Below are 288358 nucleotides of genomic sequence, written 5' to 3' on the forward strand. Positions count from 1 at the left end.
CTACATTCCTTCGATCTCAATTCACATAAACACATGTTTTCATTTGTTTACTAAAAGGACTGAATGTGAATGTGTTGCCTAGACTAGGAATTTCAACAGATATATCAATCATAGTGGAAAAAAATTAGAGCTAGGACAAAAAAACGCCTTTGTGGTTTTTAGCTAATAAATTAATTGGGAGCGATACAGCTCTGTGGTCAGGAAGAATAAAATATTTAAAAGATCAAAATGGATTTCGTGACTGAAGCAATCAGCAAATAGGAGCAATGTGGATCAATCTGACAGGGCTGGAAAGGAATACAGAACGTTAAACACGACGGTCGTTAACAGATATGTCTGCAATTATGTTCACAATAAAGTAGAAGTCTGAGGCATAAAGGAATTATGCCAGGTGAGATTTTTATTGACTCATTATCATAATTTTTCAGCATACAAAGTATTTAATCAAGTATAATATTTACAATTCTTACATAATGTACATTTTAGAATAACTATAAAGATAATGTACTTGCTCCATTTACAATGACAAACTACGGTAAAACTACGTTCACGAATAGATACAAATTCTCTACATACTAATAAAAAGTAAATGGAGAGTTGGTTATACATTCTTTAAAATATACCTTTTCACAGGTAGCAAGAAATATTACATGTAATAAGTCTTTATGACTGGAATGATCCAGAAATACCACAAAGCACAGGTAAACACATAAAGAAAAGTAGCTCATCATTTCCAAGTTAACCTTTTAAGCCTTTGTGTAAAATAAATGGTGCCAACAATCTTTATGATGTAGCAAGCTTTCCCTGTTTAAAATGAACACCCAAAAGGTGGGGAGGGGTGTGGAGGAAAAACGAGAAAATTTAGAACATAAGATAGTGAAAAGATCAATGCAGAGAAAAGTTTACTTAATCAAACCTTGCTTCCTTCCCCTCATTATCTTATTTTAAGTAGACAAATCTATGTAAACAGAAAAGGATGTCCACAAAACCATATTTATAGATGTCAGGACTCAGCCAAACTAAATCCAAGCCCATTTTAGTTATCATTCATTTGGAAGCATCAAGAGATTCATAAGTATATGGTGAATTAAAATTACCTTTATAATGTTTTGCTTTCATTAATGTTTGTTATTGCAAAAATGTATAATTTAATGTCTTCAAATCCTAATCTATTCCTTCAAGGTAATTTTATACCCAGGTTCTCCAAAATATTTAGAGTCTTTGTTATCAAAACACAGGGAAAGCTGGCAGTCATTATCAGGTTTTGCTGCTTTACAATGATTTCAAATCATTTCATGATACAAGTAAACTGCCCCTGACCAGCAGTCAGTCAGACAGTGGTTCTCGTTCAGCTCTGCTATCAACTAGCAAACCAGTGACCCCCTCTGTAAAACAAGAGGACCAGCCCAGGATCAAAGAAAGGACAGTGTTGGCGCTCTTAGACTAAGCTCTCAGAAGTTTACTGTGAGAATCAGGGTGATAAAGTAGCGTGTCACAGTGCTGTTTTCTGGAGGGCACCGTGAGCAGCAGAAGAGCACACAAAGGGATCTTGCTACAGTTTCTCCTCGTCTCATCCACTCGTTTGATTTGTGAGGAGCTGTGAATCCAAAAGGAGCAGTAACTACTAGTCAGTGCGTTTTCCACGATATCATGCAGGTCTAAAGTCATTCTGGATATACAATTCTATAAAAATATATCATTTTTCCAGCTCATGTCCATAGTCAAAACTGCTATCAGAGAGGTTAATTTCACAATATGAGTGATATGGGAATGTCTTATTATTCTAAATATAATTAGTCTAAATATAATTTGGTTTATTGTGACCATACATGTGTAAAATCATATTTGTAAAATACTGCTTAACATATCACAAACTTAAGTTTTCCAGACTATGAAAGTATAAGTTTTTTTCCAAAATGCACACATGAAGAACCAAGTACATATTCCAAATTAAATCTATATGTTTTGGAAAGTAAACACCAAAGTTCATTAAAATCCACAGTGAAGACTAGTATAAATTAGGCAAACACTGTAATGTAGTGAATCCCTGGAAATTTCTGAATTTCTAAGGATTGTACCAAAAGTAATTTTTAAAACCTCAGAAATCTTAAACATATAAGTGTTACAACGAAAAAGTGCAAATAACTACTCAATTACTTTTAGTCTAGTTCTAACGTGAAACTGTATTTTATGAACTTCTCATAGCACTGCTATTCTTTGATATTAATCTAACTTTTAAGTCAATGAGCTAATGATACTGAGCTAAAAGAATGATGAAAAGGAATCAGAAACTAAAATCAGCGAATCAGTTAAGGAAAGAAAACAAAGAGCAATCACATCGACTTATGAAGCCCAAGAGTATGATTAACATTGCTTAAAATATAATTTCTCATAATGCATTGAATAATTCACAGCATAACAACACTCAGATTTGTTACACACTATAGAAAAGCTATTAGTTGACACAGCTAAATTCTTCTTGGTAAGAGCCAACCTACTTTGTAACTACTTGTACCTATTAATTTACTTTAAAGCCTTGCTGTTTACTGTATCATTTCCACCAAATTTAATGCAAATTGGGTCTCAATATATTCAACAAACCAAGCCACAGAAATGTATTTTTGTATTGCCAGGCTCCCTTTCTGTTAAAGATTTTGCTTTCTCTGAAGATATTCAGGACCATGATCATCTTTAGTGCACTTCAATTACAGACTCTAACCATTACATTTAAGTGGACACTAATGACCGCCACATTACAACTCCTAACTCAAGCCATAGGAGGTAAGAGCGCTATAAAGAATTGCCTTCACAACCAGAGATCTCAGAGGTGAGCTGAAGCACCAACAGTTGGATCCAAAAGAAAAACTGCTTAGGCCTCCTCAGATAAAGGTGAGGAGCTTTAGGAGAGAAGCCTAGAATTAAAACAGGAATAGGCACTACAAAGGAAAAGTGCGGCTTCTCTTTTCTTTTCTTTTTCTTTCTTTCTGTTTATTTGTTCATTTTCGACATATTTTCTTATCCTTGAGCTTTTTGGATAATTAATTTCAAAGTACACTCTAATAAAAATGTTATGAATCAGATTTTTGCAAAGCTGGATGATCTGTGACTCTGAGGTGAAACATGAAAGATTTAATGTTCCTCTTATTATTGTAATTAAAATACAAGGCTTTGGAAGTTAGCATTTTCTTAGAAATAGTTCATAAATATATTTTTATCCTTATCTAATATACAGTGATTATTACTAAATAAGCATTATATGCATGCAATTTGGCCAAACAAATATGGAAGACTTTCTGTGATGTGAATTTATTTCAGTATAATTCCTATTTAGATAGATCTGTTTTGCCATTTAATCAACTTATAAAATTCTAGTTATTGGGGGGTAAATGTTACAAAATTTATTATCTACCCAATTAAATATAATTTCTCCACTTCTTTCATAACTCAAGTTTAAAAATTTCTCTTATTTAGAAACTGAGTATCAATAATATTTACTTACATGTAACTTGTAAAAGATTAAATTTAATTGTTGACTATATTAGAAAGAAACCATAAGGCAAATTACTTATTTTATACTCTAAGAAGATACGTCAATCAAAGATAGAATCAGACTAATTTGTAGCATATACATGTAAATTAGTATATCCATAATATTTTGGAATTCAAGGTTCTATGATTCATGTAACCAAATATTAAAGCTATAGAGATGCTATAATTTAAGACAATGTACACTGTGTATAACAAGTACACAGGACAGATGTTGGAAAAGTTAAAAAGTAATTTACTGCTGTATATTTTAGTATAAATTAAGAAAAACATGAGTTGTTTCCTCCTTTTAGAGAGATTTTTCTCTCAACTAGGAGCAATAGCAAAAAGGTATCCTGAAAAGAACAAATTTCAAATATAAAAATGCTCTACATTATTTTATAAATCAACTTCTCCTTTAAAAGTTACAATCTGATGAAAGCATAATTTTGCAACATTCAAGTAACCTCTGAAACAGAGTTTTATAACATCAATAAATTTGTCAAGGTTTTAGGAAATCAGCCCAACAACGAAGAATTACAACTTCTATAACTGAGATTCTTTTGGTGATTAAAAAAGATTAAGGGTTTCTTTTTGCTTTATAAACTGGAACAAATCTAAAGGACTGAGTTATGTCTACCTATAGAGCCATTATACGCCTGTTAAAGTACTGGCCAATAACCAGACATGTAAGAAGTACAACTGCATTTATGAGCAAATGGGGGAAACATATTCTCTAGTTCTAATAATTAAATTACATACTGTGGGTATGATAGCTAGGCTACCAAGACAGCGAAAAAACTATTTCTGAACCACCAAAATCATTAGGGAAGCTAAAGAAAAGACATATTCTCGAGCAGGCAGGACAGTCAGCTTCCACTTGATGCAGACATGCTAGACTGAACGATCCTGGGACGATGCATGGAAAAACATCAATGCTACTTCACTGGCAATAAAAGAGGTTTTGTCTAAACTCTTAACATCTTGTCACCTAAAAAAATGGCCCTTTAAACAGGCTTTTTTTTTTTTTATAAAAGAGGTCCTAAGGTAGGTTCCTCTCCCAACTACTACAGATCAATGTTTTAATTTATAAAAATATCAATAAATGGGTACCTTTTTTCTAAACCACTCAATATCTACTAAAATTAAGAAGCAGAATTAAAGCAGTAAAAATTTGTCAATTTTCAGATGTATACATTAGGGGGTCAAAAGATTTAATATTTTCTCCTTATTAAAAAAATTCAGAATTTCTGTGAATCTTGCTGGAAACGATTTAGTTTCTCTGGATTATTGGATGCCATTTGGGAAAAATCACGAAAAATGTCCTGGTAAGTTTCATCACCTGTATGAAAGTAAAATAAGGACATTTAAAAAACTTATACAGTGAAAATATTCATAAACAACATTCATTTTTATAACTGGTAACTATTTTATAATTCCTTACATTAAAATTTTGTTCAGATGAGCATTTTTGGAAGGAAAAAGACCAACTAAATATAAATATTTGGAAAGTATATAGTGAAAGAAAAAAAACTATACCTGAAAAACACCTCAGGTGCAGCCACAGAGGAAAGCTCAGAGTTAGAAAAGAGCAAAGATGCAAGTGTTTTAAAGCAATGTAAAGAAATACATTTATTAACACATGAGAAATAAAAGTCATTCTAAATGAGGTATAGTAAATGAGGCATTCTTTAAATAAATATTTCCCTTGATCAAGGCCAAAACAAAGGACCAAAAATAAATACTAATGTTTCTGATGGATGCAAGTTATTAACAAAGGTAAACTGATAATCAGGCGGGGAAAAAAAACCAATTTTAGTATTATCTTTTAATTAAAAGGCATTTTAATTTAAATAGCATGTAAAAAAGTAATTCTTTACTCAAACTTTAAAACTAAAACTAATGCACCTAATGCACTGCTTACTAAGCTTATAAAGTAATAAAGCCTAGAAGATGACTATAAAATCATAGTTTCACATTTAGTCAGAAGTTTTTTATTTACTGTTGGTCATATGAGCAAGAATGCTATGACAAAAGGGGAATAAATACCAAAGACATCTGCTAAATTAGAGTAATACACATATGTATATATGTACAAATATGCCTGCAGAGAAGTAGATTATAGATATTGATACTATAGCAGATTGAATATGATATTTTTCTTGCCATGAGAAACTAAATATATACACACATACAGATTAATTCCTCATACAAAGGATTTGTACAAAGCAAAATCTTATTTTCAAGATGAATCATTCATCATAAATGCTTCCTGTTAAACATTCGCTTTATATAGAAGCTTGGCATAGTTCTGTTTTCAAGATTTAGACCATCAAATACTATTTTGGATAATTATTGTTGCAACATGGTTCTATAATTATTTCCCCTAACATACCTTGCATCCATCTTATTACAAATTCATTACTACAGTTGTTGTTAATAGTGCAGTAAGTTGTGTCAGCTTTTAAAAAGCGAGATTTCTGAGGCAAGAGATTCATACCAAAAGCTAGAGAATTAGAAAAAAGATGGGGGAGGGAGAAAAAGATCTAGTAAAAAGGTTTAACAGCATAACCCAAGATTTTCAATAAAAAATTTTAATACTTCTACTATTTAATCACTTTTAACATTAGTCTATGTAAAAAGCAAGTTATTAAAATCTCTATATAGTTTTCATTTAGCCCTGGAAATTTTCTCATGACCTGAATCAATCAATCTACTTTAAAAAGAAAAAATACAGTAAGAAGAGAATCTTAACAGGCTGGCTAAGAGTAACATCTAACTCATATTATTGTTACTAATACAATAAAAATAAAGATTGATATGCTGGAACAACTGGTAAGACAATCCAATACACCATGATTTCTTAAAAGTTTACTCCCACATTAAAAGACAAACTACAATCTATTCCCATTTTTAGCCACTCTAAAATATATAAAATAAACTGAGAAGAGACCAACATTAAATATCAATTAACAAATCATACAAAATATTTTAAAATTTTTCTTATTCTTAGATGTTGAATTAAAATATTTAAAATATTTATTGTAAACATTATAAATATTTTTAAAATACTATTTAAACTGGAGAGTGTGGAATTTTACTTTCCAACAAAGTGTAAAGTGCAGATTATAATACAAAAATACCACACTGATTTTACCATTCAACACCAGAAGTAACTTAAAAGGCACACGTTATACATTCAAGAAATAGGAGAAAGGATCTAGCAGACACTAATGCCAAATAGTTTACATATAGCACCAGATGAGCATTAAGTATTACAACAGTACAATGGCAATATATGGCTTCTACTATTAGCAATGCATATTTTTTATAACAAGCCGTGGGATTTTTTTTTTCTTTTTGTGGTTTTCCAGTTTTTGTTTTTAAATCATCTAGTACATACTACACAAGCACATTTTAGTAGAACCATTGTACCATGCAAAACAAATTATAAGATCTTCTATTCACTGAATTAAATGCTTCCTTGAAGCAAGTGTTGGTGCTACACTAAGCATTGGTCTCACTTACTGAATACATTTTAAGTGTTAATACAATACAAAAGGAAGTCTCACCTTCACTCACACACACAAAACTTTTTGTTAACATTCAGTTTCTAACAAAACATTAATTAATGGACTATCAATATAATACCTTTCTTGGGCCCCAAAATGTGTTGTCAAAAAGCAAACATTACAATAACAACAGTGACTAAGATATTCAATATAGTTAACACAAATTGAACTTCAATGTGATTCTTTAAAATTTAAATATAATTTTGATCATTTAGAATTTTTCCCAAGGCAAATATAACTTGTCTACACTAGAATACATAAACAAGAACCGAGAATATGTTGCCATGAAAAGTTCACAGAAGTACATTTAACAGTTTATTATAAATGGTAAACAACTAATCACCCAATATTGTAATGCTAAGTTATATCCTTTAAATGACTTAATCACATTCTATTTCTCTTCAGAAAGCTAACTCTTCTATGTGCTTGGACAGTTCTGAGTTTTAAAAATGTGGACTGCTGTGTTTCCACTGATACTTTAAAATAGTTTTTGATTTTTGGTATTCAGAATATCCATTTCAACAGTAGTTATGATGATCCAAGATTCTGCTCTTGAAATGTACTCCTCTCAAAGAGATGGCAGCATGTGAGACCCCACCCCCAGGTGATCAAGTGTGATCCTGCCCCTTGTGGGTTGATTACAGCTTCCTCTTTATAACTGACTAATCAGTGACCAACCTTTACCAGCGACACAGTCACATAACCAGCAGTAGTTGACTAAAGCAACGATTTTCAACTGGCTGAGAAACTCTGCCAACAATCAAGAGGAGTCATTGAGCCAGAGACTGTGGGAACCACCAAAATGGTTTCCAATGACTGAGAGCAGGGCATGATAGTTCACTCACCCACCCAGCCTCCTGAGAGCTGCAGAACTGCTCAAGAGGGAGACGTCTTCCCTTCGGGAAACGTGTGCTTTTACATGACCTTGCAAAAAATAGAGTCTCAGGCCCTTAGGACTGTAGATAGAAAATTCAGAAGTGGGGTTTCCTAGAAATAGGTCTATGATTCCCAAAGATAGCATCTAAGTCTTATATGGTGAGCTCTTCATTATCAAAAGATTGAAAATACTTGCATTTAAAATTTACCCAGAATTCTGAAGTTTTTCTTTCCATTGCTAGGCAAAAAAAAAGGGTCTAGATAAAACAATCAACCAAAATCTATGAGAGAAAAATTTACAGTGATAAGTGGAGGGGTAAAATAAAGACCTACTGCCTGAGCAAACACGTCTGCCCTCCAAAGACTCACAGAGGAACAGAAAAGTAGCCAGAGAGCAATTGCAGTGCCATTTCACCACATCACCTGTGTAAGTACAAAAGTGTTCTACTTTAAATATGAGACCATCTAAATGAATTAAAAATCTAATTATTATCAAGATGGTCCTCAAATAGATCAAAATCTCATTTTATTCTGCTGATACACCATTTCCAGAATTCCGATCTAGTTTTTAACTGCTAAATTAAAATCTGAGAGCGGTAAGAAAGCTTGTTTTTTAAAAGGAGGCTTTTTTCAAATTTTCATTCAAATAAATCATAAAAATCTATTTTTCTACTGATGAGTGGAAGGTAAATACTCATAAACTTATACATAAAACGACAGTGAAAGAGACATCTGAATGCCCCTTAAAAGGTGGCAGCAGAAGCCCAAGCAACTTGGGTGGAACTAGAAGCTGCAAGAACATAAGAGGCCCTCTCCTTTCAAGCTTCCCAACTCCAGAGAAAAGTCGACCACTGACCTTCTGACTAATCAGTTGGGTGTAACTTCATCAGCAAACACCTTGAGGAAAGAGCAGCTGACCAAACATTTAAGTATAAAATTTCAGGGGAAAGAAAACTATTTAACTTGAAATCTTGAAGTTCACACTTATCTCACAAATGTCAGGTCATATCCTTTGAGTAATTTTTAAAGTGCTTAAACACAAAGGCCTCAAAAATGGCCTAGTAATACTATCACTTAAGTGTATCTGTTACAAAATTATAACTTATTTAAAATCTAACATTCAAGTTTAAAACATACGGGTGACATTCAGAATTAACTCTGAGACATCACCCTTACTCAGCACTCTCACATCTTGGTCTGTCATGAGCCAGTAGTACTGTCTGATCCATAGGATTAAAATGGGACACCCTAGATTAGAACTATCTAGCAGAAGTGCTTCTATTCTCAAAGTTCGTACTGTTTCCTATTAAATTAGACCAAAAAAAGTAGTAAACGCGGTCCTCTGAGAAAAGAATGGCCCTATATTTATATTAATTATATATTAATCTGGTTAAAATAAAAGTAAATGGCTGAAGTTAGTATAAAGTACAGAAATTTCAAAATATATTAAAACAAAAATAGATGATATTACCAAGCCATTTTTAAAATACTATATTATTTTCATTGGAAAAAAATCAAATATACTGAACATTCTCAATCATTTTAGTCATGAATTTCTAAAATTTTACTAATATGTATATGAATTTAAAACAGATAAATTAGAAATTCATATACTCAAATTAATGAAACTAGAGATCCAATTATTACTCTCTCCTTTGTAAAGAATGTCTAATTAGGATGTGTTCAAACAAAGGAAGCTGATCAGCCACCTTTCTTCATATTTTGACTCAAAGGTAAATATTATTCAAAATGAGACGTGAGCTGATCCTGAGCTGATATTTCTCTAACAAGAACAAGTCTACTTTGCCATCAGGTTTATGAAATATTGTTCTAAATACTTCCATTTATCCAACAGATACTGTCCAATTGCTTAGGGCAAAGCTACAAGAGAAAATGAGACCTTTTCCCTATGCCTTTTAAAGGAATTCTACTTCCATTATAGGCTCTTCTTAACCTACTAGTAAATTTTATTTTTAAACTTTCAACTCATTTTTAGGTCAGAGTATGAAACTCTTAATGCAATAAACTTTTTCTAGGTATTTTCCATACTGACTTTTTATATGCCAACATGTGGTAATTTGTTTTTTCCCTGAACGCAATTTATAGAAATTCCCTGAATAACAAAAAGAAAACAATTTTGTTATATTCACGTGACAGCTAAAGAGAATTCCAAAAAGAAAACAACTATTGTGCTGCTGTAAGTGTATAAAGATACGTTATCATTCCATTCACTTCACTGGAATGTATATGGAAGACATCTGTACAGCAGATAAAGAAGTCAGCAGCCAGAGTTTAAATACAGCAAGTAAATGTGTACTGTAATAGGAATAGTTACGGATTTTTAAAGGCCCAGGAGTTACCACCCCCAGGAATTCAGTAAGCAGTACATACTTAACAACTCACAATTTACAAGTTATAAAACCTCTATAGTAATAAGTCAGTTTGCTAAAGAACTATGAATCTTCCAATTGTAAACTGATAAATTCCTGAATGCATTTCTTATACTGCATTTCGGTATGGTTATTAGTAGAATATTGACCTGGCTGTCCATAAAGTCCTTCTGATTCCCGCATCTCTTCATTCATTCTTGCTAAACGTAACCTAAAATTACAGAAAAGAAGTTTTTAGATGAAGTTATACAATATAAATATTTGCAAACTAATGAATTATATAGGCAGGCAAAACACGCACAGACGTAATTTTTTCTTTTACCAGTATTTGCCACTAAAATAAACAGACTTTCAGTTTGTCAGACCCAGCAATCTGAGATACAAAAATAACTATTTTACTTTATAGAATTCTCATGAGAGAAGACAGTAAAAGATTTCTAACAAGTGCACTACAGCTCTGTTTAAGCAGGATCCTTGCAGCACCTCCAGCACCTTGCTTCCTCCAGACTCGAGAGAACTCCTGGCTTCTACAGCAACCTGTCAAACTTTAACTGCCAACTGCTGAAATTACTGCTTCTATAGTTTGGAAGCAATAGTCTGTCGTAAGTACATTCTGGTTCACCCAGAGATGAGGTAGTTCCAGACACATAAATAGCATGTGTTATCTCTAAATAGTGGGAATATTTTGATATACAAACATTGTAATAAATGACCATAAGTTACTAAGATTTTCCCAAAGTTACCATATTGGTTATACATTCTTATTCGGTTTACTCACCCTGGCAGCAGGAAGACATGTAGCACTGGATTAAGAAGAATTTCCTCCCAGTTTCTTACTAACTTACTACTTTTGAAACAGGCAAATGTTGCCTTTGGTGCCACTCTCCTACTCTGCACTACTTGCCTGTCCTTCAGGCCACCAAATACTCATTGCCTTCCCAGACCTCTATCTCCCTCTTCTAACATGCTCTGTGGCAATTGCAGTGTCTGACATGGGCTTTCCTATCTTCAGTACCACAATCCTCTCCCATCTCCTTTCTCAACCACTGTGTGAATTAATAATAGCACCATAAGTCTCCCTTTGATATTTGAACTTTTCAAAGAAGACATTTATTTTCAACAACGTTTAAGTGAAACTGAAGTCCTCACACAAAGTATAATGAGAAAACTTAGACAATTTGGGAACAGATATTTTTGGGGAAGAGGGGCCACTACTATAAGAACTGCCGGGAGCCCTGCAGAGCCAGGGTTCGCTTCTCTGTGCTATTCATATCTTTTCTTTAATAACTTATCTTTCTCCAACTATAACTCTCTAATAATTTAATAGTTCTAAATTTGCCTACGATAGCCTCCACAATAACAACTCCTCCTCTAGTGGGGAAAGGAAGTTGAGTACAAAGTATGTTTTGCCATTTCGTTGTTTGTTTATTTGGCAGGGGTCAGGGAGGGGTGATACACGGCAAGTCAAGAATTCTCAGCGGGAGCTCAGGAGTTCAAGGCAGTCACAGGACTTTCTCTTTGTAAGTGACTAAGATTCAGTAGTGTGGATGGAACTCTCTCTACTCATATAATAGGGGATCAACAATTCTGGGCTTCATCTAGCCCAGAATAGCATGAATAAGTGACTTCATACAACACATGCTTGAGATCTCCTACATAACAATGAAGTGTAGGTGACAGTCACATTTCTAGATTCCAAGTGTAACAAACAACTCTGATCTAAGATGAAAATCAAATAAGGACTTCAAAATTCTTTAACAGATCATATTAAGTTGTAGTCAAACATTCAAAAACAAGTATTTTTATCTTAAAATAGACTATTCATGTGAATAATTCTTTAAAAAAATAAGCACAAACAGATCCCTAAGTATCACCGCCCAAAGGCAATGCAACTGCAAAAGTTACTATTATCAGTGCAGCTTCCTCCCTACTGATAATCCTCCGATTCTTGACACAGAAGAACAATTGCCTGTTCCAGGACCAGTCCAACCCTCACCCCAGGACTGTACTAACAGTTAAAGAATCCATCTTAGAGAAGTCACTAGTTTTCTGCCCCTACTGGTCAGGCAATATAACAGAAGTGGCTAAGAACACGGGTTTTAGATGCAGAATTCTTGGTTTCAAATTCCAGCTCCAGCACTTACTAGTATCTCAAATTATCTGTGGTTTGGCTTCCTTATAAAATTAGGCTAATAATAATAATACCTTCCTCATAGGGTTATTGTGAGAACCAAATAAGTTCACGTAAATAAAGAGCTTAATACATTTAAAGTGCTTAGAGAAGTACACGGCATATAGCAAACAACCACCCAGGTTTAAAGTTCACACCTATGCATGAAACCCTGTTAAAACCCTGTACAAGTAATATATTGTATGAGAAATAGTCAAGTAAAATGAAAACACTTACAAGGTCACTATATCAGCGTTGGCTGCTTCCACAGCTATACTCAAAGGGTCTTTCCCTTCTTCATCAGTGGCATGTTGATTGGCACCTCGTTTTAGGAATAAACATACTTGCCTATTTAAAGAAACAGCATTTTTGAGATAGTGCCAATAAGAAAAAAATTAGCAGTCACCTTAAAAAATAAAAAGCACTAACCAACTTAAAGAAATAACATTTTCATTAGGAAATTCTTGATTCATTCTATAAGTATTTATTGAACACTGGCTCTCACAATAAAAATTTACCATGATTAGCATTTTACAAATCTCGAGATATTTTCACATGTAACCTGGTATTGTATAGCATAATGGGATTTATACATTATGGTCCTTATCCTCAAAGAATAGCATAAAAAGATGTTCACAGATATCTATAAACTTAAACAAAACAAAAATCACTCAAAGTGATTATTTGGGAAAGAAGGAAGCCAAAGCAATGCTAACATCATAATATATTAATGATAATACAACAGCGAAGAGTGGGAAGGAATCCTCCTGCTGTATTCCACAAATATGCATAACTTGAAGAAATTGACAAAAATAAAAAAAATTGGAAGGATGAGTAAATGAAGACTATGAAGTAAAATGGAAAGAATTATGATTGTTTAAGAAGGAAACAAAGAGGATGAGTTAAATACTATTGTTTGAAGTACAGAAAAGTTTTTATGATGAAGTTATTGAACTGAATCTCTTTGCTGATAGAGGGAAAGAAAACAAGCTATGATCCAAATAAAAGGTGCCATAAATAAACAAAAATGGCAGCTTCTTGCTTGTCAAGGTAATAAAAATTGGATATCCTGAGATGTTTTATTAAAAAACAATCACCTGTGACACAAACTTTTCATATAAGGCTGACATTTTGACTTCATTAACACCCTCTAATAAATAGTCCATTTTCATGGCTTTATTCTGTGAATCTAAATATTACTCCAGAAGCCACAACATCAATAGTACAGACTAAGAATTTACTTAAAACCTTGACTTTAGCTACCCTATGGGAAAACTAAAATGTCCAAAGTTACGAAATTCTCCCAAAATGTGTGTGCCATGTTCATAATGTATGTGTACTTGCACAAAGACATACAAACACAGACTTAAGCTGTCAAACAAAATCACTGTAATTTCAGTACAGTTTGAAATACTAAAGCTGATCTGTAAAAATGACAAGTGAAATTCAAAGTAAACTTTGCAATTTTCTTATCTGAAAAGTAACCATAGCTTTTTTCTGAATGAGATTTTTAAAATTTCAAATTCCATCATGACAATATAAGCCATAGGAAAGCATCACTTTACAAACTCTACCCTAACGGCCTTAATCTGAGCAGAAGCAAAAGTTTATTTCAAAATAAGTTTTCAAGTGAAATCTAGTTAAATGTGTAAGCACTATAGTTTACCCCGTGTGCCCTAAGACGGTGGCATGGTGCAGTGGTCCCCGCCCTTGTACATCTCTTTGGTTCACATTAGCACCATTCTGCAGAAGAAACTCGCACGTCACCAATGAGCCCTTAAAGGAGAAAGGCGATAACGTACAAAAAGCAATCAATGATATATTTCTATTAAAAACAGAATATTTACTTCATTCTAATAGCCTTTCTATTCCATTCTCCCGAAAAGAAAAAATATCACCCAGTAACAGCAGAGAAATGATATATTATTTTCTTCCCAAGAACTACGTCTAATAGGGATTTAATATGCAGTTTGTGATCTAGCAAAACACACTACTTTCATTACCAGAATTCTCTTCCATTAAGAAAAAGAAAAAGGAGCCTACATAATCAAAGCAAAGCTTAGAAATCACTACTAGCTGTCTCTATTTTTCAACCCATCTCTTAAAGCAAAGAATGATGCTAAGGCTATGTTTAAAATGAATTATGATTTCTTATGTTTCACTACCACTGAAAATCTCAATGTACAAATTCATACCCCTAATACAGCCTGAATAAGTGGTGTTGCTTTGTTTTCCTCTGAATTAGCCCAGTTCACATCTGCACCATGAGCCAAAGCCTCAGCCATTTTAGGAAGATTTTTTTCATACGAAGCCCTATAAAGCTGGAGTCCTGGATTAAGATGTTTGGAGTCAAGAAACACAGATGAATCCTGCCTTTCTCCCTCTGAAAAGCAAACACAAACACATCAATAAAAATGAGCTCTTGGCAAGGAGGAGGAGAATGGGAAGTTACTGTTTCATAGGTACAGAGTTTGAGTTTTGTAAGATGAAAAGAGTTCCATGGATGGATAGTCCTGTGGCAGCACAATGTGAACACACTTACTGTCACTAAACTGTACACTTAAAAATGGTTAGGATGGTAAATTTCATGTTATGTGTATCTTACCACAATTTTTTAAAAAACAAACCCTTAATTGTGTCACAAAGTAAAAGTTGTAACATAAGAAAGCACTAATTTAACAAAATGAGCTAATGGGAGATTTTCACAAAGACATTTTATTTCCAATAAACTAATCACTCCCCAGTCACCTTTCTTTTCTTATGAAGACACTGATTGGTATGCCAGGACTTTGTGGTTTTGCCAGTATTCAAGGGCTAGGTTAATTACCCTGTACTAGATTAAAATTAGGTATATTCCTATAAGCCTGAACTTAAGGACTCAGAAGAGGCAGTAAGAATTCCTAAGGAATTTTACTAATAGACCAAACTTCACTTTATTCCTAGGATGGTCCAATACCATCACAACTTGCAGTACAAGCAATTCAAATAGTTAGAAGAATGCTTACTACCCTGAGTGTTCTGGAAGACCAAAATCACTGAAATCATAAAAGAGAGAATGGAGTAAAGCATAGGTCAGAAGAAAAACCTAAGGGGGAGGGAGTTGCTGATTTCTTTCTCTTGATAAGAAAAGACAGCCACAAGAAAAGATAAAGAGTAATAAGACATAAAGTTCATGTGGATTAAAAATTATCCTTAGCTATTAACAAGGCACTTTTAAAACAAATCATGAAGTTTAGGAGAATGTACAGGTTGGAGAAAGCTTCCACATATGAAAAGAAATAGCTGCTTTCTCATTTGACTATATTACTCCTCCCTTAGTACCTTCTAAAAGACTAACCACTTCCTTTAGAAACCATCTAATCAAGACTAAGCATTTACCACATGCATTTTTCAGCCAACAATACCAATTAACAATGTATTTCACCAAAACTCACCAGGCTCATATAAACTATTGGCTGACACTGTAGAGGGTAAAGATTCTCTTCCATCATCAGAGCTCTGCTGGATTCCACTGTCATTACTTTTAACTGTTTTAAAGAAAAATCAGCTAGTGATTAAAGTTTGAGCCATTAAGAAAACAATCTGCCACAAACAACGAGGTTTTAAAATGAGCTCTGATACACCAATGTGAACTCAACCACCACCAGGAGAATACATTTAACACAACTTTAATCCTTTCGAATGCTTAGCTTATCAAAATATGAATCAATCACAAAGCTTGAAAATAAACTTATCTTCAGAGTCATAACACATCTCACTACCCCGTATGCCAGGGACAGTAAGAGCTTAGTTTATTGTACGACTATAAGTAATGTGTAATTCTGAGACAATGGGTAACATCTAGAGAAATGGCCACACCGCACAATGACCACTGGCACAGACTTGGAATGCTCCACAAGAGTAGTACTTACTACTACGTAGTTTTGAAGAAGTATCAAAGTAGGAGAAGAGTGAATCTAGCTCATCAGGACAGAACAGAGACTCCCGCCTGGCCTCGTCGCTATTTACAGCAACCACTGGGGACATGCAAGTTAGCAAAGCACAAAGCAGGCCGTAAGAAGGGAAAAGGGCAGGAAAAAACGTTACTGGGAAAAATTTAGGAGGAAAAAAATAGGAAGGATATTAAGTGGTTAATCAGATATTTAGGGCTTTTTACTATGATAGATTTATAATCCCATCTCCCCTCGCATTTTAAGCAGTTTTACTCCTTAGAACATACACATTACCTAGAAATGTGAATTACCAAGACACTACAGTCATGGGCTGCCTAACAACCTTTCAGTCAGTGACAGACTGCGTATACGACAGCGGTCCCATAAGATGAGTACCACATAGCCTAGCTGGGTAGTAGGCTTACTCTCCAGGGTTGTGTAAGTGCACTCTGTGACGTTCGTGCAACAACGGAATCACCTCAGGACGCACTTCTCAGAACGTATCCCTGTCGTTAAGCAGCGCGTGACTGTATTTAAATTTAATTGCTTTAAGACACAACGTTTTCTTAGAATATGTAGAAGTAAACAGATTTTTAGTATTTAAAAAATCTACAATAGCTACTAATTCAGAGATTAAGAAAGAGACTTCAGCTTAAGATTTATCTGCACAACAGGTAAGCTGTAATACCTGAACTTTGGAGAGATGCTCTGAGTTGGTCACCTGGCCCAAGTTTAGAAATGCTCAGCCTCTTTTCTTCACAACTTTTGGAGATAATCTTTTTTTCCTGCTCAGGAGGTGATGATGACATAGAATATTTATCCACAAATTTCCTCTCCACATATTTTGCTCTGATATATGCCTCTTTCTCCTGTCTGGTATACATAAAAATGTCATGATGTTCTGCTTAATCTCTTAGCATGGCTACTACTGAAAAGAAGCCAGTGTATACTGACTATTTCAAATAAAGTCACTAAATGTAATTCTAGTTAAAACTGAATTTGTGACAGTGTGCAACATATTTTCCTTCCAAATATTTAATGCACTATGATTTCATGTCCAAATAAAATACAAATAATTAACTGAAAAAAAATCACAAGTATTAACAAGGCACTCTCGTATTCTCTTAATTTCTGTGTTCATTCACTTCTATCTATATATTCCCTTGTGCTTTTCTAGAGAATGAAAAACATTACCAAAAAACTATAGAAATTTATAGAAATTAATTAAATTTAATCTTTACTCCAATAAATAATGACACGTATTAACTATCACTATTGATGGTCACAATTTTTCATAAGACAACTACTTTAAAACAATATAGCATTCCTAACTTAAGGGGGAAAAAAGATGTCACATTTTAAACTTTTGATTTATGATACAATCATAAAAAGCTACATCTGTTTTATACCTTTCCTTTCTTATATATTGTTAAAATGCTTAGGTCTTTGACTAAAACAGGATATTTCAAGGTCTGAAATACCTCAAACAGCCATGCTTTAGCAAATAAATAATCGGATTTAAGTGATACCAGTTTAGAGAGCAATAATTTTAAAATAGTATTGATTATACATAAAGATTTAGTCAAACATAAAATCTCAACATAAGATTACGGCAAATAAAATTTTAATGCTAAAAACAAAGAATCATAAAGACTAAAAACAATATCAACAACAAAAGCGCATGTACCCTGAAAGCACTCTTAGCCACTTGGTTCAATGAGCCTCCATATGTAGAAATGGAAGTATAATTTCAAACACAGCAATTAAGTATTATCTGCAAAAAGAAGCTACCCTTTTCACCTTTAATTCAACATCATAATGCCATGTATGAAGTATGTGATTAACAAATATTTGCTGAACTAAGTCAAAGAATGTAAAATTATTCATTGTAGGTAGTAGAAACTTGATCCTTAGACACATTAATGAACAGATTCCCTTTTAAAAGGCCTGCCACTAACATAACTTTGGTCTACTTTAACTGCTAAGCGCTTTCATATTCATATGTAGCCTTAATTTTTAAGATTCTCTTTCATCTGGAGACTATAATTGATTATCTGATCAATAAAACATAATTATCTAATTAACATACCCAAGAAAGAGACAGCCACACTTAAACAGTAATGATCTCTTCTAAACAGTCTATCTCAATATTACATATTACTTACAGTAAAATAAAATCATAGCTATATTCCTGATTAGGAGAAAAAAAAAGGTAACACATGAAGACAGGTGAAATAGTACCTTTGTCCTGGTTGTGGTTTCTTTATTCCCATTTTTTCCACTTTAGCTTCATAAACTCGATTTATAACATCATTCCCCAACTCACACATAAGCTGTTTGGCAGGAAAATAGAAAAACAAGCGATAAATTCCTTAAAATACTAAAAAAGTCATTAAAGCAAGTTTCTCGTTAATGCGTCCGGTCAATTCTGACTCCTAGCAACCCTGTGTACCGCAGAGCAGAACTCTGCTGGTCTTTTTTGCACCATCTTCTCATCTTCCGGTGCTGTATCAGACAATGCTCTGCTGCTATTCATAGGGTTTTCATGGCCAATTTTTCAGAAGTGTGCAGCCAGGTCGTTATTCTTAGTCTGCCTTAGTCTGGAAGCTCCAGTGAAACCTGTCCACCATGGGTGGCCCTGCTGGTATTTGAAATACCAGTGGGATAGCTTTCAGTGTCACAGCAACATGCAGCTGTCATAGTAGGATGGGTGGTGTGGTTCTCTGACTGGGAAACAAACCTAGGCAATAGCAGCGAGAGAGCCAGCTCTTCACCACTAGACCACCAGAGCTGGCCATTAAAGGAAGTACAGCTAATTAATTCCTTTGTATATTCTGTAACTGCTCATTCTACAAAGTTTAAAGTTAAAACAAAATGAGACAAGGACTGAGAGCAGTATCACCATTCTGCCGTTCTTCACCAGAATACCTCCTCTAGAAGTTTACCACTCCTACAAGAAAGGGTTTCTCCTCACCCATCTTTTGCTAGTTTTCTATCCCTCCGCTATGACTAGCACAATACTGCATATCATTCACAATGTCTGAGAAATTAACTGACAAAAGAAGCCTATGGCAAGACAGGTGAAATTTTAAACAACTCAGAATTGAAGTAAACTATTTTCTCCTTACAGTTTATACAAAAGTATTTCAAAACATAGTGTTTAAAAGTTTTGGTCTTTGTTGTTTTTTGCTGAGGAAGATTCGCCCTGAGCTAACATCCATGCCAATTTTCCTCTATCTTTTTTAGTATGTGGGCGACCAGCACAGCATGGCCACTAAGAGAGGAGTATAAGTCCACGCCCAGGAACTGTACCTAGGCTGCCAAAGTGGAGCACACTGAACTTAACCACTAGGCCACTGGGGCTGGCCCCTTGGTCATTTTTTTAAATGTATCAGACACTTGTGTTTCAACCAAATTTCCTAAATTGAATCCACTGAGTTCACATCTACACATAAAGTTGATGCAGATATTAGATTTCTACCTCTTAATCCTCCACTTTCTTCTCCTTTGAATTCATAACAATTAATAGAATTTATCTAAATAGGGCTCTACCTTACGAGCCAATTTATCACTTTCATTAGGTGTTTACACAATAATTACACACAGCAAATTTTTCAGTTTACACAACAGACAGGATTACCAGCTTATCTATGGCTTGAAATAAAAACACAAGCACATTAAGAACACAATTTTCAGAAAGAAACAAATGGAGAGTATACTACAACCTTTAAACTGAAGTATTTTTTTTACAATATGGTAAACTAAGTGGTGGGAATTAAAAGAAATACACTATTAACTGATACCAGTTTTGTAAATCTTATTAGAAATCCAGTTGTGATCTAAAATTATTTATGACATTTTCACAGACATGAATCCTTACACAGGGAGAAGGGATGTCTTGGTTTGATGACTACTACCCTGACAAATATAAATTTGCAAATGGTCCTATGCTAAAATAACGCAATGATAACAACATGCTATACCAATCCATTATGGAGCTTACTATAGCACTATATCTCATGTTTTTAACAAGAATTTATATAATTATGAAAGATTAAAATTAAGGCACAGAATCTAAGATATTTTTTGAGAAAACATAAAAATATAGGAACCCTGGTTTCCTAAAAAGTGAACTGACTTGGAGCTAAGAGTTTTATATAACTTAGCAATTTTTAAAATCCAATATGAAAACACCAGATTTGCCAAAATACCTTCAGATGTGTTCCAACACAAATTAGTTCATTGTTAACATTGAGAAACTCATATATTTGTAAACTAAGATTCTAAAATTCTGACTTTTTATGTGAAAATATGACATGTTCTTAAGCAAATATTTATTTTACCTTTAAAAGTTCAGGTTCCCAGGTGTCTAAAGTTAAAGAACGTACTTTTGAAAAATGAACTCCAAGACTCCTAAGTGGAGGAAAAAAAGACTATTAATATATGAAACTATCAAGTCTCTACTCTATTTGCAGATTATGCAAATTATTTTTCTCTTTTAATGTGACATAGTCTCCAATATAGCCCTCAACACGTGTATAAGCAGGGATAGATCTTCTGGTTTATAATGAACGGTGAACCAAAGTCCTCAAAAGATTTCACAAACCAAAATTTTAACCACTTTACAAAAATAACAAAGAGATACAAACTGGCAGTCAAACTGGGCAATTGAAAGGGGCTCTCTAACCAACAGGACATGATAATTTATAATGCGTGTTTATCCGAAAGAAGTCTCCAACACTGGGATGGCCTACCCACCGGTGAATCCCAGAACACTCGATACACAGGGTGATGCCCAGGTTGATGCTGGCCCACCGCGGGTCTGCCAGACCACAGTCACAGCAGCTGGCATTGCCAGGGATGCACTGGACTCGCTGCAGCGCACTTTCTCCTTTCAGCAATTTGTCTTTTGACTCATTTGCAGAATCCAGGCTTCCTGTGGATGGAGATGATTTCTTATCCAGCTTCTAAAAGAATTAAGAATTACTTGTTTAAAAAAAAAAAAAAAAAAGATTGTAATACTATACTGCACACTACATGCTCCTAACAAAAGCTTTTCCAATCAATAAATTGAAGGCCTATAATGGGCCTAAGCTGGGCACTGTTCTAGGCATTAGAGATTCAAGGATAAAAAGATACAGGTTCCTCCATCAATTGGCTTTTAGCCTCGTGGGGAGAAACATACAAACATTGAAAATTACATGTGTGTATACATACAGAAAAAATAACTGACACAATGAACATATGTACAAGATAGGAGGGCAAAAAGAAAGGGGAATACTAATTAAACATGCATGGTGAGAGATGGAGGGAGTAAACACTAGATTATTGAAACTCAAGAATAAAATAAATATTTTATACCAAGTTTTTCCAAAGTATTCAATGAACTGCAAACAAGCTGTTTCAATTAGTGCAGTGAAAACCTGGAAACAGTATTGCCTTTTACTAAAGAACAGATTGATTACATAATTATAATTATGCAGCATATCAACAATAGAATACACAATGTCTAAAAATCTCATGGGCTATTAGGGAACCAGGAGAAAAGCAAAAGGTGGTGGATAAGTAAAAAGCTAATTTTTTAAGTGCACAGCAAAGTCCATACCAATAATGACCAAACACAAAGATACAGTTTGGGGATCCTAAGCAATTAAAAACATGTTCTAGGGCCAGCCCTGGTGGCCTTGTGGTTAAGTTTGACGTGCTCCACTTCAACGGCCTGGGTTTGGTTCCTGGGCACAGATCTAGACCACTTGTCTATCAGTGGCCATGCTGTGACGGGAGCTCCCATATAAAATGGAGGAAGACTGGCAACAGATGTTAGCTCAGGGCAAATCTTCCTCAGCAAAAACAAACAAACAAACAAAACATGACCTAAAAAGTCTTCTGGTTTAAAAACATTTCAACCTTAACAAGCCAGTATTTTAGTATAGAGTCATTAGAAATATAATTTGGCCTTTGCCTTGTCCTTCCTGAAAATTCAATTCAATAGCCATTAGGTGGGGCCAAGCAAAGAAAGTGTGGGGAGACGGCATTCCAGAGATCATTGAGCTAGGTGAGGAGCATATCCCCAAACGAGAGCAACCCCATACAGGTTGCTGGATCCAAGCAGGATAAGGAGGGTATCTGCACAGGGAGATGGCCCAGCAAGGAAAGTGAGAACCTGAGGAGGAGAGGAATGTGGAGTGGGAGTGCCACAACTGGGAGGTGTCAGAGTCTGAGTCAGGTGAGGGAGCAAGTGGCAGCAGAGAAAGGATACTGGTTACATACAGGGGATACTGATCATATAAATAAACATGTTAAAAATAAATGGGAGCCAGATTTGTCTCTGCAAAGAAAGGAGTTATTTATATGGAAAGGGAGAGAATTAGAACAAACTCTGTTGTATTAGATTAGAACTGGAGATACCAATACACATACTAATGGTTTTCAATATAAATAGATATATAAAGAAATATAGATGTAAAGGTATATATGTGTATATGCATACATATATTCCTTTATCTTGGTTTCTAAAAACATTCCCCACCAAAAGGGACTAGAGCTCTTCGGAGAAACTGCTGATTTCAGAGCTAGTACAAAGAAAGTACAAGAAGATGAACCCGGAACACCTCATCATGCCTAGAAATTAAGAACTGAAAGATTAATGAGAGCATGTCAAAAGGATATAGAAGCCAAAACTCCACTGGCCAAACTTAGGTCAATCTAAGCAACAAAATAAATAACAATAGTAATGGATTATAACACACTGAACAAAATAGGGGCCTATCCTAACACAATTACATTAAAAAAATGTAAAGCTTGATGGGGAACAGATTATTTACATAGTCTCAAAGTATCTCTCCCACAAAATACTTATTACCTAGCAAAGTAACTTTACAGCAGAGAAGTCTAGCAGACACTACCTTAATCAAGTGATCAATGTTAACATCACCAATAATGGGAGAAATCAACATCAAGTGCCACTGAGAGGATGCAGTGAGAAGAACACAGCATCATTTATATATATTCCTGCCAAAGATGCATAACTTTGTGACTAAACATCAGACAAACCCACATTGAGGGACATTCTACAAAATAACTAGTCTATAATCTTCAAAGTTATCAAGGTCAAGAAGGTCAAGGTAAGACTAAGGAAGTATTCCTGACTGAAAGAAACTGAAGAGTCATGACAGCTAAGCGCTACCTGTGCTTCTGGACTGGATTGTTTGCTGTAAAGAACATTCCTGTGGCCGGGCCCTGGCTGAGTGGTTAAGTTCGCACGCTCCAATTCGGCGGCCCGGAGTTTCGCCAGTTCAAATCCTGGGTGTGGACATGGCACCGCTCATCAAGCCATGCTGAGGCAGCATCCCACATGCCACAACTGGAAGTGACCCACAACTAAAAGTACATAACTATGTACCAGGGGGTTTTGGGGGGAAAAAGGAAAAATAATTTTAAAAAAATATTTAAAAAAAAAAAAGAAAATTACTGGGACAAATGTTAAAACTTGATCTTTGGGAATTAAATGATAGCAATGTTTCAGTGCTCATTCTTGATTCTGATGGCTACAGCATGATTATATAGGAGCATGTCCTAGGTTGTAGGAAGTACTCACTAAAGTAGCAGTGCCAAAAGCATCATTGACATAGACATCCCCTAGCTTGGAAAGTGAAGCTCGGAAGGTTTCTATTTTGGCTGGCTCAGCTTTAACCTTGTTCCCAGAAGCATCTTTGCCCTTCCCTTCTTCCTCCACATGAAAGCGAAGGTTCTCCAGCAGGATGACAGACCCTGCAGCTGGGTCAGCACAAGCTTTCTCCACTTCTGGGCCCACGTAGTTCTTCAAGAACAAAACATCCTTGCCCAGCAGAGACTTGAGTTCAACAGCAGCTGGCTGCAAGGAATATTTGTCAGGCATGGGGACACCATCAGGCCGGCCCAGGTGGCTCATAAGAACAACTGACTTGGCTCCATTGTCCAAGCAGAATTTGATGCTTGGGACAGCAGCCTTGATCCTCTGGTTGTTCGTTATCTGGTTGTTCTTCATAGGAACGTTGAAGTCCACTCTCATGACGACCGCTTCCCCTTCACGTTCAGCTTGTCCAGCGTCAGCTTGTTTGAAAGCGACATCTTGGCAACACGGCGGCGGAAAAAGGCTGTGGGCTCAGAGAGCTGCGGACTAGGTTGCCGACTCGTGCTGGGGACATGTGCGGAACCTTTTTTTTTTCTTTTTAAAGATTTGATTTTTTTTTCCTTTTTCTCCCCAAAGCCCCCCAGTACATAGTTGTATATTCTTTGTTGTGGGTCCTTCTAGTTGTGGCATGAGGGACGCTGCCTCAGCGTGGTTTGATGAGTAGTGCCATGTCCGCGCCCAGGATTCGAACCAATGAAACACTGGGCCGCCTGTAGTGGAGCGCGCGAACTTAACCACTCGGCCACGGGGCCAGCCCCCTTTTTTTTTTTCCCAAAGATTTTATTTTGCTGTTAAAATTCTTAAGAATTCTTATTTCCAAACTAAAAATTCCACACCCAACCAAACTATCAAACAAATGTGAGAATGAAATAAAGACATTTTTAGACATGCAGGGACTCACAAAAGCCTCATTTTCAGGAAGCCACTGAAGCAAGTGGTGAGTTCCATTTCTCAAGACTTACTCATGGCCTTGCTCAAAAGAGTTTGTAAATTCATTGGGAAGAAGCTGAAGGCAGACTATGCCCTAAGACTCCATATCCAGCTTTCCTTCTCCAGGGAGACTTCAACTAAGAGACAATTTGAACTTTCCCCTTTTGCTTCTTACCTAGTTTTAATTTTAAATACCCTTCACGTTCATTATTTTATTAATTAAAATATTGTTTTATTATTTGTTAAAATATTATTTATTAATTAAAATAATAAAATATTGTGGGGAAAAATACATCAGAATACCTGTCAATTTTGGACATATATTCAAATATTGAATTAAAATGATAGGTAAAGTCAAGAGAAATAAACAAAAGAGAAATTGAATCTAGATTTTACATATAAAACCCATTTCAATTACAAAAATCATCCTCCATAAAAAAGAATGTCATGGGTTAAGGTGGTCAAAAGGTACGAACTCCCAGTCATAAAATAAATAGGTCATGAGGATGTAAAGTACAGCATGATGACTATAGTTATTAATACTGTATGGCATATTTGAAAGGTGCTATGAGAGTAAATCTTAAAAGGTCTCAATACAAGAAAAAAAGCTTTTGTAACTATGTACAGTGATAGATGGTAACTAGACTTATTGTGGTGATCATTGCATAGTGTATACAAATATCAAATTATTACGTAGTACCCCTGAAACTAATATAAGGTTATATGTCAATTCTCAATATCTCAATAAAAAAAGAATGTTATAATCATACAATGTTGCAACTAAAGTTAAAAACTTTGGCAATATATCATCTGGTATTGCAGTATTGTTTACTAACCTCTGATTCATCACCCTTCTCTCTATAAGCAGTAGCGATACTGGTCTGAACAGCTTTAATCCATGCCTGGCGCAGCTTTTCAGAATCCGCCTGAAGCATACAGCTTCTAAAATGAAATGACGTCGTTTTTTCAGATACAAAATTAACCCCCCAAAAAATAAGGTTTACTTTTTTTGCCCATTTTGCTATTTAATAATTTTCTAACAATAATTTCTGTTGAAAGGTTTTATTTCACCTATCTTCACGACAGAGTATGTTCAAAAAGCAATCAAGGTACCAATGAAATAAGTTACCTATTGAAAACAAACTTTAAATTTACCATAGAAACATACTACCACTACTAATTTTTTCTATTGGGTAGAAATATGAAATGATAGTTATCAGAGAAATTGATCTAATGTATGACTTCAGTTCATCATCATGAAAGCTAAAAAGTTTTCATATGGCCACATCAATAATCTTTATGGAATATAAAGAACATGATACCGGGCAGAAATTACATAAATATCTGACTGTAATACCTATAATCATTAGTGAAATTTCCTTTTAAAATACTTTTTTCCTCTTTAGCACAGATATTCACTAGTGAAACACAAATCTTTCTCTATTCTGGAAAGTTCTTTAAGACAAACTATAGAAACATAAAGCAACTTCCAAATTCTCTAGAACCACTCACTTTGTTGGAGAGACCACCTCAAAGCAGAATCGTCGTTCTATGTCTTCACAATGCTTCACTGTGCAGAGCCGGAGATCTTCCACTACCACAGTGGGGTTATCCTACATTAACGAAACAAAACTCCCATGTTTTCAACCTAGGTTTTAAATCCTACTACCAACAATGACATACTTAGAAATATTACTTGGAATAAATGGTCCGATTTTAAAGATTTATATTTTATCTTATTTTAAATTAGAGATAGAAGTTATCAACATAGATAGAACTAATAAAAGTAATTCTGTCCTGTTAATAATTTTACCTGCCTCATAAAACTGCTGTATAAGGATTAAATGAAATAGCTTATATAAAAGAGCTTAATTAATTTACAGTTGAATATATCATTTACAAAGGCTAACTAGGTAAAAATCAAGTCATCAATTAACTAGTGGTTCTTTGTTTCTATTTTTAATATTCTCAAGTCACACGTAATCTCAGTATGACTTTTAAACAAATAAAAATTCCTCACCCTTAGTTCAGAAAAACAAATACATAAAAACAATATTAACAAATTTAGAGGTTGCTATCTAAATTACCTCAAGCTTACTAAATTTAACGGCATTTTTAACCTTTCTATATTATCACCTTTGGCCCTAAGGTGATATTTCTTAAAAGACATCTTTTCCTTCAGCCTCAAAATAGTACTACGGAGTGGTAGTGTTATTCCTGTCACACAGCTGAACAAAGAAATATATGAAGAAATAAAAATAATAATTCTGGGACACAGAAAAGTCTATTTCAAAGTTGTGAATTATGAATTCAGGACTCATAATCACTCTGCTTTTAAGGATGGCATGCTGATGCTTTCCACTTTTGAGTCTTCTTTAACACGTCCAAAGATAAAACTAATATGCAAATAATAACTTTGCACACGAGCATTTATGAACTTCAACGCTTTATCAAGACAAGGAGATAAAGAACTGAAACTGGGCACTCACTGGGCTTTCACTTCATTACCTAATAAGACACCTACCTTGAACTTTTTCTGGTAAACCAACTGATTGTTCTGTATTGAAAACCAGCGTCTAAATAAATACAAAATAGATTAAGTTTTCACAAACATAATTTATTTCAGTTGTTGTTAGAAATGAAATATTTGGGAAAGCACTAGAAAGTCAGTTTATGGTAATTATGTTTTGAGAAGTGTATTGTTTTCTTTTGCTTTATATACACTGATGTCAATGAGATAACTACTGAAAGTAAACAACAATTTTAAAACCACAGATTAGGAAAATAAAATTACTATATTGTGATTCATTTTATGTCAGAAATTTAAATGCTAACAAAAGCTGTTATCCTTTATGCTATCACCAAATAACTGTTTTAAAGTAAAAACTTAGTTTTCTGAAGTTCCTCAAAAATAATTAAAATCCTTCCCCTCAAACAATTGCTTTTATTATAAAGTACGAATAAATTTATACTGTAAATAAGACTATCCATCTGCATACAGTAAGACATTGAAATAAATGGTGCTTTGTTTTTAACCTTTCTGTAGCTAATTCAGCAAGCATTTGATTTGTTAAGCAAAACGTGAAATTAAATCATCATTTTAGAACTGATATCAAACAGGAGATAATCGCCAATTTACTTTGCCTTACTTTCATATAAACTACTTCAAAGCAGAATAATCAAAGTTAACTAAAAATGCTTCACCCAACTATTTATATTTTTCTGCTCTTTATTGTAAATTATCATGCAAACAATTTACTGCAATCTTCTTTGGAAGAAAAAGCTACACTAGGTATGACATATTTACTAATTCTAATTTATTAAAACAGTAAAAGGACCTAAAGACTTACAAAAAAAATTTACAGCCAAAAGCCATTCATAAAAGGAAGCAAAAATTCTCATCAAGCATGAAAGGTAAAACAATATTTGAGTCATTATTTTAAAATTAGTTTCATGAGATGATTCCTATTGTAAACATTAGTTATTAATCTATTAGCAGATAGAGATTCTACCTTTTCACTGATACTAATACAAAGCACTAGAAATTGTATTTAGACATATTTAGAATTTCTATTTTAAACAGTTAAGTTAATTCTCCAAAGCTGAGAAAATAATTACATGCTTTCCTATTTTTAAGCTAGACAGATTGTTAGGTTTTCTTGCTACTTAAAAAAGTATCATCTTTACCATTAAAATAGAGATTTGTTAAATAAGCATCTAGATAAAACCAAGTGAGTTGCCTCTAAACGCAAATCATCAAGAGGCGGGCTAGAAAAGGAAGAACTTCCGGGTTTCTTTGCTTTGGGACACATAGTTGGTTAGAAGTGTTAAAGGAAATGCCTACAAACACACAAAATGGTGCAGCCCTGCCACATGGGATGACACGCAATGGAAACAATCTCTGGTATTGATTACAAAGTGGTTTTTTTTAAAAAATCACTTTAAGTAAGGTGAACTATATTAATAAAAATCCTTATGTTTTATAGTAATCATTTCATATAATTTGATGAAAAACTACGAAGAGTTTTATCGCACAAATGAGAAACACCCATAAAACCATGTGAACTTTTCATGCTTCTGAGGTTTTCAAAAAATAAATTTCTTTTGACCTGCAGCATCTTAGGCTAATAGCCTCTAAAAATAATAATAAAATACTAGATAAAAACTTATGTCTTTTGTCAGAGACCACTTCCTCTGATTATTAACTTTACAGATCATATACATTTTTGAAAGCTACTTTCCCTGCCATCGAACAGCTTTTGGCTGACTTTCTCACATCAGCAGTTTTTGAACACTCAGGAAAGATACTATAAATTCATCTTAATTTGACAATGCCTCCTAAGGAAAAAAATCATGATGTATGCTAGGTAGAAAAAAATTTTCAATTTCAATTACTAAGATCTGTATGTCTTATGACATTATTTCCCCTCCTCTGCCATTAAAAAAAAAACAAACTATACTCATTTACATTGATCAAGACTTTAATAGCTAAGTAAAAAGGATTATAATTTTTAATTGCTTCTGTAGATAACCCTAGTGATTATCAGCAACATTTCTAATAAAAGAAAAAATGAGATAGTTCATAGACCATGGAAAACAGAAAAAGTACTTAAGAATTTAAGCTCATGCCATGTACAATTTGAAGATACTTAAAAGGACAATTAAATAGCAAAAAAGACAAACTTTGGAAAGCATTGTGCTGACAACTACACTATATTCTACAAGATTCAGAAACTGACCACGAAGCCAAAAAATAAGACAGTTTTTTAAAAAGGAAATTTCTTGGTTCATTAAGAAAAATAAAACACCCACTCCACACCACAGTATATCTATCTCACATTGAAATAACTCAATAAAATAATATTTTAGACCAAAATATTAAATTCATAAACAAATATTATTAATTTTAAAAGTCTAACAAGAGTTTCCAGATGGCAAAATTTGGGGGAGGGAGGGAAAAAATATATAAAAAATAAATCAGGTATCTTTTACCACATTTGACCACCAGTCCCAGAACTGTACTTGGTATCAAGAATATGGGTAAAAGTCAAACTTCTAAATATGTAGAAGTTTTATCAATAAAACTGTACAGATGATGGATTTGTGCACACATTCATATAGGTGCCAAATAGGTAAACATTTAACAAAACTAAAAGCTTGAACATGTATGCTCCTTTATCTCAATTTGAATTTACTTTTTCACAGGGAAAAAGACCAACATAGTAAACAAACAAAAAAAATCTAGGAACTGACAATGTTTCCTTACAACATAAGTAATATGGTTATTCTCAAAGGGATTATTTCCTAGTTACTGTTTAAAATTTTTCAAGAAACTTTACTAGCTTATGACCCTTAAAAAAAAAAAGATATAAAGGTATTCAAATTACTCAATCTATATCTTCTTCTGGTAGCTATAAACACATCAAACGTTCTTTTCCAGATTAAAACAAATTGAGGAGATGGGCAATGAAAAGCTATAACTCCATTTCTCAAATATGTTTCTGTTTTCTTCCCAATTTAAAACATAAGAGATTTTATATCCATTGCAAGTAATCCAACAGAAATGCAGGTTAATTATGAGCTTTCTCGTGCCAAAGAGGAAAGTGGAGTAAGGTAAGGGTGAGGGGAAGGAAGCCATTTGGTACCTGATATGATCGGGCTTTTTCCTGTCATGTGAAAAAATGGGGCAGGATTAAAACATAAGGGAAAGGTGGTAAAAGAATGAAAACGCAAATGTGCAAAATAAGCAAAGGACTAGCATGATACGAAAATAAAGCAAGAATTAAAGGAATAAGCTTAAGCTCATAACCTAATAAAATAGTCAAAAATATCTTGCATTTTGTTCACATTTTATACATATATGCATTTGTACAATTAATTCCAACTGCTAGGAATCTGCATCACTAATATTTCAGCATATTCAAACATTTTCTTCAAGTGTTATAGTACAGAAAGTTCTGGTAGGACTTAGCACACTTGGGCATACTTCTACTATTATTTTCTGACTCTATCATCACAGCTATGAAATATAGATACCGCCTTAACTTAATAAGCTGCTCCTAAAAAATTAAGGGATATAATCACTATGGATATATCTATATAAACCTGAGAAAAAGAAAACTTTTCACAAGGAAAGTGGGATCACTAAGAATTTCAAAGATTGTAAGATATCATCAGCCAAATAAACCTTCCTCCCACCTGCTCACCCACTTGTCACTAAATGATAGCAGAGACTCTAAGGCCACACATAAGTAGAGTTTATCGTTAATCTATGTATACACTTCTGAGTTTAAAACAAAAAGCAAATAAAAATAAAAATTTATATCTGTACTAGCAGCATACAAAGTGCTTTAAGAAACTGTATAATACATTTTATGCTTTGAGCTATATTTTCTAGTTCAACAAAGACTGAGCATAGCATATAATTATTCAGCATCTTTACCAGTTTTACCAGCTTATTACTAAATAAATTATATTAATATTTAATTGTTTTCCTTTTTCATTCATCTTTCATGAATTTATCACGAAAAACAGAAGAGAAATGCAGGTTAATAGTAATCTATCTAGCTCTGCTTTGAGCCTATCGTGAAGCTGCCACACTGAGAAAATGGCCTGACACAGAAAGATTACTTTGGTAGATCTCACGTCTCCAAAAAATATACATTATAGACATGTAAGAATCTTCATAGACACAACAAACTTAGAGATTTGAAAGCAAGCAGAAACAAGCTCAGCAATTCACATAAGATACAAAACGTTTCACTTTTTATGCTACTTCAATCACATCACACAAAATATGATCTCTTCAGTTAAATTTCATATTACAGAATGATGCTTTCAAGTTATACCTAGATTTTATGAAGCACAGGGTCAGGTTTTAAAACTATTGGGAATTCCTAGTCAAATTCACATTTCCCTCAGGAAGGAGGTCTTTTCAAAAAGTTGATTTTGAAAATATTACACACTACTATTCCATAAAACTATAGATAATGGAAAATTAGTCATTTCATATGATTGGTATCTTATGGTGACTACAAAAAAAAAAACTTCCCTAAAACTAACCCACAAACAATCTAAAACAAAATAGTTAGTGGGCAGAAAAATCTTTATGTTTGAATAGCTGGATTCCTGGATTTTTAAGGCACAAATATAACAAACATACAGTCTTATATTCAGAGGCTGGTAGAACTCACTAAATCAAACTGGATAGAGAACTAGAGAAATAGGTCAGACTTTAAAGTCATATACAGATAAAGGGAAATTATTTGCAAGTATTTTCTGGAGACTAGATTTTTGATAAGCTTCATATAAGAAATTGATACAGTCCAATTTTTTTTTTTTTTTAAGATTTTGTTTTTCCTTTTTCTCCCCAAAGTCCCCTGGAACATAGTTGTGTATTTTTAGTTGTGGGTCCTTCTAGTTGTGGCATGTGGGACGCCACCTCAGCATGACCTGATGGATGAGTGGTGCCATGTCCATGCCCAAGATTCCAACCAGTGAAACCCTGGGCCGCCACAGCGGAGCACGTGAACTTAACCACTCGGCCACGGGGCTGGCCCCTAGCCCAAATTTTTAAAATTGAAAAGCAGAAGAAAATTCTAAGCAACATTTAATAGATTACTTTCTTCTCCTTTTTATAGTTACTGACATAACCTAGAAAATATTTATGACTTTTATTACAATGGTTTGACTTTTGTTTTCGTTTGTGAAGAGTTTTAGATAATGTTTACATGGTATATTCCTGTAAGTCTACTTTTTACTAGTGTTCTCATCACAATGTTCTTTAAAGGCATAGGAAAATGAAATTAATTTGCTATCCACAATTTTTTCCTAATAATGCAAATGAACTAGGTAGGTTTTTAAAATAATTTTTAAACTATTTTTTAAAATAAAGCTGTATTTTGTTTTATCAAAATACAGATTGTTTGGAATTTCCATAGCAAGTCAAAAAAATGTCAGGTTTTGGGCCTCAATCTAGTCATAAACCAGCTATGTGACCTTGAATGAACAACCATCTCCCTGCACCTCCATTTCTTTACTAAAAATTAGGGTGTTTTAAAACAGAACTACAATCTATGATTCTAGTTAGTAACTGTTATCCCACTACACACAGATGGTATCTCCTTTAAAAAGCGGCCCATTTCCAAAGGTAGCGTCTTTTTCACTTTGCAAATGGTAGGTAACCTGTCTACAATTGAGAATGTAATAGTTATCCCCTACTTGATTTTAGTTACATTTTAGTATCTATGTCAAGTAATAGAATTCATAAGCAAATAATAAAAACTGAAAAAGTCCATGCTGAAATCAGAATTAATTTTCTTCTATTGCCCTAAATGTAATGTAGTTTTCCACTATCACTTACTGTGCTTCATTTTGAAGTCTGATACTATTCCTTATGGGAGTAGTCCATGGAAGTTCATTTCATTTCTTCTTAACATAATGGCATAGTTTCTATGGATTTATTGTGTCTTCACTGTGTTAAACTTTAAGTAGATTGTTTGAAATCTGAAGGTTAAAATTCAATTCTAACATTATCTCATGAACCATATTGGTTGAGAAATCTTTATTCCTTATAAAAATTTGACCATCACACTATTTTATTTTTAATTTTTTTTTAAAGATTGGCACCTGAGCTAACAACTGTTGCCAATCTTATTATTTTTTTCTGCTTTTTCTCCTCAAATCCCCCCAGTACATAGTTGTATATTTTAGTTGTGGGTCCTTCTAGTTGTAGCATGTGGGACGCAGCCTCAGCGTGGCCTGACAAGTGGTGCCATGTCCGCGCCCAGGATCCGAACCAGCGAAACCCTGGGCCACCGAAGCAGAGTGTGTGAACTTAACCACTCGGCCACAGGGCCGGCCCCCATCACACTATTTTTTATTTTAATTTCCTACTCTGGCTATAGAAATTTGCCAGGAAAGGCTTAAAAGATTATTGTCTTAATTTTTACAGCTTAGAAAATGGAATTTTAATTTTTCGTTTTCACTTTACAATAGCTGCAAACATTATTTCTAACCAGACCATGTTAGTTAGTCCTTTTATATTCACTTGTTGTTCTAAAAGATGTACATAACTCAAAGAGACTTAATAGCAAATATAATCATTATTCTTTCCAGTTTATATTCATTCTCAGGAAAAGTAAAATTATTTCAAATAAAACACACCATGTACCATTTAAACATTTGGCAATATCAAATGCTACGGAAAGCCTCAATAAATCAATGACATTTGAAAATATCAGTGAATATTTTTTCTATATAGCCTTATCACCAAAAGATCAAAGTAGGTAGACTAGGAACCCATTTGATACATTGAATATTCAAACATAACCATTTCCATTTAAATTAACAAAAATGTATACTAAATTAAACTTACCGAGAAAATTCTATTTATTTTGCTAATGTCCACTTTTTTAAAAAAGAAAAAATCTTCTCTATCATTAAGTGAATTCATATCCTGTTCAAGTAGCAAATAAAATATACACATTCAACCAATAATATAATAGTAAATCAATTAACCAGAACCCAATACTACTCTCAATTATTACAAAATTAATTTTTTTGCAAAAAGAGAGGCATCTTTGAATAAAAGATTAATCACTGCTTTTCAGAAGGAAGATCCTGAGACAACCCAACTTTTTTTTATGCCTTAATGTCTGAAATTATTTGACTTTAGTATATTTAAACATGGGAAAATACAATAAAATATTTTATACATTCATTTAACAGACATTTACTGGATTATATTTTATAAAAATCAGTTTAGCAAAAAATTCAAAGTTTTTGGTAACCATCAAGTTCAGAATAAAGGAGCACCAACTGCCACAGACACTTCATACATAAAAATCTCATTTCCTAAAACTCCTGGTTAAAGTTACTGCAAAGATAAAAAGATCAGGATCACTTAGCTTAAAGACTCATAAGCAAACACGAAGTAAAAATGTACATAAACATGATATAGGGGAGGAACCCAAAGGGGTAAAAAAGCTCACTTGTCCCATTCATCCGTTATGTTCAATATATAATTTGTACTCAGATCTATTTCATAACAAATACAGAAGACAGCTCACATTCAAATTTACCTATTATAATAAGTAAATAGTCTAGTCACCATAGACCAAGCATTATAAGGATTCTCCTTGCTTCTTGGTTTAAACTTTGCTTAAATTTTAGAATTTAGAATTAGTGCTGTCATTTTTCACTTGCTTCTTAGGGTCTCCTTTCCTAGAAGGACATGTTATCTTCAATGGACTGGATTCAAGAAAGTTACTATGGACTGTGAATTTAGAGAATTATGAAGGAAAGAGTTGCCAAATCACAGGAAAAGTCAGAAAATTGTGAATATGGAAAGATCAAGACTAGGATTTGAAATATATTACCTGTTCCAAGTTTTGAAGGCATTGCTGGCTCGTTTGAACAGATATCCTTCCATAACAATGCCATTTGCAGCATCTACATTATATTCTAACTTAGAATCATCACTGGAGAAATCCTAGACAAAATAACACATAAAAAAGTTCATGTGACTTGACTAAGTTCCCTAGACAATAAGTTTACCCTAGAGAAACAGCTCAAATGGTAGAAAAGCTTTGTATTAAGATGGTTACATCAACAATATTCATAAGAAAGAGGGAGAACTAAATGTTCAATAATAGAAGAATGCTTCAATATATTAAAGTATTTCCATTCAGTGGACTATTATGCAATTATTATGATGATATAAAAATACAGATGATTATATAGAATATACTCTAAAAGAGAAAACAGAGTATAAATTGTGTATACACTGTGATTACAGCACAAAATAATATGTATACAAATAGACAAAGGGAACAACTAAATATTATACACAGTGTTATGTTTAAAATGTTTTCATTTTATCCAAATATTTCATGGTAATGTGTATGCTAACAAAAAAAGGGAATATAAACATATTTAATTGGAATTATTTATAGCTACTACTAATTTCTAAGAATATTACTATTATGATAGTTTTTTATTCTGATAGGAGTAATAACTCCACCACTTGGGAGTTCAGAAGTAGGATAAAGGCATCTTTTTCCTAAAATAAAATTTAGCTTTGAAAAGGAAAAGAATCACAGTTTGAAGCGGGCATGCTGAACTCACTTTTTTATGAGGACTATGGAGTCACTCATAGTCTTCTTCTATCATTCAAATCATTCTAGTTTTCACTTGAATGCAATTCAAACTTTCCAAGGATTCACGAAGTTTAGAAATCAGAAATCCTATATTTAAAATATTTCCTGATGAACTTCTGAAGTAATTTGAACAAAACTTCAAGACTGCTGCTATCCCCAAACTTAAAACTCTAAAAATCAGTCTCAGAACTTTCAAAATTACTTCTGGACCAATGATCAAATTTAGAATGCTATCCTATTAGGGAGTAGTAAACTTTCTGTCCTGAGAAAGATTTTGGCAGAGGCTGGATGACCACCTGCCAAGAATGTGGGGGTCCTGCACCAGAGAGGAGGCAGAGTAAGAATCACCTAAGGGCTTTCCAATTCTAAGAGTCTGAAGGATGGGAAAAGGAAACAGACTAAACTCAGAATTAAAAACAAAAACTCTCCTGACATGTCTCAAAATCTAACCATAAAAAGACATGATAATCTAAAATAATCAAGTGAAATAGAATCTGTAAATGAATTGCTACATTTAAAAAATCAGGGAACCTTTTAATTTTCTCATTTAAAATTTGAGGCTATAATTTATTTAATTACACAGATAGGATTAAGTCAGCAATAACTGAGCTTAGCAACATTCTAAAGGTTTCATTTGTAACATCGGCAGTTTTTTTAATAACCCTGATGCTATTTAAAACATAAAATAAAACTTCCTTGAGAATGCAATGAATTATAAGTATTTTTCTAATTTTCAACTATATTTCTTGAGATAAACTGTCTTCAATTTAATTACTATTAATATCAATTAATATTTTATAGTACTTAAAATGTAACAGATTATATGATTTTACAATGAAAGCAACTAATAATGTTGAATAAAAAACATAATATTAGAACTTAAATACATTGATGAGCTGACAAATTAGGAAGGAATACTTAAAGGCAAAAGATTAAGTGAAAACTGGAAGCCAAAGAGGTAAGCAGAGCAAGGCAGCCAGCTTTCATCTTTAAGGGCATTTGCCCCATCAGGAGAACCTGAAGCTTTGGTGTGGGGCCCAGGGAATACAAGGCAAGACCAAAGTTGGCCAACAAAGGAAATCTAATAGAAACCGTTCCTTTTGAAATTGCAAGCAAGACAAGAAGGACCATTATTACCACGTCAATTCAAGATTATGTTGGAGAGCATAGCCAGCAAGATAATAAAAAGGAAAGGATTGGAAAGGAAGGAACGAACTATCATTTGCAGACAATACGACTTTGTAGACAGAACATCCAAAAGAATCCAGTGATAAATTAGTATTACAAAGAGCTTAACAAGATTACTGGTTACAAAATCAATACAGAAAAATAAACTTTACTCTAATATATAACAAAATTAAACAGAAAAGAAAATTTTAAAATATAACATTTACAAAAACATTTGCAACACAAATGTCTAGGAATAAATCTAAAAAAAGATGTACATGAAAATTATCAAACTTTCTGAAGGATATTTTAAAAAACAAATAAATGGAGAAATATTTCAAGCTCATGGATTAGAAAACATTTTAAAATAAAGACATCGGTTCTTCCCCAAATGATTCATAGATCCAATGCCATCCCAATCGAAATTCCAAAAGCTATTTTTATGCAACCTGAAAAGGTGCTCCTGAAATTTATACGGAAATGCAAAATTTAGGCAATTCACTTTTGAAGAAGAGAAGGTAGGAAGGAGGCTTTGCTTTGTCAGATATCTAGATATACTGTAAAGCTAAAATAATATTTGCACAATATTGGCACAATTAAGACAAAAACACCAATGAAATGGAATAGAGAGACTGAAACAGACTTCAAAAATAGCGAAATGTGATGTATAACAGAGGATGTAACACAGAGTAGCAGGGAAAGAACAAACTTTTCAATAACTGATCTGGATCAGCGGGCTACCAATGAGAGAACAAAAGGAAACTGGATCTCTACCCCACAGCAAACACAAAAACCCAATTACAAATGGACTGACGATCTAAACACAAAAGGCAAATCTGTGAACATTTAGAAGATTATAAAGGAAATGTACATGATCTTTGTTTGGGAAGGATTTATTAAACAAGCCACAAAAGGTACCAAACATAAAAGTCATAAAAAAAAAAACAAAACTATGTGAAAATTAAAAACACATAAACGCCCAAAAGGGACTTATATCCAGAATGTATAAGAATCTGGTCAACAGGCAAGCCGATGAAAAAATGGGAGAAAGACTAACACATTTCACAAACAGGCTATCCAAACGACCAACAGACAAAGGGGAAGGGGATTGAGCTCATTAGTGATTAAAGCATAAATTAAAACCACAATGAGCTGTCACTATCGACCCACCAAATTTGGCAAAAATCAAAAACTCTCATAATACAATGAAGTAGCAAGGAGCAATGGGAATTCTCACACAGTGCTCCCTGTGGGAACGGCATAACATTTTGAAAAATAATTTAGCATCATCTACTGCTAAACATATTATATACCCTCTGATACAGCAGTTTTACTCCTGGGCATAAATCTATCAGGAATGTGTGCACATATCCAAAAGGCATGTACACGAATGTGCACAGCACCAATGTTTCTTCAATTGATCAACTTCAATTCTTGAAAAGTCTAAATAACTATACTAGACACATTTTCCCTCAATTTTTAAGTGACTGGATCTTTTCCTTCCTTCTTTCTTTCTTTCTTTCTTTTTTTTTTTTTGTTACCTGTAATGCAGCCTTGTGTCAGCATTTAAGGGCAGAAAAAAGGTAAGTATTCAAAATGAGCAAGAATAGCATTACTTTCTTTAAAGGAAAACAGTAATTGACTATTATTTAAAATCAAATAAATTAATCAGATTTAATAACCTACTTTGGATGTTCAGTACAACATTGAGCTGAGTATACATGAAGGAAAGATATTAAAAGACACATAATATTCATTAAATAATTGAGTTTAAACCAATAGTCACATTTCTACAAATATCATGATGTCTCGTTTTAATTAGAAATCATTGGTCCCAATTTTTAACACTTTCCACAGTAATGTCATTAAAACAAGTTACCCAACCAACAGTGATTCTAATTTTAAACAAAACAAAACATGAAGTTAGTCTTACCTGACTATAACTAGAAGTAACTAATTTAAAGATGGTCTGATAGCAAATCTTACCCTTTTTCAATAATGTTTCTCTTTGAATATTAATAACCCATCACCAATAAAGTTTTCCTTACTTTTAGTACTTTTATTCCTTACTTTCACTTTTTTCCACTGATATCTTCTATGTCAGATCTAGTTTACCGGTTTTTTTTAAAGATTGGCAGCTGCGCTAACATCTGTTGCCAATCTTCTTTTTTTTTTTTTCCTTCTTCTCCCCAAAGCCTCCTGGTATGTAGTTGTATGTTCTAGTTGTGTGCCTCTGGTTGTGACATGTTGGTGCCCAGGATCCGAACCTACTTGTATTATTACATTCAACCTCCAATTCTCTCCTCTTATTTTCAGATTACTACACAAAAGATATCACTAACTATATAAGACAAAATATTATTAGGTTGAGTTCCAAGTATGCCATTTTCAAAGCTTTTAGCATGCAAAAATAAAGACTGGTTTCATATTTAAATTTTCATTTTTAAAAACATATTTTTGAAATATGAGTTTAGCTAGACTTAGGCAAATTAACAAGAAATGCAAGTGAAATTTCAGCATCACAGGAGACAGAGGTGCTGACTTAGAGTGACTGCAACTGGAAAGTGCATAACACCAAACACACACATTGATGCTCCACCCCCCCACTCTCCACCCCCTCACCTCTTTCTCCCTCCCTCCCTCCTTCCCCCCCCCCCACACTTTACAGGGATTGGTGATATCTTAATTGAAACTATGAATAGTGTTTTACATTCCAACTAAGGGCCACTTTTAAACTACTTAAGCCTCTAAGAGATTGGTATATTTTTCAGCTGGTTTGAGAGCATGGCTTTCAAATATTTTGATGTAAAAGAATAATACATGTCTGAACATCTGAAAAATATTTTACTTTTCACAAAAAAAGGAGGAATTTATCTAAACAATTCTAAACAATTTAATTACTAAAGCAACTCAAGGATTTGTTTCAACACAATGGTATCTTGCTGAAACCAATAATCAAACAATTTGTGTAAAATGGGAATTAATCTCCCTTAACTTTTCCCCTCCAGTACCTTTTGCTGAATGGTTGAATGTTTTTGCTCCATCTCTCTTTTCTCCTTTGCTGCATCCACAACCAGTCGATCCAACTATAAAAGGGAAAAAAAGGAAATTATACAGACTTAAAAATTTTTTTTAAAAGGTATGATTTTTTTTTAAATCATATTCCTGATAAGCGAGTCAATTTAAGTTTACCTAAAAATGCATTGTGGCTACAACTTTAAAGAGGAAGTTATTTTCTTCTCTGGTATCAAATCTTCTTTTAGAAGGTCTGTACCTCCTCTAGGGGAAATGTTTCTAAGAACAGTCATGGTGCCAAGTAAATGTGACAAGAGGCCTTATCAAGGGCTCAAGAGTGATAACATCTTGGGGCCAGCCCAGTGGCGCAGTGGTTAAGTTCGCACGTTCTGCTTTGGTGGCCTGGGGTTCGCCAGTTCGGATCACAGGTACAGACATGACACGGCTTGGCAAGCCATGCTGTGGTAGGTGTTCCACGTATAAAGTAGAGGAAGATGGGCACGGATGTTAGCTCAGGGCCAGGCTTCCTCAGCAAAAAGAGGAGGATTGGCAGCAGTTAGCTCAGGGCTAATCTTCCTCAAAAAAAAAAAATAATAATAAAAAAGAGAGTGATAATATGTTCACTCCTTGAATAAGGAAAATGACAAGCTTAAGTTGCCTGCTGACCCACTCAGCAATTCTGGTAGTCAAAATCAAAGATAGAAAGAATAATACACTAGTGATGTTTTTCCCCAAATGGCAAAAAGTAGCAGCTAAGCTAGCACAGGCCAGCTCTCACAAGTTCAACGCAACAGACACTTCCAATCACTCAGGATGCTTCATGTCTTCAAGCTGGCTTCCTAATGTTATAATCAAATCTAAAACGTAGAAAAAGTAATTCACCAGATAAACGAGAAAGCTAAAAATAATAATAAGAGAATAATCATTTATAAGACCAGGGAATAAAATCACCAATTTTTAATGTTCTTTTTTAAAAGCTCAAAAAACTTAAGAAATCATAAAATCTCATTTCTTTCTTGTTCTTTTCCATCAGAAAAGATGATTTTCCATCAAAAGAAAAGTATCTGATTTCCAATATTATGACAAATGCACTGGCTTCTTCAATTCCTCTTTGCTGAAACAACAAACAGTTGGGTCATAAAATACTCCATTATGTGGGTCTACTCTTCTAGACTGTGATGTACATCGTTTCATCTTTGAACTTCCATCACCTCTAACTGATAAACGTGTGAAAAGGGAATAAACAAAAATGTAAATGTCAACAGGAATATGGAGGACGATAAGGTATTAAATGTCCACGTTTGAATTGATATCCTTTCAAAACTAAATTGAAAAAGCCATCTTAAAAAACTATTTTCTTATTCACTAGCACAAATGATGTGTTTTTTCTACAGAAGTATAATTCTAGCCACAGAATCTTAATATCACTGAATAGTAATTAAAAAGAAAAAAGAAAACACACTGAAACAGAACCAGTATCACTATTATAAAATATGTGATTTAGATGGCAACTACACCACTCCACTTTAGGATCTAACACATACATACCTTGGTGACGTGTAACATTGATTTAATGGGTAATGCTGGTATATGCTGCGCTAGAAAAATATTTGCCCTCAATAGTTTCTCATATTGAATGAGTGGAATAATCATTATACTATGGTTTTACAGCCTTTAATTGAATGGCATATAAATATTATTCATTCATTCAGATGGAAGTACAGTATAAGGCAACACCCAAGATTCAAACTAATATTTATAAACCTGCGTGCATGTACCTTCCACACCAGTACTGCAATGCAAATAATGGTTTTCTGCCTGTCAAACTGGTAGTAAATTCCTCTGCTGTATCCCACCCCACTGCTATTGCAGCGGAAGGAGAGAAAATTCTGCTCTCTCTCTCAGGGCAGAAGCATAAAGAAAAAATATCTTTCAACATGGTGGAGGATTGGGGGAGGTATGAGTTGGAGAGGTGTGAAGACTGGAAGTCTTGTCTCCTAGAGGCCAGGGGGCTGCATCAGGAAGAGAGAGTTTGGAGCACAGCAGGATGTGTCCCCAGTTTCTCAGTTATGAGTTTAACAGGTTCCTGTAACTAGCCAAGTGCCTCCAATCCTCTACCTGTGTTCTGAGTACCTTCCACTCCTACCATCTCAGATGTCATCACTTCTCTTTCTGCTTTTCAACTTTTCCCATTCCCATATGCTTTTAAATTTGTGCAAATCATACCACCTTAAGTAAAACCTTCCTCCAACCCATATTCCTCTCTAGCTACCACCTGCTCTATTTCCTTCAAAACACAACTTCTTGAAAATTTTTCCCTGTTCTCCACTTGCTTGTTTCATATTCATCTACCCACTGTAACTTAGCTTCTGTCACCTGGACCCTCAACTCTAAAAAAGGTAACAACCATCTTGATGCTAAAGCCAATAGGTATTTCTCAGTCCTAGGTTTAATTGACCTTCTTTCTGGTATTTGTTCTGACAACCACTCCCTCCTTTTTGAGACACTCTTTCCTTGGCCTGTGCTACCACAATCTTCCAGTTTTCCACCTCCTCTCTCAGCTATATTCTCATGGAGTTCCTCTTACCTAGCCACCTCTTAAAAGTTGGTCATTCTTAGAGCCCTGTCCCAAGCCAAATTCTCTTTTTACTCTATACTAGTGGACCTTGACCGTAACTTATAAAATCAAAATCTTTAGGCAAGATGTTCTGTCACTTAAATTTTTTTAAAATAGCTCCAGCATTTTGAGATTCCTATTAACTCTCCTTTGGTCAACTCACCCACCCACTCTAGTGGCTGCAAATAGCAATTATATGCTGTTGACTCCTTTACTCTACATCTTTCTCTTGAGCTCCAGACACATCCACCTAGATGTCCTATTCTCAAAAATCAACACACTTAAACCTGAACTCATCATGTCCCTCCACTCTCAAATTGGCTATATCTTAAATACCCCTTAAGTCGATCTATTTGTCTCCATCCCTACTGCTATGACCCTGGTTCCAGATGCTATTATCTCATAACTGAATTACTGAAAGAATACCCTAACTGACCACCTCCAAGCAGGCCATGTTATCCATGAGACACTACAGGCACAGGGGCTTAGATGCTTTTCAAGGACGTGCAAAATTATTTGAGATCTGGGAGGGGAAAACTGCAAAACTAAAATTAATAAATATCTAAAATACACAATTATTTAAACTAGTCAATTAAAATCCAACTCATTCTTTTTAATCAATTATACCTAATGTAAGACGAGGGTGGAATCTAACGTTTGATAGGATGTGAGGAGTGCCTAGAGCCTAGGAAGGTCTTGTCGTCCTCCCAAGTCTGGGTTAGATGTTCTATCTATGTGTTGCTGTAACACTCTGATCCTCCACTATGTGGCAGAAACAGCTAACCGTCCCCCAATATCCATTCTCTCCTTCTTTCTTAACAAGAGAACCCCCAAATTCTAGTAGGTCACATGGTTACTGGCATTAACTCTTATTTCCCAGCTTTCTTTGCAGCTAGTGTGACATTGGGATGTACGTAGAGGTGGCTTATACAATTTCCAGGAAATAGCCTTAAACAGAGGGAATGCAACTTTCTTGCCCCTTTCCTCCTTCCTATTAGCTGGAATTTGGGTATGATGTCTCAAGATTGATCAGCCACTTTGAACCATGAGATAAAATCAAAAATATAATAAGCCCGGGTCACTGCAGATCAAGCAACCACCATACCAGGCCTTTGATTTTACAAAGGAGGAATAAAATTCTATATTGAAGCTACTACTATTTTCAGCTTTCTATCATATGCAAATAAACATAATCTCAATTTATATATCCAGACAGGGCACTTAGCACAGTCTGCACAGTCTGGTGACTTGTCAGTTTTTTCCAAGAGATTAAGTTCTCTAGAGATTAAGTTCTACAGAGGCAGGGAACAGTATCTCTGAAATTCATGGCCTAAGCCCTGCTATCCCTCTCCCACACCATACACACACACACCCCTGCAAGCACCATACTTACTGTTGGTCAATGAACGCAATTCTCATTCAGCTCTTACCTTTTCCCCATTTCCCTAAATTCTATTTTTCATTCTTAATCCCCTCTCTTCAAAATGTAAGCCGAACCATTTTGGGAAAGAAAATCACCTAAAAATTGATACTATTAAATCCAGAAAGCTCACCAATCAACAAAAAAGAATGTTCCAGAACAGATCTAATATAAAGCTCTGATCAGATATCAAAATTAATTTGAAAATAATGAAATTTCTAAATAATGTTCTTATATATGTATAATTCACACCTGTGCGTGTGTGTATAAAATGAAGAAGTTCCTAAGAGTTCTATAATCTTAAGCTGCTAAAATTTTATTATTGAAAATAGCAAAATACAGATTTTTTGAAAATAAAAAAGAGCTATAAATCAAATGAAAAACCACTTAGAATAGTAACTCAATTATCCAAATGTAAGAAATGAAAAAATAAATTCAGCTATGTATACTGTAAAACAGACACTTTGTTTTTAAATTCTTCTTTTCAGTACATTCACATACTATCTATAACATATTTTTTAATTTAATCGCACTTTTGGTCATATATTTAACCCATATACAAATCTGCTGTAGCATCAAACTTCTTCATTAAATAAATGAAATGTTAAATTTCCCAATATGCTAAATTTATTTAAAAGTACAGATTTCAGAGCAAAGGTAACAAAAGCAAAAATAAACAAGTGAGATGACATCAAACCTAAAAGCTCCTGCACAGCAAAGGAAACCATCACAAAAGTAAAAAGGTAACCTACTGAATGGCAGAAAATATTTGCAAATCATGTATAAAGGGTTAATATTCAAAATACATAAAGAACTCAAACAACTCCATAGTGAAAAAACAATCTGATTAAAAAATGGGCAGAGGATCTTACAAGACATTTTTCCACAGAAGACATACAGATGGCCAATACACAGGTACACGAAAAGGTGCTCATTGTCATAAATCATCAAGAAAATGTAAACTAAAACTACAATGAGATATTGCCTCATACCTGTTAAAATGGCTATCATCAAAAAGATAGAGATAACAAATGTTGCCAAGGGTGTGGAGAAAAGGAAACCCTTGTGCATTGTTGGTGGGAACATAAATTGGCGCAGCCACTATGGAAAACAGTATGAAGGTTCCTCAAAAAATTAAAAATACAACTATCATATGGTCCGGCAATTCCACTTCTGGGAATTTATCTGAAGGAAACAAAGACACTAACTTGAAAAGATACCTGCATTCCCATGTCCACTGCAGCATTATTCACCATAGCCAAAACATGAAAACAATCTAATTGTCCATCAACAGATGAATGGATAAAGAAAACGTGGTATATATACACAATGGAATATTATATAGCCATAAAAAAGAAGGAAATCATGCCTCTTGCAATAACATGGATGGATCTTGAAGGTATTATGCTAAGGAAAATATACGAGACAGAAAAAGACAAACACTGTAGGATCTCACCGATATGTGGAAACTAAAAAGAAATCAAACTCATAGATACAGAGAACAGACTGAAGCATGCCAGAGACAGGGGGTAGAGGGTGGTCAAAATGGGTGAAAGGGGTCAAAAGGTACAAACTTTCAGTTAAAAAATAACTAAGTCCTGGGGATGTAATGTACAGCATGGTGACTATAGTTATTAATACTGCATTGTATATTTGAAAGTTGCTAAGAGAGTAGATCTTAAAAGTTCTCATTACAAGAAAAAAAAAATATGTAACTAAGTGGAGTTCTGGATATTAACTAGACTTACTGTGGTGATCATTTCCCAATATATACATATATTGAATCACTGTTTTCCACACCTGAAACCAGTCTATGTCAATTATGTCTCAATAAAAAAAATACAGATATCAGTGTATAATACAGAATCAAGAAACACAGTACAACATTACCTGTGCACCAAGATCCTTCATGTAGGGTCCAAGTTCACTAAACAGATCATATCCTTGATGAAAGAAGGCCAAATGGGCATACATGAAGGATAACATCTAATAGGAGAAAAGAAGATTGATAGTTTAAAATCAGTTCTTAGATAAATATTCTGAAATTTCTTAAAATGCTGATCCTAGCTAATGTTTAAAAGTTACTCCACCAGAGCACAAAATACCAAATCTCTTTAAAATTAAACTGAGTCATTTTTCTTAAAAGAATTATTTCAGAAATATTTGCAAATATGAAAATAAATTTTATTTAAAAGAAATTTCCAAGTGGTTTAAAATTTTAACAATGACCCAAATTTTAGTTGTTTAGATTATATACTAATGATCAAAATTTAAATGGTAATAATTCAAAGAATCAAGTTTTCAATAGCTTCATCATCTTCCTAGGTACTTTTATAAAATATCTACGTGCCTTTCAACCAAACTCACTGACAAAACAAACTGCAAATAAAACATTACAAGATTAGAAGGGGGAAATACGAAGCTCTCAAAATAAAACAATCACACTTTATAATCAATTAGATGATTAAGAACAACCCAAAGTAGGAGAATGCTCATTTTTTTTCTCAAGATACCAAAATAAAATGAGTCAACAGACTTTGCCAATATGGGGGATTCTTTATATTCATTCCAAAAGCCCAAAAATGTCATTAATGGATTGAGATTTCACCTGTTCACGAGAGAAAAGTTACCCTTATTTTTATTAGTTAAGTTGTTACATGAAAAGGAATTAAATAATTCAATCACAATACTGAGAGAATTTTCCAAATGTCCATGTTATTTTTAGCAAATATTTAGCAAATTTAGCAAGAAGAGGCATCTCTAATTCTCTCTAAAATAGGTCACAAAGTCCTTAACACTCAAGTATCCTTCTAAAGGAATCTTCTTTTTGAAGAGGAAAACCAATTAAGTAAAACACAAAGACAAAAGGACAAAGCTCACTAAAAGATTATTCTGGAATTAGATAACAGAGCTGGTATATCTTTGCAAATATTAAAAAAAAAAAACCCTGAAATATAAGAAGGGAGATTAATAGCTATGACTATATAAAAATGTAAAATGTCTGTACATCAAAACACATAATACCCATACTAAAATATAAATGATAAACTAGTAAAAAAAATACATGACAAAGGGTTAATAGTCTTAATACACAAGAGATGTTACAAATCAGTATGAAAAAGATGAACAATCCAAAAGAAAAAGAGACAAAGAACACAAACAAGGAATACTAGTAGACAAAAAAATATGGAAAAAAATGTTCAAATTCATTTGTATTAAAAAAATGCAAAACTGAACAATAGAGATCATATTCTCTATCTACCGAACTGTGGGTAGGGTGGGGGAAACTAATATCCAGTGTTAGCAAAACACGGAGGAATGTTCACTCTCACACATTATTAGTGGAAATGTTGTAAAACCCTTAAAATTTGGCAACATTTTTTTAAAACCTTAATAAATGCTTAAGCCCTATGACTAAGTAATCTCTTATCTTAATCTATCCTAAGGAAATAATATTATTCATTAGAATGATCACTATAATGTTATGCTTTATTGTCAAAAACATGGAAATTAAAAGTCCATTCATGGGTGAAGTTAATCTATGCTATATTCAAGGTCAGAAACCTATGACTAGCAAACTATATCCAGCACACCATCTGTTTCTGGATGGCCTATGAGCAGTTTTTACATTTTGAAATGGTTGAAAGAAAATAAAAAGCAGCCATGAAATTCATGACATATGAAAATTACATGAAATTCAAATTTCCATGTCTACTAAAAAAGTTTTAATGGAACACAGCCATCCCATTCATTTACATGTTGTCTATGGCTTTCTCATTACAACAGCACAGTTAAGTAGCTGAAACACAGACCATATCACCTAAGATATTTACTACTCAATCCTTGAAAAGAAAGTTTGCCCACTCCTAGTATATTCATATGGTAGAGTTCTATCTGGCCACAAAAGTCATCATTAAATAAAAAATATTTAATGACATAGGATGATTTTGGAGTGAATTAGTGAAAAAAGAAAATTATGAAACAGTATATAGAAATGATTCCTATTTTGTTTAAAAAAATTAAATTGCATTATATACACCAAGATATTAACAGTGGTTCTCCCTTGGTAGTAGGATTTATAAGTATTTTTATTTTTCTCTTCATACATTTTCTTTTCCAATTTTCCACAATTAATACATATTACTCTCAACCTGGAAAAGGAGGTGGGGGAGTAAACATGAAATACAATGTACTTATCTGATTAAGAAACAAAGATAGAATTTAGGGAAAAGCTAGATGGAAACAAGGATCAAAACCAATTTAAGTATACCCTTTCAGAAACAAATAATAATAACTTTGGTGAACAAAGTCAGAGAGGAGAAATTATTTCTAAGGTTCTCAAAATATGAAAGAGTGTAATACCATACCACTACCATCCCCTGCCCATTTCCTTGTTAGGTGTAAGACAAAAAAATGGGCACAGGGCAGCGAGAGAAAGATAATCTGTGTATGACTCCACTCATATGAGGAATTTAAAACTATGGACCAAGAACAGTTTAGTGGATACCAGGGGAAAGGTGGGGTGGGGGGTGGGCACAAAGGGTGAAGTGGTGCACCTACAACATGACTGACAAACATTAACATACAACTGAAATTTCACAAGATTGTAACCTATCAATAACTCAATAAAAAAAAAAAAATGGGCACAGGGGACATGATGAGACATTTCTCCAAAGAAGATATACGGATGGTCAATAGACACATGAAAAGATGCTCATCATCACTAATCATCAGGGAAATGCAAATCAAAACTACACTAAGATATTACCTTACGCCTGTTAGAATGGCAAAAATATCCAAAACCAAGAGTGACAAATGTTGGAGAGGCTGTGGAGAAAAAGGAACCCTCATACACTGTTGGTGGGAATGCAAACTGGTGCAGCCACTATGGAAAACAGTATGGAGATTTCTCAAAAAGTTAAAACTAGAAATACCTTATGACCCAGCCATCCCACTACTGGGTATCTATCCTAAGAACCTGAAATCAGCAATTCCAAAAGTCCCATGCACCCCTATGTTCATTGCAGCATTATTCACAATAGCCAAGTCATGGAACCAACCTAAGTGCCCAGCAACTGATGACTGGATAAAGAAGATATGGTATACATATACAATGGAATACTACTCAGCCACAAAAAAGGACAGTCATCCCATTCACAACAACATGGATAGACCTTGAGGGTATTATGTTGAGTGAAATAAGCCAGACAGAGAAAGACGAACTCTGTATGACTCCACTCATAGGTGGTAGTTAACATATAGATAAAGAGAACTGATCAGTGGTTACCAGGGAAAAGGGGCGGTGGGGGGAGGGCAGTAGGGGTGAAGTGATGTACCTACAACATGACTAATAATGATGTACAAGTGTAATTTCACAAGGTTGTTAACTATCATAATCTTAATTAAAAAAAATGGGCAAAAAAAAAAAAGAATCACTGTCATCATGGGTGTCGAGGCTGAGGAAATAAAAGTGATCCTCAAATTTTATCCCATTTGTTTTCTAACTGCACACCAAAAAATAAATCAAAAGGCTGATACATCATCAACAACCCTAAGAGAAAAGTTCTCTAAATAATACTATTTATGTATGTCCTCAATCTCCAATATTTTAAATGTCTACTTTAAGGAGCTCACAGAGTATTAATAGATAAGACACACATAAATAACTATAAAATGAAGGAGACAAAAAAGAGGTTAAGAGACATATAAGAAGTACAGTGAGATCAATAAGAAGATTAATTATGAACGTGGAAAAAATATATATACACATACACATATATATACTCACATATATTTATATACATCATGCTGCTTTAAACACTTAAATATGTACATGTAGTTTCATGTTAAAATATTTAAAATATCACTTTGATAAATATCTTACTGATTTTAGGATTTCTGATCTCCTTTTTGATTGAAGGACATTAATCTGAGGGAAAATACACTTTGTTAATCATCCATGCATTATTTTAAAAACTAATCTATAATGCAATCTTGTAAAAGTTACTTATTCTAATGGTTTAACATTTTTCCAGAAAATTAAAAACAAAGTTCAAGTTTTTCATCCTTCAACCCACTTTTTGCGAAAACAGTTAAGACAAACATACCAATGAATTTCTCATCCATTTTTGAGCTCAAAGAAAAACTGGCCATGTTTAAATACTGTAGTGACCAAACTATCACTCTGATAGACATTTTAATTTCTTAGAATTCCATCTTTTCCCCACCGTCCTCATCTAATTGCTCACCAAGACCCTTCAACATATATCCTAAGGCAAATTCTCATCACATTTACCACTCCCACCAACCACCATCATATCTCTTCCAGACTGTTGCAAGAATCTATGAACTAGTCTCTCTGTTTCCATTCTTCACTCCCTATAAACCACTCTCCACATAACAACCTGAGTGCTCTTTTCAAAATATAAATAAGATCATGTTACGTCCAGCTTAAAACATTCCAAATCCCTATGGTAGCCTTTAAGGGACCTTGTGATGTGGCTCCAGCCTGCCTCTCCAACCTAGTTTTCTCCTACTTGCCCCCTTCTGTGCTCCAGTGAAAAGCCAAGACTACACTCACCTCAATGCCCTCATGCTAGTTGTTCTGTCTTCACGTCATGATTTTCTGCCCAGGTGGTCACGAGGTATCTCTTCCCAACCAGTTCCCAGCTTAAATACTATCTCCTTACAAAGGTCTAAAGTAGGCCCTTATGCACTCTAGTACATCAACCCTATTTATTTTCTTCACAGCATTCATAACTACCTTATATTTTCTTATTTATTTATATCTTTTCCCCAGCTAAAGTGTAAGCTCCATGAGATGAGGGTCTTACCTTATTCCCACCTGTATTCCCTAAGTGGTACACAGTAAGCATTCAATAAATACTTGTTAAATAAATTAATAGATCTTAAATAAATATTTTACTTAGATTAAACTTACTGAAAAATCAGTAAATTATGAAATTTGCCTCCTATGGTACCTCTCCCAACTCTAGAGATTCATAATAAATGTTTTATTTTTGTCTGTTTTTATATATCAACCTAATTAAATGTTACACAGGAATCATTCACTCTTTGCTAATACTTTCAAACGATTACAGATAATCTGCCTTTTAAATGTTCTTTCCACTGAATATTCTGCTTGTTGTTTTATAAGATAATTTTAAAGCACTAATCAGAAAACAAAAACAAGCCCAGAAAAATCCAAATAACTTTGCTTAACTAAGCACTAGTTTCTTCTGCATGTCTGTTTCAAGGCCTATTCAGTTTTGAGAACTAAAATACTAACTTTCAAATGCTCTAAGTATTATGACAGCACAGAGGAAGCAGAGGCAAGAATGATTCATTTTGCCTGGAGAAGTGTGAGTAACTCTGACCACAGACTAGAGAATGAATTGGTAATGGGGAAGGTAAAAGCAATGCAAGGAAGGCCAATTCCATGAGAACATGTTAATACTCTAGACAAGAAACAAGGACTGGTGTTAGGGATACAGCAAGGGTGAGAAAGAATAGATTAAAGATGTACATAGAACTTTTCAAGGCAGTTTTGGTTGTTAAATATAGCAGCTGAGAATGAGAACACCTAACATAATTTTCCAATTTTGAATATCTATGAGTAAGAAGGTGATGCCATTCAGCTAGGTAAGGGCAAAAAGGAGCCATTTGGGAAGAAGAAAGATTTCAGTTTTGCACACAAAATGAACAAGGTATCTCTGCAAAAAAACAGATTTTGTCATCTATGTATGATGATAATCATCAAGCAAGGGGCATGATGAGACAGTGAGGGAAACCATACTCAGAAAAGAATAGGACCAAAGAAGGAATCCTGAAAAAGAGACTGAAAAGTGGACAAAGGAGAGAATCCCAATACGGAAATTGAAAAGAAATGAGAACCAAAGGTATACACATCCACAAACGCATATATTCATATACAGACAGATATATAGACAAGTGAAAATTTTTTCAAAAGATCATATTTTAAGTTTAAATTCAAAATTTACTTTTATTGTCAGTTTTATTTTATTTACTGAGTTTATTAATAAACCCATTATTTATTCTTTTCAGTGCACACTCAAAAGTAATGACATGCTTAGTAAGCATTTTTTGAAAATATATAATAAATATACCTGAAGTACGTAGTCAAGGGCTATGTGTCGAAAACATTTTCTTGTTGCCGTCAAAATGTTTGTGGCTTCTTCAACTTCATGCTGTTTGTTTCTTTGTACTTGAGCATTTTTTACTAATGCATTTTCTTTTTCTTCACTGACTTTTTCAAATTGCTTCTTGGCATCTTTGAATTTCCTGAGATCTCTAAAAAATAAAAGCAGTGAAACTTTCTTGATCAAAAACTTTAGCAAAATAACATTTAGAATTTAAGCCCTATGTTCCCTCTATTTATTTGATTCACTGTGCATTGAAACTCAATAGCTTTTGTACATTTTTCAATATATAACTGAAACAATATATAATTAAAATATATTGTCTTTCAATTATATATTATCCTGACATAGTCAGCTAACAATTCTGTACTTAAATCCATAAAATTTGAGGTGAAAATAAATTATAAAATTAAAATTACAGAACATAAAAGGCAAAGTTTATTTTTTCTGAAGACAAATTCAGGGACATGTACCTTTATTTAACCAAAAGATTTTTTAAACAGTAGTATACATAAGAATCACCATAAGGAACTTGTTAAAAATGCAAATTCCAAGGCTTCTCTCTCAGAGATTACAATTTATTAGTCTTTAGAATAAGTCTCAGAATCTGAGAATTTTTTAAGATACACCCTTGATTTTACCGCTATGGGTGGTCTACACACCACAGTTTAACAAACAACATTCATTTCTTGTTTAAGGGAACTACTGGGCCAATAGTAGTGGTATCAATATATTGATATTGGGTATCAATATATTCTTAAAATACACACACATAATGCTTTCAAAAAGAATTGTGTACCAGTAAAGGGTAACAGTATCCATTTCAATAGTCTGAAAATCTGAAACCCATGATTCATTAACGATCTTAGGTAAGTACGGACCATCCCTTTGCTTTTACTTTTTCTACCAGGGAACTAAGCAAGATAACTTGAAGACAAGCGATTTTTTAAAAATAATAATAAAGTATACCTAAGAAAGATTTTAAACTCCTTTAAAAAGCCATAAATTTACATGTATACACTCTATAAGGACATTCTGTAGGTTAGTGTATTATGAAGAAATTTATAAAGAATCTGCAAGACATCACCTCCAAGACAACAAATTCTAACCTACTAAAACAGCTGTGCATGATATTCATGAGATCTGCTACTACTTACAGCTTACAACATCTATAATTTATCTGAATACTGTATTATCATCAACTTTATCTGTAATTTTATATATTCTCAGCTAGGAATTAAAAGAGAAAAGCTGAATTACTAATGTGGGAAAGTAAAACTTTCCTACCTGGAAAGTTCAGATATTTCTTATTTCTAGTTTCATTTTACTTCACATAAAAAATGTGATGAATGTGACTCAAAAGGCTCATAGGTAGCAAAAAGCAACCACTTTCATTACTCATTCTCATCTATTACATTATCCTCTCTTCAAAGAAAATACCATACTGAGACAACGAAAAATTTAGTTTCAACTACAATAACTGACAGTATTTCAACCACTTTTGGGATTTGCTTTTATTGTGAAAGGTCATTACATTATTTATTTACATTAAAAACTTTTTTGTAATCTGTAACAATTCCAGCTACGTATGCTAAACACACATTTCAGAGGATAAATGATCCACAGAAAGGCATAAAATCTGATTCCCTTAACAGAGTAATTCAGGAAGAAATGCATGATTTCTTAAAGATTTCATAAAGCAAAACCACAACAAAAACTCCAATATTTTCGGTAATTCATGGTTCATAATTTCTCTCAAAAGAACTCAATTCCCAGATGTGACCATTAACTGGTTGCTTTTCTTTCCTTTCCACTGCAATTGACTTACTCTTTAACAAAGTTCTGAAGCTGTGCCTTAATTGATCTCTGAGTTTGGTCAAATAGGATCTAAAAGATAAAAGGTAACATTAAACAATTAGAAAAGGAAATAAAATAATTTCATGGAGTTCTATAAATATCACATCCCTCCATCAATACTCTAATTTCTAATAACATCGATATTTCTTACTGAAGGCTACATAAGAAATAAACATTTTAAAAAGAAACAAACTAATTTTCAAGCCAATTTCATCTGTCTAAAACATAAAATTACTTTCATCTACAGAGGAAATAAAATCTGATTTAATATTTAAATAGAATGCTCCAACAGTAGTGTAATTTATATCCTTGATTTTAACTCAGGCTTTAGAAGAAACCTAAAAAGAGTAATAATACAAATTCCACTCTATCCACCACAGAAACTTCTTACTCTCATATATCAAAACATACCAAGTGAAAACAACTCCAAAATTGCCTTATATCTTAGTTAAAGGTTACTCATTTGGGAGACCTGGGGATTTAAACGTTTTACATTCTGAGTTCAAGTAAACATTATATAGTTCTTTAGGTTAAATGATTGCTGAGATTAGAGACAAGAATAAAATTTTATTCCTCAGGACAATAATTTGCCCCACTTAAATGAGGCCACATATTTAACTCAGATAGCTCTGTGTATGGTAAATTTCACAGGCTTGTCACGGGAATTTCAAGTACTTTCATAATTTACAGATAAACTTCATTCAGAGTTTGAAACAGATGCCAGATGAACAGGCAGAAAAACCAATATTCAAAATAAAAAGAAAATCCTATGTCCTTCTACTAATTAAAAACAGTACCAATTTCATTCTCTCTGCAGAGAGAATTTTTTAATTTTTGCTATTAACAAAAGTCTTACGTTCTCACCTAAATACCAAACATACACACACAAAATCTGAATTGAGTACAGAGTTTCAAAATCTGCCAATTTACTTTCAGATAGAAAAAAATTTTTTCTCTATTAAGTTAAACCCAAGTATTAAATCCAAAGTGAGCAGAAAGAAATAATAAAGATCAGAGTAGAAATGAACTAAACAGAACACAGAAAATCAAGAGCCAAAATCAAAGAAATCAAAAGGTGGTTCTTTTAGAAGATCTATAAAATTGATAAACCTCCAGCCAAAGTGATCAGGAAAAAAGAAGAATCAAATTTCAAACATCAAGAAGAGAGGTGACTTCATTAGATTCTACAATATTAAAAAGGATAATCAGAGAAGTTGGCGAACAATTTTACGCCTATAAAAATAAACATATAACATGGGTAAATTCTTTGAAGACAAAAACTACCAAAGTTCACTCAAGAAGAAATCAATAACCTAAACAGAATTAAAGAACGCGAATCTATAGTTAAAAATTTGCCATATTGTATCAAGTTAAAAATACACTTACATAAAACCTAGCAATCCCACTCCTAGGTATTTGCCCAAGAGAATGAAAATTTAAGTTCACACCAAAAACTGTAAGCCAACGTTTAGAGCAGTTTCACTCCTAATTGCCAAAAACTGGAAACAACTCAAATGTCCTTGGAGAAACAAACTATGGTACATTCATACAATAGAATACTACTCAGCAATAAGAAAAAAAAAAACAACTATTAGTACATGCAACAACATAGATGAATCTCAATGCATATTGCTAAGCAAAATAAGTCATACTCAAAAGGCTACAAGCTGTCTGATTCCATTTATATGGCATTTAGGAAAAGGCAAGACTATAGGGATGCAAAACAAACCAGTGATTTCCAGTGGTAGGGGGTGGGAGTGAAGGTTGACTAACAATGGGGTAACATGAGGGTATTTTTAGGGTTAATGGAACTGTTGTGCATCTTGATTGTGGTCTGGAGACCCAAATGTAGCATGCATTTGTCAAAACTCATAAAGCTGTACACCATAAGGAAATCAGTTTTGCTATATTTAAATTTTAAAATGACTTTAAAATATGAAGAACAATACAGATATAAACCAACAGATTTTTTAAAGAATTAAGAAGAAACAAACAACATGACTAATGAGGTTGATTCAAAGGACAGATAAAGAAACAAAAAACCAACACAAAGAAAATACTCATTCTTCTGAGGAACACTACTAACATTTATGCAAACTGACCACGTAATAAGCATAAAGCAAGAATATGGCATCATATAGAACATGTTCTCTGACCACAATGAAATTAAGTTACACTATAAAGTACTAAAAGGAGAGAACTACTGATACACGTAACAATATAGATCAATCTCAAAAATGGTATGCCAAATGAAAGAAGTCACACACACACACGCATACACACACACACACAAATACCGCAGGTTTCCATTTCTATGAAGTTATAGAACAAGTCAAACTAGTTATGGACAAAAATCAGAACAGTACTTGCCTTAGGGCGTGTGGGTTGAGTCTGTCTGAGAAAAGTATGGGAGAACTTTCTGGGTAACAGTAATGATTTTATCTTAAAAGAGATTTGGGTTACATAAGTGCATGCATTTGTCAAAATTCATGGAACGGTACACATTAAGACATGCATTTAACCGTATTCAAATTTAACCTCAAAAAAATTTTAAAAACTGTAAAAATATTAAACTCATAATTATGTGTGGAAACCTGTTTAGGAGTGAAATATACTGTTGTCTACAACTTACTTTGAAATGCATCAAAAACAAGTAGATTGATGTATGGATAGAAGGGAAGATAAATGGATAGATACGCGATAAAGCAAATATAGCTAGTGGGTGAGTACCTGAATGTTTATTGTAAAATTATTTCAACTTCTGGTAATAAAGTATCAGAAAAAGCCACTCCCCCCAAAAATAAGTAAGTAAAGAGAAAAACCCCTCCTAAAAGAAAACTCCACAAAGATGTCTTCACTGGTGAATTCTACCAAACATTTAAGGAAGAAAAAATACTACTTCTATTCAAACTCTTACCCAAAAACTCTCTTCTATCAGAAAATTTGTTCTATGAGAAAATTCTTATGAGGGACAGAGCCAGACAAAGACATTGTAAAAGAAGAAGGCCACACCCAATATTCCTAACGAACACAGATGCAAAAATTCTTAACTATATATAGCAATCACATATAACAACAGTATATACAAGGGACAATATATCATGACCAAGTAGGATTTATCCCAGGAATGCAAGACTGATTTAACTTTCAAATATCAATCAATATAATACACCATGTTAACTGACTACAACAAAACTATATAACAATCTCGATAGATGCAAAAGAGCATTTGACAAAATCCAACACCCATTCCTGATAAAAATTCTCAGGAATCTAGAAACAGAAGGGAACTTCCTCAACCCAATAAAATGCACATATAAAAAACCTACAGCTAACATCATATTTAGTGGTGAAAGGCAATTTTCCCCCTATGATCAGAAACAAGGAAAGGATGTCTGCTCTCATCACTTCTATTCAACATTGAACTCGAAATCCTAGCAATGCAATCAAGAAAGAAAAATGAATAAAAAGCATACATATTAGAAAGGAAGAATATAAAACTGCCTTTATCTACAGACAATATGATTGACTATATAGATAACACTGTGGAATCTGCAGGAAAATCTACTAGAACCAAGAAGTTAATTCAGCAAGGTTGCAGAGACAAAGTCAGTATACAAAAATCAGTGGTATTTCTTTCTCTCTCTTTTTTTTAGTGGTATTTCTATACACCAGCAATGACTAACTAGAAATTGAACTTTTAAAAAAATATCATGTACAATAGCATCAAATAGGAAATGCTTAGGGATAAATCTGACAAATGATATGCAAGATTTGTACATTGAAAATTACAAATTATTGCCAAGAGAGATTAAAGAAAACTTAGACAAATGAAGAGATATACTGCATTCATGGATCAGAAGACTCAATATTAGTAAGATGTCAATTCTCAACAAATTGATCTATAGATTTGATGCAATCCCACTCTAAATACCAGTGAAAACCTGATTCTAAAATTTATATGGAAACATAAAGGACCTAGCACAGCCAAACTAATGTTGAAAACAAAGAACAAAGTTGGAATACCTACACCACCTGATTTTGAGACATTATAAAAGCTACAATAATCAAAGCAGTTGAGGTACTGGAAGAAAGATGGCCAAAAAGATCAATGAAGCAGAATAGAGTCCAGAAATGACCCACACATAAGGTCAATTTTTTTTAACAAAAGGTGCCAATAGGGAAAAAATCTGGGGAGCAAATGGGGCTGAAACAAACAACTGAAGAGCCATATGCAAAAGAAAAGAACCTCAACCCCGTACCCTTACCAGGCAGGCAACATATACAAAAATTAACTCAAAATGGATCAGAATAAAATCTTAGTGAACTCAAGTTAGGCAAAGATTTCTTAATAGAACACAAAAAGAAAATTATAAATTAAAAAATCAATACATTGATTTCATCAAGATTAAATACTATTGCTCTTCAAAAGACACTGCTACAAAAATGACAAAGACAAGCCAAAGTCTGGGAGAAAATATCTGTAAAACATTTATCTGACAAAGACATATCTGGGATATAGAGAGGACTCCTAAAACTAAATGAAAGAAAATAAACAACCCAATTTTTTTTTTAAACAGGCAAAAGACCTGACATTTCACCAAAGAAGATACATGCATGACAAACATGAAAAGATGCCCTGCATCATTAGTTACTAAGAAAATGCAAATTTAAACCATACTAAATTTAGAAAGAATGACCATACCAAGTGATCATGCAGAGCAACTAGGACTCTCACACACTGCTGGTGTACAATGATACAATCAACTTTGGAAAATAATGTCCAAATTTTTGGAGGTTTTCTTTAATTTCTTTAAAGAAACTAGAATTTTTTAGAAATTTATTATATAAAATAATGTTAACATCATTATTGTAAACATTAATAAATAAGTAAAAAAGAAAAGAAACTCTTCTTTCCTTAGTTTCTCTTAGCAATGTTTTGCAGTCTTCACTATACAAGTAGTTTTGTAAAAAGTTACACATAACCCTATCTTACAAACTAGCCATTCTACTCGTAGCTATTTACACAAAAGAAATAAAAGCATACGTCTATACAGACTTTTACATACATTTTTATAAGCAGCTTTATTTGTAACAGCCAAGCCCAGAAACAACTCAAACGTTCATTGTGGTGGCTTTAAAATACATCTACAAATTAGTTGATACTCTTCCCTTCACAAGTGGAGCCTGATCCTTCTTCCCTTGAGAGTGGGCTGGTTGTGGTAACTTGCTTCTAACAAATAGTAATATGGAGGAAGTGACAATGTGTGTCTTATGAGACTAGGTCACGGAAAGTATTGCAGGTTTCTCCTTGTTCTTAGATCACTTGTTTTGGGAGTAACCAGATTCCATGAAGTAAGGACACTTAAGCAGCCCTAGAAAGAGGCTCCTTGGTGAGAAACTAAGGCCTGGAGCCATGAGCCTTATCTTGGAATTGGATCCTCCAGCGCCAGTGAAGCCTTCAAATGACTGCAGCCCCAGCCAACATCTTAATAGCAACCTCATAAAAGACTGAGCCAGAATCACTCAGCCAAGTCTCTAAAAATTCCTGGCCCAGAAACTGTGAGATAATAAATGTTTGTTGTTTTAAGCCACTATGTTTTAGGGTAATCTGTTACACGGCAATCGATAACTAAAACATCCATCAACAGGTGAATGGATAAACAAATCATGATATATCCATACAGAGCAATACTATTAAGCAATAACAAAAAAAAAAGAATGAACTATTGATACACACAACAACATGACTGAATCTTGAAACAATTACAAAGAAATTAGACAAGGCTGGCCCTGTGGCCAGGTGGTTGAGTTCGTGTGCTCTGCTTCTGTGGCCCAGGGTTTCTGCCGGTTCGAATCCTGGGCACGGACATGGCACCGCACGCCAAGCCATGCTGAGGCGGTGTCCCACCTGCCACAACTGGAAGGATCCACAACTAAAATACTATGTACTGGGGGGCTTTGGGGAGAAAAGGAAAAATAAAATCTTTAAAAAAAAAAAAAGAGGGTTAAAAAAAGCAATTAGACAAAAGAAAAAGGTTTCCATTTACATATAAGTCTAGAAAATGCAAACTAACCAATAACGATAGAAAGCAGATCAGTGATTGACTAAGAACAAGGAAGAGGTAAAGAAATTATAAAGTAGCACAGGAAACTTTTGGAGTGTGATTGTTTTATTCATTAAATTAACTGAAGTGACAGTTTCATGGAGGTATATATATATGTCTACCTTTATCAAATTGTACTTTAATATGCAGTTTATGTCAATTATTCCTCAGTAATGCTATTTAAAAAATATCAATACATCCCAGAGAGAAAAAAATGTTTTTCTGCATAGTACTGTCATTGTTTTAAAACTATGAAAATATTACTATCCACATCCTCCAAAATACAGCATCACCTAAACTAAATTTTATATTTGAATAGAATGAGAAGTATTTCAGGAAAGTGTGATAATCTAGCTAACACATTTTTGACACCTCCATTAGAGCGGAAAGTATGTCGTTAATGCAAAGGCAACCGAGTAAAAGCTCTATCTCCTACTTGCTAACTCAAGCGACACAGCTACCTCACAGCTGACCCTTTTTTTTCTGTGGCGAACTGTTGCACAGAGCTGCCTCAATCAGCCTCATTTCCTAAGTCACTAATCTATACCCCGCTGAGAGAATTCACAGCATTCCTTTTAATGTGCTCAAAGTAAAAAGCAATAAAAGACTTTAAAGAATCAGAGACTAAAATAAAAGTAGCTTTGGCAATGTCCCTGAAGCTAGGTACCAAATGAAGTTTGCAAGACTCTTCCCTAAGATTTTGCCCTTGACCTCATTTCCCCCTTTTCCTTGAGTTCTACTACCTTCACTAGTTGGGGCTTCTGATCTGGATCTTACTCAAAGAGCTCAGCAACCACCCAAAAACTTTATCTAGGTTTTTAGACCAAAAAAATTGTTTTATTCTCAGAGCTGAGTACATCTCAGGTCTTCTCTTTCGTTTCCATACTACAAAACCTGGAATGGTATAATAAAACCACACTGACAGATTCTGGGGGAAAAAAACAAGATACCAACACAAAAGCTACAGTTCAGTTCCATTTCTGGAAATTAATAGTAGTATTCCTAGCAACATACGTATGACAAATAATCAACAATACGTCACTTGACCTATCTGCTAATTATAAAAGGATCTTACTAAAGTGCATGGATAATATATGGCTGTTAAAAAGTAATGGCTTACACTCAGTTATTCCCCATTCATGTCTGGATCCAGTTAAATCAACACTACCTCTGCTGCATTCAGGAAAAGAGGAAAGCTGAGATGCACCACACAGATGGCAGACACTCTAGGAAGTTTGGTAAAATAGGCTACACATTTATAAATAATATTAGTCCTGTTTCCAGTTCTTATCATTTAGGTCCCATTGGCTCGAGGTATAAATTTTGTGGCTTTTTTATAAATCTATTTAAATATTACAAGCTACCAGAGCACTCTGTTCTGATGATTCTACATGATATAATCATTCCTGTCCTTTCCAGAATCTATAGAAAGGCACAGGGCTGTGGCCGTTGGCACTGTGGATTCATTGAATCTTTTGGTTAATCTCATTAGGCCTGCAATAAATAGGTGTATAATAAATCAAGAGGACTCTTCTTTGCTATCATCAGGAACAGGTCCTAATACGTAAATGAATGTTTATTATTTGCTCCTCTTTTTCTACATCCTCAGCTTGTCCTAACCTGTGTCTCTAAACTTCTTTCTCCCTTTCTTCATTCCCGTGAGGCACTGCTTCTTCACTGGCTTGTATGTGAATCAAAATCACCTGCAAAGCTAACAAAAAATACAAAGGTCCAACCTTGCTGAAGAAGGATGGGATCCTTCTGTATGTTCAGTAAGTTTGCTAGACGATTCTGTTACAGGAAGACTGAGAGAAAATGCTCTAACCCAGGGGTTCTCGCATTGGTTGCCCATTAGAATAACCTGGGGAAGTTTTAAATCCCCTGATGCTGAGATAATTAGAAACAGTGGTGAAACTTAGGAATTTTTTAAGTTTCCCAGGTGTGAGCCAGCATGATCCACTTCACCTAGATGCTTGTTAGAAATGAACAATCTCCAGAACCAGCCGCCCCCCCTTACAGAATCAGAATCTGCATTTACCAAGATTTCCAAGTAGCTTGTTTAGAGAAAGCAATACACTGTTTCTCAAACTGGGCTGCACACTGGAATGACCTCGGGAGCTTGGAAAATGACTGATGCCTGGTTCTTACTCCTGGCGATTCTGATTTTAACCAGTCTGGGTTGCAGCCTTGGTTCATCCACTACCACTCCACTGAGAAGAATGCATCAAGGCAGCTAAACCACTTTCACTAAAGCAGAACGGGGCCTTTCTTCAGTGAGTGTCATGACAGATACAGTCCCTGGAGGGGGGCAAAAATAAAGTAGCCCTTTAGAGCAGAGGTCAGCACATTTTTTTCTGTAAAGAGCTAAATAGCATTTTAGGCTTGTGAGCCATGTGATCTCTGTCACAACTATTCAACTCCGCTGTTGTACTGCGAAAGCAGCCATAGACAATACAGAAACAAATGAGCATAGCTCTGTTCCAATAAAAATTTATATGCAGGGGCCAGCCCAGTGGTGCAGCGGTCAAGTGCGTACATTCCACTTCGGCAGCCCAGGGTTCACCAGTTCGGATCCTGGGTGCGGACATGGCACCGCTTAACAAGCCAGGCTGTGGTGGGCGTCCCACATATAAAGTGGAGGAGGATGGGCACAGATGTTGGCTCAGGGTCAGTCTTCTTCAGGAAAAAAAAAAGAGGAGGATTGGCAGATGTTAGCTCAGGGCTAATCTCTCTCGGAAAAACAAAAACTTACATGCAAAAACAAAAAAGGGCAATGGCTAGATTTGGCCTGCGAGTCATTGTTTGCCAACCCCTGCTGTAGAACAGTGGTTCTCAAACTTTCAAGTACATCAGAATCACCTGGAAGGCATATTCAAACACACATTCCTGACTCCCAGCCTCAGAGTTTCTGACTCAGTAGATTTGGGTGGGCTCTGAGATGGTGGAGTTCTAACAAGTCCCTGGGTGACGCTGATGCTGCTGGTCCAGGGACCACATTCTAGAATCACTGATCTAAAGTAATGGTTCTCAAACTTCAATGCATTTTAGAATCACCAAGCGAGATTTTAAAATTCTAATGCTACACTCCAGATGACATATATCAAAATCCCTGGGGATAGGGACCAATTTACTACTGTTAAGGAACTCAAAGCTTGGATCATGGCATACATTACAACTGTGTTGAAAGATATGGTAGACTGTCTATATAGACGGCCACCAATAATTCCTCTCATCTCTCCACAAGCATGCCACTCTCCCACCAAGAGGTAGAGTTTATTTCCCTTTCCCTTGAATCTGGGGTGGCCCTGAGTCTTGCTTTGACCAAAAGAATGAGGCAGAAGTGTTCCTGTGTGACTGGAAGTCAGACAGTCTTACACCTTCTGATTTCACCCTCTGGAAAGCTAACTATCACATTAAGAAGTTGAGCTAACCTGCTAGAGAGAGGCCACACTATAAAAGTCCTAGAGAATGAGAGAAGCCAAAGGGCCAGAGAAGCCTGGCCAATTCCAGCCATTCTGGCTACCCGACCTGAGGCAAGAGTCATGTTGGATCCTCCAGTCACAACAAGGCACTCAGCCAACATCACCTGGAGCAGTGACAAGCAGGTCCCTCCACACCTGCCCAAATAAATGATGATGGTTGTTTTAAATCACTAAATTTGGGGGTGGCTATTAAACAGAGATAACTGATAAGATGTCAACAGTCATACACAAAATACTGATGTTTTAAGTTTTTATAGTGATTTAAAAAGTTATAAACTATTTAGTACAACCATTCAGAAATTAACAACTGCTGAAACTATATTTTAATACTATTTGTATGACTTGCTCTAAGTGTTTAAATGCAATAACTATCACTTTGGCAAATATATAACTTTTCCCCTGACATTACCATTTGAATCATCCAAAACTATTTTAGTCACAATTTGTTTGCCATCGCTTCTTTGTTTTATAACCATTGTCAAATATTTCATCTTTCTTTTGCTCTTATTTTTCATTTTCCTACTAACAAGGTATGTAGGGTTGTTTCCTTAGTATTATCATCATTTGTTTTGAGATATTCCTATTAGAATGTAAGTGATTTTATTTTTTTGGCTGTTCTTCTTAGTGTTTATTTATTACTGGCTTTTGATGTTAATAAGCCAAAGTCTGACTCTTGATGAAATTTCACTGTTTTATTTTTAATTATTAAAAAACATTTGTTTCTGAAGATGAAATTAAATGCAGATAATTAAATCATTTTAAATGGAATTCTAGGTCTTTGCAGATTCAAAAGATTTTAACAATTTGATTTTTTTAATCATACATGAGAGTAATATTTATTGAATTGGCAAAAATGAATTAATATTTCCTATTTTACTAAATGGTGCAGAAAATTATACTGACACATAATCAATTTCTGAACCTTAATACATATACTATTTTCACTTCATATTTAGATAGCTTTGCTTTTTACTAATTGTTGTTTTCCTACCATAATGGCCAACTTTTTCATTAAATAATGCAGGAAAGTCATTACATTCAGAAGACAAACAGAATGGTCCAAAATTCTCCTCTTCGACCTAAATATCCTTTTATATCAAAGAGTTATCAAATAAAGCAATGGCAGAAGCAAATCATACAGGACATCAACACAAAATATCCATTTCATATAGAAAAAGATTTGTACTCTAAATTTCTGCAAACACAAAGTAAGAAACAAAGTTCTTTTATGGAATTAGTTACAATACTATATTAAGAAGATAGTTACAAGGTTACCTAATTAAGAGGTAGAGCCAGAAGGCCCCATACAACTGCAAACTTGCACAATATACCAGCATGCAAGGAAAATGTCAGAACTTTTTAATTTTCAAAGAAGCAAAGAAATAGAAAAGGTGCCATATTTGAATAACAAAATTAACAGATGCATTCGATGGTATGCCAGATAAACACAGCAATAATCACTAACCCAGAAGACAACTGTATCAAAAAATTTTCATTGCTGAGTGATGATTCTACACATTAATAACTATGCTCAAGTTAACAGCAATCGTTAAAATCTCTGTATAGAAATCTTGGAAGAGCAGTGATTGTTTTGCAGAGTACCAAAACAAACTCCTATGGATGAAATATTCAAAACGCTAGAAGAAAACTTTAAACAAAAGACATTACGGAAACATTGTAATTGTGCATACTGATGGTGCAGCCACAATGACAGCAGGATGTAAATTTACATTAAGAATTCATCTGGAAAACTCTAAAGATTTAGTAATATGTTATTTCACAAAGGATCTCTCATATGTAAAAGTCTGCATGTAGATACAAATTCCAAACTAAATGTTATCAAAATGATGCATGAATCTAAAAATATTCAAAACATTTAGTTTCATCCATTTTCAGCTTTTTGTAAAGAAATGACACGAGAATATCACTCTGCTGTCTCATGCAAAAGTGTACTGGCTGTCCCCAAAAAAATTTTGCCTAAATTTATGAGTTAAAAGTAGAATTCAAAAAGTTTAAAAGGAACAAATCTCAACTTGCAGATTTGTTTAATGCTAGTTACTGACTTTAAAAGATGGTGTGAAGTTCAATCTGATGAATTTATTTCAAAGCAATCCTCAATATTTTTGACAACATATACTGACAAACTTTATGGATTCAAAGTGTTGGAAATGAGAGGCTGAGAATGAGTCACTAATGAGTCAGTGCTATAATCTGAATCCACATAGAGAATTATTAAAGTGGGTAGAAGGTGGGAGGAAGTAGGGAGAGCAACTTCTGTGAATACCTGCGGGAAAGCTTTATCATTATTTTACTCAAAATCCATTCAACTTATGCCAGAAAATTTAAGCATCACATATGTCAATGAAACAAAAGGAAGAGCAGTCCCACTTAATGAATGACTGCCAATTTAAAGTACAATTTAAAGAGATGGAATTATTTAAATTCTAATTACATGGGATAAATGAGCTCCCGTCAATCAGGTGGAAAGGGCAATAAACACTCGTCTGCCTTTCACTAACACGCCTACTTACACAGAAGAAGTTCTCATCAATGACAACCACCAAGAATTTAAGAGACTGTCAATTTTTAAATCTTGATGAGGAATTTCTTGAAACCATTTCATGCATAAGATCTATTTTTTTAAAAAGTTATGTTCACAGAAGCTAGCTCAAGTTTCTCACTAAAATATTTTTAAAATATTTGGAATTGTATGTAATATCTTCCCTATACTGTGTTTTATTTTAACATAATTCTATAAAAAGAAGTTATTTATTACATATTAATTAAATTATTTTGACATAATTCCATAAAAAAGAAATTTAAGCATTTTTCACCAACACCCAAATAGGACATGACACCCTCATGTCCCCCTGCAGTTTTCTCCAGTGTCCCACAATAATACGACCATCAGTTTCTCTCTGTGCCATAAGAACAGTGGAAAGTCACTAAACTACTGTATTCTGACTTGCTAAAACCATTTGTTGAGTGAATAAGTAGTTACGGAATAACTGGAAATATGGAAATAATATGGAAAATCAAACAGAAAAAACAAAAAAGGTCACACGTTTTCACAGAATTTATGCAGCAACTCAACTTTAAATTCAGCAAAGATGACAATCAAATAAATAGTCCAAGTTCCTTATACCAACGGCAAATTAGAATCCAAAAGTCATCAGTGAGGTTACAGAAATCCCTAAATCCCAGGAAAACAAGTCAGCATTCAAATCAAGTCTAGTACGTAGCAGAATGTAGCACACATGACCTGCTCTGAAAAGTCATGAGTCGGCACCTTATAAAGACATGAGTTAAAGAGCAAGCCTAGGAAATCCTCATTCTATAAGGAATAAGAAACAGTACTATCTATTACAGAAGAAATAAATCACAAAAGAATTCAAATATTTTTTAAATGACTGGATAATCTAATCCTAATCTATGCTTAATCTCACTTGGCTAATAATACAAATCATTCTATTATTTCAAACATTTACTTAAGCCCACAAAGTTATTCATAAATGACATCTCTAGAATATCTAGCCTTTTATCCTGACACAAACTGATACACCAAAACCAAAGTCTTAGGAACTCTGCTATAGAATGTAAAGCAGATTCCATTGCTTATCGCCTTTTAGAAAGCACTTTCTTATCCTATAAAGACTCCTCCTTTATCCTGTAACGCTGTGTAATTAAAATTTCATCGTAGAGAATGCTACTACAATAAAGCATTTTATATAACTAGGCTTTCTCCACATTTTAACAAAGGTCATACTTAAATCTTATAATAAATAATGCTTTATGATCTTAGAATTTTTATAATTAAAAGTCATCTAGTAAACCCCCTTCATTTTACAGAGGAGGAATGTAAAGCTTAGAAAAATTAAATGACATCCCCAGGATGAAAATTATGCAAGTACTGGAGATATAACTGTAAACAAGATATGTCATCCTTATCCACATTCTAGTTAAAGTGAAGTATATCGTGTTACGATGGGGGAAGAACCTTTGCCACAAATATAAGAATTCTGATTCAAGTACACCAGTCACTCCTACTGGGAAAAATTAAGAAAAAAGTATTCGTTAGTGAGCAGCAAAAAGGCCAGGTAAAGCAGACAGCATAGCAACCATAAAAGGAAAGAAGATTAAAAGAAAGTAAACTAAGGTCTCACAATTTCATACTTATATCTATTAGTAGGAAAATTTCTGAGATGCAGTAAAAAGGAATATGGGAATAAAATCAGAAAGGCACTGGACATCTGGGTGTCATATCAGACAGAATTCTCTCTCTATACATATACATAAGCAGATACGTAAACACACACAAGCTCGCCAACCACAGCCTTCAGACCTCTAGGCAGACAAATAATGATCTCCTCTTAGTTTGCAAATTATCTTTTTAAAGCAACAAATTCTACAGTCAAAACAGAGATCCTGCAGTTTTTTAAGTGCAAGGAAAAATAAAAGAAAAATTAAATACTTCAAAAAAATGTTTAATACTTTAAATTGTCTATTTGCTGTGCTTTGTCACTGATTTAACAAATTTTTATTCATTTATTGACTATAAAAAAACATTTAAGAGTTTTCCTAAGCTCATAACCTTAGTCTCTTAACCCTGCTTTGAGTAACTCTTTTCTACCAGGAACTCTTCCAGTAGCAGTAGGAGAAGCAGTTGTGGTCGGAGGAGAGATAAATATAACAAAGTGCCCGCAGTCATGAAACTCAGAACAGACAATAAAATAAGTATATATATGGAAGATCTAGACCATGTGCATACACATGATCTGTGTATGTGTGAGTGTGTGTGTAAAAGGCAGTGTAAAATGATGAAAAGTGACTGTAGGGTGGTCAAGGAAGGCTTCTCTGAGAGAGAGTGACCTAAATGAAGTGAGAGAGACTTGTAGAAAGAGAAGGAATATGGTAAGGAAATTAGTCACACATCGATGTGAAGGAAGAGCATGCCACACGAAACAGATTGCAAGTGCAAAGGCCCTAAGATGAGAATTACTTCAGCATGTTCAAAGAATAACAAAGAATCCAAGTGGCTACAGCCAGGTAGAGAGTAAAGATGAGATCAGGCAGTTATCAGCAGAAGCCTGATCATATTGCGTGTGGTAGGCCATAGTAAGTTTATCCTGAGAGTGATGGGAGCTACAGCAGGAGAGCGCTGTGAATTCATTTATTTTATTTTATTATTACTATTATTTTGCTGAGGAAGATTCACCCTGAGCTAATATCCATGCCAATCTTCCTCTATTTTTTAGTATGTGGGCCACCAGCACAGCATGGCCACTAACAGAACCGTGTAGATCTTCATCCAGGCTGTCAAAGTGGAATGCACTGAATGTAACCACTAGACCACCAGAGCTGGCCCAATACATTTTTAAAAGTTCATTATGATTGCTGTAAACAGAACTCATTGTAGAAGGGCAGGAAAAGAAGCAAGTTGGGAGGCTGTTGTACAATCCTAAACAAGAGGTGGTAGTAGTTTAGACTTGGAGGTGGCAGAGAAACTTTTGATAGGTGGATTTGGGGTATATCTTGCTAATGTGTTAGATATGGAATGCATCGAAAGAGAAAAGTCATAGGAAAGTTTTATGGAGTGTTTTTCCTGCTTTTTCTCCCCAAATCCCCCCAGTATATAGTTGTATATTTTTTTAGTTGTCAGTCCTTCTAGTTGTGCTATGTGAGATGCCGCCTCAGCATGGCCTGATGAGCGGTGCCACGTCCACACCCAGGATCCGAACCAGTGAAACCCTGGGCCACTGAAGCTAGGGTGTATGAACTTAACCACTTGGCCATGGGGCCAGCCGCCTCATAGGAAAGTTTTAAGGATAAAAAGTCACACAATAATTTGCCACCAAAAAAATATTTTCAAAATTATAGCCTTTATAGTTGATGTGCTGGTTGTTTGTGGGCTGTCACCACTACATCACCTTTGCATAGTCTCCTCTAGACTACCAGGGGCTAGACATCTGCAAAGCATTTTTCCAGGACCCCCTTGCAAGCTAAGAGGTTAGATTCTGCCAATGGTAGCTGATGTTAGGTTAAGAGGAAGGAGATAAAAAGCAGCCATTTTTTTTTCTGTTTCTGTTCTGACACAGCCATCAGTGAGCAACTATGAGCTACTCCAACTTTCAGCAGCAGTCGTGACCAATCCAGGCAGTGTCAATGGGACTGCAGGCTCCTTGGCTCTTGCAGCAGCAACAAGAGGGCGGGCTCCTGGCTTCCTGGATGGGTAACAACAGCAGTATTCTCAACAGTGCAGTACTTACAGGCTCTGGTAACATGACTTTCACTTCTGTTCTCCAGCCCTAGGGGCAATAGCTGCTTCCCAATAGCTTTATTGGCAATATCTAACCTCTACGTGGCATCACCCCAGCTTTTTTTACTCCTCCAACTCTTCTAATACTTTTGTAACCGATTCACTGTATTAAAACCTTTCTATCAGAAATACTCTAAGTGGTTTCTATTTCCCTGAATAGATGCCAATTAATACAGTAAAGAAAGAAATATCACTCCCCAGAGTCTACTTTCACATATTTTGTTCCTCACAACACCCTTACATACAGGCATGGCAAATTCTATTACCTTTTTATAGAACAGTAAACTGAAAAGTGAAAGTGATTAAGTGACCAAAATTATTTGGCTAATAACAGTGGAGCCTAAACTCAATCTAAGTTGTCTCTATCTAAATCCTGTGTTCTTTTTACAATGTTAAAGTCAAAAAACATTGATCGCTTCCAATTTTAGAAAATGAAAAAAACACATTATTGAATCAGTTCAGGAAACTAGGCGCACATTAACAGCACTAGCACTAAAATGACCAATCTCTATCCTCTTGAAGCAAACTATACTTACAAACCTTGCTTCAAACAAATCTGATTTTTGAAAGCAGGAACTGAAGCAGATACTTGTACATGCTAATTTTGGTACAACTAAAATTTTTACTACAATTAAAATAAATATTATCAGATAACTTCATCCTTAATATGTTGACAGAAAAAAATTAAGAAAGTCAAATTGACAAAGAACCAAAAATTAGCAGATTTGATAAAGAATATAAACGTTGATATTTTTGTTACAGACAGCTACTAATAAATTTTGAAGCACTGAATGATTATATGACAGCAATATACGTTAAGCTTCTTTAAAAATTATAAGAAGTATATAGTTTATAAGTCACCATATCTTCAGTAAACTTTTACAAAATTTATAAAGGAATTTCCTGACATTCCAGAAGTAATATATATCCCTCGTTCTTGAAGGATAAATGCCCTCAAATCTTAAACACACATATAAATAGCTCAAAGACTACAACAGTCTTTAATATTGGTAATTGATTAGACAAGATACATTTGTAAGTATCTTAAAAGAAATAGCTAAATGTAGAATTATGACTTTTACTTCTTTATTCTTGAAATAATTGCTTAAAAACTTACAAAGGCACTACTTAAAGGGAAAAATAGCTTTTATGGGTGTATACTTAAGTTCACTATTTTAGAATGGGAAATAAAATGTATATACTCTGTCTCTCTCTTTCTCTCTCTCTCTCACACACACACACACATTTTAGGTTGACTCGACTAAAAAGTTGTTGGTAAATCAAAGTCACTGAATTCCAACTTTAGTAATTTTATAATACACTGCCACTTAAGAAAAGTACTAAAATATTAACATGGTCATAATAACACCTACTTACTGACACTTACTGTGTGAAAATTTATCATTTCTTGAAGACTGTCAGAAAACTTGGTCAAACTGGTCTATAAGAAAGAAACCAAGAGAAAACCAAGTCATTTAAAAAGCCTCAAAAATAGGACATAAAAATGTTACTACAGCATTTCTAATAGCAAGATCAAGTTCCATTGTAAAATACATTTATTTCCAAGGACAATCTCACTACCTCATGGGCATGCTCTGTAGAAAGGTCAAGTCTATGTAGTAACATAAAACACTAGAATAGTAAAAAAAAAAAAAAAAAAAAAATTAGTACTGCCATATCAATGGTACTCTGCTAACAAATAGGAATGGCATACATGAGCATAAAGGTAAAATTGAGTGTATCAAGTCTGTGACTATCTAAGCATCTATGCATCAAATAATCATCAAACTACACCCATTTCTTCACCAGTTATTATTCCTCATGAAAGAAATATCAAAATACTACATAGTACAGCAAGGGGTCTAAGTTAAGCCAGCATAGCTAGCTGACCAGAACTTTCCTATGCAGCCCCCTTTACGTACAGTTAGATACTATTCTTAGGTTAATGCTCTCTGCTTGCCCCAGAAGCAGCTGCCAGTAAATACATGCTGCTCTCTCTGCTCACACCCTCTTGCCCATGCTTCAGCTCACCTAGCAGCACGTAAACTTACACTGACAATGCAAATCAACATCAACTTCTAACTATCCAAGAAAACAAAATTTTACAAGACAACACTTATGGTGATAGCTTTTCTACTTCTAATTTTAATAACGACTGTAACTATCAATAAGGTAAATGATGCATAATTCTTTAATGTCTTGTTGCATTTATCATTTTAATTAATTTTAATAATACTAACCTCAACTACAGCATCATTACTAGAATACTGTGCCAGGTCTCGAATCCCATTCATGAATTGTTTATTTGCAACACAAAAGGCTTTTCCGGTATCAATCATCGCAATACAAAGCTTCACAAGCTGAAAAAGACCAACATTACATCAGTTTGAAAACAATTTTACAAATTACTTAGTTGAACAAATGTTAGCAGTAACCACATGAGTTAGCCTAGGTAAGATAAATTATGGTTCATCAATAAACCCAAAATAGACTAATTGAAAATTGTTCTTTTTTCCTTTGGTTTATAAAGTAAACTCATAGGAAAGTTGTACCAAAAAAGCTGATCTTTCAGGTGAGCTGATAACAACAATAAAAAATCATTTTATCAAGTCAAATTCAATCCCATTAATTAACTCCGTAAAAATGTATTAAGCACCTCTTCAAAGAAAAGGAAACATCAGGCAGAGCAAGTAGTATGATAAAGAAAATTTAAATTTAAAACAACTGTGGTATGTTAGAGGAAAGGGGCATAAACTGATATGATGGGTTAATAATGCTGGTCATTTCAATATCAGTCTATCAAAGCAGATGTCTAAATCGATTAATCAACCATATTTCTCCATTGCCTACTGTTCTAAGCATTATGTTAAGTCTCAAAACCAAGCTTTTTCTTTTCTTCTTTCTTTCTTTCATCTTTCTCTCTTTCATTCCTTTCCTCTCTTTTTTTCCCTTCCTTCTTTCCTTCATTTAGACACAAAACATTTCTTTGAACAAACAAAATCTTGGATGAATAACAAACATAAAAAAGATAAAAGTGGAGTGCTATAGATGAAGGGGAGAAGGGTACTGAGGGGTGGGATGGGCAGGCAGGGGAACCAAGAAAAGGATAAAGAGCCCAGAAAAACTTCAGAAAACACCTAAAGGATCTTAGGAGTATAATTTAAAACTGCGGCCCTAGAGCCTAGAGGAACAGGAATTGAAAATATAATCTATGCTCTCAGGAGCTCTAACTTAACCAGTAGACAAGCAGATAAATTCTACACAGTACAAACACAACTGCTATGCATGACAAAACCATGCATGAGCGAACAAAGGAAGAACATCTAACCAGGACTACAGAGATCAGGGAAGGATTCCCAGAAAAGGCAACACTTGACAAAAGCCCTAGAGAACAACAGGAATTAGCCAATCAGACAAGGGTAAGGAGAAGACACTACTCAAGGAACAGCATGTGCTAAGGCCCAGAAGCTTAAGAGAACAGGGCAAACTAGAGGCAGTAAGCAACTTCGTGAAGTGTGGAAATGTAGACAAGGCCCAGATTAGGAAAATTCTTGTGTGCAATACTAAGGCATTCAATTGTACATGAAAAGTAATGGGAAATAATTACGGACATTAACTGGGCGAGTTAACCAGAGTTCCAATTCAGAATGATGACCTAAAAGGAGAAAATATAAAGATAAGGAAATAGAAGAATAAAGACAAGGTTAGACCAAAAACCTAAGAACCTGAATTCAGGCAGCAAGCAGGGGGAGAAGAGGAGAGACAAATTCAAGAACTACAGGCAAGTACACGTGTACAGTTATGCAGACTGCATCATACCAAGGGGAAAAGTAGAGGGTGAAATCCAGCCTGAGCTCTGAGTGCCAAAGGCTATATGGGCTACAAGACACTGATTCACACAAAGACACTATTCTGGCCAGCAGAGATTCTTGTTTTTGTGTTGGGCGTATGAGATAAGCCAAATGGAAAGTCTATCAAACACAAGTGAAAACAGATGTTTGAAGCTTAAGAAAAGAGGAGTGTGCTGTGAATACAGATACAGGAGTCATCAGCAAATATACAGCAAGAGTGCCACAGTGCCAAATCCTAGACAGAAAGCAGAGGGCAAAGCATGTAGACTAGACAGAAAGGAGACAAAAGAGGAAGAGGGAAAGATAGGAGGAAAAGCAAGAGAATAATTTTTCACCAAAGCCAAGAAAGAAGAAAGCATCAAAAGATGGATGATAAAAAAGCTGAAAATCCATAAAGGTCAAGTTTCAAAATGAATTAAAAAATATCCATTGAGTTTGGTGACAAAAATACACGATCACCCCTGTCAAGAATAGTTTTAAGAGAAACTGACTGGGGGATTGTAGCCAGATTACAGTGAGTTATGAACTGTAGATGAAGAAGACATAATGATAGCTCAATGTTTTCCAATATATATTCTACAGAATATCCTGCAGGAACATTCTGTATGAAAATAAAGATTCAGGATCCAACAAGTCTGGGAAACTCAGTTTAAAAGTTAAGCCAGATTTCTTTACTGCTAAACTTTTGAGAACTTTTGATATATTACTGTATACTGTGAATCCTATAGAGGAGTTATAACATGCAGCATTTCTCAAAAATATTTCACATGAAATTCTCTTTAGAGGAAGCATTCTCATAAGACCAATGTTAAAGATCCACTAGGAGAAATGCTGGCAGAGGTAAGTCTTTTAAATAGTTTGCCAGTTACCAAAAAAACAATAGTAATAACAATAAGATGTTTACAAAAACAGAGAAACTAATTCTAAAATTCATAGGTAGTAATCAACATGCAAAAACAAAAAGAAATTTGAAAAATAACAACAAGGTAAGGACATTAGCCCTCTATGATATAAAAGTATACAAATAAGTAATGAAAAGTCTCATAAAGGATGTTAACAAACAAACTGGTCAATCAAGAAACAGATAAAAATATGCAGTACTTGATTCAAGTAACATTCAGTGGGGCAGAAGAGGGGGAGATGGTATGGGATGATATTATCCAATAAGTGACATAGGGACACTGGATAGCCATCTAAAGGGAAAAAAGAAAGAAGGAAACTAAGCAGGATTCCAAACCCTCAAATTAATTTTAGAAGGAATGGAGTAAAGATTTAAACATAAAAAATTAAATCAGTGCCCACTCTGACCACTCTTATTCAACATAGTACTAGAGGTTTTGGCCAGAGCAATTAGGCAAGAAAAAGAAATAAAAGGAATCCAATTAGGGAGTGAAGAAGTAAAACTCACGCTGTTTGTAGATGACATGATTTTATATATAGAAAACCCTAAAGAATCCATTGGAACACTATTAGAAACAATCAACAATTACAGCAAAGTTGTAGGGTACAAAGTCAACTTACAAAAATCAACAGCATTTCTATAACAACGAACTAACAGAACAAGAACTCAACAATATAAGCCCACTTACAATCGCAACAAAAAGAATAAAATATCTAGGAATAAATTTAACCAAGGAGATGAAAGACCTATACAAAGAAAACTAGAAGACATTACTGAAAGAAATTGATAGTGACACAAAGAAATGGAAAGATATTCCATGCACATGGATTGGAAGAATAAACATAGTTAAAATATCCATACTACCTAAAGCAATCTACAGAGTCAACGTAATCCCAATCAGGATCCCAATGACATTCTTCACAGAAATACAACAAAGAATCTTAAAATTCATATGGGGCAAAAGACTCCAAGTAGCAATCCTGAGAAATAAGAATAAAGCCGGTGGAATCGCAATCCCTGACTTCAACATATACTACAAAGCTATAGTAATCCAAACAGCATGGTACTGGTACAAGAACAGACACACAGATAAATGGAACAGAACTGAAAGCCCAGAAATAAACCCACAGATCTATGGACAGCTAATCTTCAACAAAGGAGCCAAGAACATACAATGGAGAAAGGAAAGCCTCTTCAATAAATGGTGCTGGGAAACCTGGACAGCCATGTGCAAAAGAATGAAAGTAGGCCACTATCTTTCCCCATGCACAAAAATAGACTCAAAGCAGACCAAAGACTTGAAGGTAAGAGCTGAAAACATAAAACTTCTGGAAGAAAATATAGGCAGTACACTCTTTGACATCAGACTTTTCAAATACCATGTCTACTCAGACAAGGGAAACAAAAAGAAAAAATAAACAAATGTGACTTCGTCAGACTAGAGAGCTTCTGGAAGGCAAAGGAAACCAAGATCAAAATGAAAAAATAACACACAAACAGGGAGGAAATATTTGCAAATCATATATCCAATAAGGGGTTAATCTCCATAATATATAAAGAACTGACACGAACTACAAAAAAATGGGCAGAAGATATGAACACATATTTTTCCAAAGAAGATACACAGATGGTCAATAGGCACATGAAAAGAGGCTCAACATGACTAATCACCCTCATCCACCGATGGTGAGAATGGAAACTGGTGCAGCCACTTCGGAAAACAGTATGGAGATTTATCAAAAAATTAAAAATAGAAATACCATATGACCCAGCCATCCCACTACTGGGTATTTACCCAAAGAACTTGAAATCAACAAATCAAAGAGACTAATGCACCCCTATGTCCACTGCAGCATTATTCACAGTAGCCAAGACAAGGAAGCAACCCAAGTGCCCATCAAGTGATGACTGGATAAAGAAGACATGGTGTATATATACATAATGGAATACTACTCAGCAATAAAAAAGGATGAAATCATCCCATTCGCAACCACATGGATGAACCTTGAAGGCATCATGTTAAGCAAAAGAAGTCAGATGGAGAAAGACAAACACTATATGATTTCACTCATACGTGCAATATAAACAAATTTATAGACAAAGAGAACAAATTAGTGGCTACCAGGGGAAGGGGGGTGGAGGGTGGGCACAAGGGTGAAGGGGCATACTTATGTGGTGTGTGACAAATAATAATGTACAAAAACTTCACTACATTGTAAGTTATTATGACCACACACAAAAAAAAGTTAAATGATGAAAACTAAGAGAAAACAGGAGTTAATATGTTTTATAACCTCAAAGCAGAAAAAGTCTCTCCAAGAAGGATGCAAAACTCAAAAGTCATAGAAAAAACTGATCAATTCAACTACATACAAACAAAACATTTCTACAAGGAATAAATAAATAAACTTAGTCAAAAGGCAAACAACAACATGCAAAAACAATATCAGCGACAAATCACAAGGGACTAATTTCTCTACTAAAGAAGGATATACAAATCATTTCTGGAAAACCAACCAGCGACTGTGGTTCCCAAGGAACCGCCCAGGCTCGGATGGCGTGATGAACCCACCCACCAGGCACAGAATCTGGCACAACCATGAAAAGAGGCAGCAGCAGATCTTCATGCCCAGGTGAGCACTCTCCTGGTTAGCACAACCACCCATAAATACCCCACAACTTTCAGGAGATGCAGTGGGATCAGAAACATAGCTCCTGCTTCTCCCAAGTAGAAGCAGATAAAATCTGTGACCTGATACTACCACAAATGGTCTGGCAAAAAATTAGTTCATCAAGCAACCCTGAAGTCACAGAAATTTACAATCTAAATGACAGAGAATTGAAAATAGCTCTCATATTGAAAATCAATGAGTTACAAAAAAACTCAAAAGATAGTTCAATGAGCTCAGGAATAAAATTAATGAGAAGAGGGAATGCTTCACCAAAGAGATTGAAACTATAAAAAAAAAAAAAAACAAGCATAAATTCTGGATGTGAAAAACAAAGAAATAAAAAATAATCTAGAATCCTTTAAAAAATAGAACTGATGTTATGGAAGAAATAAGAAGTGATTTAGAGGACAGAAACACACAAATGCCTCAAGTGTAGGAGAGATCTAAGATTTCTAAAAAATGAAGGAATTCTTCGAGAAATATCTCACTCAACTAGGAAAAGCAAAATAAGCATTATAGGTATTCCAGAGGAAGAAAAAGGGGAGAAAGAAGCAGAGAGCTTGATAAAGAAATAATAGCTGAGAATTTCCTAAACCTGGGGAAGAACCAAGCTTAGAAATACACGAAGCCAATAGAATGCCTTATTACATCAATGCTAAGAGACCTTCTCCAAGGCATATAATAGTAAAACTGGCAAAAGTCAATGACAAAGAAAAAATATTAAGAGCAGCAAGATGGAAGAAAATAACCTACAAAGGAACCCCTATCAAGCTTTTAGTGGATTTCTCAGCAGAAACCTTACAGGCTAGGATACAATGGAATGATATATTAAAAATACTGAAAGACAAAAACTTTCACTCAAGGATACTCTATCCAATGAAACTATCCTTTAGATATGATGGAAATACAAGCTTTCACAGATAAACAAAAGTTGAAGGAGTTCATCGCTACTAGACCTCCCCTACAAGAACTGATCAAGGATGCCCTCATACCTGACACAAAAAGGCAAAGGTCTACAAAGCTTTGAGCAAGGAGATAAATAGACAGACAAAATCAGAAAACTCCAGTTCTCTTTCAGAACAGGGAAGCAAATAAGTAAATATAACTCAAAAGATAAAGGGAAGGAGAGCATCAAAACTAACTATACAGACTTCAACTTAGCCAGAAACTCATAACACAAAAAAGAATAATCTGTAACAACAATAACTCAAAAGGGGAAGAGGAAAAGGATGGAACCTGCTTCACCTAATGGAGATAAGAAGCCTTCAGAAAACAGACTATCTCATCTATGAGATCTTTTATACAAACCTCAAGGTAATCACTAAACCAAAGCTTAGAGCAGAGGTACAATTCAAAAAGCAAGAGAAAATTAAGAAAACGTTCACAGAAAACCTCCAAAACAAAATGGCAGTCAGAAATACAAAGGAAAAGAAACAATGGAAACATAGAACAACCACAAAATGAGAGTCAGTATTAAGCCCTCATATATTAACAATCACTATAAATATAAACGGATTGAATTCTCCAATCAAAAAATAGAGAGCTGGGGCCAGCCCTGGTGGCCTAGTCGTTAATTTTGGCACACTCCACTTCAGTGGCCTGGGTTAGGATCCCAGGCACAGAACTACACTACCTCTCTGTTAGCAGCCATGCTGTGGCAGCAGCCCACATGAAAAAGAAAACAAGAGGAAGACTGGCAATGAATGTTGGCTCAGGGTGAATCTTCCTCAGCACAAAAAACAAAACAAAAAACAGATACAGAGTAGTGGAAAGATTAAAAAAGAAGACCAAACAATATGCTGCCTCCAGGAAAAACATCTCAGCTCTAAACACAAACAAAAGCTCAGAGTGAAAGGATGGAAGATGATACTACAAGCAATGGCAAACAAAAGAAAGCAAGTCTTGCTATACTTATATTAGACAACACAGACTTCAAGATAAAATAGACAATGAGTGACAAAGAAGGGCAGTATATAATGAGAAAAGGGACTTTCCACCAAGAGGATGTAACACTTATGAATATATATGTACCTAACACCAGAGTACCAAAGTATACAAAACAACCATTAACAGACCTAAAGGGAGAAATTGACAACAACACAATGGTAGGGGACCTCAACACCCCACTTATATCAATGGACAGATCATGCAGACAGAAAATCAACAAGGAAATAGTAGACTGAAATGAAACACTTGATCAAATGGACTTAATAGACATAGAGAGAGCATTCCATCCAAAAACAGCAGAATACACATTCTCCTAAGTGCACACGGAACATTGTCAAAGATAGACCATGTGATGGCAAACAGAGCAACCCTCAATAAATTTAAGAAGATTGAAATTATATCAAGCATCTTTCCAACCACATCTCTATGAAAACAGAAATTAACTACAAGAAAAAAGCTGAGAAAGTCACAAATATGTGGAGACTAAACAACATGCTACTGAACAACCACTAGATCAATGAAGAAATCAAAGAAGTAAAAAATACCTGGATACAAATGAAAATGAAAACACAACATACCAATGCATGGGATGCAGCAAAAGCAGTTGAAAGAGGGAAATTCATAGCACTACAGGCCCACCTCACCACACAACAAAAATTTCAAATAAGTAACCTTAGACCGCTCCTAACAAAATGAGAAAAAGAACAAAGCCCAAAGTCAGCATAAGGAGAGAATTAATAAAAATTACAGTCAAAATAAATGAAATAGAGACTGAAAAAAAAAAAAAAACAGTAGAAAGGAATACTGAACCTAAGAGCTGGTTCTCTGAGAAAATAAACAAAATTGGCAAACCCTTAGCCAGACCCACCAAGAAAAGAGAGAAGGCTCAAATAAATAAAATTAGAAATGACAGAGGAGAAATTACAACAGATACTACAGAAATACAAAGGATTAGAAAACAATACTGTGAAAAACTATATGAGCATAAATTGGATAACCTTGAAGAAATGGATAAATTCTTAAGCTCATACAACCTGCCAAAACTGAATCAAGACTAGAGAATCTGAACAGACCAATCACAAGTAAAGAGACCAAAACAGTAATCAAAAACCTCCCAAAATACAAAAGCCCAGGACTACATGGCTTTTCTGAAGAATTCTAGCAAACATTCAAAGAAGATTTAACACCTATCCTTCTCAAACCGTGCCAAAAAATTGAAGAAGACAGTATGCTTCCCAACTGATTCTATGAGGCCAACATTACCCTGATATCAAAACCAAACAAGGAGAACAGAAAGAAGGAAAATTACAGGTCAATACCACTGATGAACATAGATGCAAAAATGCTCAACAAAATACTGACAAACAGAATACAGCAATTCATTAAAAGGATCATACACCATGATCAAGTGGGATTTATAACAGGGACACAGGGATAGTTCAACATCCACACATCAATGCAACACACCACATTAAGAGAATGAGGAATAAAATTCACATGATCACCTCAGTAGATGCAGAGAAAGCTTTTGACAAGATCCAACAGCCATTTATGATACAAACTCTCAATTAAATGGGTATAAAAGGAAAGCACCTCAAGATAATAAAGGCCGTATATGACAAACCTGCAGCCAACATCCTACTCAATGGGCAAAACTAAAAGCCACCCCTCTGAGAACGAGAACAAGACAAGGGTGCCCACTCTCACCACTCCTAGTAACACAGTACTAGAGGATTTGGCCAGAGCAATTAGGCAAGAAAAGAAATAAAAGGAATCCAAATTGGAAAGGAAGAAATGAAACTCTCCCTGTTTGCAGAAGACATGATTTTAGAAAACCCTAAAGAATCCACCAGGAAACGATTCAAAATAGTCAACAACTACACCAAAGTTGCAGGGTACGAAATCAACTTACAAAAATTACTTGCATTTCTATACAATAAAAACAAACTAGCAGAAAGAGAAGTCAAGAATACAATTTCATTTACAATCATAACAAAAAGAATAAAATATCTAGGAATAAATTTAGCCAAGGAGGTGAATGATCTATACATTGAAAACTATAAGACATTATTGAAAGAAATCAAAGAAGACATAAAGAAATGGAAAAATATTCCATGCTCATGGATTGGAAGAATAAACATAGCTAAAATGTCCAAATTACCTAAAGTAATCTACAGATTCAATGCAATCCCAATCAATATCCCAATGACATGCTTCAGAGAAATAGAACAAAGAATCCTAAAATTCATACGGAAAAACAAAAGACCCCAAATAGCCAAAGCAATCTTGAGAAAAAAGAACAAAGCTGGAGGTGTCACAATTCCTGACTTCAAAATATACTACAAACCTATAGTAATCCAAATAGCATGGTAGTGGCACAAAAACAAACAGATCAATGGAATAGCACTGAAAGCACAAAAATATAACCACTCATCTATGGACAGCTAATTTTTGACAAAGGAGCCAAGAACATACAGTGGAGAAAGGTGCTGGGAAATGGTGCTGGGAAAACTGGACAGCCATATGCAAAAGAATGAAAGTAGATCATTATCTTACACCATACATAAAAATTAACTCAAAACGGATTAAAGACTTGAATGTAAGACCTTAAACCTTAAAATTCCTAGAAGACAATATAGGCAGTATACTTTTTTTTCATTTATTTTTTTTCTTTTGGAGGAAGATTAGCCCTAAGCTAACATCTGCTGCCAATCCTCCTCTTTTTGCTGAGGAAGACTGGCCCTGAGCTAACATCTGTGCCCATCTTCCTCCACTTTATATGTGGGATGCCTGCCACAGCATGGCTTGCCAAGCAGTGCCAGGTTCGCACCCAGGATCCAAACCAGCAAACCCTGGTCCGGCCAAAGCAGAACATATGCACTTAACCGCTGCGCCACTGGGCCGGCCCCAGCAGTATACTCTTTGATATCAGTCTTACCAGCATCTTTTCGAATATCATGTCTACTCAGGAAGGGGAACAAAAGAAATAAACAAATACAACTGCATCACACAATGCTTCTGTGAGACAAAGGAAACCATGAACAAAATGAAAAGACAACCCACAAACTGGGAGAAAATATTTGCAAATCATATATCCAATGGGGGTTAATCTCCAAAATATATAAAGAATTCATACAACTCAACAACAACAAAAACAAACAACCCAATCAAAAAATAGGCAGAGGATACGAACAGACATTTTCCAAAGACGATAGACAGATGGCCAACAGACAAATGAAAAGATATGCAACATCATTATTACGGCAATGCAAATCAAAACCACAATGAGATATCACCTTACACCTGTCAGAATGGCCATAATTAACAAGATGAAAAATAACAAATGTCGGAGACGATGTGGAGAAAGGGGAACCCACATATACTGCAGGTGGGAATGCAAACTGGTGCAGCGACTACAGAAAACAGTATGGAGATTTCTCATAAAATTAAAAATAGAAATATCATATGATCCAGCTATCCCCCTACTGGGTATTTATCCAAAGAACACGAAATCAACAATACAAAGAGATTTATGTACCTCTATGTTCATTGCAGCATTATTCACAATAGCCAAGACCTAGAAGCAACCCAAGTGTCCACTCACTGATGAGTGGATAAAGAAGATGTGGTATCTATATACAATGGAATACTACTCAGCCCAAAAAAAAAGACAGAACTGTCCCATTTGCAACACATGGATGGACCTTGAGGGTATTATGTTAAACGAAATAAGCCAGACAGAGAAAGACAAGCACTGCATGATTTTATTCATATGTGGAAGATAAACAAATACATGGACAAAGAGAACAGATTAGTGGTTACCAGAGGGGAAGGAGGAGAGGGGGAAAGGGATAAAATGGCACATATGTACAGTGACAGATAAAAACTAGAGTATTGGCGGTGAGCACAATGCAGTCTTTACAGAAACTGATATATAATAATGTACACCTGAAATTACACAATGTTATAAACCAATATGACTTCAGTAAAATAAATTTTTTTTAAAAAAAAGGAAATAAGGTATCAGCATTCCAGATTTCAGAAATTAGAACTTTGAGTGGTGAGGCATAGAATAAGGCCATGAAAATAGGTATGAGAATTAGAACAGAGGTCACTATATCAGGATTTGGAGAGAAAATGAAGTTTCACATAGCTGGACTACATATACACTGCAGCTATTCAAGAGGAAGAAGAGACTTGACGATAGATACTTTGCCAACTATCAAAATCCTTATTAGACCACAGTAATGACAGATATAACTGAATAATATAAGCCTACAAAGAGAGAAGATTTTTACCTAAGAGTAAGAGTAAATGTAAAATTAGTCAAAATTGTCAAGCTAGTAGCCCCAATTCATTCAACAGTTTTTTACTCAAGTGATAACTATGTCATCGGCACTTTGCTAGACGATGGGAATACAAACAACTTATTTGCTGACCATCCTTGAATAAGTAATATCCTCTACAAGTCTCATTTTTTTCACTTGCAAATTGGGTATAATACCAACTTTGCAACAGTGTTATAAAGACTGAAGATAATACAAGCAAAACATAGGACTTGGTACACAGGAAGTGCACAACAAATGAGAGGTTTTTTCCCCTTTAAAGACAGTCTCTCTTCAAGAAGCCAACAGCATATTGAAAAGACACCAGTATCACTAACATTTATTTAGAACTAACAATGTGCCAAGAGCCATGCTAAGCACTTATCATGTATTAACACATCTGATTCTCATAAAAACCCTATGAGACAGATAGATACTCTCATTTTCCACATTTTGGAGATGAAGAAACTGAGGCATAGGAAGGTTGAGGAACTTGCCCAAGGCCATACAGCTCAGAAAGTGGTAGAGTCAGATTTTTGCTCTAGGCTTTGTGCTCTTAACTAGTAGAGTATGCTACAAACCAAAATTTACAATAATATTACAATAACCTAAATGGAAGTACATGCAAGAAACAATGCAATACAAGGAAAAGAACCTAAGTTTGGTGGTACTTGAGCTGTGATTTAAAGGGTATCTGCTTAACAAACAGGGAGCGAGAATTCCAGCAAGAAGCAGCAACAGATACAGAAATTATATCTACATGGCAACTATGATGCTCTGTGATGCTGCCAATGCTAAAATACTTGGCAGAATGGACAAACAATTGGACGCAGTGGAACAATGCCATTCATGAAGCATTATTCATCAGGAAGAGTCTAATTATTGGTGGCATAAGCTATAAGCAAAATAAATATAAGCAAAGTCATCGAGCTAGTTTAACCTGTTGCTGGAATAATTTACAATGAAATTACAGGTGGAACTTGTCCTGCACAAAGTTATGAAATCAATAAACTAGTCTTTGGCAACCCCTCCCCTCCATAGTCCTTCAATGCCACAACCTTCAATAACAACCATTTCTTGTTCCTCTCAGATTCTCTTCTCTATGCTAACTCCTCATAATCCTAAAGTAAAAATGACAGATGAGAGCTTAAGAATTTATAAGGGATCAAAATCTAAAACTAGAGAAGCATAAAAGTAACTATGGAACTTCTATTTGGGTGGAAGATGATATTTAAAAGATGTCAAACTTTCCAGGATGCCCTTAGTAGCCCTCTGGGTAATACAGATTCTAGAAAGGGCTTAGAGTTCTTAGTACTGAATGTCAGTACTTTAATAACTTGTTTTGGATTTGTATCTTTTGGTTTGCAAGTTCTACCAGTCTTCCAACCCCAACCAAATTATATAAAGAAAAAAGAAAAAACCACAGCTGCTCATAAAAGAAAAATCATTAACAAAAATGCTGTAGGTGGATTTTATCTGCTTAAATACTTGCAATTTTGAGGTTCCCCCACCACAAAATGTTTCATATGATTTAGACGCAGTTCTACCCAAAGAGCATAGATATCCTTATTATACTTCTCTGTTATTCTTTTGTGTTCTTCTGCCATTTTAGCCTTTTTTTATTGAGTTAACAATAGGTTACAATCTGTGAAATTTCAGTTGTACATTACTGTCTGTCAGTTGTGTTGTAGGTGCACCCCTTCACCCTTTGTGCCCAGCCGCCACCCCACCTTTCCCTGGTAGCCACTAATCTATTCTCTTGGCCCACATGTTTAAATTCCTCATATGAGTGGAGTCCTACAGAGATTGTCCTTCTCTAACTGGCTTATTTCACTTTACATAATTCCCTCAAGGTCCATCCATGTTGCTGCAAATGGGATGATTTTGTTCTTTTTTATGGCTGAGTAGTATTCCATTGTATATACATGGCACATGTTCTTTATCCAATCATCTATTCATGGGCACTTAGGTTGCTTCCACATCTTGGCTATTGTAAATAATGCTGCGATAAACATAGGGGTGCATGGGACTTTTGGAATTGCTGATTTCAGGTTCTTTGGATAGATACACAGTAGTGGGATAGCTGGATCATATGGTAGCTCTACTTTTAATTTTTTGAGGAATCTCCATACTGTTTTCCATAGTCGCGGCACCAGTTTGCATTCCCACCAGCAGTGTAGGAGGATTCCTTTTTCTCCATAACCTCTCCAACATCTGTTACTAATTGTTTTAGTTATTTTTGTCATTCTAATGGGTGTAAGGTGATATCTTACTGTACTTTTGATTTGCATTTGCCTGATGCACAGCAATGATGAAGATCTTTTCATGTGCCTATTGGCCACCTGTATATCTTCTTTGGTGAAATGTCTGTTCATGTCTCCAGCCCATTTTTTGATGGGGTGGTTTGATTTTTAGTTGTTAAGCTGTGTGAGTTCTTTATATATTATGGATATTGAGCCTTTGTCAGATGTATTACTTGCAAATATTTTTTCCCAGTTAGTCGGTTTTTTTGTTTCCTTCCTGTTTTCCTTTGCCTTGAAGAAGCTCTTTAGTCTGATGAAGTCCCATTTGTTTATTCTTTCTATTGTTTCCCTTCTCTGAGAAGACATGGTGTCCGGAAAGATCCTTTTAATACTGATGTCAAAGAGTGTACTGCCTACATTTTCTTCTAGAAGCCTTCTGGTTTCAGGTCTCAGCTTTAGGTCTTTGATCCATTTTGAGTTTATTTTGGTGAATGGTGAAAAAGAATGATCAATTTTCATTCTTTCACATGTGGCTTTCCAGTTTTCCCAGCACCATTTATTGAAAAGACTTTCTTTTCTCCATTGTATGCCCTCAGCTCCTTTGTCAAAGAGTAGCTGTCCATAGATGTGTGGTTTTATTTCTGGGCTTTCAATTCTGTTCCATTGATCTGTGCACCTGTTTTTGTACCAGTACCATGCTGTTTTGATTACTGTAGCTTTGTAGTATGTTTTGAAGTCAGGAGTTGTGATACCTCCAGCTGTGTTCTTTTCTCTCAGGATTGCTCTAGCAATTCAGGGTCTTTTGTTGCCCCATATGAATTTTAGGATTCTTTGTTCTATTTCTGTAAAGAATGTCATTGGGATTCTGATTGGGATGGTGTTGAATCTGTAGATTGCTTTAGGTAGAACGGACATTTTCACTACGTTTATTCTTCCAATCCATATACATGGAATGTCATTCCATCTCCTTATGTTATCATCCATTTCTTTCAGAAAAGCCTTGTAATTTTCATTGTCTAAGTCTTTCACTTCCTTAGTTAAATTCACCCTGAGGTATTTCATTCTTTTTGTTGCGATTGTGAATGGTATTGTGTTCTTGAGTTCTTTTACTGTTAGTTCGTTATTAGAGCATAGAAATGCTACTGATTTATGTAAATTGATTTTATACCTTGCAACTTTGCTGTAGTTGTTGATACTTCTAAAATTTTCCCAATGGATTCTTTGGGGTTTTCTATATATAAGATCATGTCGTCTGCAAACAGCGAGAGTTTCACTTCTTCCCTCCCTATTTGGATTCCTTTTATTCCTTTTTCTTGCCTAATTGCTCTGGCCAAAACCTCCACTACTATGTTAAATAAGATTGGTGATAGAGGGCATCCTTGTCTCGTTCCTGTTTTCAGGGGAATGGTGCTCAGTTTTTGCCTGTTGAGTATGATGTTGGCTGTGGGTTTGTCATATATGGCCTTTATTATGTTGAGGTAGTTTCCTTCTATGCCCATTTCGTTCAGAGTTTTTATCATAAATGGCTGTTGGATCATTTCAAATGCCTTCTCTGCATCTATTGAGATGATCATGTGGTTTTTATTCCTCAGTTTGTTGATGTGGTGTATCACATTGACTGATCTGCGGATGTTGAACCATCCCTGTGTCCCTGGTATGAATCCCACTTGATCATGATGTATGATCCTTTTGATGAATTGCTGAATTCAGGTTGCCAAAATTTTGTTCAGACTTTTTGCATCTATGTTCATCAGCGATATCGGTCGGTAGTTCTCCTTTTTCGTGCTGTCCTTTTCAGGCTTTGCTATCAGCATGATGTTGGCCTTGTAGAATGTGTTAGGAAGTGCTGCATGCTCCCTAATTTTTTGGACTAGCTTGAAAAGGATAGGTATTAAATCCTCTGTGAAAGTTTGGTAGACTTCCCCAGGAAAGCCATCTGATCCTGGGGTTTTATTCTTTGGGATGATTTTGATTGCTGTTTCAATCTCTTTCCTTGTGATTGGTCTGTTCAAGTTGCCTGCTTCTTCTTGACTAAGCTTTGGGAGATTGCAGGAGTCCAAGAATTTATCCATTTCCTCTAGGTTATCCATTTCGCTGGCATATAGCTCTTCGCAGTATTCTCTTATAATCCATTGTTTGTCTGTGGAGTCTGTTGTTATTTCTCCTCTTTCATTTCTGATTTTGTTTATTTGAGCTTTCTCTCTTTTTTTCTTTGTAAGTCTGGCTAGGGGTTTGTCAATTTTATTTATCTTCTCAAAGAACCAGCTCTTTGTTTCATTGATCCTTTCTACTGCCTTTTTTGTTTCAATAGCATTTATTTCTGCTGTGATTTTTATTATTTCTCTCCTTCTGCTGACTTTGGGCTTTGTTTGTTCTTTCTCTAACTCAGCTGGGTGTAGTTTAAGATTGCTGATTTGGGATTTTTCTTGTTTGTTAAGATGTGCCTATATGGTGACGAATTTTCCTCTTAACACAGCTTTTGCTGTATCCCATATGAGCTGGTATGGCATGTTATCATTTTCATTTTCTCCAGGTATTTTTTTATTTCTTCTTTAATTTCTTCAATGATCCATGCTTATTCAATAGCATATTGTTTAGTCTCCACATCCTTGTGCCTTTCTCAGTTTTTTTCTTGTAATTAATTTCTAGCTTTATAGCATTATGATCAGAGAAGATGCTTCTTATTATTTCAATTTTTTTAAATTTGTAGAGGCTTGCCTTCTTTCCCAACATATGGTCTATCCTTGAGAATGTTCCATGCTCACTTGAGAAAAACATGTATTCTGCTGTTTTTGGATGGAGTGTTCTATATATGTCTATTAACTCCAACTGCTTTAGCTTTTCATTTAGCTCGACTGTTTCTTTGTTGAGTTTCTGTCTGGATGATCTGTCCATTGATGTGAGTGGGGTGTTCAGGTCCCCTACTATTAGTGTGTTATTTTTGATATCTTCTTTTAGGCTTGCTAATAGTTGATTTATGAACTTTGGTGCTCCTGCCTTGGGTGCATAGATATTTATAAGCATTATCTCTTCTTGATGAAGTGTCCCTTTGATCATTATATATTGGCCCTCTATGTCTCTCTTTACCTGCCTTATTTTGAAATCTGTTTTGTCTGATATAAGTATTGAGATACCTGCTTCCTTTTATTTGCTATTAGCTTGGAGTATTGTCTTCCACCCCTTCACTCTGAGCCTGTGTTTGTCCTTGGAGCTCAGATGTGTTTCCTGGAGGCAACAAATTGTTGAGTCTTGTTCTTTAATCCATTTTGCCACTCTTTTTATTGGAGAGTTCAATCCGTTTACATTGAGGTTGAGTATTGATGCATGAGGGCTTAATGCTGTCATTCTGTTGCTCGTTTTCTGGTTTTCCTGTGTTTCCTTTGTTTCTCGTCCTGTGTGTTTTAGCCTACCCAGTGACTTTCGCAATTTCTTATGCTGGGTTTCTTAGATTTTTCCTTATTTATGCTTTGTGTCTCTGTTCTGTTTTTTAGTTTAGTGGATACCCTGAAGTTTGTATTTAGACTCTCGTGTATAACATAGTCCATTTTCTGGTGGTCTCTCACTTCCTTAGCCTAGACTGTTTCAGTCCCCTTTCTCCTCCCCTCCTAAATTATTATTTTCATCTCTTATTCCAACTTGTGTTGTGAGTTTGTAGTTAGAGTGATAAGATTGTCTTTGCTTTAGTGATTTACTTCCCTTTATCCTAATGCTATCATTGAATATTTGCTATCCTATTCCGATTCTATCTGTTTGTCTCCCTACTCTGTATTTTATGACAGCTTTCTCCCTTTTTTTCTTATTTCAGGTATGAGAGCTTTCTTGAGGATTTCTTGTAGTGGAGGTCTTGTGACTATGAAATCCCTTAGCTTTTGTTTGTCTGGAAAAGATTTAATTTATCCCTCATATCTGAAGGATATTTTTGCTGGATAGAATATTCTTGGCTGAAGATTTTTATCCTTTAAAATTTTGAATATGTCACTCCAATCTCTCCTAGATTGTAAGGTTTCTGTAGAGAAATCCGCTGAAAGTCTGATACAGGTTCCTGTGTAGGTTATTTTCTTCTGCCTAGCTGCCCTGAATATTCTTTGTTATTCATTTTTGCCATTTTTACTACTATATGACTTGTAGTAGGTCTTTTTACATTGACAAAGCTAGGAGATCTGAAAGCTTCCTCCCCACACATTCCTCTCTCAAGCCCTAGATTTGGGAAGTTCTCTTCTATTACTTCGTTGAGCACACTTTCTGCTCCATTTTCCTTTTCCATGCCCTCAGGAATTCTGATTATTCTTAAGTTGCATTTTCTAATTGAGTCAGCTATTTCTCGGAGATTTTCTTCAGTTTTTTTAATTATTAGTTCTCTTTCTTCCTCTGTCTGGAGCCAGTCAGCCTGTCTATCTTTGATTATGTTAATTTGCTCCTCTATGGTGTCTACATGGGCATTCAGGGAATCCGTATATTCTTTTCTCTGATCCATTGTATTTTTCATCTCTAGTATTTCTGATTGATTCTTCTTTATGTTTTCAGTCTCTTTTGTGGAGTGACTCCAGAATTCGTTGAGTTGTTTCTCCATATTTCTCTTTACCTCATCGAGTATTTTGATGATAGCTATTTCGAACTCATCTTCACTTAGTTTACCTATTTCCAAATCCTCAGGACATACTTCTGTATTTTTACTGTTTTCCTTTTGGACTGGAGCTTTTATAAATTGCTGGATGGTAGAGGAGCGGTTGTTGCGCATGATGTTATTATTCGGTTCCAGTTACAGCCTGTCGCCACTAGATGAGGGTCTAGACCTGCACGTTCTGAGCCGTCCACCTTCAGCCCTTATGGCGGAGTGCAGCATGGGTTGGGGAAGGAGGGGCACTTTCTCCTATGCCCTGACCTGGATTCGGGTCAGCTCTCGCTCTCTGGTCTCCCAGAGCCCTGGCTTGCTGGGGTCCCCACAAGCGAAAGCTTTCCCCAATAAGAGGGTTTCCACTGCACAGGCGGTGGGAGTCGTGGATGATCCCTGGATGCGCAGACCCTCCCCGGCTACTTCCCTCACCCGTGGCAGTGATCCCGGTCTCTAGGGGAGGGAGCCAAGTTCTCTCCTACCCTGTTCCAGCTCCTTCAAGGGCGGCTCCAGCCTCTCCGCCCTCCATCATTTGGCTGCTGTGGGTCTCTGACGATTTCTGTTATTAGGATATTTTTTGTGGTTGGAAAGCAGTTGCTCTTTTTGGTTGTGACTTGGAGAGGAGAGAGTCCCAGGTGAACTCACACCACCATGTTGCTGATGTCACTCTCCTTCTCTGTTATTCTTTAAAAATGCTTCCCTTCTATATACTACCTCATAAATAGAACAAACAAAACCACATCTCCTGTTGCCTACCTACCTCATAGGATTATTGTGAAAATAAAAAAACACACTGTATATCAAAGTGCTTTGAAAACTACAGAGTACTACACAAAAATAATTTATTACTAAACATTTTCTAAAACTTTTATTTGTTTTATTAATATAACTAATACTACTGCTTTATACAGTTTCTACACTATTTACACTATACACTTATACATCAAAATTTCAGAACATTTGAAAAACCAGTCTAATTAATCTATTCTCTATCCTTGCTACATGAAGTGTGGTCCATGGAACAACAGCATTGGCATCACTTGAAATCTAGTTAGAAACACAGAATCTAAGATACCCCAGACTTAATCAAGACCTGTATTTTCACAAGGTAAGATGCCCAGGTGATCCCTATGCACAGTAAGGTTAAAAAAGTACTGCTTTACATAGCAATATTATTTACAGTCATAATTGTACAAATAGGAAATTATTTTTAGAAAAGGTATTTCAAATATATGCATCTGATTTATCTCCTAAAACTTTAAGAGAGATATTTTTCATTGAAACATGGCTACTTAAGATCAGAAGCCACGTCTTACTCATTTTCATATTTCTGCCTATTATATAACAGACAAAATTTCTTGGGTAAAGGCAAAAAAAAATTATCAATAATTTATATAGAAGATATGAATCAATTTACATTTACCCTTACATAGAATATGACAATTTAATATCAATTATTAAACATATATTAAGCATTTGCGGCATTAGCTTTAAAAAACAGAATATTTTAAATTTTATCTATATTTGAATAAGGCCACACCTAAATTTATACACAAGAATGGTCAAGTTATGTATGAAACCCAGTAAGCATCAAAGAAAGATAGATGCAGTCTTTTTGATGGAGAAGAAGAAAACAAACTTCCAACAATATAAAGGATGTCTAGTAAGCTTTGAAGTCAAACACAGTTCAAGTTCTTGCTCTGGCACTTAGATTAGATTTTCAACAAGCTGCTTAATGTATGTAGCCTCAATTTCCTCATGTGTTAAATTGGGATAATAACCTATAGAGATAAAAGAAGTAACATAAACCACCTAGTATTATAGGCATAAATCATTATTTATGGAAAACAAGAATTAATGTTCTAAAAAGTTAAAAATGTAAAACTTACCTTATCAAGTTTTAGTTCCAATTCTGCCACATCTCCTTCTACTTCTTCCAAGGCAGCTCTAGAAAAATTAAATAAAAAATAAGTTGTTTTATATGTTTAAATGTATACTTTACTCTTGAAAAATAACTCTAAGTGAAAAAATAGGTATGAATGCTTAAAAATTATACTTCACATAAAGTAATAATCACCTTAGGATGAAGTATAAATACTTTATAATTATGCAATACAACAGATAATACAACTATTCTTTAAGGTAATGAGAGAATACATTAGGTTGATTTACTCAAGCATTCATATTATTCAAATTAATAATACTAATTAAAACCACTTAGCATGTTTTAGTTTTTTTTAATGAGTAAGAAATTTTAGGGGCTGGCCCCGTGGCCGAGAGGTTAAGTTTGCGCACTCCGCTGCAGGCGGCCCAGTGTTTCGTTGGTTCGAATCCTGGGCGCGGACATGGCACTGCTCATCAAACCACACTGAGGCAGCATCCCACATGCCACAACTAGAAGGACCCACAAGAATATACAACTATGTACCGGGGGGCTTTGGGGAGAAAAAGGAAAAAAATAAAATCTTTAAAAAAAAAAAAAAAAAGAAATTTTAAAAGTTGAGCCATACAGAGGCTGACCCCGTGGCGGAGTGGTTAAGTCTGTATGCTCTGTCCACTTCAGCGGCTCAGGGTTTCACCACTTTGGATCCTGGGCGCCGACATGGCACCACTCATCAGGCCATGCTGAGGCGGTGTCCCACATGTCGCAACTAGAAGGACCCACAACTAAAAAATACAACTAGGTACTGGGGGAATTTAGGGAGAAAAAGCAGGGAAAAAAAAAATTGAGCCATACAAAGACTCAGATTTCTTTTCAACAAATCACATGTAACCAAACAGCAAAGCACCCTTGGCAATCAAAAAGAAAGGTTTTTACTTTTAGAAATAGTTCAGAATGATGTTACACTTGTTTAATGCACCATTTTGTTTTCAATGTATTTTTAAGAGTAGCGGATACTCTAATTTGTCAAGAGAATGATAAAACTAATATAATGTTAGCACTTGATATTACACTACGGGGCAACATTCCAAAACTGGAAATTTGGAACAAAACAGCAACAACTAAAACTTATTAAAGATAAGATTTTACACATAAGAGTACTATGTAACAAAATGCAATTCATCTACTTTTAAGCCCTCTATGCCATTTTGAGATACCTTGATAAACTTGCAACTTCCCCAAAGCTACTTCTTGAATTAACCAAAATTTGTTTCAGCTGGACAATACTGGGGGACTAGCCACCCAAAAAGTTATTTTGAACTCTGGGTAAGAAATTCTCAACAGAACTAAGAAGAGAAATATAGCTAAGATATACTCTATTCCCAGAACTACCCACTTAACCCGTGTGATTGCAGAATAATCATTTTTATTAGTTTGTGATTCTACTTCCCCGTCTGGTATTTTATTGAAAACATAGTGGGTTTTTTTTAAAGATTTTACTTTTTTCTTTTTTCTCTCCAAAGCCCCCCGGTACATAGTTGTATATTCTCCATTGTGGGTCCCTCTAGCTGTGGCATGTGGGACGCTGCCTGAGCACGGCCCGATGAGCAGTGCCATGTCTGCGCCCAGGATCTGAACCAACGAAACACTGGGCCGCCTGCAGCGGAGCGTGCAAACCCAACCACTCGGCCATGCGGCCAGCCCCTTGAAAACATAGTTTTTAATCTCCAAAATATGAAAATTATATAACTAAAAATTATGCAGTAAAAAGATACCTATTCCATAAAATGAGATACCTTAGTATACAGTTCAAGAAAACAACAGGTGCTAGACTTCCACAGCATAGAAGTGGAAATGCTTCTCCCCTAACTAAAAGCTTGTCATTTTCTTCAGTAGTGTTTTTCAAATTACACATTGTCCCCTCAGCCTAGAAAATATTTCCCCTTCATATTAATCCTTACTCCCTTCACCTCCTATATGCTAATCTTCATTTAAAACAATTCATAAAAGAAAACAAATATATCAGTACAAGGATATCCACTGTCTATAACAGGTTGAAACCTATATGTCCAACAATTGAAACAAATGGTATATATCCATCCCATTATGTATGGCAGCAAGTTTTTAAATGAGATTGGTCCATATCTACTGACATGAAAACATGTACATAATAGACTATTCTTTATAAAATTATACACAGTGTGAGTCCAATGTTGTGGGGGGAAAAAACTTGTTGGTATATGCCGAGGAAAAGATCTGGGAGCATATTTACCATTAACTCTAAGTTTGAACAACAGGGATTGGAGAGCAGAAAGCATAAATAGGGATTTACACTTTTTATTACTTATACTTCTGGATTGTTTTAATATTTGCAATAACTATGTATCTTTAAATAATTTTTAAAGCTAATAAAGAGGGAAGAGAAATAAGTTCAGACATCCCTTCCTAGGAGGTGGGTCCTCTTGAAACCTCTTCCCCCACCCACTCAGGCTGGATTACATACCCCTTTGGTGCCCCCACATCACCTTATTCACATCTCTATCTCTCTTCACTTCTGTCACTAGTCTGCTCCCCATAGACACTCAAAATGTTTGTTGAATCAAGAATTTCCACAGTTATTTACTTTGTCAGAAACTCTAATTTATATTTTTAACCTTTATTTTAGCTTCACTCAATTATATTTCTTTGAAGCAAATTAGCTGAAATGGCCGGCTTTAAGGTTTGATTTAATCAGTAGTTTCTACTAAACAGACAGGTTGATAGAAACATCATGTAAATTCCTCAATCTTATTTCACTCCCCAATTCCACTAATTCACTTTTGTGGAACACTTTTAAAGAGAGGTAAGAGTTTATGTACAAAAACAGTGGTAAAATGTATTTCACCAGTCATTTAAAAATAAAGCCCTTTGTAGTCATATATTCAAATAATCTGAAAGTTTATCTTGGAGGTTCTTCAATTTAACTTTCACCTTCTCTAAAAATATCTCTGTCCTTGGTCATCTAAGATGTGTGTGAAAACTTGTAGCACTAGGTAAACAGTTAGTGTCTAAGGCAGCCTGGTTAATTGCTCAATATTCTTTAGTATAAAAAGAAAAGTATATGGAAAGTTCATGGTCTCAGTTCAAATTCTACTCCACCACTAAACCTAAGATATTTTATCTAAGTTTTTTCATCTGTAAAATGAGTAAAGAAATACCTATTTAAAAAAGTTGTAAAGGTTAAATAGGGGACTGTCCATATCACTGACCATAGTACATACTATGACACAAAGAATACCATCAATAAGAGCTTCTTTCTCTCTCTTTTTTTTGTGAGGAAAACTGGCCCTGAGCTAACATCTGTTGCCAATCTTCCTCTTTTTGGTTAAGGAAGATGTGCCCTGAGCTAACATTTGTGCCAATCTTCCTCTATTTTGTATATGGAACACCACCACAGTGTGGCTTGATGAGCAGTGTGTAGGTGCCCACCTCGGTTCTGAAAAGATGAAGCCCAGACAGCTGAAGCAGAGCACGCAAACTTAACCTTTACACCACCAGGTAGGCCCCTCTCCTTTTACTTAGCCCTGCACTCTAAGGTGAGTTTTGCCTCCCTATTACTTCTATTCATTAATACAAGAGAACCATTCTGGAACATATGTTTAATAAATGAATGAATAAGTGAAATAAAACAATCTACACAAAAGTCCTTCAAATATTGGAAGACAGATATTATTCCTTTCAAACTCTCCCAAATATGTAGTATTGAGCATATAACTTTTAAAAATGTGCAAGGTGTTGGAGGCTAGCCTGGTGGCATAGCGGTTAAGATTGACTCAGGGTCAATCTTCCTCATCTTCCTCAGCAAAAAGATGAGGACTGGCAGCAATGTCAGTCAGGGCTAATCTTCCTCAAAAAAAAAAAATGTGCGAAGTGTTAAACAGGCCAATATTATAGACCCTACACTCCACAGCTTAAGATTTAATAAAACATTATTAAAACGTTTAAAATTATTAAAGTTACATACACATTAACAATGAAATAAAACATATGACTAAGTAGCAAAATAAGCAAAACATAAAATGATGTTAGAAGAAACAGGAAATAACAGAAGGCAGTCAGCAAAGTCTCACAGGATTAGTATAAGCAGACATCAGCAAACTACAGCCTGTCCGGTAAGTCTGGTCCATAACCTGTTTTTGTATAGCTCATGAGCTAAAAATGGTTTTTACATTTTTAAATAGTTGAAAAAATCAAAACAAGCATAATATTTAATGACATATAGAAATTATACTAAGTTCAGATTTCAGTGCCCATAAATAAAGTTTTGTGGAAACACAGGCAAGCTCATTCATTTACATATTGTCTACGGCAGCTTTCATGCTATAATGGCAGTGTTGAGTAGTTGGAAAAGAGAACATATGGCCCATAAAGCTTAAAATATTTACTACTATCTGGCCCTTTACAGAAAAAGTTTGTTGACTCCTTATTATGAATATCAAATACAAGAACATGAACGAAAATCCTTCCTCATATATGAAATACATAAAATAATTTTTAGGACTTAGCTCTGGTTGGCTGTACCCTAAGAAGCTGAACAAGCCCAGAATTCAGAGAAAAAGGTCACTTTATTTTTAATAATAACACTTTCATTCTTTTATCTATTCATGCATCACAGTGTTTTATGATCAACTCAGAAAACAGTTAATTAAAAACATAAAACTAGAATAGGAAAAAATCTAACAGCAAATATTAACAGTGAGATAGCTCTAATCACATGGTGATTGCTTTTGGCTGTGAAGTAGATGACGCTCTGAGAAGTACCAAAATAGAACTCTCCCCACCCAGATAATTACATACCCTTGATGCAGCAATAAACTTTTTAAATCACTATTTTTACCAGATTATCCATAAAAATAACTAGTATGTGTAATGAGTGTTACATTTTCTTTATAAAAGAAAATTTTTTGAAAGAAACAGTAAGTGTGATAAGGAATTATTCTATCCATTCATTTGAGATCCTAAAAAAAAAACTACTTTCATTTTAACCTTGGCAATATCCTTAAATCAGAATAATCTAATACTAGGTCACATGATGATGCAATCTAAATGTAACAAAGGATATTCAAGATTACTAATAAGCACTTAAATATCCTCAAACAATTAAAGATAGATTTGAGGCTCTATGTCATAACTACCTCCTAAAGAATTACCAAAGAGATAAAATAATCAAAGTATAATGTAGATTTTGTAAATATAACCTATATTCCTTATTTTATATAATAGATATAGTCCTAAAAGTTGCATATAAATTGAATAACCATTTAGATACTCAGTGGGGTTACTTGTACATCTATCTTGGTACCTACAATCCCCAACCAAATTCCTCTTTCAGCTCAACAGCCTTATCCGTCACGGGCAATGCTGGGCTATTCTTTTCAAAGAAAGGACAATGGCTGGATCAGGGATAGCCCACTGACCCAAGGACAGTCTTGTAACTCAACAGGTAGCAAAACCAGGTGACCAAAACTTGACATACCAATGACACAGATCCCTTTAGGTTTTTGACCAGAGAACAGAGAACACACCCTGGAAACCTGCTTTTTAAAAGAAATCTCTCATTAAATCAGTTTGTAATGTGAATGTGCCACCCTTTATTTTGTTCAGTAGGTTCTGGGCTTCATAACTGCATCTCTGTAACACATTTATGTTTAGAGGCAGTGCAGTAGAGTTTTAAAAACAACCTGTGTTTGAATCCATACCTTACTTCTTACTAGCTATGTAACATCAAGCAAGTTCCATGTGTTTCGATTTCATCTATAAAATACAGATAATGACAGTCTCTCCCATAGAGATGTATGACAATTAAATTTTAAAATACATATAAAAACTTCAGCACAGTGCCTGACACTAAATAATCAGTGAATGTCAGCTACAATGATCTATATAGTGCTAAAGAAAATACACAAGTCTTCATTTTCATTTTGTGAGGCCAAGAAGGAAGAAAGCAGTAACAAACTATCAAATACTTCCAACAAGAATTTGAAATAGTTTGAAAAATGAGCAAAAAACGTTACAACAGATCTAACAGCAAATAAAACAGCAAGTCTGAATTCCTTGAAGAGGAAACACTTCAGTTCTCTTGCCCTCTTCCAAATATCACACATCAAATACACATTGGAGTCTTCTCCTAACCTCTTCCTAACTTCAATCTAGGCCACAGGACTATATAACATGATCAAATTTTATTTGAAAATCCACTCGGTTTTCTAGAATTATCAAGGTCAGTTCTGTCCTGACTCCTCTAAGAGCCTACAAACAGAGGAGAACCAACACTGCAATCAGTATGAAGGGGAGTGAAGGTCTGAATGTATATTTATTACACAATAATAATAACCCACCTTTTTAAAAAGTCTGAGTCTTTATTTTTGAGAACTCTCAGTAAAATTAAAAGGTCTTTCTTCTCCAAATATTACATTAGAAATGTTATAACTGCTCCTATTTGCTCAGATTGGAACACTAAGAAAATCTGGCAAGATTCATGAGAAATTCAATTCTGTAATGGAAAAGAGAATAGCAGAAATAGGACCAGAAATGGAAACCAAAATTTTAGTCTAACTTTCTACCAACTAATACGAGTCCCTCAGAAAGTCGTTTAATCTCTCCAGACCTCAGTTCTCTCATCCATAAAAAGTGACGAATAGACTGGATCATCTTTAATATCACTTCCAGATCTTAATTCTATTATTCTAGCATAAGCATTCAAAGGAAAGCAGAACCTGCATTTGATTATCTTCTCTCAAGCAAGATTTCCTCCAGGTCTTCACTCATGCTTTCAAAAGAAAGAAAAAAAAACTTATAAGCCATGAAAACCCTTACCAAAATTTATATTAAGTTTCACTCACCCCTTTCAAAAACCTCCTCTACGTACTCCTTAAAAGGCAAGGTAGGGGCCGGCCTGGTGGCACAGTGGTTAAGTTCACACCTTCTGCTTCTCAGCGGCCCGGGGTTCACAGGTTCGGATCCCGGGTGCAGACATGCACCACTTGGCAAAAGCTACACTGTGGTAGGTGTCCCACATATAAAGTAGAGGAAGATGGGCATGGATGTTAGCTCAGGGCCAGTCTTCCTCAGCAAAAAGAGGAGGATTGGCAGGAGTTAGCTCAGGGCTAATCTTCCTCAAAAAAAAAAAAAAAAAAAAAGGCAAGATAATGAATAAACGTGAAAATAGTGGGGGGTTTTTCCAAGTTTTTTATTCAGCTTTAAATTTTAGGGAAAAAAATGATTTTATCTTCTATCCAAACATGTATCTTTCTGAGCAAGCTCCATTATATACATTTTTTAAAGACTGTAGGGACCAGCCCCTTGGCCGAGTGGTTAGGTTCGCGCGCTCTGCTTCGGCTGCCCAGGGTTTTGCCAGTTCGAATCCTGGGTGCGGATATGGCATGGCTCATCAAGCCATGCTCAGGCGGCATCCCACATGCCACAACTAGAAGGACCCACAACTAAAAATACACAACTATGTACTGGGGGGCTTTGGGGAAAAAAAGGAAAAATAAAATCTTTAGGGAAAAAAAAGACTGTAAACATTATTCTGCCATTTCCCAGAGGGAAAAGAACTCAAAAAAAAAGTAGTTAAAGAACCATGTTAGAGTAGCTAAAGGAATTCTTCTCCCCTCATGTTCTCCCCTGTCCATACACAGTATCCAAAGAAAAACCATCAGGGCCAGAGAAGAGCGTAATTGAAAAAGCAACCAAACCAAAGCCGAAAGCCAAGATGCAGGCAGTGCATTCCACGTGAAGGAATGTCACACTCCCAAGCCCTTACTCAGGCGTCAAGAACTCTGCGAGTTCCAGCTCATCGTAAAAAAGCTAACGCTCAAAATGCTAGGATCATCATGCTGCACAGACAAGTAGGGGTGGGAGAAAGGGAGAAAGTACAAGATCTTCTGTTCCTAGGGCTCCAGGTTCTTTCCTTAACAGGGGCATGATTTCAATAATCACTTCCAGAATTTGCTCTGCATAGCAGAAAGGCGCTATATACAAAGTTATTTTTTTTACCACGTGCAGTGGCAAATATTCACTATTTACAGGAAACTGGTCTAAAGAAATACTAGGAATGTTTTATTTTGATCAGATAGGAAATTATATTTTTTCCTCACAAAAAATCAGTACTAGGTTAGAAAGCTGTTTCCATTTCATCCTTCTCTTCTAACAGTTTGAATTTCTTGTCCAGAGAGTTAAGCAGGTGAAATGGCACTAGACTTACAGTGGGTGTTAACATCATTCTGCCATGCCATGAAAGAAGGTGTTAGGAGAAGAGATGGTCCCTCTATTATGCTGGGATCAATAAGTCAATAGTGACATATGACAGGCTATCAGGTCCTTCTAGTTTTCACAGTAGAAGGTGTAAGGCTAGAATGAAGGCACTAGTCATCTAAAGATGGGTAAGCTCACCTTAATAAGAAAAGAAGAGGATTAAGGGGAGAAAAACTACTAACTCAAAGATTATATAATGTTGCCTTCAACTGGGCCCAGAAAGGGAAAAGCTGAAGAGGAAGATATTTGTGTTTTGAAATCACCACAAACTCAAGCAGGTCTACTTAAAAAAATCATTTTAAGTTGACTTTCCACAAAGCCAGTCCAATCCCAAGAATTCTTATCACTGTAGTAGGTTTTGACATGATAGGAAAATAAAGTAGTTACCATCACTGTTTAAAGGCTTAGAACCAAATGTTCAACCAAAGCAGTTAAACTGCAATGCTTATCATATTAGTGGAGTATCATGGGCAACACCTTTAGGGAGAAGACAGCACTGTAAACTTCATGGTTCATAAAGGAGAGGAGATTTCTATGAGGAAAGAACATTGTCACTGATAACACTGTCAGGATGACCAAGATTTCAAATAAGATGGGACTCTCAGCAAACTCACAACAGTAGGGACATCTAGGACCGCGTCCAGACAAAACTGTCAAAAAATCAGAGACCTGCCATATTCCCCCTTTTGCGGCTGTTTCCCCCACTACTATTTTCAGGAACTGGAAATGGTACTTAAGGCACAGGATATCCTGCAAATCAGAGCAGGTAGGTTATCAACATACCGGGCCTCTCAGGGTTCTCTCCATAACGTATCATAGGCTGCTACACAAATCATATCTGTAACTTTCCCAGGCTCCTCTATTAACAAAAAACCCATATTAATAGATAAAAATAATTTTGCCTCATGTCTTCACTATGTTCTATAGTTTGCATAGCACCTTCATACATGATACAGCATTTGTTCTACTAAGAGAAGAATATAGAATAGTAAAGTGAAGTGACAAAGAAAAACATTAAGAGGAAATGAGTGACAACCACAGAATCACAGAATCTTAAATTAGAAGAAACCTTAGCAAATTGCTAAATGTCAGAACTGTTTAATGAAAGTAGAGCAGCTGTGTTTAGAAAAGCATTTCACATAGTATTCCACCTCTATTAAAACCCTGCAATTTTATAAGATCTGTAAACAGGATGCAGAAGAAGACAAATTTAAGAGCCTAATAGGCTCAGGGTTTTGAAGACAATGTTCACACGATAAACCTTCTTAGGACAGTAAATTTTTAATGCTGAAGGGCCTTCTAACCCTCAGTGGAATGAGCACCTCACCACCACCACCTCCACAAAGCACCCTATGCTCACTTCAAATAGAGCACTTGGCACTAAATATGATAATTCAACTACTGGTCTGGATGCCTATACTGAGAGGCCCTGAGCAGAGACTATCGTTCATTTAGCTATACAGCCCTAGTTCACTTAATTACCAAGTAAACATCTGTTCACCAGATGGATGGAGAGATGCAACGTTCAAAACAATCATGTAATCTGGGGCCCGGGGCCACTCACAATGGTTATACTTGCATCTAATGTACATGTATTTATGTGTAACTTTGAATTTCCTCTTACTTCAGCTTTTAGTTATTCCAATCTGCCATGACCTCTCCAGCCTCACATAGATGTTACTATAAAAATCTTCAGAGAAAATAAAAAAAAGAACACACAAATAATTGCATAAACCTCATAACTAGATTTACAAGGAAAAAGCCAGTTCTTTCCACATTTAAGGATGAGCCTAGATACCTTTATCTAACCCTTCCGATACCTGTAATTTCTCATAAAGTTGAGAGAAATGGGAAATTTTTATAATACTCTAGCACGTACAGTAATATAGGATTTGACCTTCTACAACAGGCCTTAAATGCAGCCTCTGTTGGGGCCCAAGGCAATCTGCCCCCAAATATCCCACAATGGCATATCGATTATTTTGAATTAAAGTTACTTGAGAAGCAGCCAATACAAAAAGGGCATTTTGACCCTCTCTGTTCCCCCTGAAAGCAGGAAATGAATCTCTCATGTGAAAGATACCTTCCCCGAACCAGGAGATAGAGAGACATCCCTATCACGAGAACCAAGGAACTCAGGGCTGAGAAGCCTACATAAACAAACCTTGTTACTTTTTACTAATTTATTACCCCATCCCAAACTCTGCTTAAATTCCTTACTAACTAAGCACCCAAACCTAGGTTTCTTTGTCCTACAAATCCTCATGAATTTACTTTCTTTCTGAAAAAAGATATAAAAGCTGCCTGCTTTTTGGTCACTCTCTGAGTATTATTTTTATCATCTCCCATGCATATGTATTAAAATGGCTTTTCTCCTGTTAATCTGTCTTGTGTTAATTTTATTATTAGTCCAGTCACAAGAATTCAAGAGGTGTTAAGGGGAAAATTTCCCTCTCCCCAACACCTCAAAGCTGAAGAGGAATTCACTCCAATACCAGGACAAAATTACACTACCATGACTCCCTCACTGCATTCAACTTATATTCAGATAGAATTCTTGAACATTCAAAGAGAAGAATCAAAATAGCCATACTAATCAAAAGTGGGGAAAAAATTTTTTTAAAGCAACATAGAAAAGAAACACTACTAGAAAAGTTCAGATAAATGAAGAAACTTAAGATTTCCCTTCCTTTTGTCTAACAACAAACAGGAGCAAATACGTATTGAAATGGTGAACCACCAAGGGATCTGATACAGGGAAGAGACAAAATATGACTTATTTTTTCAAGAATCACCCTAGCTGCTGTGTGGAAAAGATTGTGGGGAAACAAAAGAGGAAGAAAGAGAGCAGTCAGGAGGCTAGAAATCGTCCAGGTAAGAGACGAAGGTGGCTTAAACTAAACACTAGTTAGTGGTAAGTAATGCTCAGATTCTGGATATATTCTGAAGAGAGAGCCAAGAGGATTTTCTCATGGATTGGATGTGGTGTGTGAGCATCACCAGCTACACCGGTGAGCAGGTAGATGTTTAGTCAAGGATGGATTCAAAGTTTTTGGGTGGAGCAGCCAAAAGAATAGAGTTGCAACCAACTGAGATGAAGACTACGGGCAGAACAGGTTTGGGGAGAAAAGATCTGGGGTTCGGTTTTGGACTTGACTCTAAAATATTCATTAGATACACAAGTGATTTACATCAAATATGTGGATAAATATAAGAGCCTGGAGTTAAGAAATGAGCTGGGGGTATAAATTTAGGAATCATGGGCATATAAAAATAGTTATTTACAGCCATGAGACTGGACATTATAAAAAAAGTGAAGACAGAAAAGAGGATTAAGGACCGGGGTCTAGAGCACTGGATACTAAAGGTCAGGAAGAACAAGGGGAAACAGCAAAAGAAACCGAGAAAGAGCAACTAGTGAGAAAACCAACAGTGTGTGGTGTAGAAAGGAAGTGAAAAAAGCATATCAAGGAGGAAGGAGAGATCAACTATGCCAAAAGCTACTGACAGATCAAATAAAATAAGAGCTAAGAATAAACACCAATTTTACAAGTCAAAGTGGTTGAAAAGTAATATTTTTAACACTGGAAAACATTTCTGGTCTGATACTTTGATGAACCAAGAGTGTGCTCCTACAAAACAGATTAATATTTTAAAACAAAAGTTTGGAAATTTTACAAGAATATAAGGAACATGAAACTAAAATGAGTAAAAAAAAATTCCCAAATAGAAACTCTGAAAATGCATACAAGCAATCAACAAAAACAAGTAGCTAGGTTCCCCCCTCTCCTCTCCATTCTCAAACCCTACCTGGAAGCTAAAAGCAATTAATTAAATGAAAAAGAAACCTTCATATTCTTTCTCAGGAAGTCTGGCGTAAAAGTTCTATTGCCACTCATAATATTAAACACAACCTAACTCCTACAAATACAAGGACTGCTAATCTAGCTCTAACTCTCCATGAGACAAGGTACAGATCAAGATTTGTGCTTTCTTGTCTTTCCATAAAATTAGGATTGATTACATTCCAACTCTATGGTTCATTCTGTATAGCTACAGTTACTGTCATCCTTTGCTGATAAATTCTCAAAATTAAAAGCAACATATACACACAAGACCAATCACTTCAAATTAATTTCATTAACTGTTTACGGACGGATTATAATTCTGCACCACAAACTTAACAGTCATGTCTTTCAGAAGTAAACAAAACTGGAAGACTGGGTTATCTTCATTTGAATAATCTAGCTACAGTAACTTTAATGCAATCATATTAACTTTATTGCTGAAGAGCCAAGAATCTTTATACTTCAAATTTTATTTTCTACAGCAAGTCCTCATCCTCTTGTTTAACCATCCTTATACTCTAAAGGAGACTGTGCAATTTAAGTAAGAGATTGTACAACTTTTGGTAGTATGTGTATTTAAGTTGAGCATTTATTCATATTCCATACTTCATCACTAGATCTAATCCACTATTTACGATGGCTAAGAAAGGACGACAGATACAATGGATTCTCATTAAAGACCTGTTGATCTATAGTATCTTAGCTTCACATTCCTGGTGATTCTTAATATTACCAACTACATAACAGAAAACTACTCATTCTACGATAGCAGATGACTTAACTGAGAGAACTAAATAAAGCGAGAAAGAGAGAGAGACGATGATGATGACGTATTTACCTTCACAAAACTGTTAATGTGACACTTCGAAGTAAGTATAAACTAAGATACCCTACAAGTTCAAAATATTTTGTGTTTAACACAATTCAAAGGGAAAAAAACACAAACTACTACTTAAACTTTTACAGACTTACTGGCTTAAATCTTATTTGTCCTATGGTATGACCTACAGCACATCTAAATCTGTGTCTAACAACCCACATTATAAGAGGATTCTGCTGAAGTCTCAAAATAACTGCTGACAAGTCTATTTTAAATTCGTCTTCCATTTAATGCCATAAGGAATGGAGATATATGTGTATATGACATACACTAAAATCTAGAACATATAAAGATGCCAGTAAGAAAGTCTCCTGGAATAATGGTAACCAAACCTATCTCTGACCAAATAACAAGCACATCAAATTACAGACTCCTGGATGCCTATCCCAACTCATTCTGATATAATCTTCACAGTTGAGGAATGTATCATTTTATTAAGCTCGCAGGTGACTCTGATGCAGTCAGCCACAGAAAAAGTGGCTACCTCCAAGGGCAAAAATAAAAATACATTGCAACACACAAACATGAACTACTTCTTATAAACCATATAATATTTTAAAATAGAAAGAAATCATATGTATGTTAACGTGTTGGGAACAGAAACTACACTTAGTTTTAAAATTCTAGTGACTACCTTAAACTATTACTGTTTCCACATTGCTGAAGAAAAGTAAAAAGCATCTTTCTTAAGGAAACAGCCCAACACTAAATAGATGTATTTATTGTATGAACATAGGGCTGTAACATATTCTGATGAGGCTATATTATTTAAACCTATGAGAATAAAATCGCATTCCTATAGGGGACAGGGGCTTTCCTAAATGGTAAAGTCATTCCCAGTGGCAAGTGCTAAGGTAGCATCCATCATCTGGATAAAGACAAGGAGCAAAAACTGTACTATCCATCAACAAACGAATGCATAAGCAAATGTAGTGTGTACATACAATGGAATATTATTCAGCCTTAAAAACGAAGGAAATTCTGACAAATGCTACAATACAGATGAACCTTGGAGACATTATGCCAAGTGACATAAGCCAGTCACAGAAAGACAAATACTGTATGATTCCACTTAGACAAGCTACTTAGAGTAGCCAAAATCATAGAGACAGAAAACAGAATGTTGGTTGCCATGGGCTGAAGGGAGGGGGGAGTAGGGAGTTATTGTTTAATGGGTACAGAGTTTCACTTTTGCAAGATGTAAATAGTTCTGGAGATGGATGATGTTAACAGCTGTACAACAATATGAATATACTTAATACCATTGAACTGTACACTTAAAATTGGTTAAGATAGTACATTTTATGTTATACATATTTTACCACCATAAAAAAATGGAAAATATGTAAATTAAAAAGATTTCTTCACATCAAAAGACATGATAAACATTTTATTTAGTTATTTCCTTGGTAATCTTTAGTCTTTTTCCTGTTACTGGCATATTCCAAGTATTGGCCAGTTTCAGACAAATTTATAAGCCAAACCACTGAGAGATTTACAGATAATTAACATAATAATGTTGCATTAAAACTCATATTGAATGCCAAAAATTTTTTTTGAAACTGGGTCTTGATAATGGTAAAGGATTATATCACATACTCCGTAGACCTGCTGATCAACCACTTAAGAATCTATGCTTGGCTTAAAAATAAGAATTAGCATACTCTAGTAAGGTAGCATAACTTGTTGCTCAGAATGTGAAATTTGAAATTCTGAGTAGAGATTTAAGCCCTTTCAAACTGTAAGAAGTCCTTGTAAAATCAATCTTGGAGATAATAACAAATTAAAACTGTAACAATTGTCTTTGAAATCAGCAGTAATTATAAAATCAACCTTGCAGATAATAACAAAATAAGACAGCAACTGCCTTTGAAATCAACAGTAATTTTTAAGAACAGCTTGTATATGAAAACATCAGCAATGTTTTTTAATCATGTAACAAATATTTATTTAGCATTTATTGGATGTAAGACACTGTACAAGAGACTTAGGATATAGTGGTAAACAAAATAAACAAAAGGAATCTAAGTGGGGGTAAGATAATTAATGAACAGATGTAAAAGATGTATACATCTTACATCAGGTGTATATGTACTTTTTTTAAAAGCAGGATAAGTGGATATAGAGTGATAGAAGGGGGGTTAGTTTCAAATATTTAAGAAAAAATATTCATGGCTGAAATATACTAAGGAATAGAAAGAAATTGCTTCAACAATATAAATTGAAGAAAATATGAAAATAGTTGAATAAATGTGCTTTTCATTACATTCCATAGAGAGGAGTTTCGTATACATATTTAAATTTACCCCTTAAAGCACTAAAACTTTGTTCTTTTTGTAATTAGTTTTAGTTAGAAAGTGTTGTTGACTTAAATTTTACTGATTCTGCCTTATTTTATTTGGTAGGCTACTCCACAGTCTTGATTTCTTACGTTAGGACACTAATCAATTAATTAGACAATTATAGTCCACAGACACAAAAGTGCCTGACATTGATTTTAAAATAAATATAGCTTAAGAGAATGAAAGGACAAGCCACAGACTGGCAGAAAATATTTGCAAAACACAAATCTGATAAAGGACTGTTATTCAAAATATACAAAAAATTCTTAAAACTAAACAATGAAAAAATAAAACCCGACTAAAAAACGGCCTAAGATCTGAACACCTCACTAAAGAAAATATAAGGACTGTAAATAAGCATATGAGAAGATGCTCCACATCATATCACTAGGGAATACTGCCAAATTATTAGGGAATTAGATACCACTATATACCTCCTAGAATGGCCAAAATCCAAAACCATGACAACACTAACTGCTGGTGAGAATGTGGAGCAACAGGAACTCTCATTCATTGCTGGTGGGAATGCAAAATGGTACAGCCACTTTGGAAGATAGTTTAGGGGTTTCTTACAAACTAATCATACTCTCACCATACAATCCAGCAACTGTGCTCCTTTATATTTACCCAAAGGAGTTGAAAACTTATGTCCACACAAAAACCTACGCACAGATGTATATAGCAGCTTTATTCATAACTGCCAAAACTTGTAAGCAACCAAGATGTCCTTCAGTAGGTGAATGTATTAATGAACTGTGGTACATCCAGACGACGGAATACTATTCAGCACTAAAAAGAAATGAATTATGGGCCAGCGTGGTGGCACAGTGGTTAAGTTCGCACGTTCCTATTCTCCGCAGCCCGGAGTTCCCTGGTTCGGATCCGGGATGCAGACATGGCACCTCTTGGCAAGCCATGCTCTGGCAGGCATCCCATGCATAAAGCAGAGGAAGATGGGCACGGATGTTAGCTCAGGACCAGTCTTCCTCAGCAAAAAGAGGAGGATTGGCAGTAGTTAGCTCAGGGCTAATCTTCCTCAAAAAAAAAATAAAAAATAAAATAAAAAGAAATGAATTATCAAACCATGAAAAGACATGGAGGAAATTTAAACACATATTACTAAGTGAAAGAAGCCAATCCGAAAAGGCTACATACCATATGATTTCAACTGTATGACATTCTGGAAAAGACAAAACTATGGACACATTAAAAAAGATCAGTGGTTGCCAGGGGTTAAGGGGGAGGGAAGGATGGACTCAGCAGAGCACAGAGGATGTTTTAGGGCAGTGAAACTACTCTGTATGTTACTACAACGGTGGATGCATGTCATTATACATTTGTCAAAACCCCCAGAAAGTACAAAACCAAGAGTGAACTCTAATGTAAACAATGGACTTTGGGTGATAATAATGGGCCAATGTAAGTTCATCAATTCTAATAGACATACCACTCTGGTGCCTGATGTCAATAGCGGGGGAGGTTGTAAGTGTACAGGGGCAGGGAGAATATGGCAATTCTCTTACTTTCTGACCAAGTTTTCTGTGAACCTAAAACTTCTCTAAAAAATAAAGTCTGTTTAAAAAAATACTTGCTGGAGCTGGCCCTGTGGCATAGTGGTTAAGTTCAGCACGCTCTGCTTCAGCATCCCAGATTCACAGGTTCAGATTCCTAGCACGGACATACACCACTCATCAGCCATGCTGTGGCAGCAACCCACATATGAAGAGGAGGAAGACTGACACAGATGTGAACTCAGGGCTAATCTTGCTCAAGCAAAAAAAAAAGAGGAAGATTGGCAACAGCTGTTAGCTTAGGGCTACTCTTCCTCAGCAAAAAAAAAAAAAAAAATTAAAAAAAAAACTTGCTGATGTCTGTATCATCATTTATAATTTTAAGATATTTTCAAATGGATGACCATTCAATATGATTGATTTGATAAATTTTTCTATGTGTGAAAGATAAAAGTAACTTTCTTTAAAAGAAATAAGATATGTATATAAGCAAAATAAGTATATTTCATGAAGGAGTAAATTTTAAAAGCTTCAAATCATAGAAGATGAAGTTTTAGGGTAAAAAAGAAAACATAAAAAAGTGAAGACAAACCACAGGTAAGGAAGAGAGATTTTCATTGACAAAGGATTAGTTCATCTGTACAAATATTCTACAAATCAGAGAAAAGGACAAACAAGCCAATAGAAAATAAGGCGAAAATATGAACAGGCAACTTACAGAAGAAGAAACGTGACCGGACTATTAACATGAAAAGATGTTCAACTTAACTAGCAATTAAGAAACAAATTTAAAATCACAAGATAACATCAGATTGGGAAAAATTTTAAAGTCTGACAATATCAAATGTAGGAGGATATGAAACATACAGTCTCATACACAGCTAGTGGGAGTGTATGTTGACATAACCCCTTTATAAAGCAATTTGGCAATTTTTGGTAAAATTGAAGATGTACATACCCTTCCACCTGGTAGTTCCAATTCCTAGCTCTCACATGTGTAGGCATGCATAGGAATTTCATGGTAATACTAAGAACATGGTAGCACTGAGAAAAATAGGAAACAACTTTAAGAGTTGTTTAAACTCCTGTTTAAAAAACAACTTTAACTTCTATCCACAGAAGAATGGATAAATACAATGAAGGATTTTCTTACAATGGATTTCCAAATGCATGAAAACTGAAAATAAATAAACAAAACAAACATGCATTAATTAGGTTGAATCTCACAATTCTAACACAGGAAGTAAAAACATGTCCAACAAAACACTTTCAGCTAGCCTGTTACTTGGCAAGCAGCTCTTTCAGCCTAAACTTAACATGTATGTGTCATAAAATATAAAAGAAAATTAATCCAACTTAAAAAACTAATTTACCAATTTGAAATAAATATCAAAATTTCAAATCTTTACCTCTATCCCATCTCTCTCAGAGCTTCAGACTGAGTATAATATCTGCCCAAATGGCCCATGCATTGGTCATTATCCTTTTCACCAAATCTGTTCTCTATCTCAGTGAGCAGCAACACTATTCGCACAGTTAATCCAGACGTAAATCTGGACATCATTCTGGACTCCTTCTCCCTCACTGCTCATATCCAAGCAAACACAGTGTCCTATCATTCTGCCTCCTGAATACTTTGATGCTACCCCATTTCTATCTCCACCAACTACCTGGAGCAGATCATCATTTCCTCTCACCTGGACTGCAGCAAGCACCGTCTAAAGGACTCTCCTGCTCCAATTAAGTTAATTCTATCAACACACTGCAATCAATATGTTCTTTAATAAGCAAAACATGATCAAGAAACATCACCCTCCAACTTAACATTTTTCATGGCTCTCTACTATTCTCAGGTTAAAATCCTTAATGTGACCCAAAGGCCCATGATCTGGCCCTTATTTATGCCTCTATCCTCACCATTCTACATGCTCACCTACATTTGGGTCTTGGAATATGCAGTTCTCAGCCAGAAGCCCTTCTCCTCTTAAATCCTTTTCACCTTGGTAATGCCCAATTTGTCCTTCACCTGTCTGCTTAAACATTCCATATGTTGGGAAGCCTTAACTGCCCATGCAAGACAGAGATCTTTGTTATCTGCCCCCAGGGTTTACTTCAATTCTATCACTTAACACACTATAATTTAAGTGTTCATTTGCTCCATGAGAGCAGAGACTGAGTCTTGTCCACCATCAAAGCTCCAAAACCTAGCTCAAAGGATTCACAGGTTGAACTTTCATCAAAAACCAAGAAACTGCAATTTCTTGTAATTTGCAATTAACTCGCTCTTGGGTGGTTGCTCAGCCTACGTGAAACCCATCTTAAGGAGTGTTGTTTTTAATAATTTCTCGACAATCACAGGGATAAATAACAAGTCCAGATAACAACAGTAATTCTTATAAAAGTGTTTTGTAAGGAATACCACCCCCTAAATATGTCCATGTTTGGGGCTATTTAAAATATTGAGACTTTATGTAACATGGGAATACTTGCAATAGATCATTAAATGAAAAAAAGCCTCAGCTAAATTTCTAATCGTGGAATTGCTGAAAACAAATGTTTTATGAATACAAATATTTTCTGGGCCTGCCCAATGGCATAGTGGTTAAGTTCACATGCTCCGCTTCGGTGGCCTACGGTTTGCAGGTTCGTATCCCAGGCACAGACCTAGCATCACTCGTCAGGCCACGCTGTGGCACCGTCCCACATAAAATAGAGGGAGACTGGCATGGATGTTAGCTCAGCAACAACCTTCCTCAAGCAAAAGGAGGAAGATTGGCAACAGATGTTAGCTCAGGGCCAATCTTCCTCACAAAAAAGAAAATAAAAAGAACATGAATATTTTAAGGTTTTTTTGCTACACAGTGATACATTATCTACCCTCCCAGCCCCCTCAGACAGGCTGAATTAATTTACACTCCCACCAGCAACATATGAGTATACCCATATCTCTATAACCTGGGTATTAACCATTTTAATCTTTGTGAATTAAAAGATTTAAAATAATGACATCTTAATTTTTTTTGAGGAAGATTAGCCCTGAGCTAACATCTGCTGCCAATCCTCCTCTTTTTGCTGAGGAAGACTGGCCCTGAGCCAACAACTGTGCCCATCCTCCTCTACTTGATATGTGGGACGCCTGCCACAGCATGGCTTGATAAGCAGTGCCATGTCCAGACCCAGGATCCGAACCAACAAACCCCGGGCTGCCAAAGCAGTCCGTGCGAACTTAACCGCCGAACCACTGGGCCGGCCCAATTGGCATCTTAATTTTGATTAAATTCCCATTTATTTAATTAACACAAAAGGTGAAAAACATTTAGGTTTACTAGCCATCTACATTTTTCTTTTTTTCAATTGCCTGTTTATGCTATTAGCCCATTATCTACTGAGATAGGTTTGAAATAAATTTTTTTTTAAAAGATTGGCACCTGAGCTAACATATGTTGCGAATCCTTTTTTTTCCCTTCTTCTTCTTCGCCCCAAAGCTCCCCTAGTACATAGTTGTATATTCCAGTTGTAGGTCCTTCTGGTTGTGCTATGTAGGATGCCACCTCAGCATGGCTTGATGAGCGCTGCCATGTCCACACCCAGGAACCAAACCAGCAAAACCCTGGGCCACTGAATGGGAGCACGTGAACCTGGCCACAGGGCTGGCCCCAGAAATTTTTTGGAAAATTTTTAACGGCTTTATAAAGACATACTTCAAATACCATACTCATTTAAAGTATACGATTCAATAGTTTTTAGTATATTCATAGAGCTATACACCCATCATCACAATCTAATTTTAGAACATTTTCATCACCTCAAAAAGAAACACCATACGCATTAGCAGTCACTTCCCATTCCCCCTTCTCCTGCTCCCAGGCCTAGGCAACCGCTAATCCACTTTCAGTCTCAGGAGATTGGCTTATTCTGGACAATTCATATAAATGGAACTGCAAGACATTTCTAAGAGCTCTCTGAATACACAGGATTTGAAACTTATTTCACATATTCCAAGTATTTTTCCAGCTTTCATTTAAGGTGGGGAGGGTAATATTTTTATATAGTCAAATCTATTTTCAGGCTTTTATCTTTAGAAAGACTGCCCTGATCACAAGTTAATATATATTTCATGTGTATTTTCCATTAGTACATTCATAGTTTCAATTTTAACATCCAAATCATTACTCTACTTAAAATTTATTCTGGAAAAGTGTATGTATCCCACTTTGTGTTCTGCCAAACAAAGAGCCAGCTGTCCCTCATTATTTCTCAGGTAACTATCGTTTTTTCCCACTGATTAGAAATACCACCTTTATCATACTCTAAACTCTTACATACATTTGAGTCTGTCTCTGGGTTTTTTAAAATTCTGTTCCTTTCTCCTGTCAGTTCTGAGCTCACCCACACTATTTTAATCTTGGCAATCTAATAATACATTTTAAATTCTGATAGAGGACATCGTCTTTATTGCTCTTATTTTTCAAAATTTTCCTGGCTAATCTCATACATTTGTTCTTAGGTTTACTAGCCTTTAGAACACTTATACTGCATTTAAATTTATGAATTAATTTAAGAAGAATTTACACTTTCACAATGTTGAATCTTCAAGCAACATATGATTCCTCAGTCATATTTTCCCTTTCTGCCATCAAGTTTTATAGTTGTTTTATAAAGCCCCAGATATTTTATGTTGACTTCATTTCTATTTATTTTACATCTTTTGTTATTAATTTAAATGAGATTTCCCCCATAATGTTTTTATTTCTATGTTTTTTGGTATACAGGAAAGTTACTAACTTTGTTTAATGTATAAACATGTTCACAGGCCTTTTTGAGTTATTTTATTAATTTTCATTATATCTGCCTTATACTTAACCAGACCTAAATATTATAAGCTGAAAAAGGCATATAGGAACACAATTAGAAAATGTATTCACTTCTGACCACATTCAAGGAGCTAAATTTCTCAAGGAAGACCAGAGACATTTCCAAATAAGGAGCAAAAAGAATTACACAGCCATGAACTTGGGAGAAGAGGACCATGGATGGAAAGAAAAGAACTTTATTCCACTCAGAATCCACTAAAAATGTGACTTACTACTTAACTTTGAAATACTAAATTTGTGTCACAAATAACACATATTTGTTTTCCCAGGAAAAAAAAAGTCATGCCACAAAAATGTATCATTGTTTAAGAGGAATCTCACTAAATCTGGAACAGATTATGATAGAAAAATCACGAAAATCTTTTCAGTGGTGAACCATCTGGAATGATTTTTATGTTACACTATTAATTTGGGGCAAAGAGGGTGACAATGCTGCTTTTCCTTCTTTTAGGCATTTGGTTACACTTTCTTTTTGAGACTCATGATCAAAGTAAACGACTTAATTATGCGGATCATCCTAGAAACCTGCCACACTAACGGCTTCCCCGGGATGAAGACTGTCAGAGGTGCCCAGTACTAGTGCAGGCAGGGCAACAAGAAAGCACTGCTTCCTATTATCTTTCTCCTGTTTCATGCTGACAACATTCTTGTATGTCTTCAATGTTTTATTTAGTTTCCAGTCAGGTCTATGTCATACGAATGTTCATGAGGACAGATTATCTTCAAACACAGGTGATTTACTCAACTACTACTTTTTTATTATTCAAATTATACTTTTGCAGCCTGTACAGTTAAAGAAGAATAGAAAGAAATATCCACAAAATTCAGCAGTTAGCCTGGGATTCAAGTAAATTTATTGGTACTATGGCCATTTCCAATCAACTTATTACTTTGATAACTCCCCACTGCATGATATAAAACAGAGAATATAAAACATCTAATAAATGAGACCTTTAATCCCTGTTCCTACATTACCTACTACTCCATTCAGCAGTAATAAACCAATTATAGGGGAGAGGTGACATCCCTTCGTACAGAACAAATCTTAAAATTTCTAGCACCCAAACAACAGGATGGAGTTGATATATCCTGTGTTCCAATCCTCACTGTCATTAATTTGCTACGTCATTTTGGCCAACCACTTTAAATTTGACTTATTCATTATCTATATGTTCAATGCAGCATTATTCACAATAGCCAACGCTTGGAAACAACCTAAGTGCTCATCAATGGATGAATGGATAAAGAAGATGTGGTACATATATACAATGGAATACTATTCAGCCATAAAAAAAGATGAAATCTTGCCATTTGCAACAACACAGATGGACCTTGAAGGGTATTGTGCTAAGTGAAATAAGTCAGACGGAGAAAGCCAAATACCATATGATCTCATTCATGTGTGGAAGATAAAAAAACACCAACAATAAAGAAACACATAGATACAGAGAATAGACTGGTGGCTACCAGAGGGGAAAGCAGGGTTGGGGAAAGGGGAAGGGGTAAAGGGGCACATTTGAACGGTGACAGGTGGCAATTAGGCTTTTGGTGGTGAACACAATGTAGTCTACACAGAAACTGAAATATAATGATGTACACCTAAAATTTAAATAATGTTATAAACCAATGTGACCTCAATTAAAAAATGAAAAAAATTAAATTAAATGCTTAAGATTTTTTTAAAAGCAACAAGTAATATCACCTACCCAACTTCTCTCAAAAGACTTTGGAGAATCCTAAAATCTGAGTGGGGGGATAGCAAAGATAACCCATTTTAACTGTTTTCTTTTAAAAAGAGAGAAAATAAAACAATTCCACTAAAACACTTGAAAGGAACTAAATAAATATAAAAGAATAAAACACTAAGAATAATTACTTCTAAGAAATAAATCCTACAGAAGTTTACAGAAGATAGAGGTCAGTGAGGGCTGGAATGATGAGATGGCTGTTTTAACAAGGAGACTTCAGTTTTTAGAAAAAAGAAAAAGAAAGGAGAGGCAGTAGGGGTAAGTTTACTTTCTTACTTGAAATTTACAAACATTAATAAAAGGAAAAAACAGTAATCATAGGAAACTCCACGTAACATGAAACTAGAGAATGGTTACAATCCCATACCACAGATAAAAATATAAATCCGATACCATGAAATAAGGACAAAATGAAAAGTAGAGCTCCCACAATTTCACTAATCTCAAGCAAAGTGCAGATTTCTTAACTAAATCAGAGTTCAGGAAAGTCCTATTAACGCATATAACACGATACCCAAATAAACCTCTGTCTCAGTCTTAGCTGAGGTTCCAAGGCACTCTATGCCAACTACTCCGTAACACAAAATGAAGTGCTAGACCACACAGACAAGGCCTGCAAAGGAAGTTTTACAATATTTCCCTAATCACCCACCTCCAACTATTTTTTAAAAGGATGAAGGTGGGAAGAAGTTGGAGACATCCAAAAAGGAGATGAGAATTGGGCAGAAGGGATTTCTTTAGAGAGAACTGTCAATATGACTCTCAAATCAAAAGGATGGATTGGTACTTTACTCTCACCTCCAGGCTAGTAAGAGGAGACCACTCTGAAAGTTTGATAACTGTCTTTTGGAGATTAGGGACTCTGTAGACTGGTTATCTGGCTTCTCCCTGAGAAATCTTAAGAGCAGTTGACTGAAGCGATCCATGGCAGCAGAGCAGACGGCCACAAGTGCAAAATAGCTGCACTGTCATGATAGCAGGCCACGGTGAGTGTTCCCCATGTAAAGATGTGAGCCACTTGAGAGTTGTCTTGGGCTTGTTTTATATCCTGGAATGATGAGACTTCTGCAGAAAGAGGCTGGAAGTGTACCATTGCATGCCAAGAGACTGACAGAAATATTGTAAACAACCAACCCAACTAGAAGCACTGACCTATGATAAGAGAAAAGCAGTTAGAGATCCCCACTGATGGAGGTTGGGGAGTAACAGTCACGAGAATCTAACACACTCCCTGGGTTGGTTTTTTTTTTTAAAAACAGCTTTACTGAGGCATAAATGACATACAATAAACTTCACATATTTAAAGTGTACAATTTGATCAGTTGTGACTATATATATATATATATATATATATATATATATATATATATATAGCCACCCATGAAGCCATCACCACAATCAAGAGAATAAACATATCCATCATCCCCAAAATTTTCTCATTCCCCCTTGTAATCTCTGCCTCCTGTCTCTCCCCCTTCCCCAGGTACTTTCTGTCACTATACATCAATTTAAATTTCCAAGAATTTTACATAAATAGATTGGTATGACATGTACTCTTTCTGATCTGGGTTCTTTTACTCAGCATACTTATTTTTGAGATTCATTCATACTATAGCATTTTTCAATTGTTCATTCCTTGTTACCGAGTAGTATTTCGTTTTAAAGATACACCAGTTTGTTTATCCACTCACGTGTTGATGGACATTTGGGTTGTTTACCGTTTTCAGCTATTACAAAAAAAGCTGCTATAAACACTCATGTATAAGTCTTTTTATGGATATATGCTTTCTTTTCTCGTGGGTAAATACCTAGGAGTAGAATGGCTACATCATATAGTAAGCATATGTTTAACTTTTTAAGAAACTGCCAAACTGTGTTTCAAAGTGGTTTTGCCATTTTACACATCCACTAGTGGTGTATGAGAAGTCTAGTTCCTCCATATACTTGCCAATACCCATACAGTCAGTTAAGTTTCATTTATCCATTACACTAGCGGAGTAGTGCCATCTCACCGTGGTTTTAATTTGCATTTCCCTAATGACTAAAGAAGTTGAGCATCTTTTCATATGCTCATTTGCTATTCTTATATCTTCTTTAGCTGGTCCTGAGAGATGAAGGCAGACTTCTGGGAGGCGTGACACTTACACTGAGACAGAAAGGATGAATAGGAGTAAGCAAGGAAAAGAGAGTGGAGAAAGCCTTCCAGGCAGAGGGAACAAACAGCCTGTTCAAAGCCTGCAGGCAGGAGACAGCAGGAGCTGCTTGAGAAGCTGAAATAAGACCTTTCAAGGAAACTAGAAAGCCACATACGTAAATAAAATCTCCAAATTTTTATAAATTGGCAACTTTTTAATCAATGTTAATTTTTAACATTATGCAGGTCAACACAACGTATGACAAGCTAAATATGTCTATGGGCCAAACACGACCATATTAGCCAGTTTGTAACCTCTAATAGAAAGGAACAAAATAAGATCATTAATACAGTTGATCCAATAAAAATACAGCTATCAAAGATTTATACTCTTAAATAGAAGTATACACCTTCTATTTAAACATTTTACATCAAAATAGGTGAACTCCAACAAAAACTAAGCTCAAAGAAAAATTCTGAAGACTTTATGCTGAACATTAAATAAAAGAATGTAAATGAACTCAAAGTTAGATTTACTTTGTTTTCTAAGAAAAGTAGAATTTAATGACAGTATTATGAAGACTAAGGCAAGTACAATAAAAAAGAGAATTGATAAACTCAAGAATCTGGGGAGGTAGATAAAAAATATTATGTGACACCATTTTAACAAAATAAAAAAGCAAAAGCATCAGTTAAAAAATTAAGAATGAAAAAGACAAGAAGTCACAGTATTTTGCATGATCCTATGTTGTGAAAACTTGAAAGCCTGAGTGAAATACATCCTGTGAAGAGATGTGCACATATTCAGGTGTATGGGGTAACTATTCAGGTTTAAACTGATTCTAAACTGATTCAGCTTGAACTGAAGCCTGATTTACGGCCTATCAAGGCTGTATGGCTGCTTTAACCATTAAAGCAAAGAATGCCCTCTCTTAAAATAAGAATGCAGACTTCCTCTCCTACACCTATTGGTTAACACCCTACTGGTAACACCCTATTGGCAAAGCCTGGATTAGCCCCTCTCCCTGACAACAGGATCATGTTGACCTGCTAATTTGCAACTAAATACCTTTTTGAAACTTTGAAAATGTATCCTGGGTGTGTTTAATGTACATTCTTTGTTCTAAAAGGATGTAAGACTGTACTGAAAACCATGCTTTTCCGGAACCCTTTCTAAGGCCTTCCCAAGTTATAATCCTCACTCTGGCTCAAGTAAACCTCACCTTTTTCTCTTATCTATAGAATGGTTTATTGGTTATTTGTGTCAACAATACTGTATTAGTTTACTAGGGCTCCCGTAACAAGTTAACAAACTAGGTGGCTTAAAACAACAAATTTATTCTCTCACAATTCTAGAGTCTGAAATCAAGGTGCTGGCAGGGCTGCGCTCCCTCTGAAATCTGTACAATAGGATCCTTCCTTGCTTCTTTCTAGTTTCTGGTGGTGGCCATCAATTCCAGGCTTGCAGCTGCATCACTCCAATCTCTGCCTCCATTATTCCATGGCTGTGTTCTCTCTGTGTGTCTGTCTTCACATCACCTTCTGTCTTCTCATAAGGACATCAGTTATAATGGGGTAAGGGCCCACCCTATTCCAGGATGACCTCATCTTAACTTAATTACACCTGCTATGACCCTATTTCCAAATAAGGTCACATTCTGAGGTACTAGGGGTTAAGATCTCAACATATCTTCTGGAAGGGGACACAATTCAACCGGTAACAGACACTTTTTGGTAAAATAAATTACTAAAGAGTGCAGTCACAATAGTCCTAATCTAGGTGAATTATATAAAGGCTTCAAGAACAAATAATTTCAACAGCAAATTATATTAGAACATGAAGAAATGTGTTTTTGTTGTTGTTTTTCATTTTAAAAAGTCAATCTAACATTACCAAAATCTAAGAGAAAACAATAGCCAATTGTAATTTATGAATCTTAATGCAAAATCATAAATAAAATATTAACAAACAAGATCCAGCTGTGTTTTTAAAAATTATGAACAAATGAAGATTACTTATAGGGCTGTAATAATATTTATAAATTAGGAAATCTATGGGGCTGGCCCAGGGGCGCAGTGGTTAAGTGCACAGGTTTCACTTTGGCAGCCCAGGGTTCAACGGTTCAGATCCTGGGTACAGACATGGCACTGCTTGGCAAGCCATGCTGTGGCAAGCATCCCACATATCAAGTAGAGGAAGATGGGCACGGATGTGAGCTCAGGGCCAGTCTTCCTCAGCACAAAGAGGAGGATTGGCAGCAGATGTTAGCTCAGAGCTAATCTTCCTCAAAAAAAAAAAAAAATAGGAAATCTATTAATTTAATTTATACTTTGTTAATGGGTCAAAGAAGAAAAGCAATATGATTATCTCTGCTACAGGCTGAATGTTTGTATCGCCCAAAATTCATATGTTGAAACCCTCATCTCAGATGTGATGGTATTTGGAAGTGGGGCCTTTAGGAGGTAATTAGGGTTAGAATATGTCATGAAGGTGGAGCCCTCATGATGGGATTAGTGCCCTTACAAAAAGAAGGAACCAAAACTCCCTCTGTAAACCAAGAAAAAGGCCTTCATCAAGAACCCAACCATACTGACACTCTGATCTTGGACCTCTAAAGCCTCCAAAACTGTGAGAAATAAGTGTTTGTTTTTAATTAAGCCCATGGTATTCTGACATAGCAGCCCAAACTGACTAAGACAGTCTCCGATGATAAAAAAAAAAAAGGTGACAAAATTAAACATCCGTTCCTGATTTAAAACCCTATTTATTTTTTTTTAAAGATTTTATTTTCTCCTTTTCTCCCCAAAGCCCCCGGGTACACAGTTGTATACTCTTCGTTGTGGGTCCTTCTAGTTATGGCATGTGGGATGCTGCCTCAGCGTGGTTTGATGAGTAGTGCCATGTCCGCGCCCAGGATTCGAACCAATGAAACACTGGGCCACCTGCAGCAGAGCGCGCGAACTTAACCACTCAGCCACGGGGCCAGCCCCTAAAACCCTATTTATTTAAAAATAGTTACTTCTTTACGATGATACACACACACACAGAGAAAAGAAAGAAAGCACCTATATTTGGTTGGACTAGTCCGCCTTCATTTTTCTTCTTTTATGGAGCAAAATTGAGCAATATCTTCTAAAATCTTAAGATACAACCTCTTTGACCCAAATTATTATGATCCTCAGGTACTTTGGCTACAGATATAACAAGACAAATACATCAGGAGTATAGAAGGAAGTGCATAGAAAGAAAAACTAAAAATGGAAACCTCATCAGGGGACCAGCTAATCAAATTACCATTCAATAATTAGTACACAGCCATTTAAAGAGTATGCAGCCATCTAAAGAGTACGGTAGACCTGTCTAACAAAGAAATATGAATATTATATGTGAAGAGAAAAAAAAGTCAAGTGCAGCAGACTTGATATAACGTGATTTCATTCAAGAAAAATGCTTGTGTTAGCATAGAGCAAAACATCTGAAAGCACAAACACCACGTTGTTAGCACTTACAATTTATTTTAAATGTTTGCATTGTATTGTTTTTCCAATTAATATAAATTGTCTTTAAAACTTGTACGAGAAAAAATAAAGTTTCATAATTTTATAAAGACAGAAGAAAAGTGCATTGCATATGAAAGTTTGAAGTAGTGACTATGGCAATGTTTAGGAGACATGAAAAAAATTAGAGTAGAAGAAACAGGAGGGAGTAAATCAGAAGGCCTTAGCAGAGTTTACCTCAAAGGCATGTAAATACACTGAGAATTTTTGTGTACAAAAGTAAAAATGATAATATTAGTATCTCAAGAAAACTATTAATGCAATACAATAATAATAGGCAGCACTGAATTGGGCAGGGAACGGGTTACCTAATGAAGCACCATGATGTTGTCTACAGTGAGTGGTTATTGAGACCAGTCTGAGGTGTGACACAATAATTACACTACTAATAAGAGGAATACAAATGTTATCACATCACTCGCCTGCTAAATAAAAAGACTTTAATGGCTACCCACTGCAATTTTGGATGATTTACTTATTCCAGAGATAGAGAATAAGGAAAGGAGTTAGACAGCCAATGGGAAACTGTGCCTTGCCTCTAACCATTGGGTTAAAAAGACAAGGAGAGGACTGAAAATCACTGTGCTTCATGATCATCTGTTTACATATATTAAAGAAGAATTCTGACACTCTTAGAGCAGTAGTCCTTGCATAAAGGTTCACATCAGAATCACCTTAAAGGCCTTTTCAAAGTGTCTGTGCCTGAGTCCTCTTCTCCCCAAAAGTTCTGATTCAGTAGGTCTGGAGCAGAATGCAAACAAAGGCATTTTGGAAAAAGCTTCCCAGGTGATTCTGACGTGCACCTCTGATTATAAAATGCTTATTTGATCACATGGAGGGCTTCTCAAATAATTAAACACAAAAATAAAAACTAAAACATTCTTAATGTAGACGGCAAAGGCCTTGACACTAAGTCATCTGCTAACTTTCTTTCTTAGAATCAAACTCTAGCATCAGCCCAGCCCAGTGGCATAGTGGTTAAGTTCGGCACTCCACTTCGGTGGCCGGGGGTTCACAGGTTCAGATCCCAGGCACAGACAAGCAGTGCTTGTCAAGCCACACTGTCATGGCATCCCACATAAGACAGAGGAAGATTGGCATGGATGTCAGCTCAGGGACAATCTTCCTTAAGCAAAAAAGAGGAAGGCTGGCAACAGATGTTAGCTCAGGGCCAATCTTCCTCACAAAAAAAAGAAAAAGAAGAATCAAACTCTACCTTCATATTGTCATATTTTTACTTCAATGACTGCTACCAGCACCTGTAACCAGAATACAGCTGCCAGATTCAAATCAAAAGAGATGCCATTGTTTATATCTCTTGGAATCATAGTAAAGCAGTACTAGTAATGCATTAGTGCTGTAGTCAGAGGAAAGACTACACACAATTTACACAATAGCTGATTGATAAGCAAAAAATCTCCACAACAGTGTTCCACAATTGTGAGCAGTGATTTGAATTAAAGAGTTTCGTAATGTGTACAGAATTTTTCTATTGTCATAACTAGTTTCGTAATGTGTACAGAATTTTTCTATTGTCATAGCCAGCTATCTGCCATAATTGAAAGATTGCAGTTTTTAAATAGATACCGTAAGAGCAAGATTATTTCTTAATACTTTAAAATGTTAGATTCTTTTCATGAGATTCAGAAACATAATAAATTATTTTTGCTAAGAATTCTTTTTCTAATCAAACGTTTAGAAATAAGCTTCTTTGGTACACATATCTTTTGGTATATATATCTATATATAAAGAACTCCTCTGGAAAGTAACAGAAGTTTTGGATACCAGACAACTTTCACATATAAGTTAACCTTCTAGTTAACTTTTCATGTTAAAAAATGGAGTGTCAGTGGTTATGTCTTTTTAACCTATTATGAAATGAATCAAACACACATAAAAATAGAGAGAAGTGTACGATTCACTCCTATATATCCATTACCTAGTTTCAACAATTATCAAAACTTTGCCATTCCATACAATCCTATTTGCAATCACAAGAAAAAGAATAAAATATTTAGGAATAAATTTAACCAAGGAGGTTTAACCAAGACTTATACACTGAAAACAATAAGACATTATTGAAAGAAATCGAAGAAGACAAAGAAATGGACAGATATTGCATGCTTATGGATTGGAAGAATAAACATAGTTAAAATGTCCATATTACCTAAAGCATTCTACAGATTCAATGCAGTCCCAATCAGAATCCCAATGACATTCTTCACGGAAATAGAACAAAAATATTTATATGAAACAACAAAAGACCCCAAATAGCCAAGGCAATCCTGAGAAAAAAGAACAAAGCTGGAGGAATCACAATCCCTGACTTTAAAATATACTACAAAGCTATAGTAATCACAACAGCATGGTAGTGGCACAAAAACAGACACACAGATCAATGGAACAGAACTGAGAGCACAGAAATAAAACCACACATCTATGGACTGCTAATTTTCAACAAAGGAGCCAAAAACATACAACAGAGAAAGAAAAGTCTCTCAATAAACAGTGTTGGGAAAACTGTACAGCCACGTGCAAAAGAATGAAAGTAGACCATTATCTTACACCTTACACAAAAATTAACTCAAAATGGATTAAAGACATGAATGTAAGACCTGAAACCATAAAACTCCTAGAAGAAAATATAGGCAGTATACTGTTGGACATCCGTCTTAGCAGCATCTTTTCGAATACCATGTCTACTTAGGCAAGGGAAACAAAAGAAATAGAGTCTCTCAAGAATTATGACAACTACCCAAGTGGACCTAAAGATTTCCGTTTCACTTAATTACTACACTGTGAAAGAAAATTTAAATAAGCCCTAGCCACTGTCATATATTACTTACAGTTTTGCAATTCATCAAGAGTACAATAACAAAAATTCCTAAAATAAAAATTTTAGAATGTCATATGAAAATGGAGAATGTATGATTATTTTATGAAAGTAATTTTTGGCAACAGAAGCATACAGCCTAACTTTTAAATGCAAGGAATTGTGCTGAGAGTGAAAGAATACAAAGACACCAGGAGTCTCTGTACTAGAGTTTATAATCTAAACGGGAGTATGGGATAGGATCCTATCAGTTTGAAAGGCAAAACTACAAAAAGCTTCACAGAAGTGCCATTCTACTTAACAGCTCCACTTAGGTGTCTACTAGGTATCTCAAACTTAACAAGTATAAAAATAGAACTCTTCATTTTTTACCAAAAACTTGTTCTTCCCTTGCCTTCCGATTATCAGTAAACAATACCTCCATCTACTCAGTTGCTAAAGCCAAAAGTGGTGTTTTTTTATTCTTCTCATTCCCTACAAACAATTCAACAGCAGTTCTTCTTGATTCTACCACAAAAATTGTCTCCACTACCTCCCAAGTCAACTCTTGGCTGGCCTAGCCTGATAACTAGTTTTCTGGAACAGCTTCCCAAACTGGTCTCTCTACATCCACTCTCCCCCCTCTACAACGCATTTTCCAAACAGTAGTCAAAATATTTTTTAAATATAAGCCTTATCATTTCTTAGCACTGCTAAAACCTTTCTAGGCTTCTTATTGCACTAATCATAAAATCCAAACTTCCTACCATGAATGACTTACAAGGCCTAACATGATCTGGTCCCTGCCTATCTCTTTAAACTTATCTCCCACCATTCTTCCTCTTGCTCACTCTGCTCCAGCCCACAGTGGCCTTCTTTTTGTTCCTTGAAGATAAAAGCTCCTTCCCAGACTCAAGGCCTTTGACCTACAAGTCTCTGCCTCCCCCTGGACCCCTACCCATGCCACCAGTGATCAAACTTTGCATTGTCAACAAGAAGACAACCAAACTTCATTGGCCTCTAAACGAAAATGACACAATATAGCACCATCTATGAGTATTCTTGCCAAAAATGTTTAAATTAAACCAAATCCATTCAGAGGGAACAATTAGACAAATTCAGAATGTGGGATACTCTACAAGATAAGCTTCCTACACTATTCAAAAAAAGTAACATGAGATTGTTAGTTATCACATTATCTATAATCCAGAAAAGTAGAGGAGCTATACATCCAAAATAAGAAACAGCAATAAGTCTTATGCCATAACATCTTGACAGAACATATGACACAACCATTTTTTTCAAATCATAAAAACTTCCTAGCAATATTGAAAATTTATAACATACTAACAAAAAACAGCAAAGCTACCCAAAATTTACACTATGATTATAGAAGGTAATGCATAAATTTATGAACATAGACTAGATCTTTGGCAAAACTGCAACCCAGGTGAGTTGAGACTTTTGGGGATGTTGGGATGGGGTGAGCATATTTTGTATGTGGGACAGAGGTGAATCTTTGGAAGCCAAGGGGTAGAATGTGGTAGACAGAATAATGGGCTCCCAATGATGTCAAAATCCTAATCCCCAGAACCTGTGAATATGTTAGGTTACACTGTAAAGGCAAATTAAGGCAGCACATAGAATTAAGGTTGATAATCATCTGACACCGAGATTGGGAGATTATCCTGGAACTATCCAGGTAGGCCCAATGTTACCACAAAGTTCCTTATAAATGAAAGAGGCAGGCAAACAGAGTGTCACAGTCACTGCTAGCTTTGACAAGAGGAGGTGACCAAGAGCCGAGAAATGTGGGCAGCCCCTTGAAACTGAAGGCAAAAAATAAAGATTCTCCCCTAGCCCTTCTAGAACACAATGTAGTCCCGCCAACACCTTGATTTTAGCCTAGTGAGACCTCCAGACCCGTAAGATAATAATTTTGCGTTGTTTTAGGCCACTAAATTTGGGATAATTTGTTACAGCAGCAATAGGAAACTAGTAAAGCTTATTCTGTGATTGGACTAAGATGACCATCTGCTACTCTACCTACCTAACAGAGAAAAAAGTGAACCCTCTCTAGAGAAAGATAGTATCATCCAGAGCATCTATGACTTTTCATACACAACGTACAGCATTAAATCAAAAACCGGGCCCACCAAAAGAAAGAACTTTAAGAAAAGGAAAGAAAGAATAAAAACCAAATAGACCCACAGATGATCTAGATATTGGTTTTATCAGACAGGGACTTAAAAGCAGCAAAATTTTTAATATGTTCATGAAACCAGAGAAAAACATGCAAAAAACAGATGAAAAGCTGACAATTTTCACCAAACAACAAAGAACAAGAATAAAAAAGAAAATCAAATGAAATTTCCAAAAGTGAAAAAAACTGAAGAACTCTACAGATAGGTTTAATAGCAGATTAAACACAGCAGAAGATGAGTTTAATTAGCAGGAATATAGGTCAACAGAAAATATTTTAATTCTCTATGAAGTATAATATTTCAGAAAAGAACATAAGAGACAAGTAGGACACAGCAAACAATTCTAACACGTGTAACTGAGTCTCAGAAGGAGAGAAGAAAGTAAAGCAGAGGCAATATTTAAAAGAGATAATAGCCAGGAATTTTAAAAACTGATGAAAGATACTCTAAAAAGAGAGCTTCAAGAAACTCCACAAACCCCCAGCAGGATGGATACAACAGAAACCACACCTACACATATCACAGTAAAACTGCTGAAAATCGCAATCAAAGAAAAAAAATCTCAAAAGCAGCCTGAAGAAAAAAGATACATTATCTTCAAAAGAGCAACAATAAGACTAATAAACTAGTAACATAAATGATAAACACATAAAGAGCATAAACAAAACACAATGAAATGACATTGTGTTTAAGAAAAAAAAACAGCCGACCAACTATTCTATGCTTTGGGAAAATAGCCTTCAAAGATCAAAGAAAAACAAAGGCGTTTTCAAACAAAAGCTGGGATGGTTCTTAGCCAGCAGATAAGCCCTAAAAGAAATAACAAAGGACATCTTTAAATTAAATGGTAAATGTGCTAGGAAGTATCTTAACTGGTTTTATCCATATAAAACTATTACCTGACAATGACCAATAAAACCTAGTCTCTTTATTATTATATTAGTTTAAATACGTTGATTCAAAAATCCAAAAAGAAAGATTTTTTTAACTTGCTATAATACTCAATGAGCAATGGAAATCAAAGTAAAATAACATATCAACAGGTTAAAAACCATTTTTTAAAAAAATCAAAAGGACAAGTTTGGTTCATTTAAAAATGAACACATTTCTGGCTAAAACTACAAAAATCAACATGGTTAGTCCCATCAACTTTAATTTTGCATGAGTCAATAAAAAAAGCATATACTCCACTCACATCTTGTCTAAAAATGACTCTAATATACTATAAAGTTCAATCCTTGATATTAACAGTCCTAATGCCCATTCTCCACTGCCTGTCAAACTATTTTACCATATTTTACACTTCAATACTGGACTATATATTTTTTTAAAGATTGGCACCTGAGCTAACAACTGTTGCCAATCTTTTTTTTTTTTTCCTCCCTAAAGCCCCCCAGTACATGGTTGTATTTGTAGTTGTGAGTGCCTCTGGCTGTGCTATGTGGGACACCGCCTCAGCATGGCCTGATGAGCGGCGCCACGGCAGCGCCCAGGATCTGAACCAACAAAACCCCGGGCCACCGAAGCAGAGCAAAGGAACCCAACCACTCAGCCATGGGGCCCGCCCCTAGACTGTATTTTTTTAAGCAGTGAAAATTTTTACATTCAAATTTGAGTATGTCTGTGGCATCATAGAAAATAAAAACTTTAAAGGGAAAAACTGACCATATTTCAATAAAGAATCCTGACTTATTTCAGGGAAAAATTACTATAAGATTATAATCAAGTCAATTCCTTCTATGAGAATTTCTTCATCTTTGAAATAGGAATAGTGATGTATTCATTTACCCAAATCTTTATAGAGGTTTAATTCACATTGCTTCTCATCTGTCTACTCCACATCTTTCTAAATAAAATTCAATGGAAAGACACTTCATGTAATCTCTAATACACATACATATTTCCTCACAGAAGTTTTCTTCTATGACCTCTAGGTTCACTTATCCTTTGCACTGACGTCATTTCAGACGTAAAGCTTTAAAGCACCGTGCCCTCATTTGGGGGGTTATTTGTTTCTCGTCTTCTTCTCTTGCTCACTCTACCTTTTTAAATACTCTAAACATAAAATCTATATATGGCCCTTTTTCTAAAACCTTTACTACTCTCCTTCTACAAAGTTGTTTGTCTGTCTATTTTCACTGTTTCATCATCCACAACATAGATGATTTTCATATTTACAAGTAACATGCCTAATCCTTCCTGCATTCTAAATGCTTCCAACCAATGGTTTATTCCCACAAGGGAAAGCCAGTACTTTAATTAATCATCCAAGCTTCTCTTCAAGGATACAAGAGAAAGGGGAATTAGCATTATTAAGTGGGTACTCCCTACCTACTTCCGTGAAAGGCATTTTGAATTCCCACTAATGCAGTATCATTCTCATTCATTGAGACTAAGAAAAAGTAAGAAATCTGCCCAAGGTCTCAACTGGCAAGTGAAAAAGACAGAAGTCAAACAGGTAATCTGTCACCAGAGCCCACATACTTTGTCAAATTCACTACCCTAAAGAGTGTTCTCCAGTATACATTGTGCTTTGCCTATCAACAGCACAGACACTTCTAGTTAACATCACAGATTGAATACACACATTTATCTCCATTTTCTCCAAAAATCCAATTAAAATGACCAAAAAAAGGAAAAAAATTGCTAATCCACAGGACAAAAAACAGAAGCAATAACAGTAGCAACACAATTCTGGAAACTGAAAAGCAAATAAAAGAACAGTAATTCACTTAGACCAGAGAAAGCCAAAACCTAAGTCTTCGAAGTGCACTGGTGAAGCCAACTTGAAGCAAGAAGATTCATAACACAGAATCCCAAGATGGTTAGAGGCATGAAGACGTCATATGTATCAAAATGCAGGGATGGGGGGGAACAGGAGGATTGGTTGAAATCTTATATGTACAGAAAGCAATTAGACTGCTCAGGTCTTACTCTACTCCTCCATCTCAACATAACCACAGCTCCCCACCCTGACAAAAGATGGCAGCTTTATTTTCTGTAAGGTTTTAATGATATTAAAGCTGAGTACCTGAGGGTTACTGTAAATATTCAATAAGAACATGATCACCATTCATTTAACCTTGTTCCCAACACAAAGATGAAAAAAAGTTAATCTTCTTAATTTGCTGTTTTCGTCTTTAACCTGAGGGGTGACTCAAGGGTCACAAGGATTTATGAGCTTGTTTTGCAGAAGAAAAAGAATGCCTTTAAGGAAGTTACAACTACCAGACAACCAGCCCCCAGCTGCCACTAGGGCCAAGAAGTCTGGTTGTCCAAGGGCTTATCTGGAGTAAAAGAAATGCAGACTTCCCCTTTGTTTCTCCAAAATTCCACCCCCAAGCCCCTTAGCTCTATAAAGACCCCCACTTTCTTCTCTTTTTAAGGGAGATTTGAGAGAACCTATCCCCTTGCCTTCTCGTTTTGGCCAATTCAAATAAACCTTTCTCCATCTCTAAGCACTGGTGTCTTAGTGATTGGCTTATTGTGCATCTGGCACACGAACTTGAGATTTAGGGGAGCAGCCTCAATTTCAAAAATACTGAGTAAAAGTCAGTGTAAACTTCCCAATGAGAGAGAAACTCCAGTGAGAGCTCCCTATCCCACAGCCCTTCTCCAACCCCCCTCCCTAGTTCAGCTCCTTGAAAGCAAACACATAGGCTATATCTACCAGGCAGAAGAGAGCTCTTTAAGGACATCTGTCAGGTAAACGAGAAGAAACCTAAAGATACATTTGGAAGTGGCCCCAATGAAACTACTACCCTGTAGTGAAACCTATCAGTCAACAAGTCATAAGAAAGCAGACCATATTTCCAATTTTCCAATAACCTTTTAAGTGCCTCATTCTTCGATGTGAACAGAGAGACAAGGATCAACAGAAACATTTAAGGAAAACTTCTAAAAGAAAATCAGAGACGAAAACAACAACAAAAACACAATTTAAGAGGAAAGAGAGATAATTCAAAGAGAAAAAAATTTTAAACTATGATTAATTTCTTCAGATGTTTAAGAAAAGCCCTTAAACAATGAGTTGATATTAAAAAGGAATATCCACAGAGTAAGAAAGAACTTGCAGAAACTAGGGTTAGAAAATAAATTGGACATATCACCCAGAAAATAGAACAAAAAACACAAAAAGTTTAAAAAAGAATGCACCTTTTCAAGGGAGTAATGGAAAGTGTGGTCTGCCAAAACAAGTAAAGAGAAAAGACAATACGAAAACCAAGAAAAAGCAAATCCAATATAGGAAAGACGGAGGGAATTCCCATAGCGAAAGTAAAGAGAATCAGGAGAATGAAAGGACAACCCGCAGACTGGGAGAAAATATTTGGAAAACACCTATCTGATAAAGGACTCTTATTCATAATATACAAACTCTTAAAACTCAACAATGAGAAAAACAACTAAATTAAACAATGGGCCAAAGATCTTAACAGACACCTTGCCAAAGAACATATACAGAGGGTGAATAAGCATATGAAAAGATGTTCCACATCATATGACAGAGAAATGCAAATTAAAACAACGAGATACCACTACACACCTAGTAGAATGACCAAAATCCAGAATACTAACAACACAAAACGCCGGTGAAAAGGTGAAGCAACAGGAACACTCTTTTTTTTTCCAGGAACTCTCCTTCATTGCTGGTGGGAATGCAGAACGGTACAGCTTGGTACACTTTGGAAGACAGTTTGGGAGTTTCTTACAAAACTAAACATACTTTTATCATACAATCCAGCAACTCTGCTGATTGGTATTTACCCAAATGAGTTGAAAATTTATGTCCACACAAAAACCTGCACACAGATGTATATAGCAATTTTCTTCATAATTGCCAAAACGTGGAAGCAACCAAGATGCCCTTGAGTAGGTGAATGGATAAACTGTGGTCCATCCAGACAAAGGAATATTAATCAGTGCTGAAAAGAAATGAACTGTCAAGTCATGAAAAGGTGTGAAGAACCTTAAATGTATATTACTAAGTCAAAGAAGTCAATCTGAAAAACTACATACTGTATGACTCCAATTATATGACATTCTGAAAAAGGCAAAACTATGAAGACAGCACACAGATCGGTGGCTGGGGCATGGGGGTTGGGAGGAGAATAGGTGGAGCACAGAGGATTTTCAGAGCAGTAAAACTACTATGTAAGATACTATAGTGGTGAGTACATGTCATCCTACATTTGTATAGATCAATAAAATGTACAAACACCAAAAGTGAAACCTAATGCAACCCATGGACTCTGGGTGATAACGATGTGTCAATGTAGGTTTACGGATTCTAAGAAATGTACCACTCTGGTGGGGGATGTTGATAATGGGGTAGGGGGTACAGTCATGTGCCACATAATGATGTTTCAGTCAAGGACGAGCTGCATAAACAGTGGTCCCTTAAGATTAGTACCAGATAGCCTAAATGTGTAGTAGGCTATACAATACAGGTTTGTGTAAGTATACTCTATCAATGATGAAAGGGCCTAATGACTCATTTCTCAGAACATGTCCCCATTGTTAGGCAACGAATGACTGTATGTGAGAAATCTCTGTATGTTCCTCTCAGTTTTGCTGTGAACCTAAAACTCCTCTAAAAAATAAAGTCTATTAAAAAAAAGTAACAGTCACAAAACATGTGTCTGAGATACATATTCATGTATCCAGAATACATAAAGAACTTCAATTAAAAAATAAAAAGACGGGGGCCAGCCAGGTGGCACAGCAGTTAAGCTCGCACGTTCCACTCTGGTGGCCAGGGTTTGCCAGTTTAGATCCCGGCTGCAGACCTACGTGCCACTTATCAAGCCATGCTGTGGCAGGCATCCCACATATAAAGTAGAGGAAGATGGGCAGGATAGTAGCTCAGGGCCAATCTTCTTCAGCAAAAAGAGGAGGATTGGTGGCAGATGTTAGGTCAGGGCTAATCTTCCTCAAAAAAATAAAAAATAAAAAGACAACCCATGTTTTTTAATGGACAAAAGATTTGAACAGACATTTCACAAAGAAGATATTCAAATGTCTAATAAGTCTTCAAAAAGTACTCAACATCATTAGTTAACAGGAAAATTAAAAACAAAATCACACTGAAGACTTCTGGATCGGCATGTAAGGAGTTTACAAGTCACCACTCCATCCTAACAAGTAAAAAGCTGAACAAACAGAAAAATCAACAACTCTTCTTAGTCCAGCAGAGAAGTCAGGTCACAGGGCAAACTGCTGCCCCAAAAAGTGGAGAGACAGGAAGGCAGGTACAGAGAATGACAACTTACTGAGTAGAAATCTCTACTGGAACCAGTGCCAAGGTAGGAAAACCTAAACTACAGCTGAAAAACTTCATGAAGCTCAGTGTGGACAAGTCTGAGACTTAAAAACTCCAAGGGGATTCAGAATGGGTGACCCCAAAACTCTGTGAGTTTTATCTCTAGGAGCTCTCCCAGGTCCTCATAGTGACTATGCAGAAAAATCCCCTCATGCTCTGGCAGGGGAAGGAAAAAAGTAACCATTTGGAAATACCTCAGATCATTATGTTTTTTTAACAAGGGCTGCCATGAGGATAAACTATTTTAGCAGAGTCTAACTCCTGGGGTTTTACCAGAGCCTGAACTACCTGGGGTAAGGGAAATACCCAACTCTACTGGGCTCTAGCTTTCCATATGGGGGAAGAAAAACACCTAACTCCAGCCCCTTCTAGCCATCTTGTCCCACCTACTGGGGGAAAAGAAACAGTGAAAAGCACTGATCAAGTCCAGTCCAGGTACACAGGCTCATCAAAAGACCGAGACCAAACCATAAGATTACGGAACACTTCCCCTCCCTCTACATCTTACTGTCACATTACAAAAGGCCTATTTACACAGTTCCTTTTAGCCAACGTATCATGTCCACCTTTCAACAAAAATTACAATGCATATTAAAAGACAAAAAACACAATTTGAAGAGACCAAATGACCATCAGAACCAGAGTCAGATATGGTATGAAACTATACCTAGGTATAAGATATTCGAACTTCAGAACACTGAAGATAAAGAAAAATCTTGAAAGAAGCCACAGGAAAAAAAACACCTTACCCATAGAGAAGCAAAGATAAGAATTACATCCACTTCTCCTCAGGAACCATGCAAGCAAGAAGAGAACAGAGTGACATAGTTAAAGTATTGAGAAAAAAAAATAATTGCAAACCTAGAATTCTGTACCCTGTGAAATGATGCTTCAGAGGCAAAATGGCATTTTCAAAAGTCAAGGAGAAATAAAGACTTTCTCAAACAAAAATTGAGGGAATATATTGCCAGTAGACCTGCCTTGCAAGAAATGTTAAAAGAATTTCTTCCGGGACTAGCCTGTGGCTGAGCAGTTAAGTTCGCGTGCTTCACTTTGGCGGCCCAGGGTTTCACTGGTTCAGATCCTGGGTGCGGACATGGCACCGCTCGTCAGGCCATGCTCAGGCGGCATCCCACATGCCACAACTAGAAGGACCCACAACTAAAATATACAACCATGTACTGGGGGAATTGGGGAGAAAAAGAAAAAAAAAAAGAATTTCTTCAAAGAGAAGGAAAATTATATGTCAGAAACTCATATCTACATAAAGGAAGATTATTGGAATGAATAAGTTAAGGTAACATAAAACCTTTAATTTTTCTTATTCTTAATTGATCTAAGAAGATAACAGTTTGCTCAAAATAAAATAGTAACAATGGATTTGACGATGCATACTTACGTGTGTATATATACATAAATATATATGTATACATACACAATTGTCCTCCAGCATCCACAGGGGATTGGTTCCAGGATGTTGCAGATACCAAAAGCCCAGGATGCTCAAGTCCCTCATATAAAATGGCATAGTATTTGCATATAACCATATAACATCCTCCCATATATTTTAAGTCATCTCTAGATTACTTATAATACCCAATGCAATGTAAATGCTATGTAAATAATTGTTACACTGTATTGTTTGGGGAATAACGACAAGAAAAAAAAGTCTGTATGTGTTCAGTAAAGACACAACCATAGTACGTCTTTCCATTTGTGGTTGGTTGAATCTGTGGATGCAGAGTCCATGGATACAGAGGACTGACTGTACACACACACTTATGTATGCTTATGTATAAATAAAATGAATGACAGCAATGATACAAAGGACAGGAAGGAGGAATTAGACATTTGTCAAAACCCAGAGAACATACAACACCAAGACTGAACCCTAATGTAAACTGTGGACTTTGGGTAATGATGTGGCAATGCAGACTCATCAATTTTAAGAGTACACCACTGTCGTGCAGGATGTCCATAGTCAAAGAGGTTGTGCATGAGTGGGGACAGCGCTTAGATGTGAATTCTCTGTACTTTCCCCTCAATCTTGCTGTGAACCTAAAACAGCTCTAAAAAATAAAGTTTATTAATGAAAACACACACGCACACACACACTCTGAGATCACTGCACACCTACACATGAGTAAAATTAAAAAGCGACATCAGTGGGGCCAGCCCAGTGGCGCAGCGGTTAAGTTCCCACACTCTGCTTCGGCAGTCTGGGGTTCACAGGCTCAGATCCCAGCTGCGGACCTTCGCATCGCTGGGCAAGCCACGCTGTGGCAGGCGTCCCACATATAAAGTGGAGGAAGATGGGCAGGGATGTTAGCTCAGGGCCAGTCTTCCTCAGCAAAAAGAGGAGTGGCAGTGGATGTTAGCTCAGGGCTAATCTTCCTCAAAAAAAAAAGTTAAATCATCAAATGTTAGTGAGGATGAGGAACAACAGGAACTCTCAAATACTGGTACAAATAAGTGGTACAATCACTTTGGAATAACATGTGGCAGTTTCTTATAAAAGTAAACATATATCAAAATCTCAACACAGCAAAATCCTAGGTATTTATCTTTTTTTTTTTTTTTGAGTAAGATCAGCCCTGAGCTAACTATCCAATCCTCCTCTTTTTGCTGAGGAAGACTGGCCCTGAGCTAACATCCATGCCCATCTTCCTCTACTTTATATGTGGGACGCCTACCTCAGCATGGCTTTTTGCCAAGCAGTGCCATGTCCCCACCCAGGATCCGAACCGGCAAACCCCGGGCCTCCAAGAAGCAGAACGTGTGCACTTAACCTCTGCGCCACCGGACCGGCCCCAATATTTATCTTAAGGAAATGAAAACCTATGACTATAGCAAAGGGAGTTGTGCAAGAATATTCATAACAACTTTATTAACAATAGCCAAACAATGGAAACCATCTAAATGTCCACCAATAGAAGAATGGCAAACAAATTATGGTAATTCATACAAAGGCATACTATACAGCACAAAGAATGAACTACTGATACAGAGAACATGGGTGAATCTCATAGACAAAATGCTGAGCAAAAGTAACAAAAAGCTGAGAATAATAATTTGTATACAAAAAACTGCATCATTCTATTTATAATATTCTCCAATAGGCAAAACCAATCTAAGGTTTTAAAACAATCAGAACAGTGGTTGTTCATTCTGGTAGGGGGAGCATCCTGGGGAAATGGAAATATTCTACATGGTGAGAGAAGTGTGGGTAACACACAAGTACAGAACTGTGCATTTCAAGGCATGTAAATTTTACCTCAAAAAAAAGAACTAAATAATAATAATAATGGGGAGAGATAGAAGTGAGGAGAAATATAGATGAAATAAGAATGGCAGAACGGTGAAATTTGTTGAAGCTGGGTAATGAAGTTTCATTTATATGTTGTTTAATTTGTGCATATTTGAAATTTTCCACAGGAATAAAAAAAAGGTTTTTTATACCAAGTCTGTCCCCTTTTTTTTGAAGACTGGCCCTGAGCTAACATCTGTTGCCAATCTTCCCTTTTGTTTTTTCCTTCTCCCTCCTCCCCAAGGCCCCAGTACATAGTTGTATATCCCACTTGCAGGTCATTCTAGTTCCTCCATGTGGGATGCTGCCACAGCATGGCCTGATGTGCGGTGTGCAGGTCCGTGTCCAGGATCCAAACCCACAAAGCCCGGGCAGCCAAAGCGGAGCGGCAACCTTGACCAATGAGCCACAAGGCAGGCCTCCAAAAAGAGTTTTTTTAAGTGCAGCCGACCCAGAGAACAACTAGTCCAAGTTGGAGAGGAAGATGAGATGAAAACAGGTCCAAAATAGTCCATACATGACTGCCAAATAAAATTCTCTGATGATTTTTTCCTTCCTAGATGATCTACAGGGATCTCTGATCTACAGTGAGAGTCTCAGGAAACAAATTCACTCTCAAGGGAAGACAGACAGTCCTCTGAAATGACAAAGGACACAAAATAAACCCCAAATAAACTATGAAGACTAATGGATACTTAGAAATGATCACCACTTTTTCCTGATGTGATAATGGTATGTGGTTATGTATTTTTTAAGGCTTTGTTTTCAGAGACGCATATGTAAGTACTGATGGAATTACACACTGAGATGTGCTTCAAAATCACATAAGGACATGGGGAAGGTGGTGGTAAAGGTCACTACGCATTGAAAATGTTAATGCAAGGTGAAGGATACCCATAGGAGCTCAATAATATTTTCTATTCTATTTTTTGCCTTTGATTATAAATTTTATACTTCAAATCTTTTTTAATAACAGCTTTATTGAGATATAATTCACATAAAATTCAACATTTTAAAGTATACAATTGAGTGGGTTTTAGTATATTCAGAGTTGTACAACCATCACTACTATATAACTCCAGAAAATTCCCATCACTCCAAAAAGAAACTCCATATCCGTTAGTACTCATTCCCCATTGCCCCTCCTTCTAACCCCTGGAAACTGCTAATCTATATCCTATCTCTATGGATTTACCTATTGTATGATTCCATTTCTGTGAAATGCACAGAATATGTGGCCTTTGTGTTTGGCTTATTTCATTCAGCATAGTGTTTTCAAGGTTCATGCACATTGTAGCATGTATCAGTACTTCACCCCTCTTTAATGAGGAATTCCATGGCATGGTCATTCAATATTTTTTAATCCATTTATCCATTCATGGACATTTGATTTTTCTACTTTTTAGTGATGAATAATGCTCCTATAAACATTCATGTACAAGTTTCTATGTGGACATATTATAATCAATTCTCTGGGGTACATACCTAGGTGGATAATGGCTAGGACATGTGGTAAGTCTATGTTTAACTTTTTAGGAACTGCCTAATGGCTGCAACATTTTACATTCCCATGAGCAATGTATGAGAGTTCCAACATCTCCACATCTCAACACTTGTTATTGTCTGTCTTTTCAAGTAGAGCCATCCTAGTGGGTATGATGCGTATCTCATGGTGGTTTTTACTTTCATTTATCTGATTGCTGAGTAATAATGCTGAGCATCTTTCAGGTGCTTACTGACCATTTGTAAGTCTTCTTTGGAAAAATGTTTATTCAAATCCTTTGCCAATTTTTTAACTGGCTTATTCGCACTTTTATTGTTGAGTTGTAGAGTTCCTTATATTCTCTGGATAGACATTCCTTACCAGATATGATTTGCAAAGATTTTCTGCCATGCTGAGGGTTGTCTTTTCACATTCTTGACATACCCTTTGAAGTCCAAGTTTTAAGTTTTGATGAAATCCACTTTATCAATTTTCTCTTTGATTGCTTGTACATTAGGCATCGTATCTAAGAAATCACTGCCTAATTCAAGGTCACAAAAATTTACTCCTATGTTTTCTTCTAAGAATTTTATAGCTTTCGCTTTTACATTTAGGTCTATGATCCATTCTGAGTTAATTTTTGCAAGTGGTGTATGGGTCCAACTTCATTCTTTTGCATCTTGATTCAGATCCAGCTGGAATTTTGATAGGGATTGTTATTTAGTCTTTAGATCAATTTGGGGAGTATTGTCATCTTAACAATACTAATTAAACTTTTGAAAAAAACAATAAAAAGGAAAAATTTATCCCACCAGAAATCATAACAGACTATATAGTATTGTAACTAAATATTAATGGTATTTAGAGGAGAATAGACAGATACACTAGTGAAAAGTAGAATCCAGGGGAAAAAAAACATGTATGCATGTATGTATGTATATGTGTGTGTAATTTTAAATCAATGGGGAAAGGATGGATTATTCAAAAAAAGTGTTAGGACAAGTGGCTTCCATTAGGAAGAAATTAAAATTAGATTATCTCCCACACTCAAAACTAAAATCCAGGTGCATTATATGAAACTAAAAATTACTACAAAATGTTGGAAAAATATCCCACAATAATGGGATAGAGGAGACTGTTCTAGGCAATACACCAAAGCCACATTTTAAATTTCTGTACGATAAAAGACAACATACACAAACAATGCAAGTTTAATTAATGCAATTAAAGCCTTGGAGAGAGAGAGAGAAAGAGTAAAAGAGGGAATTCACTTCCAGTTCCACCATTTGAAAGTTCACCATTAAGAAAGTCAATTTAACTTCTCAAAATATCCAGTTTGGGATTTTTTTTAACGTGTTAAAAATGAGGATAATAATTCTTACCTCACAACATATTTTAACATTAAATGAGAGAGTAGGTATAAAAGCATCTAGCATGAAGTCTGGTGCATTATAAAAAGCTTGTTCTTCCTTATGTCAACTTAAGTTGATATTACATTAAATGAAGAATTAGAAGCTGCGGGGCTGGCCCTGTGGCCGAGTGGTTAAGGTCACGCGCTCCGCTGCAGGCGGCCCAGTGTTTCGTTGGTTCGAATCCTGGGCGGGGACATGGCACTGCTCATCAAACCGCTGAGGCAGCATCCCACATGCCATAACTAGACGGACCCACAATGAAGAATATACAACTATGTACCAGGGGTGGGGTGGGGGGGCTTTGGGGAGAAAAAGGAAAAAAATAAAATCTTTAAATTAAAAAAAAAAGAATTAGAAGCTGCAATGAAGAATAGCAGGATTCCTATATTGTGGTTCACGATAAAACTACATTATAATTCCATTCTACCACTTCTGAGATAAAAACATATTTCCCCTCATCCCTTGCCCACTATGTTTTACATGTATAAAATGCCAGTTGTGGGGCTGGCCCCGTGGCCGAGTGGTTAAGTTCGCGCTCCGCTGCAGGCGGCCCAGTGTTTCGTTGGTTCGAATCCTGGGCGCGGACATGGCACTGCTCATCAAACCACGCTGAGGCGGCGTCCCACATACCTCAACTAGAAAGACCCACAACGAAGAATATACAACTATGTACTGGGGGGGGGGGGGGGGGAAGAAAAAGGAAAAAATAAAATCTTTAAAAATAAAAAAGTGCCAGTTGTTAGTACCTGTTCTAAAGATGGAAGGCAAAGTACAAAGCAGCCAGGATTGATACCACCTTAACAGCAAAACATAACCAACATATATATGTATATAGTTACATTTTATTCCAATGGCTTTCACCCTTTAAAACTTTTTGCCCCAAAACGCTTTTCAAGGATTTTTAAGTTACTGAACAAGGATCACATCTGAAATAAAATCTACCAACAAAAAACCTTCAGAATGGTGCATAACAAACATTGTTAAGGATAAAAAATAATTGTATTGGATAAAGCCTGAAGTGTCTGAAGGCTTACTAATGCTAACATTTTTTATATTTGAGCATTGGTCAGAGCAAAAATCTTTCACAATTCAGAAAGCACTGATTAATTCAACTTTTTGTTTCAAACAAAATGTCCACTTCTTGAGTGAAGCATAACACAATTTTTACTAAAATTGTATAAAATTTTAAACAGCAGCTACATATACAATTTACGGCCCAAACAAGTTCAAACTCCTCCAATAAATGTTAGTCAAAATGGCAAAATTCCCACTTTAAAAAAGTACACTTAGACGCATTTACTTTCTAGCAGATTTTTGGATGAACAAGATTTTGACCTTTAGATTGGTTTTTAAAAAACTAAAAAGAGAACCCAAAATTATACAATGAAATGTGCCTTCCAATCTAAAAACAAACACAAACAAAGAAACAACAAGTTCATTGGAATGTAAAAGTAACCACCAGCTTTATTCAAATTACTAAAGACAATGTTGCAACTGCAAGATCCTTCCCCCCCCCCCCCAGCTTTCAACCAGTCCCCAGTCATGTTTTATCAGTTTAACAGGAAATTAATGATTAAAGTTCAGCACTGGTGAAATTTTTCTTCACCAAGACCTGCCTTTTGCATTAATTCTACAGCACTCAAGGCAGTTACATCCACGTGGCTGACTTTAATACCACAAGATTCATTTGTGAAAGAAAAGAAAAATAGTAATTAGTCTAAAAACAGCACAATAGATCAGGACACTAAAAGGCATAAACAGTGCAGCTGCCTTGCTCTCAAAAGAAAAAAAAAAGAAGCCCAGCTCTCACAAATCTATTTTGATAGGAAAGTTTCAATATACCATTCGTTAACATGCACAATACTCTTAAAAGCCAAGTTTCTCTTATATATAAAGCATGTGAAGAAAAAGACTTCTGAAATATTCTTTTCAAATGCTATAGAAACCTACAAAGTAATAGGGTTATAGAAAAACTGTAAAAATTAGGAATGTAAGGGGCCAGCCCAGTAGTGTAGTGCTGAAGTTCTCGAGCTCCACTTCAGTGGCCCAGGGTTCATAGGCTCGGATCCCTGAGCAGATCTAGCACTGCTGGTCAAGCCATGCTGTGGTGGCAACCCACATAAAATAGAGGAAGATTGGCACAGATGTTAGCTCAGCAACAATCTTCCTCAAGCAAAAAGAGGAAGATTGGCAACAGATGTTAGCTCAGGGACAATATTCCTCACACACACACACACAAAAAAAATTAGGAATGTAAATGATGAGACTTTTATTCCTTGGCATTCTTTGCTCTACTGCAAATCTAATCTAGTGCCAAAAATGTATGCAAGATATTGGAGCTCTTTGAATCTTGGTTTTTCTTCCCAATCTGCAGCCCATAATAGTTGGAATATTGGAAACAACTCTTGAAAATCTCTAATATCTTAATTAAAATAGAACAGGTATTATATTCAAGTTTAACAAAAGTTCAGTATCATACTCCATATAACTCAATCAGTATCCTTTTCTTATTTTATATTCAATGATTCCTTTATTTCAAAAACAAAGATATCACATGGTTTGTGACCAACATCAGTGGCTGGAAGCATTTCCAAACCACTTCTTTCAACTTGTTTTCTAAAAAAGTCAAACTTAAAATGTGAAACAAACTGAGCACAAAGCCACATTCTCCAGGAGAAAAATGCCGTGATTAACTCACTAAAACATAAATAGCTGAGTCATATTAATAAAAATTTCACAAAAAGCAGAACTTTCAAAGGTACGTTTTAAAAATTACTTCAATTGCACATGGTCCTGGAATTTAACCTGCGAACTATCCTAGACAATCCATTTGTGTCTCCTGCCAGTCCTTCAATTACACTCAGAGCATAAAAGTTTCAAAAACTAATACCAACAATAGCAATCAAACCAAGTGCAGCTTTTCACAAGCAAGGACGCTAAGCTCCAAATAAAATTAACACCAAAAACAAACCCACAAAAAACCCAAAAGTCAAAACCAAAAAACGATCTTAAATTTTCTCTTAAAAGTAGGAGTTCCTTAACTTTACAATATTTCTCTTTGCTTTTCACTGGAAAGAGAATGGGAAATCAAATTAACAGTGATGAGGATGAGAACAGTGAGTTCTCAGGCGGAGGATGCATGAATTTACAACCCAGGCTTGGCACAGAGATCAGCGGGCACACACACACCAATGCTCTAGGGAAGCGTTCAAGAAATGTCACTACTAACGCAAGTTTTAAGGCCTTATTTTCTTAACGCCTAAGGACAGCCTTGTAAATGCACTGTAAAACGCAACCTAGCACAGCTCCATTCTCCAAAACAATTCAAGAGTTTCCTACGATGCGCGAAACGGAAAGAGCATGCACTCCGGGCACCCTCAGGACCGCCGCCTCCCACTCGGGAGGGAGGGCGGGCCCATGTGAATCTGAGTGCCAGCACGTCAGTTTATGTGACAGATCCACTGGGAGCATCCGACTGCGATCCAGGGCCCTCCCGGGCCGACGCTGCTGGAAGAGGAACACAAATGCAGTCTTCAGGGCCCTCCTACTTCCGTTCTCAAGACAGAAATGCACTGTTGCTCCTCGTCCTCGCCCCTCGACCCAGCACCTCTCGACGGCGGGGCCCCCTTCAAAGAGCTCAGGCGCAAGAGAAAAGCAGATCTCCCGGACCGGGGTCGACGGAAGGTGGCGGGTCACTGCACTCCCGCCCCCGGCCCCCGGGCACATCCACCGCCAGCGCCCACCCGAGCCCCCTCCGGCAGGGGGGACACGCAAGCGGCAGTAAGCGCCGTCCCACTTCGCCCCCACTCCCCCTCCCCGGGGTAAGGGGAGCGGAAAGGCGCAAAGAGGAACTAAGTGAACTGCGCGAGGGGGGCCCGCGGGCTCCCTGGAGGAGGGGGTGGGGTGGGGGTGGAAACCCAGCAGGAGCGGAAGGAAGGGGAAAGGATGAGCTGCGAGAGGAAGGGCCGAGCGCGCGCGCCCGCAGAGGGCACCAGTCCTCGGGGACGCGGCTGCACCCCGGTTCCTCGGAGCGCGGCGCTCCGCCCCGGGCACAGGGCGGGGAGGGGGGATGAGGAGGCGACGTCCCCCTCCCGGCCCAGCCTCGCCCCTCAGGAGGGGTGGCCGGGGCTGCAGTGCCCTCGCGGTCGGGAGGGCGGCATCGGCCGCTCGCCCCGTCGAAGGCGCGGGCTGCGGGGCCCCGCGCGCGTCCCGCGGGCCGGCTCTCACGCCCCCACCGCCGGGGGAGGCAGCTCTGGGGGATGCCGGCCCGGCGCCAGGCGGCCACGCCGGTTACCTGAAGCGGGGCGAGTCCTTCAGACACTCCTCGAAATCCACCGTCATCTTCATCGTGCCTCTGCCTCGCCTCGCAGGCGGCGCTGGAAGGGCCGAGGGAGCCGCGGGAGCGGCCGCGCTGGGGACGCAGACGGCTACGGCGGCCGCACTGCCGCGACTAGGGCCGCGCGGAGCTGCAGGAGGCGCCTCGCCCGCTGGTCATAGCAGCCGCGAAGACGGCGGCAACAGCTACGGCTCGTCAGGCCCCAGTCCGGCCCCTCTTCCTCCCGCCCCCAGTAGAGCGCCGGCCTCAGGGAAACGGCCCGGGAGTGACAGGCTCAGCCAGCCAGCCACGAACCCGGCGGCTAATGGGCGGGGCTTCCGGCAGCACCGCCTGCGGGCGCTCCGGCAACGCGCCTGAGCGACGGCAGCCCGAGCCAATGAGCAGCGCGACCGTGGGTGCCTCCTTGCCCCCGGCGTCCCCGAGGGCCAACCGGGATGCGCGAGCGTCGTTAGGCGGGACGCACCGGTTGCTGGGAGGCCGGCCGCTGAGGCTCCTTGGGAAGGAAGTCACGTGGCTGCGCGGCGCGCTTCCCGCGGAGCCCCCGCCTCTCCTGCTTCTTCAGCCCCGCCCTGCTGAGCTGCTTACGCTGAGGAGCCGCCGCCTGCAGGTCTGAGGAGAGTAGCTTCTTAAGGCAGCTTTGGCAGAAATCTGAAGAGGGTAGGTAGGAGTAGAAATTGTAAAAGAAAAAGATAGCCTAAACCACCGCGACCTTTCAGATTAGAGAAACTGAGGCCAGGAGAGGCGCAAGGGTAACTTTAATGATAAAATCCGCCTTTCAGTTATTGGCTTCATCTCTTAATAATTTGGAAATATCTCCCATGTATATCTTTTCATATAAGCAGAGACTTGCTGAAGGAGCTGGCATTTGGGGTGAACATGGAAAGATCGGAAGGATTTGGACAGGTATGAGAGGTAGGGCCTTCCAGGTGGAGGAACCGCTCTCAAAACCGCGGGAGACATTCCTCCTTACTGACACCTTTCTCAGTAGCCTTGCCAGTTCTAAGATGATAGAGTTTCCAAAATCAGGCTCTCTCTGACTTGCAAGACTTGCCCTCTGATCCACGATTTTTCTAGGAACACTGCAAGATGGTCATCATCTGATCCTAACAATAATCCTGCAAGGCAGGTATTTACCATCCTTTTGATTCTAAGACGCCACTGATTGTAAAAAGTACCATGGATACGTTATATTTAAATGTAGACTTTTTAAAACAACCTAAAAAGCATAGGCATATCCGTAAAAACGCACAGGTAAGGGTGTTCGGACAGCACGGTGGCTCTGAATGAGTCTAGAGGCAAACTTCCTGGATTTAGCTCCTGGCTTTCTCTCTGTAAAAAGAAGATAACACCAGTGATCTGATAGAGTTGTCCTGAGGCTAAAATAGATAACAACTCTAAAGGCACTTAACACAGTACCACATAGTAATCATCCCGTAAATGTTGGCTATTATCGTAATTGTACCACTTTCTTCTTCAGTACTGTAATCAAAGGTTAAGTTTAAGCCGCCTCACTTCCACAGCCTAAAGTCTTATAAAATCCATTTGACCATCGGCTAGTTATAGCATGATGGCTTGCTTTTTTTTCATAACCTATTGTTATATCTTGATCTCTGTAGCATCTTTAAAAAATAACAATACAATTTTGAGACAGTTCAAAGAATAGCCGAGCGTTGTATGTTTCTTATTTGGTTATAAACTTTGTTTCTTTTTTAAATTGCATTACATATCCCTGGAATCTACACAGCTTCTCTTGATCGCTAGAAACCATTGACAGGTAAACTTTCAGTGTCTTCAGACACTTCAGTTGATCAAGCCAGCCGCTTCCAGACTTGTAAACTCTATGTCAAATTTAGAAAGAGAGGCCATTTCTGCATTTAATTGTGTTCCTGATGTAATCTGTATAGACAATAACTTTATTGTTTCAATGCTTCAACACAATGTAACCTTTTGGAAGACACCTAAAGTCACACTTTGGGAGTCAAATTAAAATTCAACTGCAAGGCACCATCACTGCAAATAACTCAACTAAGCTAATTTGCAGATGAACATCTTTCTGTGGACGGCTAATATACCCATTTAGTGATAACACTGTCTCAATTTTTCTTTTCTGCCCTGTGGTAAAGCAAGAATTTTGGGGTATCTATTATAAGATATCGCCTAAGTTAAGAAATATTAGAAGTGGGATGGGGTGGCAACAGTGAGTCTTAGAATAGAAGAAATATAATTTTTTTTTTTTTGAGGAAGATTAGCCCTGAGCTAACATTTGCTGCCAATCCTCTTCTTTTTTGCTGAGGAAGACCGGCCCTGAGCTAACATCCATGCCCATCTTTCTCTACTTTGTATGTGGGATGCCGCCACAGCATGGCTTGACAAGCAGTGTGTAGGTCTGCACCTGGGATCTGAACCGGTGAACCCCGAACCCCGGACCGCTGAAGCGGAACGTGAGAACTTAACTGCTATAATAATGGAAACCAAGGCCCCAAGATATAAAAATAACCTGCTAGGTGACTTGGGCCAAACACAGGTCCCATGACGACAGACTGTAACTGCAAACTGCCAACTCTCCCCTTTAGAATTCGACCTTTGCAGTTGTGGCTGTCTGCCTGTGACGCATTTCCTTTTCTTCTCCTCTTTAAAATGCAGCTCAAATGCCACCTCTTTCAGGAAGCCTTCTCTGTTTGCTGAAATACAGACCTCTCTTTTCAACACACAGTGAAGGTTAATTACCAGGCCCAGTCTACAGTCTTAAAGGATATAAATGATCAAACCTTAAATCTCTGCCAAATTTTTTCTCCTCAGACTTCCCAGCCCCTTTCTCCAAACCGTCTGGAACCCTGCATACCCATAGCCCTTCCCAGAATGCTTCGGATTTCCTTTGAGGATACTTTTGATTATACATCCTCTTGAGCAAAGTTGTCCAGTCCCCACCTCCTTAATCCTCCTGGGCCAGGATACAGTCAGCAAGAGTCAAACTCTTGACAGCAACTTACAGTTCACATTTCACCTTAATGCAGGAATTTCTTCTTTTTTCAGGCTAATGTCATCCAGCTATAACACTCACTTTCCTCATTGCTGTTATCCACCAATTTCCTAGTAACTCCCTGCCTTCACTTGCCTAATTGCATTGCAAGTTATCTCAAGAAAAGGGAGTTATGATGAGAGTAACCAGGGGCAGGTACTGGAACTGGGAAGCCCAGGAACCCAGGCATTGCTGAGAAATGATTTCCCTCTTTTGGTGGCTGTATCTCTCTCTTTCTCACCTACTCCTCGACTCATGGCAAGTTTCCTCTCTGCTCTCTTATGGGTTCTGTTCCCCTGTCAACCTGGCTTGCATATAATCCCTCATCACTACTGGTTCCTTCAACAAGCTGGTTGTCAGATGGCTGTAGGTGCCAAGCAGATAATGTAAAGGAATGAAGCTGGCCAAGTGTAAGCAGTATGGAGGGGGCTCAGCCATGGTGAAGGGGAAAGCACATGCCCTGTGTACTGCTCAGTTCCAGTAAGTTTTTGCCATATGAGACCTTCAGATTGTACAAGAAAAGCAATAGCCGGATTTTAACGTGATACCTCCCAATTTTCAAATTTGGCAACACTTTCAAAATACTAGAAAACATTTCACAGGTCGTAAAAATAAGTTTCAGGGCCACACTGCCATTTCTGCTCTATATTTCTTGACAATTGTTGCTATAGCCTATCACCCTCTGCTTCTGGAGCTTATCACTTTAATCTGTTTCTCAATTCCCAGATTCCAGGAGAAAATCGGATTAACGCAGCTCATCTTTTCATGACAGGTCACACAGGTCCCTGGCAAGCCAATGGAAGGGTGGGATCACTCAACTAATCATTTGTACAGGAATGGGGTCAGGATGGGGGCTGCAGGACAGCTGACAAGTAGACAATGCGATTTCCCTAGAAGAGTTTATTGATGGCCAGGCCCCATAAAACACAGCTGGTGAACCCTCATGTTCATCCAGGACTTTGGCCTATGACTCACAGTCCTCCACCCCAACTCCTACCGTCAGCTAAGGTGATGTCAACATTCATTCGTTCTATAGCATCCATTGAGCATGTACTGTGGCCAGACCCATATGGTAGGCTCTGAAGTTTACAGGTGAAGTAAACAATGTTTCCCCTCTAGAGCTCTCAAACCAGAGGGGGAAGCGTGTGGTAAGTTCTGGGCCAGGAGTATGCGCAGGGGGCTACTCATACTCTGACAGCCATTTCTCCTGGGGAAGGAAATAAGGGTTCTCATATCTCTGCAGATATGAGGAGTCTTGAAAAAGTAAGATCCAAGGGAAGGTGAGGAAGGTCTTTGCAAGGACCTTTAGTCACAGGGAACTATGTGACCAAAGCACAGAGGTCAACAGTGACCAGATACAAAGGACCTTGTCAGCCATGCTAAGGCATTTGTATTTTAAGGCAATGGGAAGCCATTGGAAGAGTTTAATTCTAGGAGTGACGTTATCTGATTTGAGTTTTAAAGGAGAGTGGAGCAAGAGGTGGGACCATTGGGACTGAAACCAAATGCTGTAAGCAATATCAAGGTTTTCAACCAAGGCAACTGCAATCAAGAGGTGTTTAGGAAATACAACTGAAAGAATCTGATAGCCAACTGAATATGAGGGAGGAAAAAAGGACTAAACTCCTAGGGTGACTCCAGGTTTCAGGTTTGGGTGACTGGTGGGAGGTGGTGCCATTCACAGAGAAAGAAGAAAGTTTATCTCTTTGTCTCAAAATATGTCACTTCAGACAGTCCTTAAATGTTCCCACCTTAAAACTTGTCTCATCCAGAACATTCCATGCTCAAGCTCAACCTTGAATGTCTCCTGCTATCTGGCTCCCACATGTTCACTTCACACCCCCAAACTCTCACCCCAAGACTCTTTTTTTTTTTTTTGTGGTGAGAAAGGTTGTCACTGAGCTAACATCTATTGCCAATCTTCCTCTTTATGCTTGAGGAAGATTGTCACTGAGCTAACATCTGTGCCAGTCTTCTTCTATTTTATGTGGGATGCCACCACATCATGGCTTGACAAGCGGTGTTAGATCTGTGCCCAGGATCCCAACCTGCTAACCCCAGGCCACTGAAGTGGGGCCTGCAAACTTAACCACTACGCCACTGGGCCCCAGTGTTGTATTTTAAAGGGGACTGAATGGGCAAGAGGTGAAGGCTTTTAGGGCTGAGGCTCTGCTTCACTGCATTTAGTGATACAAGAACTAGAAACTACATACTTAGGACTTTCAACTGTCTGTATTATTTATCTGTGGCCAGATCCCTGGCCCACTGGCATGATAGCTCTTCCCAACCTTTGCCACTCAAGCTGTAGCCCACCTCTCTCATGATCTGTAGATAATTTTGACTCTTCACAAAGAAAATAGGAGTCATTAGGTGGGAACACTCTTCCTAACCCTAACCCATATATTCATCTACATTCCCATCTTCCTTACTTCTTACCCACCTATCTCAGAGGAAAGTGCACCTCTTCCTTGTGCCCGGACCTCACCCCTTCCATTCTCTGAGAATGACTCTATCAATTATCCCCTTTCCCTACCTCTCAACTGACCTTTCTTTTCTCTTTGAAGAAGAGAGGAAGAAATAAAAGCATACACCTCTGTATCAGAAAGAATCATTTTTTTGTGAGTAAGAGACACTATTTGAGTAAGGCAAAAATGATAAGATATGATGGTTTCACCCCAAACCCAGATGACGGGCTTTCCATGGACCACGAGAAGGATTTGGAACCAGGGCATGTAAACCCTGGATGCTCCCTCCGCTCTGTCCTTTCCACACATCTTCTTCGTTCTTCTGCACACTTGAAGCTCACTTCATCTCACTCTCCAGGCCCTGCTCCCAAGATTAACCAACCAACCGGAGAGAAAGGACTTTCTCTCTTGGCCCAAATTCTAAATTTCTTGCTGGAAGTGTTGACCCAGCTTGGATGACGTACCCCATCAAGGGCCAGTAAACTACAGCCAAGAGGGCAGCCATGTACACACATGGCTTCCAGAAGCCCACCCTATGACCATGTGGATGGAGTATCATTTAGCAAAGGCGGGGGACTTGTGAATTGGATAAATTCCACTTTGACTATTGCCAAACTCCTTCCATTGCTTACTATCTAAGACTCTTAAGAGCATAATCTCCACCTTTTCTCCTCCTTTTCATTCCACTATCCACTGCATTCTGTTCTCCACTCCCTACCCATCCCCATCAACTGTTTTCAATAAGGTCACTTTCCAGTTGCCAAACTAAAGGACACTTTTTAGAACTTGTTTTTCCTGACATCTCTTCAGCATCTGACACTTTTGGCAATTCTTTTCACTCACTGCACTCTCCTGCTTAAAATTCTCCAATGGTTTATCATCACCTAAAGCTATGGTTTTCAAACTTTCCTTTATCATGGAATCCTTTGTTTAAAAGAAGAAGTCTTTCACTGATGCCCACAGTTACATGGATAAAAACAGAGCTGATGTGGTTGAAACAAGGGTGGGAGACCAAGAGCCCTGCCCACCTGGCCCCACACCCCACTCCTCACTCTCAGTGGACTCCAAGGAATACTCATAGCCCCACTGAGTATAATTTGAAAACCACGAATCTGTAGGATAAACTCCAGATTTCTTAATTTCATATATAAGGTCTCTTCAATATGCAGCACCTACCATCTTTCCTACCTTCTTTGATGCCAGTCTCTCTACTCCAAACAGATTCATCCATCCATGAAGGAATTCTCTCATCTGCTTCAGTGTGCTTCTTTCTCAGCCCCACCTTGGTACATGATGTTTCCTCTGCCTGAATAGGCCTCCTCCCTTTGTGTGCCTGGTGAGTTCCAATTCATTATTTAAAACTTGGCTTAAGTGGAATCTCAAATACTTCCCTATCACAGTGACCTGTCTTCTCCTTTGTGCTTTGGTTGTTCTGTCACCTGTTGTACATAATTCTTAGAATAGAATTCAGTTCAGTATTATAATTTGAGTTTTTTTTTTTTTTTTGAGGAAGGTTAGCCCCGAGCTAACATCTGCCGTCAATCCTCCTGTTTTTGCTGAGGAAGACTGGCCCTGAGCTAACATCCGTGCCCATCTTCCTCTGCTATATATGTGGGATGCCCAACACAGCATGGCTTGCCAAGCAGTGCCATGTCTGCACCCACGATCTGAACCAGCGAACCCCAGGTCGCCGAAGGTGAATGTGCACACTTAACTGCTGTGCCGCCGGGCCGGCCCCTGTACTTTGAGATTTTTATACTCATAATCTCTTCAGACCTGGAGCTTCTGGCTGATGACATTATGTTCTTTTCATCTTTCTAACTCAAGCCCAGTGCTTGGCCCTTACTACGTGTCTGATAAATGTTGAATAAATGGATGCATTTCTCCCCCAAAGTGATTTTTTCCTTATTAAAATCCCTGTGATTACTTGTGTACATGTATGCATTTCTCCACCAGATTATAAACTCAAATAATGAGACTTGTGTGTTAGGGTGATTAGAATTAGAATCAAACAAGATATACAGAAAAGTCCTAATAATGCCTGACTTATTGATAGCTTTTCATCCTAGCTGTATAACAGAATCCCTTGTAAAGTCTTTTTGTGTTTGTTTGTTTTGATATAGATTCATGAGCCCCATTTCCTAAATGAGATTTTCCGGAGGTGGGGCCTGGGCATAAGTCCCACAGATGATTCTGATGCACAGCCTTCATAATTCAAACTCAATCAATGCTAGCTGATGTTCATTTTGTAACTCGAGGAGCTGGCACTGAGACCAGCAAAGTAGTAGGTTCTCACCAAATATAGATTGAGTTGAAATTTAAATATATGATGTTTTCAACATTCAGAACATAACATTTTTTATATCTAGCAAGCCAAGGGTTTGAGATGAAAGGGTAGATTTAGGCTAAAGGGGCCTGGACCACAGCTGCGTTTATTACATATTAAGACGACTTACTCTTTGCCCATCTACAATCCTCATAGATCCAAAACACCAAGATTTCTTTCTTTTTTTTTTTTTTTAAAGATTTTATTTTTCCTTTTTCTCCCCAAAGCCCCCCGGTACATAGTTGTGTATTTTTAGTTGTGGGTCCTTCCAGTTACAGCATGTAGGATGCCACCTCAGCATGGCTCGATGAGCAGTGCCATGTCTGCGCCCAGGATCCAAACCCTTGAAGCCCTGGGCCGCCGAAGAAGAGTGCACGAACTAATTACTCGGCCACGGGGCTGGGCCTGAAAACACCAAGGTTTCTAAGCATTTGTTTCCTGACTTCTTGATTTGGCTGTGGTCTCTCTGAGTGCTTTCCTGGAAGTCTTCCTCTTTCATAACCACCACATTTAGTTGATCGTCAGATCCTGTTAACTGTTTCCGACATGATAGCTCTTGAATTTGTGCCCCCCTTCCAAACCTCAATGCCACTGCCTTGGTTCAGGCCGTCAATATCTCTTGCCTAGATCATTTCAAGTAACATCCTCACTGGACTCCTTGCCTGTTATGGGCTGAATTGTGTTCCCACAACGTTTATATGTTGTTGAAGCTGTGAACTCCAGTACTTCAGAATGTGACTGTATTTGGAGTTCGGGCCTTTAGGGAGGTAACTAAGGTTAAATGAGGTCATAAGGGTGGGGTCCTAATCCAGTATGACTGATGTCCTATAACAAGAGGAAGGGATGCCAAGGATGCACACCCAAAGAGAAAAGGCTGGGTGAAGATGCAGTGAGAAGACAGCAGTCTATAAGCCAAGGAGAGAGGCCTCAAGAGAAACCAAACCTGCCGACTCCTTGATCTTGGACTCCTAAGCTCCAGGACCATGAGAAAACAAATTTCTGTTGTTTAATCCACCCAGACTGTTGTATTTTATGGCAGCTTTAGCAAACTAATACAGTCTTTGTCTTTGAATGCCCTGAATGTGTGGGGAATCCTCCACTTTACACAGCGGAGTCCACCTGCCACTCTCAAAGCTGGAAGATGGTTGTCATTCTCTTTCCCGGCCCTCCTCACACCCAGGGAGAGGGGTTGTGACCTAGGCTTGGCCAATGAGAAGCAATTGCCGAGACTTGGTCTCAAGTCATAGACGCAGCAGCAGTTGCTCGGGATCCAATCTGGGGACCAGAGTGGCAGCAATGGGAGATGCATCTTGGTTTCCAAGGCTCAGTGGCAGTGGCCTAGGGTGGCAATGTCCAGGGTCAGTGTTGGGGCTGGCACAGGCTGTAATGTCTGTAGCAGGTGGCAGAGGCCTGGCATCTTCACTGGATTGTTCTGGGCTGTGATTATAGGTACCATCACTGTCCTCTGGGAAGCCCAAACCTAGATCTCTACCCTCCTCGTGATCTTGGGAACCACCTGACAGCTTTCTAATAATTTTTTAGAAAATCAACTTTACTGAGGTATGGTTTTGATAAATTAAAGTGAATCCATTTTAAGTGTATGGTTTGATGTCTTGACCACAATCAAGATATATGACATTCCCATCACCCAAAAAAGTTCCCTTGGGACCCTTTGTAGTCACTCCTCCCACACTCCCCATTCTACACAATCACTGGTATATTCTCAGTCACTGTAGATTAGTTTTGTATTTTCTAGAATTTCATATAAATGTAATCATACAGTGTATACTCTTATGTCTGGCTTCTTTCATTCAGCATAACATTTTTGGAAATCACCCATGTTGTATGTGTCAGTAGTTTGTCCCTTTTTATTGCTGAGTTGTGTTCCACTATATGGATATACCACAATTTATTTATCTTTTTATTTATTATTTTTATTTTTATTTTTTGAGGAAGATTAGCCCTGGGCTAACATCCAACACCAATCCTCCTCTTTTTTGCTGAGGAAGCCTGGCCCTGAGCTAACATCTGTGCCCATCTTCCTCTACTTTATATGTGGGACCTCTGCCACAGCATGGCTTGAAAAGCAATGTGTAGGTCCACGCCCAGGATCGAAACTGGTGAACCCCAGGCCACTGAAGTGGAACATCAAAACTTAACTGCTGTGCCACTGGGCTGGCCCATATTTATCTTTTTATTTGTTGATGGATATTTGAGTTGTTTCCAGTTTTTGGCTATCATGAATAAAGCTTCTATCAACACCGATATGGATTGAATGTTTGTATCCCCTAAAATTTGTATGTTGAACCCCCAGTGTGGCTGTATTTGGAGATAGGGCCTATAAGGAAGTAATTAAGGTTGAATGAGGTCATAAGAGTGGGACCCTCATCAGATAGGATTGATGTCCTCTTAAGAAGAAAGGCCAGAGAGCTTGCTCTCTTTCTCCCTCTTTCCACATGAGCAGAGGAAAGGCCATGAGAGGACACGGGGAAATGGCAGCCATCTGCAACCCAGGCGGGGAGCTCTCACCAGACTTCAACCTTGCTGGCACCTTGATCTTGGACTTCCAGCCTCCAGAACTGTAAGAAAATAAACTTCTGTTCTTTAAGCACCCCGTCCGTGGTACCTTGTTGTGGCAGCCCGAGCTGACTAATGCAAACACCTAACAGCATTTTAAGGAATTCCTTTCCTGTTTAAATCAGCCAGAGGCAGTTTCTGTTGCTTGTTCAACTTGAAGACCATGGCTGAAATGGCCTGTATGACTGAAGTTTTGGAAGTGGTGGTGCAAGGGTAAAAAGTGAGGCTGCCCAGAAAGGCCAGATCTCCTGTGTTCCGTGCAAAGAAAGCAGTGGGAAGACACTATAGCATTTTCAGCCAGGGAGTAATGTGACCAGATTCGCTTTTTAGAAAGATAATGTTTAGTAGCAGAACAGAGACTAAATCGGAGAGAGTGAGACTGGCAGTGTATTAGTTTCCTAGACCTACCATAACAAAATACCACTAAAATACCACTGTCTGAGTGGCTTAAACAACAGAAGTTTATTTTCTCCTGGTTCTGGAGTCTAGAAGTCCAGTGATCAAGGTGTTGGCAGATTTGCTTTCTCCTGAGGCCTCTCTCCTTGTAGAAGGCTGCCTTCTTGCTGTGTCCTCACCTGGCCTTTTCTCTGTGTGCGTGTGTCCGCGGTAGCCTTTCCTCTTGTTATAAGGACACCAGTCATATTAGATTAGGACCCCACCCGTATGACCTCATTTAACCTAAATTACCTCCCTAAATGCCCTATCTCCAAATATAGTCACCTTGGAGTTAGGGCTTCAACATACGAATTTTGGGGGAGGGGCCAAAACACAGTTCACAACAGTGACCCAAAAATGATGACATCGCTCATTACCCTGACCTACCCTGTTTGCTTACTAACACACAGCATGCCCTGCACTCAGACCAGCCTTCTCAGATCTTCGGCAGCATTATTGCTACTCATCTTTCAGAATCCACTTCAGGTGCCATCTTCTCCAGGAAACCTTCCCTTTGGATTTGGGGCCCTTATTTGCACTCCCAGTGCACCCTGTGTATACTCCCCTATTGTAACACATACCACACTGTCCCTCCACAGACTGTGAGCTCAAGGGCAGGAACTGACTCTGTTATTTACGTGTCCTAGTCTGTAGCACAGTGCCCAGCTCTTAGTAGATGCTCTACAGATGTGTGCTGAAGGAGTTTCTCTCCATTCCCCTTCTAACACTTTATGCTCAAGTCATGACAGACTGTCCAGAGTTCCCAGGCGTACTGTGCTGTTTCAGGTTTCTGGGTCCCTGCAGATGCTGCTCATTTCATGCTGCTCTCTTCATGCAAGAAATACCTTGCCTCCTCCTCACCACCCCCCAAAATATATATATGTGTGTATATGTGTATATATTTGTGTGTGTGGATAAATACATAGTATAAGGAATAATATAATAAATGGCTTGTACCCACCACCCAGTATATGAAATAGAACATTACCAACCCTGTCACCCTCCCCAAGAATTCCTCCTTGATTGCTTTTCCTTACCTCCCCCTCAGAAATTGTTACTCTGAATTTTGCATTCATTACTCCTTACTTTTCTTTCTACTTTTATTTGCATCCCTAAACAATATATTATTTAGAGCTGTATACTTTTGAGCTTTATATAAATGGTATAATACTATATACATATTCCCCTGTAACTTTTTTCTTTCCTGTTTTTTTTTTTAAAGATTGGCACCTGAGCTGACAACTGTTGCCAATCTTGTTTTTTTCCTGCTTTTTCTCCCCAAATCCCCCCAGTACATAATTGTATATTTTAGTTGTGGGTCCTTCTAGTTGTGGCATGTGGGACGCCACCTCAGCATAGCCTAATGAGTGGTGGCATGTCCGCGCCCAGGATCCGAACAAGCGAAACCCTGGGCCGCCAAAGCAGAGGGTGTGAACTTAACTACTAGGCCACAGGGCCAGCCCCTCCCTTTTTTTTTAAGCTTAAAATCATATTCATGAAATTCACCCATATTGATGCCTATAGTTCTAGATCATTCATATTCCCTGCTATATGAATATATTTTAACATTTATTCATTCTCCTGTGAATATTTAAGTTGTCTACAGTTCTTTGTTTTCAGAATGAAATGGAAGAATGCTGTGAGCGTTCTTGTCTGTGTCTCCTAGTACACACTTACAGGAGTATCTCCAGGGCATAGACCCGGGAGCGGAATTGCTGAGCCATGGGGTGTGCATTTCCTCAACTTTATAAGACAGGGGCAGCTTGTTTGCCAAGTGTTAAACCATTCTGTATCACCTCCATCCTGTGTGAGCTTCCGTTACTCCATATTCTCTAATATCTGGTGCTGTCAGATGTTTTAATTCTTGCCAATCTGATGGTATAAAAGCCATCTCATTGAGTTTATAATGTACATATATTTGAATTTCCCTGATTTATATAAAATATATAAAATAATATATACAAATTTCCCTGATTATTAGTGAGGTTGAACATCTTTTCACACACCTACTGGTCATTCATGTTGTCTCTTCTGCAAAGTGTCTATTCAGGTCTTTTGCAGTTTTTATTAGAGTTATTTCTTCGTTACTTGCAGGACATCTTTATATGTTCTAGATGTCAATCTTTTGTCAATTATATGTGTTTCTAATATCCTCTCCCAGTTGTGGATGCTCTTCTTTTTATACAATTACTTTTGATAAGCAGAAGTAGTTAATTTTATTTATTTATTTTTTCTCCCCAAATTCCCCCAGTACATAGTTGTATATTTTAGTTGTGGGTCCTTCCAGCTGTGGCATGTGGGACACCACCTCAGCGTGGCCTGATGAGTGATGCCACGTCTGCACCCAGGATCTGAATCAGCGAAACCCTGGGCTGCTGAAGCAAAGCGTGGGAACTTACCCACTTGGCCACAGGGCTTGCCCCAGAAGTAGTTCATTTTAATGTAGCCAAATATATCTTTTCCTTTGTGATTTGTGCTTCTTGTGTCTGAAGGAATTCTTCCATACCCTGAGATTATGAAGACATTCTTTCATACAATCTTCTAAAAATTTTGTTTCTCTCATGTAAGTCTTTAATCTCACATGGACTCAATTTTTGTAAATGGTGAAAGATAGCTACCTTTAAAAAAAGTTATCGAGGGGCCGGCCCATGGCCTAGTGGTTAAGTTTGGCATACTCTGCTTTGGCAGCCTGGGCTCAGTTCCTGGGCACAGACATATACCACTTGTCAGTGGCCATGCTGTGGGAGCGACCCACATACAAAATTGAGGAAGACTAGCACAGATGTTAGCTCATGGTGAATCTTCCTCAGCAAAAAAAAAAAAAAAGAAAGAAATGTTATGTCAAGAACCTAGGCTTTTTTTTCCGACAAGGTTAAAAATAAAATACACTGTTATGTTCTAATTAACTGTGGGAAGAACTCATACCAGTATGTCAGGAAAGACAAACATTTTCCTGAGTTCCAAGAGGAATTTATACAAACAATTTCTATTCTTGTTACCTAGTAGCCAACGAACATGTACTTCCGCTGAAAGCTCTCTTTGGTGCTGAAGCCTTGGCCTTGAAAGTGCTTACAGACGAGGATGTGGAATTATCACAAGGACATTTTGGTACTTCCTTTTAGTGGGCCTCTAAACACATGCCCTATTTTCTTTGCTTTTATTTTTTAAAGAAAATTTGATATTCCCAAATATGAAAATGAAGGTTTAATCCAAATAGTAGGGGACTTTAGTTTTGTTGCTATTCTTTATGATTTAAATACTTTCAACATTTGTACATGATGCAAAGGGCCAGGCAGTGAGGACTAGGTCTCCCTCCCACTGCTTCGAGACCAAGGCTGCTGAGGTCTTGAACTTCACTGCTTCTCTTCTTAACTGCCAGAGGCCACTCACACCCTTCAGCATGAACACTTACTGCTTTTCTTCTGAATATCTATCTTCTCCCTTTGACTGCCTCTAGATTCTTGGCGGAGACGCTAGGGAAGTAGAAGGGGATAGAAATAAATCTTTCTTCTTCCTCCTCTATGTAGTAAAATTGGCATTGATAGATAAAACCAAGCTATTGACTTCCGTAGCTGAAATTAAAAACATTTCTTCAATTTTTGTCCACAGTAGGAATAGAGCCAAATATATCCCTTACTAGAAAAGCTAAGAAGCTACCTTCCCTGAACTGCGGTATCTGCCAAACATGATTTTAGAAGCCTCTTTCCTTAATCTCTCCTAATGACAAGGTGGCTTCTTGTTTTTGTTGTTTAAAAAAAGGCAGGAGAGGGAGCTGATGAATTTTCCCTATTTATCAGTTCCTTTGAACACACATCATGGTACAGATCTACGTTACAATTAGGACTTCGAAAAAAGTCTGTTTCAAAGGGATTTTGTTTCACCAGAGGGAAGCATTCATTTTTAGAATACTGTAATGTTGGCATTACTGATAGCCTTTTGCACCAAAACAAATGCCTGCCAAACGCTATAAATCCCAAACTACACATTCAAAACAGCAGATGTGTGTGCTCTGGGAGTGTAAGGGGAAGGAGGCTGTTTCAAGTTAGTGAAAATAGCCAGAGCAAGGAATAAACTGTCAGAGAAGTGGCAGAGTCCAAGGGCAAAACGCCCCCCCACAAGCCCGGGGCCTCAGTGCCTCGCAGCACAATGCCATCCAATGTACGGTGATTTCTACGTGATTGGTCACAACATAGCTCAAGTCAAAGAACAGTCCAACTCCCCTGGTCCCTGTCACCACTACCCCAGTTCCTCACAGTCTGACTCCCAGCTTTCTACCTGTCTCGGACAGCTGGAAGATTTGTTACAGCAAAACTCATAGGTGGGCTAGTGCCAGTGGCATGCTGCCACTGACAAAGGGGTGTGGCCCCACTGGCATTGGTTAAATTGCTACATACATATAATTAGCCACAGTCAACCCTCCCCTCCACCCATGGAGCAGCTGACCTGCCAGGCAACTTCTGGCAAAGAAGTTCCATAGAGATGACCATCGGGCATGTGGGGACCTCCAATCTTCTGAGGGACATACCAGCCCCCACTGTTCTCCTCAGCTGATTCCATAATTGGTGGCCAAAAGGGGCCAGGGTGGGCAGGGGCACTGCCACTGAGCTGTTGGCAGCTTGTCGACGTGACTCTGGAAGGCAGCAGAGGTGGGTGGCACTATGGAGATAAGTAATTCACACCTCCCCATCCTTCCTCCCACTCCCTAACTTGGAAACACAAGGTACTTCGGGATCTGAAATCAGCCTCCCGCAGCTGCTCTGCTATGGCTCGTGCTTTGCCAACTGCTTCCTTGGGGCCGTCTCTTAAGGAGTGGTTGAGTTTTGCCTCTTAACTCGCTATAGGTCTCAGCAAGACATTTGGCGACATAGCCAAACAGGGAGGATTTAGAGTCATAATTTTACAGAGCCAGAAGAACCTTGAAGATCCTCGAAAGGACTCACCCAGGGTGACACAGCTAGCTCGCTAAACAAGAATTAGAACCGCTCCCCTGGAGCCGTGTTTCTCAAACTTGTGAAACCAGGATCCACAGTCAGAAATACATTTTACGTGTTGACCAGTGAGTGTGTCATATATACATATGTGAGGATAAATATATACATATATGTAATTGAAACAGGAATGGCATGACACAATATTACCATTTCCAAATGCTAGGTTCTGATTTCTTTTCTTTTCTTTCTTTTTTTTGTTTTAAAGATTTTATTTTATTCCTTTTTCTCCCCAAGCCCCCTGGTAAATAGTTGTATATTTTAGTTGTGCGTCCTTCTAGTTGTGACATGTGGGACGCCACCTCAACATGGCCTGATGAGTGGTGCCATGTCCTCGCCCAGGATCCAAATGAGCAAAACCTTGGGCCACTGAAGCAGAGCGCGCGAACTTAACCATTCGGCCACAGGGCCAGCCCCTTCTGCTTTCTTTTCTATTATTGTTTTTTAAAAGCTATTTTTGACCCACTAAATTGGTCTATGGCCCACTAATGAGGCACAACCTGCATTCTGAAAAGCACCATACACATAAGCAAAAACTCCTCGTGTTATTTCATACTGAGCCATCTAACTCACTTCTAACTATGTAGTAAAAGTTTCTGAAAGTAGGAGTAATCAGCACTCTTAGTTTAAAAGGTCTCATATTTCATGTAAAGCCCTTTTCAGAAGACAGTTATTTTCCATGCTTGTCATTCTCCAAGCACGCATACACAGCCATAGCAAGGCTTTTAAAACATGAGTACTATCATGCCAGTCCTTTGCATAAAGCTCTTCAGTGGCCCCTGGTTGACAGTAATAATAATAGCTAACACTCACAGCATGCTCATAATGTGCCAGGCCCTTGTCTAAACACTTTACATATGTTTCACTCATGTATTCCTCAAAACAGCTCTAGAAGTATGGGTTGTTATCACACTCATCTTACAAAGATGATGAGTAATGAACTCAAAGACCCACAGCTGGTAACAGGCAGGGCTAGGATTTGCTAGGCCAAGGAGCAGCTAGTCCCAGAGTCAGCAGTCTTGGCCACTTAGCCATGCTGCCCTCAGTGATGAACAGAGGATCCAGCTGTTTAAAATAGCCTCCAAGCCTCATCATGCTGTCCTGTGTGCGCTGGCCTCCTGACCAGTTACGTGACCGCATGCATGATGCTCCCTACGTCTAAAATAAGCCACCTCGTGCATGGGTTCACTCTTACTTCAGCTTCACTTAGGTCTCCCTCATTCCTCCAAGCTACCTTAGATATGCCCTCTGTGTTCCCATAGCTCCCTCTTTCCCTTCTTCCTCCTCGCTTCCCCTCATTCATTCATTCAATTCATTTGATATTTGATAAACATTTACTGAGCACTTACTCCATGTGAGGAGGTAGATAGCAAAAGTGACCAAGTCTTTGCCCTCGTGAGCTCATATTTTCCAGAATGGGTGGGGGGGATAAGTAATAAATAATATATCAGGTGGTAATAAATGTTCAGGAGAAAAATAAAGCAGAGTCACATGGATAGAGTGTGCCCAGGACAAGGGGCATGCGCCTGTTTTATATCGGGAGGTTAGGGAAGGGCTCATCGAGGAGGTGATATCTCAGCAGAGATCAAAGGAAGTAAGAGACTGCCGTGTGGGTCTGTGGAGGAGGAGTAGTCTGTAAAGAGAAAACAGCCAGTGCAAAGACCCTGAGTCGAGAGCGTGCTTGGAGGGTCATGGAACAGCAAGGAGGCCAGTGTGACTGGAGCAGAGGGAGCCGGGGGAAATCGGCAGCAGGTGAGGTCACAGAGGGACAGGGGGCCAGATGGCATGGTCACTTTGTCTCACTGTGAGATGGGGAGGCACTGGAGGGTTCTGAGCAGAAGAGTGGTATATTAGTTCTCTATTCCTGCTGTAACAAATTTAGTGGCTAGAACAACACAAATTTATTATCTTGCCGTTTTGGAGGTCAGGAGCTAGACACAGGTGTCACCGGGCTAAAATCAGGGTGTGAGCCGGGCTGTGTTCCTTCTGGAGGCTCTGGGGGGATCTGTTTCTGTGGCTTGTCCAACTTCTAGAGGCAGCAACGTACATTCCTGGGATCATTCTTCTGTAGCCACATCTCCGCCTGACCACAGCCAGGGTAGGGATCCACTTTTAAGGATTCACGTGATTAGGTCGGGCCCACCAGAATACTCAAGAATAATCTGCACATCTCAAGGTGCTTAATCACATCTGTGAAGTCTTTTGGTCACGTAAAGTAGCACATTCAGAGGTTCCAGAGATTAGGACATGGACATCTTTTGGGGAGGGCATTATTCTGCCTACAACAAATGACATGATCTGACCTGAGTTTTACCAGGATCGTCCCGGGTGCTTGGTGGGAAAGAGCTGTGGAGGACAAGGTGGAAGCCGGGTAGGAGGCTGTCAGAGTAATCCAGGTGAGAGTAGGTCACGGCCGGGCCAGGGTGCCAGCAGGAAAGGTGTGAGATGTGGTTAAATTCCGGATGTTTTGTGAGGGGAAAGCTGACATGATTTGCCGATGGATTGGATGTGGGGTGAGAGAGAGGAAGAGGAGTCAAGGATAACTCCAAGGTTGACACTCTCTCCTCCACCTTTAGAGTACTTGAAATATGTTGTGTTTATTTAACTATCTCCCTATTAGCCTAACTTCTGAGGAAGAAGGGCTCCAATCTGACTTGTTCGTTGTATTCTCACACCACTGAGTGCACAGAACACAGTTCACAACTCCTGTTTATTGAGCCATTGCTGTGTGTCAGGCACTTTACGTCGTCTCATTTCATCATCAAAACAGCCTTATGGGGTAGGTACCATTATATCCTCATTTACCAAATGAGGAAACTGAGGCCCAGAGAGATTAAATGACTTATGCCAGTAAATAGAAGGGTGAAATTCAAACCCATATTGAATAAATGAATTAAATTCCTTCAAATTAAGCGAAGATTTGGGTTTCACTAAATATTCTGACTGCATATGGAATAGGCGTTGGAGTAAAGGACACAGATTTATACGTATTTCAAAGTTTTAGCCATAGAAAAGTTGTGTCAAGAAACAGCAAATGTGAACGCCACTAACTTAAGAATTCTCAGACTATTGTCAATCTGAGCTGTGGTTTGGTTGCTGTGATGAGCGATGCAGACAGTAATTTCAGAAATGTTTTGTAACCACTCTGGAGGCACAGAAGAGAAAAACAGATGACATCAGGCAGACTATGGTGGTACAGTGAAAAATGCCCAGACCCGAGAGCGCTGAGGGAGCAATTTTAATCTCATTTTAGTCCCAACCACTTATTAGCCAATACCTTTGAGGTATTTATTTCATCTTTCTGAGGCCGTCTCAACCATAAAAAGAATATGATCTTTTCTGCCTTGTCTACCTCATAGACTCTTGGGATAAACTAAATTTATTCTCTCAATAAATACAGAGCACCTACTATGTGTGACTGGCACTGCTCTGGACACAGGGGACACATCTGGAACAAAATAGACAAAATCCTCGCCCTCATGGAGTTGGCATTCTAGTGGAAAGGCAGACCGACAAAAACAAGAGCAGACAGGCGGGTCGTTTCAAGAGTGATAAACGCTAGGAAGAAAAATAAAACAGGACAGGCATTCCAGGGTGTTCCAGGAGGAGGTAACATGGGACAGAGGCTTGAATAAAAAGAGAGCAAGCTGGACAGTAATCTGGGGAAAAGGCCGTCCAGGCAGAGGGAACAGAATTTGTTAATTTCCTGAGGTCAGAATGAACTTGGGGTTCGTATCTGAGGAATAGCGAGGAGTGAACAAGGGGGGAGACAGTGGTGAATGATGCTGGAGAGGTAGGAAGGGGCCAGGTCGTGCATAGCCTTGCAGGTCATGGCAGAGAGAGTGGATTTTATGTCTGTGGTAAGAAGTTAATGGAAGCAAAAATATGCAAGAGCAACACAAAAGTAGACGGTGGGGGTGTAACATGGACTTAGGCAGCAATATGGCCCATCTGTTAAGAAGAGCATAGGTTCTAGAGACTGCCTGGGTTGGAATCTTGGCTGCACCACTTACAGTGTGGCCTTGGACAGGTTCCTTAGTTTCTCAGTGCCACAGTCTCCCCTCTTGTAAATAGTGGTAATAATAGTACCTCCCATATTAACGTTGTTTTGAAGATTAAATGAGATATTGCATATATAACCCTTATAGTAATTTCTAGAACAAATAAGTGTTAGCCATTATTACTATTAGTTATTGAGGTGTACAACAGATTGAGTTCATTAATGTGGACTTCTCTAGTTCAGAATCTGTAATATATTTTTTAAACAGAAAATTTACGTATAAAGAAAAAACGTTTTTAAACAGAAAAACTCAACGTGTATTTCTTGTAAAGTGTTGTAGCATTCAGACAATAAATGAAACCTCGGCCTCCCCCAAAGTTCTGAATGATATTAAAATGCTTAAATATAAAGAGCTTGAATAAGCATACCGAAGGGCTTTATCTGCCCATTGCTCCTTCCTTTAGGGGACCAGCCCGCCCTCTTCCCTAGTGATTCTTCTTGGTCCATGTAGTCCTGGTGAGGAGTGGAGATGCCACCCAAGTCTGCCCAGAGTCCCACATCCGCACTCTGCCATCTCCATCTCCGCCCCCTCGCCAATGTACACCCACAGTGATGTTCCAAGAAGGAGCAGCACAAGACCCAGACTGAGCCAAATCAGAGTCCTCTCGGGATTTTTGCCAGACTGTAGGGGAAGGATGCTCTCTCTTTCTGGCATCTCAAGCCTCTAAAGATGATGTACACCAGGTACCAGCAGCCAATTCTACCTCCAGGCGGAGAGAATGAGGCCAATACAGAGAGAGGCGGAGTCAAAGGTGGAGACCAAGGTCTGCCGAGAATCCAGCCATGTCTAAAGTCAGACCGACCCCTGGACTTTACCGTTATGTGAGCCATACATTCCTATTTTGCTTAAAAATTTGGTTTTTGTCACTTGCACCAAAAGACTCTCAGTATACATACGTTCTATGAAAGATGCTTTCTGATTTTCTAAGATATCTGTAATAGTCTGTGTCTATACAACATTCTTTATACAACGCTTCAAGATTCTGATAAATTAAACAAAAATCAATACTCATGTTACAAGATGAATGAAGATGAAAGTTAGATATCAGCTGTTAGGTTTGCTGATAAACCAAGGCACAGACTTTGCCAATGTGTTGGCAACCCAAGTTTTCAGAACTACAGAGGACCTCGTGCTAGCATTGGAGCCACCTTAGGAATGACTTACATTATCTCAAGCTTTCATTGTATTTGTTGCTTTCCAGGGAAAGTGATTTCAATCTCAGTAAAACCTAATACATGTAGTACCATGGTGGTGCTATTTCTGCCACTTTGCGTAGTGATGAAAAAGCATCATCTGTTTTCAATAGTGTGATGTGATTCCAAATCCACAAATTCATCCTATTTCATATTTTTATAACTTCTCTCTTACTTTCAGAATATTTAGCAAATTTTTTTTTTTGCTGTTTGAAACTAAGGAGGAAATTGGAGTAATGTATTTTTGAAGTAAACCAGATTAAGAAGAAAGCTATTCTGAAATCCAGCTGCCAACCAGCTATTCCGTCACCTACCTTACTTAATTTGTTCTCTTGGAATTGAATAGCGGCCAAAACTGGATCTTTTCAAAACTGGATTACGACGCATGCGGATAACAAAATGCTGTTAAACAAGTCTTCCTATGTCAATAAATAGCTTGGAAGGGAAGAGGCAGATGAAAAATCCCTGGGAATTTATGAAAACTTGGCAGAGATGTTTATCCCTTGGGTTATGCAAGAAACTATCCTAATAATAAATAAGCACACTGAAAAAGTCCTTGTGTAAAGCATAGCATATTTTACCACCATTTGAAAAGTATGTAAAAAATTTTTTTTTATTTTTAACCTTTCTGAAGCAGGCACCCAGTGCCTTCAAGGAGCTATTTTTGGTGATGGTACAGTGTTCTGACACCTTTTCCCTGAGTAAAATCGACACATCTGCTGAAATTAACATTTTTATCCTCATGGACCCACATGTCACTGAAAAATATAAAATATCATTGTGTTTTTCTGCTAACCAGCATTTGGAAGCAGAAGCTGTTCAAACCAAACCTACTCCAGTCCTCTGAGGTACCCTGTTATCACTAATATCTATCTCCTTTGAATAGTGTAAGGCCTTGCTCAGGCTGGATAAACTCAACTCTAACTGAACTGAATAGAGGTGTCTGTGGTAGCCCAAATCCCGTCTTTGGACTCCACACATGGATAATACCTTGGCAATCCAGCAAGTTTGCTTGGTGCCCAGATCTAGAGAAAAGAGGAAGGAAGAGCAATGCAGCTGTAATGTTTTCTTACATCCAATAGAGAAACAGGTCCAAGGCGCTGGAATCTACGCAAACTTTCTTCTTGGTCCCTCCACCCACACCCAGCTATAAATTGATACAAGGGCTCCGTCATTACAGACTGGATCACATCCTAACACTTCACTAGTCCACACACCTCCAAACTCAAGAATAATTAAACATTTGTCATGCACCTTCCTATGTGTTAGAAAAACATAAGAAAGACGTGGTTAATCCAGGAAAGAGAAGACAGGTACACAAATAATTATAACACAGAGCAGAACGTAGTAAGGGAGAAATAAGCATAACGTAATAGGGATTCAAAGGAAAAAACATCACATATGAAAGCACTTAATGAAGGAGGTGGAACTTGACGTAAAAGACAGAGAAGATCAGAATGATAGAGGGTTGATATAGAAAAGACGGAAGGAAATGAGAGCTATGTTAGTGAAAAAAGAGCAGTCCAACTTCACCCAAACTCAGGAGACATTTACAGGGTAGGAATACGGCTGGATCAGGACCAGAGCATAAAGGACCTGAGGGCCTGAGTTTCGATTTTATCTTGCCGGCTGTAGGGAGCCAGGGGCTTCTAAACGTGGAGTATTTTACTGTACGGTTACATTTGTTTTAAAAGGAAATTAACATCCGGGAATAGGAAGGGTTAGAGTGAGAACAGTTACCGAGAAGCTAGAAAAGGACAGAGTCCAGCGTTATTCTGAGGGTAGTATTGACAGAGCTTGGTAATTTATAAGATGTAAGGATGAGGGAAGGAGGGCATTAAAGACGCCTGTGCATAACACGGGTGACAGGAAGACGCTGCTCCACAATTACGGCATTGTTTGGTAGGGAAATTTTATGAGTTTAGTTTTGTACACATGGAGTTTAAACAAAAGAATGTAAACTTAAAAAGTCTGCTTTTTCTCGGATATCTTTTTGGAAAATTTTGCTTTGACTGCTGAGTTCCAAAATTAGCTCCGAGCTGTCAGCTCTGTGCGCGAGTGTTTTGTTTTGGGGCGTTAGAATATCTTCTTTCTCTAAGACTTGCCACTTTTACTGTCCAAAATTTCACTTAACAGAAAATAGGGGGTGGTAATTTTGAATATTTTTCTCAGTAGACTGTTTTTTTTTTGCCATCAGTAGACATTTTAATTTTTCTTTTAACTAAATTTTGGATGCAACAACTTTTGTTAATAAGATGTGTGAACAGAGAAGCATAAAGTTTGGGATCCTAACAATATATACCAAAGCCTCTGACTTTAGAAAAGATTTCTTATTTGTTGCGCCATCTGTTTAGAGACTAATTAATGGTTTAAAAATAGATGATCTTTTGAAGGCAAATGACATGAAAATAAATGGAAAAAATTAATATAGATCTCATAAACCTACACTACAGAAAACAATGATGTGCTTTGGGCATTGCATTAAAAAAACAGGCTGAGAAGATGCCACAATGTGATGCTTTATAAACATTATGTGTACATTATAAAGTGCACAGATGAGCTGGTAGCTACTTCACAGAACAGTAAGGCACAGGTTTGTTTTTTTTTTTTTTTTTTGAGGAAGATTGGCTCTGAGCTAACATCTGTTGCCAATCCTCCTCTTTTTTGCTGAGACAGATTGGCCCTGAGCTAACGTCCGTGCCCATCTTCCTCTGCTTTATACACTGGACACCTGCCAAAGCATGGCTTGACAAGAGGTGCATAAGTCCATACCCAGGATCCGAACCAGTGAACCCCAGGCCACAGAAGTGGAACGTGGGAACTTAACCACTGTGCTACTGGGCTGGCCCGTAAGGGATGATTATTGATTAGGTGCATTCATAAATCTCTTTTCAAACTGTTATTGCTGGTGATTAATTTTTAAACTTTTCTAGTAATGTGTGCATTCATACCAATATACAAAAGGTGAAACTTTCCTTCCTATCTTCTAAGTCTATACTAAAAAATTTTTTAAATATAATTATAAACATAGAAATCTCTGCACCGTGTGGTCTGTTGTTCTATCTCCATCTTCCCTTTTACAGCTAAACTTCGTGAACAAGCTTCCTACACAGGCAGTATCTGTTTCCACATCTTCCACTCATTCCTCAGCCCCTCCAATATGGCTTCCAGCTTCATAAGGCCAACGAAGTCAATTCTCATCAAGGTCACCATGACCGAGTGACCCTAAATCTAATGAAGACTTTGTCACATTAGCCCTCGTTTTGGGGATTAAATAATTCATGTAATATACTGTGTAGACTGTTTGAGATATTCAAGATAGGTTCCAAACATATCTTTTATTGGTCTATCAACACCCTCTGACTATACGTAAATCCAGCGAATGGATCTTTTCATCATTTAAAATAATTGAAAAGTCACCATATTTTTACTCACTTGCATTTACATAACTAATCCAGAAAAATATCTAAAAGAATAATAAGGTAAAGTATGGCCTTCCATTTGAATTCTTCAGGAGAATCTCATCAACATATGGAATAATTTTCTGGAATTTGGGCAGAAGAGAAATCTCAAGATATTCAAAGTCTGGTTCTTAAAATTCATAGAACTTTTTTGACCCGTGTTCTAGTTGGACCACAGAGTCTGACAACTGATATCTTTTTGAAAGTGTTAAAAAGCTTCCTACAACAGGAAGGGCTGGGCGCAGTTCAAGGAGAACTACGTTACAGTAATGGCCCATTCATCCTGGTGTGAGCTTTTTGGCAATTACAGCCAGAAACAAAGACAAGAAGCTGGAAATGAAAACAAGCCTCTTGGTATCAACGAAAACAGTCACAAAGCCCACATCCAGAAGCTGGTAACTACTCTCAGATGTCTTAATTTCGAAAAAGACGAGCATGTTAAGGTTTGGGAAAAATTGCTTCAATAGCTCTTGAGAGCAAGACTGTATTTCAGACACGACAATAATCAATGTTCATAAGAACAAACTGGAGTCAACAAGTAAAGATTATGTCTGGGATCCTTGGTTTGTGAATATTGGAAAAGGCACCATTCTTTAAGCAAGATTTACTTCCAAAATGCCTAATGTCAGTTTTGGTACTATGGCTCAGTTTTGAGAAATTTTACTTGAGTGGAAGTACTCATTTTCAGATGATCGTGAACAATGAGTTAATTCTGAACTCCCTCCACTCTGAAAAAATACAACCACCAAGCCAAGACAGAGCCACAGATGTTCAAGCCAAGGAGAGATTTATTGTGAAAATAAGGAGTCAGAGAAACTAGATTCTTTTCTTTAAAATCAATTATTTTTTTTTATTTAGTTAATGATAGGTTACAATCTTGTGAAATTTCAGTTGTACATTAATGTTTGTCATTCGTGTTGTAGGTGCACCACTTCACCCTTTGTGCCCACCCCCCACCCCACCTTTCCCCTTGTATCCACTAAACTGTTCTTAGTCCATAATTTTAAATTCCTCATATGAGTGGAGTCATACACAGATTATCCTTCTCTCGCTGGCTTATTTCACTTAACATAATTCCCTCAAGGTCCATCCATGTTATTGCAAATGGAATGATTTTGTTCTGTTTTGCAGCTGAGTAGTATTCCATTGTATATATGTACCACATCTTCTTTATCCATTCGTCTGTTGATGGGCACTTAGGTTGCTTCCACGTCTTGGCTATTGTAAATAATGCTGCAATGAACATTGGGGTGCATAGGACTTTTGGGATTGCTGACTTCAAGCTCTTTGGATAAATACCCAGTAGTGGGATGGCTGGATCATATGGTAGTTCTATTTTTAATTTTTTGAGGAATCTCCATACTGTTTTCCATAGTGGCTGCACCAGTTTTCATTCCCACCAGCAGTGTATGAGGGTTCCTTTTTCTCCACAACCTCTCCAACATTTGTTACTATTAGTTTTAGATATTTTTGTCATTCTAACGGGTGTAAGGTGATATCTTAGTGTAGTTTTGATTTGCATTTCCCTGATGATCAGCGATGATGAGCATCTTTTCATGTGCCTATTGGCCATCCATATATCTTCTTTGGAGAAATGTCTGTTCATGTCTCCAGCCCATTTTTTGATTGGGTTGTTTGATTTTTTGTTGTTGAGTTGTGAGAGTTCTTTATATATTATGGATATTGAGCCTTTGTCAGATATATGACTGGTAAATATTTTTTCCCAGTTAGTGGGCTGCTTTTTTTTGTTTCAATCCTGTTTTCATTTGCCTTGAAGAAGCTCTTTAGTCTGATGAAGTCCCATTTGTTTATTCTTTCTATTGTTTCCTTTCTCTGAGAAGGCATGGTGTCTGAAAAGATCCTTTCAATACTGATGTCAAAGAGTGTACTGCCTACGTTTTCTTCCAGAAGCCTTGTGGTTGCAGGTCTCACCTTTAGGTCTTTGATCCATTTTGAGTTTATTTTGGTGAATGGTGAAAAAGAATGATCAATTTTCATTCTTTTACATGTGGCTTTCCAGTTTTCCCAGCACCATTTGTTGAAAAGACTTTCTTTTCTCCATTGTATGCCCTCAGCTCCTTTGTCAAAGAGTAGCTGTCCATAGATGTGTGGTTTTATTTCTGGGCTTTCAATTCTGTTCCATTGATCTGTGCACCTGTTCTTGTACCAGTACCATGCTGTTTTGATTACTGTAGCTTTGTAGTATGTTTTGAAGTCAGGGATTGTGATGCCTCCAGCTGTGTTCTTTTTTCTCAGGATTGCTCTAGCAATTCAGGGTCTTTTGTTGCCCCATATGAATTTTAGGATTCTTTGTTCTAATTCTGTAAAGAATGTCATTGGGATTCTGATTGGGATGGCGTTGAATCTGTAGATTGCTTTAGGTAGAATGGACATTTTAACTATGTTTATTCTCCCAATCCATGTACATGGAATGTCTTTCCATCTCCTTATGTCGTCGTCCAATTCTCTCAGAAAGGCCTTGTAATTTTCATTATATAGGTCCTTCACTTCCTTAGTTAAATTTACCCCAAGGTATTTTATTCTTTTTGTTGCCATTGTGAATGGTATTGTGTTTTTGAGTTCTTTTTCTGTTAGTTCGTCATTAGAGTATAGAAATGCTACTGATTTATGCAAATTGATTTTGTACCCTGCAACTTTGCTGTAGTTGTTGATTACTTCTAAGAGTTTTCCAATGGATTCTTTGGGGTTTTCTATATATAAGATCATGTCGTCTGCAAACAGCGAGAATTTCACTTCTTCCCTCCCTATTTGGATTCCTTTTATTCCTTTTTCTTGCCTGATTGCTCTGGCCAGGACCTCCAGTACTATGTTAAATAAGAGTGGTGATAGAGGGCATCCTTGTCTCGTTCCTGTTTTCAGGGGGATGGCATTCAGTTTTTGCCCATTGAGTATGATGTTGGCTATGGGTTTGTCATATATGGCCTTTATTATGTTGAGGTAGTTCCCTTCTATGCCCATTTTGTTCAGAGTTTTTATCATAAATGGCTGTTGGATCTTGTCAAATGCCTTCTCTGCATCTATTGAGATGATCATGTAGTTTTTATTCCTCAGTTTGTTGATGTGGTGTATCACGTTGATTGATTTGTGGATGTTGAACCATCCCTGTGTCCCTGGTGTGAATCCCACCTGATCATGATGTATGATCCTTTTGATGAATTGCCGAATTCTGGTTGCCAAAATTTTGTTTAGAATTTTTGCATCTATGTTCATCAGTGATATTGGCCTGTAGTTCTCTTTTTTCGTGGTGTCCTTGTCAGGTTTTGGTATCAGCGTGATGTTGGCCTCATAGAATGTGTTAGGAAGTGTTCCATCTTCCCTAATTTTTTGGAATAGCTTGAAAAGGATAGGTATTAAATCCTCTGTGAAAGTTTGGTAGAATTCCCCAGGAAAGCTATCTGGTCCTGGGGTTTTATTCTTTGGGATGATTTTGATTGCTGTTTCAATCTCTTTCCTTGTGCTTGGTCTGTTCAAATTGTCTGCCTCTTCTTGAGTGAGCTTTGGGAGATTGTAGGAGTCCAAGAATTTATCCATTTCCTCTAGGTTATCCATTCTGTTGGCATATAGTTTTTTGTAGTATTCTCTTATAATCCGTTGCATTTCTGCAGAGTCTGTTATTATTTCTCCTTGCTCATTTCTGATTTTGTTTATTTGAGCTGAGAAACTAGATTCTAAGCTCTTCTCTGCCAAAAACCAGTTGGGTAATCCTCACTTCTCTTTGCTTGAGTTGACTTTTCTGAAAAAACAAGGACATTAGACTAGTTGATTTCTAAAATCGTTTCTAGTTCTAATATTCAAACATTAAGTATATGAAGAGGCAAAAGGGTAATAGTAAGGAAAAGGTAAAAAAGAAAGGAAAAGGTAAAAAAGAAAGGAAAAGGTAAATCACACTATAAATAATTGTCTTCCTTTTATTCATTCAACAAACATTTATCCAGGCTTCTATTGAGCTGGTCCATACAAAGCTCTGAGAATACTGGAGTAAGTAAAAGAGCTCCTGCCTTCATGGAGCTTTCTATTTAGTGAGGAAGTCAGGCAACATACCAAGCAAAACCACCAGATAAGGAAACAAGAGTCTGAGAAGAACAGGAAAGATATCTTTTTTAGATAGGGTGGGCAGGGAATAGCACCTCTGGAGAAGTTATGTCTGAAGCTCAATAATGAGAAGAAAAGCCATATGAAGAATTACTGAAGAGCATTTGAGGCAGAAGGACTTGCTAGTGTCTAGGCCCTAAAAAAGGGAAAAAAAGTGAATTGGAGAAATTGGGAAAAAAAAAAAGTATGACTATAATAAGTAAGCAGGAGAGTAGCATAAGAAGACTTGAAGAGCCGGGTGGGGCCAGTGCACACGGTTTTGTAAGCCGTTCTAAGAAATCTGGACTCATTTTTTTTGTTTTCTTTTTCAAAGATTGGCACCTGAGCTAACAACTGTTGCCAATCTTCTTTTTTTTTTTTTTTCTGGTTTCTCCCCCTCAATCCCCCCAGCATTTAGTTGTATATTTTTTTTAGCTGTGGTCCTTCTAGTGGTGGCACATGGGACGCCGCCTCAACATGGACTGACGAGCGGTGCCGTGTCCACGCCCAGGATCTGAACCCTGGGCCGCTGAAGCGGAGCGCGTGAACTTAACCACTCGGCCACGGGCGGTCCCTGGACTCACTCTTAAGGCTGGTAGAGAAATCACAGAAAGGCTTTAAGTAGGGCAGCAATGCTGGCTGTTACAGAAAGTGAATTGGGAACAGATATAATGGAAGTGGGAAATTACTTAGGAGGGTTGACAGTTCAGGTAAAGCACGATGGCAGCTTGATTAGAATACTGCAGTAAGGACTGGAGAGGAGAGAGATCTAAGAGACATCATGGAGGCAGAGTCAGAAAGCTTTACCAATGGACTGTTCTTGCATGTTTGAGAGCATGAAGCGAACCAACATTAAGAGAGAACACGGTGCTAAGTTATTCATTTGGGGATAGAGCAATTAAGAATAGTTGGAGGAAAAATAAACAGCTCAGTTTTGGACATGGTGTTTGGTACCTGTAAGGCATCTTATGGAAGCAACGGACATTCTGAACCCTCTCTAGAATTCTACCTCTCTTTTATCATGTTTTGATTTTGGTCACACTAATTCCATAGCTTTTTTCTCAGAACTGTGTTTTATTTACCTTTTTATGCACATTGCCCAGCAAATCCTGGGCCTATAGTTGGTGCTTAATAAATGTTCAGTAAGGTTCTCAAAAATAAACGTCTTTTCCTTTCATCTTTACATTTATCAGTGTGTCCTCGTCAAGACCATAAAATTCCAGATGACTCTAGGTCTACAGAACAATGCTTGAAGCTTAGAATGAGAGATTGGATTCTATACTTTGTGATTTAACATGAAAAACTCAAGACAGTCCCACTTGGGGGAAGCATAGACCAATTTGTTTTTCAAAGTTAGCACTGGACTGGAACATACTTCCTGATAGTTTCAAACTACAGTGGGACACCCATAATTGTGGTCTTGACCCAGACCCTTCCCACCCCACTCCCCTTCTCCCAATAAACTGACTTAGGGATTACTGAAATGGTAGCAGATGCTTAAGTGGCAACAATCCGCAAATCTGCTTCAAGTTCAACTTCTATCCAACATTTTGGATTTAGTTCTGTTAAGGAGAAAAATCATTCGACATTTCTGATTCTCGTAGGATCTTTCTATCTTGCTAAGTAACAATTTTGTGGTAGGTGACTATAGAGATCTTACTTTGATTTTCAGGGAAACTGCATAAAAATCTGCTAAGTAACAAAGTCTTGCTAATTATTATTAGCCCAGCCTTCCCCATCAGAAAGGCCTCCTCAGAACGGCTAGAGAGAGTAAATGTATTGCTTACTCCTTCCTTGTTCCCCCAAAGCAGTCTCTCTGCTCTGTATTTACTCCTTCCTTGTTCCCCCAAAGCAGTCTCTCTGCTCTGTATGTACATGTAAATTTGTTGGTTTTTTTTTTTTTTTTGAGGAAGATTAGCCCTGAGCTAACTACTGCCAGTCCTCCTCTTTTTGCTGAGGAAGCCTGGCCCTGAGCTAACATCGTGCCCATCTTCCTCTACTTTATACGTGGGACGCCTACCACAGCATGGTGTGCCAATCCGTGCCATGTCTGCACCCGGGATCCGAACCTGTGAACCCTAGGCAGCCGAGAAGCGGAACGTGCGAACTTAACCGCTGCGCCACCGGGCCGGCCCCCATGTAAATTTGAACGTCTTTGAAGGCAGGGAAAGTCTTGTGTCCACATGACTCAATGAGTTGGCATGGTGCCACATAACACAGTGCTTATTTATCACTTGGGCAACTCTTACATCGGGAGAGGAACCATATTCTGTCTTTTAAGTAATTGCTTATGTAAGAGATACTTTGGATACCAGGGAATGTAACTAAACAAGAGTAGCACTAAACTTTCTTTTTCTATATTTGTTACGTCTATTACTGGTAACACTTTTTCAGGTTGAACTATTTGATTAGACCAAGGCATACTGCAAAGCTGCTTATAAATAATCCCCTTTGCTTAAAAAGTGAGATCAAATGATATCAAGATACGAAAGATCAGCCTGCACAATCCTCTTCTATTTCTTTTTTTTTTTTTGAGGAAGATCAGCCCTGAGCTAACATCTGCTGCCAGTCCTCCTCTTTTTGCTGAGGAAGACTGGGCCTGAGCTAACATCCGTGCCCATCTTCCTCTACTTTATATGTGGGACGCCTGCCACAGCATGGCTTGCCAAGCGGTACCATGTCCACACCCGGGATCCGAACAGGCAAACCCCCGGCCGCTAAAGCGGAACGTGCGCACTTAACCACTGCACCACTGGGTTGGCCCCCCTCTTCTATTTCTAGTCAACACTCTGTCATCAATCCAAAAAGAATTAAACAGAGAACAAAAATTTATAGGCGTTCTCTTCCAATTCCTATTGGTAATAGAACTGAAATGCTGCACACTCATCAGACTTACTGGAAAAAATTTCAGGTTGGGCAGTTGAGATAAAATCATGACTAAATACTTGCCAAAACCACCCTCACTTACCTACTCTCAGCATTACCTCCCCCAAATAATTCCTCAAATAAAAAACTAGATGAGTCAAACCCAAATTTAAAGTGTAGGAGCCAAACACCGCTCTCCCCAAACACTCTGTTGGGGCAGCTAAGCAAGGCTTGGGGGTGTGAGCCACAAACCAGAGTCACTTGCTGTCTGCTCTTTTATTTTCCAAATGAGCAACAGATGTGCTCCTGTCAACCAGTTATGCAAGAGCTATTGGGGAAGACAAGGCGTTGTGGAAAACTGCTTCGAGCAGCAAGTCTTTAAGCAACAGTCATATCAATACTGAACCACGGTAGCTTATAATCAACCACCTTTAATTTATCTGTCCTGAATACGTATTTTACAGTTTCTTGTGTAACTTACCCAAAATTAAGGCTTTATGTTTGGCAAATTATATACAACCCATTAATACTATAGTTATTGCTACCATGTCTTCTCTCTTTCCATCTTTTCCTCTTTCAGGAGGAAGTTCAACTTTCATGATGTTACAGACCCTAGCCTATTCTCCTACCTCTATCTGGGATGCTACTTGAGGCAAAAGCGGGGTAAGGGTGGTTATGGTGAAATGTTTGAAAAATCCTAGGTTAAACCAAGTTTTAAACAGGTTCTTTACACAGGATGTCTCAGACCCTTTAATATGATGATGTGCATTAGAATAAATCTCCAAGGGGATAGGGGAATCAAGTGTATAGCATGCACAAAACTTATTTGCTCATGGAATCCTTTCCACAGTACACACTGGGAAATGCTAGTTTAAGTACATACTAATTTTTTCTTTCTTTTTCTTCCCAAATCCCCCCCCCCGTACACAGTTGTATATTTTTAGTCGTGGGTCCTTCTAGTTGTGGTATGTGGGATGCCACCTCAGAGTGGCCTGACAAGCAATGCCATGTCCGCGCCTAGGATGTGAACCAGAGAAACCCTGGGCCGCCAAAGCGGAGGGTGAGGGCACGAACTTAACCACTCGGTCATGGGGCTGGCACCCAGTATATGCTAATTTTTATAGGCTAGGTTGGTACTTACTTTATAACACTGATTCTATGAAAAAATCATGGTCTGAGTTTGAAACATCTTGCTTAGAAACAAACTCGCAGAATGCAACCAAATCACATGCATTTAGACATCTCCAACTACTGAGTATTTGTGCTTTTGAGATTTTTCCTAAATGGCATATAAACCTCAAACAAAATAATTTCCAATTTTTCAGACTAAAATAAAAAACAAAAACACTAAACATGTGAAAGATGCTATTCCTAAATCACACGATGTCTATCAATAATTCAAATAAAATTTACTTGTAAGGTGTAACTTCTAAAATGAGAGAATTTTCTACATCTAAAAAAGCATGGATAAAGAGCATGAAATCTAGTTAGATCTGGATTTGAATCCTGTCATTTAGCTTGTATGAGAAATCGAGACTGAATAAGTTGTCCAAGAGCATTTTCCCCACTTACGAAGTGCTGAGAACACCTGCTTGCACAGTTGTTTTGAAGATTATACATTAGAGACCTAGCATCATGCTGGGCAAGGTCAAATAACAGGTTCTCAATAAATTGTAGCTCTTGTTATCATTTCTATCACAATGAAACAAACTACTCTGCGACAACGTAGACTAAGAGCCTCTCCTGGCATCCAGAACACTTGGCCAATGGAACACAGCCCTGCCACAGCTGGGTAGTAAGGAAATAAAATCCACACACAGGCAATTGTCAGATTACTGTATTTTATTATGACATGTTTAGTGTACTAATTTAAAGGGAAAAAATGTAAACAAAATGAAAGTCTAGGGAAAATGGCACTTTGCTTTAATCTTCAATTTAAAGTTATTCTTAACAATCCATTTATACCATTATATGTTTTGGATTTTAAAGAGCATCACTGCTGAATTTCAGACTGAAAAATGAATAAACAGAAAAGATGACACCAAAATTGTTAAGCAGAGGAAGTGATATTGATTAAAAAGTTGAATGTAAAATCTACCTTGGCTAGAACTGAACATTGACAGATAACTTTCTCCAAAGGAAAACCTAACTTGAATCCTAAAAGTTCATTTTTTGCATAATCCAATACCATGTCAATTAGGAACTCATGACTTGATGAAAACAGTTATACTCAGTTACATTTGACCACCTAAAATCCTGCTGAACATGCTATTATCCTGTCCTACTCCTCTGAGATAACTATCTAGAACTTCCTGAAACCAGAAATAAGTTTGCCTGTGACTTAAGTTTCAAGAAAGTTTGTTGAAAACACCAAAATAATCAGTTGTTAAAGGTCTCACCTTTTCTTCACTGTGCAGCAGCTATTGCTACAAATAGAGAGTACGTGGATACTTTCTAAGAACTCAAAATGAGAAAACCAAGAGGTCTGTGTGCACGAACATATGCACACAGCATATGCATAAGCTTAAATCCCCCAAAATAGGTTTAAACAGATAAGAATATCTCAACATTCTAAATTCAGAAAGCAGAGATAAACACTGTTTTATTTATAAATCAGCAGTATTACTAGCTAATATGTTTTAGTTGGAATAGTATACCTGCAGTTCAGAAGTACTTTGATTGGATCCCATTAAAAAAAAAAAAGACATTCAAAATAATAAAAACATTTGTCTAACACCAAAGAATTCTCCCACTTTTTATTTTGACATACTGATATTTCCAGAAACTTGCAAGTGGAAGGTAAGCTGTTCACTAAAAGCCATTTCATATATACAACATACAGAAATTATGTAGAAAGTCTGTTCAAATAATGGATTCTTTTGATACTAACAAAAAATTAAGATTCAAATAACTGACTACAAATGAAACCATCACTAAACCAAGATACACAGGACCTGCACTTCAATTCAGAAAAAAAATTCAAATCTTACTGTACTAGAAGAATAAAGTACATTTGTCATAATATACATTATCATATTCCTTAAAGTAGGGACTATTTAAAGTTTTTAAATTAAAAAGTGTTCAGGTTAACTTCTGTCTATACATTCAGGAGCTATCATCATATCACTGGTTACACACAGTTCTCTCATCATGCAAAAAAACCTCTTAGTTGTTTTCTAGGGTCTAATTAAGTCAAACAATAAACTAATAACAGCAATTTAATAAGCAAGCTGTAAATCAGAGAGGTGTAGAAATTCTGCAGTTGAATTATATTTCCTGTCTATAGTACTGCTACTATTCAATCCATTGTCTCCCTGTATTAGAAGAGCTAACAGGCATTGATAGTCAAAACAAGATTTTCATTGTTGCAGCAAATGACAGAATATGTGAGAGAAGGAAGAGTGCCCAATGTCAGGACGATCTTTATGATCCTTAAAAAGGATTGTGTGCGTATGTGCGGAAAGGAGTAAGAAACAAAGGCAGGAGGTTAAAAAAGGTAAATAAAGGGAATGGTGAAACTGTATTAGAACTATATTTTAAAAACTGATCTGAAGTCTGCCCATTGAGTGTACAAAGAAAAGTCAGAGCAGACGTTGGTGTAAGTTTAACCTGATAATTTGTGAAAAAAGCTAGTTTTGATGAGAAAAAGTTCAATCCTTTCCTTGTAAACATAAAGCAACTCAACAGGAATTTTAAAGGTAGGAGGTCAGAAAATGCAACAGTAACTCTTATAATCCTTTTCAACTAAACAGACAAATCAAGTTGAAGACGTGTTAAAATACTTTTCAGACTGAATATTTATCAGTCTATATTATCTGTTGTTCCAATGGATTTTGATTAAAAAAAAACTTTTTATAAGAGCTATCATATCTAGAAGTGAAGAAAATAAATTAGATACCCCCCCGCCCCAAAGGTACTGTTTAACCTCTAAAGCATAAAAAGCTATATAATATACAAATTAACCAGTGTTCTTACAAAAGTAATGCAGTTTTGGACTGATGGCATTATGCTGTATCTGTGGTGAAGTACTAGGCACGAGAATATATGTATCAATTAGGAATTTTCAGTCTAATTAGTCTCTAAAGTTATTTAATTCTTGGCAATATATAATAACTGGTATGCATTTGGTACTTGAGTCGAATTGTAGAGAACAAGCAGTATAGTATAGTAACAGGGTTTTGTATTTGACAGTTACAGTGTTGGACAAATCTCTTCTATGAACTCTGTGATGTGTCTTGCAGTTGGTCACTTGTAGTAGATCCTGCAAAGATAAAACAAAAAAAGTCAACGTAATTTGTTTGTTGTGTATTGCCAACCTTGGAACTACCTGCGCTGAAGTTCCCTTTCAGGAGCATGGATGATAAACAAATATAGAGAACAAATAAGGTATATTACATGCAGGCTAATGAGTCTGAGAGAAAGAAAATCTGTATACTCCCTAAATACTCTGAAGAGCGGAACAGGAGTGTCTACTTGGGGACAGGACAAATCAGATTTAACATTTCTGTGCATAAATCACAGGTGAATAGCTAAGAGTTTATTACAACTCAAACATCCAGAGCTATAAAAAGACCTGCATTTATGATCTCAAAACAGTAAAATATTTTCTCAGAGTCTAAACATGACACTTTTTAAAAAACTGAAATAAAACTGGTGGGGACGGGCAAGGCTGCGGGGGGAGAGGGAGAATGAAAATGCTCAAAGACTAATGGGTTCCATAGAACCTGGAGATTTTAAAAGCTGGTAAAGAATTTTTTAAGGGCCCAAAAAGGGTAGAGGATAAATAAGAAACTTTCTTCCTTATGTGTTACTATGTAGTCTTTCCTATCTTTGTGGACTTTATGAAGCTAAGTAGGATATACTCCTATGTAAGGAGTACTTCATTCCACTGAAGAAAAATCAGGCACTAAGCTAACACAAATTTTAATCATTTGCTATTACATTTAAATGAAAAAATATATTTATGTACTAAGTGTATGAAATCTAATGTCTTACAAGCAGAGAGAGAAAAAAGGCCAGAGTTATTTTTCAAAAGCTGTGGCTTATAAAAGAACGCCCTTTAATCTCTGGCACAGTGGTGCTGGTGCAGATTTCAGTGGCAAATGAGGGGTATTCTCAGTGCTTTGCCAGAGTCACTAAGAAATGACACTGAAAGTCTGAGTAGAAATTGACGAAAAGTTATAACCAAAGAAACATTCACTTTGAATACATCAAAAGAAATCACCAAGACCTAGGTCAATGGGAAACCAAAGACCAATTAGGAGACAGGTCATCTAAAAACAGATAATAAATTGAAGAAGAAGAAGAGAGAGACATATAAGAATTACTCAAAATCAAGTTTGTTCAAGCTAAATATAAGCTAAATGACTATGGTGTATTAAATAGAAATGAAATGATGTAAGGAACAAACTGAAAGGCTGAAAGCAAAATATGGAATAACAAAAAAAGCTGTAATCCTGAGACACGGTCATCAGGTTCTATCATAGAATTACTCATATTTCATATATGCTCATCAAAACAATAATATAATAATTATTTACTTTCCTAAGACTTAACCATCCAAGGCACAACAAATAAGTTACATCTCAACTGAAAAGCCTAAGTTTGCAAATACAAAGAGTAGGTAAACAAGCATGAAATCTCCATTAATGGTGTAGACTATTCACCTTCTGAATATCAGAATAACAGTTTATTAAAAATAAACAAATAAAAGCTGTGTCCTAGGACTGATCAAGAAGAGTTGGTAGGCTGCAGGGGCTGGTTGTTCAAGACAGAAAACAAAACCAAAAATCAGCCAATAACTTAATCCAATAGTCAAAAGAATCAACATTGGAAAGATAAGACATATTTTGTACCTGAAGGGATATTAAAACAAATCTTCCATGACAAAAGTGTTTCTTTAAAACAGTTTAAACCTTAATTTAGATTATGACAGATAAAATATGATCTGAAACATTAAAAACAAAATATAGCTCAACACGAAGATAAACATCATTGCTTAGGGGCAAGTAAACCAAAAAAAAAAACACCAGCTGTATAACATAACAGATGGTCTTTAAATCACTCTGGGCGTGAAAACCTTATTATTTTGAAACTGGCCACAAGGGTTGAAATTTTAGAAACTTTGACATAATAAGTGAATCTCAACAAAATTTTCTGAGGTTCTTCATAAGTTTAAAATAAAATAAAGTATATTACGTAGGCACAAAGGATCACAAGAGTCTCAGTGATATTTTCAAAACATCTAACCTTCATTTGATGCTTCCATATTCACACTTTCTCCAGTTGCAGTCTCTGACATTTCTTCATCTTCCTCATCCTCGTGTAGGTCTTTTGAAATTAATTGTCTGGCTAATTTAATATTCAGTCCTTCATTGTAGTGAAGCTTCCTTTTCATTTCAAACTGTCGCTTTTTTTCTACAAGATACAAAAAATAGGCTTAGGAAATCTTTAGCTTAAGGACTGGCAAACTACAGCCCACGTTTGGTAAGTAAAGTATTACTGGAACACAGACATGCTCATTCGTGTTTGTAATGCTTAAGCCTACTTTTGTGCTCAATGGCAGAGCTGAGTAGCAGCAATAGAGATCACTAGGCCCAGAAAACCTAAAATATTTACTGTCTGGTCCTTTACAGAAAGTTTGCCAACCTCTGCTAGTTCATCTTTTTTATTTTTTTACATTTTTTTATTTTTAAGATTTCATTTTTCCTTTTTCTCCCCAAAGCCCCCGGTACATAGTTGTGTATTTTTAGTTGTGGGTCCTTCTAGTTGTGGCATGTGGGATGTCGCCTCAGCATGGCTTGATGAGCGGTGCTATGTCTGCGCCCAGGATTCGAACTGGTGAAACCCTGGGCCACAAGGCAGCGCGTGTGAACTTAACCACTCAGCCATGGGGCCAGCCATTTTTTAAATTTTTTTATTTTTTGAGGAAGATTAGCCCTGAGCTAACATCCACTGCCAATCCTTCTTTTTTTTATTATTATTATTTTTTTTTGCTGAGGGAGAATGGCCCTGAGCTAACATCCGTGCCCATCTTCCTCTACTTTATATGTGGGACGCCTGCCACAGCGTGGCTTGACAAGCGGTGCGTATGTCTGTACCCGGGATCTGAACCAGTGAATCTTGGCCCGCCAAAGCAGAATGTGTGAACTTCACTACTGCGCCACCGGGCTGGCCCCCCTCAAGTATATCTTAAAGGGAGACTAGAAATAAAAGCCATTAGTAGTTATACTTGGGAAGAAAATTTAAAGATACAGGAAAATTATATATATACATATAAAATGTACAAACATACATAATGTACAAAGCCTGCATGCATATGCATGCATGCATGCATATACACACACAGAGAAAATAAGACTCAACAATTAACAGTGGTGAATTCTGGGTCAAGGAAGGACGGGGTAATTTTAATAGTTTCAAGTTTTTTATTTTTACTAATAAAGAAAAATTCCACTAAAAATTCTTATTATCCATTAAGAAATTGCCACAATTTAAAACATTGCTGGCTAAAAACATAACCTCATTCCCAGAATAATTTTAAGAAAAACCTGTTATAAGGAATAGTGAAGTGATTCTAGACTACTCTTTCATTTATAGTCTTCACCATAGAAACATAAAACGAGCAGCAAATCAATATAACTGATATTTTATTAATAGCTCTTTAACGATCAACCATTTAAAATTTCTTAGACCAGTAAATTAAAAAACAAAAAAGCAGGCTGATGCAAAATTGCCAACTGTTTGCCAAACAAGAGCATTTAAACTCAGTCACCATAGTTTTATTATGATACTCATAAAAATATATATATTTTTTGAGGAAGATTAGCCCTAAGCTAACATCTGCTGCCAATCCTCCTCTTTTTTGCTGAGGAAAATTGGCCCTGAACTAACATCCATGCCAATCATCCTCTATTTTTAGTATGTGGGCTGCCAGCACAGCATGGCCACTAACAGAGCAGTGTAGGTTTACACCTGGTAACCGAAGTGGAGCACACTGAACTTAACTACCTGGCCACCAGAGCTGTCCCACAAGTTTATTAGTTTTTGCCTCACATATTTTGAAGCTTTGTTATTAGGTGCATAAATGTTTAGGATTATTATATCCTCTTGATGAATTGACTTATCATTATGAAATGATCTTTTTCCATGGTATTATATTTGCTCTGAAATCTATTGTCTGAAATTATTATAGCTACCCCAGCTTTCTTTTCTTTTCTTTTTTTTTGAGGAAGATCAGCCCTGAGCTAACATCTGCTGCCAATCCTCCTCTTTTTTGCTAAGCAAGACTGGTCCTGAGCTAACATCCGTGCCCATCTTCCTCTACTCTATACGTGGGATGCCTACCACAGCATGTCTTGCCAAGCGGTGCCATGTCCACACCTGGGATCCAAACAGGCGAACCCCAGGCCGCCGAAGCAGAACATGCAAACTTCACCACTGTGCCACTGGGCAGGCCCCCATAAAAATATTTTAATGCCAAAAAGGCATAAAGAAATCTCTCAAAATAAGGGTATCAAAGTACTTTCTCAACGTCCTCTAATTCCAAGTTTTTATCATCATCTATACTTATTTGTTTTAAAAACACGCATTTACAGTTCATGTCACTACTGATCTACATGTCACTACTAATAAAGAAAAATTCCACTAATTTTCAGCCTCTATTTGGGTTGAGAGAAGGGAAGTTCTGAGACCAACATCCATATCATCGTCCCATAAACATTTGTTTCAAACTACCAAGATCTTGCCAGGCATCTTTCTGCTTCTCTACCTATAAATTACTTTTGTGCTTTGTTTCACAATTTGTGAGCACCATATTGTAGAGGAAGTAAAATCAAAAAAGAGACCAATAAAAAGATCAAATCCTCTTGACTAAATTTTTAGTGATGCCTTTCAAGTATTCAGATGATGTAAAAGCCAATACTAAAAAACAAACAAAAAAATGGTTCTAACTGGCTCTAATACCAGATAAATTTACTAAAAAGGCTAATGCCTTTTTTTTCATTACAAAGTAACACACATTCATGGCAGAAATTTAAAAAAAAAAAGTGACTCAATTTTCTCACTCAAGACATTACCATTAACATTTTATAACTTTAGATTTTTTCTAAAAATGAACCATATATTGTTGTATATGCTGTTTTTTCAATTACTATATAGTTAGGATGACCACATGTCCCAGTTTGCCCAGGGAAGTCTCAATTTATGCCTATTGTCTGATGGGACTATTTATAATAGTGACTTTTTAAGTTTAGACAATAAAGTATATGAAAATATAGTAAAATTCTGCGATGTACATAGCAGACTTTTATAGCTTTTAAATAGTTACAAGTATTTTTTTTAAGATTTTTCTTTTTAATTTTTCCTTTTCCTCCCCAAAGCCCCCTGGTACAGAGTTGTATATTTTCACTTGTGGGTCCTTCTAGTTGTGGCAGGTGGGATGCCGCCTCAGCATGACCTGATGAGTGGTGCCATGTCCTCGCCCAGGATCTGAATCGCTGAAACCCTGGGCCACCGAAGTGGAATGCGCGAACCTAACCACTTGGCCATGGGGCCGGCCCCCATACCAATTATTTTAAGCTACTAAAAGTTAATACTTACTGAGCACTTACAATATGCCAGAAGCAGTGTTAACTGCTTTAAATTCTTTATCTCATTTAACACTCACCAATTTTTATAGCTACCAATTTATAAAAATGAGGAAACTGAGGCTCAGAGAAATTAAGCAAATAAGACAAGTGACACCTAAGACAAACTTAGATCTGACCGACTCCATAGCCAAATTCTTAATTATCATGCTATCAGTTACAAGATAATTTTTTCTAAGAATTTCTGTCAATAAACAAAGATTTTCAAACATGCAATTTATTTAAAAGCAATAAACACCTAGATGCATCAATACCTCTACTAGTGGGAACCCAATTTGTACAATTGTAACTGGTCAAATAGTTCCCCCTGCTGGCTAATTCATGGAACTACAACTTTAGGAAAAACCCCCTAATAAAAACTGACAATACAAGTTAATAATAAATTCCTTGTTCTCAATAGATCTTGTTTTTAGAGAATAATGAAAACCAGCTCCAGAAACAATTTCTATTTGAAAGTCTTTTCAAGGGCCTTTTGGGATATGTTTTTGGGAAATAAGTCAGGAAGTCACTGAGGGTAGAAGAGATAATAATACAACTTGAGATTATGCTATATGTAAAACTGCTCTGTTCTACAACAATTAAGCTCAGACTATCATAGTTGTTGAATAAGCTATATTCTGAAGATCACAGGAAGGAACAGCAAATTATACCTCAGCAGCTACACATGACAAAGATCCTGACAGTTAACTAGCAAATGTTTGGAATCTTAGTTCTAAAGTTTCTCAACTTCTTTACAGTACAGGTAGTCATGCATTTCAAGGTTTCAACTACACTGCTACTCTCTTCTTTTTTATGAAGGTGTGGTTTGTTTTTGTTTTGCTTGTTCCCTACATATAGGCTTGGTTTTTCCTTTTAAAAATAGTTGAAAATAAACCATATAAACAATTTTTAATTCTTGAGAAGACTACACATTCACATGGTTCAAAAAGTATAAATAGCAACATGGTAGAATATCTTCCTTCTCTCCTTCCCTCAACAGATAGCCACTGTTACTTGTGCAAGCAGAAGCCATGGGCAGGTAGTAATCCTGTACTGTGTATGTGCTGTATGGGCTACAGGAGCCTCTTCCAGCCCCGTGGAGAGGGTTGTCTTTATCTCCCCTTTCTAGGACACTATTGTTCTTTTTGTTTGATGAGACCTAATAAAAATTTTCACTCTACATGTGACCATCTTGGTTCATGTGGTAAGTTTCATCACTGTTTTAAGACACAAGCAATTGGGAAATTAGTTCTTACTGCTATCCACTTGAAGACCATCCACACACTCAATGACTCTAAAACCATTAATTTAATAAGTATTTCCTGAGCATTTACTCTTTATCAGGCACTGAAAAAAGTACAAAGAAAGGAACACTTATAATTACTTTAAAAAGGTAATATTTTCCCAAATTCTTGAAATCAAGGGGAAAAAAGCTGTTATACAACAAATCCACACAAGTAGAATCTGAATTATAAATATCAAGCTCCCTAATCTCCCACCATCCACTTCCCAAAAAGGAAAATCATTTGACAATCTCCCAAATACTGGATTTACTTTAGCAAAAATTACTAGCATAATGCTGAAAGCAGTAAAAGAAAGAAACTACCTTGTTCTTCAGGTGAGAGGTCACTATCCTCATCTCCACTGCTTTCTTGTTCATGAAGCCGACACTTTGGCTCCGAGCCTTCAGCAGCAGCTAATCTGTACAAGAATCATTTACAAATCAACATGGTGATACTGTCATATTAGTTGAGTGTCTTTTTCAAGTTTTGAGTCTCATAAAAACATCTAAAGATCAAAATATGCTAGCTATAATCTGATGAGGAAAATAAAAAGCAAAAGAATGAGAATGGGTGTAGAAACCAATAAACAATAAGAAGAGTGGAGGGTGACAAATCAATGAAGAGTAAAGGAATAGAGTTTTACAAATTCACTTATTTTTGCCTTTCTCATTTCATCTTTAAAACCCAGGTGGCAGGATATTTTTTTTTAAAAAAAGAGAAAACATAGGGAATTGACACAAGGACTCCGGTGCACCAGGCTCTGTTACTCTAACCCTTCTGTCACTTGCATCTAGAAACAAGACTATAAAAAATGAAGATAAACTTAGCATGTATTTTTTATTTACACTTGTATGAGTAAAGTAAAACGTCTTTAAGTTTGCACAATTAAAAACAGCATAAGTGAAAATGCTTTACTGTCATCAGTACTTACTTCTTAGCTAAGATATCTGGGGTCAGGGCTTCAGTGGTTTCTGAATCACTCAATGCATCTTCATCATCACCGACCATACTGAGATGACATGCACATTATAATTAATACCTGAACTACAACTTTTCAAGCAGAAAAACAAAGTAGAGAAACATAATTCTACTGACTTAGTTAAAATATCAACATATTTATAGCTCTGTTGTCATCTTTGAAGTTTAATTTTAAATAGTTTCTACTTAAGGCAAATATTTAAAAGCATAGCACAAATCAAGAAAAGGCTTCAAATGATTTAAAAAACCACTACTGCAACCATGAAAATAAATATTGAAAACTTGAATCATCTGAAAAAAATTGAAATACTTCAATTATTCCATCCAGTGGGAGGGAAAAACAATGCAAATCCCCCCCGCCACGGTCTGGTTTTAGATAACGTATTTGTACATCAACCTGAAGACAGAGACAAATGATCTACGCAGACATAAGCTTAGGTAAAACAATAAATTTGATCCTAAAAACCTAATTTAAGAAGTTTAAAAGCTATTTAGCTTACCCAATCTACCCCCTAATGAAAATTTGCTCCCCACTTAATTGCAAAGTTGGGCATCTTTAATTCTCAAGCCACTGAAAGGTGTATAAAGCAGAACTGAGTTATATATTAAAAAAATTGCTTGTTTATACCTTTACTAGTTAGTTAAGGAGACAAGTTAAATAAGTGCTATAGTTTAAATGATGCTCTTTTTTTCCAAGGGTTGAAATAAACTCACGTACGTTACTGGATATGATTAAGCAGAGGAGGATAAAATAATCTGTCAATTTGTAGAATTGTTCCATAGAAAATTCTAGGTTATGCTATAAAATTAACAGATGAATTATATTTATGGGTTTGTGTGTCTATATTAGAGTGAGATTCTTACATAGGATAACGTATTTCTATAAAAAGTATCATCTTCTGTTAAATAAAAGTCTTCAAAGAAGAAAAAAAGAACAGAAAATTCCATAAAAGGAATTGATAAAACTGAGCACTAAATTGATAAAAGCTGAACATTTATATCTGTACATACATACAGCCTCGATTGCTTAGGGATCAAATAACTTTAGCGACTCTCAGAGGAAGGATATGGGTAATGTGAAAAAGAGAAAAAAAGCAGTATCAAATATCTATCATTCAGATTTACAATACTTTAAACAATCTAAAAATAACGGCTACAGCTATTTCTTTAAACCATGACTGATTTTAATTCTTCTAGGATAGTTATCTCCAACCAACAGAGATCAGTAAGGGATGTCTACTACCTTTACAGAAAAAGAAGAAAGCCCTGACTTTGGCTTCTGGGACAATAAAAGTTTTAAGATATGTTTTAAACTATATGCTTATAACTAGGAGAAAAATAAGGATTTAAAGTTTTCATAAATGATAGGTTTATTCCTTCTCTCAAGCTTTATTAATATTCAGTTTCAGTATCTGTACCTATTTCACTATTTCTTTCTACCCTTGTCAGAATCTTTGTGTTTATTCTTGTTTTTACTACTACCAAGTTATCTCAACTTATATTTCAAAGTTTTCATCCACTGACTTAAAGAATTTCATAACTCTATTTTAATACTAACTTCCGCATTTATGTTGTCTTACTTCAATGACAAAATATTTCAGTTCTGGAAATCTTTATTTTTTTCCATACAAGTTAGGGTATAGGGTAATACTAATTACTGCCACATGCTGTCACTTTACAGTTCAGTGAAAACATTCTAGAAGACTCAAAACTGCCAATCACAATGCAACTATCTGAACTACATTGTGTAAGTTAAAAAATAAAGACACAGTAGTAATGATCACTTGTCATTGAATGGGTTAAAAAAGAGTTACCATTTGTGAAGTTATCCTTTTCTGCAAAACACCGAGTAAGCTTCTGGTTCCTACTTAGGAAGCAAACAAGCCCATCTTCATCTTCCTTTTTATAAACAGATTATTTTAAGGAAGGCAAAAGTCACTAACCTGTGTGCATCATTAGCAGTTAGGGACCACTGAGGTACAACAAATAAACATTTACTACTACAATTATAATGTACGAAGTGGATTCTATAATTTTAAAGTTACATAATACTTATACTATTACATAAAAATATGCAGTTGGGTTAGTAATTAGTGTTCCAGTAACAAATGTAAAAACAAACAAATTCAAATTGGCTGTTATCCAGAAACGCATATTAAAGGCAAAAGGGAACAAGTCAGAAAAGGAATGATGTCTACACATTACCTATGGTAAGGAGTGCTGGGTTCATCTATTTTCATTAAACCATAGTCTTTGTCTGCTGGATGATATGTTGCCAGGATGTTCATTTCATCCCACTTCTGGGATTTTTTACTAAAATTAAAATGAAAAAGAATTTTCCTCCATCAGAGCAGTCAAAGATAAAAAATGTGCACATACAAAAATCACAAATAGCCAAATCCCACGTATCAATTTCTATTTGACTGCTAACTTCTATTTTTACATCTGCTTTCTTAAAATAGAAATTGACTAGGGAAAAAGCCATAAAGAATTACAATAAAATGTCAGTAAATATTTTATAGATTACTTAGTGCCTACATATTAAAAACACATTATTCAGAATCTTTACCAGGCATTCAAAAACACTACATTATGACATGCTTAGTTTTCATTTGACCTATAGAACTAAAAACAGCAAAAACTGAAATTTACACATTGTCTGATCTCAGTAGTTAAGGATTTTTGATTTATTATATATTAGTGACAGTTTGATAAAAAACATAAGAGGAATATTTCTCTGACCTAATTTTTTCGGAGATATCCATAACAATTAAAAGAATCAGAACATAAAACTACAGAGAAAACTCCATTAAATTCAGATACTACTAAATAAAGATGCAGGTTGTAAATAAACTTATAGTTCAGTTTTTTTAAATTATAAAAATAAGAAATGATGTATCAATACAAATCATTTGGGATAAATCTACTTAAGAGAAATAGAAATGCTTTGTGAACATCTGTTAATATCCATTCAAAAAATATTCCCACAACTACTAAGGTGCTCAATAATTAAATGCCTTAATTACAAATCCTTATCTAGCATTAAAAAGGACATCAAAGACCTCTCTGCCAGCCAACAATATATGTACACAGTTTTTGAGTTGGTTATATACTCAAAAATAAAACTACTTTAGAAAGAATGCAGATTTTACAGATTCAAATCATCCTTTCTCCATGTGGTCCACATTGGTGAGGTTTTACTACAGATTTTTAAATTTTCCTAAATCTACCCAGATCCTGAAATGTTCCTGAAGAATGACATACTTAAATTTTACCATCATATTCCCTTCTCCATGCTCTGAGTCACCTTAAAAAATTGCATGTGCCCACTCTGGCAGGTGAGACTGACCTTACGTTCTTTTGCTTTCTACCCTAAAGGGCCCACAGTGTTCCTATTTCAGACTAAGCAATTTTTCTTCATATGTTTATTGTGGTAAAATATAAGTAACATAAAACTCACCATTTTAACCATTTTTTAAGTGTATAGTTCTGTGGCATTAAGTACATTCACGTTGTTGTGCAACCATCACTATCATCCATCTTTAGAACTTTTTCATCGTTCCCAAGTGAAACTCTGTACCCCTTGAACACTAAACTTCCCATTCTCCCCTCATCCCAGGCCCTGGCAACCATCACGCCATTTTCTGTCCTTAGGAATCTGACCACTCTAGGTACTCATGTAAGTGGACCCATATAGTATTTGTCATTTTGTGACTGGCTTATTTCACTTACTGTCATCAAGGTTCATCTATGTTATGGCATATGTCAAAATTTCCTTCTTTTTTAAGGCTGAGCAATATTCCATGGCAGACTAAGTACTTTTAACTACAACTTCCTTTCAAGCCTACTTACCCTTTGTTTTATCAAGAGGCAAAGACTGGCCTAGACATACTCCACAGGTGACTGAGACTACAACTCCCACTTTTCCCCCAAAACAGTCAGAAGCTGGCTAATGTTTCTTCACCATGAAATAGTCAAAATCTTAAAAGCTTATAAGCAGCTAAAAATTAAGACATATGGGTCATTAATTTTAGGCACAGAAACAAGATTTCTCGTTAAACTGCTTTTTTATTCATTTGGCATGGAACTCACCTGAATTTTCAACTAATCAAATTCCAATGTTGCCAGTATGAAAAAAAAAAACATGATCAACTAGACCGGGTAAACAGACCTTGCTTTACAATACTGATTTCTTTAGATGCTTAGTTTCTGACAGTCTATCATAGCAATATTTGGTCTTGTGGCAGGGGGAAAAAACCACAACAAAACTGGGATAGATGTTTAAGGTTTAAGTTCCAGGCATCCTCCACTAGTCCTGTGACTACAGGCAAGTCCAACAAACATCCTCTCTTAGGTTATATTTAGTCTACATGGAAATTATAATAAAATGGAGTTTTGTGTGTTTTTTTGGTTTTTGCTGAGGAAGATTCGCCCTGAGCTAACATCTGTTGCTAATCTTCCTCATTTTCTATGTGAGCTGCTGCCACAGCAGGGTCACTTACAGACTAGTGGTGTAGGTCTGCGCCCAGGAACTGTACCTGGGCCACCAAAGTGGAGTGCCCTGAACTTAACCACTAGGCCGCCAGGGCTGGCCCAAAATGGAGTTTTAATAAGCGTCTTTCTAATGATACTGGGTTGTTGAAAGAATCAACTGAAATAATGTCCATGAAACCAAATCATAAAAGCACCATACAAATATAAGGAGTTTTTACGATTTTAAAATATAAAGTTTGGGGTTAAAAACCCTGAAATCAGATCTCACTCAGCACTGTAGAAAACGGTTTGAGATAAGGTATTCTGAAAAGATATTTAAATTGCTTTTCTACTGAATGCCTTTTACTTTTGTCCTGCAAGACTCAAAATTTAAATGATTTTGAAATATTTAGGATCTCCCATAGAATGAGTTTTCTAAAAAGCAATCAGTTGTCTATTTAACTAAGTTTCAGACATTTTATTTTGCTATAAATAGTCTGCCTTCTAAATTTGCAGAAATTCGTAGATAAACGATTAAGTCTGTTCACGATCATATTCTATATAAGGAAACTCAGTGAAAAAGAGATACACCTCTAAAGATGTTAGATAGCAGAAATGACAAAGCAGCTTTCGATTAGTAGGTTAATGAAAGAAACATATACAAGTTTTAAGAGAAATAGATTAATTTTATGAAGAAAGCAATTCAATTAATAAACGAAGGGAGATCCATAATACAGTAACTAAATGTTCCCTCTTGAGAGACATGCCTCTGACATGACAGCCAGAGTTAAGACCAGGTCAGAAACAGAAAAGCAAAGGCAAAAGTTTCATAAAACCTATGTTAATACACAGTCCTATTAATATTTCCTATTAAAGATACTGTAAAATAAAACCAGCACATTTCTATTTATATAAAGTTCAAAAGCAGGCAAAACTAAAGTGTGTAGGGATGTATACTGAGGAGATTACCAGGAAAGTCAGGATAGTGGTTACATTGGGGGAAGAGGAGACTGGAAGGGCAGGACACATTTCTGAGGTGATGGAATACATTCTTTTTCTTCACCAGTATGGTAGTTACAAGACTGTTTCCTTTATAATAATTTCTTAAGCTTTAAAATTACTTTTCTGTATGTGTATTACAATAAAATATTTAATTATTTAATTTAAAATATTTATTTTAAAGCACATATTATTGACCTGTTGGGTGGTTCCTAATCTCAAAATAAAACAAGTTATTTCCTAAATGATGTCAACAATATTGAATCAAAATGACAATTTATCATCATTATTGCTTAGGATACAAGACTGAAGACGGACCTTTGGACTTTAAGAGGTATCTCTAATGGTGGAACCCAAACACCCTTTAAATCTGTTTTGTGAGATAATGACAGAAGAAAAAGAACTGTACAATTCAAGCAGAAATATTTTCTTAAAATCCAGGATAAAGCTGAATAATTATAATTCCAGCACCCTAACCCATTAACAATTTTGATTTCTTCATATTCTTTCCACTCTGTATAATATATGTGAAAAAATACATAAGCTATTAGTATATATGAAACTACATATACTGTGTATATATAAAAAAACAGTATATACAGTATATAAAAAACACATACTGATATGGAAGCTATCAGTATATATATTTTATCATAATAAGCCACTTGTGTTTTCTACTCTTTACCTTTTTAATAACAGCATAATATTTAATAATGAACTAGTCACCTAATATTAGATATTTAGATTGAATCTGAGGTTTTCCTACTTAAAATAAGGCAGAAATGAACACATTTGTGCATATTCCAGTCAATGAGTTTTTAGACAGGCATATCCGGGTTAAAATTTGTCAAGAGCTTTAGAGTTCACTCCATGATGCCATATACCTTTTTTAAAAGAGACGACTATTTGTAATGTCCCTGGTAATTAACAAACTTTGCCAGGATTGGGTATTTGTGTGTGTTTTTTCCACTGAGCAGGTACAAATCGGTATTTAAAAGATGTTTGGTGTTATTCCTTTGTTCATAATCTAATGAGTAATATAAAAAAGTGCTTGTTATTTTACTTTCCTTGTATGAATTATGTTTACATCTTTGCCTATCTATTGAAAGCTTCTTATAAATCTGAGTTTTTTTCATATAAATTTCAATTCTTTACATCTATATAAATGTCAAGAACTCACACAAATTTATAAGAGAAGGTTTAAACCACATTATATATAATCCAAAGGTATATATAAGGTGTAAAGCACATTACCTATAGCCCTAATTTTTCCTAGTTTGCCATTTAGTTTACTTTCCACTTTAAACAGAATTAAAGTTTTACATATTCAAAGCTTCACTCCACTTCAACACAATACTAAGAGAAAAAAGAATGCCTTATAATTATTCAGATCCAAAGAAGATAACAATATCTTGCAAAGACATGAATTTAAATAAGGGCATAAAACAACAGGTTTCAAAGAATGGTAGGAATTCTTAGGTGGAAAGTAGTGAAGTAGAAGAAACAGGTGGCAGAGGACGGTGAATATGGAAATTAGCATCTCTAAAGTTTTGGTAGAATGAACGCTAGTTGTGGAGTAACAAAACCCAAGGAGTGAACTTCACTTTAATCCCAACATGATCACCAACTGTTCCTGCGACCTTCTTTGGGTCATTATCCCCACTTACAAAAAATAGAGGCACCACCACTTACCCTGCAAATCTGCTGTGAGGGTGAAAGCACCTGCTGTTTCCAGTTTCCCCTCCCCCTTGGGTGACTGGTTTTCCTGCAGCCTAAATCTAGTCCAGAAAAGTCACCACTTCTCACTTTCACTTGGATAGCTCATATGATACCATGTCGAAGACCTACTCGTACTTCTCGTTGCTTGTGACTTGCTCTTTGATAGTTTTAGCTGAGCTTGGAGTGGGAAGCAGGATTTCGCTTCAAGGTGTTAAACTTTAATTACACATTTCAAGAAATGGTTCTTTCTTCAAATGAAGATTCAGTTTATGTAGGGTGACAAAGTACAAGACTTTGAAGCTTGACACCATTACTGAAGGATTAGTAAGACTTAACAATAAAAGCAATTAGTAAATAAAAAGTCATTTTTGAAAACTTTACTCAGTGAGCCTTTGACTATATTCCATATCCTTTTATAGGTAGAAAAAGACAAAGTTGAAGCATGCTTATAAAAAATTATATTAAAGGAAATTAATTCAAGCACATTTTTTTCAAGCAGAATTTGCCCACATTACATAAGACTACTATAGAATCTGAATTGAACGTAGTGACCCTAAAGCACATTGTGTAAAACCACCCACTGAAATGTGGGAAAAATGAGATTTCTGTATTTATTTCTACGAGAATAAGACTAACATTTGAGGGTGAGGTACTGGGTGAAACACTTTACATTTATTAACTAAAGGCACGGGTATAAATGAATAACTCACTGCAAGTCACAAACTAATAAGTAGCAGAAGAGATGTGAACCCAGGCAATTTGGCCCCCGATTAATCACTAACCTATAACACTTCTCATAAGGTAAGCTTTAGTGACACTTAATATCCTATTTTCAATGACTCCAAATGCATATTTTTCTCATTTTAATATCTCTGAAGACAGACTGTATCTTAAAATGGATGGCATCTTACAATTGACAGTATTTTTTTCTTTCTTGGTGGTACATAAAATCATGGTACTTCTTAGAATCAATGATGTCTTGTTTTTGATGAAATGCACACACTTACTGGGTCTGTTAGGTTAGACGTTCACAAGCTTTGCACTACATTCAAGATATCCTGAAAGAATGAGACTTCCACAATCATAGGAGATAACAGTGTTTTAACTAGTTGAACTGTGTGTTGCAATGTACTGAGATTTATTCTATGCCTAATTATGTGGATTTACAGATCCCATCCAGTTTCAATTGAACTAACCCTCAAAAAAAGAGTACCTGACAAATGGACCAGAAGAAACCACTCACTGAAGATAATAGTACCAACGCAAAGTACAATGGGAACAATAAGAAAATAACAGCACTGAGACATCCTCCCCACCAAAAAAGTTTTAACAACAGTATGAAAAAAATTCTAAGGCCTATTTGAAATATGGCATTATATAAACCTCATTTTTTTTTGTTTTAAAGATTTTTTTTTTTTTCTCCTTTTTCTCCTCAAGCCCCCCGGTACATAGTTGTATATATTCTTCATTGTGGGTCCTTCTAGTTGTGGCATGTGGGACACTGCCTCAGCGTGGTTTGATGAGCAGTGCCATGTCTGCGCCCAGGATTCGAACCAATGAAACACTGGGCCACCTTCAGCAGAGTGCACGAACTTAACCACTCGGCCACGGGGCCAGCCCTATATAAACCTCATTTTAAGTGTATATTGAGCCTTGAGATGTTATCTAATGATAGTAGTATATGTATAAATTATAAACAAACATATTTGAATTTTTTCCCATAAAAAGCTTAGTGCCAGCCCCATGGCTGAGTGGTCAGGTTTGCACGCTCTGCTTTGGTGGCCCAGGGTTTCACCGGTTCAGATCCTGGGCATGGACCTACCACCACTTCTCAAGCCATGCTGAGGCGGTGTCCCACATACCAGAACTAGAAGGATCTACAACTAGAATATACAACTATGTATTGGGGGGCTTTGGGGAGAAAAGAAAAAAAAAAAAGATTGGCAACAGATGTTAGCTCAGGGCCAATCTTAAAAAAAAAAAAAAATTTAGAGACCACTGGAATACGACAACTCAACTTCTGGCCTTAAAAAGAAATCCCTTGGTAATATCTCTTTATGTTAAATAAAACGTAATGTTAAATAACATCCTCTCACAACTGATGGGGGGAGGTTTGCAGAAAAAGGAAACTACCACTGCATTTTACACAAAAAAGGCACCAATAAAAGGTATAGCTATTTGTGGATTCTGTATTTGCAAATTTGCCTCCTGCTAAAATTTACCTGTAAATCCAAAATCAACACTTGAGCTCTCTCGGTCTCCCCAGACATGTGTAGAACAGGAAAAAATTTGAGTTGCCGGATGCACACATTCCCAGCCGAGGTTAAACAAGGTGAGACTCTACCTTCTTGTTTCAGCAATCATACCATAAACAAGTGTCCTTTTTGCAATCTATTTAGTACCATGGTTTTTGCATTTGTGTGCTTTTTGTTGGTGAATTCGCTGTTTAACCGAGGGCAGTGCTGAAGTGCTGTCTAGTGATCCTAAGCAAAAGCAGGCTGTGATGTGCCTTATGGAGAAAATAGGTGTTAGATCAGTTTCATTCAGGCGTGAGTCACAGTGCTGTTGGCCACATGTTCCATGTTAATGAATCAACAATACAAATTAAATAAGGTGTCTTTAAACAGAAACAAATTTAAAAAGGCTATGTATTGATTGGTTGATCAAAGTGTTTTTACCAAAGGCTTGCAGGAACCTAACTCTGCACTTCCCCTAGGAGCAATGGTTCAGTATTCACTAATTCAGTGTTTGTGGTGACTACAGAACATAACCATAGAGAACAGTGACAACTGACTTAGATCCCTGGTCACTTTCACATTAATATGAGATTCTTTTGCCTTACGCTCTGTTCCAACATTTAAAGTTAAACCATTACACTTATTAGTTTCTGAATTTTAAATGCATTGTAATTGAAAGAGCTATTTTCAGCCTTTTATACAAAAGGGGGAATATTAGTTGTAATTAAATTAAACATTACAAAAAGTTTGTTTTAAATGTGTTCAACTATACTTTTATAGTTTCTGTTCAAAGAGGCTCTCATAAAGTCACTAATGTTGTTTGCATGAGCTGTTACATAAATAATAATCTATACTATATTACCAACAGAGTTAGTTTCTTTGCTTTACAATCATCTAACACTGATCATGAAAAAGCCCATCCTCTTTTACTACTGGGAAGCAAACACCATGAACCTCAATGAATTAGGGCTTGGTAGCTCTCTTTGAAGACAGGACTATAATCCTTTAACAGACCAGTCAATCAAAGTCACCCACCTTGCAAAAGGCCCCTTTTAAGTGAATCTTCCCTGCCAGCAGCTCCTACAGGTGGAGCCCTTTGTAGGTGAGTCAGTCTAGTATGGTGGCTTTCGAGGCAGAAAGACCCGTAGGGAAACCCCTGTCAATTATAGAGCGAGGCCAACCCATAGTCTGGGGCCCTGGGAAATTGCAGCAGATCAAAGTTGAGAATAAGTACAAGTTAAGGAAGCGGAGAAAGACTTAAGAAAATAATAAGAACTTGGTAGCTAAACGAAAAGAAGCACACACTGGAGAATAGCTAAATAATATGAATGCCAGTGAGAACCATACTTCTGCTGCTGAATACCCTGAAGTTGACTAAGAGCCTTCTATGGTTTGTTTTCTTTTTGAACTATCTTGGTCTTCCTGTTATAGCTATATTCTGGTGAGATTCTGTTTTCTTAGTTCCATGAACTACAACCACTGCCCACCACCCTCTCAACCCCTTATGAAGCATCTGACCCCAAAGAGAAGTTGGAAAACAGCATCTTAGAGAAGGTAAGAGTCAAGCATCCAAAAGAGAGTGGGCGTGGGGGAGCTGCTAGACAAACTAAGGTCCTTTCCAACTCCAACAAGCCACGATTCTAAGCTGTGATCCAACTCGTTTTCTTCAGGGTAACACAAATCCCCATAAATTTGCCACCACCAAGTAGTAGTTCCTTTTATAGTTCTAAAATGATCCTTTAAACAGGTGTGCCCTAGTTCCAACATTCTAAGTTTTCATAAACATCCTCATTTTTAGCTTTATGACTTTATAGATTCAATGATAACTTTTCTTAAGCCTTATTTCCAGAATGTAGGGTCCTTATATTTTCAGTATAACACCCAAGCTCCCTAGAACTTCTAACCCAATGGTATATTTTACACTATATACGTATACTGTATTGCAACTTTTTTTCACTGGGCATTGCACCTTGGATATCTTTGTGCATAAACACCTATCTCATTCTTTTTCAAGGGCTGGTATGTTGTTCTATTACACAAATGTACCATAATTAGTATTTCACCAGCCCTTATTAATGGACCGTGGGTTGTTTCCAATTATTTACTATTACACACAATTCTAGGGGTCAACATCTTTTTACATGTGTATCTGTGAGCATGCAAGAGCAGCTAAATTATCACTGGATCATTGTAAGTTGCTACTCTGATTTGTTCTGAGCTTTCATATGTCTTTCAAGAGGAACAAAGACGAGAAAGCACTCAAACTGTCGCTGCAGATGCAAAAATAATTAGCAATAAGCAGCTTTCCATTACATATAGATCAAGGACTCGGAGAATTTTGGTTTCTCTCAGTGCAGAGAGAACGACAATCGAGGACCTAAGAAGAGCGTGGCATGATGCTTTTGATAATGTTCACATAAAAAGGAATGACTGCGAAAGAAGGGCAATTAGAAAAACGGAGAAAGTCTCTCTTCTTTGGAGGGGTCGCCCTAACGTGAGACTAGATCTTAAAGGGTTCCCAAGCCAAGAAAATACACTTTAATTACTGAAGAATTTTTAAATAGCTCAGATACGAGGTTAAGAAATAAAAGCTTAACAGGTGAAGCTTTGAAACTTCAATCTGATTCTTTAACGTTCCCAATTTCCGAAAGTTCAAAGGTCACGATGGATGTTTAAAAAATACTATATATGTGTATATATTAAAAAAAAAAAAAAGGAAAACACGATCAACGTCACAGCTCCTGCCTTCTTGACGATCGCTCCAGCCCCGGGCCCGGCCGGAGGAGGAGACCCGCGGCGCCGGAGCCGCACCCACAGCCGCCCCGCCCGCCCGGGGCCCGCGCCGGCTCGGGGTCGGGGCGGTAACGGCGGCGAAGGGAGGGCGAGGCCGCGGGCCGCGAAGGAGCGGCTTCCCAGACCGCCCCGGGGACGAGGGGCCGCCCCTCCGCTCTCACCTCAGCTCTTCGTCGACGCTCCTGCCGGGCTGCTCGGCCGAGGCCACCACCGAGGAAGTCGTGGAGCTCTTGTTCTTCAGGATCCCCTTGATGGGCCGGTGTGAGGCCGTCGAGGCCGCCATTGCCCGCCGCTCCGGCGGTCGGCTCAGCGTCGCTGTTTGGCGCCCGCCGGGTCCAGGAAGGAAAGGGCTGGGCGCGAGCAGACACTCGCCAAGCAGCCGCCGAGCCCGCTAGGGGCTAAAGCAGCCGCACCTGCTGTCGCGGAGACGGCTACCGGCGTCGCTGTCACGACACAATCACCCCGACGCTCTGGCGCCCAGCCGACGCCGCGCGGCTGGCGGCCCTGCGCCCGCCCTTGGCCACCGGCACTTTATCCGCCGCCACCCCAGAGAAGCCGGCCTAGCGCCCCAGCGCGGGAGCGACGCCGACGCCGAAGCCAAGCGGGCCCGCCCTCTCGCGATATCTAGGGGGGGCGGGGGCGGGGCGAGAACAAAGCCAACCTCCTCGCCCCGCCCCCTCCCGGCCCTCTCGGTGGACTCGCCCCTATCCCGGCTCGGCTCCAGGGAGCCCAGGAGCTGCTGCGGAGAAACTTGGGGACGTTCCTGGCTTGCCTGTGTAGAGTTGTACATCTCTCCAAGCACGCTCACTCCCACCGCTTTATGAGGTCCATATTGTTATTTCTGTATTTTATAGATCGGAAAACTGAGGCTCGAAGGTGCCATCATTCCCCAAAGACGTTAGCTGACTTTCAGAGAAATGATGTCTATCTTCTCTTTCCTTTCAGTTAACCTGCATAAAAAGTTTAATTCTCTATAAAATCATGGAATATCAGCATTGGAATGGCCCTTGGAGACCTATTATGAAATCATAGAATATCGACTTTTATGACATCATAGAATATCAGTGTTGAAATAGTCTAACTTATTTTTACCGTTGGGGAAGCTGAAAGACAGAGAGGGGAAGTGACCTGACCACTACCGTCACATAGCCCGAAGTGGATGGACTATGTCCAAGTCTAGTGTTTCCCATTTTTACCACATTCTCCTCTATGTTGGTAACCCTATGGAAGGTACTACTGGCAGAAGTTCCTAGAATTGTGGTTTATAATGTGTTCCTCCAAAAAATCTAGGGAATTCCCTGAAGGTAACCAGCTGTCCTACACTGGGTGAAATAGTCCAGAAGCCTTGGGGACTGTTTGGTCTTTCTTTGATGAGTCCCAAAGGAGAAAAACAAAAGCCCTCCGCCACACACCCTCCCCCAGTTATCCTCTCTGAGCGTGAATGAAGGATCTCAGGGAGGACTTTGGTGAGAGCAAGAGTTTGAGGCTCTAGAGTATCGGGATATGTGGATGCCCTGATTGGGGGTGCTGTGGATATTGTGAGAAGTGGATTCTGTGGAGTAAAGGAAAGGGCAGAAGTTCAAAGCCCTAGGAACAAGCTCAGAACTATGCTGTATCTGAAGTCAAAATAGGGCCGGCAGAGGGATTGGTATCCACTCCAGCCCCCCAGCCCATCTCCATGCGGTGCCAGCATCAGAGTTATACAGATGGAAAGAGAGGAGGTCTCAGAGATTAAGCAAGTTGCCTTCTGTTATGGGTTGAATTGTGTTCCCCTAAAAATAATATATGTTGAAGCCCTAACCCCCAGTACCTCAGAAGTAATCTTATTTGGAAATAGGGTAATTGCAGATCTAATTAGTTAAATAAGAGATCATATTGGAGTAGGGCCCACCCTACTCCAATATGACTGATGCCCCTATAAGAAGATGACCATGTGAAGACAGACGAGGAGGGCGCCGTGTGATGACAGAGGATTAGAGCGATGCATTTACAAGCCAAGGAATGCCTGGGGTTACCCAAACCTGGGAGAGGCATACAACAGATTCTTCTTTAGAGCTCCCAATCCTGCTAACACCTTGATTTTGGACTTCTAGCCTCCGGAACTGTGAGACATTAAATTTCTGTGGTTTAAAGCCGCCTAGTTCCTGGCACTTTGTTATGGCAGCCCTAGAGATCCCTTTCCCTCCCACTCGTACCCCCAGTCTCAACTCCCTCATCACCAGGCTCCTTCCCACCACTCTTCCCTGATTATCCTCATCATCCTCATGCCAGGCCAAAGCAGAGCAGACTAGTCTACCCAGAACTGCCACCTCCAGCAGACCAGCCCCTGTGGATTCACAGACTACTAGGTCTGGAAGGGACTTTGTCATGCCCACCAGGTAGCTGTACAGCCTCTTCTCCAACAACCCCAGGGGCCAGGAGCTCGCCATCTGCCAGTGCAGCTCATTTTATCTTTGGACAACTCTGACTCAGAAAGTTCTTCCTTAGATTGAGCTGACACCTGGTTCCCAGCAACGTCCAGCCACTGGCGTAGAGGGTCGGAGGAGAGAATGTGGATGGGGGAAGGGCTGTACTCTGTCTTCCCCCATGGCAGCAATGTCACTCAAGTCTCCTATCTCTGTGACCTAAATCTCATCTCCCTTAGCACAGGCTCTGTTCCTTGAGGAGCAACACTCAGTTCATTGTTCTTAGACTTCTGTTCCTCAGGAACAACTTCAGGGTTCCTGAAAACTATTCTGTTTTTATTGCCTGGCCCCCAGCCTGTAGGTGAGTTTCTGGCATGGAACAGGGCCTCAGTAAAGGTGTCAATGCCGCCTGAGATAATGGAGGGGGAAGTGAGCAGGAAGGGCAGAGGGCACCAACTTTTCTAGTCAGAGCCTGTGCGTGTTCCACAGGGATTCCCCTCCCACCACCCACCACCCCAGCAGAGGCCTCATCAGCCACCCTTGGCACCTCCCTCTCCTGGCCCCGCCTCTGTTCCTGGCCACATGTCTCCTACTACCCAGTGGATCTGACATCACACCCTGACAGCCCTGCCCAGCCCAGCCTCTGGGGCAGAGAGAGGGCTGTCATTGAGGAGGAAGCAGAATGGCTACCTCCCTTCCTGAGTCTTTTCTACTGCAGCTTCCAACACCTGCATTGCCTTTCCTGCCCTGTCCGCAGGAGTCCAGGTCAGCGATGGTCATTGAGTTTTCAAGGGAAAACAAAAACTTCCCTTCCTGCTCTAAATTATTAGGCAGATTTGCTTTGTTCCTGCTTGGGCCCGGCAGTCACCTCCCTAGACCTGACTGTAACTGGGCCCTTAATTAAGCACGGCCTTGCTTTGAGACCTTCTAATGAAAAGAGTTACCACAGTATGACATAATGTGTTTTATTACAGTTAATAAAATAAAAAGCATTGGAACAGGAAATGATGATGAGTTCTCTGAAGAACCCAAAAAAATGTGTCCCTCATCAAAAGTCAAACTTTTGCCCCTTGTTTCTTCCACTCCCAAATCCACAAAAAGTGAACGCAGAGGGAGAGGACTTTCTTAATGTTTAACAATTAATGAGATATTAGTTTGACTGCAAGATTGTGAAGCCCAGTGCAGCTTTTCCTTATGTTTTAGATTAATTGAACCACTATTTCTCACTGTGGCCCAAAGAAGATTTCCAAGTGCTTCTACACAGAGCTCTCCTTCTTGCCTCTGCCGAGATCCACTCTTGCAGGAAGTCATCTGGACCAAACAGCCCAGGCACTTAATTTGGCTGTATTTGTGTTACATTTCCTGCGTGTCGAGGCTTTGGCTGCCGAGTGATGGAAGCTTCCATTCTGGTTTCAGTTTCTAGAGGTAGCTCTTGAGCTCAAGGCAAATCATATATTTAAATATATATACCTGTTTAAAAACTATCTGACAATTATTTCTGCTCTCTTTCTGAAGACTTCATCACGGTTGCCTGAGTCAGTGCTACGTATAGGGAGGAGGCGAGGAGACGTGTTTAATGCATCCCCTTATGCGGCCGAGCCAGTTGGCTCTCTGCTTATTGGAATCGGCTACTAAGGCCAAAATACAGAAAGTATTAAAAAGAGAGAAAGAAAGCCAAGGACAAAGATTAATCATTTTCTGCTAAAAAAATGGCTTTGATTTGCTACTGTGGAACTCCCCACCATTTCTCTTCTCTGAAGATATCTACCAGAAAGTTTCCTTCGCCTCACCACAAAAGCCAACAACTTGCCAGAATTCTTTTCTGAGGAGACTCACAGAGCATACGCACACCTGTTGGGTATACAAAGGTTTCCTTAGTTCCTAGGTGTTTCCTAACCCTTTAAAAACTAGTTAAATTGAGGGAATCTGGAGAAGTACTTACTTTTTAAAAAACCCATTAGACAAAAAAATGGAAAGAAAAAAAAGGCGGGATAAGTGGTGTGAACAACCTTGGAATGGTGAGTAGGAAACGTAAATTACTTTCCTGGCTAAGCTACAGATTAATCTGTGCTTGCCAGAAATCACTCAGTTTTTTGGAACTGTAAATTTTCCGTAAGTGTCCACTGGTCTAGTTTGTAAATTATTGCAAGGAGTAAGCAAGCAATGCCATCTATTGTAATCTCATTGTGCTAATATTGCCAGATTCGACTGCATTTTATTATTCTATGAGCTCATAATGGAATAAGGAGTATAGACTTTGATTCAGAATATACGTGATGTTAGTATCAACACCTCATGGGAAACTCTACATATACACTGAAGCCCACATAGTCATTGTGTAGAGTAGGAAGAGTTTTACTTTACTAACTGTATTTGTGCTTACTTGTATTTCTTCTACTTTGAAGTTTCTCAAATATATAATCTTATTATTTTTATTTGACTGTTGTAACAGTCTCCAGATTGGTTTAGGGACCAATCTCCATTTTCCTTATTGTCCATTCTTCTTTATACTGCTCTCATACTAAAAAAAAAGTTGGGTTATGTGATGAACTTCAATTTATAAATTCAACTCTGCTTTCCCAGCCTCGGTGTTAGGCATAGGGCAAACAAGTAGACCCTTCTGCCCTTTCGTCTTTCACTCAGGGAGCTCAGTCCTCAGTGACTGCTCATTGCCTAGGATGAAGTCTGACCTCCTTGGGCCTTCGCAATCTGGCCCCATCTGTTTTTCTAGGCTCCCTATCTTTTCACATTCACTTCCCATCTCCCTGTGTTCTTCACACCAGTCACACTACGCTTCTCAAGGTGCCAGAGCACCCCATGTTCCTTCACTTTTCCGTGTTTTACTCATCTGTGTGAAACGCTGTCCCTTGTTCTTGCTCTGTAATCACCCCAGTTCAAAGGTCTCTTCTGTCCCCATCCACTCAGGCAGAGGTAGTCTTTGCCTCCGCCGAGAGCCTGAGGAACTGTTTGCATTCCTCTGTCTGATGGTATCATAATTCTCTAAGCGTCTGTCTCTCCTGCTGCCTCTTCAGCCTCTTCGGGAGCAAGTGCATTTCTCCTCTTAGCTCCCCGGCAGCATGACTGAAGGAATCAGTGCCTGTCCATGGGAAGCTCTTGATGAATGTTGGTCGAATCAGTAAATAAATGAACTCTTCTGAAATTTCCTCCTCAAATAATACTACCCTTAAAAATATCAGTTTCTTGGGAAATGACCTGATTACATGTCTTGTTCTACATGGCAGAGTGAGGTATTAACAGCTACAATGCGGTGAAGGGAATAATAGAAACAAGAAAGTCTGCTGAATACGGTAGAGAAGGCATTCAAGGAGAGTTGTGCTGTCAACAATCAGTCGGAAATCTTTACTAAAGGCTTGTTATGCGCCAGGCCCTTTTCTAGGCATCACCTATTGCTTGGTTTCATAAACTGAACTACAGCCGGTATTTTCTTTCTTTCCATTTTAGGTTCGGAACCCTTTCTTAAACAAAAAAAATCTTCATTTTTAGACACACACACACACACATATGGTTTTAATTAGGTCTCTCTGAGCGTTGGTTCTGTGCCTTGTGAGGGCAATGTTGCTGTTTTCGTGAAGGTATATTCCTCTTTGTGTCAGTCAGATGTTATTAAGCGGGCCTGTGCTCTGGATAAGGTTCCAGACCATCTGTGATCTGTGGATGAGGCAGGGCGGGGTAGGAATCCGTGGTAGGAACCACAGAGCTCTCACAAGAACTGGTCTGGGTCGTTTCCCCCCTGGGACTGGAAGTGAGGAGAGAGAGAGGTCAGGGAGACTGTGGAGAAAAGCTCACGCTTGGGAAACCAGCGGCAGGGGCCACATGGGTTGGTGGTTTCTGTGCAAACATTCTCATCTGTGAAACATAAAGCAGGAAATACTGGTTTCCAATAATCTTTTCTTTTATATCTCCTGTTAAGAACATTCTAGGGCACAAAAGAATTTGCTCACTCTTTCTCATCTATAGGGTTTTCTAGCCAGCATCTTGAACTGAATTGAATTAAAAATGAAGCCAAAGTGAAAAGGAGCTTTTTCCCTAGACATTTTTTTTTTCCAACTGTGGCACCAATACTGTTGTATTGTAGGTAACTAACCAGATTGCTCTTTCTAATTGCCTGTTGTTAATGGTTTACCTATCTGGAAACCCAACTCTGTCCAAGATAGGCCCTTAGTCGACACTAATTTTTATCTTAATTTTATAAAGGCCTACCATACCCCTAATATTCCGACAGTCTTAAACACGTTGCTCAGCTGTGCCGTCAAAGGCAGTTGCATTTGCCACATTAGAACGGAGTCCAGAAGCGTGTGTGATTCTGTGCTACGGACACGGTGGTGCACGGCTGTGGTGCTTTCTGGATGACCATGGCTGAAACGCACTTTGATCTTGCTAGATGCCTCCAGATAGGAAACACTGCATTAAGGCAGCAGGAGAAACTCCCTCAGATTTTTCAGGGTCAAAGAGAACGCATAAAAACATTAACTGCTTTTGTTTCATGCTTTCTCTCCTTCTACAGAGGGACATAGAAATAAAGAAAATTTATACTGAGTGGGCAGGAATAAAATCTTCTGGTGGATCAAGTTAGCATACCTCTTAAATGTGAGATTATACTTCTTGATTAGAATATAATAAAATTAAGTCAATGTTAAAAGAACTCCAAGCAGAATTTAACACAAATGTCTTTTGCTCTCTCCTCCCCCGGCCCCAGGCACTGAACTACACTTTCAGTCTTTCCAGGCTCTGGGGCCCAGGCAAGCTCTTCCCTCCTGGGACGGCTGCTTTTAGGAGCCAACTGGGCTGGCGGCACTTCTCTCCCAGCTCAGCCAGCTTTGGGAGAGTTCCAACGGCCAGGTGGACAAGTCTTTTTACATCTAAGGCCAGTTCCTCTCCCTAGGCCTCTTACCCTGTCACCCTCCGCCTCCCTGGCTGTGCAGCCTGTTTCCTCACTGTCATCTCCAGACACCTCAGTCTTTCTTCTCCTCCTCAGCGCTGTCTGCTGGGCACTCCAGCCTCCATGCCTCGCAAACTGCTTATCCTCTGGGTGATAATCAGAATATTTGGTAGAAAATGGTGTGGGCTGGCTCCAACCAAGCAGATAGGAAAATGGCCATCATGCAAGGGTGGGTTCATATTAATTCATGGAGGCTTCTGCTGTATCAAGCTCACCCAGCCTCTCTCCATCTGCCTCTGCTGCCAGAGCCTTCGCTCCATATTATCTGCTCAGGACAGCGCCCTCCCCAGGGGGAAGGTGTTTGGGCTGGTGGTAGGGGGATCCCCCTGGGTAGTGAATGAGGCTGCCTTAGCCTGTTGCCTGAGCTTCACCAACTCCTTCCTCATCAGACTGTGTTATCCCTTGGAACCGACCTGAAGGCAGAAGATTTGCTTCCCAGAGGACTCCGGCTTCTGATCTGCTCTTTAGGGATGTTCTTTTCACCATGAATTAATAAGTTGGTATTCTGATTTTATTTTATTTATTTATTTTTTGAGAAAGATTCATCCTGAGCTAACATTTGTTGCCAATCTTCCTCTTTCTTTTTTTTCCTCCCCAAAGCCTCAGTGCATGGTTGTATATCTCAGTTGTAAGTCCTTCTAGTTCTTCTATGTGAGCTGCTACCACAGCATGGCTACTGACAGACAGGTGAGATGGTTCCATGACCCAGATGTGAAGCCAGGCTGCTCAAGCTGTGAGAGTGCTGAACTTTAACCACTAGGCCATCAGGGCTGGCTCCTGATTTTATTTTCACAATGCAAGTTAAATTCCTTGCCAGCTTTAGATCCTTCCATCACTCCCCTTCACCTTCAGATTGAAATCTGAACTCCTGGTCATGGTTTACAAGGCTATGGGTGGTCTGACCCTTGGCCACCTATCTAGCTTCATAGTCCACTGCTCCTCCACAGACCCTGGACCCCAGATGCTACGAATTCTTTGAGTTCTCTTGGATGACAGTCTTTCTTCTGCCTAGGATGACACCTCCTTACCCTTCTATTTCTGGCTAATACTAGCTCGTTCTTCCAAACTCAGCTCAGGATTTGCACCTGAGTGAAATCTTCCCTGACCCTCCTCTGTGCTCCCATAATGCCCCATTCTAACCTCAATAGCAGCAGCCCAATCCTATGTGGTCTCTGGGTCCTATATTGTAATGGTTGATTTTCTAGCTTACCTTTCCCTCTAGATCGTGAGCAACTCAAGCAGGCTCCAGGTCAATTCTCCTAAAGCAATGTACCTAAAATACGGCCCTTTTGGCTTCCGTGAGAATAGCCTGTGCTTTTTTTTTTATGCCTAATTTTTGGCATTTTTATTTTGTTTTTTCTTGATGGACTTGCTGGATTTCCACAGACATTAGATGCGGACTCTAAGGTACCTCCCTTCAAAGAGGTGGTGTTTGCAGTTAGCCGTGATGGGGGCTGAGCAGTAAAGCCTGGGTGAGGTGGGGAGGGAGCTCCTGGCAGGCAACTGGAAGCATTGTTGTGGAGATTATATGAGACTCCGAAGACTGTTGTTGTGGGTGGATCCCAACTGTAAATGCTTGAAATAACTTGCTTTTAGTCACCCATAGTATTTGGTACAAATTAGTATTTACAATTTATAGTATATATAATTAGCACCTCAGAATCCAGTATATTATTTAGTGATTTTGAGATTTGGGTCCATAGTGAATAAAAGAAAAATAACAGCCATATGGAAACTAACAATACCATCATTCACAAAATGTTGTAAATATGTTAAGAGCTAATTTGAAATAAAAAATCCGAGGTACTTTTGGTCAAAATATTTTTAAAAGTCTTTAAAATGGCAAAAAGATAGGAACAAAGAATAGAACAGATGAAAAAAAACAGTGCTCAAAAGGAGATTGACTTTTGAGCCAGGTTCCACGCCTGACCGTGTGATAACTTCGCTTCTCTGTACTAGAAGAAAGGGTTATAAAAATGAAAAGTCAGGGTTCCTGCCTGTGAGGCCCTCACCACGTAGTAGGAGAGACAGGCTAGCCAATCAATAGCTAAGAGTCAAGGAGATAATTTAGAGTTGACACATTGGATTTGTTTTCAGAGGCAGTAATTCTAAGAACAGGAATGCTGCCTTCCTACCAGAGCTAATACGCGAGCTATCAGCGTTCTTAGGCATAATTCAAATAATGAGTCAAACCAGTCCTCAGAGAAGATAACTGAAAACATGGCATAGCTTATCAATCTTTGTTCCTTAGGCAGAAAACTACCATACTGTTTCTTGACTGTATTGAATTTGGTGGTTTAATGCAATGTTTTCTGGGATGTTCTGTGGATTTTGTTTTAAGAAAGTTGCTCTACTACCTGAATAGTTTCTTTTTCCTTTTCTTTTATTAGTCTGAAATAATATTTTTCATTTTAAGTTGCTTTGCTGTGTGATTTTTTGCCCCCAGTTTTGTGTTTAACATTTAGGGTACCATCATTCTGTACTGAAAATTGTCTCTTAGGAAGCTGCTCCTGGGTTGCTCATTGTGACTTTAAAAGGTGATGCCTTTCTTTAGGATGGTGGTGGGAGTGGCTACTACAATACTAAACATAATTAATGAAGAATATCAGTAAGCCACGAGGTTTGTTTGAGAGCTAAGGTTCTCTAAGATTGGCTATTCTTTGGTAAATCACCTATCTTCATGATTTCCTCTTACTGTAGGTAATTCTTTTGCTGTTGGTTGGCAGTGAACTTACTTATGAAAAGCTATAGCACCTCAGGGCTTTTATTTGTTTGAGCTGAAAAAAATTCTTTCTCCTTCCCATGACAGATGGTGATACGTTTCTATTATAATTCAAAACAGGCTTCAGGACAGGTGACATTTTCAAGGAGAAAGAAGTAAGATAGGGTGAATGAATGAGCCGGGGTATCGTTTCAACAACACACAAAGGGAAAATGAGAACTGGACGCAGATAAAACATTCAGACTTAGTAAGAAACTAGTAAAGTTTCTCTATCAATGTATTAAGTACACGCCATCAGCATTTGCCCCTCAAATCACAAGGAGGCAGCACAGTCTCATGGGAGGAGGAGAAGGGAGTATTAGAAGCTCCTGTTCTTCAGGCTTCCTGCGCTGTCCTTGTCCAGATGGTCCTAGATGCTGGGAAGGTCTCAGGAAGTCAGTCAGTCCTCTGCTTCCTGGTAGACTTGGCCCTTAACCATATGAAACAATATCTCTAATGCTAAAAATAACCAGAGTCTAAGTCCAACGCTTCAATGTTGATCATCTCGTGTACCTGATAAGCCATGGGGAGCAGCATGTTCTCCTCTCACTCATCTCTGATAACACAGAATATCATCAAGTCTAGCTAAAGTCGTGTCCTTAATAATTACTCCTCAAATATAACCCCCTATGTAGTGGTTATTGACTTGCCAAATGTAACACTGACTTTGTACCATAGTTTTTTGTCTAATGGAGACAAAAACACTTTTCTCATAGGAAGTGTTTTGTTGTTTTCTTTGTGGGGGAAAGGAACAAAATAAGGTAAAACCTCCGAATCATCTTATGAGTAAATTATTTCTCTGATAGAAATTAGGGTCCAAGTTCAAGTCATAACTATAACTAGCCATGTAGGTTTGTTCAAGTCATTTCACTTTGCTGGGCTCCAGTTTCTCCAGTTGGAAAATGAATGTGCATATGAAGGGGATGATATTTTAGTGGTAAATGTGGGAACGTTGTGAAAATAGCAAATTGGGAAGCCGTCTTAGCTGAATATGTTGAAGCACATGAATATAGGATGTTTGGGTTCTGTCTTCACTTCTATGACTGATTCTTTCTTGGTCCTGGGACATTTACTCAGCCTCTGCATTCATTCATTTGTTCGTTCATTCACTCATTCATTCAGTAAAAACTTATTGAGTACCTGGTATGTGTCAGGTACTATCCTAAGCTCTGAGGATATGAGTATACAAAAAAAATAGGCTTCCTGTCTTCAGAGAGCTTACATTCTAGTGGGAGAGATGGACAATAAATACATGAGCAAATAAGAAAGCAAGATAATTGCAGATTGTGAAAAGTGGTAAGAAAGAAATCAAAAGGGGGATGGGATGGAAGGTAACTGGGGCAATCACTTCTAGGTAGATGCCTGTAGAGATGCCATCTGAGCTGAGGCTTGACCAATGAAATGCCAACAACCTTAGCTTCTAAGTCTGCCAAGGTAGAGAGGTTATTCATATCAGTGATCCAAAGGTGCAAAAATGACCCGTCTAGACTGTTTCCCATGCACAGGACACTTTGTTGACAAAATGCCCTTAGGCAGAACGCCACAGATGTCAGCCTCAACTTTATAGATTTCCATAGCATCCTCCAGTAGGGTTGGTCCCGGCTATTACCAACCACACCCTCATTTGGCAAGGGAGGATGCAGGGAGTCCTCTGACACTGTGGTGCATGTCTTGGCCATACCAGTCCTGCTTGGACCAGGCTGCAGGCAAAGAATGAACATGTGCTTAGTCACAGCTGAACTGTGCTGACAAAGGAGTGGCCACCTGCTTCCTCCAGCCCTGCCCATGTGAGCCAGGGAGCTCCTGAGCCCATTTGTCACCTCCTGGGGACTGAGATGACTCACAGAGCACTGGCAGCTCTTTTGACCTTGGAGAGGTTGAAACAGAAGGCTTAGATTAAAAGCAGGTGGAACTAGTGACTGCCTATGTAATATAACTGGAATTTTTCTTCCCTGACCTGTCCTCAATGCTTGAAAATCTACTGCTAGACATTAGCATCCAATCCATTCAGTTTTGAAAGATTTTTTTTTGTTTGTCTTTTAGTCTTCAGGTCTCTCATTAATTTTTGGAGGAGGGGCCACTCTTTAAATATTATAATTTAACATCTTAAAAAGTATTCACAAAAAATTCTAAAAATGGACAAGAGTTCTCATCTTAACCAGAATTGCCTCACCTCTGAAATGACAAATTCATACACCCCACTCTTAGAGCATGACTCCCAGTCTTCCAACCTTCTCACTGAGTTACTCCCATCACACTGCTCTGCAGCCTCCGGAGCCTTCTCTTTTCTGTGGGAAGTTCACGCTCTGTGTCTGATGTAAGACATAACTGTAACTCAAGGTGGATGGCCATGAGTCTCTGTCTGCTATCTCCCACCATTCAGCTTAAGAAATAACACGTTACTGCGGCAGGCTGAAAAATGCCCTCTCCCAAAGATATCAGGTCCTAATCTCTGAAACTTGTAAAGGCTAAATTTGGAAGAAGAGTCTTTGCAGATGTATTAAATTAAGGCACTTGAGATAGGGAGATTATCCTTGATCATCTGGATGGGCCCTAAATGCCATCACAAGTATTCTTATACGAGGGAGGCAGAGGGAGATTTCAAAACACACACACACACACACACACACACACACACACAGGAAAAGGTCCTGTGAAGACAGAGCAGAAAGACATTTGAAGATTGGAATGATGTGGCCACAAACCAAGGAATGCTGTTAGCCGCTAGAAGCTGGAAGAGGTAAGGAACAGAATCTCCCCTAGAGCCTGAAGAGGGAGTGTGGCCCTGCGCACCCTTTCATTCTGACCCAGTGATACTGATTGTGGACTTCTGGCCTCCAGACCTGTGAGAGAATCAATTTCTGTTGTTTTAAGCCACCAAATTTGTGGTAATTTGTTACAGCAGCCACAGGAAACTAATGCAATTACTCAATCAATGGAAGGCACTTGTTTTCTCCTACCCACTTCCAACCCTCTCCCTCCACCCTCTGGAGGTAACCAGGACCTTGAATTTGGTGTTTATTATTCTCTGAATTTCTTTACACTTTTCTTATTTATGTTTTCTTCTGAAATAATGTCATTTTATATGTAGCATATTGTATTTTTCTGCATAGTGCTTTTTGCATTTATCCTTCTGCATATTTCAAATTTATATAAATATATATTTTATAAGCTATATGTGTTGATACATGTAGCTCTCCATTTTCCCTGTTGCGTAGTATTTCATTGTGTGTGTATGAGAGTGTGTGTGTGTGTGTGTGTGTGTGTGTGTGTGTGTATACCACAATTTTAAAATCAGTTCTTCTGTTGATGAACATTTAGGTTGTTTCTAGTTTCTTAGTCTTTCAGATAGTGAGGCATTGAACATTTTTTGCACATGTCTCTTTGTGCTCATGTTCAGAAGTGTTTCTAGGATATTTACCAGAGAATAGAATTACTAGTTCAAAGGTTGTGCCTTCAGCATCTTTGCTAGATATTGTCAAATTGTTCTGCAAAAGTACTGACGTAGGGGCCGGCCCCGTGGCCGAGTGGTTAAGTTCTCATGCTCTGCTTTGGTGGGCCAGGGTTTTGCTGGTTTGGATCCTGGGCGCAGACATGGCACTGTTCATCAAGCCATGCTGAGGCGGCGTCCCACATAGCACATCTGGAGGGACCTACCACTAGAATATACAACTATGTGCTGGGGGGCTTTGGAGAGAATTAAAAAAAAGAAGTACTGACGTACTCGGAGGGTTGGGTTTTGACAGCTGGAGATCTGAGTGAGGGGAATGATGTGCACCAAAGCCACGGAGTTATGAGACACAGGGAGCAGTAAGCAGTCAAAGCGATGGTTCTTAGTTGAGGCCTGACAGTAAATCTGAATTGCTCAGGGGAATTTTTTGCAATCTTTGCCCTCTTTTGCCCACTCTCTCCCCATTCTGGGATGTCTTTGCAAGGTTCTGAGATGTTCTCCCTGGTATTGTGGCATGCCTTGGTTGAGAACCAGTAGACTGGGAAGCTGAGAAGGAGCAGGGAGAGAGGAGGCGGGAGACCTGGGTTGGGAGGACCGCTGGGAGGGCTGCGGTGTCAGGCCAGGAGAATGCACGTCAATCCGAGGGCACCACAAGCGTCTGAGCAGAAGCTGGGTACCTACTGCTCTGCAGGTGTCCAGAGGCATCATTAGGGCCTCAGCACCCCCAGGTTAGGAGATTTGGGATAAAGCTTTGTGTATTTGATCATGTGTATCAAGCTCTGGCCTGTGACAGCACTTGTCTCAAGTTCCCCTTCTAACCTCGCTCACTGAAGAGTCGCTTTTATCATTCAGTGAGCTCTTGCTCCCCTGGGTCTCTGGTTGCACGGAAGATGCTGAAGAGTTGGCTTATGGTTGGCATTTTTATATTATAATTATAATTAGCAGCCCAGGAAAATTCGGGAGAGTTAAATATGATACTTCCAATGCATTTATAGAACATGACATATTGTATGAGTAAAATGTGTATATCCCTATGGAAAAATGTGTACATCCAAATAATTTAGCAAGTGAAAAAAGATATATATATATGTTGATTTTAAAAAGTGTGTGTATGTATGTGCATGTGTGTGTGTTAAATAAGGATTAGAAGAAGACACAAAACAATGCACAGAGTTGACCTTTTTTTTTTCTTTTGAGGCAGATTAGCCCTGAGCTAACTACTGTCAATCTTCCTCTTTTTGCTGAGGAAGACTGGCCCTGAGCTAACATCCATGCCCATCTTCCTCTGTTTTATACATGAGATGCTTAGCACAGTATGGCGTGCCAAGTGGTGCCATGTCTGCACCCGGGATCTGAACCGGCGAACCCGGGGCCGCGGAGAACCTGAACATGCAAATTTAACCACTGCGCCACTGGGCTGGCCCCAAGAGTTGGTCTTTTAAGTTTATAGCTTATTTTCCCTATAAAGGTACAGGTACTCCTTCCTTCCTAGCAAAAATTGTACTCAATGAATCAGTACAAAACTATAGAACTAAAGATGTTTGACCTAGAAGAGACCTTAGAGAGATCTCATCTAGTTTGGCTCTTTCCACGACGAGCAGGTGGGAGACAGGCACGTGAGGGGAGGACGCTGCTGGAGTAAGCAGCTAAGTAACCAGTCAGGAGCTGGGACTAGCACTCGGTCCTATCACCATGAGCTTTCCGCCGCGGCAGCTCTCAGCATTACCAACCGTTCAGACTACCTTATTCTGCCAGAAAACATTAGATAACTCTTGATACCTTTATTTTAATTTCATACTTAGTACTTAGTCAAAATACTGATTTTAGCATAAAAGTTGACCATATTTAATAAAACATTAAAAATTCTTAGTAGTTTCTCATAATGATCAAGGTGAGTGGTTGCTTTTTTGGGAAATCTTTTATAAAATAACACAATGTTTAGACAACTGTGAAAATAAAAACTTTCTAAATTCCCCGATATCTCCCTTCATATCTCCTAGAAGTGCACGCAGGTACTTGGTGGTGGTAAAGACTGTTTTATAACACATCCTATCTTCACAAATCAAGCCATCATCTCAGAGGTATTGGGAGTGTGGTGGGATGGGAGAATAGTCTAGAAAGGTCTCACAGTCTTAGCTAATTGTTGGAAGAAGAGGCCTATTTCTCTGAAGCTTGGCGCTAGAGTTGCCAGAGGGTCAGACTGAACTAGAAGGAGGTTTTAGGGTCTAAAGTTTTAGGGCCTACACTACAAACACCCATAGCAGAAATAGCAAAGGAAAAAAAATCACCTTGTAATTCCACCACTGTAACACATAATTGCTTTCATTTTTTCTGTTCACTTTTAGTCCTTGATTTTATGCCATCATTTTGTGTAACTATAAACATAACGTAGTTACAATGCTGCATTATTTTTTTCACTCAACATTATAATGTGAATCCTTGTCGTAGGGCCAATTTGGTTGCAAGGAACAATCACTTAGTCAAGTTAATTTACCTCAGAAAAACGTTGTGTGTGTGTGTATGTGCCTAATCTTACAAGGACGGGAACCTAAGACAGCTAAGCTCCATAAGGATGGGAGCTAGGACACGGAAAGCCATTAGCTACGGAAGCTGCTCTGTCAGGGGCATAGGTGGGACCCCTGCTTATCTTTGCATTTCTATTCTGCACTCTCATAACTTCAGCTGTGCATGGCCAATAATGGCCACCCCAAACTATATGACCTGACGGTTCCTGAGTTTTCAATCATTCTCTCTACAGCTTTCTTAAAGTCAAATCCTGATTTGATTGGCCTAATATATCTTTTCCATTCAGTTAGGGCACAAAAATCAGAGGTTTCGATTCGGCCTGTGATTGAAGGCTGAATCCTAGTGGCTGTCAATAGCTCAGGTGGACACATCTTGGTCCACTTGGGTGTGGCCGGGGAGGTGGGGCACATGCTCCAGACTCTAGCTCTGCAGGCAGCAAGGCCATGTGCAGAGACCTCCGGCCCCACCCCCAAGCAGTGAGTGAGGGTGGGGAGACACCAGCTCCTATGTGGCCGTGTAGTATTCATAACTACGAATTTTAATGAATGCACAAGATTACATCAACTGGTTGTCCCATAATTTATGATCCCATTCCTCTGCTATATGTTTGATAGTTTAGCTCCTTTCAGTTTAGGGGCTGCTATAAGTAAAACCATGATGAACATTTTTGTGCATACATCTTCCTTTTCACCTGGATTATATGGAATAAATTTTTTTTTTTTTTTAAAGATTTTATTTTTTCCTTTTTCTCCCCAAAGCCCCCCGGTACATAGTTGTGTATTCTTCGTTGTGGGTTCCTCTAGTTGTGGCATGTGGGACGCTGCCTCAGCGTGGTCTGACGAGCAGTGCCATGTCCGCGCCCAGGATTCGAACCGACGAAACACTGGGCCACCTGCAGTGGAGCGTGCGAACTTAACCACTCGGCCACGGGGCCAGCCCCTAATTTTTTTTTTTTTTTTAAAGATTTTATTTTTTCCTTTTTCTCCCCAAAGCCCCCCGGTACATAGTATTCTTCATGTATTCTTCGTTGTGGGTTCTTCTAGTTGTGGCATGTGGGACGCTGCCTCAGCGTGGTCTGACGAGCAGTGCCATATCCGCGCCCAGGATTCGAACTAACGAAACACTGGGCCGCCTGCAGCGGAGCGCGCGAACTTAACCACTCGGCCACGGGGCCAGCCCCTATATGGAATAATTTTAAAATTACACAGAGAGTACATTCTCTGAGCACCTTCAGGAAATAAAACATAACCTTGTATTTTTTGTTAAAAGTATCTGTATTGGCTAGAGATTTATATGTAGGTAGTTATGAGCCAAATAATAGGATGTGCTGTCTGGGATTTTCCTCAAAACACTCCAGGAAAAAAACTGGAGGATGGTGGGTGATAGCTGAAGCAAGGCTGGCGAAATGTTGATGACTGTTGGAGCCGATGATGGGGACATGGGGATTTATTATATACTCTTGTCTCCATTTTGCTGTTTACTTCCCACTTTCCTTTTCTTTCTCTCCCTTCTGGATTTTTTGCTGGTTTTGCCCATGTTTCCTCTAAATACTTGGTGCCTCCATGTCCATCCATCTATACACCCTTTCTGTAATCCATTCATATAAAAATTTGAGCCTATGTCTTGGGCAAGACACTGGAAAAGGTGCAAAACGTAGTCACTTTCATTGTTTTAGAAGTTACCAGACAGCTAAGAGAAACGCAATCACAACTTATTTTGTACCATGACGTAAGAGATAGGCAGCTTAACACTCTTGGGAATGACTGCAGACTAGAAGGGGAGCCACGTGCTCTCTGGCGGGGTGGGCAGTGTGATAGGGCAAAGGGGCAGCGGCCGCAGAGCTGGGAGAGAGGGTCTTCTCCTTCAATACGTACCTCCGCCTTACTGCCTTTTTACCCAGTGTTTTTCAGCCTTTAGGAATTTTGAACTGGAAGCTCCATTTCGTGGTCGTATTTATTTAGTAAAATGAAAATGGTACATATTAAGATCCTTGGATTTTTTTTTTGTTACCTTTAATATAAAGCATTAAAAAGCATCAAGTGCTCAAGAAAATTAATACTTTATATTCATGCTGAAAAATTAAAAACCAAATCAAATGGCTTAATTTTCTATTCATTTCCCCAAATGTTAGTAGATTATAAATGTCATGTGGGCTCAGAGAAATTGTAGGGTGATAATTCTGAGGTCTCTCTGATTTTAAAAGTCACAATGTAAAAAAAACCCTCAAGGTGGTTCCTGCCTCCCTGAAGTCGGCACACCCAGAGGCGAGAGTGTGCAACCTGGTGGGAGCCCGTGGCTTGCAGGGGCTGAGACATTCTCGGAGCTCCCACGGCCCCCTCCATAGGCCTCTGCTTTTGGCGCCTCAGCCAGGATCATAACTGCATGTTTACTTGTCTGTCTCCCTCACTAGTCTGGGAGTTCCTGGGGGAGAATAGGGTGGTCTGTGTTTTTCAATGGTTGGAATGCAGTTGGGGCTCAGGAAATATCAGTTAAGTGAAAAACCTCCCCACCCTCCAAAAAAAAGTCATTTTCTTAAAAAATATCCCCATAATCTTCTCCCTGATAGATTCTCTTCTTCCTTGCACACACCCTAAGATGGTCCCATTCTTCAGCCTGACTCTGAAGACCTTGTGATGAGAAAGTAAATACTTCAAGGAAACTGCCTGTCAGAGACTCAAAACCCCCAAATGGTCCCCCTAAAGGAGTGCCAACTGCAAGATGGGGGCACCTGGATTCAGAAGATGCCTGTGCCATCACCTTTCTTTCTCCAGAAACAAGGTAGTTATCGTTAAACTGTTCAGGGTTTAATTTTTTTTTTCCTACATAACTGCTTAAGGATTTCTAAACATAGCTTATAATTAAAAACCCATAATAACTAATCCAATTCGGAATCTACTGTGAGCACAGCAGGTCAGCAACAAGTTTATTATTAGGCTTGCAAGGTAACAGGGTGCATGACTAAGCATTTGGGCCAACTTTCCGTGAGTTCCTCTACACTGGCTTCCACTGTCACATTTCCCTCTGGTATTTGCAATGGTTTGCTGTGGTGGGCTGGTTAGTGGGTGGGTGCAGTGGGGTGGGGGAAAAGCCAAGCAAAAGAAGGAATATGGAGTGAATGCGGCTTCCCTTTAGAGCCTCGTTACAGGGACTCGGGGCAGTTCACCTGATCTGTGATAGTCATTTTCTCGATGTCAATGTCATTAGCGGTCAGGATATCTTTTAGATAGGTCACTGTTTCTGGAGGGAGATAAGGGTTTCTTCCCAAGATCCAAACATGATCCAGATGAAAAAGCCAGATGATTGTGGTACAGGAGTACACGAGGGCGTAGTTCTCGTAGTCGGTGGCCAGGACCCAGTACGGAGCAGAAGGCATCACTGAGGACCAGAGGAGGGCAGTATTAGGAGGGACCAATGCAAGAGAAACCTTCATCTCCAGGACCCTGGAAGCCAGGCTCTGGGGCCCATTCTTCTAGGTCAGTGATTCTTAATTCTGGCTTCATGTGGGAGAATCACATGGGAGCTTTGAAAAATACTAGGCCCACCTCCCTCTGTCCCTCCCTGGATTCTGATCTGGAGCTGGTCAGGACTTTTAAAAGTGGTTCTAAGGTGCAGCAAGAGTTCAGAGCCATTTTGGATCCTTTGTCCCTGGTAGCAGGTCAGTCTCCGGAAGCCCACAGTAACTCGGATGTTGGCTGGACTCCCTGGACTGACAGGCTACACTCAGCAGCAGTGCAAATGGAGGCACCACTTGGCTAAGCAGAATCAGGACTATAAGGTCAGGGCCCCAGGCTTTCTGAGTCTGTACCACTCAGCTTCCTCTTTTTTTTTTTTTTTTTTTGAGGAAGATTAGCCCTGAGCTAACTGCTGCCAATCCTCCTCTTTTTGCTGAAGAAGACTGGCCCTGAGCTAACATCCGTGCCCATCTTTTTCTACTTTATAGATGGGACACCTACCACAGCATGGCTTTTGCCAAGCAGTGCCATGTCTGCACCTGGGATCCGAACTGGTGAACCCCTGGCTGCCGAGAAGCGGAATGTGCGAACTTAACCGCTGCGCCACCAGACTGGCCCCTCTCAGCTTCCTCTTGAGCCTGCCTAAGGGAGGAGGCAGGGGCTAATGTTGGTTTGTTTTTCTTCCTGCATGACCTTCAAATATCTGTCCATTCTTAATAATATGGTAAATCAGGTGGTAACAGATTATAAGCTCTTTCTCACAAAGGGCCTACAGAGATTTATCAGTTGACATCTGTATAGAGTAGAAAGCCCAAGATTAAAGAGGTCCTTAGGAGGAGAGAGGGAGCATTTATCCTTTCCATCTGAATCCAGAAAACTCCTCTGTGAACTTGACCTCCACAACCAAGGTCCAAGGCCAGGAAAACTCATAGCCCAGCTTGTTAAAGTTAAAGATGGACCCACATGGGAGAAAGCTATGTGCTGACCCCATAAGAAACAAAGACCTGCACACATAAGCAAGTCAGGGGTGTTTTGCTTTCCTGGATTTTAAGCATCCCACCTTCTCCACTGAAAACTAATCCCTCTGTTTGCCAAACTGTACTAGACCTCAGCACCCGTGAGCGGCCATGAGAAGCTGCTGGACAAAGCAGGCAGTCTGTGAGTGCTTAGAGCTCGGCTGAGGGTCAAAGACCCAGCTGGTTATCAGGACACCACGAGAAGACTAGTCCAGATGGCCACCCACCAAGGTCCCTCCTCCTTCTGACTTCCTACCTGTTTATAAATATGAAAACAGAAGGACACTTGGAGGATGTCTGGACAGAAGCCTGGACAAGGCTGGAGGACCTAGACTGAAGGCTGTTTCTGACTGACTTTTCAACTGTTGGTGCCACCTGCCCGGCTCACTCATGAGAGTACATATTCATCATATATCTGCTATCTTTGAATTTCAACTGCTTTGTGTATTTCCAGATGTTCTGAGAGCTCTTCAGACCTGAGTGATTTGGGGAAAATACATCTTCCACCTCTTCCAGAAGTAGCAACGTCACGCCCCACTTGCACACACCCAGGTATGCACCTTCTATCTTCCTCCCACATGGCCTAGCTCTCAAGCACAAATTTACCTAGATATTTCCTCTTAGTATAGAAAACTGCCATGTCTCTTTGTTAGAAAACTTTGACAGTCTCCTATCGCTGATGGAAGTCACTTCAAACTCTCTACAAAAGTTAGTGAGGCCCTCCCAGTCTTGTCTCCTGCTCCATGGACTCTCCCATGCTCTAGGCTTCTTTCTCTAGGCCTTTTCTCATGCTATTCCCTTCATGTGGAACATCCTTTTCCATATTCTCCCACCCACCCTGCAAGACCCAATGCAAACATCTGATCTCTTCAACCGGAATAAATCTCTTCCCCTTCTGCTTCCCCAGCCAACAGCTCCTGCCCCTCCTATAGCTCCTGTTGCAGGCTTCCCTATGAAGGTTGTGCACAGAATGGCCTTCACTCCCATCCCCATCGCTCAATTAAGAGTCTGGAGACCTAGGTTTTAGTCCCAACTCTGCCTCTAATTAGCAGTGACCTTGCCTACATCGCCCAGCTTTTCTGTACTCTGATTTTCTTATTTGTAGAAATTTCTAATTTGCAGAGAAGCTGACATGTACCTTAACGGTTCCTTAACGGTTTCCAGAGCACGTGCTGTGTGTTATCTAGTTTATCTTCCTGCCTCTGGGCATAGCTGTGAGGTTAGTTGCCCAGAGTCGCAAGCGTGGGAAGAACGGTTTTCTCCTTCTCCCAGCGTTCTTATCTTGGTCTATAAGATAAGAACTTCCTCTCTGCCCCACTCTAGGGGCTTGATCTGTGGAGGCCTGGGGGTCGGGGTGGGGGCAGGTAGTGATTCCTTTTGCGGCCGGTGACTTCAGTATCCGCCCCACAGGTGGGGAGAGGGGCTCCCAACTACTTTTGGCATCAGAAACCCTCACTGTTCTGAGCTGAATACTCCAGTGTATCTATATCAGCAAAAAAACTAATATTCAGTGCTTTCTCTGTTGCCTGTGTCCATTCCTCAGTTAGCCCAGAACTCAGAGGGCAAATGCCTGTGATTAAATATTTTTCAAGGACCCTAACAACGTGGCTGGAAAGCGGCAAGGCCAGGACTCAAACTTACCCCCTCTCTTGTCGTCTTTTGCCTCCAAACTTTTGCCCATGTTAGTTGTTCTGCTAATAACTACTAATTTTTCAGACCTCAGTTTCCTTGGGGAAATAAGCCTAGATTGGGTGTCCTTCTGCTCGTGCACTACACGCTCCAATCTGTGCTTCCTCTATAGAAACAACTACTGTAGTTTTATGGTCAATTGCCTGGGTACTTGTCAGTATCCACACTGGGATGTGAGCTCCGTGGGGACGAGGGCCAGCGCCGTCTTGCTCACAGTGCATCTCCAGCGTCCAGCCCAGTGCCTGGCATGTGGCAGGTGCTCCACACATCATTATGTATTGATCGTTATACGATGACACTCAGTTGTGACAGGAGTGCTCCAACCCAGGGTTCTAGCCTTCAGTATGTACATCTCCTGTCCCTGAAACCTCCTGAGAGAAGCGGATACTTACACCAGAAAAACTTAACCCCCAGCTTGGCGGGCTCTGTGAGGTTGCTCTGGGTGGCTTCACCTTCAATTTGATTCACAGTCCCATCAGATCTGCAGTGAGTAAAAAAAAAATCTGAACTCACTGAAAGTCAAAAATCAATGGCAGGCAAGATTTATGACACTAAGTACCATGGCGGCCAACCCTGTGATTTCTGGTTAGAGAGGCTCTTGAAGGCAGGCTGGACCCTGGTTCCATTCTCTCCCCTTTCCTTTGTGACTGTCTCTGAGACCAAGGGAGGAAGAGAGCCTTGGGGTGATAAGAAGGAACAATTGCAATGCTCCAGGACTGGATAATATGTTAGGCCCTTGCACTTCAACACTGTATTTTGGACTGTATGCAATGGCCTGTAAGGCTGTTTCCTGCTCCCAGGCTCCAAATCAAGAGAGGATCAAAGAGGAGGGAAAAACAAACAAAACAACCCAATACTCTAAGAAGAATCATTTCTTTAAAAATGAGAAGGGGCCAAAGGAAAAATAAGGAGTGAATTGATTACTGAAAATAATGCAAAACCTAGAGTCTAGAGACCTGCAAGCTTTTCCCCTCTTTGGTCCTCGGTGATACCATGTGACACCATCTGTCCCATAAAGGGTTCCTGTGTCTGAGCTCGGACACCCCTTCTAGTTCAGCAAACTTCTGAACTCTTCCACGGGAGATTTCAGGGTAGGCCAGGTAAAAGCAGGCAGTGAGGGAACATTTACCACATTTCAGTGATTCTCAGGGGCAGCCAGCTATCAGAGACACTAAATATGAAGAAATGTACATCTTACAAGTAATGCCACCTTACACCTATAATTGGTGGTGTTGTTTCTTTCTTAGTGGTATATGAAATGGTGATATGTCTGAAAAGTGGTGGTTTTAAATTGGATGAAATGCTTTCACTCTTTGAAGGGAGCTGGCCCTGTTTCTGGATAACTCCCAGTGACCCCATGGACCTGGAGGAGACAGGAAAGGCCTGGGATGGAGGCGGTGAAGGAGGGTGCTCGGCGTCAGGGTGCTCTTCGGAGGAGGCCGACAGAGGAGCTGCCTGTTCATCAGTCCTCAAGGGGGCAGACAAACAAAATTAGAGCAATAATGTGTGTCAAAAAGTCAGTAGGCTGTGATTAGTGGTGATGGATGTCCTAGAAACCAGACAATAAGCAATAGGTATGAGAGGGTGCGGAATGTTCTCTGATGCTCCTGGATATTGCATTTTCTGTTTATCATCATGTTGGGCTGGAGACTGTACTCCGCTCTCTCACCTGGAACTCAGCCAGCCAGGGAAGATGGTCCATTTCTATCTGCATACAGTTGCTTGGCAACAAACCAGTCTCTTCCCAATAGACTTTTCCCCTTTTCACCATCACTTTTATTTTGCACCAGAAGAGTTTTCGAAACACCAGTCTGATCATTAACTCGCAGTTCGTTCATGGGAAAAACACATTTGTATTTTCAAGGGTAGCAGCAGACTAACAATAATCGGCAATATTTATGAAATGATTACTACATACCAAACACTGTTCTAAGTGGTTTACATGGGTTACCTCCTTGAATGCTCAAACACCCTAGGGGGGGAGGTTCTATTATTATTGTCATTTTATAGAGGAGGAAATTGAGGCCTAGAAAATTATCATAACTAAACTAAGATCACATTGTGAGCAAGTGGTACGACCAGGATTTAAAACCGGGCAGTCTAGTCCCAAAGCCTGAGCCCTTCTGCTCCCAGCCTGTCCAGCTGATGTGGTCCTCAGATTCTCTGCACTGGCGGGAGGATTCTGCTCAGACTCCCTGCATGCCCTCGGCTCACCCAGCATTACTCCTGGGAGGAGAAACTACCATTTTCCTGAACTAACCTTTCTCCACGTGTCCTTGTGCCTTAAACGAGTGTGACCCTAGAGGCAGACTGACCTACAGCTCAGGATGCGGTAAAGAGGACTCCTGGCCAACTCTGAAGGAGCGTGGAGGAATCTCATGGGTTTTGGGGTCTGCGCCTTTGTCTGACTCTTGGTCTTAGAATGAGACAAAATATTTGAAATGAAATCATTGCAACTTTGGAGCCTACAAAATTCCTGTGAGATCTTCTGGGTGTCTGCATCTCGATTTCTTCCTGGGCTCTGAAATGGGCTGGATTTTTCTTTAGAGGCCCTCAAGATTATTATTTTGTTTCTTTGGTTTGTGCAGGGTCAAGTTTATGCACTGTGTTTTGGCTCACAAGCCACAAGAAGCTTAGCGGATAATGAGATGGTCACAAAAACCTGTCTTAGCTGAGTGATTTCCAGGCTGGGTTGTAGTTATTTTCTTGAAGTGGAACACAGTTCTCAAATCCTGTAGGGAACAGGAAGGACGGCCCTTCATTCCCAGCCTTTCTTTCAGCTGTCTTCTGTTCTCATCCCCATTTCACTTCTCCTTGGGTTCGAATCTTAGCTTTGTCACTTATAAGCTGTGTGACTCTTGGGCAAATTACTTTACCTCTCTGTATCCCACTTCCTCATCCATAAAAATGTGATTAATAATAGTACCTACCTCAGGGTTGCTATGGGGATTAAATGAATATACTCATTTACGTACACTTACATACATATATATATATGTATACATGTACACACATGTATATATACATACAGATACACAATAGTGCCTTGCACATAGGAAGTGCTTAATAAATATTAGTTGCTATTGTTTATTGTTACTCTTATCTTTGTTGATGGAAGGTTGGTAGGAGTTCTTCCCGGGGGTCTTTTAAAATTTGTGTTTGCTTTCCAAAGTGTGAATTTTTGCATCAAAAATCAATGTTAGAAGCCCTCAGTAATACAAAAGTACACTTCTGTAGGCTATCCTGTTCACATAACCTAGAATGTGACTATGTATGTGTTTGATTCTTGCTTAATAAGAAAAGGCGTGTTCTAATAGTTAAAGCTGTCTGGAGATGGGATAAACTGTCATGGAAGGTGATGAGCTCCTACTTCCTGGAAGTATTCAGACAGTGGATGCCCCCTGTCAGGAGATGATGTAGAATGGGCTTCTCTCTTGGTTGGAGGTCAGACAAGATGGTACCAGGGTATCTATTTTGCAATGAGAGCAGGAACCCTGCAGTTTGGGTCACTGTTGAGTCCCTAGTGCCTCTCACAGGGTCTGGTACAAAATAAGTGCTCACAACAGGTGCTCAGAAATGAATGAGTGACATCTAGTCTCCACGGTGCTGCCTGACAAAAGCTTTCATCTCAGGACCTGTTGTGAGCAGGCAGTCCAGACCCAGCAATGACTGTGTCCTCCGTGAACTGGATTGCAAGGACACCCAGGCACCCCAGGACAGCTCTCTAAAGGGCTGGCTCCAGGATGTGCACTGCCTTTGAAACCACAGCCACTCACCTTAACTCCTTGTTTATCACTTTGACGTTTCCGTTTTCCTTTAGTGAGTAGTTGGCTTGGATACAGCTTCCCTTCTCAAAGCTCACTGGGATCTTCTCAATTTCATACCATCTTCCAAGATACTGTAGAGACAACCACAAGCAGAGCAAGTCCTGTGGCCCTCTAGGGACCTGCAAACTCTTCCCCATTGTTGTCTTTCAGAACAGAGCCCTTTCCTGGGGAAACGAGGCAAAATGGGCTGCATTGTTTCAAGCAGCAACTGAACAAGATATTGATTCAAATGGGCATAAGCGAATCGGATGTGTGGGCACTGGTTGAATGCCACATTCTATTCCGAAAGTGCTCTTTCTTTAGATATGCTCTCAGTGTCCCCATCAGCCAAAATCTGGGTGAAATTCTAAACGCTGTAAAAGGAAGGGATGGGTCTAGATGATGTAAGATGCCTTCCATCTCAAACATTTTACGATCCTACAAGTAATCTCTGAGTTGTGTGCAAAGTCAGATAAGTGCACTGTGGGGAGCTGGGGCTCCAGTGTTGGTTAACTTCTCTTCACATGATCCCACACAGGGAGTTGGTCACAAAGGCTTTTGGCAAGTGATCAGGGTTTAGAAGACCTGTGTCGTTCTTCCACTGGGCTCGTGCTCAGTTCATAAAGGATGTGTGCCACTATGTGGGTGAGGGCGCGGGGAGGCAGCACTGTCCCCCTTCCATATGTTTGCCTTGCAAAGAGAACGTACAGACTTACAACCTTCATGGAGGGCAATTTGGCAACATCTAGCAAAACCGAAAATACATATACTCTTGGCTAGCAATTTCACTTCTGGGAATGTACCTTCCTGATAATAAAAAAATGATGTATGTATAAGGTTGTTCATTGCAGTGCTATTTGTAATAATAAAAGACAGGAAACAGCCTAAGTGAGCATTAGTAGGAGACTGAGTAAATAAATGATGGCACATCCATATAATGGAATCTTACACAGTCTCTTTTAAAAGAGTGATGTGCAATTATCTGTAAGATACATTTACTGGAAAAAGAGCCAGGTAAAAAATATAGTGTATATAGTGTGTATATTGAGCTACTTTTCATGTAAAAATGAGGGGAAAGGTTACTATATTAATTTTCTGTTGCTGCTATAACAAATTACTGCAAGCTTAAAACAACAAAAATTTGTGGTCTCTGTACAGCAGAAGTCTGACCTGGGTCTCACTGGACTAAAATCAAGGTGCTGGCAAGGCTGTGCTGCTTTCCAGAGGCTCTAGAGGAGAGTCTGTCTTCCTGCCTTTTCCAGGTTCTAGAGACCATCTGCATTCCTTGGTTTGAGAACCATTTCCCCCACCTTTAAAACCAGCAAAAGCAGCTCAAATCCTTCCCTCATTCCATCTCTGGCTCTTGCTCCATCATCATCCCTCTCTGACCACAGCTGGAAAAGGTCCTCTGCTTTTAAGGATTTATACTACTCTTGCATCTCAAAATCCGTAACTGGAATCACATCTACAAAATTCCTTTTTCCAAGGAAAGGAACATATTCAGAGATTCTGGGCATTAGGGTGTGGACATCATCCTGCCCACCACAGTTATGTATGTATCTGTTTGTATATGTACACAGTAGCTCCCCAAAGATACACGATAAACTGTTTTTACTGGTTGCTAATGGGGAGGGACACTAAGGCTGGAGTAACAGGAGGGGGAGGGAAATTTTTCATTGTATATTCTTTTGCATCGTTAGAATTTTGAACCATGTGAATATATTTACCTAGTCAAAATATTAATTCAAATTATTTTAGAAATCTAAAAATGTATTACTCAACAGAATGAAGTGAAAGAGATGTACTCACCTTCAAAAAGTCAGAATTTGAAATGAGAACATACTGCAAATAGGTGGCAATATTGCCTCGGTCACATGGTTCTCTGTTCAAATATATGTCTACATTTGTGACATAAATTTTCCACTCATTTATTAAAACACACCTTTCAATTAAAACCAAGTAACGGGGCTGGCTCCATGGCCGAGTGGTTAAGTTTGCGAGCTCTGCTTCAGTGGCCCAGGGTTTTGCTGGTTCGGATCCTGGGCACGGACATGGCACCACTCGTCAGGCCACGCCGAGGTGGCATCCCACATGCCACAACTAGAAGGACACACAGCTAAAATATACAACTAGGCACTGGAGGGATTTGGGGAGAAAAAAACAAGATTGGCAACAGTTGTTAGCTCAGGTGCCAATCTTTAGGAAAAAATAAAAATAAAAAATAAAACCAATGAACTTATTAATTTAAAGCACCAGGAGTAAGGTTAGAGGTCAACTGGTTTCATAGGCATCCTCAGAAAAAGCTTCATTATTTATATAGGGCATTTAAAATAGTTCTATTTTTGTTAAGGTGACCCTAGTGTTCCGCAATTAAAACTGAGGAAGCGTGATTTTCCAGAAAAGAGGAAACTCAGAGGTGGAAGATTGATTTTCATGTCATGCTCCCTCATGATCTCCTATTGTTTTCGTGATGGCCTTTTCATCTTTTTGAGCGTCAGTGTCTCTACCTAAATAAGCAGAATGCAATGTTTAAAAAGAATCCTAGAAAAGAAGAGGTAAAACTATCTCTATTTGCAGATGACATGATTTTGTATGTAGAAAATCCTAAGGAATACACACACACACACACACACACACTATTAGAACAAATGAATGAATTCAACAAGGCTAATGGATACAAGATTGATATGCAGAAGTCAAATGTATTTCTATACTTACAATGAACAACCTGCAAATGAAATTAAGGAAATTCCATTTACAATAGCATCAAAAGAATAAAATACTTAGGAATCAATTTAACCAAAGAAATGCAAAACTCGTATTCTGAAAACTATAAAACATTGTTGAAAGAAATTAAAGAAGACCTATGTAAACGAAAAAGACACCCTATGTTCATGCATTGGAAGACTTAAAATTGTTAAGATGGCAATACTCCCCAAATTAATCTATAGATTCAGTGCAATCTCTGTCAAAACTCCAAATGGCTTCCTTGCAGAAATTGACAAACGGATCCTAAAATTCATATGGAAATGCAAAGGACCCAGAATAGCTAGAAAACCAAAGTTGGAGGACTCATGTGTTCTGATTTCAAAACTTACTACAAAGCTATAGTAATCAAGACTGTATAGTATGGGCATAAGGATAGACATATAAATCAATAGAATAGAATTGAGAGTCCAAAAATAAACTCTCACATAAACGGTCAATTGATTTTTGACGAGGATGTCAAGACTATTCAATGGAGAAAGAATAGTCTTCTCAACAAATAGTTCTGGGACAACTGGATATTTTCATGCAAAAGAATGAAGTCATACCTCCGTATCACACCATACACAAAATTTAACTTAAAGTAGATGAAGGACTTAAATGTAAGAACTAAAGTGATAAAAGTCTTAGAAGAAAATATAGAAACAAATTTTCATAACCTTGGATCAGGCAAAGCTTTTTTATATATGACACCAAAAACATAAGCAAAAAAAGAAAAAAATAAGTAAATTGGACTTCATTAATATTAAAAACTTTTGTGCTTCAAAGGACACATCAATAAAGTGAAAGGACAATCCACAGAATGGAAAAAAATACTGGCAAACCAGATATCTGATAAGGGACTTGTATCTAAAATATGCAAAAACCTCATATCTCAGTAGTTAAAAGATAAATAACCCAGTTAAAAAATGGGCAAAGGGCTTGGATAGACATTTCCGCAAAGAAGATATACAAATGGCTAATAAGGTCACGTAAAGATGCTCACTGTAATTAGCCATTCGGGAATGCAAATCAAAATCACAATGAGATACCACTTCGTATCCACTAAAAATGGCTAGAAATAAAAGGTGACAATAACAAGTGTGAGCATAGATATGGAGAAATTGGAATTATACACTGCTAGTGGGAATGTAAAATGGTGCAGCTGTCTTGGAAAACAGTCTTGCAGTTTCTCAAAAGGTGAAATATGGAGAAGCCATATGATCCGGCAATTCTATTAGGTATGCACCCAGGAGAACTGAAAATGTATGTTCACAAAAAATTGCACAAAAACATTCAAACAAACAAAAACCTGGAACAAGAATGCTCATAGCAGCATTATTCCTAATAGTCAAAGGTGTAAACAACCCAAATGATGAACAAATAAAATAAAATGTGACATAATCCATACAGTGGACCATTATTTGGGGATGAAAAGGAATGCAGTACTGATACATACTACAACATGGATGAACTTTGAAAACATTATGCTGAGTAGAAGAACTCAATCACAAAAGACCACATGTTTGTATGATTCCATTTCTATGGAATGTCCAGAGTAGGCAAATTCATAGAGACAGAAAGCAGATTATTGGTTGCCTGGGGCAGGGAGGGTTGGGGAGAGATGTGGAGTGACTGTTAATGGGCATGGGGTTTCTTTTTGGGATGATGAAACTGTTCTAAAATTGATTGTGATGATTGTTTCATAACTCTGTGAAGACACTAAGACCCCATGAAAGTGAAAACCACTTTCAACAGGTGAATTATATAGTATATGACTTATATCTCAATAAAACTGTTATTTTAAACAGCCTGCTTTACTCCTCAAAGGACTTTTGTAAATTTAGACCAATTATAATTTCCAAAGTGTCTGGGGATTTTTACCCCAAAACTGAAATGTGACTTAAATTCCCTGGATTTTTTCTGTAAAGCCTTGTGTGGGCTACCAGGGTTGCCTGAATAAAGTGATCAGCCCTTCATTACGGGAGTAAATCAGTGTAGACTTCAGTGTACTGTATCTCCCCTTCCTACCTCCCCTGTGGGAGTTCTCTGTTGATGTTGCTCCTTCTACACCCTCTTCAGGCTTTGAACTCTCTTCCCTCATACCTCTACCTAACCATCCCCTCAGAGGTCCCAACACTCATTCACACTGAGGTGTGAGTGACTGATAGCAACTTCAATGTTACTCATAACAAGTTTGGCGCTTCTTCAATGAGATCCAAACTTCTACTAAGGAGAACATATCTTAACAGGAAGATTCTATGTGTGAATTAGCAGCAATTGGAGCCTCTAAGTTATGTCATCGAATAGCTGCCTCTTTCTGCTGTTCCTTCCCTACTAGCCATACATAAATACAGTAAAGTTGGGCTTGATCCCAGGAAGAAAAGCCATATATAGGGGGAGGCTGGTTATATTGCTATATTTTTAGTGCAGGTAACAAGAAAGCCCCTTGGGGAGTTCTGTCCTTTCCGAGGTCCTGTTTGAGTGATCCTTGGGTGTCCTTCACTACTGGGAAGCCTACTTTTGAATCCCACTCTGCATTTACTGTGTGTGTGACCTGGGTAGGCTATAAGCTCTCTGACATTCAGTGTCTCCGTCTGTAGAATGGGGATAACAGGACTGCAGGAGCTGCTGTTGATACCTGGTCCCGGGCCCGCTCAGCCCTGCTGTGAGTTCACCTCAGCCGTGGCAGACACTTCCCACACACGCTGCCAGCTTCCCACCTTGAGCCCTTGTGTCTCCTCTGCCAGGAGGCTTTGCCGGGGCCACGGGAGCTCCCACAGCCCACTTGCCTCCATCTGTGGAACAATCTGAGGCACATTCTAGACGTTTCCTCGGGGGATCCCCAGCAGGATTGAACCCCGCTGTTCACAGAGTAACCTGCTCATGAACAAATCCTTTATTGCTTTGATTGCTTTTCTGCCCCCTCTGCCCCAGTTTCCCCACATGCCCACTCGTGCTTCCTGGGATCATCTTCCAAAAACTCTTTGCTCCCCAGGTCTTGTCTCAGAGTCTGCTGTGGGGGAACCCCAAGTAAGATAACCGCCTACCCCAAAGCTTGCTGTGGTACTCACAGCAGAATAATAAAACTAAACCGGGTAGAACGCTCATTCAAACAGGAGACAGAAAAACAGGGGGAGTTCAGCCTTTTACCACACCTTAGTCACGTCGAAATTCTCCTGCACGGGAGGAGTCGGGCATCTCCCGAGGTGGAAGGCTTGCCCCTCGGCTGTTCCAAAGAGGCCAGCCAGTGCGGGGAGCAGCAGCAGTGCCATCACCATCCTGGCGTTGGGTGGCTGTCGGTGGAACCTGCAGTGGGGGAAACAAGGCAGCTGGAGTGGTTCTGAGCCTTCCAAGGACGCGCAGGGACCAGAGACAGATTTCTGGGCTGGCCGGTCCCTCGTGGGCAGCCTGTCTGAGTTCCTGGCCCTAGAGGGCCACCCGAATTGTCAGCAACACGGTGAGGCCTTCCTCCCTGTGAGCTCTCTCAGAACTGTTTGTACCCCCGCGGAAGCACACTCTGCCTGGTATTAGAGTGTCTGGCCGCACGCCCAGGGTGGGATAGGTTGTGGAGAGACCAAAGAAAAGACCCAGAGATGGTGTACGAGACATAAGGGTTGATGGGGTCTTACTTATGGGGAGTGTCCAGTGGCGGCCAGCTGGATGGAGTTACTGCTACCACAGACAGAGAGGGGGTCGCTTATACAGGCCAAAGACTATGTGCTTGTCAAAAGGGACTGTCCTTGATACAACCAGCATTCCCAGGGACAGTAGCTCACGTGGAAGGGCTCTGTGTTCCTTTAAGACGTGGTGTTCTCTGAGTGAGATAAATGAAGGTTTGGGTTGGCCAGGCCCTGGATCATTACGAATCCCAGATGGTTGGCATCCTGCCCAGAAGGGGGCCAGAAAGACATAGGGTTGTTATAGGGCCCTAGGCTCGTGCCCCTACATAGAGTTCGTTAGATTTATTTTGCAACCCTCCCTCACCTAATTACGTAATTTTCAAGGATGGGCACCATGTCTGTTCTCCTGGGACTCACCCACAGAAACCTCACAGCGTCAGGGGCACTAGGTTCTTGTTGAAGGAACAGAAACAATGTGGAGGGGGGATGGGCAAAGGGGAAGACTGAAACCACGCAGGGAACCATGAGAGAGGAAAAAAACGAAAACAACCCATACACAACATTTAGTGTCCTATGAGATTCATCAGAGGAATGCCTCCCTGGCCCCCACCCACCCCTGTCCCATCTTGCTGGGCTGTCTGCCAGCCCAGGAGCAGGCCTGGAGGCCTTAACAGGGAGCAGTGTGCTGGGGACCCCAGGGTCACCTTGCCCGGTTTGAATTCTGGCTCTGCACATAGTAAGGGTCCAACTGATGCTTCAGTGTCCTTGTCTATGAAGTGGGAATAATAATCATACCAACCTTATGAAGTTTCACAAGAATTAAATGAGACAATAGAATTTAGAGTAGCATCTTTCTTTTTTTGAACTTTCTCTTGGAGGTGTTTTTCATAGATGATGTGTATTTAACCAGAGAAGGACTGGCCGCTGACATGTAACTGTGCAACAAGCGTTTCAGCCCAGCGGCCTTGGCAGTGGAAACTGCTTTGAGGAGAGGCAGCGAGCAGGGATGGGAGGCTGCAGCGCTGTTGGCAGAGCACAGCAGCCCGGGCAGCTCCCTGCTTCTTTCACTGACTTGCTTTCAGTCTCCCTTGTGACTCCTTGCCTGTAGTTGCACAAGAGCTATTTCCAGCTCTTGGCCTTTCTCCCTGGGATGAGGAGCACTGAATCAACGCAAGCAAAATGTTCTCAGATCTGAGCATTTAAAAGGATGTGTCATAACAGGAATAATTATAACCACTTTATTATGAGTCTCTAAACCTCCAAATAACCTGTAATAATCAATAGCTTTTCTTCTGGAGATTTCATTGCCTGGTTTTCAAAAGAACAGTTACATAATGAGTACAAGCTGCCAGCTGGGGTGGGGAGTAGGCAGTGGGGGGAGGGTGGGAGGGTGTGGGGGGTAAGGATCGTTGCAGAGCCCCTTTGAGCAGGTCTTCAGTGGGACGTCTTCCTTAGTTTTTGAGGCTCCATTTCCCTTCAGCCCCTCCCACCATGTAAACAACACCTGTCTTTTAACATTTTAGGGGATGGTAGATTTGTAGAAACCCAGCCTAAACCCACAAAAATTTGCCTCCATTTCTAAGAGTTCCTTAGAAACACTGGAGCTCTACTCTTGGCTCCCCGGAGGCTCCAAGCCCAGTGCCTTGCCCAGAAGATCTAACCTCAAAGGATGGCCACACATTATGCACATTCTACAGGGTCCCCCAATCTGGACAGGCTCTTAGAGGTCATTTATCCAACCTGTTCCCCCCAGGTATTTAGATGGGGAAGCCAGGGCCCAGAGGGGGCAGAGAGCTGGGACTCGGCCCTCCTCCAGCTCTCCATTCTGCAGCGCCCCAGAGCCAAGCTTCCCTCTGCGCACCACATTTGGTGGCTTTCAAAAAACACCTACCTCTGTGACCTGATGAGTCTCACTCCACCACGTGACAGTTACACCAAAAGTTAGTTCCACATCTTATCCTGACAAATATCTTATTACAGAATGTTCTATTGTCAGCTGAAACATGTTCTTTAGTGCTGTAGGAGGATTTCAGAGCAAAGCTAATTCCCCTTGATTGCATTTCTTCCAAAGATGCCTCTCTATTGTACTAGTTTTATTCTGATAGTTAAAACTTTTTGTGAGAGAAAGGTTTGATAGCACCCATAACTTTTTTCAATGCCCCTTCCATTTTAATTTACCCAATACTTATTGAGCACCTTCTGAGGGTAAATTACATTATGTACGTATACCTATGAACATGGGTACGTATCACGTATGTTTTTGCATCTTCTTCTAACACTAATGGGAAGATTGTCCTGAGGAGGAGATTTGAAATACTAAAAAAAACATGATTAAATATTAACTGAATATTAAGTAATTTGGAAAGAATTCTACTAAGGTTATGGTGCATCCACCCTGGGCCAGCACTGACTCTGCAAATTGCTGCTCACTCTCATTGAGCTTCCCCATGGAGAAGCCTGGCCTCCATTTCACATGTACTATGCACTGAATCTCCACAATACTCTATATGGAAGGGACCTAGGCTGACATTCTCTTGGTACTCAATGAGGTTAATTTGCCCAGGTTACTTCCCGGTAAGCCAGCCGTGAAGCCAGAACTTATTCCCAGGTCTCCTAAGAGCCCAAGCTCTTAACCTCTTAATGCCTGGGTGTTAGTGTAGACCTCGCCCCTGCTCTCAAGGAGCTGCAGAATATTAAAGACTAGATTTTTAGATTTCACGTGATAAAAGAAAGTACATTTCCACTGTACATTTGGTCTTAAAAACCCATTTAGCTGTTGAATCTAACAAGAAAACATTTCTTCTGAAGAAAATATTTTTGTGCCATGTTGTTAAATGCATTTTCTGTTCACACAATTAATTCCAGTTCACTTTTCAGTTAATTTTATTATAGTGCACAGTTGGATACCAACTCCCCGAGAATTCATCTGGTACAGTATAGGTGTATGGAGAATTTTCTCATTGTCTCATATAGTGTAGAGGGAGGGCGCACAGTGCAAGCAGAAGACTTTGAGGTGTGTCAGCATTGGTTGGCACCCAACGCCAACTCCGGCATTTGTTGGCAGTCTTATCTTAGGCCTGTTGCTTAGGATAGCTGAACCTCAGTTTCCTCACCTGAGAAGTGGCACTGATAATATCTGTCTTGTAACGTTGTTTCAGGAGAAATGAGACAAAGTCTGCAGAGCTACTGGCACAAGCACTCAACTGGGTTAGTTATTATTTTTAGCTGAAAAAGGACAATTGAAAGTCAAGACTGTCTCTATTTTAAGCATTATTTATCACAAATGAAAATGAAAACTACAGTACCTACCGTTTCTTATCAAGATGAAGGCAGTTTCCACATGCAAAAATCATCCAATTCGAGATGCCTTGTCTTGGTGACTGGCTTCTCCCAAGCTATTTTATAAGCTTCAGTGGGTCACTGAAGTTTAATTTTAATGCATGCCACACCCCCTACAGTTCAGGGAGGCTGGCCTAAAAGCTTAGCTCTGTATGAAACACAAAGATGGGATGTTATGTCCATCCCCCTCCCCCAATTTCCTTCACAGCTGCTCCCTGAAGAAGAAACAAAGAGATGTTGTTTGTGTGTGTGTGTGTGTGTGTGTGTGAGAAAGACAAAGTTTATTTCATTCAAAACATCTTTTTTGCTACGCGGATTTTCTAATTTAATTTTCTCAGTCAGAATGCCCTTTTAAGTTCCAGTAAGATGAGTTGCAACGTGTTTTCAAACATCTGGTATTTATTTTTCATTTTTGTGTAAATGAGAAGTCAGCAATCCCGCTGCCCGAAATGGAGCATGAATGCCGCCCTGTGTGGTCCCTGGGATGGGGTGCGGCTCAGGCAGCAGAGCGAAGGTTAGGAACTAGAGTTGGCTTTCTTTGTGATCCTGGGCGAGCCACCGACTTCTCTGAGCCTCAGTCTCCCCATTGTGAAGTAGAGACTGTCGTTTCTGTTTCCACCAGAACTGGGTGTACAGGGGAGATGCCAGTTCTGTAATAGTTGCGGCTAAGAGCTAAGAATGCTGAAGGCGTCTTCTGCAGCTCCTCTCTCCGTATCTTTTATGATCCTCCCAGCTCCATATTCTAGGCAGCCTGTTGCTGCTTGGGGTGGGGGTGTGCAGATTTAAGCCCAGGGGCACTTTTGCTTGGGTCTCATCTCTCTCTGTGAAATGAACAACTTTGACTCTTACTAATTGGATTCTCTGTCTTTGTGACAGGCGGGAGGTATTATTAGTGGCATATAGGTAAGAGGGTACCTTTTAGTAGATTCAGATTCCTAAATAAAATCCATTCTCAACTTTGTAAGCAATAGAAATTTACAGCACTAGGTCTTATAAACATTAAAACAACAACAATAGAGTGAATCCTTCACATATCAAATTTCAAGAGCTCTTTCTTTGGGATGTTCCTTACCTTTTCAGGAAAATAAGGAATTCCTCGTCCTGTTTAGGGCACTGACTCTTGCTGTGCCTTGTAATGCCTTCCCTTCAGACCTCTGCACGCCCCCTGCCTCACTCCATACCCCTCCTCAAACGTCACCTCCTTTATAACAGGCCTTCCTGACCTTTCAAAAAAAAAATAATAATAACTTTGTTGCTATCACTTTACCTGCTTCATTATATCCTAATTATACTTTACCTGAAATTACACCCTTCATTTATGTATTTTCTTGCTTATTGTATTTTCTCCACTAAGACATAAGCTCTGCGAATGCAGAGAATTTGTCTCATTGACTTACTGCTGTACCCCCAGTGGCCAGAGCACGTTGTAAGTGCTCAATAAATACTTGTAAGTTGAATGGAAGGGACCTCTCTATTCAAAGAATTTACTGAGTATTCTAACATATGCAAAAGGACCTGGAGGAGACATTCAAGAGACTTCTATTTGAACTGTTTTCCTGAGACAGGACTAGCCTGTAAGTTTCTGTGTCTTCTTTACCTGCATCACATTTCTCACCAAGAATTGCCTGTCAATGAAGAAATACACGATTAGCCTCTTGTCAACCTCATAAAAAGAATATTTCCCTCTACTCTAAAGAGTTGCATAGTTTTCCACAAAGCACTGTTACTAAAGTTTCCAAATGCATGAGCTGGAGAAGGATGTATTATGTGTTTTACTCCTTAGCATTGAATCAAGCACTGTGGAGCTGAAGGTACGAGTGTAGGAGTCACAGCATGTGAAAAATCACATTATCTTTCTGGGTCTTGGTTTATATTTTTCTGAAAATGTTGGCAAATGATATAATTCAGGGAAATCCTTTCTTCAAGTGTTTCTGGACTATAGAACCAAGCACAAGTTCTTAAGCATCATAAAACAAGTCAGACCTATGTTCTAAATAAGTCTTTATTTTTTTAAATTCCAAAATAGTATACATTTGTTGTAAACAATTAAAACAGTACCAAAATGTAGGACTCAGAAAGTGTAAGTGCCTCATAACCTCATATCTCAGAGAGAACCGTTGTTAGGTTTGCCTTCATTCTTCTAGGTTATTCTTACAGAGATCCTAACATAATAACAATAATAGCAACAGTTTCCAGTGTGCTGAAACTTGCTTGTTTTCATGAGATAATGTATCTCTCTATATCAACACATGTAGATCTACTTCATTCTCTCACCTGTCGCAAAACTTTGCTCTTACCCGACAGCACATTTCTTCAAGAAGACGGCCTGTGGTTTTACAGGAAAGTAATTCTTTGGTTGGGTGATCTTTCATCCTATAGGTGATTGCCTCGAGGGTTTCACTATAAGAAACTCAGCAAAGGCAAAATTGTTTTGGTGGACTTTTTGTAGCAAGAAATAGAGAACTATCCCATCTTAAAAAAAAAAAAAAAAAAAAGGCTTCCCTGATGAAAATTTCTCTATTTATTAATAAGTGCTTCTTTCAACTACCAGAATCATCCTGTAGGGCTTTCGAAAGTGATTTTTCTTTTGTCAGTTCAAATAAAGGGGAAACACAACTATACTTTTGCTGTGAAAACCCAGAGGAAGAGCTTTCCATAACACATATTTGCTCTTTAAGACTCAGCTCAAAAGTTCCCCTCTCTGGGATGTCTTCCTGAATTCTTGGCCACTCCACGCAGCATTCCTCGCTCTCTGCTTTGTGTTTCCTCAGCACATGTTACTTTGTTCTTGGGCCCATCATGCTATGTTACGCATCACCACAAGGCTGCCATCTCCTTCTGGAGACTGTCAGATCCTTCAGAGTAGGTCTGTCTTTTTACCCCTGGTAAATCGCATAATGCCAGGCATATAATAAGTGTTTACTAAATGTTATTGGATGATTGAATGAATAATAGAACATTTAATTCTCATTATTTGTGGGAATTATTATGTACTTCATGATTTATTCAGATGCCCTTTTTTCTCGCTTTCCTGCTTTCTTGTGGCCATTTCTTTTATCACTAGGAGCCGGAACCAGTCGAGAGTTGAATGGTGCCAAGCATCTGGTGAACAGCAAGAAAGCAATCAAAGTGGTGAAAACTGCAACTTGACGTGGCGTGGGGGAAAGAACACTGAACTGGAAGGTGGGGGCCTGGGTTCCAGTCCTGGCTCTATTACTAATCCATTCACCCAATCATTCACTCTTTCAACAACATATATCAAGCATGCCATGTTCAGGCACTGTTCTAAGTCCGGCAGATGTAGTGGTGAAGAAGAAAGACAATGTCCTAGCCCTCGTGGGGCTTACCTTCCAGAGGAGAGTCATACACATGGACAGAAAAATATATACGAGAGAATAGGATGACGTGACAGGGAGTGACTGGGTGGCTACTTGAGGCTGGTGGTCAGGAAGGGCCTCTCTGAGCACCAACATCTCAGCAGAGATATGAATGATAAAAAGGAATCAGTCATTCAAGAATCATGGGGAAGAGCGTGTCAGGAAGAACAGCCCGTGCAAATGTCCTAAGGTGGGAGTGGACTTGGTGTTTTTAAGAGACAGAAAGAGCATTGTGGCAGAAGCGGAGAGAGTGAGGAGGAAAGTGATTCAAAATGAGTTTGGAGAGGTAGGCAGAAGCCATATTATATCTTGCTTTCAGGAATCTGGATTTTATTTCCAGTTCAAAGGGAAGCTATTGGAGGGTTTTAAGCACGAGTGTGACAAGACCATTCAGGCTTGCCTGTCAAGAATGGATTGTAGAATGGTTACAGAGGGATCAGCTGAGGTGCTATGACCCTCATTCAAGAGTGATTGCAATAAAAATGGAGAGAAGAAGATGAATTTGGAACATGCTTTGGAGATAAAGTGGACAAGACTTGCTGATAGATTGAATATGGAAGATGAGGAAAGAGGGGAATGAGGACCGACTCCTAGACTTACACGTTGAACAACTGGGTGGATGCTCATGCGAATCACTAAAACTAGGAAGACTGAGGCAGGAGCAAGTTTGGGGGGAAAACCCGAGTTCTTCACGAATAAATCAGATCTGAGTTGCCTATTAGACATCCAAGTGGAAATGTTAAGAAGACAGATGGATAGTCTTGGGGAACAGTCAGGGCTGTAGGTAGAGATTTGGGAACTAAAGCCATGGGACTGGATAGTGTTACCAAGGGAGGGCATACAGTAATGGAAGAAAAGGATGCTCAGGATAGATCCCTGGTACCTTCTAACCTGTAGAGATTGAGTAGAGAAGGAGCCAATAATAGAGAAAGAAGGAAAAGTGGGCTATCACAGAGCGAAGGAAAGAAAACGTTTCAAGAAGGAGGAAATAATCAACTTTTGCTGAAAGGTCAAAAAAGATAACAAAGAAGTGGCTAGTGGATTTAGCGACATGGAGGTCACTGGTGACCTTGACAACAGCAGTCTCAGTGGATAGTGGGGATAGAAGCCCAATTTGAGTGCATTGAGGAGGGGACACAGAGACAGCAACTCTCTTTTAAAGTTGAAGGAAAGTAGAGAAATTAGTGCTGAAAGGAGACGTAGGGGTTAAGGGAGACGTAAGAGCATGCACATGGGGATGATCCAGTAGAAGAGAAATATTGCCTATGTAGGAGAGAGAGGTGGAGAGCCGCCTTGAGCAGCAGAGAGGGGGCGGGATCCAGAGGTGGAGAGGCTGGCTTTTGAGAGGAGCAAGGGTTCTGAGTCCATAGAAACAAGAGGGAAGGCAGAGGGTAGGCAACCAAATGCAGGGAGGTATGTAGATTTAGTGGCGAGAAGATGCAGGATTTTCTCTTTGTGTGGCTGTGGTCAAGTCGCTTATCTTGCTGAGATATGTTGGATAAAGTAAACAGGTCTGCTCTGATCCTGGTGAACGGGCTTCTTTGAACACAGTCACTCTGCTAATTACACCTGCCTTAACATCTGCTTTATTCAATAAGGGACATAGTGGGGAAGGTGCAGCATTCAACCTAGAACTGATTCTAATAATAGCTCCTCACTATTGAACTCTACTCATCAGGTCCTCCATGGATGCTTTCCATACATTAGTTCTAATTGCCACCACATCCTGCAGGGCAGGCCTTTGTACTATTCCCACTAGCGAGATGGAAAATCTGAAGTGGGAAGAGGTGGTCAAACAACTTTTCTAAAGTGATGAAGTGAGAATCTAAGCCCTGAGGTGTGACTGCAACCCCCCACTTTTAATTATTATGTTCTATTGTCCCTGCAGGGAAAGGGGTTAAAGGGTTCGGCTGGGAGAGAGGCCAGGTGTTCAATGCTTTCCAACCTTCTCTGCACAGAAAGATGACGCCAGTTGCTTAGGAATTGCTCACTGATTCCTAACAACTGTTGAGCGAGGCAGGAGGGCTGAGTTTTTTGCAGTGGGCTCGCAGACTGGTGTTCCAGACTTCTTGACAACGGCCACCTGAAAGCAGAGGAATTGAACCCATCGATTCAATCCTCAGCCCAACAGTATCATCCATCAAATTCCAGGAGCTGGTACATCTGCCACCATCACCAGTGCACTGGATGAATCCTCAGCCAAGTTATCGTGGCATTAAGATTTTCCAGATGTTTGCTGGGAAACAATCTTTGTCCAGATTTGCAATTCTGTACAAAATGAGGTCAGTTCTCACGAATACATATAGGGGAGCAGGGCCTCATCCATACCTTCCAACATGAACAAAATTCAGGATTTTTCCGTGCAGAAGCAGTAAGATTTCTGTTTTGTTTTTCCTAATTTTCTAAAATAATAAATAAATTGGCAGAAAGAGCCCAGGTCCAGGAAGAGGGAGATGGGCTCTTGCCCCCGCTCTCTCACTTCTTAGCTGGGTGACCTTGGTGAGCTCCCCAGGCTCTCAGTGAGGGGTTCAGCTCTCGGGTGTCTATAATATAGAATCCATGGAACTCCATGGAAAGTTGATAGAATGTGTTTCAGTAGAATTGAACTCCTTTGTGATACTGTATCTTTTATTTTATGCATCTATGGACATTTTTGCCAAACTGCCAAAGGGGTCTGTGGCACAAAAAGGGTAGGAATCTGCCAGAGGATCTCTGGGGTCCCTGCTGGATTTGACATAATTTCTATTAACATACCTTCTGGGAACTAAACTTCTTTTAACCAAGTCCAGCTGAGTGTTGGGGAGTGAAGGGCCATTTCCCAGGGCGGGTCAGAGAGGTCAATAAACAGCAGGTTATGGAGCAGCACATAGGGGCAGAGGCCTAGCCAGTAGAGGGAGAGACCAGGCTCTTGGCTTTCCCACCCACCCAGAAGATGGGTGGAGAGACTGCACCAAACACACACTCAGTGTGAATTTGGGGACTACCCCTGAGAGAGAGGAGCAGACTGAGATGTTGTGGGAGCCATGTGCTACCTCGAGAGAGATGAAAGAGGAGGGAGAGCAGCAGCAAAAAGAAAGTCACAACCTGGCCTGTCCTCTACCCGCTGTGTTATTTCCCCTCCTGTAATACATTTCTGATAATGAAGTGTGATGCTAGAATAAATCCTGCTTAAAAGAGCTACCACTGGCTGATGAGCCAGCCTTCGGATACTGGACCCTTGTTATGCTGGGTACTTGACATATATTCTCTCCTTTAAGCCAAGAGCAGTCATTAGGTAAATGTGATTGTTGCCATTTCATGGAGGAGAGAACAGCTCACAGAGCTTCAGTATCTTGCCCAACATGGTGCAGCGAGTGGCTGAACTGGGATCCACACCCACTTCCATATTCGCCTTCTCACGAAGGGGAGCTATCGGCCAGTCTCTTGGTCCAAGGCGGTCCTTCTCCCTCTCAGACTGGGCCATGCCCCAATCTGAAGAACAGGATTTCTGTGTCTTCATCCAAGTCTTTAATAAAATGGCCAAGTTTGGTTTATTGATCCATTATTTGCTTTGTCACAAGTGGTGGTGTTGTACTGTGTCTGGAGTTCAGCCTAGAAGCCTTCTTTTAAGGTTTCTGAAATTAGTATTTATAAGTGGGTGCTCCTTAGGGCTATGAGGAGAGTATTATTGGATTTGAGAACCACAGCACACTGCATTAAGAATGGCAAGTGGTTTTTCATGGGCAGCATCTCTTGTAGGGAGAAAGTGGGTAGGCAGAGGGGAGAGTGTGGGGGACAGAAGGGGACTGAGAACCACAGATTTCACTGGTTTCCAGATGTGGGTGTGGGCCGTATAGTAGATCCATCACAGACTCGAGAATAGATCAATGCATGCTTTGGCCTTGCATGCTTTGCGTTGGGTCCAAGAGCCACTGTTTCAGAATTACTGGGACAGTAAGCTATTATAGTATTCTTCAGGCTTTTATTTTCCAAACTTCTTATGTTAGCGACTCTTCTTTAGACCAGTGGTTCTTAACTCTGGCTACATATAGCTGGGGTACTTTTAACAAGGCTGATTCCTGGGCCCCACCTTCAAGGATTCTGACTTAATAGATCTGTATGACAGCCCCGGCATCAGGAACTGTTAAAAGCTCTGCCGATGATTCCAATGTGCAGCTAGGGGGAGAACCACTGAGCCAAGGTCTGCCTTGCCTTTGTGCATCCTGCTTGCTGCTCCCTTGTTTGGAAGGCCTCTCTGCCTTCTTCACCTGGCCAACTCTTGCTCGTCCTCCAGGAAGTCTTCTCTGAAACCCTGGTCGGGCTCTGTGGCCCTCCTCTGTGCTCCTCGGGCTGTGTGCACCAACTTGCTCTAACACGTCACACAGCATCCCAGTCTGGTTTGTCTGTCTTCCCTACAAGGCTGTATGTGGGAAGGGATGTGGCCTTATTTCTTTGAAGCCCCAACTTCCAGAACAGTGCCTGGCACAAGATAGGAGGTTGGGAAATGTTTGTCAAATAAATAAGGGGATTAAAATACTTGTAGGGGAAAGAACCAGAAATGTGGCCAGACTTGTATCTGGTCCTTTCCAGTTCCTGAAGGGCCCTGCAGACATCCCAGGAGAGCTCAGCATGAGCGTGTTTGGGAGGTCTGAGGATAAATGTGAACATGATGTTTGGAATTATATATGTTCAGTTTTTTAAAAGGTCCTCTGCCTGTTATCATAATGTATACCACAACAAGTACCGGAATCTCAGGGCCGCAGCCCCAGCTACCACCGTGCAGCCATCACTCGGCCCACAGCGTCTGCTCAGCGTATGAGTCAGGCTGCCTCTTTGTGCCTCACAGAGATGTTGGTTCTGTCTCAGAGGAACAAAGGAAACATTCTGACTGTGAGAGAATGGCTTTCAGGGTTTTCCTGATGCAGCCCTGGAGAGAAGACACTTTTATTTCTATCTGTTCAGTGGGGACCAGTAGAGGCAGGGGTGTGTCCATCCGAGTCTTCAGTCATGAGACTCAGATAAAGACAGCAGCGGCAGTGCCTCCAGGATAGTCCTGGCTTTAATGAAAATGGAGAGGGATGAGGAAAGCCGCTTCTATGAAGCACCTACCGAATGGCCCCGAAATACCGAACAGCCCCTCTTGCAGGGACTCGTGTGTTAATCCTTACTCCTACAGGAACCCTGTGAAGGAGATATTTGTCTCTAAGTTATTTTCACCTTTGAGTCACTTTTCTTCAACACTTACATACTTTCACTCCCCAAATTCTCTCCACCCGGCCTCTTGAAGTTCTATTTATCCCTTCCCTCTTTCCCCAGTGGCAAGGCCTTAGCTCAGGCCACCATCTAATTTGATAGAAGAAAGCTCAAGTGTCACTAAGTTCAGACCATATGTCACAACCTTTGTGGGAGCTGCATTTGGACCTGGGTCTTGGATTAAAGGAATTTTCTCTGCTGAGCCAATGATTCTGAGACTTATTAAGATTCTCCTGACGTTTCTGACTAATCCGTCAGACTTCCTTCTGTCTCCCCCAACCCCAGGCCTAAATCTTTGACCTGTTCTCATAAGTCAATCATCTATTAATTTAATAAATGGTTACTGAGCACTTCCTAAGGACTAGACTTTTTGCTAGGCACCAGGAAGATGTACAAGACAAAATCCTTGTGGAGTGTGCTTTTCCAGCTTCTTGCCGCTCGCAGTAGTTGCTCTGGTCTCTTGCCTTCAGCCTATCTCACCTGGAGCAGTGGCCTTTATGGAAAAAGCTAGACATGGCCACTAACCAGACAAACTCCCGAAGATTCAGGAACTCTGCATCCTGCCATGAAGGGCCCTGGGAGACTCTGTCCTGCCCATCTGGGGGCGGCAAGTGGTCTCTTATCTTCCCCCTCCCCCAGCCACCCCTACTCGAGAGAAGGACAAAGTTTAGGGACCCTTAGCATCTCAGGTGCCTAGCTCAGCCATGCAGGTACCACTCTGGGTACCTTGGGACCACAGGGGGACCCTGGTCTCTAGGGCAAAAAGCCTGAGGTAGGCCAGGAATCCTTTTATCTTTGGTGTCACGAACCCTCAAGTAAATATGACATATACATTTTGCCTTTAATGATTAAATCTCTGTTTCTGGTACATTCTGTTTCTTTGAACTGGACTGCTTTGACATAGAATAACAAAAATTTAGGAAAACAAACTCAACTTTTAAAAGAAACATATGTGAAAGAAAGATCTGGCTCATCAAATCTGTTTCAAATAGGGAAATTTCAGTCATGAATAGAAGGCCTGTGATTTTAATATAAGGGCCAAGGAGGGGCTCATGTGAAAAAAGACCCCTGGGCCAAAAGGAGGTTCCCACCTCACAACCCTAAAGGATAAACACATACAATTTACCTTTTTTTCTCTACAGTTTATCCTGAGATGATCTTCACGTTGTCATAGAAACTATTGCAGGTTGAGAATTTTAATTCCTGGAGATTTACCCTAATTCACTCAAAAGAACCCAACTGATGGCCTAAAGATTTAGGTGTCAACCTAATTCACTCCTCACCCCTTTTTTCCCCACTAACTAGTGCCCAAGGCTGTGGAATTTTCCAGAAGCTGGTGCCTCCATTTGAGGGGAAGTGACTGGGTTTCCCAAGACCCTCCCACTTCAAGAGGGTCATTTAAAAAGATGTTCATGGCCTGTTTAGGGAATAATTACAAGTTCTGGTGTGGGGATGTGCTTGGGCAGGGCCTGCTTCAACTGAGGCCCTGAGGGACTGGGTTTGAAACTGGGGGGGAACAAAAGTAAAAAAAAAAAAAAAAAAGCAACCAAAAACAAAAACCAAACAATGGTACAAAGGAAGCACTGTCCCTGTGAGCAGATGGAGTGGCGGGGTCAGCCCAACCCAGGTCGCTGTACCAGGCCTCCCACGGCATCCGTGTTGGGCTGGGAGGAAGCACATCTCTGGTCCAGGGACAGCATGGGCTGAGGAAACGGTGCAGGAGATAAATGGCTACATTAGGACATCCTGCGGAGCGGAGGGAAAGCCATAGGATTTTAGATTTGAAAATGGATAAGTGGAGGGTCACTTCCAGTTCTCCTATTGGAGTCTTGCAGTGTAGACTGCTAAATGGAATAATTCAAGTGGCATAGTGAACATTCTGGTTTGAAATATACAGCTTAACTGCTGCCCATTTAGAGGAACTAACCAGATAAGCAGGCCTCAAGCGGATCTGCGGACACAGGCGTGGGTTGAAGTATCAGGAAGCTGCCTTCAGACCTGCAGCTGCTTCTAACACATGTGCTTTTATATGCACCCAGACACTTGGTTATTCTGCACACTCTTTAGGGCCCCTTCCTTTCCTGAGCATCTGTGATTTTACAGAGACCTGGTGCTAAACAGTGTTAGGGATGAATCCTGCTATACAGATGGTTGTTGGGTGAACAGCAGAAGGAAGGAAGAATTCATGTGACTGGCCATCTCCACCACGTTTCTAGACCCTACTCAGATCCCCTGAGACTCTTGGGGATGGGGCAGTTCGTAGTGTCCTCTCAGTGATATTATAGCCAACTAAGGTTTATCTTATTTTGTCTTATTTCAATTTTGGTATCTTGACAGGCCATTATTATTTATACCCAGGCACTGGATCTGGGAGAATCTTCATAACAGCTCAGTTAAAGAATCCTCTTCATGTTAGGGCTCCTGGAAAGAGCACAGGTCTGTGAATCAAGACAGGAGGGTTCTAGGCACAGCACTGTCATCACCTTGTGGCTGACCTTGGCAAGGCACTGCCTCTGCCCAGTCAAAGTTTCATCCTCTTTCTTGCCACTTTAACATTCCATGACTGTCATTTGGTACCTAGTATGGGAAGAAGACAGCACCCCAGGCAGGTCAGGGGAGTCAGAGAGGGAAGTTGGGGGAGGGTCAGATTAGCTTGGGAACCATTAAAACCCTTGGATCCTTGCATAACTCTGCTTATGTCTTTAAACGAGGCCCACTGGCTTTGCTCCACCTCCCAAATCATCAGCTCTCACCAGGGCCTGTGGGCCTCCTCAGAAGCACCAGGACCCACTGGGTCTCCATTTGTTTTCTTTTTTTTTTTTTTTTTGAGGAAGATTAGCCCTGAGCTAACTGCTGCCAAGCCTCCTTTTTTTGCTGAGGAAGACTGGCCCTGAGCTAACATCTGTGCCCATCTTCCTCTACTTGATATGTGGGATTCCTACCACAGCATGGCGTGCCAAGCAGTGCCATGTCCACACCCACGATCCGAACCGGTGAACCCTGGGCCACTGAAGCTGAACGTGTGAACTTAACTGCTGCGCCACCAGGCCAGCCCTTCCATTTGTTTTCTACATATGCACTCACCAAGGGGGAGGAGAGCCAGAGACACAGGCTGTGGGGTGAGGGAGGAGGGCATATGGAGAGTGCAGTTGGGGAAGATGCTTCTATTTTGAAACCATTTGCTGCTGGCCCTCCAGCTTCAGCGCCAGGAAAGGACTAAAGTCATGGGTAAATAGCAGCTGCTCTTTTCTTTGGATGAAATTGTTTATCTGAAACAGGGAGTGCAAACACAGGTTCTATTTTTCTGAACTGTGTTACTCTGATGGGGATAATAATAGTTGTGCAACCAAGAGGCTGATTATTAAACCTATCTTATGGTCACAAAGGAGCTGTAAGGAAGCCAAGAGGCACAGGCTCTCCAAGGCAGGATTTGAAGATTTTGCAAATTCTAAACTATTTTCCTGATGAACTGTAGTAACCCACCACAAGACAGAAGAGCTGCAGTCAAACCCCAAGTACATCTTGTCCTCATGGAGTTTGTTTTGACACCAGAAGAGTTTTATCTGTGTATCATTCTCACAGTCTTACCCCTATGAGCTTGTTCAGCACTCAATCTAGTGGACATTTGGTGAATATAAAGTTTGGTCTCTCCAGCACAAAATGGCTGGTTGAGAATGGGAAAATTCCATGATTCCATAGGTTAGTTTATTTGCAGGACCCAAATGGTCTGGTTGGTTTTTCTACCAAACTGCAGAATTGATTATTTGAGGAGGAGGGTTTATTATAGATATCTGATTAAGTGTTGTGGCTGAGAGTTGAGGCCCTTGGACCCAGGAGAAAGGCAGACTTTTTATGATAAGCCTCTAGTGGTTGGATTGGAACCAGCCTTGGGATTTTAGTGAGAGCCCTGAGCCCATCTGGAGAGGATAGAAAGAAGCACCTGGCTAATTTTGGACAGGCTCTTTTTTGTGGGAAAAAGAGGTCATTGCCTCATCTAGTGCAAACCAAACTTGGAACTCAGGCACATATACGCAGTGTTACCACAATTCTCTCCTCACAGAAAGGCTGGTCTTTTCCCTTCCACATGCTTCCCAGGCAGTGAGGGTCCCTTTCCTGACTCTCTGTCTGTCTCCATCCTTCACATCCCTTCCCAAGGCTTCCCTGATGCTCATTTCGCCCACTTTTGCCTGAATACAAATGATGGAAGAGGGCAGTGAGCATGTCCCCACACCTAGGCTTCACCCCTCAGGAGGGCCCTGGGCCTTGCTTGGCTGAACCGCTGAACATGGGGATAAAATAAGGAAGAAGCCTGAAAGAAGCGGAGGAGAGGAAGGCCAGGACTGCGACTCGTGGAAGAAATGAGCTCGCCTCTCGTTGACTCACCTCTACCAAGAATTAGGGCAGGGGAAAACTTATAAAATAAAATTTAGCTCTCCAAGGTCTAGAAAGATCTTAATCTTCCATATCTACTTTACTGAGACCACTTCTAGTGCTTTGTTTAGGGAGATTTAGGTGAAGAAACTTTGATCTTTTCGTTGTCAGATTTTAACCAGCCACGAAAATAGGGATGAATTATAAAGCTTGGTCTTCAAATATACCCTGGTTTTAATTTAAAAGCCAAATAATCAGTTTTCATTCTTTTAAATTTTATATTGCTCATTAGATCCACAACACAATGATAACTGCATTTTTCATGTCCACTAACACCACTTCTTGACATCTTTTTTCTAACCTCTAGCCATGCGATTCTTCAGATACCATACATAACAAATGCAAAGTTACCTCCTTTTGTTTGATTTTTTATTGTATTTTTGTAGACAAAGTATATAGTCTTTTAGTTTATATAAGGTAGAAAGATCAAAGGAAGTCTAATTCAAGTCGAAGACCAACAACATTTGGCAGATGATAAACTTCCCCAGGGAGCTACGTCTAAAAGCAATTCTAGTACCAAGTACAAGTACTATATCATCAGTACACCACAGGTATCTCACTTACCAATGATATTGTAGCTTCGAAGCAGTATCTATACTTTAAGTGGCTCATGCTGAGAAGTAAGATGCTGCTGGCAATATTTATTTTAAAAATGTACAAACAATAGCTCTCTTTTTCATTGCTCCAGCCAACTTAGTTATAGTACATAAAAGTACAACTCTTTTGTGGGTGTGATTATAGAAGTAATTCATGTTCAATCCAAAAGATACAAAAAACACAGGAAAGCACAAAGAATAAAAGCACACAGAAGCCAGTAGTCCCACCAGAGAGAACCATGGTTATTATTTGGTATTTCTGATATACAGTGATAAGAGTCGTGGAAGTAGAGGGGCATACAACTTTCAAAACAAAAATGAGGTCTTATGGAGGGATATGGAGACAGAGGAGTTAAAGAGATGCTGCAATTGCATCAGAGTTTATGTAAGACCTTCCAATAGAGAAGTGGAAAGGCTGAGCGAGCAAAACCTTAAGCCTTCCCAGACTAAGTTCCAGGAGTGCGACTTTCTAAACTACCTCAGGGTGCAGCCTGGTTTTAACTGAATGGTTCTGGTCCTGGGGTATCCGTGGCCTGTCCAGGTTTCACAGCAGGTCAAGGCCCCTCTAGAATTTACTCTGCTTTGTAGCTCCCCACATAGCCTTGAGGAAGGTCGTGAATAAAATGCTTCTAACTTTTCCTCTCCCCTCTTTTATCCCTTAACCAGGATTCTTGGCTCTCAGCAGCCACGTTTCTCTGTAATTGGCTTATTACTTACGATATTTGTTCCGCAGTCACTGCAACAGTTTAATATTTTGCTCCCCCAAGCTATGTTGCAAGAGAAGGAAATATGGTTTTTCCTTTGTTCCATTTTATGCCCCTTTATGCTAAATGTATAAAACAGCTCCTCACCACATTTCCCAAACCCTGTACCAAAGAAAAGTTTTCATGTGGTTGTGTCGTCTAATGACTCCACACAGGTCCCTCTGACTTTGGGTCAGATCCATTTAATATTCATTCCACAAAGTTTTATTAAGCACCTGCATGGGCCAGGCACCATTCTAGGTGTTGGGGATGCAGCAATGAACAAAACAGACAAAAATCCCATCCCTTGTGGAGGTCTCATTCTAGTGAGACCAGATGGCCAGTGCCTCTTGCTGCCATGCCAGTTCACACATTCATTCATTCATTCGTTCATTCAAGCACTTGTTCAATAAATAGTGAGAGCCCACTGCAGTGGCTTTGTAATGTGTCAACGTGGCTAGGCTAAATCACATTTTCCAGAATTTCCTTTCCTGTATGTTTTTGGTTAGGGTGAGCTACAAGAGGGATTCTCACGTGAGACATAGAAGATGGAAGTGAAGCAGCCACCATTTTGTAGCTCATACACATTGTCGTTTATCTGCTGGCCCACCTCATTGGCATGAAGTGACCAGGCCCACAACTGCCCCACAATCCCCTTGATCCTCCCTCAAATTCTCTGACTCCTGCGCCAGCTGTGGGCATTTAACTCCATGATGACGGGCACCTTTATTTGACTTGTCAGCCCTGTTAGCCTTTGCACTCTGCTCCACTCTCCCAAAACCCAATTCTGACATATCTGGCATTGCTTACCCTCCACTGTTGCTGTGCCCTAGATTTTACTTTTAATTAGTTAAGGAAACCATGATATACCACTCATTATGAACATTCTACTTTATTTATTCATTCAACAAATATTTTAAGGAGATTCTCCTCTATGTCAGATGCTCTGCTAGTGCTGGGGGCTCAGTACGGAGCAGAACAGACGTGGTCTCTGTCCTCGTGGAGCTTACAGTTCAGTGGAGGAAGACAGATCAAAAAATCAAGTAAACAAATAAAACTGGGTAAAAAAAAATGAATGAGTCTGTGTAAATAGAGAAAAATGGTCCAGGGTGGGCAGGAAAGTACGGCTCATTCTAGATAAGATAGATGGGAAAGGCCTTTATATCTAAATGCATTTTTAAATATTAGAAAGTTGAAAGGATACGGACCCATTAAGAAAGCAGTCTTTGTTAGAAGTGTCCGTCCATTTGAAAAATACTCCCCAGAGGTTAAATTTCTTAAGAAGCAATACGAGTAGAGATAGAAAGCTAGCAGTGCGAGAGACCCGTGTTTGGGAGGAAAGAGACAATCACACAAGATTCAGTAGGAGAATGGGAGATGATGAGTCTTTTTCTTTCCTTTTGTTCCAATGTTGAAAAGGGGAATACACGCAAAGCAAGTCTTTCTAACAGAGACTATTTATTAAGAATTACTTATTGAAAGTGAGCCCAGGCTGTGCCATCAAAAACCTCTCAATTAAAATAAGAGTCAGGTGAAGGGACGGGCTACAGGGTGGACCCTGTGAGAACATTCTTGGGATGAACAACTAGGGTGTGTGTGTGTGTGTGTGTGTGTTTGTGTGTGCACTCTTTTTCCTACACAGAAAACCTGCTAGAGTAGCCCATTCTGGGAAGATGAGCAAGGTGACGGCTCTGAATTTTCTCTGACACTGCCCTGGACCCCAGGATGAGTCCACTCAGACTGGCTGTGACCACCAGGTGTACCTGAGTTGGAACTGTTCCCCAGTCAAGAGTCAGTTCCCTGGTCAGGGGTTCCTGGTGACCCTGGAATAATTCACCTCTGTCGCCAGAGTGTAAGGGCCATGACCTTCTTCCTCTTGTGTTTCCTCCTAGTGTCAAGCAAAGCGCTGTGCACCCAGCAGGAGAACTGGTGCGTACTGAAGCCTTTATACAAAAGCTCTCCACCTGCGCCAAGTCAGCTTTTAGAGGTTGGGTCCTGAAGTGTGGACTCAGAATACAGACACCCCGCAGGGAACTCGAGGGTCTTGTAACGTTTCTCACGATGGCTCCAGGTCTGCTTGCCGGCTTTGGATCCAGAGGAACTGTGCTCCTCATGTTTGGAGTTCTCCAGATAAAGGAAGGACTCAAGCAAACAGCTAGGGGACAAGTCAGTGTGATGAGAAACAGATTAAAGCCCCTTTCTTCTCAAATGAGGACACTGCTTTCAAAACAAGGATGAGCCCTGTGCTTTGGAAATTCCAAGTTCTCCTTCCCATTTTGCTCTCAGGGCAATTTCAGCATCCCATTGTTGTTCACCGGCTTCTCTGGGTTTGTTTTAAGCTGCTTCAGTCAGGTGCAGGCATGCTGATAGGTTATAAAGAAAACACAGGAAGAGAAAGCCAGGCTAAACTTTTCATTTTAAAGCTAGTAACTTATCTTGGAATCTGACATTCTCTTCATGGGTCAGAATATCCTGAGTTTCTGTGGTTCCGCTACTCCCCAGGAGACTAAGCACCAAGCATTTCACAGGTTTCCATTACAAAGGTTTTTACAAACACGGACCCATGCAAAAGGCTCAGCTGTCACCTTTAAAGACAACGGTGTCCCTCAGCCTTAGAGCCTGGCCCTGATTAGCAAAGACATAAATATCATGGCCTCCAGTGTGACCTTGTGGCGATTCACTCACCTTGGCTATTAATGGCCTTTATCTGACAGAAAGCAAATTACCTGTCATGGATCAGGGGCACAAAAGAAATCATAAAAATGCAAGCAAAAGGGGAAAAAAATGTATGCACATGTAAAGGTTTAACCCAAGGCCACCTAGTCTAACGCTCTCACCAGAAAAGATGTCAGAATCTTTCCTCCCATGAGGCCTTACTGTGTGGAAAACACACTAAGCATCATCAGTAGAGTGTGCCCTGCTCACAGTTCCAACAGAGAAATGGCAGCCTGAGATCCTACCTCTAGAACTACGAGTGCCAGGGACCTGCCTTCCATCTTGGACTCCGAGGCCAAGGCCTGATCAGCCTGGACTCATCATCCCACACTGTAACAGGAGCTCAAGGAGTTTAGCTCAAAACTCAATGTTGACGGCATGAGGCACTTTTAAAATCCTTTGCTATCAAAAGCCTGCCTGGGGCTTTGGAGAGGATTACAAAGGAATGCTTTCTTCCTCCAGTTTATTTCTTAAGAAATTACCTCCAGACCTGCCAAAGTCACCAAGAGCTACAGGATTTCATTGCTGCCTTCATACACGGAACATTTGGACATCTCTCATGATTTTTTCCACTCCCATTTCCTGAGGAGAAAGCAGAAAATCTAGGAAAGAGGGACTGCCTGCCTCCGGTCTCTTGGCTGCCCCGATAGAAAGACTCCAAGTGGCAGTTCCAGGAACAGGCTGGGACCATGAGCAGACCTGGCTTACTGCTTCATCTTCCTCCTTCACACTGTGGCCCCAGTGTCAGGTGAGGGCCGCACTCATTCTGTCCAGGCGCTCTGCCTTGACCCTTGTTTTCTTACCACATTTTCCTTTTTTTCTGCCTTCCTTTCATCTATCCATCCATAAATTAATTCATTTGATATCCATCCATCCATCCATCCATCCATCTTTCCATCCTTCCTTCTATTCATTCATCCAAAGCTGAAGACTTACTATGTGTCAAGCTCTGTGCTAGAAACTGACTAAAGATGAGTGAGAACAGTCTCTGTCCCCAATCTTGTGGGAGACGCAGATATGTGCGTAAATAACTCTCATATGCGCAGAGGCTGAGGTGTGCATGTGACCAGGGGACTGCTGGCGTTCAAAGTAGAAGCATCACCTCCAGCTGTCACCTCCTGTGGTGGGCTTTCTCTTAAAATGGCCTCTATGATCCCACCTCCTGGTGTCCACGCCCTTATGTGATCCCCTCCTGTTGAGTGTGGTTGGGGCCTGTGACTTGCTTCTAATAATAGAATTTGACAAAGGTGACAGGATATGGGTGATTATGCGCATGAGATTACATTATTATTTTACTTAAAATTGTAGTGCCCATCTTGCTGGAGTCTCTGTCTCCCTCACTGGCTTTGAAAAGAAAGTGGCCATGTTGGAGAACCCCACACGGCAGGAAACTGCACATGGGCTCTGGGAGCTGAGGGCAGCCTCTAGCCAACAGCCAGCAAGGAACTGAGGCCCTCACACACAGAGCCACAGGCAGTGAACTCTGCCAGCAATCCGAGGGGCTTGAAAGTGGCCCTTTCACCAGCAGAACTTCAGGTGAGATCCAGCCTCAGCTGACCCCTTGATTGTAGCCTTGTGAGACCCTAAACAGAGGACCCAACCAAGCTGTGCCTGGACTCCTTACCCAGAGACACTGTGATATAACATGTGTGTGTTGTTTTAAACCCCTAAGTTTGTGGTAACTTGTCATACAACACTAGAAAACGATTTCACCTGCTGAGGAGCGGCCATCAGAAACAGAAAGTTCTGGGAAGGAGCTCACAGATGGGAGAATGCCTCCAGCCCCCAGGTTCATTCATTCATTCATTCAGCAAATATTTCTTAAGCACTTACTATGCACAAGGCACTTGTCTAGATATATTGGTAAATAAAAGAAAATCGTTGCTCTCATGAAGCTTATATTCTAGTCAAGGGAAACAAACATTAAATTAATAAGTTGATAATATAGCATAGTATTAGATGATTCGTACTATAGAAAAAGATAGAGAAGAGGGCTGGGAATGCCAGGGAGGTGGGCTGAAATTTTCACAGGGTCATCAGGGTAGGCTTCACTGACAAGGCAGCACTTGAGCAAGAACTTGAAAGAGGTGAGGAAATATACAAGAAGCTCCAGCATCGTCCACATGTACAACTTCAAGCATGGATTCAAGGTCTAATCCTGCGCTGGGGATTATGGGGGCTCATAACTGCCCTTTCCAACCTCATTTCCCACCTCCGCCACCGCCACTGCCCGAGTCCAGCCTGCATCCTCACCTCCCAATGCTCTACCATTCCCCAAACCTGACACCAAGAATCCTCGCTCCTCATTCTGTTCATCAGACAAATTGCTTCTCCTCCCCATTCACCTCAATGGTTGCCTCCCCTGGAAATCTCCCTGGGTACCCTCCTCCGTGTCCCCTCCAGCTTTCTTTGTGATTTTATCGTGAGTTTTCCACTTTCGACGTGTCACAGCCGGTTGCCTTTGTCTCTTGGAGCGACTGTGGGCTCACTGAGTGCAGGGACCTTGACTTGTTATCACTGAATTTCCAGAATCTGGCATATCATAGGTGGTATTTGTTGAAAAAAAATTTAGTTGGATGTCAGTCCTCTGTAGTTGTTTTCTCTCTTACTTTTTCTGTCTCTGTCTTTCCATCTACCCCTTGCCCTGACTCTCTTACTATCTTTCTCTGCACATCTCCTTCTGCATCTCTAAATGTCTTTTTCTGTCTGCTTCTTCCTCTCATAGACACACAGACACATGCACATGGACAGGCACACAATCACGTGTAGAAGTTTCTTTTGAGCATCTTGTCTTCCACGGCGATAGGGAGACAAGTGGGAAGGGAGTGAGGGTGGGGTGGGGTAGAGGAGGAACCTTTACTTCAAGGGAAAACCAAAGTATCCGGCTGGCTCCTCTTAAATACTAGATTAAAATGACAACCACATTATTACCGTTGGTTATTACCCACACGTCCACCAATGGAGGAAATTCATTCCTCTTACCTTCATGCAGCCCAGGGCTCCTCAACTATTGACATTTGGGATCAGATAATTCTATTGTGGGAGAATGTCCTGTGTATTGTAGGATGATTAGCAGCTTCTCTGGCCTCTAACCACCAGTAGCAGGCCCTAATTGTGACAATCATAAACGTCTCTAGACAATGCCAAATGTCCCTTGGGGGCAAAATTCCCCCTCCCTCCTCTGAGAACCATTGATGCAGTTCATTTCTCCCAGGATCTGAAGCCACTCTGCAATTTTTCTGGCAGCCTCGCAAGCATATAATTTCTACAGGGTGCAACAGAGAATACATTGTCTGGGTTCAGGACAGAACAGCAACCTCAGCCTATTCTCACCCCTCCCTAAGTCCTGGATCTGGCCCTTTTGGATCCAACACTGACCCTGTGGGGCCTCTCGTGGCTTACAGGGCACCTTTGTGTTGCCCCTTCTGAGAAGACCCATCTCTAAGTCAGGACGCATAGCTTGGATTTCAGTCTCTATTCACCAGCTCTACTGGGCCTTTTTGTGCAATGTGCAAACTGTACAACTGCATAGTGCGGCCTTGGATGCAGCCTTCTCTTCTGCTACTACTAAAGAGTGGGGTGGCTCCCAATGAGCAGTTCTAAAACCATGACAGCCCTATGCTTCTCTAACGTACCCATAGCTGAGGTGATGAGCATCAGTGGGGTGAGGTGAGGAGAGGGGCATTTTTTGCTTCTTAAAGCATCAGACTGTCCTTGCTAAATGTAGTTCATCTAATAGCAAAATTTGGCCACCGGTGCAGAAGATCAGACTAGACTAGAAGGAACAGACCGCTCTGTTGTGAAAATCTAGGTAGAACTCAGAAAACATCCAGGATGGAAAATGCCATTGACAGATGACTAGGGAAACTGATGACCACATTTGCAAAACAGTTTCTGGGACTTTGTGTGACAAGAGTCCCAGGGACTCGAAAAGGGAAATTTGACTACATCAGACCTTAGAAGAATCTACTTTCAGAGGGTTTATGTAGCTTGATCCTGACCCTGCTCAACGTGTGCACGCAGCCTGCAGTGCCGTAAGCACTGGCATTTTAGTATGATACCTAAAACGTTGTTTAAAAATGTTAAAGTATTTAGAAGAAGTTTATATCATTTTTTATTTGGCTTGCTAGTGAGAGAATATTTGGACAGAGTATTAAGTTTTCCAAATTCTACTTTTGAGCCAACTTCTTCCACAGCATACGCCTGACCCTCCTCACAGAACTGCACGTATTTTCAAGACACAGCCTTAGATTTTAAAACCGATAATTCATGCAACCCAGAAGGGAAAGACAGTATAATGATGACTTTTAAATGTTATTAATAAACGGCAAACACCTTGAGAAAGGAATGGTTTCCCTTCTTGGGTACGGAGCCCCAAGTATGGTGATTAAAAAGTCTTGCTATAGGGGCCAGCCCTGTGGCTGAGTGGTTAAGTTCGCACGCTCTGCTGCGGCGGCCCAGGGTTTTGCTAGTTTGGATCCTGGGCGTGGACATGACACTGCTCGTCAGGCCTCGCTGAGGCGGCGTCCCATATGCCACAACTAGAAGGACCCACAGCTAAAAAAAATATATAACTATGTACCAGGGGGATTTGGGGAGAAAAAGCGGAAACAAAAAATACAAGTCTTGCTATTTAATTACTTATTGCAATTAAAAATAAAACAAACACTATGGCGGCAAAAGTCTTGCTGATGCAAGCTTCAGACTGAAATTCAGGCATCTGCATGTTCCTAATACATTCGGCACATAAGCCAAGGACTGGAGGAAAGAACTAGTTTGCCTCTGATTACATCTGATTGTCATCAGTGATGACAATAAACAAGGCACAAAGACCAAATGATACTTGTGGGAAGCTCTAAAAAGGGCCTGGGAAACGTTTTCAATTGAGGATACAAGAGAGAAAAAAACAACTCCGAGTCACATAGATAAAAGGCAAACTGACTTAAACCAGTGATCAGAGCAGTGCGAATTAAAATGACAAAGAGATAGCACTTTCCACCTATTAGATTGGCAGATGTTGGAAAGCTGGATAATGCCAAGTGTTGTGGCGCTGTGGGTTATAGGACACCTCATGAATTGCTGGTGGAAAGGGGACACTGGTGCAGCCATTCTGGAGAGAATCAGGATTTAGTCAAATCTTATATATCCTATGACCCAGCAATTCCTTTCCTGGTATGCCTCAAAGAAAACCTCATACACGTCTATAATGAGGCATGTAAGAGAATATTCATTGCAGTACTATTTGTGGAGTTGGAAGCAATCTGAGTCCGCCACTGGAGTACCTGAAAGATAAATTATGGTGTCCGCACACCTTGAAGTGCTATGCAGTGCTTAGAGGCAAGAAATCAGTTGTATGCATAATGACATGCATGGTCTTAGAAATACGGTGCTGAGTTTAAAAAGCAAAAAACCAAATAAGATATAAGTACAACATGAAATAAGATATAAATCACACTACCATTTATGTAATTTAAGACATATATATATATATATTAAACAACAAAATATATTTTATAAGAACACAAACAAAAAGATCTACCTTAAATATATTAGGATGTTTACCCACGTAGGGGACAGAGAGAGGAATGAGAGATGGAAGTGGGATAAAAGGGAATATATAAATAAAATAAGAGGGGGACTTGTGTGCATCTGTGATGACAATATTTCATGAATTGGAAAAGGCAAGGAACAAGGTCTCTCCTAGAACATCCAGAAAGGAGTGCAGCCCTGCTAACACTTGGATTCTAGCACTTTAAGACATTTTGGACTACTGGCCTCTGGAACTGTAAGACAATAAATTTATGTTGTTTTAAGCCAATAAGTTTGTGGTAATTTCTTATACCAGCAATAGGAAACTCATATAATAACTATAATGAATACGTTAAAGGAACTAGCAGAAAAGGTACAACATACATAAAAAGATGGGGAATTTCAGCAAAGAGGTGGAAGCTATTCAAAATAGTCAAATGGACATAACCAGAGGCACTCATAACTAGAATATACAACTATGTACTGGGGGGCTTTGGGGAGAAGAAGGAGGAAAAAAAAAAGAAGATTGGCAACAGTTGTTAACGCAGGTGCCAATCTTTAAAAAAAAAAAAGGAAAAACTACCTCAAAAAAAAAAAAAAAAGTCAAATGGAAATGCCAGATGTGAAAAACACTATATCAGAGATGAAGAATTACTTTGACAGTCTTATCATCAGCATGGACACAGGAGAAGGAAAAAATTGGTGAACTTAAAGATAGGTAAGAAATTGTGTAAACTGAAATACAAAGAGAAGAAAGAGTAAAAATGCAAAACATACATTCAAGAGCTCTGGAACAATGTCAGATGGTCTGACATATATGTCACTGGAGCCCCAAAAGAAGACAAAAGAGGGAATATGGGGCAGAAGAAATACTTGAAGAGACAGAGAATTTTCCACAGTTAATAAAAGACAAAAACAAACTAATAAGGACTAACCACAGAGTCAACAAGTTGAGAAAACTGGAAGAAAGATTAACACAAAAACATGCTTACCAGGCACATCATAGACAAACTGCTGAAAATTAAAGATATAGGGAAAATCTTAAAGCAAACCAGAAAAAAGAAAGACAGAGACAATAAATACAGAGGAACAAAGACAGAAGTGACAATAGGGGCAGGCCCCGTGGCCGAGTGGTTAAGTTCATGCACTCTGCTTCAGCAGCCCAGGGTTTCGCTGGTTTGGATCCTGGGCGCAGACAGGGCACTGCTCATCAAGCCATGCTGAGGCAGCACCCCATATGCCACAACTAGAAGGACCCACAACTAAAAATATACAACTATGTACCAGGGGGCTTTGGGGAGAAAAAGGCAAAATAAAATCTTTAAAAAAAAAAAGTGACAATAAACTTATTTTCATTAGGAACTATGCAGCCCAGAAACAGTGAAGTGGTATCTTTATTATAATAAACAAAAAATCTGTCAACCAAAAATTACTTACCTAGTGATAATATTGATATTTTAAAAAAAATCTAATCTTAAATCTGCCAACTTACTATTTGTTTTCTTCTTATTCCATATGTTCTTTGTTGTTGTTTTTCTCCTTTTCCTGTCTTCTTTTTTTTTTTAAAGATTGGCACCTGAGCCAACATCTGTTGCCAATGTTCTTTTTTTTCCCTTCTTCTCCCCAAAGCCCCCCAGTACATAGTTGTATATTCTGGTTGTAAGTCCCTCTGGTTGTGCTATGTGGGACGTGGCCTCAGCATGGCCTGACGAGCAGTGCCATGTCTGCGCCCAGGATCCGAACTGGCGAAACCCTGGGCCGCCAAAGCAGAGTGCACAAACTTAACCATCGGCCATGGGGCCGGCCCCTCCTGTCTTCTTTTAGATGGAGTACTTTTTATGATTCCTTTTCATTGGTTTATTATACAGAAAAGTATATTAACTGTAAATAGTCTAACACTCCAATTAAAATGCAAAGGTTGTCAGATTGTATTTAAAAAGTAAGACCCAACTATTTGCTATCAAAAAAAAAAAAGAAAACCAGCTTCAAGTAGAAAGACATAGATGAGTTATACTAAAAAGATGGGAAAAGATATATCACACTAACAATAATCAGAAGACTCAACATCATTTTGACCTCAGTTCTCCCCAAATCAATCTACAGATTGATCTCAATCTCAATCAAAATCCCAACAGAGTTAGTTGTTTTTGTTGTTGAAATTGATAAGTTAATTAAAAACTGATATGGAATTGCAAAGAAGTGAGAATAATAAAACAATTTGAAAAAGAAGAACCAAGTTGGAGAAATTACACTACTTGACTTCAAGATCTACTATAAGATCACATTAATCAAGACTGTGGCAGGAGAATGAAGGATAGACATATAGATCAAAGAAAAAGTGGAGTCGTGAAATAGATCCATGCATACATGGTCCTTTGATCCCTGACTAAAGTAGTAAGGTAATTCAATGGGGGGACGGATACTCTTTTTAACAAATGGTGCTAGTACAACTAGATATCCCTTTGGAAAAAAATGAAATTCCACCCATACCACACCACGTATATAAAAATTAATTTAAAATGAGTCGTAAACCTAAACACAAGAACTAAAACTCTAAAAATTCTAGAAGAAAACCTATGCCAAAATCTCTGTGAACTTCAGTTAGGTAAAGTCTTCTTAGGACACAAAAAGCATGAACCATGAAAGAGAAATTACCAATTGAACTTTATCAAATTTAAAAATATTTGCTCTTCAAAAGGAACTGTTAAGAAAATGAGAAGGTAAACCACAGAATGGGAGGTAAATATTTGCAACATATCTGATGAAAATCTTATATTCTAAATATATAGAGGATTCTAACAATTTAGTAATAAGAAGACAACTCGATTAAAGAAATGGGCCAAAGATTTGACCAGACACTTTAACAAAGAAGATAAACGCATGGCTAATAAGCACTTGAGAAACTACACAACATCATTTGTCATTAGGAAAACACAAATTAAAACCACAACGAGATATTACTTTATACCCACTAGAATGGTTAAAATTAAAAAGACTGACCTTGACAAGCGTTAGTGAGGATGTGGAGCAACAGGGTCTCTCAGACATTGCCAGTGAGAGTGCAAAAGAGTACAGCCACTCTGGAAATAATCTGATGATTTCTTATAAAGTTAAACGCACTCACATTCCATATGACCCACCAATTCTACTCGTAGGTATTTACCCAGGAGAAATAAAAACATATATCCATCAAGACATGCTACACGAATGTTCACAGCTGCGTTATTCTTATTGACCCAAACTGGAAACAACCTTAATATCCACCAAGTGGTGAATAGATGACTATCTATGTGGTGAATATCATAGATTGTGATAAATCCATACAATGGAATATTATTCAGTAATGAAAAGGAATGAACTACAGATATGCACAAGAACAGATGAATCTCAAAAGCACTATGTTAAGTGAAGTAAGCCAAACACAAAAGACTACATATTGTATCATTCCATTTACATGACATTCTAGAAAAAGCAAAACAATACTGACAGAAAGAAAATCAGTGGTTGCCAGGTGCCAGAGGATGGGCAGGGGACCGACCACAAAGGGCACCAGGGAACGCGTTAGGGTGATAGAAATACTCTGTCTGGGTGTGGTGATAGCTTCCAGAGTTAATACCGTTGTCAAAACTCATGAATTATATCCTTAAAATATGCAAATTTTATTATATGTGAATTATATCTTAATAAAGTTGATTAAAAAATATATATGAAATAATGCTCCTTGGGGAACAAAAAAGGAAATGACGTAGCGGGAGCTGAAGTGTTGGAGGGTGAGGAGAGTGAAGCAGGGAGAAAATGAGAGAGAATCAAAGAGAGAACCAGAAAGAAAAGACAAAGACATAAGAGATGCAGACAGCAACCTACAGAGGGGCAAACCCACCAGCAGCATGGAGACACAGTCAGAGAAAAACAGAGGGAAAGAAAGGAAAAAAGATTAGATACTCCCAGAAGATGGGATAAATTACGATAGAATAATATTTGTTATTGTTACATTTTGGGATGTTAACACTAGAAAACAAATGCTGCGTTATAGTTTTACGACTATAGGCTCATACCAACTTGAATTTGTAAGGCTCTCAGAGCTGGAAAGGATCTTACGGGTTATCTAGACAACCTCTGACACAGGCAGGAGTCCTCCCAGCAGCATCCCCAAGGCTTGGAAGATCAGCTCTTCTTCCTAACCCCTGCGGGGCGGGGCGGTGCTCAGACTCCCACCCGCTGGGGTCCAGCGTCCAACAGCTGTGACTGAGGGTGAGCTCCGTCTGCCTCCTCTCCCTCCCAGCTTCTATCCTACTTCCTTGTGCAGGGTCACAGGTGTATGTCGGCTTCCTGCCCCACCTGAGATATTTGATGGCTGTGGTCATATGCCCCTTGGAATCTTCTCTCTTCCAAGTTAAATGTTTCCTCTTCCTTTAACTTTCTTCACAAGAGATGGTTCCTTCCAGCATCCCCATCCCTCCCCCTTGGGCTCTGGTTTGTCAGGCCTCCTGGGGAGTGCAGTGCCACCACGTGGCAAACTTGAGAGACTAATCACTGTTTTCGTCTGGGGCACATTGCTTTTATGAATGCAGCCTAAGCTAAGCTTCATTTAAAGCTTTTTTCCTCCTCTTGTTGACAAAGTGCTTTTCAAATTGTGAAATATATCAGGTATGTAAAAAGTACTGAATAAAATAACCTCTTAAGAGCCCACTCCTCTGCTTTGGAAATAATATGATGCCACACTTGCTTCAGACTTTACAGCTATAATTGAAACCCCCTAGGCACTCCCTTCACACTCTCTTCCCTGTCTCCCCTGGAGAAACCATTATCACCAACTTGGTGTTTATTTTTCCCATGCATGTCTTTGTATATTTTAGGAAATAATAGATGGCATTTTTTTTTTGAGGAAGATTGGCCCTGAGCTAACATCTGCTGCCAATCCTCCTCTTTTTTTGCTGAGGAAGATTGGCCCTGAGCTAACATCTGTGCCCATCCTCCTCTATTTTATATGTGGGACGCCTGCCACAGCATGGCTTGATAAGCGGTGCTAGGTCTGTGCCCGGGATCCGAACCGGCAAACCCCAGGCCACTGATGCAGAGCATGCAAACTTAACCACTACACCACCAGGCCAGCCCCTGGATAACATTGTTTTATATGTCTTAAACTTCATATAAATTGAAACATATTGCATGTTTTTCTATAACAAGTTTTTGAGATTTACCTACTTTGATTCATTTACTGCTATTTAGCAATCTATTGTGTTTTCTACAACGTGTTTATTCACACTCCTGTTGATGGGCATTTAGGCTGTTTCCAATTTTCCATTACAGACAGTGTTGCAGTGAACGTTCTTGATCATGGCTCCTTGTGCATGTGTGTAGGAGCTTCTCTAGGGTCAGTAGCTGTGGCTAGAATGGTTGGGTCATTGAATGTGTGCATCTTCTCCTTTACCAGACATGGCACATTTACTTTTTTAATCATCTGATTCACGCCAAGCTTGTGGTGAGCTAACTTTGTCATATTAACGCCTATCAAGTGAGGTCTCCCCCAATGTGTTCTGTTTCTAAAAGGCCAACATTGTACTCTTGGAATGTCTCCTACATGCAAGACCCTGTGCTGGGCACTGTGGGCATACAGAAAAATGGCAGATCCTTTTCCTTCAAGGGACTTACAAATATATGAAGGCAAGGCGAGGGCAGGACTGGGTCTGTAGATGGAGCATCCTCATTGAGGCTTGTAATTATTCATGAAAAGCCATGATGAAACGCACGTCCCCCTACTTGGGAAGGGAAGCAGAAAAGGGCAACATGATGACCATGTGCTGGACGCCTGACGGCACCTCGCCCTCCAGGATTACCTCCTTCAATTTCATAACCGTTTCCACTTGTGTACTGCTTCAGCGTTTACAAAGTGCTTGCACACACATTCCCTAACTGCTCCTTATAATATCCTCCCTGGGAGGCTGAGAGGACACCCATCGTCTTCGCACTGCAGGGACAAAGGAGCTGAGGCACGGAGGGGGACGTGACTTGTACCACATCATGAGGCCAGGAATGGCAGAGCCCAAGCCAGAACTCAGGCCTCCTGACTCCAAATCAGTGTCTTCCCCAAAATCTCACTGACTCCTCATAGCTGGAAAATCCTCTGGGGGCTCTCTTTCTGTCCTTACATCAGGCTGAAAGATAGAAATCTTATCAACAAAAATTTAAGATATTAAATCAGGGCCCTTGACCTCCATGGCTGGCAAAACGCCCTTGTCAGCTTCTAGGGTCTCCCTCCGCCCCTCCTCTCCAGGTTGGGGTACTTACAAGCCCCGCGGGAAAGAACGATTCCATCTGGGGTTGGAAGCATCTATTTTGCAGAAAACACAGTCTTTATAAAACCAGGGTTCAGACAACTGGAACTACTCACTGGTCCTCAAATGCATCTCCCCTTTACTCTACTGAACCTTTGCTCAATTTCCTCTCCTGAGTGCTCTCACCTCCATTTCTGCTTATCAAGATGCTACTCAGACTCAGAATATTGAAGAACATATTGTTCTTCATCACAGTATTGAAGAACAAAGTCAGAGGACGGACACTATCCAACTTGGAGACCTCCTATAAAGCTACAGTAGGGCCCAGCCTCGTGGCCCAGCAGTTAAGTTCAGACATTCCACTTCGGCAGCCCAGGGGGTGTCGGTTTGGATCCTGGGTGTGGACCTACGCACTGCTTGTCAAGCCATGCTGTGGCAAGCACCCCACATATAAAAAAAGTAGAGGAAGACAGGCACAGATGTTAGCTCAGGGACAGTCTTCCTCAGCAAAAAAGAGGAGGATTGACAGCAGATGTTAGCTCAGGGCTAATCTTCCTCAAAAAAAGAAAAAATCTACAGTAATCAAGACAGTGTAGTATTGGTGAAAGAATAGACACACAAATCAATGGAACAAGATGTAGAGCCCAGAAATATACCTACACCTAAGTCTTTAATCCATTTCAAATTAATTTTTGTGTATGATGTAATACAATGGTCTGATTTAATTCTTTTGCATGTGGATATCCAGTTTTCCCAACACAATTTATCGAAGAGACTATCCTTTCCCCATTGTGTATTCTTGGTGCCCTTGTCAAAGATTAGTTGACTTCAAACGCGTGGGTTTATTACTGGGCTCTCTACTCTGTTCCATTGGCCTATGTGTCTATTTTTATGTGAAAACCATATTGTGCTGATACTGTAGCTTTGTAGTATAGTTTGAAATCAGGCAGTGTGATGCCTCTAGCTTTATTCTTTCTCAAGATTGCTTTGGCAATCCAGCAATCCCACTTCTGGGTAATACACCCAAAGGAAATGAAATCAGTACGTCAAAGTGATATCTACACACCCATGTTCACTGCAGCATTACTCACAACAACCAAGATGTGGAAACAACCTCAGTGTCCGCTGATAGATGAATGGATAAAAGAAATGTGGTATGTACACAATAGAACATTATTCAGCATAAAAAAGAAGGAAATCCTGCTATTTGTGATAACATGAATGAACTTTGAGGACATTATGCTAAATGAAATAAGCCAAACACAGAAAGATGAATACTGTCTGATCTCGTTTCTATGTGGAATTGAAAAAAGTAGAGAGTAGAATGGTTGCCATGGGCTGGGGGTGGGGGAAATAAGGGGATGTTGGTCAAAGGGAACAAACTTCCAGTTATAAGTCATGGGGGTCTAATGTATAGTATGGTGATTATAGTTAATAATACTGTATTATATGCCTGAAATTTGCTAAGAGAGTAGATATTTGGTGTTCTCACCAAACACACACACACCAAAGGTAACTATGTGAGATTATGGATGTGTTAATTAACTTGATTGTGGTAATCATTTCACAATGTATACATATATTAAATCATCACATTGTATACCTTAAAAAATCATGTTGTACTACCTAAATATATACAATATTTACTTGTCAATCATACCTTAATAAAGCCACAAAAAACAAAAAATGGAAACAAGTGCCCTTCGCTGTAAAGTGGACATAGTGCCCAGCTCGGGGGATTGTTATGAGGATTAAATAAGATAACACATGGACAACATCTGTTTAGCACTTGGCACACAGCAAGCGCTTAACAAACATTCGTGATTGACACCTCTATCATCAGGGCAGGAGACTAGGTTGGGGAGGGTGTTGAATGTCTAGGGTTTTTACATTATTCTCAGTTAGAAAAGGCTGAGATCCTGATCATCCCCATTTTTGTTGTTAGGCAAGGTTCGGGGAGGTTACCCCAACAGGAGAGGGGGCTTTGTGTTCCCCCATAGCGAATGCCTCTCATCCAGAAGCACATTGTCACCAACCCCGAAGGCTCTAGCACTTCCCCTGGGATAGGGGCCTGATCAATCTGAGAACTAACAGGGAACAGAGGGAGCCCCTCTCCTCTGAAACACGGTGACTCAGACACAGTAGGACGACACTCATGTCCCTCCCACCAGCGGGAAGAGAAACACATTGTCAGTGACAACCTTCTCCTTGAAAAGGTCCATGACCAAAGATAAAGGTTTCTGAGGCTGGAAAAAATGATTCGGTTAGCGCTTACCATGACCCACCCACAGAGAGACACACGTCCTGTGTTCGACAGCATCAGCATGACTCATAGCCCCCAAGGATGCCCAGCTTGGACAGTCTGTCATGGGAGACCCCTAGGTCATTTTACACTTGGGTAACAGATTGCACTATTCCTCCCAAAGGGAAGAGGGGGCTGCACTGTGCCACACCTGTGGACCTGCCAGGCTACCTTGGGCCTTATGTGGAACCATTTCCTACCTGCTCTCTACTGAAGACGCGAGAGGCTGCACTTCTGGGGACACACGGAGCACTGGTGGTGCATTACCAGCCCTTGCTGAGCTCTGCCATTTGGTCTGGATGAAGAAAAGCTTGCGGTGCTGCGGAGGCAGGCCGTTGACCTCTTCGCCCATCCCAAAGGCCCAAGTCAGACGGCTCATGGATGTGAGACTGGCACTGCTCCGTGACTGAGGGACTGTCGACAGGGCTCAGAGGGAATGCTTGCTTCTGTTTGCCTTTTGTTTTGTTTTCGTTTTGAGGCCTTTGCCTAGCCTGAAACTTTTCAGCCCTGGCAGAGTGTTCTTTTCACCTCTGCGTCTTTTGCTGAGAAAGGCAAATAGCTCTCCGGTGAGAAGAGACAGCTGGGTGGAGTGCGGGGACACCGCCTGGGGAGTGAGCAGGTGGGGGGTTCCAGTCCCCTCTCAGCAAGGTGTTAACCTCCCTAAACCTCAGTGTTCTTATCTGCATGCGGAACCAGCTCTCCGGCTTCCAGCTGAAAATAGGTTGTGACTAGAAAACTAAAGTTGGTAGAATTGCCTTTTGGAAGCCATCCTCCCTTTTTACACAGAAAACCAAGCCTCTGTGAGAAAATCCTGGCCAAGAAGAACAGAAGGGAGAGAGAACCGGCAAGCCAGCCTGGGGAACACCCTGGGAGCCCTGGCCCAAGATGGCTCTTACCGGAGGCCTCAGCCTCACATATCTGCAGAGAATAACAAGCCAATTAAAAATGGGTGTGGGCAGCGCTTTACAGTTCACACACATATTAGCTCATGTGCTCTCCAGATTGCACAGGCTTTTCTTGCTCCCAGAAGTTTCATCTCTTGTGGAAAGTATTTCTCCCTGGATTGGGTCTTTCCCGGCCCTGCCGCCAGGCAGCTCCTCAGATCCCAAGGCACTCAACTTCCTGCAGAGCACAGCATCCTCTCCACAACAGATCGGCCGGGACAAGAGAAAGGACTATGAAGATGGGCCCCCGCCCTCATGGGCCCACATCTCACCGTCCAGCCCAGCGCCGCCTCTCCTTCGAAACCTTGGGCCTCCCTGGAACTTGGTGTACTCAGCCTCCTCGTCTGCCCCGAGCAGCGCCTTCCCACCTGGGACGAGGGCGGGCCGGGACTGCCACCTCTGATCAGGGCCAGTTGGCCGGCCTTCCACAGTGCAATTAAGCAGAAGCTGGAGCTTTCCCTTCCGCTGCACTTTGCCTGACGTTGGAGAAGAGCGACCTCTAGTGTTAGTTCTTGGAAGAGACGCAGCGGCTTCCTCCGGCCGGGTGACCGCAGGAGTCTGTCCTGTTGGGAGTGAGACTGGCGGAGCTTTACTGGGTGTGGCAGGGAGAAGTGGGGAGGCCGGACGAGGGGACTCCCGGGCTCCAGGAAGCCCGACCGTGCATACTTGGCCTCTCAGGCCTGTTTATGGACGAATACATCTGTCCTTGATCCTCCTCTCTTGTAACACCCAAGACTCAGCCCACCCCTCACCCCTGACTCACCTGGACGCAGCAAGCTCACCTGTCTCTGGGACTGGAAAAGGGGGAGGTGAGAAAGGTCTCAAGCAGTGTGTCTGGGTATGAACGAGGGCACCTGGTTGTCCACTGAAAGCTCCAACCCTTGGTTGGCCTCCGTCCGTGCCTCCTGGGGTGGCCTCCATCTGTGCCTCCGTGGTCCTGCAATGGCACATGGGTCAGTCCTGTCTTCAGCAGGGGCGGGGGTGTGTGTCGGGGGCGGGGTTGGGGGGAGGAGCTAGCAGTGAGCATGCAGATTTGGGGCGGCAAGCCCTGCGAGGCAGCGGAACTGCCTGCTGACTGTGGCTTTTCAGGACCCCACCATCTTCATCAGCGCCGCTCCATTCATTGAGATGGACAATCCACATTTTTTCCAATTTTCAACAAAGTGCTACACAATTCTGATTAAATCCTCCCTCTCCTTTCCCTTCTAAACAGATTCCCTTGCTTAAGCCCATCCTAAAAGGAATTTTAAGGCTGCCACCGGCCGCGGGACAGGGCACCCATGGGGCTTAGGAGGCGGAGCTTTGGAAGACGAAGCGGTATGGGAGGTCAGCGCTACACCCTCTCCCTTCTCGGTCTCCGAGATACCTTTGGGACCTTTTTGTTGCCGTCGTTTCCTAGGAATCATAATCTATCTTCAGCTCTATGTGACTTTACTGAGATTAATGAGACCCCCAAGCTGCTGCGCCTGCAAGGTCAAATTGAGTATTATTTGTGTTTAATTTTTGCCAGGTGTATTTCCAGTTATGGGTAGAGCGACCATCTATCCCGGTTTGCCTGGAACAGGCCTGATTTACATCTGTCACCCTGGCGTCATTATTTACAGTATCCCTTTCACTCTGAAAAGGGTCCCATTTAGATGGTAAATTACGCTGTCACCCTAATCACACATAATCCATCTAAGAACACATGGAGGCACTAGGATTTAGAGGATGTGAGAGATACTGTTACCAGGAATTTGAGATTTAAATGGTTTTTATAATCTAGGCATAATTAGTTCTAAACTTCCTGGCAGCTGGAACAAAAGAAAAATATTAAGGATTAGGAAGCTGATTGTCTTGTAAAATGAGGCCTGCTACATCTTCCGCAGGGACATACTTATCAGGCACTAAATTTTAGGAGGAATTTTTCACATAAATTGTTATGTAAGGGACACTGAGTAGCAAAAGGGACTGTATCTTCAGTGGTAGTTTTTGCAGAATTTTCTATGTGGCCATTTTTTATATTGGTCTTAAAAAAATCACTGTGCTTTTCCAATTCTCTCTGAGAAATGGGGAGGGAATAAAAACTATTTCACAGGGGATTAACTGAGATAATATTGTGCAAGTGCCAAGTAAACTATGAATATCAAAATATTGTCATTTTCACTCTACTTATCTTATCCAAAACCCTCCTTTTATTGATGGGGAAGCCAAGGCCCAGAGAGAGAGAAGTGATGTGGCTAGTTAGTGGCAAAACTGGGGTTAAGACTCCTGTTTAACTCAATGCTAATAAAACCTTACAGAATTGTTCACCAAGACATTTTGAGATTCTATCAGGCCACCAATGGAGGCTGGGAGCAGGGGGTGGGAAGACAATGCAGAAAGGAATTCAGTGTCCTTGGACAGTACTGGGTGGCCCAGACGCAGAGGCTAGAAATGGTGTTTTAAGTCATCATCATAAAAGGATGTTATTAACATGATTTTCTTTTAGCAAAATAAAAAGCTTCTCATGGTGTTTGTTTGAGTCACTCCTGGCTGAAAAGAACAAGGCACCTATTTTTCACAAGTTAAGAAAAACTTTCCAGGGACACAGTCCTTTGGGGCTACTTTCATCAGTGGGTTTTCCAGCATTATAGCACAACCTTCCTCTTAACTTCTCCTTCTGCAGGCCAGTGAGTCTCAAAATATGGTCTCTAGACCAGCAACATCAGCATCACCCAGAAACTTATTAGAAACACAGTAGCCAAGACTTGGAAGCAACCAAAATGCCCATCAATGGATGAATGGATAAAGAAGATGTGGTATTCACAACTAGAAGGATCTGCAACTAAGATATACAACTATGTATGGGGGGGGGGTTGGGGAGATAAAACAGAAAAAAAAAGAAGATGTGGTATATGTGTATATATTCACACACACACACACACACACACACACACACACACACACACACAACGGAATACTACACAGCCATAAAAAAGACAAAATGGTGCTATTTGCAACAACATGGATGGACCTCGAAGGTATTATAAGCAAAATAAGTCATACAGAGAAAGACAAATACTGTATGATTTCACTCATATGTGCAAGATAAACAAACACATAGATAAGGAGAACAGATTGGTGGTTACCAGAGGGGAATGGGAGAGAGGGCGAAAGGGATAAAGCGGCACATATGTTTAGTGACGGATAAAAACTAGACTATTGGTGGTGAACTGATGCAGTCTATACAGAAGCTGAAATATAATAATGTACACCTGAAATTTACATAATGTTATAAACCAATGTGACCTCAATAAAACAATTTTTAAAAAGAAATGCAGATTTTCGGGCCTCTCCCCAGACCCACTGAATCAGAAATGGAGGGTCATTCTGTTGTACACTAAGGTTTGAGAACCACTGCTCCAAGCTGTTCTTAGAGCTCTGTCTGGCTTCAAAGAGAGAAGTGGAGCAAACTCATGGCGATTCTCCCCCTTGCTGCTCCCCTACTCCCAGGCAGGCTGTCCTTTCACCATTGCTTTTTCAGGTGTGGCCGTCACACCTGGACTTGCTTAAAAGTGAAGCAGCAATTTCGCCTTTGATGGTTTGCAGAGCCAATACCACCTCTGGATAATAAAACTAGGTTTGCCAAGCTCTTCGTATGTGCCAGATTCTAGAGCACTATAATCTGATGGCCCAATTTAGTTTTGCTTTAAAGATAAAACGCTTATCTCTTCAGCCTCTGATATCTATGGCTGATTTCTGGTTGAAATAAAATAAAAAGGATGCCACTTATTTTTGAAGGGTAATCAGGTCTCCAGGAAGTGAAAGCTATGGCCACCCGGAATGCAGAATTCTGTAGAAACTGCTATTCCTTTCTACAAAGAGCTTTTCCCACGTCCAAATGGGTCTCAGCAGAAATCATTTATCTGAGCCTGAAAGAATACTGATTCACTTTTCAAGGCATAAGGAGCCTAATAGACTTATCAATGGGGAAAGAATCTCTCAACCTCCCCACTGAGGGCTTTTTTTGACTTGATGTAAACTAAAAGGGAAATGAAAAGAATTCTGGCTGTGTCGACCTCAAATTGTCCTCTTCAGTGTCTTTCTTCCCAGTGGAGCTTTGTGGATGACTCATGGCACTCTTCAAGCTTTATTTTGTATTCGCCGTGCTGCCAGGAGAGTGGGAATGTATTCTACTCAGGGTGGCAGAGGAGAAGCTGAAGCCTGGGAAGTAAGCACAGGGCACACCGGAGAGCTGACTTCCACTCCTGACTTGACCAGTCAGCACAACCCATCTGGGCTCTGGAGCAAGCTGCCTTGGCCAATAGCAAGGGGAAAATGACTGAAGAACAGCGAAGAGAGTAACAGATGGAGACAAGAGAATCAAGAACAGAAGTATGTCTCCTCTAGAACATTGGTTCTCAGCCTGGAGCTGCACATCAGAATCACCTGGGAAGCTTTCTGACCACCAGGCCATACCTTAGACCATTTAATCAGAGTCTCTGGGCGTGGTACCCAGGCATCAGCCCTTTTTAAAGCTCCCTGGGTGGTTCCAACGTGCAGCCGGGGTTGAGAACCATCTCTCGAGCATCCGCTTCTTCCAGCAACTGTTCTGCCTGCCTTCTCTCAGGAGAACCATGCATCAGGGCACGGGTCCCTTCTCATTTGTCTTAGCTTGTATTTTCTTCATTCTTCCGGCCTTTAAGGACTGTCATGTAGAATCAGGGGCATCTTGTGAAGTGAAAATGGAATCTGATCTTCTTTTGCTCAGGACCCCATATTTCCCTTTGGATCCTGTATCTTTATCAAACATTGCATTGGAGTCCCAGAAGAAATAATTGGTTTTAGTATTCGATAGTGAGATACAAAGTCAGACCTATCATTTGACTTTGAACTTCCTGGTCACTTCTGGTTGAGTATGATAAACAAATGAGCCTCTCCAAAATGAGACAATGCTTCATGATAGAAGCTGAAGAAAAGTAGAGTCTCAACAATAGGATAGATTCAATGTTTCACGGGACAAATACCCCTTTCAAATGTATATCACCAGGGCCTACAAACAGCCATTTTAAAGTTTGCCAAATTATGACCACAAGATCTACCCTTCTCTCCTCTGCTGGGCATGGTGAGGTCCTGTCTTCTTTACAAGGCCCCTCCTCTCCCACTGACTACAAAGCCATTCCTGGAAGGGGTCTTGGGTTGAACTTGTATGTAAAAGAAAGCCTGTGATTTTGAAGTCTTAAGGACCTTGGGTGTGCTGGTCACCCGCTTTTGCCTAATGAACACTCCCCTCCTTTTTTCTTGCAATGTAGCTCTTCTAAACACTAAAGCCTCTTAAAAATCCTGAAACAGGTCCCCCTACTCCCTCCTCTATCCCCACCCCGCCACACTCACTAACTCCTCATAGTCTTCGCAGGATCTGGAGCCTCATGGACCATGAGGAAAGCAGAAATATACAATAGGTTGTGAACCAAGTAAGCATTGAGGAAGCATACGGTACCCCCTCTTGCCCCTCTCCTTTGCCCCCTGCTGCCTGGGGATGCCTCAGCAAAGCACCATCCTCAAGCTGTTTTCAATTAAAAAATGCTGTGTCATTTCAGGGAGGGCCCACATTTTGTACCCATTAAATGTCTGTCTATTAGCCTTTATGGTACCCTTCTTAACTTTTAACAGCTTTCCATGAAAGTTGGGTTTTCCATTTCATCCGTAGGCTAGATGGATTTACTCTGGGCACTCCCCCCACCAAGGGCCAGGAAGAAAGCCTCTCTTCCCTTCTCACAACAGGTTAAATCTTTAGGATCTTGGCCCTGGCCCAGTTTCCCCAGGAAACGGAGCCTGAGGCAAAGCTTGCATGCTAAGGCTTTACTGAGGAGAGGGGTTGAGTTCCAGGAAAGTAAGAGTGAGGAGAAAAGGGAGGTGAGGAGGCAAAGCAAATACAAGGTGGCTCGGTACCAAACAGGCCCTGGCTTCTTAAGTAAACACAGCTGGTTGCTCAGGGAACCGGCGCTTGAGCCCGGGCCTGGGGTAGAAGATGAGAGAAGCAGGAGCTACTTGGGGGCACGTTCCCAGGATGATGAGTTTAAAACCCTGACAAGGACCCCAGCAGATGAGGCAAACTCCAGGGTGGCTCCTAGAAGCCTGAGAAAGTGACAGCCAGTGCTGGGTGCCAAAGTGGAAAAGCCTGGGTTGCCCTGGCAGATGGTAGTGAAGGAGTAGAAAGGCTGAGGAAAGTGGGAACACGGGAATGGACAAATAATGTGAGGCCAGAAGATCCACCAGGGGAGTATGTCCCATGGGGGGTTCTGTTAGAGCAGGAAGGTAAGGGAAATATAATTTTTATCTGATTCGTAATACTAGTAATTTTTATTTTCTAAATTTTCTGGAATAAGTTCTCAGCATCAAAGTGAGCAAGTCATCAGGAGCTCCTCATGTGGTGAGTTCTCCTGGATGCAGATTCTGCAAGAGGATGGACCACCTTCAGGGAGCTGACTGTCCCAAACCCAAAGCAATGAAGCCCAGGAGCCGCCAGCTCTTTCCAGAGGAGGTGTGATGTGGCAGGGGGAGGGGACAGGCTCTGATGTCAATTCAACAAACATTTGTGCAGCATCACCTACGTGCCAGGCACTGTGCCAGGCATCGAGGTACAGAGATTAATCTAGTCTGGTCCCTGAGGTCCAGGAGCTCCCGGACCAATAACCAAGAACTAACCGTGGAGGACTCTGCCTGGGTAGAGATCGTCTCTGCCGGCCTCTCTCAGGATTGGGGGTGTTGATATTTACTCACTACTGGGGAGGGTTGCCTTTGAGTTGTTTTCCTAGTAACAGAAGAATCCTCTGATCCGCTGTGCACATCAGTGAGACCGGGGCAGGTCAGGGCCTGAGCTCCTCCCTAAGCCTGCAGGGCCCCTGCCAGCTGTGTGCAAACCAGCAGTTAGAGGGGCTCTGACCCACTGCCCGTGCTGGCAGCCTTCTAGGGAAATGCACGAAGAAAACACGCTTTGGTGTGTGACACACTCTTTCTTGGGTTTCTGTAGGGTTCCTGACACCTTGGAAATGAAGAAGGAGAAACATCTGGCAGCAAATGGCTGAACAAAATGCCACTGGACTGGAAAGGAGATCCTCAGACTCATGGTTGTGTCACCCCAGTGCCCAGCATGCGGCCTGCACGTGATTGGTCCTCGGTTCTGTAGTTGATTGAGGCCAGGTTGTTATTGGACGTATCTGAGATATTTTACTCAGTGCCTTTTTTGTTATTGTTTTAATTATGAAAGTCCTAAATGCTCTGACAACAAATTCAGACGGACAGAGGGGTAAAGCAAAAACCGTCCCCATCCATCCCTGCTCTTTTTTTTTGAGGAAGATTAGCCCTGAGCTAACATCTGCTGCCAATCCTCCTCTTTTTGCTGAGGAAGACTGGCCCTGAGCTCAGATCCATGCCCATCTTCCTCTACTTTATATGTGGGATGCCTACCACAGCATGGCTTGCCAAGCGGTGCTGTATCTGCACCCGGGATCGAACTGGCAAACCCTAGGCTGCTAAAGCGGAACGTGTGAACTTAACCACTGCACCACCAGGCTGGCCCCCATCCTTGCTCTTACTAACCAGGGTCAGTAACTCCCTATAACTCAATAATTTCTTGTAATTCCATCTAGAAATTTCTTAGCAAATGTAAGCATAATAGACACACACACAGAGTTGGTCATACTACACATTAGATCCTTAATTTGCTTTTCTCACTTAAAAATATATCTATTGAAGATCTTTCACACCAGCCTATCCTATATAATGGCTGCAAAATATATTTCAGTGCTTGAGGGTGCCATAATTTAGTTACTCATTCACCGTCAGGTGGATGTTTATATGGTTTGCAGGTTTTTTGGTTTTATAGTGTTATAGTGAATGTAATCATGCATAGATCATTGGGCACTTTTACCAGTAAATCTAGATGGCACATCACTAAAAGTGGAACTGCTGGGTCAAATTTTGGAGAACATTGCCAAATTGCTCTCCACCCCAAATTTATTGGAAACAACTAGCGTACGAACCTGTCTGTTTCCCTGCATCTAGTACCGCCCTGGGACCAGGCCTGGGGGGGCTCCTACCATGAGCCCCAAGCCGTAGCCTGCTCCATTCTGGCTCTCCTCTGGCTGTGCCTTTCCCACAGCGCCTGTGCTCTATGGAGTCAAGGGCATGTGCCCACCTAGAGCCTGCGCTCCCCTTCTTGACCGTGCTCTGGGGATTTGGGACCTCACAATTTCCTTCCCAAAGAGCCCTAAGCTTCCCTCTCGGGTCTGCATAGGCCCCTTCCCAGATCCACCTTTCAGAGTGTATATGGTTGGTATAAGGTGGCCAAGGGGTAACCAGATATAAAGTGTAGAGGGGGCTTGGATGTATGAGGTGGGGTATACACACACACACACACACACACACACACACATGGGCATAAGGCAGCTTGAGGTGGAGGATGGAGCTGGGGCGGGAAAAGAAGTGGGAGGGTGGCTACGGACGCTAGCCTGGGAGCTGGATCTGGTGCAGAAATCTGAGGAGTGTGAGGATCCTAAACTTGAACCTGGCCTTCTAGGTTGTGACTGAGATGTCTTTGTTAAGGTAAGAGAAAAGAACATATTTTATTTAACAGTTTGCTTGATTTATAACCTTTAAGTATTTAATTATATGATATGTGGGTATGTATTTGTATTGCTGCTTTAACCCTGCAAATGTTAAGGGCGGGTCATTTCCAAGTTTTTAATCTCTGCCAATCTGTTGGTGAAAATTGTATATGTAGCTGTGACGGGTGTGTCTTTAAGATTAGTAAGGTTGAACACATTTACACATGTTTCTGAGCCATTCACTTTTTTTTCTGTTCACTACCTTTTTATATCCTTTGCTCATTTCTTTCTTTCTTTCAAATCTTTGTCTTCTTTATTTGTAAATGTCCTCTTGTGTATTAAGCTAATTAGTTCTTTGTCATATGTATTCTATTCTCTTCCCCTCTTTTTGTCATTATATTTTGATTTTGTTTAGGTTATTTTTTTTTCGTGAGTGTTTAAACATTTCCTGCTTTCAAATTTATCTATCATTTTTCTTTTCTCTTCTCTCTCTCTCTTTAATGGCTGTTGTTTACTTGCTATTTGTATGTTTTTCTAAAATCTATCTTACTCTAAGACTTTTTTTTGTCAAAAAACATTTCATTTAGGGGCTGGCCCCGTGGCCGAGTGGTTAAGTTCGCGCGCTCCGCTGTAGGCGGCCCAGTGTTTCGTTGGTTCGGATCCTGGGCGCGGACATGGCACTGCTCATCAAACCACGCTGAGGCAGCGTCCCACATGCCACAATTAGAAGGACCCACAACGAAGAATATACAACTATGTACCAGGGGGCTTTGGGGAGGAAAAGGAAAAAAATAAAATCTTAAAAAAAAAAGACAAAAAAACATTTCATTTACAAAATATATACACTGAATACGATACATTAGGCTCTGTCACCATGGAAACAATGCCAAAGCCAAGGCAGGGAGGGCTAGAGAAAGGTGGTGCTCATGGAAAGGGTGAGGCTCCATCTCCCAGCCACCCTTCCACCCCAGAAGGAACAGCTTCCCTTTAGCTCCTGGGAGAGGGCGTAGGCTCAGAGCCCACAAAGGACCGAAGGCCTGGGGGGTGTGAGGTGGTGGTGGAGACTGGCTGGTATGCAGGCGCTTAGGAAATGGGTGCTTCTGGGGACCGGTGGCAGGAGGAGTGGAGACCCAGCACCCAGTAGGGGAAGCTGGGTGGGTGCAAATGGGAGGGGGAAGCAGCAGACCGCTTGGTGCCCAGGCTCTCCAGGACCCTGAGGTTCTAAAGCTCAGGGCAAGAGGTCAGATCATGTCTGACATCCAGCAAGGGCATCTGTTTGTGCTGGTAGCCCCTCTGCCAGCCACGTGCCACCTTGGGGTCTCCCATGTCAAAGAGCAGCTCCTGCTCAGCCACGTGTAGCTCTTCAGTGGGGTGGTAGCTGCACATGGGGAGCAAGTGATGGTGAAGGTGGCCCACCCACTTTTTCTTCTGTACATACATTACCACAGCCACCACCACACCGACCAGGGTGATGAGGAGGAGAGGCCCCAACACATAGCCCACCATGGAGTCACTATTGGCCTGGGTGGCATTGGGCACTGTGGTGTTACTCGTGACACTGGCAGCCGGAGGGCTGGGTAGTTGGCATGGGCAGTAGTGTCTCAGGAGGCACCTCCACTGAGCTCCCTCCTGCTGCTGCAGTCTGCCACAAATGCCCTCATTAAGTTCCTGGGCCTAAGATAATTTTTTTTTAAAAAAGCAAAAAGACAACTAGCTATCCTTTTTTTTTTTTAAGTCCCTAGGAGTGAATAGGATGCACTGTCAGGTTTAATACCAGTGATGAAGCGAAATTATTCAAAGATAAATGTCCAAACTCTCCTGAAAAGTTGAACTGAGAAAACTGATTTTTTTTTTGGTGAGGAAGATTGGCCCTGAGCTAACATCTGTTGCCAATCTTCCTCTTTTTGCTTGAGGAAGATTGTTGCTGAGCTAACATCTGTGCCAGTCTTCCTCCATTTTTGTATGGGGGATGCTGCCACAGCATGACCTAATGAGTAGTGTGTAGGTCTGTGCCTGGGATCCAAACCAGCGAACCCTGGGCCACCGAAGTAGAGAGCACACTTAACCACTACACCACTGGGCTGGCCCCCGGCTATGCTTTTTTCCCCCAGCACATTTTGGACATATACTGCCTCCTGAGCCAGTCAAAGGTCAGCTTCAGAGAGAGGAGAAGGAAGGCAGAACAGAAAAAAATATTTGCAAATATAATGACCAAAATTTTTCCAAATTTGATAAAAACTATAAACTCATGGATCCAGGAAGCTCAATAAACCCCAAACATAAGAAACATGAAGAAAACACCACCAAGGAACATCATAATCAAATTGCTTAAAATCAGTGATAAAGAGAAAACCTTAAAAGCAGCCAAAAGGAAACACGGAGAGGAACAAAGAAAGAGGACAGCAGATTCTCACTGGAAAAAACACAAGCAAGAGAGCAGTGGGGTCACCTCTGGAAAGCAGTGCAAGGAAAAACTCGAACCTGTTAACCAGCATTCCAGAGCCAGCACAAGTATCCTTCATAAACAAGGTGAAATAAAGGCTTTTTTGCAGACATACAAAAGCTGAAAGAGTTCATCTCCAGCAGACCTGCACTTCGAGAAAGGTTAAGGGAGGTCCTTCAGGCAGAAGCAAAATGATACCAGATGAAAATATGAATCTACACAGACGAATGAAGAGCAACTACATGGGTAAATATATGAAATATTTTCCTTATTACCTAAATCTCTTTAGAAGACAATTGACTGTTTAAATAAAAAGAACAATGTGGTGGAGGTTTTATAGTAGGTTTAAAACTTGAATGTAAAGACCAGCAACAGAAAGGTCAGGAGGGGAACAATTAAAGGGGACTACTGTGTGTTCCTAGAGTACACATGCATTAGGTCGCTGGAAGGGAAACTGTGCTAAATCAGAGATTTATACTATAAACCTTAGAGCGGCCTCTTCTTGGGCTTTCAGTTTGCTTTCTGGTAAGCTAGGCACATTCATTTGATGATTACCTATTTTTACCAGGTTAAAAAAGAAGGAAAGTCCTTTTGTAAACAGAAAAACAAAATGTTGTTTTAGCTACCTTCCCACCAACTTGCACCGTCTTCACAGTCATTGATACAGTTCTGAAATTTATAGCTAACTCACAACAAAGTAAAGGCAGTAGGTACTCACTGACATCAGAAACTAAAAATGGGCAACTCACTTGTCTCCAGTTCACTTCTTTCTCTCTCCTTGTCTGTCTTGCTTTTTCTGTCTTCTTTTCCCACCCAGGGGATATAGAATCCTGGTGGGCTGGGAAATTAGTGGCTTGCAGTAGGTGAAGTGTTGGTCCAGGTGTCTGAGTTTGGCTTGCAGGGTTGGAAAGAACCAGGAGGCAGGAACAGCCCACAAGTCCTAAGAGAAGGAGGAAGGTCCCAGGGACCAGACCTGATGGACGAGAACTGCTTACAGGGGCTAAAGGCAGCACAGCCAGACATATCAGGCTGAAGGTTTAATTGTGGTTTGATTTTTCACTCTGCTAAGACCTGGATCCCCTCTGGTATGCCTCCTATCACCACTGATCTCCCCGTGTTGTTAAATTCAGCAGCCCTCCTCAGTCCTCGTGTCGTGACCTGTCAGCAGCATCTGGAGCACTTGACCACTTCTGCCTCTCATGTTCTTTGTTCACCGGGCTTACAAGAGATCACTCTTTCTTGGTTCTTCTCCTACCTCCTGCCTGTTCCTTCTTCGTCTCCTCCGCCAGTTCCTTCTCTCTTCTCTCACTTTTAAATCAGAGGGTCTCAGGGTTCACATCTAGGAGTACTTCCTTTCTCTGTCCACATTCACTCCATTAGGGATCTAAGCCAGGTTCAAGAAGTTATTTTTTCCACCCCAAGTCTCTTCCCGACTGGATTCAAGACTCCATCTCTTCCTTGGGCTGTGGAAGCATCTCAAAGTTAATATGTTCAAAACTAAACTCTAATCTTCCACTTAAAATCTGTCCTCAAATTCCCCCCATTTCAGTTAATGGAACTACACCCTCCCAGTTACACAGGACAAAATCCTCGCACGGAGTCATCCTTGCCATCTCTCTCTCTCTCCTGCCCTTACATCTGATCTGGAAGCAAATCCTGCCGACTTTATCTTCCAAGCATATTCAGAATCAGGCCATTTCTCACACCTCTGCGGCCGCCAGCCTGGTCCAGGCCACCATCATCTCTCTCCTAAATTGTTCCAACTGGCTCCTAACTGTTCTCCCTTCTTCCATCCATGACCTACTTCAAAATATTGTCTATTCTCAAAAAAGCAGTCAGAGGGATGCTTTCGAAATGGAAGCCAGATCATGCTACTCCTCTTCTCAAAAACCTCCAGTGGCTTCCATCCCAACCAGGAAAGCCAAAGTCCGACATCCCCGGTCATCTGGCCCCAGCTCCCTCTGACCGCACCCGGTCCTGCTCTTCCCCTGGTTGGCTCTACTCCAGCTACCCTGGCCCCTCTGTGCTCACTGCGCATGATGCGCCTGCCTTGGCACTTGCTGTTCTCTGAGCAGGCGCTCTTGCCGGAGCAAGGCGGTTGCTCTTGAGCTAATGTGAGCTTCTGGCGCTTAACTTACATGGGCCTGTCTAAAGCCGTGCAGCTAACTTTATATTAATAACTTTATATTCTTTTTCTTAAAGAGGGTCTCAAAGTTGTATAAACATTGGGTCCCACAAATCTTGGATCTACGAGAGCCCACAAATCTTGGTCCCCAGATATCTGTGTGCCTCATTACTCCGCTTTCTTTAAATCTTTGTTCAGATATCACCTTTGGAGTGAAACTGTTTTAAATTGCACCACCATCCCATCGTCTCTGACAACTTCTATCCTCCTTTCCTACTTTATGTTTATCCTCAGCACTTATCACCATGGCAATATGAATCCTTATTTATCTTGTTTATTTTCTGTCTCCCTCACTGGGATTTAAGCCCCACGGGAACAGGGATTTTTATGTGCTTTGTTCCCGGGTATATCCCCAGTGCCTAGAGCGAATAGTAAGTGCTCCATAAATTTTGGTTTAATGAATGAAGTTCTACTTTTGGAGTGAGAGGGGTAGAATAAGCTAATTTTTATTTGGAGACTCAAAAAGGCGGCAGGACCGTGGGAGGGGGACAGAGGTAGGAGGAGTGGAAAAGACAGGCGGCTCTGTGTTCACCAAGCCCCAGCTCCCTGCATCCCCTGACAACACTCCTAAGTTGGTGTTTGGTCTGATGTGCTGGGGCCGATGGAATATGGGTATTCTGTAAAGGGCGCATGCCCAGGAGCAGACACAGCTTTGAGGGCCCATTTCTGCTCCATTGTCTCCAAGGCACCTCCCTGTGGAAGGATGCTCCACTTCTGAGCAGTGTCTCTCGAGTCCCTCTTCTTCATAGGTTTCTCCGACGATAAGATGTCCCTCTTCCCTAATGGTGTAGGACACTTGCTAGCCCTAGGGGACCACTGAACACCTAAAAGGAGTGGGCTGGAATGGAAGCGAAGATGAGAGAAAGGGTGACTAGCATTGGATTTAAAGAGTAGGTAAGATTAGCCCAAAGACAGGAAATAAGACACACCTGGGAAGTTCAGGACAGGTCAGTGTGGACTTGGAGTTGGGTACGCCTCTTGGAGATGGGTCAAGATGCACGGTTCTGGACAAATGACGTAAACCATGCAAGAGCACTCAAGGCTCAGCAGTAAGTGGTAGAGGCTGCGTGGTTCAAGAGCCGAGTGGCTTGGTGGTGGGAGGAAGCACAGATGCATCTTGCAGGAGGAGCTGCCAAGCCTAAACCTCCTTGCCAGCCGTCCCTGCCACCAAGGACACATCGTCAGCTGCCCTGGATCTTTGAGAGGGCCACTGCCTTTCCAGGGCAGTCATCTGGCCTGGGTCTCAAAGACCTTTCCCACTTAGCTTGGAGTCTCCAAGACTTGGGAGGTAGAGCAGTAGTCAGGAAGGCAAGGTTCTGAACACGCTCCAAGGATTGAGGTTGCTGCTGCTTTAAACACCATTGAGCATTTGGGAGCGAAATGATGCATTATTTATATGGTAATTTTATTAACGGAATAAATATCTACAACTTCATGGTACATAAATTTGTTCGGCCCTAAGTGTTAGAGGCATCTTCCAAAACCTTATTTTAATTAATTTAAGCCCATTAGATTGACTTTCTTACTGTTTCTGGCCCAAACCAAGTTGTCTCACTCAGATTAATTTCTCCTAGAAGAGAAGTGAGGCTATTATAACTGTACACATGGTGAGTCACTCATCGCTGGCAGATGCTATTGATACTTGAGGGAGTATTATTTACCCAAAATGTTCGGTGCTACACTGTTGGACCATAATATTTAATGAGACTATTAACTCAACATACGGCTTAACTTTTTCTCAACTAAATGGAGAGCTCCACCTCTAGCTAGCTTGGTTCGCTGTGGTTTCTCATAAGGGCTGGTCCCACTGCTGGGAAGTGCTGCTGGGCTCTCTTCCGGCTCTCCACCTTGCCTCCCGCTTGCACGTCCCTGATCACAGCTCCTGGGAACTTGAAAGGGCAGTGAAGTTCCTGGAGGAGTCAGGAGGGCATCACGCTGGATGAAAATGAGGGAACATCGGCACTCTAAGCTGTCTGCAGTGTTCCCCAAGCCTGCCTTGTCATTCTGTGTCTGCTGTGATGGAGATTCAGGGAAGAGAGGTTTTAAGGTCACACAGCAAGAGAGCGGCAGAAACTGGATGCCAATTTTTTGACTCTGAGAAGTGTTCAGAACTGCTGAATTGCTAATTTCTTATTAGACTCTAGAGTAGGAGTTCTTCACAGCTTTGTCATTTTGATGCAGGCTGCCCTTGGAGAGCCTGTCCCTCGGAGCACTTTAGGAATAGCAAAGACCAGGGGGCTGCCCGGTGGTGTAGTGGTTAGGTTCACACACTCCACTTCAGAGGCCTGGGTTTCCCCAGTTCGCACCTGAGGTGTGGACCTAGCACTGCTCATCAAGCCATGCTGTGGTGGCATCCCACATAAAATGGAGGAAGATTGGCACAGATGTGAGCTCAGCGACAATCTTCCTCAAGCAAAAAGAGGAAGATTGGCAACAGATGTTAGCTCAGGGCCAATTTTCCTCACACACACACACAAAGAATAGCAAAGAACAGAACAGGAGGTGTGGGCTCCACCAGTCTTCAGGGCTTCCCTTTGGCTCTCTGCCCTCAGGATGGGGGAGAAGTGGTGAACACTCGCTCTTTGTCCCATGGAACCTCAGGGAGCAGAAACACTACAGAGATCTCGGAAGATCAAGTAAAGATGGGAACAGATGTGAGTGGCTGTCCCCAGGGACTTCTTTGCATTTGCTATTATCTCAACGTCCCTTGGGTGACTCCCTTGAGATCGCCTCAGGAATCAGAGGCTACCTGTTGTCTCAGGTGTGAAGTTCCCCTCAGTTTGCTCTGAGCCTTGGGTCAGGACCCGGCAAACATTTCCGCCGGTTTCGGGACAACTCTGCTCTCCCGGCCCCAGCGGGAATAGGGGAAAGGTCAGTGCCCGTGTCTGGGTGGAAAGTAAAGGGGAGCAGCTTCAGGCATGCCTAAGGGGAGGGGCTCCCTGGAGGCGGGAGTTGAGGTGGTGAGGGGCAGCCACACTCCCAAAGGTTGACATTCTCCCTCCGCTGGTTACGTTGGAAGGTCTTGGTGGCTTTCTTAGTGCTGACGTGATCAAGGGTGAATGTGCCTACTTAATGTAGCTATTCCTTCATTTAACAAATATCTGTGCTGTGCCTCTTATATGGCCGGAACTGCTTATAACAATCCCTCACATGCCACCCAGTTGGCTCAGTGCCTTCGACTAAATCCAGCTCACCGGTTCCAACAAGTGCTGGGCATAATTCTGTGTTGCAATGAGCTACCTTGGACGTCGGTGGTGTCTCCAGGATTGCTCTGCTCTCTGGTTCTCCCACTTTCCTCTCCTGCTTTTGGCTCTGTGCCCTGTCCATGCCCCACCTCCACTTATGGTTCCATATCTTAGCTCCTTGGATCCTGTAGGCTCTTGTTTGTTTGTTTTTTAACCTAGTGCGCCTTCAGTGTTGGTCTGGAATGGATGTTCCTTAAAGGTAGGTGTTTGCTGTGTCTCCAGGGGCTAGATCAGAGGCTAGAACTCCCCAAAGCAGGGGCTCAGTAAATATTTGTAGAATGCATAAATGAATGTTGGAGCAATTGAAAAAAAACAAAAAATGATGTAGGGCACTGTCCTGCCCTCCAAAGCCTTTTTATTTTTTTATTATTTATTTGTTTTTCACAGGGAATGATTTGCCCTGAGCTAACCTCTGTTGTCAATCTTCCTTTTTTTAATTCCCCTCCCCAAAGCCCCAGAGCATGGTTGTACATCCTAGTTGTAGGTCCTTCTAGTTCTTCTGTGTGAGCTGCCATCACAGCACGGCTACTGACAGACAAGTGGTGTGGTTCCACGACCAGGAATGGAACCCGGACCACCAAAGCAGTGAGAGCGCTGAACTTTAACCTCTAGGCTGTCAGGGTTGGCTCAGAAGCCTTTTTAATTAAAAAAGTAATACACCAGGATTTGGAGTGAAAGTGAATTTCCTCACTGCCTCTGCCGTCCAAATCCCTTAGAAATAATAATTATTGGGAGTTCGGTGTCTACTAGTCCACATCTTTTTTCATGCCTAAGTAACAGTTTGTAATTTTGTATATTACACAAATAGTGCTCTTAAAATTAAAAAACAATTTTCAATGAAATCATGGTATGCCTATTGTTCTGCACCTTGATTTTTTTCACATTACAATATGTCCTGGATCTCTTTCCTTGTTTCTTCATACGTTTGACTTCAGTCTTTTTAAGGCTCCACAGTGCTCCATGGTGGGAAATCATAGTAGGTAGTACATGTTTGGTTGTAAGCAACTGAAAGCCAGCTTGAACTAGTTTAAGTGAAAAGGAGAATTGAGCCAAAGGACAACAACAGGGTCTTATGAGACCCATGACAAGGACGGACAGCTGGAGTGGGGGCGGGACTCTCCCCTTCTCTGTTTGCGGGACTTCTGCATGTCAGCTTTACTACTCCGCTCACACTCCCTGCAGCCTGGCAGCTGTGTTTGTCGGGTTCACGGGGCAGAAACCTGGCTTCTGAGGGAGCTCCCCAGCTACCTCCTGAGCTTAATATTTTACGTCTTTAGACTGATTCTTCTCTCACTTTCAGTTCCAAAATTTCAGGGGAGGGCCCTGACTGATCTGCCATGGATCAAGTGAGGACCAGAAATCAATCAGCTGTGGCCAGAAGGCAGACTTATTCTAACAGGAGTCATGTGAAAAGGGTCAGGGGGTGGATGGAGCCAGGACATGAGGAAGTGTGACCCAGAAAAGCAGCCGTACTGGGCAGACGGTATTTTTGGTGTAGGTGGTCCATAATTTATTTAAATGTTCCAGTCTTAGGTTATTTTTGATTTTTTTTTCCTGTTACAAATAATGTTGTGTCAAATACCTATGTACACATGTCTTTGTGAAGTATGTTACTATTTTTGTAGGCTGGAATCCTAGAATGGAATTGCTCAGTCCATGGGTATCATGCATGCTGCCAAATGGCCAAATTGATCAGAAAAGATCACAGTTTTCCTCTTGCCAGCAGTGTAAGAGGATGCTGCATACTCATATTCCCTCCCATCTTTTAATGTTCACCAAACTGATTGACAAAACAAATTTTTAATTTTTGCATTTAAAAAGTTAGGATTCATCATCATAAATGAGCATATCTTCGTATGTTTATTGGCCATTTGATTTTATTTTTTGTGATTTATCTACTCTTTATGTTTTTTTTTTCAATTAAGTTGTGTATCTTCTTCTTATTCATATGTAAGAGCACTTTATAGGTTGTAGATTTTTAGCCCTTATTTATTATATATGTTGCAAATTTTTCTTTCAGCCAATGATTTCAATGGTGGCCCTCCTTGTACAAAAGTTTCAATTTTTTTTTTTAAAGATTTTATTGTTTTCCCTTTTCTCCCCAAAGCCCCCCGGTACACAGTTGTATATTCTTCGTTGTGGGTCCCTCCAGCTGTGGCATGTGGGACGCCGCCTCAGCGTGGTTCAACGAGCAATGACTCGAACCGAAGAAACACTGGGCCACCTGCAGTGAAGCACGTGAACTCAACCACTCGGCCATGGGGCCAGCCCCAAAAGTTAAATTTTTAAGTAGTCTAATCTTCCAGTCTTTTCCTCTGTGTCTCCCGGACATTGTGTTAAGGTTAACAAATCCTTCTCCAACCTCAAGATATAGAAATAGTCTCATATTTTCTTCCAGTATTTTTATAGTTTTAGTTTTCATTTTTAGATCTTTAATCTACTTAGAATTTATTTTTATGTATGGTATATACATAGATAATTGTCTCTATACTATTAAATAATTTATCTTTTTTGACTGGAAATGCTAATCTTATAGTATATTAAATTTCCATTAATTTGTGGTCTTGTTTCTGGGGTGCATATTTGTTCTATTAATCTACTTTTTCTATTCATGCACCAGAACCATCCTTTTTTTCTTTTCTTTTAAAGATTGGCACCTGCACTAACATTTGTTGCCAATCTTCTTTTTTTTTCTTTCTTCTTCTCCCCAAAGCCTCCCCCGCAACCCCACCCCAGTACAAAGTTGTATATTCTAGTTGTAAGTCCTTCTGGTTGTGCTATGTGGGATGCCACCTCAGCATGGCTTGATGAGAAGTGCCACGTCCATGCCCAGGATCCGAGCTGGTGAAACCCTGGGCCGCTGAAGCAGAGCACATGAACTTAACCACTCTGCCACAGAGCTGGCCCTGTACCATCTTTTTGTAGTTAGATTAGCTTTGAAGTATTTATTTTTTTTCTGCTGAGGAAGATTTGCCCTGAGCTAACATCTGTGCCAATCTTCCTCTGCTTTATGTGGGATGCTGCCACAGTGTGGCTTGACAAGTGGTGCTAGGTCAGTGCTGGGGATCCAAACCTGTGAACCCTGAGCCACCAAAGTGGAGCATGCAAACTTAACCACTGTGCCACTGGGCTGGCCCCATCAATCTTCCTCTTTTTGCTTGAGGAAGATTGGCCTTGAGCTAACATCCATGCCAATCTTCCTCTATTTTGTATGTGGGTCACTGCCACAGCATGGCCACTGACGAGTGGTATAGGTCTGTGCTCAGGAACCAAACTGGGCTGCTGAAGTAGAGTGCACCAAACTTAACCAGTAGGCCACTGGGGCTGGCCCTGTAGTATGTTTTGATCTTATGAGGCATTTTTCAAAATTATCCTGCCTAATTTTGCATATTTACTCATTCAGGATTAATTGGTTGAGTTCCCCCCTCCCCTAACCTGCATTGAATTCTAAATAAATGTGGGGGGAAAAATCCGTTTTTTTATAATATTGCATTTCTACTTGGAAACATGTATTTGCCCTCATTTTCCAGTTCATCTTTCATGTCTCTGAGTAGACACATACTTTTTTAAAATACAGACTTTTCATTTCCTTGTCTCCAAGTACGTCATAGTTTTTGGGCTATTGTGATTATTATGATTTTTTCTTTTTTTTTTGCCGTTACCTTTTCTAAATGGGAAGGGTTTTATTTTTCTCACTATATTTGTCTTGTCAACCAGCTTACTGAACTCCATTATTATTCCAATAGTTTTATGTTAACTGTGCTCAATATTCTAGATTAATAATTATGGTGCTGCAGTAATGGTGTTCTGGCTCCTTTTATTTATAATTCATTTCTTTTTCTTGCCTTTCATCCTCACCATTGAGGTGTCTGGACATGGTGTCTCTCTTTGGCATCTCTTTGGGACATGACTTTGGGGCTCTGCCTTCCAGCTGCAAGCCCCCAACCACGGGTGGAGTTCTATCACTATTTTGTGTGGGTGTGGGACCCATTTCCTGAGCCAGCCTCTACTTATCAGAACACACCCTCCCCGTAAGCACGGCTTTCACCTCTCTCTGTTGTGGCTGCTGCAGCCTCACGTCATGCAGGAAAATGAGCAGCCATTCAAGGGAAAACCTCTAAGGATGGCCTGATATGCCCTGAATGCCAGCAAGCATCTGGGCCCTGTCTTAGCTCACTCCTTTCCACACTGCTGGTTCTGCCTTTCCTTCTAGCTCAGTCAGTGCTGGAAGACTGGGCTGGTCAGTCTGGTGGTCTTTGGCTTCCAGCTTACCCCAGACCCCTTTGTGCATCCCTTCATGTCCTATACTTTCCTTGACTCTTCCTAATTGACTCACTAGGATCCCAGCTTGTGTCTTCTGTCCTCCACTACCCTAGACACGACCCAGTGACTGGAGAGAGGAAATAGGAAGCTGGGACAAGTAAGCCAACCCCTCCTGCATTGGAGGCTGGCTGCAGAACCTGGTAAAATGGGAGGGATGAGGAAGCAAGGAGAAGTTCCAGAAACCCTTGGTCTGCCTCAAGTAGTCTCCTCCAGCAGTGAGGA

At 39.1% G+C, this 288358-nt stretch overlaps 4 protein-coding genes and 1 long non-coding RNA gene across 12 annotated transcripts; 1 reads left to right on the forward strand and 4 right to left on the reverse strand.

The window, feature by feature from the left end:
• Positions 1-382: 382 nt before the first annotated feature.
• ACAP2 (ArfGAP with coiled-coil, ankyrin repeat and PH domains 2) lies at positions 383-144303 on the reverse strand. Of its 6 annotated transcripts, XM_070583459.1 has the most exons (25): positions 143822-144303; positions 92807-92864; positions 72607-72726; positions 71754-71807; positions 54433-54491; positions 52572-52755; positions 50330-50374; positions 46336-46431; positions 40405-40479; positions 35447-35559; positions 30713-30733; positions 27592-27643; positions 26580-26680; positions 25904-26009; positions 21224-21432; positions 20809-20878; positions 18707-18798; positions 17154-17338; positions 16445-16549; positions 15968-16060; positions 14729-14916; positions 14200-14309; positions 12771-12881; positions 10513-10574; positions 383-4867 (listed from the first exon to the last, which is right to left on the reverse strand). In XM_070583459.1, exons 1-25 carry the CDS (start codon positions 143872-143874, stop codon positions 4767-4769), a joined length of 2463 nt encoding a protein of 820 aa, XP_070439560.1. In that variant the 5' UTR covers positions 143875-144303; the 3' UTR covers positions 383-4766. The 6 variants fall into 6 exon arrangements, with proteins under 6 accessions (XP_070439560.1, XP_070439561.1, XP_070439562.1 ...); XM_070583460.1 differs by lacking the exon at positions 30713-30733; XM_070583461.1 differs by lacking the exon at positions 16445-16549.
• Positions 144304-144394: 91 nt separating this feature from the next.
• Positions 144395-151240, forward strand: LOC139077119 (uncharacterized). 2 transcript variants are annotated; one of them, XR_011529418.1, is made up of 3 exons: positions 144395-144520; positions 150569-150683; positions 150857-151240. It is a non-coding gene; the product is annotated as an uncharacterized lncRNA (long non-coding RNA). The 2 variants fall into 2 exon arrangements; XR_011529417.1 differs by having other exon boundaries at positions 150861-151240.
• Positions 151241-177169: 25929 nt separating this feature from the next.
• On the reverse strand, positions 177170-200527 carry PPP1R2 (protein phosphatase 1 regulatory inhibitor subunit 2). The gene is made up of 6 exons (XM_070583429.1): positions 199615-200527; positions 189438-189545; positions 187186-187263; positions 186578-186672; positions 181595-181762; positions 177170-179606 (listed from the first exon to the last, which is right to left on the reverse strand). Exons 1-6 carry the CDS (start codon positions 199734-199736, stop codon positions 179560-179562), a joined length of 618 nt encoding a protein of 205 aa, XP_070439530.1. The 5' UTR covers positions 199737-200527; the 3' UTR covers positions 177170-179559.
• Positions 200528-218440: 17913 nt separating this feature from the next.
• APOD (apolipoprotein D) lies at positions 218441-267944 on the reverse strand. 2 transcript variants are annotated; one of them, XM_070583430.1, is made up of 5 exons: positions 267643-267944; positions 231423-231573; positions 225490-225611; positions 222106-222194; positions 218441-218931 (listed from the first exon to the last, which is right to left on the reverse strand). In XM_070583430.1, exons 2-5 carry the CDS (start codon positions 231543-231545, stop codon positions 218696-218698), a joined length of 570 nt encoding a protein of 189 aa, XP_070439531.1. In that variant the 5' UTR covers positions 231546-231573; positions 267643-267944; the 3' UTR covers positions 218441-218695. The 2 variants fall into 2 exon arrangements, with proteins under 2 accessions (XP_070439531.1, XP_008520623.1); XM_008522401.2 differs by lacking the exon at positions 267643-267944 and adding an exon at positions 235197-235502.
• Positions 267945-277161: 9217 nt separating this feature from the next.
• On the reverse strand, positions 277162-279406 carry LOC103567587 (small integral membrane protein 29). Its single transcript, XM_070582155.1, has 2 exons — positions 279357-279406; positions 277162-277513 (listed from the first exon to the last, which is right to left on the reverse strand). Exons 1-2 carry the CDS (start codon positions 279404-279406, stop codon positions 277162-277164), a joined length of 402 nt encoding a protein of 133 aa, XP_070438256.1.
• Between the last annotated feature and the right edge of the window lie 8952 nt (positions 279407-288358).

This window comes from Equus przewalskii, chromosome 18 (genome assembly GCF_037783145.1).
Source record: "Equus przewalskii isolate Varuska chromosome 18, EquPr2, whole genome shotgun sequence".
NCBI classification, from domain to species: Eukaryota; Metazoa; Chordata; class Mammalia; order Perissodactyla; family Equidae; genus Equus; species Equus przewalskii.

Bases quoted from the DNA above. Each gene is read 5' to 3' on its own strand.
- ACAP2 (XM_070583459.1), bottom strand. From the start codon at position 143,874: ATGAAGATGACGGTGGATTTCGAGGAGTGTCTGAAGGACTCGCCCCGC. The intron at 26,681-27,591 runs GTAGGTGTCTTA...TCGTTAATGTAG, and splicing joins TTTACCAGAAAAAGTTCAAG to GATAACCCCACTGTGGTAGT. The intron at 16,061-16,444 runs GTAAGTACTACT...TCTTTAAAACAG, and splicing joins TTCTTCAAAACTACGTAGTA to TTAAAAGTAATGACAGTGGA.
- PPP1R2 (XM_070583429.1), bottom strand. From the start codon at position 199,736: ATGGCGGCCTCGACGGCCTCACACCGGCCCATCAAGGGGATCCTGAAG. The intron at 189,546-199,614 runs GTGAGAGCGGAG...TTTTAATTTTAG, and splicing joins AGCGTCGACGAAGAGCTGAG to TAAAAAATCCCAGAAGTGGG. The intron at 187,264-189,437 runs GTAATGTGTAGA...ATGTCATCTCAG, and splicing joins CCCAGCACTCCTTACCATAG to TATGGTCGGTGATGATGAAG.
- APOD (XM_008522401.2), bottom strand. From the start codon at position 235,240: ATGATTTTTGCATGTGGAAACTGCCTTCATCTTGATAAGAAACG. The intron at 231,574-235,196 runs GTAGGTACTGTA...CCCCCACTGCAG, and splicing joins CTTCATCTTGATAAGAAACG to GTTCCACCGACAGCCACCCA. The intron at 218,932-222,105 runs GTAAGTATCCGC...TCTGGTCCTCAG, and splicing joins GGGGGTTAAGTTTTTCTGGT to TGATGCCTTCTGCTCCGTAC.
- LOC103567587 (XM_070582155.1), bottom strand. From the start codon at position 279,406: ATGTCTGGCTGTGCTGCCTTTAGCCCCTGTAAGCAGTTCTCGTCCATC. The intron at 277,514-279,356 runs GTCTGGTCCCTG...CCAACTACCCAG, and splicing joins AAGCAGTTCTCGTCCATCAG to CCCTCCGGCTGCCAGTGTCA.